Below are 288358 nucleotides of genomic sequence, written 5' to 3'. Positions count from 1 at the left end.
GTCCAGTAGGGATGTCAGAGCAGCCCCTGCCAGAAGGGCATCTTCCTGTCATCCCGGCCCAGAAAGGCTGACCCAAGGTCAGGGGCCAACTGCCCGCCTGCTGCTATGTCAACCTAAAGACCCTAACCTCGGAAGCTGAAACTCTGGTCAACCCCCTCCCCCAGGCCCTTATGAAGATACACAAAGCAGGGGGTTTAAATCACCTGACTTCCACCCACCCAACCCAGGGAAGTCAGAAATCGAGCATTGAACAGACATCCCCAGGAAGATGAATCTTCTCAAGTCACCTAAACCTTCCCAAATCCCAGGATCAGACAAGGGTCTTGCAGATGCCCAGTCCAAGGTTTGAACCTCAAAATAAATCAAAAAGCAGCAGGAATAGCCGGTTTCCTTGCTAACTGTGTGCCTGATGTGTCAGGGTGAATGAAAGAATGTCTGTGTATATCCACATTCATAGAAATCATAGAAATCATAGAAACCCTACAGTGCAGAAGGAGGCCATTCGGCCCATCGAGTCTGCACCGACCACAATCCCACCCAGGCCCTACCCCACATATTTTACCCACTAATCCCTCTAACCTACGCATCTCAGGACTCTAAGGGGCAATTTTTAACCTGGCCAATCAACCTAACCCGCACATCTTTGGACTGTGGGAGGAAACCGGAGCACCCGGAGGAAACCCACGCAGACATGAGGAGAATGTGCAAACTCCACACAGACAGTGACCCGAGCCGGGAATCGAACCCAGGACCCTGGAGCTGTGAAGCAGCAGTGCTAACCACTGTGCTACCGTGCCACCCGTCTTCCTTCCCAATGACCATATTAAAAAAACATAAAATGAAATGGAATTAGGGTCCATTATTTCTCTCCTTGGACCTTGACATTTAAGTATACAAACATGCAAATTAGGAGCAGGAGTAGGCCACTCAGCCCATTGAGTTTGCTCCCCCATTCAATAAGAACAGGAAAGATCTAATTGTAACCACAACCACACATTCCTGACAACCCCCAATAACCTTTCACTCCCTTGTGAATGAAAAATCTGTCCAGCTCCTTTTCAAGAAGAAAGTTCCAAAGACTTACCACCTTCTGAGAGAAAATGATTCTCCTCAGCCCTGTCTTAAATGGGTGAACATTTATTTTTAAACAGTGACCTCTTGTTCTAGATTCTCCCACAAGAGAAAACATCCTCTGCATACCCACCTGGTTAATACCTCTCAGGATCTTATCTCTTTCAATCAAGTCACCACTTACTCTTCTAAACTCCAACAGATACAAGCCTAACCAGTACAACTTTTCCAATAAGACAATCCACCCATTCCTGGTATGAGTTTACTAGACCTTTTCTGAACTGCCTCCAATGCATTTACATCCTTCCTTAAACAAGGGGACTAAAATTGTACATTTTAAAAAATTAATTAACAAGATATGGGCTTCACTGGCTAGGCCAGCACTTATTGCCCATCCCTACTCGGCCTTGAGAAAGTGACAGTCAGCTGCCTTCTTGAATCGCTGCAGTACTTGGAGTGTAGGCACACCTATAATCCTGTTAAGGAGGGAGTTCCAGGATTTCGACACAGTGACAATGAAGGAACGACGATATATTTCCAAGTCAGGATGATAAGTGAATTGGAGGGAGCCTCCAGGTGGTGGTGTTGCCAGGAATCCACTGCCCTTGTCCTTCTAGATGGTAGAGGTCATGGGTTTGGCAAGTGCTGCCTAAGGAGCCTTGGTAAGTTCGTGCAGTGCATCTCATAGATGGTACACACTGTTCGTCGGTGGTGGAGGAATTGAATGCATGTGGAAGGGGTAGCAATCGTGCGGGGCTGCTTTGTCCTGGATCATGTCAAGCTTCTTAATTGTTGTTGGAGCTGCACTCATTTAGGCAGGTGGAGAGGATTCCATCACACTCCCGGTTTGTGCCTGTGGATGGTGGACAGGCTTTGCGGAGTCGAGAGGTGAGTTAATTGTTGCAGGGTTTTTAGTCTCTGACCTGCTCTTGTAGCCATAGCATTTAAAGGCATATCCCGTTCAGTTTCTGGTCTATGGTAACTCCCAAAATGTTGGAAGTGAGTGATTCAGGTGATGATAATGTAATTAAATGTCAAGAGGTGATGGTTAGATCCTCTCTTGATGAAGATGGTCATTTCCTGGCACTTATGCAATGTGAATGTCACTTACCGCCTGTCAATCCAAGTCTGGATATTGTCCAGGTCTTGCTACATTTGGACTGCTTCAGCATCTGAGGAGTCACGAATGGTGCTGCACATTGTGCGGTCATCAGCAAACATCTGCACATATGACTTTATGACGGAGGGAAGGTCATTGATGAAGCAGCTGAAGATGGTTGGGCCTGGGACACTACCCTAAGGAACTCCTGCAGTGATGCCCTGGAACTGAGATGATCGATATCCAACCATCACATTTTACTCCAGTTTTCGCCTCATCAAGGCCCTGTATAACTAGCATAACCTCTCCAGTTTTTATTTAATTCCTCTTACTGTACATGCATACTAACATTTCTCAATTCATGTACAAAGACAACCAGATCCCTCTGAATCTCAGAGCTCTGCAATCTCTCTCCATTTAGAGATTTGATTTGATTTGATTTGATTTATCATTGTCACATGTATTAACATACAGTGAAAAGTATTGTTTCTTGCACGCTATACAGACAAAACATACTGTTCATTGAGAAGGAAATGAGAGAGTGCAGAATGTAGTGTTACAGTCATAGCTAGGATGTAGAGAAAGATCAACTTAATGCAAGGTAAGTCCACTCAAAAGTCTGACAGCAGCAGGGAAGAACATGTTATTGAGTCGATTGGTACGTGACCTCAGAGTTTTGTATCCTTTTCCCGAAGGAAGAAGGAGAGATGTAGTAATAACAGGGTTGTCGTGATGGGAGACTTTAATTTCCCAAACATCGATTGGAATATCCCTATCCTGGAGAGATGTAGTAATAACAGGGTTGTCGTGATGGGAGACTTTAATTTCCCAAACATCGATTGGAATATCCCTAGAGTAAGGGGTTTGGATGGGGAGGAGTTTGTGAGATGTGTTCAGGAGGGTTTCCTGATACAGCATGTGGATAAACCTACAAGAGGAGAGGCTGTACTCGATCTGGTACTGGCTAATGAGCCTGGACAGGTGTCGGATCTCTCAGTGGGGGAACATCTTGGGGATAGTGATCATAACTCTATCTCCTTTACGCTAACATTGGAAAGAGATAGGATCAGGCAAGCTAGGAAAGTGTTTATCTGGAGTAAGGGGAAATATGAAGCCATCAGGCAGGAGATTAGAGGCGTAAATTGGAAGGAGGTATTCTCGAGGGAAAGTACCGAAGTAAGGTGGCAGATTTTCAAGGAATGTTTGTCTGGAGTTCTACATGACAACGTTCTGATGAGACAGGGGGGAGGTTTTGGTAGGTTACGGGAACCGTGGTGCACGAAAGCTGTGCTGAACCTAGTCAAAAGGAAAAGGAAAGCGTACAATAGGTTCAGAGAGCTAGGCGATGATGGGGATCTAGATGAGTGTACGGCTTGTAGGAAGGGACTTAAGAAGGAAATTAGGAGAGCCAGAAGGGGTCACGAGAAGGCCTTGGCAGGTAAGATTAAGGAGAACCCTAAGGCGTTCTATAAATATGTGAAGAGTAAAAGGATGAGATGTGAAGGAATAGGACCTATAAAATGTGAAGGTGAGAAAGTCTGTACGGAACCGGAAGAAATAGCAGAGGTGATTAATGAATACTTTACCTCAGTATTCACGGTGGAAAAGGACCTGGTTGGTTGTACTACAGGATTGCGGTGGACTGAGAAGATTGAGTTTGTTGACATTAAGAAAGAGGATGTCTTGGAAATTCTGAATAGCATCAAGATAGATAAGTCTCCGGGACCGGATGGGATGTACCCCAGGTTACTGTGGGAGGTGAGGGAAGAGATTGCAGAGCCTCTGGCAATGATCTTTGCGTTGTCGATGGAGACGGGAGAGGTTCCGAAGGATTGGAGGATTGCGGATGTGGTTCCTATTTTCAAGAAAGGGAATAGGGATAGCCCAGGAAATTACCGACCGGTGAGTCTAACCTCAGTGGTTGGTAAGTTGATGGAGAAGATCCTGAGGGACAGGATTTATGAACATTTAGAGAAGTTTAGTATGCTCAAAAGTAGTCAGCACGGCTTTGTCAAAGGCAAATCGTGCCTTACGAGTCTGGTGGAGTTCTTTGAAAATGTGACTAAACATGTTGACGAAGGAAAAGCGGTAGATGTGGTTTACATGGACTTCAGCAAGGCGTTCGATAAGGTCCCCCATGCAAGACTTCTCAAGAAAGTGAGAGGGCATGGGATCCAAGGTGCTGTTGCCTTGTGGATCCAGAACTGGCTTGCCTGCAGAAGGCAGAGAGTGGTTGTAGATGAGTCTTTTTCTGAATGGAGGTCGGTCACCAGTGGAGTGCTCCAGGGATCTGTTCTGGGACCCTTGCTGTTTGTCATTTTCATAAATGACCTGGATGAGGAAGTGGAGGGATGGGTTGGTAAGTTTGCTGATGACACGGAGGTTGGTGGTGTTGTGGATAGTTTGGAGGGATGTCAGAAGCTGTAGCGTGACATAGATAGGATGCAAGACTGGGCGGAGAAGTGGCAGATGGACTTCCCCCCAGATAAATGTGTAGTGGTACATTTTGGCAGGGCAAATGGGATGAAGGAGTATAATATCAAGGGTAAGACTCTTAGCAGTGTAGAGGATCAGAAGGACCTTGGGGTCCGGGTCCATAGGACTCTTAAATCGGCCTTGCAGGTAGAGGAGGTGGTTAAGAAGGCGTATGGTGTGCTGGCCTTCATCAATCGAGAGATTGAGTTTAGGAGTCGGGAGATAATGATGCAGCTTTATGAGACCCTCGTCAGACCCCACTTAGAGTACTGTGCTCAGTTCTGGTCACCTCATTACAGGAAGGATGTAGAAATTATTGAAAGGGTGCAGAGAAGATTTACAAGGATGTTGCCTGGATTGGGTGGCATGCCTTATGAGGATAGGCTGAGGGAGCTCGGTCTTTTCTCCTTGGAGAGACGAAGGATGAGAGGTGACCTGATAGAGGTGCACAAGATGTTGAGAGGTATAGATCGGGTGGATTCTCAGAGGCTGAAATGGCTGCCTCGAGAGGACACAGGTTTAAGGTGCTGGGGAGTAGGTACAGAGGAGATGTCAGGGGTAAGTTTTTCAATCAGAGGGTGGTGGGTGAGTGGAATCGGCTGCCGTCAATGGTGGTGGAGGCAAACTCGATAGGGTCTTTTAAGAGACTTCTAGATGAGTACATGGGACTTAATAGGATTGAGGGTTATAGGTAAGCCTATATATAAGCCTAGGTAGGTAGGGACATGACCGGCACAACTTGTGGGCCGAAGGGCCTGTTTGTGCTGTAGTTTTTCTATGTTCTATGTTCTATGAAAGAGAGAATGTCCGGGGTGCGTGGGTTCCTTAATTAAGCTGGCTGCTTTGCTGAGAGAGCGGGAAGTGTAGACAGAGGCAATGGATGGGAGGCTGGTTTGTGTGATGGATTGGGCTATATTCATGACCTTTTGTAGTTCCTTGCGGTCTTGGGCAGAGCAGGAGCCAGACCAGGCTGTGATACAATCAGAAAGAATGCTTTCTATGGTGCATTTGTAAAAGTCATGAGAGTCGTAGTTGACATGCCAAATTTCCTTAGTCTTCTGAGAAAGTAGAGGTGTTGGTGGGCTTTCTTAACTATAGTGTTGGGATGGGGGGACCAGGACAGGTTGTTGGTGATCTGGACACCTAAAAACTTGAAGCTCTTGACCCTTTCTACTTCGTCCCGTTGATGTAGACAGGGGCATGTTCTCCTTTACACTTCCTGAAGTCGATGACAATCTCCTTCGTTTTGTTGACATTGAGGGAGAGATTATTGTTACCATACTAGTTCACCAGATTCTCTATCTCATTCCTGTACTCTGTCTCGTCATTGTTTGAGATCCGACCCACTATGGTGGTGTCGTCAACAAACTTGAAAATCTAATTGGAGGGGAATTTGGCCACACAGTCATAGGTGTATAAGGAGTATAGAAGGGAGCTGAGAACACAGCCTTGTGGGGCATCGGTGTTGAGGATGATCACGGAGGAGGTGTTGTTGCCTATCCTTACTGATTGTGGTCTGTGAGTTAGCAACAAAGAACAAAGAACAAAGAAAATTACAGCACAGGAACAGGCCCTTCGGCCCTCCAAGCCTGCACCGACCATGCTGCCTGACTTAACTAAAAGCCCCTATGCTTCCGGGGACCATATCCCTCTATTGCCATCTCATTCATGTACTTGTCAAGGCGCCCCTTAAAAGTCACTACCTCCCCCGGCAATGAGTTCCAGGCACCCACCACTCTCTGTGTAAACAATCTGCCTCGTACATCTCTTTTAAAACTTGCCCCTCGCACCTTAAACCTATGCCCCCGAGTAATTGACTCTTCCACCCTGGGAAAAAGCTTCTCACTATCCACTCTGCCCATGCCTCTCATAATCTTGTAGACTTCTATCAGGTCTCCCCTCAACCTCCGTCGCTCCAGTGAGAACAAACAAAGTTTCTCCAACCTCTCCTCATAGCTAATGCCCTCCCTACCAGGCAACATGCTGGTAAATCTTTTCTGTACCCTCTCCAAAGCCTCCACATCCTTCTGGTAATGTGGCGACCAGAATTGAACGCTATATTCCAAGTGTGGCCTCACTAAGGTTCTATAAAACGTCAACATGACTTGCCAATTTTTAAACTCAATATCCCAGCCGATGAAGGCAAGCATGCCGTATGCCTTCTTGACTACCTTCTCCACCAGCATTGCCACTTTCAGTGACCTGTGTACCTGTACACCCAGATCCCTCTGCCTATCAATACTCCTAAGTGTTCTGCCATTTACTGTATATTTCCCATCTGTATTAGACCTTCCAAAATGCATTACCTCACATTTGTCCGGATTAAACTCCATCTGCCATCTCTCCGCCCAAGTCTCCAACTGATCTATATCCTGCTGTATCCTCTGATGGTCCTCATCGCTATCCGCAAATCCACCAACCTTTGTGGGTGGGATCCTGAAGTTCAGGATCCAGTCGCAGAGGGAGGTGCCGAGGCCCAGGCCACGGAGTTTGGAGATGGGTTTTGTGGGAATAATAGTGTTGAAGGCTGAGTTGTAGTCAATAAATACATAAGTGTCCTTGTTATCTAGGTGTTCCAGGGTTGAGTGCAGGGCCAGGGAAATGGTGTCTGCTGTGGACCTGTTGCGACGGTAGGCTGCAACAGGTCCACAGATCCAGATAATGTGATTCATTTACATTCTTCCTGACAAAATGGACAATTTCACATTTTCCCATATTATACTCCATTTGTCAGATCTTTGCCCAATCATTTAACATATTTATTTCTTTTTGTAGCCCTTTTATGTCCCCTTCACAATTTACTTTCCTGCCTATCTTTGTGTCACAGTAAGAAGTTTAACAACACCAGGTTAAAGTCCAACAGGTTTATTTGGTAGCAAAAGCCACACAAGCTTTCGGAGCTCTAAGCCCCTTCTTCAGGTGAGTGGGAATTCTGTTCACAAACAGAGCTTATAAAGACACAGACTCAATTTACATGAATAATGGTTGGAATGCGAATACTTACAACTAATCAAGTCTTTAAGAGACGAAACAATGTGAGTGGAGAGAGCATCAAGACAGGCTAAAAAGATGTGTCTTGATGCTCTCTCCACTCACATTGTTTCGTCTCTTAAAGACTTGATTAGTTGTAAGTATTCGCATTCCAACCATTATTCATGTAAATTGAGTCTGTGTCTTTATAAGCTCTGTTTGTGAACAGAATTCCCACTCACCTGAAGAAGGGGCTTAGAGCTCCGAAAGCTTGTGTGGCTTTTGCTACCAAATAAACCTGTTGGACTTTAACCTGGTGTTGTTAAACTTCTTACTATGTTTACCCCAGTCCAACGCTGGCATCTCCACATCATATCTTTGTGTCATCAGCAAATTTAGCAACTTTACCATTAGGACCTTCATCCAAATCAATGATTATAATTGTAAGCAGTTGAGATCCCAGCACTGATCCCTGTGCCATACCACTTGTTACATAGAAATCATAGAAATCATAGAAACCCTACAGTGCAGAAGGAGGCCATTCGGCCCATCGAGTCTGCACCGACCACAATCCCACCCAGGCCCTACCCCCACATATTTTACCCGCTAATCCCTCTAACCTACGCATCCCAGGACTCTAAGGGGCAATTTTTTTAACCTGGTCAATCAACCTAACCCGCACATCTTTGGACTGTGGGAGGAAACCGGAGCACCCGGAGGAAACCCACGCAGACACGAGGAGAATGTGCAAACTCCACACAGACAGTGACCCGAGCCGGGAATCGAACTCGGGACCCTGGAGCTGTGAAGCAGCAGTGCTAACCACTGTGCTACCGTGCCGCCCCATCCTGCCAAACATCCTGCCAAACAGAAAATGACCCATTTATGCCAACTGTCTGTTTCCTGTTAGCTAGCTAATCTTCTATCTATGCTAATATATTATCCCCTACATCATGAGCTTTCTCTCTTCAAACTGAATATAAAATTCAATGATATTATGATGCTGCTATCTCATGGCACCTCCACTAGACAGCCTATATGAATGGACAAGAACAGAATGTGGAAAAATGTGAAGTTATTCATTTTGGGAAGAAAATCGGAAATGCAGGGTATTTCTTAAATGGTGAGAGGCTGAGAAGCATTGATGTCCAATGGGACCTGGGTGTCCTTGTTCATGCTTCACTGGAAGCTAACATGCAGGTGCAACAAGAAATTAGGAAGGCAAATGGCCTTTATAGATTTTGAGTACAGGAGTAAAGCTGTCTTGCTACAATTGTATAGGGCCTTGTTCAGAGTATTGTGTACAGTTTTGGTCTCCTTATCCAAGGAAAGATGTAATTCTCATAGAGGGAGTGCAATGGAGGTTCACCAAACTGATCCCTCGGTGGGCAGGATTGTCCTTTGAGGAGAGGCTGAGAAGACTGGGCCTGTATTCTCAAGACAGACCATAAGACATCTGAGTAGGAGTAGGCCATTTGGCCCATCGGATTAGGAAGAATGAGAGGTGATCTCATTGAAACTCACAAAATTCTAAGGGAGCTTGACAGGAGGGATGTCTTCCTACCTAGGGATCGAGAACCAGAGGTCACAATCTCAGAATAAGGGGTCAGCATTTAGGACTGAGATGAGGAGAAATATCTTCACACAGAGGGTGGTGAATCTTTGGAATTCTCTACCCCAGAGAGCTGTGGAAGTTCAATCACTGAACATGTTCAAGGCAGAAATTGATAGATTTCTGGAAATTAAAGACATCCAGGGAGAGTGGAATATTGGGCCTGATTTTACCATTTTGAGTCTAAGTGCCGAATTTGGGCATCAAATAGATCAGCGCCCGGAATCCGCTTTCCAGCGCGCCCATACACGTTTTGCTGGCTCCAGTCCGATTCGTGCTGTGGGTGGGGCTTAGTGCTGGCGGACCGATTGGAGCTCTGAACTGCGCATGCGCAGTTTGAAAAAGATCTGACAGAGCGCGCCCGGGCGCCAAACAAAAAAGCAGAAAGCAGAGAGAGCGGCTCTCTGACAATCATCCTCTGGTCGGGGGGAGGGGGGGATGGGAGGAGGAGGTGGGGTGGGAGGAGGAGGGGGGCCGGGACCCAGATCATCCTCTGGTCGGGGGGGGGGGGGGGGTCCACTGCCAGTCTGCGGTCGATCCCTCCTGCCGGAGTGGACGTGCGGCCATGCCATCCCACAAAACCTTCAGGATGAAGCGATTCCTCGCTAAGAAGATGAAGCAGAACCGGCCGATTCCACAGTGGATCCGCATGAAAACCAGCTACAAGATCAGTACAAGTCCAAGAGGAGACACTGGAGAAGGACCAAGCTGGGCCTGTAAAGGGATACACCATTCCACAGTTTCCACTGTGGAATCGGCCGGTTCTGCTTCATCTTCTTAGCGAGGAATCGCTTCATCCTGAAGGTTTTGTGGGATGGCATGGCCGCACGTCCACTCCGGCAGGAGGGATCGGCCACAGATTGGCAGTGGACCCGCCCCCCGACCAGAGGATGACCTGGGTCAGAGAGCCGTTGGAGGCTCTGACCCCGCTCTTCGGAAGCTGCTGCGACGACTTCAGACTTTTATTTTGCAGGTCACTTACAGCGCGGACGCGGATCGGGCCAGAAGACGGTAAAGTGGGATTTGGCGGTAGAGTTGGGCACGCGGTTCATTAAGTCGATTTAAATGCATCGGGTGTCAGTAAAGCCGCGATCTGCTCGGAATCGGGTGCAGATCGCGGTATAGGCCCAATGCCCAACTTTACCACGATTTCGCACCCGAAAACGGGCGCGACGTTTTGGTAAAATCGGGCCCATAGTGGGGAAATGGTGTTGGGGTAAATGATCAACCATGATCTAGTTGAATGACAGATCAAACTCAAGGGGCTCAATGGTCTACCCCTGCCCCTAATTCCTACATTATAGAATCTAGAGCCATAGAATCCCTATAGTGCAAAAGGCCATCTCATCCATCAAATCTGCACCAAGTCTCCAAAGCAGCATCCCATCCAGGCCCACTGACTGCTCTATGCCATGCATTTACCATGGCTAATCCACCTAACCTACACATCTTGGGATACCAACGGGCAATTTAGCATGCCCAGTCAACCTAACCCACACATCTTTGGACTGTGAGAGGAAACTGGAGCACTCAGTGGGAACCCACGCAGACATGGGAAGAAAGTGCAAATTCCACAATGACATTGAGCCAAGGCTGGAATTGAACCTGGGTCCCTGGTGCTGTTCTTTTGTTCCAATGCATGTTTGCATGTTTTCAAGGACTCTTCCAGTTCCCGCTGTCTATCTTTTTCATTTGCTCAGGGGAGTGAGTACAAATCATTAGTCTGTGAGATCCTGGGCCCGATTCATGGCCGTTTTCAGGCGTGAAATCGCGGTAAAGTTGGGCGTCGGGCCTATACCGCAATCTGCACCCAAATCCGAGCAGATCGCGGCTTTACCAACACCCGATTCGGGCGCGGGTCCGGTCCACAACCGAATCGGGCGGCCCGATGATTTAAATACATTAGCATGCAATTAAATCGACTTAATGAACCGTGCACCCAATTCTACCATCAAATCCCACTTTACCGTCTTCTGGTCCGTTCCGGATCCACACTGTAAGCGACCTGCAAAATAAAAATCCGAAGCGGATTTCTATTCTGCAGGGGAACCTCTGAAGCCCATCCTCCTCGACCAACCTTCACAGACCCCCCCTCCCCCCCCCCGGATCAGACCCCCCTGGGAGGCAGGCCCCCCTGGCAGACCCCGCCCCTGGGATCAGACCCCCCTGGGAGGCAGGCCCCCCCTGGCAGACCCCACCCCCCCCCAGCAGACCGCCCCCCCCCCCGGATCAGAAATTTGGGAAAATATTTCAAAATATATATCGCCCCATCCATATCTTGAAATATTTTCCCAAATTTTTGACTGTCAGGTTTTTAGTTCCTGTGATTATAATTTTGACATTATCTTCCAAAGGGGATTCCTCTAATTCTGTGCAATGTTCAGATGAAAACAAGATGAAAGAAAGGATCCAAGGCTGCTCCAGAGGCAGATTAGCTGCACCCAACGTTGCCCATGCAAAACACATTCATAAGTAGGGGCACATCTGCCATGGAATGTGAGAGAAGAGTTGTCAATACAAACTTCTTTTCACTATGGTTGATTTCCCAGATTTAGTAATCTCCTTGAATCTTATTTCCAACCAAGTTCCACCATGGGGACAATTCTTCCAAGTTCACCACATGACTCTGAACATTTGAGCACCTGGCTCATGGCTACAGGGACGTCAACAATCCAGTTACAGATCACAAATGTATTATACAGGTCACTAATTGCTCACTCGGACACTGTAGTTTAATTACCTTTCCCATAGATAATTAGGCAGCACAAAGAAGCTGCTACATTATTTTCAGTTTGCAAGATTCTCCCAAGTCCATCCCCCCCCCACCCCCATCCTCCCCCCCCCCCCCCCCCCCCCTCTCTGCTCTCTCTGCTGTTTTTTGCTTTCACGCCTGGGCGCGCTGCTTCAGATTTCTTTTCGAACTGCACATGTGCAGTTCAGAGCTCCGATCGTTCCGGCAGCGCTAAGCCCCACCCACTGCGCGGATCGGACTGGAGCCGGCAAAAAGCATCTGGGCGTGCTGCAAAGAGGATTCCGGGCTCGGATCTGCATTACGCCCAGATCCGGCCCTTAGACTCCAAATGGTAAATTCGGGCCCCCTTGTGTGTGAATCTCATGGCCAATTTTAACTGCCCACTTTTTCTTGTTGGACAGGCAGGTATCAGGATGATGGACACAAAATGGTCCTTCAGTCTCTTGGGGTTGTACCATCGTTTAGTTGGATTCTCTATTCCTCGCTTTAGTTTTATACCTCTTGGTATCCTTACTGAACAATAACCCGGCAATCTCAATCCTGAAGGATCCAGTTCACTCCCAGTACCCACAGATCTTTGAGAGAATTCTAGATTTCCACTCCCCTTTATGATGCTTCCTGTTTTCACACTGAATGGCTGGGCTCTCATTTTAACGTTCTGTCCTGTTGTTCTGGATTTCCCTGCCATTGAAGGTTGTCTATCGACTCTCGCAAACTTCAGCAGGAGGCAAACACAGAGAGTAATTGAAGCTAATTAGTGTAGAACAAATTGAACTGAGGCTTTACAAACACAAACCTGGCAGGCCGAGAAAAGAGTTAAAAAACATAAAGGACCCTTGGCTTTTTTAATAGCGATAAACAGCAAGGAAATGGTAATGATCTTTATAAAATACCAAATGGTTTTCACTCCTGGGAACTGCACTTTAGGAAGAATGTGAAGATTTTACAGAAGATACAGAGAGATTTAATGAAGTGGACAAAACAATTATAGTGAGGTCCTGCATTACATTCATAAGCATATGTTTACCCCCTGCCCCCGCCCCCAAAAGCAGGCTCTCTGAAATAATTGAGATGATGGTCTGGACTCTCCGACTTTCCAACTTCCTGGGTTCGAGCTCAGCATCCTCAACTAGTATCTCACTGCCACCTGGTGGCAGAACAAGGGATTTCCAATCAATGTAAGTGATCACTTCCACAGTGCAGTCTCCTCCTGGTCTGGACAGCGAGAGGACAGGGTGGGGCGGGTGGCGGGGGGAGATAGTGATTTGATTTGATTTATTATTGTCATATGTATTGGGATACAGAGAAAGGTATTGTTTCTTGCTTGCTTTACAGACAAAACATATCATTCATAGAGTACACAGAGGACAAGGAAAGAAGGTGCAGAATGTAGTGTTACAGTCACAGCTAGGGTGCAGAGAAGGATCAGCTTAATATAAGGTAGGTCCATTCAGAGGTCTGATGGCAGCAGCTGTTCTTGAGTCAGTTGGTGCGTGATCTCAGACTTTTGTATCTTTACCAGATGGAAGAAGGTGGAAGAGAGTATGTCCGGGGTGTGTCGGGTCCTTAATTATGCTAGCTTTTTTTCCAAGGCAGCATGAAGTGTCAACAGTGTCAGTGGGTGGGAGGCTGGTTTGAGTAATGGACTGGGCTACGTTCACAACCCTTTTTAGTTTCTTGCAGTCTTGGTCAGAGCAGGAACCATACCAAGCTGTGATACAACCAGAAAGGATACTTTATATGGTAATTCTGTAAAGATTGGTGAGAGTTGTAGCAGATATACCAAATTTCCTTCATCTCCTGAGAAAGTTGGTGGATTTTCTTAACTATAACGCCAGTTTGGAGGGACCAGGACAGGTTATTGGTGATCTGGACAGCTAGAAACTTGAAGTTCTCGGCCATTTCTACTTCATCCCCGCTGATGTAGGCATGTTCTCCACTACGCTTCCTGAAATCGATGACTCGCTCCTTCACTTTACTGACATTGAGGGAGAGATTATTGTCATCGCAGCACTTCAACAGATTGTCTATCTCTTTCTTGTATTCCGTCTCGTCATTGTTTGAGATCCAATCCACCACACTGGTATCATCAGCAAACTTGGAGGGGAATTTGGCCCCAGAGTCATAAATGTGTGAGGAGTACAGTAAGGAGCTGAGGAAACAGCCTTGCAGGGCACTAGTGTTGAGAATAATCGTGGAGGAGGTGTTGTTGCCTATCCTTACTGATTGCAATCTGTGGGTTAAGAAGTCTAGGGTCAGGTCGCAGAGGGAGGAGCCAAGCCCTAGGTCACGGAGTTTGGAGATGAGTTTTGTAGAAACAACGGTGTTGAAGGCTGAGCAGTAGACAATAAGTAGGAGTCTGACATAAGTGTCCTTGTTATCCAGGTGTTTCAGGGTTGAGTGCAGGGCCAGGGAGGTGGCGTCTGCTGTGGACCTGTTGCGGCAATAGGTGAACCGTACTGGATCCAGGCATTCTGGGACACCGGAGTTGATGTGTGCCATGACTAACCTCGCAAAGCATTTCAGAACGATGGATGTCAGAGCCACCAGGCGGTAGTTATTAAGGCGCGCACGCTTCTCGGCTTTTCTTTGGTACAGCGATGATAGTTGGCTTCTTGAAGCAGATAGGAACCTCAGATCGGAGTAAGGAGAGGTTAAAGATGTCTGCGAATACCACCGTCAGCTGGTCCGCACAGAATCTGAGTGTTCGCCTGGGGGAAGGACGAGGTGGGGGAAGTATGGGGAGGAGGGAGGGAAAAGAACCCTAGGAGGTGGGGCAAATTTCAGGGGTAAAAGGTGCAGAGGTTAGGAGGCAATTGCCTGTGGTGGAGTAGGTGAATTAGCTCAGAGCATGGCAATGAGGGAACGATTGCAGGGAACGATCATGAGTGGGAATGGAGAGGAATGCATTAACCCTGGACAGGGGAGGGGGAAGCACTGGCATTGTGTCATTGTCACTGGACTAGTAATCCAGAGACCCAGGGTAATGCTCTGGGGACCTATGTTTGAATCACACCATGGCAGATGGTGAAATTATAATTCAATAAAAATATGGAATTAAAAGTCTAATGGCGACTATAAAACCATTATCAATTATCATAAAAACCCACCTGGTCGTTTAGAGAAAGAAATCTGCCATCCTTACCTGGTCTGGCCTATATATGACCGGGATGTTGGATTTATGTCACATTATCAGTAACCCCCACAGCTTTCCCTCTGATCTTGCAGAATCTCACTAGCTGTTCTGTCTGGAGACAATACACATCTCTTTAACCTGTGTTGAATGCTCCCTCCACCCACATTGTCTGTACCTTTAAGACCTGGCTGGCTGTAGAGATTTGCATTCTAATTAGTATTCTGTAACTTGATTTCTGTGTCTGTGCACTGTTGGAGAACAGATATCCACTCCATCTGACGAAGGAGCAGTGCTCCAAAAGCTTATGGTATTTGCTACCAAATAAACCTGTTGGACTTTAACCTGGTGTTGTGAGACTTCTTACTGTATATGACCCACAGCAATGTCGTTGACTCTTAAAAGTGCCCTCTGAAATGGCCTAGCAAGCCACTCAATTGTACCTAGGCACTTGAAGCCTCAATGACAATCCCTGCAGAGTCACTTTATTAACATCTGGGGGCTTGTGCCAAAATCAGGAGAGCTGTCTCACAGACTTGTCAAGCAACAACCTGACATAAACATACTCATGGAATCATACCTTACAGACAACACCCCAGACACTACCATCATCATTCCTGGTATGTCCTGACACACCTATATTCCAGCAATGGAATAGACTGATGGAGTGGTAATTTGCCAGGTTAATTATTCCTGCTTTTTGTGTACAGGACGTACCTAGGCAATTTTTCACATTGCTGGGTAGATGTCAGTGTTGTAGCTGTACTGAAATAGCTTGGCTGGGGGCATGGCAAGCTCTGGAGCACAGGTCTTCAGTATATTGCCAGAATATTGTCAGGGTCCATTGACTTTGCAGTATCCAGTGCCTTCAGCCATTTCTTGATATCATGTAGAGTGAATCAAATTGGCTGAATACTGACATCTGCAATGCTGGGGACCTCCGGAGAAGGCCGAGATGGATCATCCACTCCATACTCCCAGCTGAAGATTGCTGCGAATACTTCATCTTTTGCACTGATGTGCTGGGCTCTTCCATCATTGTGGATGGGGATATTTGTGGAGCCTCCTCCTCCAGTGAGTTGGTTAATTGTCCACCACCATTCACGACTGGATGTGGCAGGACTGCAGAGCTTAGACCTGATTCATTGGTTGTGGAATTGCGTAGCTCTTTCTATTACTTGCTGCTTATGATGTTTGGTATGCAAATACTCCTGTGTTGTAGCTTCACCAGGTTAACACCTGAATTTTAGGCATGCCTGGTGCTGCTCCTGGCATGTACTCCTGCACTCTCCATTGAACTAGGGTCGATCCCCTGGCTTGATGGTAATGGTTGAGTGGGGAATATGCCGGACCATGAGATTGCAGATTGCATTGGAGTACAGTTCTGCTGCTGCTGATGGCCCATGGCGTCTCATGGATGCCCAGTCTTGAGTTGATAGATCTGCCCCATTTCATACGGTGGTAGTGGCACAAACACAATGGAGGTTATTCTCAATGTGAAGGTGGGACTTCGTCTTCACAAGTGCTGTAGTCACTTTTACCGATGTTGTCATTGACAGATGCATCTGCAGCAGGCAGGTTGGTGACGATGAGGTCAAATATGTTTTTCCCTCTTGTTGGGTTCCCTCACCACCTGCTGAAGACCCATCTAACAGCCACATCCCATAGAACCCAGCCAGTTCACTCGGTAGTGTGCTACTGAGCCACCCTTGGTGATGGATATTGAAGTTCCCCCACCCAGAGTACATTCTGCACCCTTGCCACCTTCAGTGCTTCCTCCAAGTGGTGTTCAACATGGAGGAGTGTGGAGGAGGATGACTCTCCAGGGGTAAGCCACAGTCACCAGGTCACTGGCACACAGTCAGGCTCTGTGGCCCGGAAAGGAAAAAGAGGGGTTAGGAGAGCAATAGTGGTGGGGGATGCGTCGGTTAGAGGCACGGACAGGCAATTCTGTGGGTGCGAACGGGACTCCAGGATGGTAGTCTGCCTACCTGGTGCTGGGGTACTGGATGTCACCGAGTGGATAGGAGGCATCCTAAAAGGGGAAGATAAAGAAATGGATGTCATTGTACACATTGGTGCAAATGACGTAGATAGGAAGAGCAGGGGGATCCTACGAGAGCAATTCAGGGAGTTGGGAAATAGACTAAAAAGTAGGGCCTCCAGTGTGGCCATCTCTGGACTGCTCCCAATGCCTCGTGCCAGTGAGGCTAAGAATAGGGAGTTAGTACAATTGAATGCTTGGCTAAAGGACTGGTCCAGGAGGGAGGGCTTCATTTTCCTAGATCAATGGGAAGTTTTCAGGAGAGGATGGCACCTGTACAAGAAGGACGGGTCACAACTAAGTTGGAAGGGCAAGTATATCCTGGCTGGGAGTTTTGCTAGTGCAGTTCGGGGGGGTTTAAACTAGTATGGCAGGGGGGTGGGGATCAAAATATTAGATCTACAAGTGTAGAGGCTGGGGACGAGCTTGGGGCTGGGACAAGGCTGGCAAAGAAGAAGAGCACTCTGGGGGAGGATGACCTCACTGGGCCTGGAGGTCTGGAGTGCTTATACTTCAATGCAAGGAGCGTAGCAGGTAAGACAGACGAACTTAGGGCCTTAATGCTCACGAGGAATTTGGATGTGGTTGCGGTGACAGAGACTTGGTTGAAAGAGGGACAGGACTGGCAGCTGAATATTCCGGGGTACAAGTGTTTTAGGCGAGACAGAGGAGGGGCCAAGAGAGGTGGGGGAGTAGCAGTATTAGTTGGAGAACATATTACAGCGGTGCAGAGGGAGGACAATTCAGGGGGGTCGTGTAACGAGTCACTCTGGGTGGTGCTTAGAAACAGGAAGGACGCAGTCACTATGTTGGGGGTGTACTACAGGCCCCCCAACAGCCCAAGGAAAGTGGAAGAACGAATATGTCAGGAGATACTGGATAGGTGCAGGAAAAATAGGGTTGTTGTCGTAGGAGACTTCAATTTCCCTGGTATAGACTGGAAATCGCTGAGAGCTGGGACTCTGAATGGTGAGGAATTTGTAAAATGCGTACAGGAAGGTTCTTTGGAACAATATGTAGATAGCCCGACTAGAGAGGGGGCTATACTGGACCTGGTACTGGGGAATGAGCCCAGTCAGGTCTTCAAAGTTTCGGTAGGGGACCATGTAGCAAATAGTGACCACAATTCTGTTAGCTTTAGGATAGTGATGGAAAAGGATGAGTGGTGTCCCAAGGGTAAGGTGTTGGATTGGGGGAAGGCTAACTTTAGTGGGATTAGGCAGAAATTGGCAGCTCTTGATTGGGAGAGGCTGTTTGAGGGTAAATCCACATCTGGCATGTGGGAGTCTTTTAAGGAACAGTTGTTAGGGCTGCAGGACAGGCATGTGCCTGTAAAAAAGAAGGATAGGAAGGGTAGGATTTGAGAACCGTGGATAACCAGGGAAATTGAGGGACTGGTCAAAAAGAAAAGAGAGGCGTATGGTAGGTCCAGGCAGCTAAAAACGGAGGGAGCTCTGGAGGAGTACAAAGAAAGTAGGAAAGAACTCAAACGGGGAATTAGAAGGGCAAAAAGGGGTCACGAAATGTCCTTGGCAGACAGGATTAAGGAGAATCCCAAGGCATTTTATTCATACGTTAGGAACAAAAGGGTTGTCAGGGAAAAAATCGGACCTCTCAGGGACAAAAGTGGGGAATTATGCTCGGAGCCCAAAGAAGTAGGGGAGATCCTAAATGAATGCTTTGCGTCGGTATTCACAAAGGAGAGGGATGTGTTGACTGGGAGTGTCTCGGAGGGGAGTGTTGAACCGTTGGAGAAAATCTCCATTACAAGGGAGGAAGTGTTAGGTTTGTTAGAGAATATAAAGACTGACAAATCCCCAGGGCCTGATGGAATCTATCCAAGGCTGCTCAGGGAGACGAGAGATGAAATCGCTGGGCCTCTGACGCAAATCTTTGTCTCGTCACTGGACGCAGTTGAGGTCCCAGAGGATTGGAGGATGGCTAATGTGGTCCCATTATTTAAGAAGGGTAGGAAGGATAACCCAGGTAATTATAGGCCGGTGAGCTTGACGTCCGTGGTGGGGAAGTTGTTGGAGAAGATTCTTAGAGATAGGATGTATGCGCATTTAGAAAGGAATAAACTCATTAACGATAGTCAGCATGGTTTTGAAGAGGGAGGTCATGCCTCACTAACCTGGTGGAGTTTTTTGAAGAAGTGACCAGAATGGTTGACGAGGGAAGGGCCGTGGATGTCGTCTATATGGACTTTAGTAAAGCGTTTAACAAAGTCCCTCATGGTAGGCTGGTGAAAAAGGTTGGATCTCATGGGATAAAGGGGGAGGTGGCTAGATGGGTGGAGAACTGGCTTGGTCACAGAAGACAGAGGGTGGTAGTGGAAGGGTCTTTTTCCGGCTGGAGGCCTGTGACTAGTGGTGTTCCGCAGGGCTCTGTATTGGGACCTCTGCTGTTTGTGATTTATATAAACGATCTGGAAGAAGGTGTAACTGGGGTGATCAGTAAGTTTGCGGACGACACAAAATTGGCAGGACTTGCAGATAGTGAGGAGCATTGTCAGAAGCTACAGAAGGATATAGATCGGCTGGAAATTTGGGCAAAGAAATGGCAGATGGAGTTCAATCCTGATGAATGCGAAGTGATGCATTTTGGTAGAAATAATGTAGGGAGGAGCTATACGATAAATGGCAGAACCATAAAGGGTGTAGATACGCAGAGGGACCTGGGTGTGCAAGTCCACAGATCCTTGAAGGTGACGTCACAGGTGGAGAAGGTGGTCAAGAGGGCATATGGCATGCTTGCCTTTATAGGATGGGGCATAGAGTATAAAAGTTGGGGGTCTGATGTTGCAGATGTATAGAATGCTGGTTCGGCCGCATTTGGAATACTGCGTCCAGTTCTGGTCGCCACACTACCAGAAGGACGTGGAGGCTTTGGAGAGAGTACAGACGAGGTTTACCAGGATGTTACCTGGTATGGAGGGGCTTAGTTATGAGGAGAGATTGGGTAAACTGGGGTTGTTCTCCCTGGAAAGACGGAGGATGAGGGGAGACTTAATAGAGGTGTATAAAATTATGAAAGGCATAGATAGGGTGAACGGTGGGAAGCTTTTCCCCAGGTCGGTGGTGACGTTCACGAGGGGTCATAGGTTCAAGGTGAAGGGGGGGAGGTTTAACACGGATATCAGAAGGACATATTTTACACAGAGGGTGGTGGGAGCTGGAATGCGCTGCCAGGCAAGGTGGTGGAGGTGGACACACTGGGAACGTTTCAGACTTATCTAGATAGCCACATGAACGGAGTGGGAATGGAGGGATACAAAAGAATGGTCTAGTTTGGACCAGGGAGCGGCACGGGCTTGGAGGGCCGAAGGGCCTGTTCCTGTGCTGTATTGTTCTTTGTTCTTTGTTTGTTCTTTGTGGCATACTGATTCATCAGCTGAGGGGGGGGGATGGTGTGTGGCAATCAGCAGGAGGTTTCCATGTCCATGTTTGATGCCATGAGATTTCATGGGTCAAAAATCGATGTTGAGTACTCCCAGGACAAATCCCTCCCAACTGTATATCACTGTGCCGCCACCTCTGCTAGCTCTGTGATGCTGGTGGGAAAGGATATAGCCTGGAATGGTCAACCACATTGCTATGGGCTGGAGTCACATGTAGGCCAGACTAGGTAAAGACTGGAGATTTCCTTCCTTAAAGGACATTAGTGAACCAGACCAGATGAGTTTTTACGACAATTGACAATGGTCTCATGGTCATCATTAGACTTTTATTTCCTGATGTTTTATTGAGTTTAAAATCCACCATTTGCCATGGTGTGATTTGAACTTGGGTCCCCAGAACATTACCCTGAGTCTTTGGATCACTAGTCCAGTGACATTGTCCAGTGAGTGGGCGAGGATCTGGCAGATGGAGTATAATGTTGACAAGTGTGAGGTTATCCACTTTGGAAGGAATAATAGTAAAATGGACTATTATTTAAATGGTGAAAAATTACAACATGCTACTGTGCAGAGGGACCTGGGGGTCCTTGTGCATGAATCGCAAAAACTCAGTTTGCAGGTGCAGCAGGTGATCAAGAAGGCAAATGGAATGTTGGCCTTTATCGCGAAGGGGATGGAGTATAAAAGCAGGGAGGTCTTGCTGCAATTGTACAAGGTACTGGTGAGGCCGCAATTAGAGTACTGTGTACAATTTTGGTCCCCTTATTTGCGGAAGGATGTATTGGCCTTGGAGGGAGTACAGAGAAGGTTCACCAGGTTGATACCGGAGATGAGGGGGTTAGCTTATGAGGAGAGATTGAGTAGATTGGGCCTGTACTTGTTAGAGTTTAGAAGGCTGAGGGGAGATCTTATAGAGACATATAAGATAATGAAGGGGCTCGACAGGATAGAGGCAGAGAGATTCTTTCCACTTAGAAAGGAAACAAGAACTAGAGGACACAGCCTCAAAATAAGGGGGAGTCAGTTTAGGACAGAGTTGAGGAGGAACTTCTTCTCTCAGAGGGTAGTGAATCTCTGGAATTCTCTGCCCACTGAAGCAGTGGAGGCTACCTCGTTAAATATGTTTAAGTCACAGGTAGATAGATTTCTGATCAATAAGGGAATTAAGGGTTATGGGGAGCGGGCGGGTAAGTGAAACTAAACCACTATCAGATCAGCCATGATCTTATTGAATGGCGGGGCAGGCTCAAGGGGCTCGATGGCCGACTCCTGCTCCTATTTCTTATGTTCTTATGACATTGCCACAATGCCACTGCCTCCCCCTCCAGAGTTAGAAAAGTGGGGCAGAATCATAGTCTCAATGAGTTGGGAGACAGTATGGACAAACGGGGGAAGAGGGTCAATCGTGAGGGCTTGGGCCTGGCTTCCCTGGGCCCTCACCCTTCCTTCTCAAAGGTGGGGTTGGGTGGGATGTGTTGAGGTGCATGTGTAGGCTGGGGTGGGGTGTGGGTGGGGTGCGGCACTCACATCAAACGTAGAAACATAGAACTAGAAGCAAGAATAGGCCATTCGGCCCTTTGAGCCTGCTCCGCCATTCATTTTGATCATCAAATGCACTCAAAGGGATGAATGTGCTCAGCTGCATTGAAAACACAAGAAAATTAATTATGTTAAGAATATCTGAATTTATCAAGATTTGGATTTCTTAAGCCCAAAAAGAACTTTCCACCTTAAATGAGAGCTCCCACCAGATCCCCATCAATTCTTAATTCATTTTACTCATTCACTCATTGCTGTCCTGGGACGCAACCATGCAGCAGGTGGGATGATCGCCGTGAGTCTCTGTGTCTTTGGGGCCTCCCTCCCCCACCACCCTCCCCGCCCCCCCACCCCTGCCTCCCAACCTCCGATCTCCTTCCGGGGCCCAGTGACCCAGACCCCCAAGCCCTTAAAAACTATGCTCTCCTCTCCCCCGTTCAAGCCAAAATCCCCTCCCCATCCAGACATGAGCATATATACCCCACCTGTCCCAACCTCCCAGCTACAGGCCTATATTGTACATCCTCCACTCGGTCTCGGGATTACATCACTTGATGTAATCATTGATTACATCTTGATGAAGGAAGAGCAGTAGATGTCGTATATATGGACTTCAGCAAGGCATTTGATAAGGTGCCCCATGCAAGGCTTATTGAGAAAGTGAGGGGGCATGGGATCCAAGGGGACATTGCTTTGTGGATCCAGAACTGGCTTGCTCACAGAAGGCAAAGAGTGGTTATAGATGGGTCATATTCTGAATGGAGGTCAGTCACCAGTGGAGTGCCCCAGGGATCTGTTCTGGGACCCTTACTCTTTGTGATTCTTATAAATGACCTGGAGGAGGAAGTGGAGGGATGGGTTGGTAAGTTTGCTGATGACACTAAGGTTGGAGGTGTTGTGGATAGTGTGGAGGGATGTCAGAAGTTTCAGCGAGACATTGATAGGATGCAAGACTGGGCGGAGAAGTGGCAAATGGAGTTTAACCCAGATAAGTGTGAGGTGGTTCATTTTGGCAGATCAAATAGGATGGCGGAATATAATATTAATTGTAGGACTCTTGGCAGTGTGGAAGATCAGAAGGATCTTGGGGTCCGAGTTTTTAGGACGCTCAAAGCGGCTGTGCAGGTTGAGGCTGTAGTTAAGAAGGCATATGGTGTACTGGCCTTCATCAATCAAGGAATTGAGTTTAGGAGTCGTGAGATAATGTTGCAGCTATATAGGACCCTGGTCAAACCCCACTTGGAGTACTGTGCCCAGTTCTGGTCGCCTCATTACAGGAAGGATGTGGAAGCCATAGAAAGGGTGCAGAGGAGATTTACAAGGATGTTGCCTGGGTTGGGGAGCATGCCTTATGAGGATAGGTTGAGTGAGCTTGGCCTTTTCTCCTTGGAGAGACGAAGGATGAGGGGTGACCTGATAGAGGTGTATAAGATGTTGAGAGGTATTGATCGAGTGGACAGTCAGAGGCTTTTTCCCAGGGCTGAAATGGTTGCCACAAGAGGACACAGGTTTAAGGTGCTGGGGAGTAGGTACAGAGGAGATGTCAGGGGTAAGTTTTTCACTCAGAGGGTGGTGGGTGCGTGGAATGGGCTGCCAGCAATGGTGGTGGAGGCGAATTCAATAGGGTCTTTTAAGAGACTTTTAGATAAGTACATGGAACTTAGTAAGATAGAGGGTTATAGGTAAGCCTAGTAATCGCTAAGGTAGGGACATGTTCGGCACAACTTTGTGGGCTGAAGGGCCTGTATTGTGCTGTAGTTTTTCTATGTTTCTATCCCATCTGCACGCAACCCGTACCCCACCATTGGTCTTCAGGGGAGTGGGACAGAGTCAGCATTTGAGGAATGGGCTTTGATAGAAAGCCAGGAAAGCTAGGCCAGTATTTATTGCCCATCCCTAATTGTCCTTGAGAAATTGGTGGTGAACTGCCTTCTTTGACCACTGCAATCCATCAAGATCAGGGAGGAAGTTCCAGGATTTTGACACAGCACCAGTGAAGGAACGGCGATATATTTCCAAGTTCAGGATAAAGTATGACATGGAGGGGAACTTGGAGGTGGTGATGTTTACATGCATAGAACATAGAACAGTACAGCACAGAACAGGCCCTTCGGCCCACGATGTTGTGCCGAGCTTTATCTGAAACCAAGATCAAGCTATCCCACTCCCTATCATCCTGGTGTGCTCCATGTGCCTATCCAATAACTGCTTAAATGTTCCTAAAGTGTCTGATTCCACTGCAGGCAGTCCATTCCACACCCCAACCACTCTCTGAGTAAAGAACCTACCTCAGACATCCTTCCTCTTTCTCCCATCATGAACCCTATAGTTATGCCCCCTTGTAATAGCTCCATCCACCCGAGGAAATAGTCTTGCTGCCCTTGTCCTTCGAGGTGTTAGAGGTCGTGGGCTTGAAATGTGTTGTTGAAAGAGGAAAGTTCTTGCAGTGCATCAGTGGTATAGCGAGTGAATGTTTGTGGATGTGGTGCCAATCAAGCGGGCTGCTTTGTTCTGGATGGTGTCAAGCTTCATGAGTGTTGTTGGAGCTGCATTCATCCAGGCAAGTAGAGAGTATTCCATCATACTCCTGACTTGTGCCTTGTAGCTGGTGGACAGGCTTTGGGGAGTCAAGAGGTGAATTACTCGCCACAGGATTCCGAGCCTTTGACCTGCTCTGGTAGCCTCAGTATCTATCTGGCTAGCCCAGTTCAGTTTCTAGTCAATGGTAGCCCCCAGGATGTTGATAGCGGGGGATTCAGTGAAGGTAATGCCAATGGATATCAAGGAACGATGGTTCAGTTCTCTCGTGTTGGAGATGGTCATTGGCTGGCATTTATGTGGCACGAATGTTACTTGTCACTTGTTAGTTGAACCTGGATATTGTCTCGCTGCTCATCGACATGGACTGCTTCAGTATCGGAAAAGTTGCAAATTGAACTGAACGTTGTGCAATCATCAGCGAATATCCCCATTTCAGAGATTATGAAGGAATTGGGGGGTGTTAAGAAAGAGTTTAGGTACTGGAGTAATGGACTTTGATGGGAAATCAGGGTCAGAAAGTAATGACTTCAAGGAGAGAAGTAAATGACCTCCTCTCATCCTGGGTTTTTAGGTTTTGATCACTCTCTGGTATCATTTCAGATTTTAGTCTTCAGGTGAGGACCAGCCCTTATTTATAATTGTTGTGAGTATTCTTTGATAAATGCAACATCAAGTTGCATTTATGTAGCATCTTTAACATTGCAAGATGTTAGGGCAGAGGACAAAAGCTTGGTTAAAGTGGTAGGTTTGCAAATAAAGGGGGCGATTCTCCCAGCCCGCTGCACTGCTCTACCAGCGCAACAGGCCGGGAGACATCACCGGTGACCATCTAGCGGGCTCTCCGCTGGACACTACGGCCTCTGCGGGTCTCCAGGCCCTGGATTTCTGGCTTCATCAGCTCCATGCCGGAAATCAGCGCAGAGCTGATTTAAATATTTAAATCTCCATTTTCATATCATTTGCAGGACCAGGACTGAAGTCTCCAGGCCCGCTAGCCTCTCCCCCACCAGGAATGGTTCACTCCAGCAGGGTTTACAACAGCTCCCCACTAACAGGGAAGGGAGGGCATGGCTGCAGGGTGAGGGGATTCGGGACTGCCAGGGTGGGGGGTGGTTGGGGACATCGGGATTGCCGAGGAGGGGGATGAGGTCGGGGTGGGGAGGGTCAGAAACATCAGGACTGACGGGAGCGGGGGGTGGGCGTTGGGGAGATCGGGCTGGCCAGGGGGAGGGGGTGTGGTCATTGGGAGAGGTCTGGGAGGCCAGTGATGAGGGGTCATAGGGTTGGCCAGCGATCGAGCTGGCCAGTGATCGGGAGGCTGGCAGTGCAGAGCCACTGTACATGCGCCGATCTCAGCGCTGATACATTGGTGTATGCAAAGTGGCCCGCTCAGCGTTATGCTACCGGCCTCTCACAGATTTTCAACGTGAATCTCAGTAGAGAAGTTTGCAGTGCTCAGAATTCATTTTGAAAATCACATTTAAAAAACCAGCGGGAGTTACTCCCGCTTTTAAGCAAATACGGCACTTGGAATTTTTTCGGGATGATCCCAGCCAAACATTTAAAAGGATGAGAGAAAGAGATAAATTTAGGAGTTCCAGAACGCAGGGCCAATGCAGCTGAACCAATGGTGGATGGAAGAAAATGGAGGAGGTACAAGAAGTCAGAATTGGAGGAGCACATGTAAGTTTTTAGGAGGTAGGCTGAAGGTGGTTACAGAGATGGGGAGGGATGAGGCAACCCTATAACAGCTATTGCTCAAGGAACCGCACTTTCGAGATGTCTTGGGGAGTTGGTTTAACTCAAAGAACAAAGAAAATTACAGGAACAGGCCCTTCGGCCCTCCAAGCCTGCACCGACCATGCTGCCCGACTTAACTAAAACCCCCTATCCTTCCGGGGACCATATCCCTCTATTCCCATCCTATTCATGTACTTGTCAAGATGCTCCTTAAAAGTCACTACCGTATCCGCTTCCACTACCTCCCCCGGCAACGAGTTACAGGCACCCACTGCTCTCTGTGTAAAAAATCTGCCTCGTACATCTCCTTTAAACCTTGCCCCTCGTACCTTAAACCTATGCCCCCTTGTAATTGACTCTTCCACCCTGGGAAAAAGCTTCTGACTATCCACTCTGTCCATGCCTCTCATAATCTTGTAGACTTCTATCAGGCCTCCCCTCAACCTCCGGCGCTCCAGTGAGAACAAACCAAGTTTCTCCAACCTCTCCTCATAGCTAATGCCCTCCATACCAGACAACATCCTGGTAAATCTTTTCTGTATCCTCTCCAAAGCCTCCACATCCTTCTGGTAGTGTGGCGACCAGAATTGAACACTATATTCCAAGTGCGGCCTAACTAAGGTGCTATAAAGCTGCAACATGACTTGCCAATTTTTAAACTCAATGCCCCAGCCAATGAAGGTAAGCATGCTGTATGCCTTCTTGACTACCTTCTCCACCTGCATTGCCACTTTCAGTGATCTGTGTACCTGTACACCCAGATCTCTTTGCCTATCAATACTCTTAAGGGTTCTGCCATTTACTGTATATTTCCTATCTGTATTAGACCTTCCAAAATGCATTACCTCACATTTGTCTGGATTAAACTCCATCTGCCATCTCTCCGCCTAAGTCTCCGACTGATCTATATCCTGCTGTATCCTCTGATGGTCCTCATCGCTATCCGCAAATCCACCAACCTTTGTGTCATCCGCAAACTTACTAATCAATCCAGTTACATTTTCCTCCAAATCATTTATATATATTACAAACAGCAAAGGTCCCAGCACTGATCCCTGAGGAACACCACTTGTCACAGCCCTAGTCACAGACTCAAACTATCTACACATCCTTTCCCAGACTCATCATCCACCAAGTCCTTCTCTTTGGTGAATACTGATGCAAAGTACTCATTTAATACCTCGCCCATTTCCTCTGGCTCCACACATAGATTCCCTCCCTTGTCCTTGAGTGGGCCAACCCTCTCTCTGGCTACCCTCTTGCTCTTTATATATGTATAAAAAGCCTTGGGATTTTCCTTAATCCTGGTGGCCAATGCTTTTTCATGACCCCTTCTTATTCCTTGCTTAAGTTTCTTTCTACTTTCCTTGTGTTCCACACTTGCTTCATGTGTTCCCAGCCTCCTAACTTTGACAAATGCTTCCTTTTTCTCTTTGACTAGGCCCACGGTATCTCTCGTTATCCAAGGTTCCCAAAACTTGCCATACTTATCCTTCATCCTTACAGGAATGTGCCGGTCCTGAATCCCTATCAACTTACACTTGAAAGCCTCCCACATGCCAGATGTTGATTTGCCTTCAAACATCTGCTCCCAATCTACATTCTTCAGTTCCTGCCTAATATTGTTGTAATTAGCCTTCCCCCAGTTTAGCACCTTAACTTATCTTTATCCATCAGTACCTCAAAACTTACTGAATTGTGGTCACTGTTCCTGAACTGTTCCCCTACTGAAACATCGACCACCTGGCCGAGCTCATTCCCCAATACCAGGTCCAGTATGATCCCTTCCCTAGTTGGACTATCTACATACTGTTTCAGGAAGCCCTCCTGGATGCTCCTTACAAACTCTGCCCACACCCCTAGCACTAAGTGAGTCCCAGTCAATATAGGGGAAATTAAACTCTCCCACCACAACAACCCTGTTACTTTTACATCTTGCCAAAATCTGCCTACATATCTGTTCCTCAATCTCCCGCTGGCAGTTGGGTGGCCTATCGTAAACCCCCAACATTGTGTCTACACCTTTCCTTTTCCTGAGCTTTACCCATATTGCCTCACTGTATGAGCCCTCCAAGGTGTCCTCCTGGAGTACAGCTGTGATATTCTCCTTAACCAGTAGTGCAACTCCCCCACCCCTTTTACATCCCCCTCTATTCCACCTGAAACATCTGTATCCTGGGATGTTAAGCTGCCAATCCTGTCCTTCCCTTAACCAAGTCTCTGTAATGGCAACAACATCATAGTTCCTAGTACTAATCCAGCTCTAAGTTCATCTGCCTTACCTGTTACACTTCTCGCATTGAAATAAATGCACTTCAGTCCACCAGACCCTCTCTGATTAGCAATCCCATCCTGCCTGCTGTTTCTCTGAGTCTTACTGGCCCTAAAGAGTCTTACTGGCCCTAAAGAGTCTTACTGGCCCTAAAACTAGTCCAAAGATGTGCGGGTTAGGTTGATTGGCCATGCTAAAATTGCCCCTTAGTGTCCTGGGATGCGTGGATTAGCGGGTGGGATATGGGGGTGGGGCCTGGGTAGGATTGTGGTCGGTGCAGACTCGATGGGCCGAATGGCCTCTTTCTGTACTGTAGGGTTTCTATGATTTCTATGATTTCTCTCTGGTTCCCCTTCAGCTAATTCACCTTTGCTTTGGTTCCCACCCCCCTACAAACTAGTTTAAATCCTCCCGTGTGACACCAGCAAACCTCCCAGCCAGAATATTTGTGCCCTTCCAGTTTAGATGCAACCCGTCCTTCTTGTACAAGTCCCATCTGCCCCGGAAGAGACTTCAATGGTCCAGATATCTGAAGCCCTTCGTCCTACATCAGCTGTTTAGCCACGTGTTGAGCTGCACTATCTTCCTATTTATAGCCTCACTGGCACGTGGCACAGGGAATAATCCTGAGATTACAACCCTAGAGGTCCTGCTTTTTAACTTTCTACCGAACTCCCTAAACTGCTGCTGCAGGACCTCATCACTCTTCCTGCCTATGTCGTTAGTACCAATATGTACCACGACCTCTGGCTGTTCACCCTCTCCCTTCAGAAAACTTCCTGTCCGTTCAGAGACACCCTGGATCCTAGCACCAGGGAGACAACACACCATCCTGGAGTCTCTTTCATGTCCACAGAAACGCCTATCTGCACCCCTAACTATAGAGTCCCCTATAACTATTGCTCAGTCCTCTTTGTCCCTCCCTGCTTAACAACAGAGCCAGCTGTGGTATCACTGCTTTGGCTGCTGCTGCTAGTATCCCCTGATAGCCTATCTTCCCCAACAGTATCCAAAATGGTATACTTGTTAGAGAGGGGAATGTCCACAGGGGATTCCTGCACTGACTGCCTGCCCCTTCTGGCGGTCACCCATCTATCTGCCTGCACCTTTGGTGTGACCACGTCTCTAAAGCTCCTATCTATGACACTTTCCACCACCTTCATGCTCCTAAGTGCATCCAACTGCTGCTCCAACCTATCCATGCGGTCTGTAAGGAGCTGCAATTGGATGCACTTCCTGCAGACATAGTCGCCCGAGACGCTGGAAGCGTCACGGATCTCCCACATCTCACAAGTGCAGCACTTAACCCCACTGACTGACATTTCGAGCACCAATTAAATTATTTGAAAAAATGTATAAAACTCTTACCTTCAGTTTTACCTTCTCACAGTGGCCTTTTATTTTCAGTTGGATGGACAGCTGGTTAGTGATGCAGAGTGATGCTGGGGTGATGATGATGTTGCAACAGCGTAGATTAAATTCCCATACCAACTGAGGTTATTCATGAAGGCCTTGCCTTCTCAAAATTGCCCCTTGCCTGAGGTGTGGTGACCCTCAGGTTTAATCACTATCTTTGAGGGGAACAGCAACCTATGGTCATCTAGGACTGTGGTGACTTTACCTTTATTCATTCCTAGAAAGTGGAGAAGACCCATACCTCTGTGTAGGCCTCAATGTTCCACAGGAGGTGTTAATGAGTCATCTTCTGGAATAAACTGTAACTCCTAACACTGAGTATAAGAGCAAAGAAGGTGGTGACTTCATCAAAACCAGAACCAACAAAACCAAGCTAACAAATACACTACTCTGTAACTATTAATAAGGGGGGAGGAGGGGACGGTGGTTAGCTCAGTTGTCTGGATGGCTAACATGTAGTTCAGAGTAACACCAAAACCATGGGCTGGATTCATGTTTTGGCTGAGGTAGACTTGGGACCTGCTTCTTCACCCTTCCCAAGAGCTGAGGCAAGAGCAAACGATCACTGGCGTCTCGGCCTCACCAATAACTCTCTGCTGGGTTCCAGATTTTCAGGATTGGATCCTGTACATGTACAATTTGTCCTTTAAACAACTCAGGAAAGGATCTAGCATGCTTATTGAAGTTTTGACCTTCTTCTACCTGTGCATCAGTGTCTCACTTCCTCCTGCTCATTTGGATGATGTATCTTGTCTGACAGAGTTGTCTTGTACTTTCTGCCATTGAGTAGCTCTGCAGGTGATTTCATGACAGCCTTGGGAGGTGTGGATCAGACTGACAATTCAGGCAAGATTTGGGAATTCCTTTGTTTTTTGGCATTTCAAGAGGGTCTCTTGACATCTGGATGTGTCTTTCTATAAATCCATGTCCCATTAGATAATGTGGTGATGAGATTATGATAACAAACTCCTTAAACTCTCTGAAGGTTAAACGGGTTCAATTGTTGAATCGTAGAATCATAGAATGCCTACAGTGCAGAAGGAGGCCATTCAGCCCATTGAGTCTGCACTGACATCAATCTCACCCAGGCCCTATCCCCATAACCCCACATATTTATCCCGCTATTCTCTCTAACATATGCATCCCGGGACACTAAGGGGAAATTTAGCATAGCCCATCAAGCTAAGCCGCACATCTTTGGACTGTGGGAGGAAACCGGTGCACCCGGAGAAAACCCACGCAGACACAGAGAGAATGTACAAACTCCACACAGACAGTGACCCAAGCCGGGAATCGAACCCAGGTCTCTGGAGCTGTGAGGCAGCAGTGCTAACCACTGCCGCCACAGATCTCTTACTCAGCAAATAGAGCCTGTAATGCTGAGATGTGTGTTGTATCTCTCAAGTCTTTTTGATCAAAGGATATTTTTAGTAATCTGCTACAATGAAATGCCATTCTTGATAGGGTGTGATAACTCAGCTCCTACACTATGTCATAGTCCAGGTGATACTTTGGGAGCTATCATCTCCTCTTTCTGCTGTTTCTGTACTGCTGACACACAGTGCATGTAGATACCATATTTTGAATAAAAACTTCCATTAATCACTATCCTTCCGTTCTGCTCTATCCCTCTTACACAGTACAAAATCCTTCACATTTCTCCCTCTAGCTCTAAAGAGCCGTAGGAACTCAAAATGTTAACTCTGTTTCTCTCTCCACAGATGCTGCCAGAGCTGGCGAGTTTTTCCAGCACTTTCTGTTTTTGTACCATATTTCCAATGTTTCTGTAGATGCCTATCCAGTACTAGGATAATTAAGCTCTGAGCTGAAACTTCTCCATCCCCACACCGACTTCCTGTACCTTCTGGAGAAGTTCTTCCTGCATTGTTTTGGGAATTATTATTCCAGATCTGACTAGCGGAACATCATTTTCCAGTGAGATGTCATTTCAGAAAGACCAGTCCTGCCAGTGTTTGCTGTTTCTTGTCAACCATCCCTGGATCACTTGCTGAGAGCATTTGTAACTCTTCATCTCGTCTCTACTTTGACTCAATTTTGGTGAACTTACATTCACGAGGTGATGAATCTTTACATCCAGATCTTTTATCTTGTGTTTCTCCTGTGGTGATACTGAGATAGGGCATCTGCCAGCACCATTTCTCTTCCTGGCTTGTATTTCAGAGTGAAATTGTATCTCTGAAACCTCAAGGGGAAACTCTGCTGTCTTGCTGCTGCTTTCCACAGACTCTTGTAGATGTGCTCCAGTGAACGATGATCACTCTCCACTATGAACTTTCTCCCATAGAGATATGCATGGAATTTCTCACATCCACACATAACTGAAAACATCCCTATCTCTAAAATAAACAAAATACTGTGGATGCTAGAATCTGAAACAAGAACAGAGGACATTGGAAAAACTCAGCAGGTCTGGCAGCATCTATTAGGAGACAAAAGTTAACGTTTCAAGTTCTTTGACTCTGTCAGAACTGAAAGGAGTGAGAATGTGTTAGAGCTGTAAAAACTGCAACAAAAAGTAGCAACTTTAAGAACAAAAGACAGATAGCCTGGTGTGGGAGGGCATGTATCTCAATACCAAACCACTCGCCTCCCCTTCCACATCAAACCATTTGTTCTTAAAGTTGCTACTTTGTTTGCAGTTTCTACACTTCTAACACATTCTCCCTATCAGTTCTGATGAAGAGTCTATGGACTCAAAATATTAACTCTGTTTCTCTCCTGTTAGATGCTACCCCAGGCCTATTGAGTTTCTCCAGTACTTTTTCTATTTTTTCATGAGATGTGGGCTTCGCTTGCTGGGCCAGCATTTGTTGCCCATCCCTAAATGCCCTTTGCTGCGGATCTGGAGCCACATGTAGGACAGACCGGGGTAAGGACAGCAAATTTCCTTCCCTAAAGGACATTAGTGAACCAGGTGGGTTTTTATGACAATCGAAAATGGTTTCATGGTCATCATTTGACTTTTAATTCCAGATTTTTATTGAATTCAAATTTCACCATCTGCCGTGATGGGATTTGAACCTGTGTCCCCAGAGCATTACACTGGGTCTCTGGATTACTAGTCTAGCGACAATACCACCGTGCCACCACCTCCCCAAACAAGCCAGGGAAACTTCTCAGCTCCTTCATGTCTCTTGGTACTTCCATCTCAGAGATAGCTGTTGACTTTTTCAAGACTCTGGTTTGCTTCATCAGGTGTATATACATAGAACATAGAACAGTACAGCACAGAACAGGCCCTTCGGCCCACGTTGTTGTGCCGAGCTTTGTCTGAAACCCAGATCAAGCTATTTCCTCCCTATCATCCCGAAGTACTCCATGTGCCTATCCAATAGCTTCTTAAATGTTCCTAAAGTTTCTGACTCCACTATCCCTGCAGGCAGTCCATTCCACACCCCTACCACTCTCTGAGTAAAAAACCTACCTCGGACATCCATCCTATATCTCCCACCATGAACCCTATAGTTATGCCCCCTAGTTACCACTCCATTCACCCGAGGAAATAGTCTTTGAACGTTCACTCTATCTATCCCCCTCATCATCTTATAAACCTCTATCAAGTCTCCTCTCAACCTCCTCCGCTCCAAAGAGAAAAGCCCAAGTTTCCTCAACCTTTCCTCATAAGACCTACCCTCCAAACCAGGCAACATCCTGGTAAATCTCCTTTGCACTCTTTCCAGTGTCTCCACATCCTTCTTGTAGTGAGGTGACCAGAACTGCACACAATATTCCAAATGTGGTCTCACCAAGGTCCTGTACAGTTGCAGCATTACCCCATGGCTCTTAAACTCAAACCCCGTTAATGAACGCCAACACACTATAGGCCTTCTTCACGGCTCTATCCATTTGAGTGGCAACCTTCAGAGATATATGGATATGAACCCCAAGATCTCTCTGTTCCTCCACATTCTTCAGAACCCTACCTTTGACCCTGTAATCCACATTTAAATTCGTCCTACCAAAATGAATCACCTCGCATTTGTCAGGGTTAAACTCCATTTGCCATTTTTCAGCCCAGCTCTGCATCCTATCTATATCTCTTTGCAGCCTACAACAGCCCTCCACCTCATCCACTACTCCACCAATCTTGGTGTCACCAGCAAATTTACTGATCCACCCTTCAGCCCCCTCCTCCAAGTCATTTATAAAAATTACAAATAGCAGAGGACCAAGCACTGATCCCTGTGGCACTCCGCTGGTAACCGGTTTCCAGTCCGAAAATTTTCCATCCACCACCACCCTCTGTCTTCTGTTAGATAGCCAGTTACCTATCCAATTGGCCAAACTTCCCTCTATCCCACACATCCTTACTTTCTTCATAAGCCGATCATGGGGGACTTTATCAAACGCCTTACTAAAATCCATGTATATGACATCAACTGCACTACCTTCATCTACATACTTAGTCACCTCCTCAAAAAATTCTATCAAATTTGTGAGGCAAGACTTGCCCTTCACAAATCCGTGCTGACTGTCCCGGATTAAGCTGCATCTTTCTAAATGGTCGTAAATCCTATCCCTGAGGACCTTTTCCATCAACTTACCGACCACCGAAGTAAGACTAACCGGCCTATAATTACCAGGGTCATTTCTATTCCCTTTCTTAAATAGAGGAACCACATTCGCCACTCTCCAGTCCTCTGGCACAACCCCCGTGGACAGTGAGGACGCAAAGATCAATGCCAAAGGCTCTGCTATCTCATCTCTTGCCTCCCAAAGACTCCTAGGATATATTTCATCAGGCCCAGGGGACTTATCAACTTTCAGTTTATTCAAAATTGCTAGTACATCTTCCCTCCGAACATCTACTTCCTCCATCCTATCAGCCTATGACACCCTCTCTTCCTCAAAAACATGGCCCCTCTCCTTGATGAACACCGAAGATAAGTATTCATCCATCACCTCTCCATGCACAAATTCCCACTGCCGTCCTTGACCGGCCCCAACCTCACCCTGGTCATTCTTTTATTCCTCACATAAGAGTAAGGGCGGCACGGTAGCACAGTGGTTAGGGGCGGCACGGTAGCACAGTGGTTAGCACTGCTGCTTCACAGCTCCAGGGACCTGGGTTCGATTCCCGACTTGGGTCACTGTCTGTGTGGAGTTTGCACATTCTCCTCGTGTCTGCGTGGGTTTCCTCCGGGTGCTCCGGTTTCCTCCCACAGTCCAAAGATGTGTGGGTTAGGTTGATTGGCCATTCTAAATTGCCCTTAGTGTCCTGAGATGTGTAGGTTAGAGGGATTAGTGGGTAAATATGTAGGGATATGGGGCTAGGGCCTGGGTGGGATTGTGGTCGGTGCAGACTCGATGGGCCAAATGGCCTCTTTCTGTACTGTAGGGTGTCTATGATTTCTAAGTAAAAAGAATCATTTCAAAGAACTGGCATTCTGACACTTTTGCAATGTATTTGTCCACGTTCAGCTTGATCTCAGCTTTCTTGATTTTTTTCCCTGGCTCCATGAGATGGCTGTCATGATCTTTTTCATCTACACCATAGATCTGGATCTAATCAGCTATGTCAACTGTTCAATATGTCTCGACTACTTTCTGCTGGAATACACCCTGGCCCACTTTAAGGTCAAAAGGTAAATACAGGAATTTGTACTGTCCGAAGATTGTGTTGAATGTTGCAAAAGTAAAGATTCTTCAACAAGTTTCATGTCCCAGTACCCATTTCTAGAATTGTATTTGCAGAATAGTTTTACCCCAGCCAGTGCTTATGTGACCATTTCTAATATTGGAATGGGGTTGTGATTCCTCTTTCTTGCTTAGTTAAGATCTTTGAGATCTGGATAAACTCTTAGCTGTCCATTTGGCTTATCTTTCACCACAGGGATTTCTCCAATCTGCAGCCTCTGACAATCACTTTCTCTTCTTCCATGCCTGGGCATTCTCTTTCAAGCTTTACTTTTAGCTTGATTGGTGTTTTACGTGGGGAATGATTCACAGGTTTCATCACTGGGTCAATGGTGATGTGTTACTCAAAATATTCAAAACATACAACCGTTTCGTCAAAACATTCTGGGTAAGTTGTCACCTGGTTTTATTTGTGTGGTGGACCTCAGTTGTGCCTTTGTCCTATATGGACCACCGTTGTGTGTGCTTGTCATACCTGGACACATCCCCTTCCAGTTTGGTTCCTCCCCTCGGCACCTAGTATAAAGGTGGCTGTCTCCTCCCCCTTGTTCAGTCCAGGTCGGTTACTTGTTGGGATCTGCTCCTGATTCTGTTGTGAATAAAAGCCTACACTTGTATTGGCACACCGGTAGTCTTTCGCCTTATTAATAGCGCATCAATTTTATTCACAACAGTTGACCAGCATGGAGCAGTTTCTAAAACCCGACAAGTTAGCATTAGACCCTCAAGAGGTTGGAGCCTCTGATAAATTCAATCATTGGCTGGACTGCTTCGAAGCATTCGTCGACACCGCTATGGCCATTGACACCGACGACGCTAAACTCCACATGCTCCGCGCCCGGGTAAGCGAAGCCGTCTATGGAATCTTCCGGGACGCTGCTACATACGCGGACGCTATCGAACTCCTAAAAGGGCAGTTCCGAAAGAGCCCTAACGTGGTTTACGCCAGACATCTCCTAACTACCCGCAAGCAGCAGCCAGGAGAATCGTGCGCCCAATTTCTGCGCGCCCTGCGGGTCCTAGCTCGAGCTTGTGACTGTAAGGCCATTACAGCAGCTCAGAACACGGAGGATCTGATCCGCGACGCCTACGTTGCGGGCATTGAGTCTACATACATCTAGCAGCGCCTGCTGGAACAAGATGACCTAGATCTCCAAAGAACAGCCACGATGGCTGAAACGTTAGAAGCGGCCTCTCACAATCTCGGGTCTTACCTTGCATCCCGTTCTACCGACGGCTCTACCGCGACAGCTGTTCCGGCAGGGCCCAAATGTTACTTTTGCGGCCTACCCAAGCACCCTCGGCATCACTGCCCGGCGAAGGACGCGATTTGCTCCAGATGCGGTAAGCTAGGCCACTTCGCTAAAGTCTGCCGGGCAAAGCCGCTTCCGAAGCCTCGTGGCGCCATGTGTGTTCCGCGGGCGCAGCCATCTTTAATGCAGGTGGCGGCTGCGCGCGAATCGCCATCTTTAATGCGGTCACCGGAAGTGCGGGAATTGCCATCTTTGATGCGGTCACCGGAAGCGCGGGAATCGCCATCTTTGATGCGGTCACCGGAAGCGTGGGAATCGCCATCTTTGAGACTGGCATCAAGACGCGCTGAGCAGGAAGCTTCATCCGTGACGTCATCAGACGGCGACTAAGATGGATTCTTCTTTAATTCGACGGTGGCATCGATTTGCCTGGACCAGTCGCAGCCTCATCAACTCTCCAAGTCAATAATGGAGATCAAGGTAAATGGTCATGCAGAAAACTGCCTGTTCGACTGTGGGAGCACAGAAAGTTTTATACACCCTCGCACAGTGCGTCAATATGCCCTTCCCCTGCGACCCTGGAGCCAGACCATCTCCATGGCCTCGAATTCCCACTCGGTGGAGGTCCTCGGGTGCTGCTTGGTGACGCTGACGGTACAGGGCACAGTCTACGAGCGTTTCCGGCTCCTTGTGCTGCCGCGACTCTGCGCAGCTGTACTGCTGGGGTTAGATTCCCTCAGCCATCATAGGAGCGTCACCCTGCAGTGTGATGGCCCTTATCCCCCGCTCTCCGTCTGCAAGGCGCCATCACGGCAGCGCCCCTCGTGCACCACCTGCAGTCTCTCGACCCTCAAGATCACCCGCCCCCCCCTCATTTGATAACCTCACCCCGGATTGTAGGCCTATAGCCACCAAGAGTAGGCGCTATAGTGCGGATGACCGGGCCTTCATTCGGTCCGAGGTACAACGGTTGCTCCGGGAAGGGATTATCCAGGCCAGCACCAGCCCCTGGAGGGCGCAAGTGGTCGTAGTTAAATCGGGGGAGAAACACTGCACGGTGATTGACTACAGCCAGACCATAAACAGGTATACCCAACTAGATGCGTATCCTCTTCCCCGTATCGCGGACATAGTCAACCGCATCGCGCACTATAGGGTTTTCTCAACGATCGATTTGAAATCGGCTTACCACGAGCTCCCTATCCGCTCGGAGGATCGCCCATATACTGCCTTTGAGGCGGATGGCCGCCTCTACCAGTTCCTCCGAGTCCCCTTTGGTGTCACCAATGGGGTCTCAGTCTTCCAGCGGGCCATGGATCAAATGGTAGACCAGCACGGGCTACGGGCCACTTTCCCATATCTGGATAACGTCACCATCTGCGGCCATGACCTGCAGGATCATGATACCAACCTACAAAAATTCCTTCATACGGCCACTCTCCTGAACCTCACATATAATGAAGCGAAGTGTGTTTTCCGGACACGCCGCCTCGCCATCCTTGGGTACGTGATAGAAAATGGTGTCCTTGGCCCCAACCCAGCCCGAATGCGTCCCCTTATGCAGCTTCCCCTCCCTACTACCCTCAAAGCACTGAGGAGATGCCTGGGCTTCTTCTCCTATTATGCCCAGTGGGTTCCCCGTTACGCGGATAAAGCCCGTCCGCTCCTAAAATCGACCTCTTTTCCCCTGGCGGAGGAGGCCCGTCGGGCCTTCGACGACATCAAAGCGGACATCGCGAAGGCCGCGATGCATGCTGTGGACGAATCCATCCCATTCCAAGTGGAAAGTGATGCGTCTGACTTTGCCCTAGCTGCCACCCTTAACCAGGGGGGCCGTCCGGTGGCCTTCTTTTCCCGGACCTTACAAGGCCCTGAGATTCGACATTCCTCGGTCGAGAAGGAGGCCCAGGCCATCGTGGAAGCCGTCCGGCACTGGCGCCATTATCTTGCGGGCCAATAATTCACCTTAATTACGGACCAGCGGTCAGTTGCCTTCCTGTTTAACACCAGGCAAAAGGGCAAGATTAAGAATGACAAGATCTTGCGGTGGAGGATTGAGCTCTCCACCTACAGATATGACATCATGTACCGGCCCGGGAAGCTCAATGAGCCCCCAGATGCCCTGTCCCGTGGATCATGTGCCAGCGCCCAACTAGACCAGCTACAGTCCCTCCATAACGACCTCTGTCATCCGGGTGTCACCAGATTTTTCCATTTTGTCAAGTACCGTAACCTGCCCTTCTCCCTCGAGGAAGTCCGGACGATTACCAGGCAATGCAGGGTCTGCGCTGAGTGCAAACCGCAGTTCTACCGGCCAGGTAGGGCACACCTTGTAAAGGCCACTCGCGCGTTTGAGCGCCTTAGCATTGATTTTAAAGGTCCCCTCCCCTCCTCTAACCGTAATGTTTATTTCCTGAATATTATTGATGAACACTCACGTTTCCCTTTTGCCTTCCCCTGCTCGGACATGACCACGGCTACAGTGATTCGGACCCTGAACAAGCTCTTCACCCTGTTCGGCTTCCCAGCCTATGTTCATAGCGACCGTGGGTCCTCTTTCATGAGTGACGAGCTGAGGCAGTACCTACTCGCCAAAGGCGTTGCCTCCAGCCGCACCACTAGCTATAACCCCAGGGGCAATGGTCAAGTAGAGCGGGAGAACGCAACCGTCTGGAAGGCCGTTCTATTAGCGTTACGGTCTAGGGGCCTTCCAGTCAGCCGTTGGCAAGACATCCTTCCGGACGCATTACATTCCATTAGGTCACTCTTGTGCACAGTGACCAATACAACCCCTCACGAGCGGATGTTTTCGTTCCCCAGGAAGTCCTCCTCGGGTACTTCGCTCCCGGATTGGCTGATGTCCCCGGGGCCCGTCCTGCTTCGGAAGCATGTCCGGACCCATAAGGCAGATCCCTTGGTCGAGGTGGTCCAATTGCTCCACGCTAATCCTCAATACGCTTACGTAGCGTACCCTGATGGGCGGGAGGATACGGTTTCTGTCCGTGACTTGGCACCCACGGGTGCCCCTGAGGTCACCACGTCCTTCCGCCCCACGGTCCCTGGTGTTGTCCACTCGGAGATTGCTGCGCCTCTTCCTCCCTCAGTCCCTGTCCCCAATGTAGTGCGCCCAGAGCCTGTCGCGGCTCCCCCCCCCCCCCCCCAGCTCCGGTTCCCACTTTTCCCCATACGCCACCAGGGCCACTGCTCACTCCTCTTGCCCCTGTGTACAGCTCGCTTGAGTCGCCGGAGCCGTCGCCATGCAGTACCCGACGACTGGACGGGACGACGGATCGGTCCGCTTCACACCACCCAGCGCCTTCTCTCGATGCTCACTGTACGGAGCCTGGGCCGACATCGCTCCCTGCTCGGACGACTCTGCGACCTTCACTACGACGATCGCGACGGCGGATCAAGCCACCGGTTCGTCTGGACTTGTAATATTGTTTCTGCTTCACCCCCGTGTTGTCTTTTTTAAAGGAAGGGGTGAATGTGGTGGACCTCAGTTGTGCCTTTGTCCTATATGGACCACCGTTGTGTGTGCTTGTCATACCTGGACACATCCCCTTCCAGTTTGGTTCCTCCCCTCGGCACCTAGTATAAAGGTGGCTGTCTCCTCCCCCTTGTTCAGTCCAGGTCGGTTACTTGTTGGGATTTGCTCCTGATTCTGTTGTGAATAAAAGCCGACACTTGTATTGGCACACAGGTAGTCTTTCGCCTTATTGATAGTGCATCAATTTGTATCAGATTGGAGGGTGCTTTTCAATGGGTTCAATGAACCTCAGTGATACCTCCTTCACCTCATGGTTTTACTGAGATCAGCTACAGCTCTTCACAACAGCTCAACTCCAGGATAGTGAAACCATCTGTTTCCCTGATGAAGACCATACAGCTAACATATTTTCTTTGTGTGTCCCCCTGATTTTGGGGTTGTTCCGAGCTGTCAAATCTCCACTCCCCTATGTGCCATCAGCATGATCGTTTCAGAGCATCTTCCTTTGGGGAAGCATTCTCTGTCAAATTTTCAACAAAATCTTCTGATGTAGTCTGAGTGAGATGTTATTCTGTGCTCTAGTATCAATCTTCAGCTTTTGATTTATGGTGTGGGTTTAATTCTCACCCTATACCTGATCTGAATGATATTTTTATATTCTGGGAACTGCCCCATCCAGACATTTTGAGCAGTTGTTTGGTTCCCTTGCCTACAGCATTTCAAGCTCATCATCATCATCAAATTGGCGGCACGGTGGCAGAGTGGTTAGCACTGTTGCCTCACAGCGCCAGGGACCCGGATTTAATTCCAGCCTCAGGTCATTGTCTGCGTGGAATTTGCACATTCTCCTCGTGTCAGTATGGGTTTCCTCTGGGTGCTCTGGTTTCCTTCCACAGTCCAAAGATGTGCGGGTTAGGTTGATTGGCTATGCTAAATTTACCCTAGTGTCAGGGGGATTAGCAGGATAAATATGTGGGGTTACAGGAATAGGGCCTGGGTGGGATTGTGGTCGCTGCAGATTTGATGGGCCGAATGGCCTCCTTCTGCACTGTAGGGATTCCATAATCTCTTCTATGATGTTCCAGGATGTTGATGTTTTCAGTTTCTTTTCTCATTCGCCGTGTTTCTCTTCCTCTAGTAACTCCTTTACTGTCTCCTTTCTTTGTTCTGCACATCTTTTCTGAATAATTTGGGCTTTCCACAATCTCTGCAGGACATTTTCCTTCTGCCTGTGAACTCAAGTGGTCATCCACAGCTCTTCCACATTTTTCTCTCTGTCTGGCCTACATGATTTTGTTGCTGTTTCACTACATCCACTCTGCTGACTTTCCCTTTGTTGGTAGTCAGCATCTTTATCTGTCTATTAATGGCTTCATGTGCTCTGACAGTGTCTAGAGCATGTGATGTTGTGAGCTTGTCCTTCCCAATCAAAGGTTTTCCTACATCCCCAGATGAGCTGTGCTCCCAAATTTTCAACAGTTTCTTCGAATGTATACTTGCTGGTTACATTTTTGAACTACATTAAGAAATTGTCAACAGACTCACCCAATTTCTACCTCAGACTTTGAAACTCACATCGGTAAATCCAATGATTTAAATTTGACTGGAGATGTGTGCTGAATTTTTTGAAAATTTCAGCTGAATATTTACTGTCATTTCATTCATTTCCTAGCTTTTGAAAACATTTAACCTCTTCTCTTCTGACCATAAGAGGATGCCAACCCCTTCCTCTTTGCTAGTGCCTTTTAGAAAACTATGAATGCCAATCTGCATTTTTTTCAAAAAGAAAATGCTTCACAGCACCATTTACCTCCCAATTCATCCCGAGCTTGAGGTGTGCGCTCATTGTTGCAGTGGCGCCCATTTTGTTTTTGCCCACAATTCACTCGGGATTTTTCCCTCTGGTACTAACTTGGATTGACTTTTCTCAATCTAATTCAGCATGAAATCCATTTAAAATGTTTTGGTTTTACTCATAGACAACCAATGCCACCATGATATATGTCTTGTAGTTCCCAGAAGCTTGAAATAATCATACCATTTTACACGGATACATGAGCTGACTATTTCTCAGATTTCACCATGTGCTGTAGAATAGTATTGCTGCTTTGGTACTCTGACTGTATTACAGTTAGGAGTGATGTGGCATTCGCGATATACATTTATAGATGCACATAACAATATAGTTCCTCATTCCTTTTTGAATAATCTAACAATATAACAGAAGCAAGAATCTGGTCTGGTGTGGGAGTTATGGAAATGGGGGTGAGGGTGCTGTTTGGAACGGATTCAATCTTAACCTCATAATTCTTCTTTGCTGCCAGCAAGTCTGAGAAGGTCGCCTGATGATTACAACAGGATGCTTGGGAAATTGAGATGACACTTCATTGTGTTTTGTTAGTGGCCACTTCCCCTTATGACAACAGGGGGAGAATATAGAATGCGTTGACAAATAAACACATTTCCATACAGGCTATTAGCAGTAAATAATTACAAAATGGTTAATGCCAGCATCATGGTTAATTAATCTGCAGATCCAACCAGTCAAAAAGCCAAACAGCCTGTCAAACCCACAAGGAAACCAACTGGACCAGAAAGATCAGGTTATGAAAATGTCATAAAATAATCTGGAATCTTTTTTTCACACAAAGGGTAGTGGAAATTTGGAATTTTCCCCCACCAGATCCCCAAGCCAAGAGGCTGCGGACACTGCGAGTCAATTGAATCTTTCACAGTTGAGATCAATAGATAAAGGTGTCAAAGATTTGTAACAAAGAATACAGATTAGCCATAGTGTGACTAAATAATGGAACAGGCTCGAGGGGGCTGGATGGCTTCCTCCTGTTCCTCTGTGGCAGGCTCAAGGGGTTGAATGTCCTCCTCCTGTTTTTATCCTGTTACTTTGTAAATGACCCAAGAGGTTGAATAGCCTCCATCTGTTCTTTTGTAACTAGATCAAGCAGCTGAATGGCCTTCTTATGTTCCTGTGTAACAAACCCCACACTGAATGGCCTCCTCCTGTGTAACAAGCACAACGACTGAATGGGCCTTCTCCTGTTCCTGTGTGATGGACCCAAAAGGCTGAATGGCCTCCTCCTGTTCCTGTGTAACAGGCATAAGGTGTTGAATGGGCCTCCTCATGTTCCTGCATAACAGGCTTGAGGGGCTGAATGGCCTCCTTCAGTTCCTGTGCAACAGGCTTGAGGGGCTGAATGGCCTCTTCCAGGTTCTACCTTTCTGAAAAAGGAATGAATTGAGTGTATTATTGTTTGATAGCACAGAGAAGCGCTAGGATCTCGGCACTAGCTGAGGTTCTATTCCTACATATTCATGTGAAGAGAGTTTGTTCATCACAGTTAGCTGAATGTGGTCAGGGGAGAGATGGTTTGTACGGAGCGAGAGTAGATATGTTAGTGAGAAAAATCAGACTTCTGACACAGAGCAGATGATTCAGGTCAGGAGATGCAATTGCTCATGGTTTAAACTGATAGATTAGGTGTGAATGTGTTAAGATCTATCTGGGGAACATAATGCTGAATCAAGTTTGAGTGGACTATAAAAAAATACATCAAACTAAAGTGTCTTGTCAACTTCTTGAATCAGCTGAGCTGGTATCTGCTTCATAGAATGAACCCTGGTTTCAACAGGAATGAAGAAGAAAGATTTGAATTTCAATCGCAACTTTTACAGCATCCCAAGCATTGGACAATGAAATATGTCTACTACCTCCCTATTGTAATGCAGGAAATGTGACAAACCAAATCGTGCACAGCAAGTTCCCATAACTAGCAAGGAGCTAATGATAACCTATTTAGAACATAGAAAGCCACAGCACAAACAGGCCCTTCGGCCCACAAGTTGCGCCGATCATATCCCTACCTCTAGGCCTATCTATAGCCCTCAATCCCATTAAATCCCATGTACTCATCCAGAAGTCTCTTAAAAGACCCCAACGAGTTTGCCTCCACCACCACCGACGTCAGCCGATTCCACTCACCCACCACCCTCTGAGTGAAAAACTTACCCCGACATCTCCTCTGTACCTACCCCCCAGCACCTTAAACCTGTGTCCTCTCGTAGCAACCATTTCAGCCCTTGGAAATAGCCTCTGAGAGTCTACCCTATCCAGACCTCTCAACATCTTGTAAACCTCTATCAGGTCACCTCTCATCCTTCGTCTCTCCAGGGAGAAGAGACCAAGCTCCCTCAACCTATCCTCATAAGGCATGCCCCCCAATCCAGGCAACATCCTTGTAAATCTCCTCTGCACCCTTTCAATGGCTTCAACATCTTTCCTGTAATGAGGTGACCAGAACTGCGCGCAGTACTCCAAGTGGGGTCTAACCAGGGTCCTATAAAGCTGCAGCATTATCTCCCGACTCCTAAACTATACTCATCCTTAGTACGGTAGCACAGTGGTTAGCACTGCTGCTTCACAGCTCCAGGGTCCCGGGTTCGATTCCCGGCTCGGGTCACTGTCTGTGTGGAGTTTGCACATTCTCCTCGTGTTTGCGTGGGTTTCCTCCGGGTGCTCCGGTTTCCTCCCACAGTCCAAAGATGTGCGGGTTAGGTTGATTGGCCAGGTTAAAATTGCCCCTGAGATGTGTAGGTTAGAGGGATTAGCGGGTAAATATGTGGGGGTAGGGCCTGGGTGGGATTGTGGTCGGTGCAGACTCGATGGGCCGAATGGCCTCCTTCTGCACTGTAGGGTTTCTATGATTTCTAAACTCAATCCCTCGATTAATGAAGGCTAGTACGCCGTACGCCTTCTTGACCGCATCCTCCACCTGCGAGGCCGATTTAAGAGTCCTATGGACCCGGACCCCAAGGTCCTTCTGATCCTCTACACTGCTAAGAATGGTACCCTTCATATTATACTGCTGCTTCATCCCATTGGATCTGCCAAAATGGATCACTACACACTTATCCAGGTTGAAGTCCATCTGCCACTTCTCCGCCCAGTCTTGCATTCTATCTATGTCTCGCTGCAACTTCTGACATCCCTCCAAACTATCCACAACACCACCTACCTTGGTGTCGTCAGCAAACTTACCAACCCATCCCTCCACTTCCTCATCCAGGTCATTTATGAAAATGACAAACAGCAAGGGTCCCAGAACAGATCCTTGGGGCACTCCACTGGTCACTGACCTCCATGCAGAGAAAGACCCCTCCACAAGGTCTTAGTTGAGGGATAAATATCGGCTAGGAGACTAGAGACAACTTCCCTGCTGTATTTTGAAATACTGTATGGGATCTTTCACAGCCATCGGGAAGTGTAGACAGGGCCTTCATTTAACATCTCATGCAAAATGCAGCACCTCTGACACTGTAGCACTCCTTCAGTATTACCCTGGTCATGTCAATCTAGATTGCAAACTTAACTCCCTCCAGCGGGACTTGAACCTACAATATTCTGACTGAGGTAAGAGTGATGCTGACAAATACAGATTAATCCTGAAATGCCTTACTGTCTCTCAAAAGAAACAAAAGGCTGCTTTAAGCTTGTGTGGCTTTTGCTACCAAATAAACCTGTTGGACTTTAACCTGGTGTTGTTAAACTTCTTACTGTGTTTTCTTGGAATGGCAGGCTTTTTTTCTTTCATAGGACTTTACTGGCAAGGCCAACAATTGCTGCCCTTGAATGGAGTGGCTTGCTAGGCTATTTCAGGAAGGAGTTAAGAGTCAACCACATTGCTGTGGGTCTGGAGTCACATATAGGCCGGGTTAGGATGGCAGATTTCCTTCCCTGAAGGACATCAGTGAATCAGATGGGTTTTTGTAACAATCAATGATAATCATCTTTCAATTCCAGATTTAATTAACTAAATTTAAATTCCACCAACTGCCACTTTGAGATTTGAACCCATGTCCCACAGCATTAACCTGGGCCTCAGTGACATTACCACTGCACCACATCTCCCACCCATCTCCTGAAGAGTCAGCGGGGGAACACATTCCTGCTGACATCAGCTGCCCTGCAGCCAATGGAGCATTAACTGGCTCAGGATGGGACACCCACCCCCATCCAGTGAGAGGGTTGGAGACCATGTTTGAGAAGCCAGAGGGGAGGGTTAAAGAGAGGCGTGGTATGTCTGATGAACATAGGACCTGCAAACGAGCTAGCTCCACTTTGCCCGACACCAGCCCACACATCTAAAGCTGCTGGACAGTCCACATGGTGTAGGCTTCTCTGTACCCCAGGTAAGATAGAGACAGGAGCAGGATGGGGCACTTAAAAGTGTGCATTGATTGGTCAATTAAAAGCCCAAGGGTGGGCGGGTTGCCCAACACCTTCACTGCCTCCCATTAAATAGGAGAGAGGTTGAGGGCAGTGAGTAGGCCATGTGCTGAACTTTATGAGCCCTCTGCCTGCCCAAATAGACTCCCACCCCCTCTGCAACCCTACTCCGCCTTCAAACCTGCTGGGGAAACAGTGTGAAGCTCCACACCAAGATCTGTATGGGACCAATTAGTGACAAAGGGAACATGTAGTGTAACAACCTCCATCTGTGACTTCCCCCCGAAACCCCAATCCCTTCCTGAATTAACCCGAGACTTCCAGTGCACACTAACGAGGGGTATTGACAACTGAATGGCCTGTTTATGTGTTGTAAATAATCCACTGCATTGCTGCGATTTCACATTCAATTTCATTTTGCCTCAATTTAAGAGAAGTCTTAGAACATAGAACATTACAGCGCAGTACAGGCCCATCGGCCCTCGATGTTGCACCGACCAGTGGAACCAATCTAAAGCCCCTCTAATCTACACTATTCCAATATCATCCATATGTTTATCCAATAACCATTTGAATGCTCTTAATGTTGACGAGTCCACTACTGCTGCAGGCAGGGCATTCCACGCTCTAACTACTCTCTGAGTAAAGAACCTACCTCTGACATCTGTCCTATATCTCTTGTACTGCCTCCGGTTACCAAGAACGGAACTGAAACTTTTTCAAGTTGATCTCACTGTCAGCCACCCGACTATGAAGAAATGTTGAAGCTTAGTCCCAAACTGGAATGTTTGTTACATCTAATCAGCGTTGGGTAAGAGCCAATACCATTGCAGCAATTTCATCAGCAACTGAGGCAGGTAATCTTGCAACATTTAAGAAGCATCTGGACGAGCACTTAAATCGCCAAGGCATAGTAGGCTATGGACCAAATGATGGTAAATGGGATTTTTAGAGATCAGTATTTGATGGTCAGAATAGACATGGTGGGCCAAAGGGCCTGTTTCTGTGCTGTATGACTCTAACTACAACTTGTATTTATACAGAATTTTGAACATGGGTACAATGTTCCAAGGCACCTAATGGGTGCATTATAAAACAAAACCTGACACAGAGTTAGATAAGGCAGTATTGGGACAAGCCGCTCAGGTATAAGAGCAGTTTAAAGGAAGAAACCAAGGCAGAGAGGCAGAGGATGAATTCCAAAGCTTCGCACCCAGGCAGGAAATTTGATCGGCCATTATTGAACAAAATCAGGATGCTCAAGAGGCCAGAATTAGAAAGCGCAGGGTTTTGGGGCAGGAGGAGATTAAAGAAGTTAAGGATGGAGATTTTAAAATGCAGTGTTGTCAAACTAGAAGCCAATGAGGATAAGCGAGCACAGCATGACATGATTTCTAATAACTGGATTTTATTGAAACATGTTTACAATGTTGCTGAACACTGAAGGCTACAGACCAAATCCAATTTCAATAATTCATATCCAACAGCATACAAAAATTCTCATCCTTATCTTTCAATCCCTCCCCAAGCAGGCCCTGAAATTTCCACATGTTCAACATTCTTTCTTGATGACCCAGTTTGATGCTCGATCATATCAAAGTTGGATTGTATCATGTTAAAGGTCAACAAACCTTTGAGCTGCTTAAATTCACAGTTCCCAATTTCTAGATAAAGGCCATTATTCTAATCTGGGTTCCCATTATGTGATTTAATCCTCGTATGCAGTAAAATCCACAAATACAATGCTCCAATGGAGTGAAGATTAACAAAAGACAGTGACAAGATTAAAGACATGTGGCCATGTTTAATGGTGATGCAGCATTTTAGTGGGTCTGACTCAAAAGCTTGGGATCTATGATTGTAAAATCTGCTGAGTCACGCACATGTGATTTCACTCCATCAGGCCTCTTGTGATCCACTCTCACTAAATGAAGTTTTGGAAGTATTTTAAAATTTCAGTCTATCCCTTACCTGGCCCATAGCAAGAATCTGGCTGTTCAACCAACACTTTGGTCTGTGCCAAGTTAAACAGATTGATAGAGATGAAAGCCACAGAATGCTACATCCACTCCCCTCTTTCATTGCAACTCCAGCTACCTTTGTACATGAAATATGAATTAAAAACAAATTCATTTGCCGGTTCTGGGGCACCTTTCACAACCTCAGGTGTCCCAAAGCGCTTCATGGTTGACAGAGAACTTTTGAAGGTTGGTTACTGATGCAATGTTGGAAATGCAGCAGCCAAGTTGCACACAGCAAGATCCCACAAACAGCAGTAATGAGACACTGGTGGGACAATCCAGGATGACACTCTTAATGCAAGGCTGAAGGAGGGCTGTACTGTGGATAGAGCCATCTTTCAGACTGAGGCACCATTTGTCCTCTTGGGTGGATAGGCCAGATTTCACAGCACTTTATCAGACATACCTTACACAATGTTCTTGACCTTGGCTATATGACCATTTACACATTCTTATGGTTCTTGTCATCTTGCTGGAACGGTGGCCCTTTAATACTCATAATCGACAATTCAGGATTCAAAATAATTTTAAAATAGTGAATATTTTTCAGACTTCCTTTGCTCTCCTGGTCAGCCTCTCACCCTGAATCCTCCGGAAACTTCAACTCATCCAGAGCTCTGCTACCTGTATCCTAACTGGCACCTGGTCCAATTCACCAAACATCTCTGTGCTCACTGACCAACCTTGGATGTTTAGTCCACAAATGGCTCCTGTAGTAGCGAGCCCCTTTAAGTGGCAAGTGTCCAAAGAGCCATGTGACCCAATCGCCCAATAGGGTGGGAGCGCGCGAATCCCAGGTCTGAGCCTGGGCTTTTACAATCAGAATCGATCCTAGGCCTGAATGGAGAAAACGCTTCTCGAAGCACTCTGTACATAGCTTGAGTTTGTTAATAAATTGTTAATGTTTAAATTATTGTTGTTGTTAACCTGATGGTCGCCAATCACCACGATGATCAATCACATTGGCGACATGGATAAGGAAGCGTTTGAAATCACAGTGAAAGGTGTGAAGGAGACCTCATTTGAAACGGTGCAGCAGAAATCCACTCAGGTTCAACCTGCAAAGAGGAAATCAGCAACATGCCCATCTTTGGCAATATAGAGCCATTTGATGCAAATTCCTAAGATTGGGTACAGTATGTGGACTGTTTGCAATACTTTTTCCAGGCTAATGGATTAGAGGAGGAGGAGAGACCAAAAGATTGAGATGTGTTTACTTTAATGCCAGGAGTATAGTGAATAAAGGGGATGAGCTCAGAGCGTGGATCGATGCCTGGAAGTGTGATGTGGTGGACATTACGGAGACTTGGATGTCTCAGGGTCAGGACTGGATACTCCAGGTCCCAGGATTCAGATGTTTCAGGAAGGACAGGGAGGGAGGCAAGAGAGGGGGTGGAGTGGCACTGTTAATCAGGGAAAATGTCACAGCTGTAGAGAAGGTGTATGCTGTGGAGGGATTGTCTACAGAGTCTCTGTGGGTGGAAGTTCGGAGTGGGAAGGGGTCGATCACTTTGCTGGGAGTTTTCTATAGGCCGCCCAATAGTAACAGGGAGGTGGAGGAGCAGATAGGGAAACAGATCCTGGAGAGATGCAGTAATAGCAGAGTTGTTGTGATGGGAGACTTTAATTTCCCAAACATAGATTGGAATATCCCTAGGGTAAGGGGATTGGATGGGGAGGAGTTTGTTAGGTGTGTTCAGGAGGGTTTCCTGACACAGCATGTGGACAAGCCTACAAGAGGAGAGGCTGTACTTGATCTGATACTGACCTATGAACCTGGACAAGTGTCAGATCTCTCAGTGGGAGAGCATCTTGAGGATAGCGATCATAACTCTATCTCCTTTATGCTTGCATTGGAAAAAGAGAGGATCAGGCCAGCTAGGAAAGCGTTTATATGGAGTAAGGGGAAATATGAAGACATAAGGCAGCAAATTAGAGGAGTAAATTGGAAGGAGGTATTCTCGGGGAAATGTACTGAAGAGAGGTGGCGGTTTTTCAAGGAATGTCTGTCTAGAGTTCTACATGTGGAGATGCCGGCGTTGGACTGGGGTAAACACAGTAAGAAGTTTAACAACACCAGGTTAAAATGCAACAGGTTTATTTGGTAGCAAAAGCCACCCACAAAAGTGTGGCTTTTGCTACCAAATAAACCTGTTGGACTTTAACCTGGTGTTGTTAAACTTCTTATAGAGTTCTACAGGACAACGTTCCGAGCAGACAGGGAGGTGTTGGTAGGTTAAAGGAACCGTGGTGCACGAAAGCTGTGCGGGACCTAGTTGAGAAGAAAAGGAAAGCGTACAAAAGGTTCAGAGAGCTTGGCGAAGATAGGGATCTAGATGAGTATACGGCTTGTAGGAAGGGACTAAAGAAGGAAATTAGGAGAGCCAGAAGGGGTCACGAGAAGGCCTTGGCAGGTAGGATTAAGGAAAACCCTAAGGCGTTCTATAAATATGTGAAAAGTATAAGGATGAGACGTGAAGGAATAGGGCCTATAAAAGGTGAAGGCGGGAAAGTCTGTATGGAACCAGTAGAAATGGCAGAGGTGCTTAATGAGTATTTTGCCTCGGTTTTCACAGAGGAAAAGGACCTGGGTGGATGTACTGCGGGCTTGCGGTGGACTGAAAAGATTGAGTATGTGGACTTTAAGAATGAGGTTGTGCTGGAATCTTTGAATGGCATCAAGATAGATAAGTCGCCGGGTCCGGATGGGATGTACCCCAGGTTACTGTGGGAGGCGAGGGAAGAGATTGCAGAACCTCTGGCGATGATCTTTGCATTATCGATGGAGACGGGAGAGGTGTCGGAGGATTGGAGGATTGCGGATGTGGTTCCTATTTTCAAGAAGGGGAATAGGGATAGCCCAGGAAATTACCGACAGGTGAGTCTAACCTCATTGGTTGGTAAGCTGATGGAGAAGATCCTGAGGGACAAGATTTATGAGCATTTAGAGAGGTTTAGTATGCTCAAGAATACTCAGCACGGCTTTGTCAAAGGCAGATCGTGCCTTACGAGCCTGGTGGAGTTCTTCGAAAATGTGACTAAACACATTGACGAAGGGAAAGCGGTAGATGTGGTTTATATGGATTTTAGCAAGGCTTTCAATAAGGTCCCCCATGCAAGGCTTCTAAAAAAGTGAGAGGGCATGGGATCCAAGGTGCTGCTGCCCTGTGGATCCAGAACTGGCTTGCCCAAAGGAGGCAGAGTGTGTGTATAGATGGGTCTTTTTCTAAATGGAGGTCGGTCACCAGTGGTGTGCCCCAAGGATCTGTTCTGGGACCCTTGCTGTTTGTCATTTTCATAAATGACCTGGATGAGGAAGTGGAGGGATGGGTTGGTAAGTTTGCCGACGACACGAAGGTTGGTGGGGTTGTGGATAGTCTGGAGGGATGTCAGAAGTTACAGAGGGACATAGATCGGATGCAAGACTGGGCAGAGAAGTGGCAGATGGACTTCAACCCAGATAAATGCGTAGTGGTCCATTTTGGCAGGTCAAATGGGATGAAGGAGTACAATATCAAGGGAAAGACTCTTAGTATGGTAGAGGATCAGAAGGACCTTGGGGTCCGGGTCCATAGGACTCTAAAATCGGCCCCACAGGTGGAGGAGGTGGTTAAGAAGGCGTATGATGTGCTGGCCTTTATCAATCGAGGGATTGAGTTTAGGAGTCCGGGGATAATGATGCAGCTATATAAGACCCTCGTCAGACCCCACTTGGAGTACTGTGCTCAGTTCTGGTCGCCTCATTACAGGAAGGATGTGGAAATGATTGAAAGGGTGCAGAGGAGATTTATAAGGATGTTGCCTGGATTGAGTGACATGCCTTATGAGGATAGGCTGAGGGAGCTCGGTCTTTTCTCCTTGGAGAGACGTAGGATGAGAGGAGAACTAATAGAGGTATATAAGTTGTTGAGAGGCATAGATTGGGTGGACTCTCAGAGGCTTTTTCCCAGGGTGGAAATGGCTGCTATGAGAGGACACAGGTTTAAGGTGTTGGGGCGTAGGTACAGGGGAAATGTTAGGGGGAAGTTTTTCACACAGAGGGTGGTGGGTGAGTGGAATCGCCTGCCGTCAGTGGTGGTGGAGGCAAACTCAATAGGGACTTTTAAGAGACTCCTGGATGAGTACATGGGACTTAATAGGATGGAGGGTTATAGGTAGGCCTAGAAGGTAGGGATATGTTCGGCACAACTTGTGGGGCCGAAGGGCCTGTTTGTGCTGTAGTTTTTCTATGTTTCTATAAGAGAAAGGTTATATTGCTTATTGCATGGGGGACCCAGACATTTTATCTGATCAGAAGTTTAACCTGCCCGGATGCTCCTCATATCAAAACCTTTGCTGAGCTACTGGACCTAGTTTAGGGATATTATCATCCTAAAACCTCAGTAATTTGGAAAAGATACAAATTCAGCACAACAGGGAGAGCCCCAGGAGAAACAATAGCAGCCTTTATGGCAAGAATAAGACAAATAGCAGAGCATTGTGAGTTTGGGTCAGCCCTCAATGACATGTTGTGATTAATGTGTAGTGTAAATAATACTGCAATACAGAAGTTGTTAGCAGAGTCAGAAATAACCCTTAAAAAGGTGCAGGAATTGAGGCTGGCAATAGAAGGTGCAGAGAAGAGTGCCCTAGACCTGCTAAGCATGCAGAAGAGCAAGGTCCACCAGGTTTGGCAAGTAGCTGCTGGCAGCAGTAGCGCCAAGAGTGAGGATGCTGGTTTAAACAAAGAGAGAAGCGTGGAAGCCAAAAGAATTCAAAAGTATGGGAAGTACAGTCAACAGTATAGGAATAATGCAGAGAGCGGGTGTGGTAAACCACTGTTAGCTTATTGCCTGCGTTTGTGTGACATGCCTGGACATGCCCCTGCCGGCCCTGCCTGGGACTCCTCCCCCCCCGGTCCAGGTATAAAGGTGACTGCTCCCCACCCCCTGCCTCAGGACCAGTTCATCAGCATGGGTGTGCTCCAAGTCTTCTGCGAATAAAAGCCTATTTGTTCTTGCATACAAACTAGTCTTTGCTTGATTGATCATGCATCAGCGGGGGGAGTCACTCCCAAGAGAAGTATTGATTCAGAGAAGCAGAATGCTTTACATATGGGAGAAGAGGGCATGTAAGTCACAAGTGCAGGATCAAGCAAGGCCTGCCCAGTACAACCAGGGTAAATAATGCAGCTCCAGTACATAATATGGAGAGTCATCCAGAAAGTGAACAAACATTTTGTCAATGAATAACATAAAGGTGGGCAAGGTAGCCCCAATGACAGTGGTGTTATTGGTGAATGGCCGTCCACTGAAGATGGAGGTGGACACGGGGGCTTCAGCCACAGTCATTGGAGAACAAACATACCAGTATCTCCAAGGAGGGGTTCAACCCCCGAGATTGAAGAATACCGTAGACCATGACTGCTGTAAACTACAGACATCAGTTTGCTCAGCTACCACCGATTGTGGTTTCCGGCCAAGGACCGAGTTTGATGGAACGTGACTGGCTCCAGGAGATCAAGTTAAACTGGCTGGGCATGTTTAAAATAAATGAGAGGGGGCCCATGAAATCCTCAAAAGATGCCAAGAGGTATTTCAAGAAGAGTCGAGGACAATCAATGATTGAAAGGCAAAGATCCATGTTCATCCTGAAGCCACCCTGAGATTTTATATGGCTAGACCTGTGCCCTACCCATTACTTGAAAAAGTTGAAACAGACCTTAAATGTTTAGAGGACATGGGTTTCATTAAGCCCATGCAATTCTCAGAGTGGGCAGCACCTATTGTACCAGTAATCAAACCAGTCAAGACCATCCATATGTTCGGAGACTACAGGCTGACGGTAAACCAGGCTGCGAAGCTGGATAGATACCGCATCCTCAAAATAGAGGATCTGTATGTGAAGTTAGGTGGGGTTTTAATATATACCATGCTGGACATGAGCCCACTTACCAACAATTAAAGCTAGGCAATACATTGAGAGAGTACAACACCGTCAATGAGCACAAGGGGTTATATTAGTACACATGTCTACCATTTGGGGTCCCATCGGCTTGTGCCAATTTTCAATGTACAATGGAGAGTTTGCTGCAGGATTTACCCAGCGCTGTCATTTATCTAGACAACGTTTTGATAACAGGATCCATTCAAGAAGAGCATTTAGCCAATCTGGACAAAGTCTTGAAGCAAATTCAAAAGGCAGGAATACACCTGAAAGGAGAAAAGTATAACTTCCAAGCAAATTAGGTAGCTTATCTAGGTTATAGAGTGGATGCACAGGAGTTACATCCAATGGGGGGGGGGGGGGGGGGGGGGGCGGGGGGGGGGGGGGGGGAGGCGGGAACAGCAGCTCAGGTAGATAAGATGGTTAAAAAGGCATATGGGATACTTGCCTTTATTGAAGGCATTGAGGTTATAGTGGAGCTGTATAAAATGTTGGTTAGGCCACAGCTGGGGTACAATGTGCAGTTCTGGTTGCCACACGACAAGCTGGAAGTGATTGCACTAGAGAAGGTGCAGAGGAGATTCACTAGGATGTTTCAGCTGTGAAAACAGGCTGACTAAGCTGGGCTTGTTTTCCTTAGAGCAGAGAAGACAGAGGAGAGACCTGAATGAGGGGCATAGATAGAGTGGATAGGAAGGAACATTTTCCCTTAGCAGAGGAGTCAATAACCAGGGGGCATAGATTTAATTAAGGGGCAGGAGGTTTAGAGGGAATTTGAGGAAAACATTTTCACCTAGAGGGTGTTGGGAATCTGGAACTCACTGCCTGAAAGGGTGCTAGAGGTGCAAGCCCTCACAACATTTAAATATTTAAATGAGCACTTGAAATGCCACAGCATACAAGGCTATAGACCAAGCGCTGGAAAATGGAATTAGAATAGAGAGGTGCTTGATGGCCAGCACAGACATGGACTCTCTCCATGCTGTAAAGCTCCATGGGCATGATTTTCGGGCTGCGCTCGCCCCAAAACTGGGAAATCCCGCCTGAGATCAATGGACCTTTCCACAGTCTGCCCCCGCCTGCTACGATTCCCATGACAGGCAGGATGGAAAAATTCCCCTCCTATTACTCTGTGACAGTGAGAGCCATTAAGGAAGCACCGGCCCCTAGGAACAGCTTAGAACTCAGGTCCTTCTTTGTGCGAGTCAAGTTGTGCTATGAGTGGTTCCTTTCAAACCTACCAACATAGCTGGCACCTTTGCATGTGCTATAAGAAACGACAGAAGTGACGCTTGGAAACTTCACAAAAGGAGGCTTTCAACCAAGTAAAACAAGTACTTTAATGATCATGCCTGTTAGTACATTTTCACCCTACTACAATGTTGGTTCTCAGTTGTGATGCATTCCCGTATAGGTGGGAGCTGTGTTATCCCTTTGGATGGATGAGAGAAACATTGGATATGTATCAAGAACCCTTTCAGATTTGGAAAAAGGGGATTCTCAAATTGAAAAGGAAGACTTCGCAGTGATTTACAGTATTAAAAAATTAAACCTTTTACATACATTGCCTGTGATGGGACAACAGATAAAGCTCTGGACCAATTGAGACCCAATATTATGAGGAATCAAATACATGATGTTGATTGTTGGCAGAATGAAAGAGCTACAGAACATATGAAGACTTTTCAAATGAGAAAAAATGAACTTAGTTGTGAGGATGTTGTCATCCTTGGGGAGTGAAAGTGGTCGCCCCCATACCTGGAGAAAGTTATCGTGTGAAGGATTACATAACATCCATCCGGAGATGTCAAAAATAAAGATGCCAACTTGAAGCAATATATGGTGGTCTGACATAGATGCTGACATTGAAAAGACTGTGAAAGTGTGACCAGTGCCAAATACAACAGAAGTTATCAGCTATAGCCCCTTTACACCCCTGGGAATGGTCAGGTTAGCTATGGGTGAGAGTTCATGTTGACCTTGTTGGCCCATTTATGGGTACAATGTTCCTGTTACATAGAAACATAGAAGATAGGAGCAGGAGGAGGCCATTGGCCCTTCGAGCCTGCTCCACCATTCATTACGATCATGGCTGATCATCCAACTCAATAGCCCATTCCTGTTTTTTCCCCCATAACCTTCGATATCATTCGCCCCAAGTGCTATATCCAGCCCCCTCTTGAATACATTCAATGTTTTGGCATCAATTGCAATCTGTAATAAATGAAGTCTAGAGGCTCACCACTCTTTGGATGAAGAAATGTCTCCTCACCTCCGTCCTAAATGATCTACCCTGAATCCCCAAACTGTAACCCCTGGTTCTGGACACCCCAACCATCAGGAATATCCTCCCTGCATTTACCCTGCCTATTCCTGTTGGAATTTTATAAGTCTCTATGAGATTCCCCCCTCATTCTTCTGAACTCTAGCGAAAACAATTCTAACCTAGTCAATCTCTCCTCATACATCAGTCCCACCATCCCCAGGATCAGCCTGGTAAACCTTCACTGCACTCCCTCGAGAGCAAGAATATCCTTCCTCAGAAAAGGAGACCAAAACTGCACACAATACTCTAGGTGTGGCCTCACCCAGGCCCTGTATAATTGCAACAACACATCCCTGCTCCTGCACTGAAACCTCTCACAATGAAGGCCAACATGTCATTTTCCTTCTTTACCGCCTGCTGCACCTGCATGCTTACCTTCAGTGACTGGTGCACAAACACCTGGCTGCACACTCCTCTCTCCCACATTACAGCCATTCAGGTAGTAATCTGCCTTCTTGTTTTTGCTTCCAAAGTGAATAACCTCACATTTATCCAAATTACACTGCATCTGCCATTGATTTGCCCACTCACCCAACCTGTCCAGATCATTCCGAAGGATCTCTGCATCCTCATCACAGTTCACCCTCCCACCCTACTTGGTATCATCTGTAAGCTTTGAGATGTTACATTTTGTTCCCTCATCCAAGTCATTAATATATATTGTGAATAGTTGGGAGTCCCAGCACCCATCCCTGTGGCACCCCACAAGTTACTGCCTGCCAATTTGAAAAGCACCCATTAATTCCTACTCTTTGTTTCCTCTCTGCCAACCAGTTTTCTATCCATCTCAATACACTTCCCCCAATCCCATGCCATTTAATCTTGCACGATAATCCCTTATGCAGGACTTTGTCAAACGCTTTCTGAAAGTCCAAATATACCACATCAACTGGCTCCTCCTTGTCAACTCTACTTCAAAGATTTCCAACAGATTTGTCAAGCATGATTTCCCCTTCATAAATCCATGCTGACTCTGTCTGATCCTGTCACTGCTTTCTAAATGCTCTGCTATAAAGTCCTTGATAATGGATTTGAGAATTTTCCCACTACCAATGTTAAGCTTACTGGTCTATAATTCCTTGTTTTCTCTCTGCCTCCCTTTTTGAATATTGGGGTGGCATCAGCTACCCTCCAATCTGCAGGGACTGTTCCAGAGTCTATAGATGACCACTAATGCATCCACTATTTCTAGAGCCCCTTCCTTAAGTACTCTGGGATGTAGATTGTCAGGTCCTGGGGATTCATCCGCCTTCAATTTTCTCTACTAATATTGATCTCCCACAGTTCTTTCCTCTCACTAAATCTGTTACTAGTGGACACCCATTCGAAATGGCTGGAGGCGTGCGAGATGAAATCCCGCATCTTCCTATGCTACAACTGAGAAACTGTCCCAGCGGTTTGACACCAAAGGATTACCAGAAGTACTTGTTTCAGACAATTGTGCCTGCTAGCAGTGTTGTCGTGGTCAAAGGAATGAAGACGCAAGTCAGCCTGCAGATTGGAGGGTAGCTGATGCCACCCCAATATTCAAAAAGGGAGGCAGAGAGAAAACAGGGAATTATAGACCAGTAAGCTTAACATTGGTAGTGGGAAAATTCTCAAATCCATTATCAAGGACTTTATAGCAGAGCATTTAGAAAGCAGTGACAGGATCAGACAGAGTCAGCATGGATTTATGAAGGGGAAATCATGCTTGACAAATCTGTTGGAATTCTTTGAAGTAGAGTTGACAAGGAGGAGCCAGTTGATGTGGTATACTTGGACTTTCAGAAAGCGTTTGACAAAGTCCTGCATAAGGGATTATCGTGCAAGATTAAATGGCATGGGATTGGGGGAAGTGTATTGAGATGGATAGAAAACTGGTTGGCAGAGAGGAAACAAAACTCAAGATTCCAGGGAAATCCTGCATCCCTCCATGCCTTCACTCCTTAACACCAACAGTCCTACACATCTCCATTATTTGCGCTCTCCCAGTTCTGCCCCTTGTATATTGCCTGCTCTCTTTGCTCCAGCTTTGTTGACTGTAACCATTTAATTCCCCCCCTCTCTCACTTCCCTCTCTCTCCCCCATTCTCTAATTACCTCTCTCTCTCTCTAATTACCTCTCTTCCCCACACTAATTACCACTCTCTCTAAATAACCTAACTACCCTCTCTCTCATTACTCCCTCTTTCTCTAATTACTTCTAATTACCCCCTCTCAACCCTCTCTCTAATTAACCCCTCTTTAACTACCCTGTATAATTACCCCCTCTAATTACCCCCTCTCTAATTACCCCCTTTCTCTAATTACTCCCCTCTTGACCCTCTAATTACACCCTCTCTTTAATTACCCTCTCTCCAGTTACCTCTCACTCGAATTACCTCTCTCTCTAAATACCTCTGATTACCCCCTCTCTCTAATTACCCACTTTCTCTAATTACCTCCCTCTCGACCCTCTCTCTAATTACACCTTCTAATTACCCTCTCTCTAATTACCCACTCTCTCTAATTACCTGCTCTCATTACCCCTCTCTCATTACCCCTCCTCTCTAATTACTTCTAATTACCCCCTCAACCCTCTCTAATTAACCCCTTTCTTTAACTACCATCTAATTACCCCCTCTAATTACCTCCCTCTCGACCCTCTCTCTAATTACTCTCTCTCCCTAATTACCTCTACATATCTCCCTCTCAACTCTCTCTAATTACACCCTCTAATTACCCACTCTCTAATTATCTCTCGACCCTCTCTCTAATTACACTCTCTCTCTAATTACTCCTTTCTTATCACCTCTCTCTAAATACCCCCTCTTTCTCATTACCCTATCTCTAATTACCTCTCTCATTACCCTCTCTCTCTTTACCTCTCCAATTACCCCCTCTCCCTAATTACCCTCTAATTACCCCTTCTCTAATTAGCTCTCCAATTACCCCCTCTCAGATCCAGGAAGTCACGAGAACTCTTGTGCAGCCGAACCTGTTGCGAGCCCCGCCCTGTGCGTGTGCTGACTGGCTGAGGTGCCGGGAGGGCGGGCACTGGTGAGCTGCTCAGTAGGCGGCTCCAGGCTCGGTTACAGGGAAGATGGAGCCGCGACTGAGCCGCTCTCTCACAGCGCTACTCATCAGCCTTCTGGGGCTGGCCCAGGGGTGTTGGGGCCTGGACAATGGACTGGCCAGGACCCCCATCATGGGCTGGCTTCACTGGGAGAGGTTCCTGTGTAACGTCAACTGCCAGGAGGATCCACACAACTGTATCAGGTGAGGGGGCTGAAACAGACAGAGGAGGTCCCCGATAACAGGCGACGGGGCAGAAACAGAGAGCAGAGGTAGGATCGGAAACATAGGATTTGAAACTAAATAGTGGAGCTGAAACAATTGTGTGTGGGGAGCCAGATGTAATGGAGGCAACTGAAACCTGGCTACAAAAAGCACAGTACTGGGGGGAAATAATGTATTAAAAAATGGTGGTGGGGTGGGGGGCTGTGTTGGTAAGGGTAGCTGTACTAATTAGATGTTAACTAATCTTTAATTATATAGTGACAATAGAAAAGTGACATAGCATAACAGAAGTTGGATACAGAATCCATTTGGATTGAGACAAGACAAAAAGAGACCAGTTGCATTTTAGTAAGGAGATGCTTCAGATTGGAAGAGGAGGAATTTAGACAAATCTATTGCATGAGTGAGTAAAAACTATTCAACAATAATCAGCTAAGTGAACTAAACTGGGCTGGCAAAGGTTAAAGAAAAGAACGTGTCTTCTCCAGTACTTCCTCTTTCCCCACTTAAGAAAGATATCGGAAATGCCAAAAAAGAAGATACTGAAGCAGCTTATAGCATTAAGCTTGGTTTGGGTGGGGAGTGGGGGGAGAATCTAAGAACTAGTGATCATAGAGGCTTAAAAGGAATGATTGAAATGCATAATAACACAAGGCCAAAGTAATCATAGAATCCCTACAATGCAGAAGGAGGCCATTCAGCCCATCAAACCTGCACCAACAACAATCCCACCCAGGCCCTATCCCCATAACTCCACGTATTTACTCTGCTAATCCTCCTGACACTAAAGGGCAATTCAGCATAGCTAATCCACCTAACCTGCACATCTTTGGACTATGGGAGGAAACCGGGGCACCTGGAAGAAACCCACGCAGACATGGGGTGAACGTGCAAACTCTGCACAAACAGCCACCCAATGCCAGAATTGAACCCATGTCCCTGGCACTGAAAGGTAGCAGTACTAACCACTGTGCCATCATGCTGCCCAGAAGCACCCAGCACTGGGAGCAGGGAGAGACTGTATAATGTTTTCAGATCTGTCAGTGCTGTTGGTTGAGAAAGAACTGTTGGCCAAAACACCGGGAGAACTCTCCTCATTAAATAGTGCCACCAAATCTTTCACATCCACCTGAAAGAACAGAACATTTTAACATTTCATCTGAAAGACAGTGCAGCACTGAGGGAGTGGCTGGAGTATTGGTCTGGATTGTGAAAGTAAATAGTCCCACAACACCAGGTTAAAGTCCAACAGGTTTATTTGGTAGCACGAGCTTTTGGAGCGCTGCTCCTTTATCAGGTGAGTGCAGGATTTGTTTCACAAACGGTATATATAGACACAAACTCGATTACAAGATAATGGCTGGAATGCGAGTCTTAACAGGTAATCAAGTCTTTACAGGTGTAGACAATGAGTGGAGAGAGGGTTAAGCACAGGTTAAAGAGGTGCGAATTGTCTCCAGCCAGGACAGTTAGTGAGATTTTGCAAGCCCAGGCAAGTCGTGGGGGTTACAGATAGTGTGACATGAACCCAAGATCCTGGTTGAGGCTGTCCTCGTGTGCAGAACTTGGCTATCAGTTTCTGCTTTGCGATTCTGCGATGTGATGTGTCGTGGAGGCCGCCTTGGAGAACGCTTACCCGAAGATCAGAGGCTGAATGCCCTTGACTGCTGAAGTGTTCCCCGACAGGAAGGGAACACTCCTGCCTGGTGATTGACGCGTAGTGTCCATTTATCTGTTGTCGTAGCGTCTGCATGGTTCACCTGAAGGCTGGGTAGTTTGCTGCGTACAATGGTCTGTTTGAGGTTGCGCGGGTGTTTTGAAGGCAAGTATTGGGGGTGGAGGGATGGCATTGGCGAGATGTTTGTCTTCATTGATGACATGTTGAAGGCTCTGGAGAAGGTGTAGCTTCTCCGCTCTGGGGAAGTACTGGACGGCGAAGGATACTCTGTCGGCCGTGTCCCGTGTTTGTCTTCTGAGGAGGTCTGTGCGGTTTTTGCCATCACCTTGCGTGAGAACATCATCCACTAGGTACACAGTACATACTCTTGCAACTCGGCCGATATTGTCTAACTGATACGCTGCAGGAAAGGATATCCTGAGGCATGGTACATTGGCGAGACCATGCAGACACTACGGCAGAAGCTGGGTGTTCTTTGCACAATGGGTTTCAGGATGCCCTTGACGTAGCCGGAGAGGTTCTCACACGGGTCCCATTGCCTGATACGATGGCACGGCCGAGTGTGTTGGCCTTGTGTATCTTCGGGAGGCAGTAGAGATCTCCAACACGGTGTACATGAGATGAGAGCATGGAGGGTGCTCTGAAGGTCTGGATCAAAGGTCTTGATCAGTCTGAGTGGACGGGTGTGTTCTTTGGTTGGATCTGCAGGTAACTGTCTATAGAGTTCCTCGTTGTACAGTTGTCAGTAACAGAACGGATTACTGCAAAGAAGTGTACCGACAACTGAATAATGAGGAACACTACAGACAGTTACCTGCAGATCTGACCAAAGAAGGCACCCGTCAACTCAACAGACGGATCAAGACCTTTGATCCAGACCTTCAGATCATCCTCCGTGCTCTCACCCCACATGTGCATTGGAGATCCCTACTGCTCCCAAAAATACACAAGGCCAACACACCCAGCCGTCCCATCGTAAAAGGCAATGGGATCCTGTGTGAGAACCCCTCCAGCTACGTCGAGGGCATCCTGAAACCCATTGTACAAAAAACCCTCAGCTTCTGTCGCGACACTACAGACCTCTTACAGAAACTCAGCACACATGGAGCAGTTGAACTAGGAACACTCCTCGTCACATTAGATGTCTCAACACTCTACACCAGCATCCCCCTATGATGATGGCATTGCTGCAACTGCCTCAGTACTCAACGCCGACAACTGCCAGTCTCCAGAGGCAATTCTACAACTCGTTCGCTTCATCCTGGACCACAACGTCTTCACCTTCAACAACCAGTTCTTCATCCAGACACATGGAACAGTCTTGGGGACCAAATTCGCATCTCAATATGCCAACATCTTTATGATGTGGAGATGCCGGCGTTAGACTGGGGTAAATACAGTAAGGAGTCTAACAACACCAGGTTAAAGTCCAACAGGTTTATTTGGTCCAAATAAACCTGTTGGACTTTAACCTGGTGGTGTTAGACTCCTAACTGTAACATCTTTATGCACAGGTTCGCACAGGACCTTCAACCGACCACTATACGCTAGATACATCAATGATATTTTCTTCCTTTGGACTCATGGCAACTATCACTGAAACAACTATATGATATCAAGTTCCATCTCACCATGGACTACTCTCCAGAATCAGCCGCATTCTTGGGCACATGAACCTCCACCAAGGACAGTCACCTCAGCACTTCACTGTTCTGCAAGCCCACGGATACTTCTCCAGCTTCCACCCTAAACACGTTATAGAAGCCATCCCCTACGGACAAGCCCTCCGTATACACAGGATCTGCTCGGATGAGGAGGATCGCAAGAGAGACCTAGAGATGCTAAAAGACACCTCGTAAGAACAGGATATGGCGCTCGACTCATCGACCGACACTTCTGACGTGCCACAGAAAAGATCCACACAGACCTCCTCAGAAGACAAACACGGGACACGGCGGACAGAGTACCCTTCATCGCCTAGTACTTCCCCGGAGCGGAAAAGCTACGACATCTTCTCCGGAGCCTTCAACATGTCATCGATGAAGACAAACATCTCGAAGCTATTCCCACACCCCCACTTCTTGCCTTCAAACAACCGCGCAACTTCAAACAGACCATTGTACGCAGCAAACTACCCAGCCTTCAGGAGAACAGTGACCATGACACCACACAACCCTGCCACAGCAACCTCTGCAAGAAGTGCCGGATCATCTCACGTGAGAACATCATCCATCAGGTACACGGTACATACTCTTGTGACTCGGCCAACATTGTCTACCTGATACGCTGCAGGAAAGGATGTCCCGAGGCATGGTACATTGGCGAGACCATGCAGATGCTATGACAACAGATTAATGGACACCGCTTGACGACAATCACCAGGCAGGAGTGTTCCCTTCCTGTCGGAACACTTCAGCAGTCAAGGGCATTCAGCCTCTGATCTTTGGGTAAGTGTTCTCCAAGGCGGCCTTCAAGACACATGACAACACAGAATCGCTGAGCAGAAACTGATGGCCAAGTTCTGCACCCATGAGGACAGCCTCAACCGGGATCTTGGGTTCATGTCACACTATCTGTAACCCCCCCACGATTTGCCTGGGCTTGCAAAATCTCTGTCCTGGCTTGAGACAATTCACACTACTTTAACCTGTGCTTAACCCTCTCTCCACTCGCATTTTCTGCACCTGTAAAGACTTGATTACCTGTTAAGACTCGCATTCCAACCATTATCTTGTAATTGAGTTTGTGTCTATATATGCCCTGTTTGTGAAACAAATCCTGCACTCACCTGATGAAGGAGCGGTGCTCCAAAAGTTCGTGCTACCAAATAAACCTGTTGGACTTTAACCTGGTGTTGAGACTACTTACTGTGCCTACCCCAGTCCAACACCGGCATCTCCACATCATAGATTGTGAAAGGTTTGAGTGAGTCTTTGGTATTTTATCTGGTGAAGGAAACCACTGTTCATCTTTTGTTCTGTGTAGTGAGCAGCTCTACATGCAGATGGCTGATATCATGGCAGCAGAGGGCTGGAAGGAAGTTGGCTATAATTACGTTTGTATTGATGATTGTTGGCTTGCTAGCACGCGGGATGCCAACCACCGCCTACAGGCTGACCCCGAGCGGTTCCCTAGTGGAATAAAGCGGCTGGCAGACTATGTGAGTACGGACTGTGTGTGGGCGTAAGCCCTGGCATTGAACAGTTGGGTGGAAAGGTCTTTCTGTGCAATAAATCCTCTTATTCTCCATGGCTTTGATTGATCATGCTGATTTTGTCCATCTCTCTCTCTCTCTCTCTCTCTCTCTCCTGGCACAGATCCATTCTAAAGGCCTGAAACTGGGCATCTATCAGGATGTGGGCACCTATACCTGTGCCGGATATCCGGGCAGTTATGGCTACTATGAATTGGATGCAGAGACCTTTGCTGATTGGGGAGTGGACCTCCTGAAGTTTGATGGCTGCAATTTCATCAGTTTGGATTTGCTGATTGAGGGTGAGTCCAGGTGGTGACGAAGCCCAAAAGTTTTTAGTGCTGGAATCCACAGTTCCTCAATCCATTCCTGTTAACCAATGTCACTTTCGTTACAAGAGGAACTGCAGAATTCATGTTTTTAAAAAAGTGCTGCTGATCCTGGTCACGTCCAAGTTCTGCTACTTGCTGCAGTAGATGTAAGCACTAATTTGTCAGGGGAGTGGGAAAAGGAGTTGTAGTCCAGAAGTCAGTGTTGAGGGTGGTGAGGTACTGGGGAAGGTATCAAGGTCAAGGGCGGGTACCGGTAGACAGGAAGGTGGGTTGAAGTGTCTCTACTTCAATGCAAGGAGCATCCGGAACAAGGTAGATGAACTTGGGGCGTGGATTGGTACTTGGGACTACGATGTTGTGGCCATTACGGAGACATGGGTAGAACAAGGACAGGAATGGTTGTTGGAAGTTCCGGGGTATAGATGTTTCAGTAAGAGTAGGGAAGCTGGTAAAAGAGGTGGAGGAGTGGCATTGTTAATCAAGGATAGTCTAACGGCTGCGGAAAGGCACTTTGAGGGGGATCTGCACACTGAGGTAATATGGGCTGAAGTTAGAAATAGGAAAGGAGCAATCACGTTGTTAAGAGTTTACTATAGGCCCCCAAATAGTAATAGAGATGTGGAGGAAGAAATTGCTAAGCAGATTATGGATATGTGTGGGGGTCACGGGGTAGTTGTCATGGGGGACTTTAACTTTTCAAATATTGATTGGAACCTTTGTAGGTCGAATAGTTCGGATGGGGCAGTTTTTGTGCAGTGTGTGCAGGAGGGTTTCCTGACACAATATGTGGATAGGCCGACAAGAGGTGAGGCCACATTGGATTTGTTACTGGAAAATGAACCGGGCCAAGTGTTAGATTTGGTTGTGGGAGAACACTTTGGAGATAGTGACCACAATTCAGTGTCTTTTGTTATTGCAATGGAGAGGGATAGGGCCGTACGGCAGGGCAAGGTTTACAATTGGGGGAGAGGTAATTATGATGTGATTAGGGGGCATAAGATGGGAACAGAAACTGTCAGGGAAAGGAACTAATGAAAAGTGGAACTTTTTCAAGGAACAAATACTGGGTGTCCTTGATAGGTATGTCCCTGTCAGGCAGGGAGGAAATGGCAGAGTGAGGGAACCATGGTTCACGAAAGAGGTGGAATGTCTTGTGAAAAGGAAGAGGGAAGCTTATGTAGGGATGAGGAAACAAGGTTCAGATGGCTTGATTGAGGGTTACAAGTTAGCAAGGAATGAGCTGAAAAAGGGGCTTAGGAGAGCTAGGAGGGGACATGAGAAGTGCTTGGCGGGTCGGATCAAGGAAAACCGCAAGGCTTTTTACTCTTATGTGAGGAATAAAAGAATGACCAGGGTGAGGTTAGGGCCGGTCAAGGACAGTAGTGGGAACTTGTGTATGGAGTCAGTAGAGATAGGCAAGGTGATGAATGAATACTTTTCTTCAGTGTTCACCAAGGAGAGGGGCCATGTTTTTGAGGAAGAGAAGGTGTTACAGGCTAATAGGCTGGAGGAAATAGTTGTTCGGAGGGAGGATGTACTGGCAATTTTGAATAAACTGAAGGTCGATAAGTCCCCTGGGCCTGATGAAATATATCCTAGGATTCTTTGGGAGGCAAGGGATGAGATTGCAGAGCCTTTGGCTTTGATCTTTGGGTCCTCACTGTCCACGGGGATGATGCCAGAGGACTGGAGAGTGGCGAATGTTGTTCCTCTGTTTAAGAAAGGGAATAGAAATTACCCTGGTAATTATAGACCGGTTAGTCTTACTTCGGTGGTTGGTAAATTGTTGGAAAAGGTCCTTGGGGATGGGATTTACGACCATTTAGAAAGATGCGGGTTAATCCGGGATAGTTAGCACGGATTTGTGAAGGGCAAGTCGTGCCTCACAAATTTGATTGAATTTTTTGAGGAGGTAACTAAGTGTGTTGATGAAGGTAGGGCAGTTGATGTCATATACATGGATTTTAGTAAGGCGTTTGATAAGGTCCCCCATGGTCGGCTTATGTTGAAAGTAAGGAGGTGTGGGATAGAGGGAAAGTTGGCCGATTGGTTAGGTAACTGGCTATCTGATTGAAGACAGAGGGTGGTGGTGGATGGAAAATTTTCGGACTGGAGGCAGGTTGCTAGCGGAGTGCCACAGGGATCAGTGCTTGGTCCTCTGCTCTTTGTGATTTTTATTAATGACTTAGAGGAGGGGGCTGAAGGGTGGATCAGTAAATTTGCTGATGACACCAAGATTGGTGGAGTAGTGGATGAGGTGGAGGGCTGTTGTAGGCTGCAAAGAGACATAGATAGGATGCAAAGCTGGGCTGAAAAATGGCAAATGGAGTTTAACCCTGATAAATGTGAGGTGATTCATTTTGGTAGGACTAATTTAAATGTGGATTACAGGGTCAAAGGTAGGGTTCTGAAGACTGTGGAGGAACAGCGAGACCTTGGGGTCCATATCCACAGATCTCTAAAGGTTGCCAGTCAAGTGGATAGAGCTGTGAAGAAGGCCTATAGTGTGTTAGCTTTTATTAACGGGGGTTGGAGTTTAAGAGCCGTGGGGTTATGTTGCAACTGTACAGGACTTTGGTGAGACCACATTTGGAATATTGTGTGCAGTTCTGGTCACCTCACTATAAGAAGGATGTGGAAGCGCTGGAAAGAGTGCAGAGGAGATTTACCAGGATGCTGCCTGGTTTGGAGGGTAGGTCTTATGAGGAAAGGTTGAGGGAGCTAGGGCTGTTCTCTCTGGAGCGGAGGAGGCTGAGGGGAAACTTAATAGAGGTTTATAAAATGATGAAGGGATGAAAGTGAATGTTCAAAGACTATTTCCTCGGGTGGATGGAGCTATTACAAGGGGGCATAACTATAGGGTTCATGGTGGGAGATATAGGAAGGATATCAGAGGTAGGTTCTTTACGCAGAGAGTGGTTGGGGTGTGGAATGGACTGCCTGCAGTGATAGTGGAGTCAGACACTTTAGGAACATTTAAGCGGTTATTGGATAGGCAAATGGAGCACACCAGAATGATAGGGAGTGGGATAGCTTGATCTTGGTTTCAGATAAAGCTCGGCACAACATCGTGGGCCCAAGGGCCTGTTCTGTGCTGTACTGTTCTATGTTCTATAAGCAAATTGCTCGCTTTGTGCATCAGGTCGGTTTTGGTTTAATTGATTGATTATCCAGGATGATAGGACTGGTTAAGCTTGGTTACTATAATGAGTTGATATTCTCGGGTAGTTCCAGCCTCAGCCCTGCCTCCATTCCCAGTGAGTGTGTTCACCTGCTTCATGTTTTATGCTTCCACTAGGGTATAATGTGCCTTTGTTCTGTCTCTGGAGACCAATGCACATTCTTATTCTTTTAAAATTTATTCATAGGATATGAGCATCACTGGCAAGGTTGGCATTTATTGCGTATGCCTAATGCTATTGAAACGGTGGTGATCTACCTTCTTAACCCACTGTAAACCTGTGTGATAATGGTGCAGAGCTGTTGGACAGGGAGCTCCAGGCTGAGGTGTTGTGACCTCCTGCAACTATTTTCTCTTTAACCTTACTGAATAAAGAGAAGCTTCTGGCAGCTCTTCTAAAGTCCTCATTGGAATGCTATTCTGCACCTCCTAATTCTCACAGGAAGAGGCCATTCAGCCCCTTGAGCCAATTCTGCCACTCGATTATATCATGGGCGATCTCTATTTTAATTCCATTTAACGTTAGTTTACATTGCCTCTCCTCATTCTTCCTTCCAAACTATATCACTTCACACTTCTCTGCTTTTAACTTCATCGACCATATGACTACCCATTTCATCTGTATCTTCTCCAGAAGTTCACTACCATCCTCACTCTTTACAACATTTGAGGTTTGGGCCAAGTATACCCAAGTGCAGATCATTAATGTAGATTTTAAACAGAACAGTGGTTCCGATATTGCCAACTGTGGGACCCCACTGTTCCATTTCCTTCAGTGTGATAGGCATCACTACTTTCTGTATCTTTGCTAATTTTGTATCCATGCTGTCAGTACCCTTTTAAATCCAGGGGCTTCCATTTTGCTAACAAGTTTATTAAAGACCATGGATTTGGAGAACATGAACCCTCTTCATTGATATCATCATTCGGTCAATTTAATCTGATGCCAGTCCATGCTGGTTATCATTTCTTCTTGCTACAGTGGAACATGTCAGATTGTGGGTTCAGAGGGACGGGACGGAAAGTCAATCATTTGGGTCTGAGATGAGAATCAAAGAATCCCTACAGTGCAGAAGGAGGCCATTCATCCCATTGAGTCTACACCGACTCTCTGACATTGTTTTACTCAGACCCTCTCCCCTGCCCTATCCCTGTACCCACTGCATGTTCACCATGGCTAGTCCACCTAATCTACACATCTTGGGACACTTAAAGGCAATTTAGCGTTGCCAATCTGCCTGACCTACTTGTGGAAGAAATTTCTTCATTTACCTTGTGAATCTTTGAAACTCTTTGATTTAAATATCTAGAACTGCAAGAGTCAATGACTATGAATATTAAGTGGATTTGATGGGGAAGTTCAGCCATGTTCTAATGAAATTTCTTGTCCTCTGGGTTTTTAGGTTACATGAACATGTCTCTGGCCTTGAATCAGACAGGGCGTGATATTGTGTACTCCTGCGAGTGGCCTTTCTACCTGTGGCCTTTCAAGAAGGTATTGCCCAGCTGCCAGGCTTGTCTCCTTGTTCCTTTTCACTGCACCAGGACCGATCAATGTACATGAGGTTTCAAACCATATCAGTCCATGTAGATTTACCCAGACCAGAGGAGATTCAGCCCCTCAAGTCTGTCGCATAGGAAGCTTGAGCCCACAATATATTCATTTATTACTGGAATATTGGCACCACTGGCTACATCAGCATTTGTTGCCCATTGCTAATTGCCCCTTGAGAAGGTGATTGTGAGCTGCCAACTTGAACCGCTGTAGTCCGTGACGTAGGTACACGCACAGTGCTGTTAGGGAGGGGGCTCCATAATTTTAATTAGTGACAGTGAAGGAACGGTGATATAGCTCCCAGTCAGGATGGTGAGTGGTTTGGAGGGGAACTTCCAGGTAGTAGTGTTTCCATATGTCTGCTGCCCTTGTCCTTCCAGGTGGTAGAGGTCATGGGTCTGGAAGGTCTGAAAGGAGAGTTGAAATTGTTGCAATGCATCTTGTAGATGGTACACTCTGCTGCCACTGATGGAGTGAATGTTTACAGCTGATTCACTTTAACTTCATTTGCCTGTTTTTGCTCCATGGTGTTTGATGCCCAAGTCTAATTCAATCAATTGTGAAAGCTCAAATTGTCCTCCAGAGTATTTAGGGAGAAGGTTCCAGAATTCTTGTGTAAATGTGTTTCCTGATTTTACTCCAGAACAACCGAGCTCTAATTTGAGGCTTATGATCTTTGTTCTGGTCACTCTCCCAGAAGAAATATTTCTCTATCGACCTCATTGAATCATTTTAACATTGATGGGGTGATTTGATTGAAGGGTTTACAATCTTAGAGGGAGCTTGACCAAGTTTATGCAATTACAATGCGAGAGCGCCAACATTGAGTAAAAGTATTTTACAGTTACACCAGGTTAAAGATTTCTCTGAAAAGAGGCAGTTGTTAGCTTAGATAATCAGCTAGGCCTCTTTTTTTATGCAGCACATCCTGTCCCATTATTGGGAGAAATGAGGAATAGGTGAAGGAGTTGGCGAGAATATGGACAGGATCTTGCTACTGATTGGTCACGTTGTTATATTCTCAATACCATGATTGCAGCCTTGTCTACATTGGCAAAACAGACAACAGCCCACACATTAGACTTGAGGAACATCAAACTTGCTTCAAATGCAGTGAATGGGACAAGTCAGCTATTGTCTAACCACCTATCACCTTAAATATTCACTCCCTCCACCGCCGACACACAGTAGCAACAGTGTGTACCATCTACAAGATGCACTGCAGCAACTCACCAAGGCTCCTTGGACAGCACCTTCCAAACCTGTGACCTCTAGCATCTAGAAGGACAAGGGCAGCAGATACATTGGAACATCTGGAAGTTCCCCTCAAAGTCATACTGACTTGGAAATATATCAGCTGTTCCTTCACTTTTGCCAGGTCAAAACCCTGGAACTTCCTTCCTAATAGCACTAGGTATACCAACACTGGATGAACTGCAGTGGTTCAAGAAGGTGGCTCACCATCACCTTCTCAAGGGCAACTAGGGATAGACACTGAATGGTAGACTAGCCAGTGACACCTACATCCCATGAAATATTTTTTTAAAAATATGCTCAAGCTTAGTAACTATCAGATCAATGATTCAACTCTAGACTTGGTTCATACACTACACACTGGCTTGCAAGAGGCCATGGAGGTCAACCATCACCACACTGCCCTGCCCCCACACAGCGGCTTTTTCATCAGTGGCTTCTGGCTACCCTTGCTCAAGAAACACACTACCATCCAGTTGACCAATCCACAGCAAGAATGTTAACAGGTAGTGACCCATTACAAACACAATCGCCTGACCAATCAGCAGTCCGATCCCACCATATTCTCATCCTCCACTGTATATATTATCTCTTTCACTGTTCCATTCAATGCTCTGGATACTGGGCAGTATGTTGCTCTGAGTAAGACTATCAGATGATCAATTGTAGCCAGCCATTATTGAACTACTTTACTGACACCCAAAACAGAGGATAGTACAACAAAATGCACTAAATGTGTTGTTAAAATGTCGTGCTCGATCAGTTCATCAGGCCCATCTTTTACATGGTGTAAACATAACATCCTCAAAATTGAACTCAACCTTTTATTATTATACAAACTGCACAGCTATAATATTTGCAATGCTGCTTTACAGTGAGCAATTTGAGTATTGAATTCAAGGCCATGAGTCATTGAAAATCTCATGTTAAAAATTGGACACCTTTTTGTTGTCTGTATCCCAGGCAGCATCTAGTGTTCTTTCTGATAATCCAGCTCTTTCGCATTCTTAGAACCATAGAATTCCTACAGTGCAGAAAGAGGCCATTCAGCCCATTGAGTCTGTACCGACTCTCCGATTAGAGCATTTTACCTAGGCCCAAACTGCAAACCCCCCCCTTTTTTTTTTTGCTGTAACCTTATGCATTTACCATCGCTAGTCCACCTAACCTACATATCTTTTGACACTAAGGGGCAATTTAGTAAAGCTAATCCACCTGACCATATCTTTCAGACTGTGTGGGAGGAAGCCGGAGCGCATGGAGGAAGCGCACGGAGGAAACCCACGCCGGCACTGGGAGAACGTGCAAACTCCACACAGTCACCCAAGGCCAGAATCGAATACGGGTCCCTGGTGCTGAGAGGCAGCTGTGCTAACCACTGTGTCGCCTATGTTGAAATGTTGAGTTCAGTATTGGCCCACCCTTACTGTTTGGTGGGAAGTCACAGGCTGGTGTTTGGGACAGTGCAGATGGTGACTTCCTCTGCAACGTTTCCTAATAACTATTGATCAGTGGTAAGAAGTCTATCATGTGTCCTGCTGCCATTCTGGATGGGTTGAGCAACTGCACTCGGTGTAACTCTGTGGAGTAAGTAGCACATTGGGTGAAGTCGTTAAGCAGGGGAAGGAATAATCAGTTTGTATTATGAGACCCAAGGGTGATTCTGAACTCTTTGATTTGGGAAGATGATGCTGATTCTTTGACACCTTTTGTGTTTTCCCAGCCCAATTACACAGAGATCAGGAAATACTGCAACCACTGGAGAAACCATGGTGACATTGATGACTCGTGGGACTCTGTAAAAAGCATCATTGATTGGATAGCCCTGCATCAGAGTCTGATTGCTCCAATAGCAGGTCCTGGAGGCTGGAATGATCCTGATATGGTAGGTTTGTGTGCCTCAAGGTTAAAAATCTAACTTCAATAGATTCTGACCTCAAACTCCTATCCCAGATTGGAGTGGGAGCCAGATCCTTCTCATCAGGTCACAGTGCGGATCCTTTACTCGCTGTGCCCTCTCTCCCCAACCTTCCAGGATCATGGTGAGTCCTGGACTCTTTCCACCCCCAAGCTGTTTGGATGGAGATGAGTACTTTCTCTGTGTTTCAAGGTGTGATGCCTTGTGTTTGTTTTTGCAGCTGGTAATCGGGAACTTTGGATTGAGCAAGGACCAGCAGATCACCCAGATGGCACTCTGGGCCATAATGGCGGCTCCTCTCCTGATGTCAAATGATCTGCGGAACATTGACCCGGACTCCAAGGCTCTGCTGCAGAACAAATACATCATTGCCATTAACCAGGACTCTCTGGGTATTCAGGGCCAGCGAGTCAGCAAAGTGAGTAACACGCCCACTCCCTCGGGTTGGGCCCCATGTGAGCTTTGGTAGCAGACTCTGGCGATGAAGATCTGAATGCCTCCCTGCGAAGCCATGTGATGGGTCTGGATGTGGCTGAGCTCATCCATCTCCCCCTCCTCTGGGAAATGTACTTGTGTGAGGGCATCAACCTGAGGGACAGCATCAGCTGTGACCAGTTATTGCTTAATACCCAGTCCCCTATCTAGAGTTGTAATAAAACAGGACTGTCCTAGAGCAAGGAAGTCAGGACTTCTTGGAGGCTTTGTTTTGGGGATAAAATTAGTCTCGATGGTGAACCAAATGCTGAAATGATTCTCACCATGTGTCCGTTTCCAAAATATCTTCAATCGTAGAGGTTTACAGAACAGAAAATGGTCCTTCAGCTCATTGTGTTTGCACTGGTCAAAGACTGGCCAGTCAACCAAGCTAATCCCATTTTCCAGCACTTGGCACCTTGTATGCCATTGCAAGTGCACATCCAAATATTTCTTAAATATTACAAGGATCTCTGCTTCCACCACCCTTTCAGGCAGTGAGCTCCGCATTCCCTCTAGATGAAAACTTTTCCTCTAAACCACCTGCTCCTTACCTTAAATCTATGACCTCTGATCATTTTTCTCCTGGGTAGAGGTCAGTTTCTTCCTGTCTATCTCTGCCCCTCATAATTTTATGCATCTCAATCATGTCCCCCCCCAGTCTCCTCTGTTCCACGGGGGGAAAAACCTCAGTCTATCCAATCTCTCTTCATAACTAAAACTCTCCAGCCCACGCAACATCCTAGTAAACCTTCTGTGCACCTTTTCCGATGCTCATATCCCTCTTATGTGGATTCCAGAATTGCACACAATATTCTAGCTGTGGCCTAACGAACATTTTATACAGTTCCAACATTAATTCAGTCACCACCTGGTGAATTGGGACCTTTGCGCATCTGTGTCATTACACACTTGTTAAAATATGCATGAATGCTAGGGCACATGTGTGTACATGGGTTTGCAAGTATGTTAAATTGTCTCCTTGCCTCCCCAGCTACAAAACTTTGAACTATGGTCACGGCCCCTGGCAGGTGGAGGATTCGCTTATGCTATTGTCAACCGGGCAGAGATCGGGGGTCCGCGGAAGTTTTCTATTTTCGTTTTTGGCCTGGATGATGGCAAAGCCTGCCAGGGAGAGTGCCTCATCACACAGATCCTCCCAGCTTTCCAATTCCAAGGAATCTATATCCAGACCTCCATGTTGGACTTCTGGGTAAATCCCACTGGGACCGTCCTGTTCACTGTTTTCCCTCACAGCACAGACTCCTCACTCAAGATGGAAACAGAGAGGAAACATGGAGTGTAGATCCAGGCTATAAACTTGTGGCTGCTCTTTAAATCAGTCTGTGGAGTCTCAACCAATCAGTCAGGTGCTGCTGATCTTTCAGAATAATTTCAAATTCTTATCAAGAATCTGTGTGGATAAATCTAATTCACTAGTTCAGTAATTTCTCCCTTTTCCCCCCCATAATCTTTAAACTAAGAGGGGCACTTACTGATTCCCTTATGATACTACTGTTAGAAGTCTCACAACACCAGGTTAAAGTCCAACCGGTTTATTTGGTAGCACAAGCCACTAGCTTCTGGAGCGCTGCCTCTTCATCAGGTGAGTGGGATTTCAGTTCACAAACAGGGCATATAAAGACACAAACTCAATTTACAAAATAATGGTTGGAATGTGAGTCTTTACAGGTAATCAAGTCTTAAAGGTAATCAAGTCTTAAAGGCTCTCCACTCACATTGTCTGTACTTTTTAAGACTTGATTACCTGTAAAGACTCGCATTCCAACCATTATTTTGTAAATTGAGTTTGTGTCTTTATATGCCCTGTTTGTGAACAGAACTCCCACTTACCTGAAGAAGGAGCAGTGGTCCGAAAGCTAGTGGCTTTTGCTACTAAATAAACCTGTTGGACTTTAACCTGGTGTTGAGCCGCCTTACTGTGTTTACCCCAGTCCAAAACCGGCATCTCCACATCATGGACACTACTGTTAAATAGGCTATGTAAGCTTCCCATCACAGCTGCTGGCTCTTATTACATGCCAGGATGTCCCATTGCTGTCATATAGGACAGGGTTCACCTGGCACCTTGCACCCACCCCAGAAAAATACTAAAACTTTTGCTGCTATTCTCAGCTATGCCCCTTGTGGGGGGGGGTTTGAGATATAATACCCTGAAACTGAGTAGCAGGTAAACCATTCAATACACATTGCACTGGCTCAGGATTGGGAGCTGAGTGTTTGTGCCTTAGTCTGTGTTTCTCAATGTGTTCATGGAAATTCCAATGTGTTTCTTCTCAAATGACTCTGGATGATCGCTGCTGTCTTTAGACATTTGGCACATTCTACTCCCATATCTCTCATCCCACATTGTTTCTGCCCTGTGAATGAGGATTTCTACCTCAGCTGAGTCCTAGTTTGGATCTCATGACTCTTCTGGGATCTAATTCCAATTGGAATGATTATAGCCTCATATTAGCTCACCATTTCCCCAAGGCTGAGTATTTCCAGTTATTCCTCATAGCCCAGTCTCAGCTCATTTGTGCTCCCAATGAGACCGCACTCCTCCTTTTGCTCATGGTATGGTCTCCAGAACTAGATTGTGCCCTTGGTGGGGTATTTGCACAAATTGATGCTTTGTGGTTTTGGGCCTTATGATCCATCCCATTCACATGCCATATACATACCCCATGATACTTGTCTTTTGTTTTGTTGGCGTGCATTGTGTGGACAGTTTAGGCACCAGACTCCATCTGTTGTCATACAGTCACAGCACAAAAGGAGGATGACTGCCCCATGGTGTCTACTCTCCTGCACCCACACCTATCTAGCTGTGGATTAAGCTGACTCGGAAGCAGCTCCAGCTACCCAGGGCTTTACTGCTCTCTCCCAATCTGTGGGTAGCTATTTATTAATTAAAATGATTTAAGATAATCAAGCCTGACTAGAGTTGATTTATTTTCATCAAGATTTGTCATGTGATGAACTTGTAAATGGCTGATTTCTAACAGAAATTCTTAATGTTTAATTAAATTTACCATCTCTGCTCGAGTTTATTTTTTAAATATTGTCTCTCTCTGGGGAGTGAGGGGGAAGAGAATAGTCAAACTAAAGTATCTTCAGTTTTTTCAACCTTCAGACTGCACATTATAGCTATCTTCAAGGTCAGGAAATAAAATTACTGTCTTGCTATAGTTCCTGAATCATTTCCAAGATGTTCTAGGGGGAAGGTTGTGGGTTCAAACAGCCTGGAGTGCATAATCCAGTTTGATACTCCGGTAAAGAACTGAGTTCTGCACAACAGCAGTTAGGCATCCTTGGGTGAATGTAGAAATTCCAGCCACATTAAGTGCCCAAGTTAATATTTATCTCTCAACCAATGTAACTAAAATAGACCTGCTGTTCTGATCATTATCACATAGCTGCTGTGAGAGTTATGTGCAAATTAACTGTTTCATACAGACTTGGGGATAAGCACTTGATCTACAGAGGCAATATCAGTCCCTTGAGACTATAACTGATTAATGTGCCTGCCATCTCAACACCAAAAACCCTTCCAGTAACTGGTGAATTCCCTGTTGACCAATCACAGATTGGAATCACTCTACAACCAGGAATATATTCCCCAATCTGCTTGAGGTAATTCATCTGCCACTAATCATTGTTCCTTAATACCTGAATATCTCTATACAATTAACTACTGGAGTTCTCAAACTTTACCAGTATATTTAGCCTCCACCATTTTTCTATCCATCCTCTCCAATGCCTTCAAATTACCCTTCACCTTTCCACAGAATATAACCCTAGCTGGTGGAATCTTGTAATTTAACCATTGGAATCCAGGTATCACTCCCTCCTGTGTGTCCTGCCCAAATCTTTGTATTCCATATATGGGCTGACCCCCTGGGGCTTTGTTCTGTAATTGTAGCTACACTGTACAGGCTCTGAACACAGACCCTTGTAGGACAGCACTGCCACATTGTGCCAATTATACTATATACTTATGAGGACATGCCCATCTACAAAAGTGAAGTGGAGATGATTGATAGCTTCAGGTTTCTAGGTGTTCAGATCACCAACAATCTGTTCTGGTCCCCCTACGCCAACCCTATAGTTAAGAAAGCTCACCACGCCTCTACTTTCTCAGAAGGCTAAGGAAATTTCTCACCAATTCCTATAGATGTACCATAGAAAGCATCCTTTTCAGTTGCATCACAACTTGGTATGGCTCCTGCTCTGACCAAGGTTGCAAGAAACTACAAAGGATTGTGAATGTAGCCCAGTCCATCTTACAAACCAGCATCCTGTCCACTGACTCCATCTATATTTCCTGCTGCCTTGAGAAAGCAGCCAGCCAATCAAGGACACTAAGCATCCTGGTCATATTCTCTTCCACTTCGATGATTCTATGATAGCAGAGTCAGGGAAAAAGAGACAAAGTCTGAAAACACATACCGACTCAAGAACATCTTCCCTGCTGCCTTCAAAGAACAAAGAACTGTACAGCACAGGAAACAGGCCCTTCGGCCCTCCAAGCCTGTGCCGCTCCTTGGACCAACTAGACCAATCGTTTGTATCCCTCCATTCCCAGGCTGCTCATGTGACTATCCAGGTAAGTCTTAAACGATGTCAGCGTGCCTGCCTCCACCACCCTACTTAGCAGCGCATTCCAGGCCCCCACCACCCTCTGTGTAAAAAACATCCCTCGGATATCTGAGTTATACTTCGCTCCTCTCACCTTGAGCCCGTGACCCCTTGTGATCGTCACCTCCGACCTGGGAAAAAGCTTCCCACTGTTCACCCTATCTATCCCCTTCATAATCTTGTACACCTCTATTGGATCTCCCCTCATTCTCCGTCTTTCCAGGGAGAACAACCCCAGTTTACCCAATCTCTCCTCATAGCTAAGACCCTCCATACCAGGCAACATCCTGGTAAACCTTCTCTGCACTCTCTCTAACGCCTCCACGTCCTTCTGGTAGTGCAGCGACCAGAACTGGACGCAGTACTCCAAATGTGGCCTAACCAGCGTTCTATACAGCTGCATCATCAGACTCCAGCTTTTATACTCTATACCCTGTCCTATAAAGGCAAGCATACCATATGCTGCCTTCACCACCTTCTCCACCTGTGTTGCCACCTTCAAGGATTTGTGGACTTGCACACCTAGGTCCCTCTGTGTTTCTATACTCCTGATGACTCTGCCATTTATTGTATAACTCCTCCCTACATTATTTCTTCCAAAATGCATCACTTCGCATTTATCCGGATTAAGCTCCATCTGCCACCTCTCCGCCCAATTTTCCAGCCTATCTATATCCTGCTGTATTGCCCGACAATGCTCTTCGCTATCCGCAAGTCCAGCCATCTTCATGTCATCTGCAAACTTGCTGATTACACCAGTTACACCTTCCAAATCATTTATATATGTATATATTTATATCACAAATAGCAGAGGCCCCAGTACAGAGCCCTGCGGAACACCACTGGTCACAGACCTCCAGCCGGAAAAAGACCCTTCGACCACTACCCTCTGTCTCCTATGGCCAAGCCAGTTCTCCACCCATCTAGCCACTTCTCCTTGTATCCCATGAGCCTTAACCTTCTTAACCAACCTGCCATGTGGGACTTTGTCAAATGCCTTACTGAAATCCATATAGACGACATCCACGGCCCTTCCTTCATCAACCGTTTTTGTCACTTCCTCAAAAAACTCCACCAAATTTGTAAGGCACGACCTCCCTCTTACAAAACCATGCTGTCTGTCACTAATGAGATTGTTCCGTTCTAAATGCACATACATCCTGTCTCTAAGAATCCTCTCCAACAACTTCCCTACCACGGACGTCAAGCTCACCGGCCTATAATTTCCTGGGTTATCCCTGCTACCCTTCTTAAACAACGGGACCACATTCGCTATCCTCCAATCCTCAGGGACCTCACCCGTGTCCAAAGAAGCGACAAAGATTTCCGTCAGAGGCCCAGCAATTTCATATCTCGTCTCCCTGAGCAGTCGAGGATAGATGCCATCAGGCCCTGGGGCTTTGTCAGTTTTAATGTTCCCTAAAAAACCTAACACTTCCTCTCTTGTAATGGAGATTTTCTCTAACGGGTCAACACCTCCCTCCGAGACACTCCCGGTTAACACGCCCCTCTCCTTCGTGAATACCGATGCAAAGTATTCATTTAGGATCTCCCCTATTCCCTTGGGTTCTAAGCATAATTCCCCTCCTTTGTCCCTGAGAGGTCCGATTTTCTCCCTGACAACTCTTTTGTTCCTAACGTATGAATAGAATGCCTTGGGATTCTCCTTAATCCTGCCTACCAAGAACATCTCGTGACCTCTTTTTGCCCTTCTAACTCCCCGTTTGAGTTCTTTCCTACTCTGTATTCCTCCAGAGCTCCATCTGTTTTCAGTTGCCTGGACTTAACGTACACCTCCCTTTTCATTTTAATCAGATCCTCAATTTCCCTGGTTATCCACGGCTCTCGAATCCTACCTTTCCTATCTTTCCTTTTTACAGGCACATGCCTATCCTGCAGCCTTATCAATAGTTCCTTAAAAGACTCCCACATGCCAGACGCGGACTTACCCTCGAACATCCTCTCCCAATCAACATCCACCAATTCCTGCCTAATCCGGCTATAGTTAGCCTTCCCCCAATTTAGCACCCTGCCCATAGGACAGCACTCATCCTTGTCCATTACTATCCTAAAGTTAACAGAGTTGTGGTCACTATTTGCCACATGTTCCCCTACCGAAACTTTGACTACCTGACCGGGCTCATTTCCCAGAACTAGGTCCAGTATAGCCCCCTCTCTAGTCGGGCTATCTACATACTGTTCCAAAGAACCTTCCAGTACGCATTTTACAAATTCCTCCCCGTCCGGACCCCCAGCTCTAAGCACTTTACAGTCTGTGCCAGGGAAATTAAAGTCCCCCACTACAACCCTATTTTTTCTGCACCTATCCAGAATCTCCTGACATATCCTTTCCTCCACTTCCCGTGGGCTGTTGGGTGGTCTGTAATACACCCCCAGCATAGTGACTGCACCCTTCCTGTTTCTGAGTTCCACCCACAGCGACTCAGTACATGACCCCTCTAAGTTGTCTACCCTCTGCACCGCGGTAATATGCTCCTTAACTAATATCGCTACTCCCCCCTTTTTTTAGCCCCTCCTCTGTCTCACCTAAAACACTTATACCCCGGAATATTCAGCTGCCAGTCCTGTCCTTTAAACCAAGTTTCCGTCACTGCAACCACATCCAAATTCCGCATAAGCATTAAGGCCCTAAGTTCGTCTGTTTTACCCGTTACGCTCCTCGCATTGAAGCAGATGCACTCCAGACCTCCAGGCCCACTCAGGTCATCCTCCTCCAGAGTGCTCCTCTTCTTAGCTAGCCTTGCCCTGGCCCCCAGCTCAAGATGTGGAGATGCCGTTAAAGACTTGATTAGTTGTAAGTATTCGCATTCCAACCATTATTCATGTAAATTGAGTCTGTGTCTTTATAAGCTCTGTTTGTGAACAGAATTCCCACTCACCTGAAGAAGGGGCTTAGAGCTCCGAAAGCTTGTGTGGCTTTTGCTACCAAATAAACCTGTTGGACTTTAACCTGGTGTTGTTAAACTTCTTACTGTGTTTACCCCAGCCTCAGTATTTACTGACCTACTGTTTTGGTCCCCACCCCCCTGCATTTGAATGCAAACATTTGAATGATCCTAACAAAGTTGATCTTTCTCTACACAAATATGTGACAAGAGTACCTGCCCTTTATCACCATTGTGTGCTCTCGCTCAATGAATTTCCATAAACATCATCCATTCAAAGTGTAATCAAGTTTCACAGACACACCTCCCCACCACAAATCCGTTTGTAAACATTTGGCAAGGCAGTCATTTCTTTTAATTTCCCAAAAGATGTCAAGCAAACTGTTATGTTTCATCATCTTAGAATTGCAGATAATTCAAGATAAGTCTGTTTCACCAGATGTTCTATCAAAGCAATCTTCAATAAATACAATCACCCTCCCTGCAATTATACAAGGCCTTGGTGAGGCCACACCTAGAGTATTGTGTGCAGTTTTGGTCTCCTTTTCTGAGGATGTTTTTGCTCTCGGGAGTGCAGCAAAGGTTTACTAGGCTGATTCCAGGGATGGCAGGACTGATGTATGAAAGATTGACTAGGTTAGGAATGTTTTCACTGGAGTTCAGGCGAATGGGGGGGAAATATCTGACTTATAAAATTCTAACAGGACTAGACATGGTAAATGCAGGGAGGATGTTCCCGATGGTGGGGGAATCCAGAACCAGGATTCGGGGTAGACCATTTAGGACAGAGGTGAGGAGACACTTCTTCAGCCAAAGAATGGTGAGCCTATGGAATTCATTACAGAGGAAGTAGTTGATGCCAAAACATTGACTGTATTCAAGAGGAAATTGGATATAGCCCTGGGGCGAATGGGATCAAAGGTTATGGGGAAAAAAAACATAGAACATTACAGCGCAGTACAGGCCCTTCGGCCTTCGATGTTGCACTGACCAGTGGTACCAATCTAAAACCCCTCTAATCTACACTATTCCAATAAACATGATTAGGCTATTGAGTTGGATGGTCAGCCATGATCGTAATGAATGGCAGAGTAGGCTGAAAGGACCAAATGGCCTCCCCCTGCTCTATCCCCTGTAGATAGTGGCACACTCCCAGTGATCTAATGAAAAAACCAGCACACTCCGCTAACCCTGTAAATACTGATGCACAGTAAAAGTTTTAACAACGCCGGCATCTCCACATCATGAATACGGATGCAGCCAGGGAGATCTGCCCCAAGCCATTTCTTGATGATATTGAAGTCTCTCATCCCTGTAACTAATGAGTAAATCTCTTCTGCACCACCTCCAAGGTGTTGACATCCTACCTAAAGTGTGGTGCTCAGAATTGAAGAGCAGCACATGCCTGAAGGTTTACATTTTGCATCAGTTACTCAAAGGGGTGGGGGAAGAAAAGCATGACAACAATAACTTTTGATAAATTTTATTGTGAATTGGTACTCCAAAAAACACAAAGAATGCAGCTTAGAACTGGATGACTTGGCCCTGGAAAACAAGCAGAGAACAAAGATTAGGAAACAGCTTAAGTATCCAGTCAACATCAACAATATTGACCAAGGTTACTGCCAGTATTCAAACCAGACAACATCCCCACAGTGTCATCCAGTTAACATCACCTTTTCTGTGATCCTTCACAAATCTGGACTCTCACATTTAACAACCTACCTCTGTGCCTGTTGTCAGCATCCAGCACCCACAGGAACACTGCAGAGTAAAGCTCCCTCTACACCCTCCCCATCAAACACTCCCAGGACAGGTACCAGCTCCCTCTGCAGTATTCTATCAGACTCCCACAACAACAAACCGCTTTCTCTCACTTGTACAATGATGTGGAGATGCCGGCGTTGGCCTGGGGTGGGCACAGTACAATTAAAAGACTGAAATTGTACAACACGAGACAGGGGTCTGGATAGGGTGGATAGGGGTCTGGATAGGGTGGACTCTCAGGGGTCTGGATAGGGTGGACAGGGGTCTGGATAGGGTGGACTCTCAGAGGCTATTTCCAAGGGCTGAAATGGTTGCTACGAGAGGACACAGGTTTAAGGTGCTGGGGGGTAGGTACAGGGGGGATGTCAGGGGTAAGTTTTTCACTCAGAGGGTGGTGGGTGAGTGGAATCGGCTGACGTCGGTGGTGGTGGAGGCAAACTCGTTGGGGTCTTTTAAGAGACTTCTGGATGAGTACATGGGATTTAATGGGATTGAGGGCTATAGATAGGCCTAGAGGTGGGGATGTGATCGGCGCAACTTGTGGGCCGAAGGGCCTGTTTGTGCTGTGGCTTTCTATGTTCTATGTTCTATGTTCTATAGGGCCAGGATGCAGCATGCAAATATTCCCGAAGTCTTGGGAGCAGGTTAGTAGGCCAACCAGACAGTACAGCTTCAGCGTGATAGTGTGAAGTGTCCAAAGCTCCCAGTCACAGATCCCAAGGGAAGGGCTGACACTCTTACCTTCCTCTTCTTATCTCCTCCCAGCTCAAAGTGCTTGCATCTCTTGATGGCCAGCATTCTCTTTGACCGACAGTTGGGCTCCACACACTCCAGTCTCAGCACAATTTTCTTTGTGGTCTTAGCCTGAAAATACAATGTCCACACATTGAAACCCCAGATGCTCTCAATTAATCCACACTATTCAACTTGTCCCAACATTGTGGAACCTCAACACCATTATGATGCCAATTTGAACAACACCTGACCTCTATTAACTGGACCCAGTATTTGAGGACAGGATTGGGTCGTCTGAGACACTCACTGCCAAACAATCACAATGTGACAGGCAGCAAAGAAATCACAAACACCAGGAGACAGCGGCTTCAGACAATGACAAGAAAAAACTAAGAAACTAATTGACATAAAAGTCACATATTAACACGTGTAGCTGGCTACCACCCCCACCAACAACACCCTACCCCAGACCACTTTTTCATCAGCTCTCCCATCATTTAAACACCAGTATTCCCCTGCATATTTCAACACCACCCAATAGCCCCACAACTGGCCACATCCACCATGTAAACGAGGCCAGTCTCAGTAGCACATTAAAAACATCACACTGCATGGCACAGAATACATTAGGAGATCCAACAAAGGGGCATGTATATGCACCATGAGGAAACGGTAACTCAAGAACAAGCAGTAGCTATTGGGAAACCCAGAATCAGTCCCTTACCAACCCTAACAAGAGCTTGCATTTCTATTGCACTTTTCAAGACCTTGGGCCACGTCAAGCACTTTACAACCAATTAAGTGTCATCAAGGCGATCCTTTTCAGTACTCAGCAACAATATATTCCGGTGATAAAGAAGGACTGTAAGAAAAGGGATAACCAGCCGTGGATAACGGAGGAAATTAAGGAGAGTATTAAATTAAAGACCGATGTGTACAGAGTGGCCAAAAATAGTGGAGAAGGAAAACTTTAAGAAACAACAAAGAACGACGAAGAAAGGAAAGATAGGTTATGAAACTAGGCTAGCTCTAAATATAAAAAATGATAGTAAAAGCTTTTACAAATATATAAAAAGGAATAGAGTGGCAAGAGTGAATGTTGGACCCTTGGAGGACGAGAGGGGGGATTTAATAGTGGGAAATGAGGAAATGGCTGAAACTTTAAATAAGTTTTTTGTGTCGGTCTTCATGGTGGAAGACACAAATAGTTTACCGAATATTAACGATAGAGGGTTGGTAGGAGGAGAGATACTCAATGCAATTAATGTTACCAGGGAGGCAGTGCTTGGTAGACTAACGGGACTGAAGGTGGGCAAGTCCCCAGGCCCGGATGGAATGCATCCCAGGGTACTGAAAGAAATGTCAGAGGTAATAGCGGATGCGTTAGTGATTATTTATCAAAATTCGTTGGATTCTGGGGTAGTGCCGGCGGATTGGAAAACGGCTAATGTTACGCCACTGTTTAAAAAAAGGAAATAGACAAAAGGCGGGTAACTACAGGCCGGTTAGCTTAACGTCTGTAGTTGGGAAAATGCTGGAATCCATCATTAAAGAAGAAATAGCAGGCCATCTGGATAAGAATGGTTCGATTAAGCAGACGCAGCATGGATTCATGAGGGGAAAGTCGTGCTTGACGAACTTGTTGGATTTTTATGAAGATGTGACGAGTGCGGTTGATGGGGATGCGGTGTTTTTGGATTGCCAAAAGGCATTTGATAAGGTGCCTCACAAAAGGTTGCTGAAGAAGATCGGGGGTCACGGAGTTGGGGGTAGGGTGTTAGCGTGGGTTGGGGATTGGCTATCCGACAGGAAGCAGAGAGTCGGAATAAATGGGTGCTTTTCTGGTTGGCAGATGGTAACTAGTGGCGTGCCGCAGGGATCGGTACTGGGGCCTCAACTATTTACCATTTATATAGACGATCTGGAGGAGGGGACTGAGTGTAGGGTAACAAAGTTTGCAGATGACACAAAGTTAAGTAGAAAAGTGAATCGTGTGGAGGGCGTAGAAGGTCTGCAGAGATTTGGACAGGCTGAGTGAGTGGGCGAGGATCTGGCAGATGGAGTATAACGTTGACAAATGCGAGGTTATTCACTGGAGGAAATAATAGCAAATTGGATTATCTAAATGGAAAAAAATTGCAACATGCTACTGTGCAAAGGGACCTGGGGGTCCTTGTGCATGAGACGCAAAAACCCAGTCCGCAGGTGCAACAGGTGATCAAGAAGGCAAATGGGATGTTGGCCTATATCGCAAGGGGGATAGAATATAAAAGCAGAGATTTCTTGCTGCATTTGTACAGGGCATTGGTGAGGCCGCAGCTGGAATACTGTGTGTAGTATTGGTCCCCATATTTGCAGAAGGATATATTGGCCTTGGAGGGAGTGCAGAGAAGGTTCACCAGGTTGATACCAGAGATGAGGGGTGTTGATTATGAGGAGAGACTGAGCAGATTGGGTTTGTACTCGTTGGAATTTAGACGGCTGAGGGGGGATCTTATAGAGACCTATAAGATAATGAAGGGGCTGGATAGGGTAGAGGTGGAGAGATTCTTTCCACTTAGAAAGGAAGCTAGAACTAGAGGGCACAGCCTCAAAATAAAGGGGGATCAGTTTAGGACAGAGTTGAGGAGGAACTTCTTCTCTCAGAGGGTGGTGAATCTCTGGAATTCTCTGCCCACTGAAGTGGTGGAGGCTACCTCGTTGAATATGTTTAAATCACAGATAGATGGATTCCTGATCGGTAAGGGAATTAGGGGTTATAGGGATCAGGCGGGTAAGTGGAACTGATCCACTTCAGAACAGCCATGATCTTATTGAATGGCAGGGCAGGCTCAAGGGGCTAGATGGCCTACTCGTGTTTCTTATGTTCTTATGTTATCAAGCCTGACAGGCAGGAATTGACAGGCAATGTGCGCACAACTGCAAGACCCATTTTCATAACGTTGGTTAATCTGTTTCAATGCTGTAGGCTGAGGAATGAATATTGGCCAAGACAAAGATGTGGGTGGCACAGAGGAAAGCACTGCTGCCTCACAGCGCCAGGGACCCAGGTTCAATTCCCGGCATGGGTCACTGTGTGGAGTTTGCACGTTCTCCGTATTCCTCTGGGTGCTCCGGTTTCCTCCCAAAGTCAAAGATGTGCTGGTTAGGTGCTTTGACCGGAACAGGCGCCAGAGTGTGGCGACTAGGGGAATTTCACAGTAACTTCATTGCAGGGTTAATGCAAGTCTTATTTGTGACTAATAAATAAACTTTACTTTTAACTCCCTACTTTCCTATGAAGAGTTAATACCTGTCAAGAAAACAAGGCACAAACATCTCAGCAGTGTCTGCCCAAACTCCCCATCTCTTACCTTTTTCCGAAATATAGGCTTTGTCTGTCCACCATAACCACACTGCTTTCTGTCATAACGTCTCTTACCTGTAAAAGATGGATTAAATATAGAACAAACATCAGATTCAGCACCTAACCTCTCACTCCATAAGAGAACAGGACACTGAACCATCGTCTTGGTGTTAGGGTATTCCAACAAATCCCACATTATGAAAACACCCAATACACCTGGGGCAGCACAGTGGTTAGCACTGCTGCCTCACAGCACCAGGGACCTGGGTTTGATTCCCCGGCTTGAGTAACTGTCCATGTGGAGTTTGCAAGCTCTCCCCATGTCTGCTTGGATTTCCTCCGGGTGCTGGGGTTTCCTCCCATAGTCCAAAGTTGTGCAGAAAGTGGATTGGCCATGGCAGGGTTAGGGCCTAGGTGGGGCGCTCTTTTCGAGATCAATGCACTCGATGGGCTGAATGGCCTCGTTCTGCACTGCAGGATTTCTATGGTTCTAATCGGCTTCCATTCACCAAGTCATCAGTTTGCACAGCAGAGAAGTCCGTGCATATCTGCATTGCACTTGGACACTAGTCAGCAACAAACTTTTTGCAGGTCAAGCAGGCTCTAGTCAGTGAGCAAGGGAAGCTTCCTTCTTCCTGACAGAGTTCCTCCATGTAGGCCAGCAGCTCTGGGACCACACACTACATTGCACTTGACATTCTGCGCAAGAGCCTGGGCATTACACCCAGCACAAATCCCCACCAGTGATTGCTAACTGACCCTGTGCGTATAAGGAATCCTTCCCCTTCTTGTACTGGGTAACCTTGTGGGGCTGGTGCCTACGACATTTCTTGCAATACGTCCTCCGGGTCTTTGGTACGTTGACCTACAAAAGAACATAAGTGGTGAAAATTACAACATGAGCTTCTGCCTTCTGCTCAACTGACTAAATCATTTGAATTTTATGGCAGTACCCTCAAGCTCTGGAGCAAAATGTCTCAGGCTTACACAATTAATTTACGATCCTCCACAGTAGAACACCTGTCTCCCCCTCCCCCCGAAAGATACAGAAATGTTTCATTCCAGCGTAGTCCCATCTCACTCTGTGAAGGTGTTTTTCATCGGGAGCCAGGCCCAACACCCCACAGACTATAATGACTGGGGGGTGGGGCGGAATCACTGAATCACCTTTGCCAACATGGATCTGTTACCATAAGGATCTATCTCTGACTCCCTATTTCAAACCTACTTGCTGCACCTCAGCAACATCTCTTGAAAACTCAGCTAATTCCAAGTGATGACACCTCTACCCCTCTATTGTCTCCAGATTACCATTTTTCCCCCCCACATCCAGTATAGAACAAAATATCCTCCAAACACTGGGACAACAAAAGCAGAGCCCACCACAAGCTGTTCCCTAACAATCGATTCCATCCCTCTCTTGCCAACTGTCTAAAACTGAACCAGACCATTCATAATCTGGGCATCATATTCAAGATGTGGAGATGCCAGCGTTGGACTGGGGTAAACACAGTAAGAAGTCTGACAACACCAGGTTAAAGTCCAACAGGTTTATTTGGTAGCAAAATCCACTAGCTTTCGGAGCGCTGCTCCTTTGTCAGATAAGTGGGAGTTCTGTTCACAAACAGGGCATATAAAGACACAAACTCAATTTACAAAATAATGGTTGGAATGCAAATCTTTATAGGCAATCAAGTCTTAAAGGTACAGACAATATGAGTGGAGAGAGCATGAAGCACAGGTTAAAGAGATGTGTATTGTCTCCAGACAGGACAGCTAGTCCTTATGTGTGCGGCCTCAACCTGGATCTTGGGTTCATGTCACACTATCTGTAACCCCCACGACTTGCCTGGGCTTGCAAAATCTCACTAACTGTCCTGTCTGGAGACAATACACATCTCTTTAACCTGTGCTTAACGCTCTCTCCACTCACATTGTCTGTACTTTTAAGACTTGATTACCTATAAAGATTCCCATTCCAGCCATTATTTTGTAAATTGAGTTTGTGTCTTTATATGCCCTGCTTGTGAACAGAGCTCCCACTTAGCTGATGAAGGAGCAGCACTCCGAAAGCTAGTAGATTTTGCTACCAAATAAACCTGTTGGATTTTAACCTGGTGTTGTGAGACATCATATTCAATCCAAGGTGCTTCTGACCTTGCCATCCGTCCATCGCTAAACCACATGCCTCCACCTCAATAACAGCACCCAACTTTGACTCTCTCCACATGTCTCAGGTGTTAAGGGTCAAGAGGATGCTTTCTCTCCCTAGAGGCTACCGGACCTGCTGACTATTCCCAGTTTTCGTTTTTGCAACCAAGATTCGACTATTCCAATACCTTCTGCAAACAAGAGATCATGCAAATCTATGCTGCCTGTGTCTTAATTCACAGTAAGTCCCATTCCCTGTGCTCCCTTGTTTTCAAATACCTCTATGGACTTGCCCTTCCCTATCTCTGCAATCTCCAGCCCCTCAAACCTGGGATATCTAATTTCCACCTCTAAAGTAGCTCCAATTTCATTCTCTCCCCCATTGGCTGCCTGAGCCCTAAGCCCTGCAATTCCCTCCGAGACCCCACCTCATTAACCGTGGTGGGGTCTCGGGGCGGCACGGTAGCACAGTGGTTAGCACTGCTGCTTCACAGCTCCAGGGTCCCGGGTTCGATTCCCGGCTCGGGTCACTGTCTGTGTGGAGTTTGCACATTCTCCTCGTGTCTGTGTGGGTTTCCTCCGGGTGCTCCGGTTTCCTCCCACAGTCCAAAGATGTGCGGGTTAGGTTGATTGGCCAGGTTAAAATTGCCCCTGAGAGTCCTGGGATGCGTAGGTTAGAGGGATTAGTGGGTAAATATGTGGGGGTAGGGCCTGGGTGGGATTGTGGTCGGTGCAGACTCGATGGGCCGAATGGCCTCCTTCTGCACTGTAGGGTTTCTATGATTCTATTCTATGATTCTCTAAGATATCCTGAGGTGGCTCTGAGTCTCACACTATCCCTCCTCAAGCAGCTAGGGACAGCTGGGTCCGCCCTGCCTGGCACACCCCAGCGATCTCAGCACCTGCTGCCTGTCCACTGTAGTCGGGGTCCCCTTCAGCCACTGGCTGCAGGCCCCGGCTCTGGCCGGCAGGAGCCAATCCTCCAGGATTGGCAGGAGCCGCCACCGCCGACTCCATCGATCCCTCCGCCGGTCCAACTACCCCAGCGGCCTGCCGGACACCGGAGGCGAGTTCCAGGGGTTGCCGGTGCCGGCAGCGCCACTGCGGGGAGCGGATGGCGGCGGATTGTTCCCGGACCTGAGACTCGGCTTCACTCACCATTTTCTCAAGCCGGGCGGTGGGCGGAAAGAGAGAGCGCGCTGACGTCACCGCGCATCTCTTATAGAGCGCTAGGCATCCTGGGATACGGAGGAGCGGCGGCAAGAGCTGCGCTGGGAGGACCAGGAGCTGGGAGGACCAAGAGGTGGGAGGACCAGAGTGCTGAATGGAGCCAATGGCCAGCAGGGGGAAAAGAGACTGGAGAGAGATTGATGGAATAAACAGAGAGCGGAAAACAGTGAGACAGAAATATAACTGAGGTTCCAGGATGTCCTGGATAGACAGGAACGCAAACACCAGATTCCCTATTAAATGTCACGTAGTATTTTTTTCTCTGACATTCACTAATCTGGAATGTTTCTGTTGTTTATTTTCAGCAATACTCCAGTTCAGTGTAACCCATCTAAAATGGTTGTGAATTAATTTATAAACCTCATTGGGGGATTATTTAATTCCTCAGAGTTCACACGACATTACTGCCCTATGTAGGGGTAATGAGGTCTAATTTCAGGGAAAAATGTCTCACATCCCAAGGAAGCCTGAAAAATGTTCTGCCCGAGATTGGGGCAGGGCATTTTACAGCTGTCCAGGGCGACTGGGCCCTTGTATAGACTAAAGTTAAAGTTTATTTATTGGTGTCACAAGTAGGCATACATTAACACTGCAATGATGTTACTGTGAAAATCCCCCAGTCGCCATACCCTGGTGCCTGTTTGGGTCCACTGAGGGAGAATTTGGCATAACTAATGCACCTAACCAGCACGTCTTTTGGACTGTGGGAGGAAACCCACACAGATATAAGGGGAGAACGTGCAAACTTGCACAGACAGTGACCCTAAGCCGGGAATCAAACCCAGGTCCCTGGCGCTGTGAGGCAGCAGTGCTAACCACTACTCAGGGACTTAGGACATGATTCAGGATGTATCAGGGAAAAGGGGATGTTAGACACTTGGTCTGTTGCCACCCATGTAATACTTCTGAAACTATTCAGTGCGGTTGTTGATGAGTGAGGTATCTATAAGAAGTGGGTCAATGACGGGGTGCCATGAGAGGGAGCTCTATCAGCATTGCATCTGTGTGTAGGAGGCCTCTGAGTGTTTGTCTATGAATCCGTTTATAATTAGGGCATCTATGAGCAGTGGGATTGTGAGTACAGGTCTCTGCTCACCCTTCAATCCCAGCTGTAATGTCCTAATTATGTTAGGGGTTGTAGGTTTTAACAAAAAGAAAAGAACATGGTTTGCACATGTGGATTCAAAGTAACATACACTAGGTTTATTGAAAGAGCTTTTCTCTGCATGGCAAAGAGTACACACTGAAAATAAAACAACCTGTGGCAACACCCTAAAGACAGCACCATTAAATTATGTGACCAGCTCTTAAAGCAACCTGCAACCTGTTTTAAATATATAACATTCCTCCCCTTTCTGTGCCCATGACAAAAAATACTACTACAATGTTATACATAGGATCAATAATACTTGACACAATAGTATGCATTATTAATCATTATACACAGTCAATAAGGAGGACATCTATTCCTCTTTGGTTGTATGCAACATTCTTGAATTTGACTGTCCTTGACCCGAGAAGTACCATTTGGACCTTCAGCCGACACTTCTTTTTTTGGAACTATTTCTGTATCATTCTCGCATAGTATAGTAGCACAGACAGTCATCGGGCAACTCAGATTTACGTCTTCCCTAGCAGCCTTCAGAACACTGATGACCAAATAAGTTGTTGTTGACGCTCTACTATCTCAAGATTCTGGAGGTAATAACAAATCAAATGTAGTTCTCAACTTCCTCTTTAAGAGTAGCCATGAGGTGGAGATGCCGGCGTTGGACTGGGGTGGGCACAGTAAGTAGTCGCACAACACCAGGTTAAAATCCAACAGGTTTATTTGGTAACACGAGCTTTCGGAGTGCTGCCCTTCATCAGGTGAGTGCAGGATTTGTTTCACAAACAGGGCATATATAGACACAAACTCAATGACAAGATAATGGTTAGAATGCGAGTCTTAACAGATAATCAAGTCTTTACAGGCGGAGACAATGTGAGTGGAGAGAGGGTTAAGCACAGGTTAAAAAGATGTGTATTGTCTCCAGACAGGACAGTTAGTGAGATTTTGCAAGCCTAGGCAAGTCGTGGGGGTTACAGATAGTGTGACATGAACCCAAGATCCCGGTTGAGGCCGTCCTTGTGTGCGGAACTTGGCTATCAGTCTCTGCTCAGCGATTCTGCATTGTTGTGTGTCTTGAAAGCCGTCTTGGAGAACGCTTACCAAAGATCAGAGGCGAATGCCCTTGTATGCTGAAGTGTTCCCCAACAGGAAGGGAACACTCCTACCTGGTGATTGACGAGCGGTGTCCATTCATCTGTTGTCATAGCGTCTGCATGGTCTCACCAATGTACCATGCCTCGGGACATCCTTTCCTGCAGCGTATCAGGTAGACAACATTGGCCGAGTAGCAAGAGTATGTACCGTGTACCTGGTGGATGGTGTTCTCACATGAGATGATGGCATCCGTGTCGATGATCCGGCACATCTTGCAGAGGTTACTGTGGCAGGGTTGTGTGGTGTTGTGGTCACTGTTCTCCTGAAGGCTGGGTAGTTCGCTGCGTACAATGGTCTGAAGTTGCGCGGTTGTTTGAAGGCAAGTCGTGGAGGTGCGGGGATGGCCTTGGCGAGATGTTCGTCTCCATCGATGACATGTTGAAGGCTCCGGAGAAGATGTCGTAGCTTCTCTGCTCTGGGGAAGAACTGTCTGCCGAAGTGTTTGTCTTCTGAGGAGTCGGTGCGGTTTTTTGCTGTGGTACTTCAGTACTGTTGATCGATGAGTCGAGCGCCATATCCTGTTCTTATGAAGCGTCTTTCAGCATCTGTAGGTGTCTGTTGTGATCTTCCTCATCTGAGCAGATCCTGTGTATACGAAAAGCTTGTCAGTAGGAGATGGCTTCTATAACATGTTTAGGATGGAAGCTGGAGAAGTGGAATATCGTGAGGTTATCCCTAAGCTTACGGTACAGTGAAGTGTTGAGGTGACCGTCCTTGATGGAGATGCGTGTGTCCAAGAATGCAGCCAATTCTGGAGAGTAGTCCATGCTGAGCCTGATAGTGGGATGGAACTTGTTGATGTCACCATATAGTTGTTTCAGTGATTGTTGCCATGAGTCAAAAGGAAGAAAATGTCATCGATGTATCTAATGTATAGCGTCAGTTTAAGGTCCTATGCGGTGAAGAGGCCTTGTTCGAACCTGTGCATGTCAGCATATTGAGGTGTGAATCCCCGCACCTCCACTACTTGCCTTCAGCACATTGGCTGTTCCATGTGTCTGGATGAAGAACTGGTTGTTGAAGGTGAAGACGTTGTGGTCCAGGATGAAGCAAATGAGTTGTAGAATTGCCTCTGGACTGAGGCAGTTGCAGCATTGCTGTCGTTGTAGGCGATGCTGGTGTAGAGTGCCGAGACATCCATTGTGACGAGGACCGTTCCTGGTTCAACTGCTCCATGGGTGCTGAGTTTCTGTAAGAAGTCCATAGTGTTGCGACAGAAGCTGGGGGTTCTTTGTATGATGGGGTTCAGGATGCCCTTGACATAGCCGGAAAGGTTCTCACACAGGGTTCCATTGCCTAATACGATGGGATGGCCGGGTGTGTTTGCCTTGTGCCTTGCAGTAGAGATCTCCAATGCGGGGTGTGCGTGGGATGAGAGCACGGAGGGTGCTCTGAAGGTCTGGATCAAAGGTCTTAATCAGTCTGTTGAGTTGACGGGTGTGTTCTTTGGTCGCATCTGCGGGTAACTGGCTGCAGTGTTCCTCGTTGTTCAGTTGTCGGAAACAGAACGGATTACTGCAAAGAAGTCTACCAATAACTGAATAACGAAGAACACTACAGACAGTCTGACCAAAGAACACCCGTCAACTCAACAGATCTCTACTGCCTCCTGAAGATACACAAGGCCAACACACCCGACCGTCTGATCGTATCAGGCAATGGGACCCTATGCGAGAACCTCTCCGGCTACGGCGAGGGCATCCTGAAACCCATTGTACAAAGAACCCCCAGCTTCTGTCACAACACTACAGACTTCTTACAGAAACTCAGCACACATGGAGCAGTTGAACCAGGAACACTCCTCGTCACAATGGATGTCTCGGCACTCTACACCAGCATCCCCCACAACGACAGCAATGCTGCAACTGCCTCAGTACTCAATGCCAACAACTGCCAATCTCCAGAGGCAATTCTACAACTCATCTGCTTCATTCTGGACCCAATGTCTTCATCTTCAACAACGGAACAGCCATGTGGACCAAATTTGCATCTCAATATGCTAACATCTTCGTGCACTGGTTTGAACAAGACCTCTTCACCGTACAGGACTTTCAACCGACCCTATACGCTACATACATCATTGACATTTTCTTCCTTTGGACTCATGGCGAACACTCACTGAAACAACAATATGATAACATCAACAAGTTCCATCCCACCATCAGACTCATCATGGATTACTCTCCGGAATCGGTTGCATTCTTGGATACACGCATCTCCATCAAGGACAGTCACCTCAGCACTTCAGTGTACCGCAAGTCCACGGATAACCTCACGATGCTCCACTTCTCCAGCTTTCACCCTAAATGCGTTAAAGAAGCCATCCCCTACTGACAAGCCCTCCGTATTCACAGGACCTGCTCAGATGAGGAGGATTGCAACAGACACCTGAAAGACACCCTCATAAGAACAGGATATGGCGCTCGACTCATCGATCAACAGTTTCGACGCACCACAGCGAAAAACCGCACCGACCTCCTCACAAGACAAACACGGGACACGGTGGACAGAGTACCCTTCGTCGTCCAGTACTTTTCCGGAGCGGAGAAGCTACGACATCTTCTCCGGAGCCTTCAACATGGCATCAATGAAGACATCTCGCCAAGGCCATCCCCACACCCCCACTACTTGCCTTCAAATAACCGCGCAACCTCAAACAGACCATTGTCCACAGCAAACTACCCAGCCTTCAGGAGAACAGTGACCACGACACCACACAACCCTGCCACAGGAAGACGTGCTGAATCATCGACATCAATCCCACCATCTCACGTGAGAACACCATCCACCAGGTACACGGTAAATATTCTTGCGACTCGGCCAACATTATCTACCTGATACGCTGCAGGAAAGGATGTCCCGAGGATGGTACATTGGTGAGACCATGCAGATGCTACGACAATGGATGAATGGACACCGCTCGACAATCACCGGGCAGGAGTGTTCCCTTCCTGTCGGGGAACACTTCAGCAGTCAAGGGCATTCAGCCTCTGATCTTCGGGTAAGCGTTATCCAAGGCGGCCTTCACGACACACGACAATGCAGAATCACCGAGCAAAAACTGATAGCCAAGTTCTGCACACATGAGGACGGCCTCAACCGGGATCTTGGGTTCATGTCACACTATCTGTAACCCCCACGACTTGCCTGGGCTTGCAAAATCTCACTAACTGTCCTGGCTTGTGACAATTCACACCTGCGCTTAACCCTCTCTCCACTCGCATTGCCTGTTCCTGATTACCTGTTATGACTCGCATTCCAACCATTATCTTGTAAATTGAGTCTGTGCCTAAATATGCCCTGTTTGTGAACCCAACTCTTCACTTACCTGATGAAGGAGCAGTGCTCCAAAAGCTTGTGCTACCAAATAAACCTGTTGGACTTTAACCTAGTGTTGTGAGACTTCTTACTGTGCCTATCCCAGTCCAATGCCAGCATGTCCACACCATGTTCCAAGGAAAACCAACCTTTCCAATCTCTCCTCAGAGCTACAATTCTCCATCCCTGGCAACATTCCAGTAAATCTTCTCTGCGCTCTCTCCAGAGCAATTATGTCCGTCCTGTAATGTGGTGACCAGAACTGCACACACTACTCCATTGATACAGTTCCATCATTATATCCCTACTTTTGTATTCTATACCGCTGCCAATGATGCAGAGCATTCCATATACCTTCTTTACAACCAAAAAATTTAAAACACTTCCCATATCCTAAGTTTATGTTTATTTATTAGTGTCACAAATAGGCTTACATTAACACTTCAATGAAGTTACTGTGAAAATCCCCTAGTTGCCACACTCTGGCACCTGGTTGGGTTCACGGAGGGAGAATTTAGCATGGCCAATGCACCTAACTAGCATGTCTTTTGGACTGTGGGCGGAAATCGGGAGCACCCGGAGGAAACCCAAGCAGACACATAAGAACATAAGAACATAAGAAATAGGAGCAGGAGTAGGCCATCTAGCCCCTCGAGCCTGCCCCGCCATTCAATAAGATCATGGCTGATCTGACGTGGATCAGTACCACTTACCCGCCTGATCCCCATAACCCTTAATTCCCTGACCGCTCAGGAATCCATCCATCCGCGCTTTAAACATATTCAGCGAGGTAGCCTCCACCACCTCAGTGGGCAGAGAATTCCAGAGATTCACCACCCTCTGGGAGAAGAAGTTCCTCCTCAACTCTGTCTTAAACCGACCCCCCTTTATTTTGAGGCTGTGTCTTCTAGTTTTAACTTCCTTACTAAGTGGAAAGAATCTCTCCGCCTCCACCCTATCCAGCCCCCGCATTATCTTATAAGTCTCCATAAGATCCTCCCTCATCCTTCTAAACTCCAACGAGTACAAACCCAATCTCCTCAGCCTCTCCTCATAATCCAAACCCCTCATCTCCGGTATCAACCTGGTGAACCTTCTCTGCACTCCCTCCAATGCCAATATATCCTTCCTCATATAAGGGGACCAATACTGCACACAGTATTCCAGCTGCGGCCTCACCAATGCCCTGTACAGGTGCATCAAGACATCCCTGCTTTTATATTCTATCCCCCTCGCAATATAGGCCAACATCCCATTTGCCTTCTTGATCACCTGTTGTACCTGCAGACTGGGCTTTTGCGTCTCATGCACAAGGACCCCCAGGTCCCTTTGCACGGTAGCATGTTTTAATTTGTTTCCATTGAGATTGACACGGGGGAGAACGTGCAGACTCCGCACAGCCAGTGACCCAAGCTGGGAATTCAATCTGGGTCCCTGATGCTGTGAGGCAACAGTGCTAACCACTGTGCCACCGAGTTCCTTTCTCCATCTCTGATTGGTCCCACTTTTTCCTTAACTATCTTTTTGCTCTTTGTATACTTGTTTTCCTCCATCTTGCTTGCTAATATATTTTCATGTCCTCTCTCTGATTTCTTTCTTTACTTGATCCCTGTACTTTCTATACTCCTCCAGGCTATCTGTAGTGTTGAGTTTTTATTATTAGCTTTTTTTTCTGTTTAATCTTCCCCTATATTTTTCTGGACAACCATGGGGGTCTAGATTTGACAGTACCATTTTTATTTTTGGAGGGGACATGATGGCTTTGTACCCTAAGGATCTCACTTATTAATGCTTCCCATTGATTTATCACTGATTTATCCTTTTGCAGTCTTGTCTAGTCCACTTCAGCCAAATAACTTCTCAGTTTTGTAAAATTTGCATTCCCCCAGTTTAAAACATTTACTCCTGATTTATCTCTGTCCTTTTCCATAGCAATACTAAATCTAACTAAACTGTGATCACTAACCCTGATATGGTCACCCACTGTCACTTCACCCACTTGCCCATTTTCATTTCCGAAGACTAAATCCAGAATTATGTCTCCTCTTGTTGGGCTTGTAATGCTCTTCAAGGATCTTTGTCAAGTCATCGTAAGTTTTGGTTCCTGGATTTGCTGGATGAACCAAGTTCTGGAGCAAATTGTAGGTTTTACTTCCTATTGTACTGAGAAAAACTGGTACAAGCAACTTGTTTCCAATTTTATTTGCTTGTACAAAGTACTGAAACTGCTCTACATGGAAACTCCATGATTCATTTCTTTATTGAAAGCCCCCATGGATCCTAATTGACCAGCCATTTCTCTTGCAGGCACGAGCAACTCAATACTGCTCAATATTCTTTTTAGTTTCTTCCCAGTACTTCCTTTTTACACTGGAGATTGTTAATTGATAGTTTTTTTTCTGTACAGCAGAACATCCTTTTTTAAAAATATACCAGACACCATCTAGAATCTCACCCTTCTCTGATTGGAAAGTCTCCCTCTTTTAAAACCAGACAGAGAGCTTTTGTTCTTATTTGTCTTCCTGGCACTCGCACTTCAATCTTTAATCCTGTTGTTGCTAATTCCCCAGCCTTCTAATTTTCAAAGTGTGAGGACCCAAAATGATTTTCTGTACTTAGAATCTTTTCTCGATTAAACAAAATCCTGACTCGACATCAATTTTCTTTCTGTAATGTTCTAACTATGCTAGGGGTTGTGGCTTTTAACAAAAAGAAAATAATGTGATTTGCACACGTAGATTCAAAGTGACATACAACAGGTTTATTAAAAGAGCTGTTCTCTGCACTGCACAGAGTACAAACTGGAACCAAACAGCAGCCTGTGGCAACACCCTAATTACATCACAATGAAATCATGTGATCAGCTCTTAAACCAAACTGCAACAATTTTTAAATCTATAATGCCAGGTCTCAGAGATTAGGACATGGTTGATTGACACTAAAGGCTGTTTGTGTGAAGGACCCCAGAACTCCTAGTTCTTCTCCTTGAGCCTCTACTCCTCAAGGTGCGGATTCTCTCTCCCTCTCCCCTGAAGGTGTTGAATCTCTGTCTCCCTCCCTGAAGGTGTTGACTCTCTCTCCCCCTCCCCTGAAGGTGCTGACTCTCTCTCCCCCTCCCCTGAAGGTGCTGACTCTCTCTCCCCCTCCCCTGAAGGTGCTGACTCTCTCTCCCCCTCCCCTGAAGGTGCTGACCCTCTCTCGCCCTCCCCTGAAGAAACTGACTTTTCCAGCTGCAGTACCATGTTGATGATTTCCCCTTCTGTACCCACTGTCAGTGTTCATTTTTGCTGTAATGGGACAATCAATGAACTTGTGATTAATCTCAGTAGTTAGTCAATGAAAGTGCTGCTGAATCCTGGCTCATGTACTTGCCACTCGGGGCACAGTTCTGTAGTTCGGTGATTATTACTTTTGCTTTTACTTCAAATGGATGCAGGTTCGAACCTGAGCAGCAACATTACCTGCTATTCTGTGTGAGATTACACAGAGGCTTGAACAATGTTTCACTTCCTATCCTTTGTGCATATTGCATTGTCCCACTCCCTCCACCCCAACTAGTGCCTTCATTGTGAACAATGAACTGTTTACAGCACGGAAGGAGGCCATTCTGCCCTCTGTCTGTGCTGGCCCTCTGGAAGAGCTAGTTTCATTTTGCTGTCCTTTCCCATCACCTTGTAAATTTTCAGTCCAAAGATGTGCGGGTTAGGTTGATTGGCCAGGTTAAAAATTGCCCCTTAGAGTCCTGGGATGTGTAGGTTAGAGGGATTAGCGGGTAAATATGTGGGGGTAGGGCCTGGGTGGGATTGTGGTCGGTGCAGACTCGATGGGCCGAATGGCCTCCTTCTGCACTGTAGGGTTTCTATGATTTCTATGAACCTTATACAATTCCTTTTGGAAAGCCTGATTTTCAGTATCTGCAATATTTTGCTGAGTTATGAATGGGAGACCTATCGATGTTTATAGGAACAGACTAAAAGAAGTGGTGTATAATATTCATTCAATGCATGTATCTGTAAATAAAATTGACCAGGAATGTATCTGAAGATTTGAAGAATGTTCTATACACATGGGGATGAAAGAAACAATGGGGCAAATTTTACCTTTCCGCCTACCATGGGAATCGGAGCGGGCGAGGGGCAGACCATGGAAAGGTCTGGGGCAGGATTTTCCAGTTTTGCAGTGTGCGAGGCTGGAAAATCCCGCCCAAAGAACAGATTTATATATTATCTTTCAGAATGATAGGACATCCCAAAGTGCTTTATAACCAGTAAAGTTTTTTTGAAGCATAATCACTGTTGTGGGAAACACAGCAGCTAATTTTCACACAGCAAGTTCCCACAAACAGCATAGCATCCCTACAGTGCAGAAGGAGGCTATTTGGCTCATTGGGTCTGCACCATTTCTCTGAAAGTGGATCTTATCCAGGCCCACCCCTCCGCCCTATCCCTATAACCCCACATATTTACCTTGGCTAATCCACCTAATTTACAGACCTTTGGACACTAAGGGGCAAAATTTTACCACCCCGCCGCCACATGGATCAGAGCGGGTGAGGGCCAGACAATGGAAGGGTCCATTGACCTCAGGTGGGATTTTACGGTTTCGGGATGAGTGAGGCCATAAAATCCCACCCTAGGGGTCAATTTAGCATGGCTAATCCACCTAGCCTGCACATATTTGGGCACTAAGGGGCAATTTGCCATGACCGATCTACCTGCACATCTTTGATTAAGATGAGGAAGTCTGAGGAAACCAGAGCACCCAGAAGAAATCCACACAGACATGGGGAGGAAGCGGAAACTCCACACAGACAGTCACCAAGGCTGGAATTGAACCCAGGTCCTGACATTGTGAGGCAGCAGTGCTAAATACTGTGCCACTGACAGTGACTAGATAATGCTGTTGATTGAGGGATTTAAATTGGCCAGGGCACTGGGGAGAACTCCCTTGTTCTCTTCAAAATAGTACCATGGAATCCTCCATCTGTCGAGGGCAAATGAGGTTTTGGTTTGACAAGATATCCAAAAGCAGAAAGACACCTCTGACAATGCTGAACACTGAAAATGCTGGAAATACTCAGCAGGTCAGGCAGCACTCTGTGGGACAGATACAGAGTTAGGCTGGGATTTTCCCATCCTGCTGTACTGCTCGAGTAGTACAGTGGACTGGGCCTTTAGTGGGACTTGTGACCAGCATCCAGCTGATCACAAGTCTCCGAGGCCCTTTTTTTAACCTTAGCAGCTCTGCGCTGGAAATCGGCATGGAGCTGATTACCCGATTTAGCTATTTCCAAATGATTAGCAGGCCCAGGAGAGGTTCCTACCAGCAGGGGTTTACAACTGCTTCCCACCAAAGGGGAATAGGTGTGCTCATCCTCATGGGTACAGAGGCCATTGGTGGTGGTGGGGATCCTGCTGCCACTCTGCAATGGGATCAGTGGGGGAGGGAGTGGGGATGATCAGGGCTGGCCATTGGGGAGGTGGAGGCCAATGTGCAAGTGCTGATGTCCCCACTGACAGATCGGCACGTGCACAGTGGCCCGCTGAGTGCACTGATTCTGGTCTCTCCAGCAGGATGAATCCCTCTGACGCAGTCTATGATGCACAGAATATCTGAGGTTCGTTCAGGTAAGTACACCATCTGGGCACTTAGTTTTAGTTTTTTTGGGGAGAATCCCAGCCTTAGTGTTGCAGGTTGATGACCTTTAATCAGAACTGGGAAAGGTTAGAGATGTAATAGGTTTAACCAAGTACAGAGAGAGTGGTATGGAAGGGAAGAATTAAAGGGAAAGTCTATTAGGGTGGAAGGCAAGAATGAGTAAATGACAGGATGATTATGCAAGGCAAAAGGAGATAGTGAGATAAGTTAAAAAAAATACCAAAGATGAATCTCGAGGGGGATGTAAATGTAACAGCAGAATTGGTACCAACAGCTGCTGGACTAATAAGTGGGAGTGATGGTAACAACCTGAAATTAGTGAACTCAAATGTTGAAAGGCGTTTTAATTCAGAAATGAGGTGTTCTCAATCTTAAGCTTCACTGATACAACACAGGAAACCAAGGACAGAGATGCCAGAGTGGGAGGAATATTAGAACAGCCCACGGTTGGAGAATTAGGTTCATGCTTGAGGAATGAATGGAGGTGTTCGAACTACCTAATCAGTATTTGGTTTCCCTAGTGTTAACTGCACGGCATGTGTCAAACTGGAGTTTGTGTAAACATCTGTGGATTCGTTCTTGATGCTATAACCTGACTCAGAGGTAAAAGTGAGCCACAGTTAGAACAATAACTGCTGCTGACACCTTAAGTGCTCGTTAATAGCTCGTGTTACAATAATCTCAATGAACTGAAGCGATGTCCTTCCAAACCCAAACTGGCCATTTCTTATTAAGCTACTCCTCAGGATAGCTTCCACCATTCTGCCTATTATGAGAACAATCTAAATAATCAACTTTCTGTTTCAGAAGTGAGAGTGCTATCTCTGAGCTACAGGCATCACCTGCACAAAGATCATCGAGCAGTCAGTTTGGAGACACCGGGTACAGAATGGCAGCAAACAGGAGGGGGCAGCAAGGGAATGTGTGAATACAAATTCATTTAAATAAAAACTGCCCTCTGATGGAAATGAGGAACTTATTTAGTAGTTCCTGGCACAGGGTGGAGCTACCACTGTTTCAGATAAATTAAAGTGTGAGAGAAAACAGTTGAACTGATTCTGGTGGCTATACATGGATAGTTAGAAGGTAAGTAATAAGAAACAAGGATTCTTTCTGTATGTGTGCTCTGTGTAACAACCTGTAGATTGCATTTCAATCCAACTTGCATTTTCACAAGGGGTGTGGGTAGGTGGTTTTTTTTGTGGGTTGGTTCTTTTTCCTGTTTGGATTTGGGGAACTGCAGCATTGTAAATGTATTTGATAAGTATTTCTGCAAGCCAGACCTACTGAGTGAATGATGGGGAGAGGGGTCTCTGTGTTTCTCCTGGTTCCCTTGGTTCGCAATTTACCCAAGTGTGGACTGAGTCTGCTGTGCTCTCCTCTGTACTCTCCAGCCCCTGCTCCCCCAGTATCTCATGGTTAAGCTGCCGCTGTCTGCAGTGCAGCAAGGCTGTGTCTAACTTAATCGAAGGTGTGATTCTTTCAAAACCACCAGTAAATGTGCAAAGAAACACAAATAAATATTTCAACTTTTGCCACACAGTTATTTACACATAGGCCAACAGTAACCTGCTTTTAAAACTAATTTCTCACCCTTATTTTAGTTATCTTTCCACTGAAGTTTACCCCTTTAACTTGGGAGTAGAAATTTAAACCTTGCTTTAAACAGCGATCTAAAAACTTGCTGCAATGGTCACATACCAAAAGAAAGAAATCTCTCAGTGCCAATACTGAGGAAAGACAGCACTGCCAGAGGTACTGCCTTTCAGATCTGATACTTTAAACTGAGGCCCTGTCCATGGCTCAATTCCTTAAAAGCACAAAAGACAGGGGCAATCGTAGGCCAGTTAACCCTTCAAGACTCATCCATTAATCAGAGCGATCGTGGCTGAACATGTATATCAACTCCAATTTCTACACTGTCCCAAACTCCATCATTCTGAGTCCTGAAAATACTCATCGATTGAGCATTCGCAGCTCTCCAGAGAATCCCATGGTGTGAGTGAGAATATTGAATAAGAGCCATGGAGTTCTCCCAGGCTTCATGGCTGATATCTATCCTTCAGTAAACATTACTAAAAAATGGACAGGTTCATTATGACATTGCTGTTAGTGAGATTTTACAGAGCTGGGTGTTTCCAACATTTTAAACTATTCGTCATGAAGCCCTTTTTAAAAATTCATTCATGGGACATCAGTGTCGCTGGCTGGCCAGCATTTATTGCCCATCCCTTGTTGCCCTTGAGAAGGTGGTGGTGAGCTGCCTTCTTGAATTGCTGCAGTCCATGTTCTGTGGGTTGACCCTCAATGCCGTTAGCGAGGGAATTCCAGGATTTTGACCCAGCGACTGTGAAGGAACGGTGATATATTTCCAAGTCAGGATGGTGAGTGGCTTGGAGGGGAACTTGCAGGTGGTGGTGTTCCCATTTTTTTGCTGCCTTTGTCCTTCTAAACGGAAGTGGTCGTGGGTTTGGAAGGTGCTGTCTAAGGATTCTTGGTGAATTGCTGCAGTACATCTTGTAGATAGTACACACTGCTAATACTGAGTGTCGGTAGTGGAGGGATTGAATGTTTGTAAATGTGGTGCCAATCAAGCGGGCTGCTTTGTCCTGGATGGTGTCAAGCTTCCTGAGTGTTGTTGGAGCTGCGCCCATCCAGGTAAGTGGAGAGTATTCCATCACACTCCTGACTTGTGCCTTGTAGATGGTGGATAGGCTTTGGGGAGTCAGGAGGTGAGTTACTCGCCACAGTATTCCTAGCCTCTGACCTGCTCTTGTAGCCACTGTGTTTATGTGGTGAGTCCAGTTGAGTTTCTGGTCAATGGTAACCCCGAAGATGTTGACATTGGGGGATTCAGTGATAGTTACACCTTTGAATGTCAAAGGGCGGTGGTCAGAGTGTCTCTTATTGGTGATGGTCATTGCCTGGCATTTGTGTGGCGCGAATGTTACTTGCCACTTGTCAGCCCAAACCTGGATATTGTCCAGATCTTGTTGCATTTGAACATGAACTGCTTCAGTATCTGAGGAGTCGCGAACGGTGCTGAACATTGTGCAATCATCGGCGAACATCCCCACTTCTGACCTTATGACGGAGGGAAGGTCATTGATGAAGCAGCTGAAGATTGTTGGGCCGAGGACACTACCTGAGGGACTCCTGCAGAGATGTCCTGGAGCTGAGATGACTGACCCTCCACAACCATAGCCACCTTCCTATGTACCAGGTATGAATCCAACCAGCGGAAAGTTTGCCCCGATACCCATTGATTCCAGTTTTGCTAGGGCTCCTTGATGCCACACTCGGTCAAATGCAGCCTTGATGTCAAGGGTTGTCACTCTCACCTCACCTCTGGAATTCAGCTCTTTTGTCCATGTTTGAACCAAGGCTGTAATGAGATCAGGAGCTGAGTGACACTGGCGAAACCTAAACTGGGCGTCATTGAGCCGGTTATTGCTGAGCAGGTGCTGATTGATAGACTGTTGATGACCCGTTCCATCACTTTACTGATGATTGAGAGTAGACTGATTGGGCGGTAATTGGCCGGGTTGGATTTGTCCTGCTTTTGTGTCCAGGACATACCTGGGCAATGTTCCACATTATTGGATAGATGCCAATGTTGTAACTGTACTGGAAAAGCTTGGCTAGGGGAGCAGCAAGTTCTGGAGCACAAGTCTTTAGTGTTGTTGCCGGAATGTTATTAGGGCCCATTGTCTTTGCAGTATCCAGTGCCTCCAACCATTTCTTGATATCACGTGGAGTGAATCGAGAGCATACTAAGGTCATGTTTTACTAAGGTCTTGTTTTTCTTTTTCTAGTTCAGTTAGTAAATAAAGAAAGATAGTCACTTTGCACTCTGGCTTGTGTTGCCTGGTCTGGGTCATAGGAATGATGCCAAATATCTACCCAGTGAGTTATGGAGCAGAAACAATCAGATAGGGGTGGCTGCCAAGTGACTCTGGCTGAAAATTGTAATCTTGAGTACATGGTTCAACAGTAGTGGCTGTGAGGGGGCTCCATTCAAGCTTAAAGGTTGTCAGGATAATCACTGCCTGGCTCACAGGGTAAACAGCCACCTGATGTTTAAGGGAACTTGACCCCCACACCCCATCAACTGACTACTATGATTCTATGAGTTAAATAAAGGACTATGATAAGGACGTAAACCACAGGGATGTTAAATGGTTTATAATGAAATTTTTTTTAAAAGGGGCGGCATGGTAGCACAGTGGTTAGCACTGCTGCTTCACAGCTCCAGGGGCCTGGGTTCAATTCCCGGCTTGGGTCACTGTCTGTGTGGAGTTTGCACATTCTCATCGTGTCTGCGTGGGTTTCCTCCGGGTGCTCCGGTTTCCTCCCACAGTCCAAAGATGTGCGGGTTAGGTTGATTGGCCATGCTAAAATTGCCCCTAGTGTCCTGAGATGCGTAGGTTAGAGGGATTAGTGGGTAAATATGTAGGGATATGGGGGTAGGGCCTGAGTGGGATTGTGGTCGGTGCAGACTCGATGGGCCAAATGGCCTCTTTCTGTACTGTAGGGTTTCTATGATTCTATGAACTGAGAGCACCAGAAACCACCACACCCCATCAATAAACAACACCTGAGACCCCCACACCCCATCAATAAAAACCACCCGACCCTCACACCCCATCAATAAAGAACTCCCGAGACCCCCACACAACATCAATAAATAATACACGAGACCCCCACACCCCATCAATACACAACACCCGAGACCCCCACACACCATCAATAAAGAACTCCCGAGACCCCCACACAACATCAATAAATAATACACGAGACCCCCACACCCCATCAATACACAACACCCGAGACCCCCACACACCATCAATAAACAACACCTGAGACCCCCACACCCCATCAACACACAACACCCGAAACCCCCACAGACCATCAATAAACAACACCCGAGACCCCCACACCCCATCAATAATCAACGAAGACCCCCACGCCCCATCAATAAACAACACCTGAGACCCCCACACCCCATCAATAATCAACGAAGACCCCCACACCCCATCAATAAACAACACCAGAAACCCCCACACCCATCAATACACAACACCCAAGATCCCCACACCCATCAATAAACAACACCCGAGACCCCCACACCCCATCAATACATAACTCCCAAGACCCCACACCTCATCAATACACAACACCCGAGACCCCCACACCCCATCAACACACAACACCCAAGACCCCCACATTCCATCAATGAGCAACATCCGAGACCCCCACACCCCATCAACACACAACACCCGAGACCCCTACAAACCAGGCTGCTTTCCTTGAGCTATATTCCTTAATGAGCATTTGCAGTTAATGAATTTCACTATGCAGGGGACTGCATGCAAGCTTAGTAATTTGCACAGCTTATACCTGTTTTTGAGCATTTTACATCAGGTGGCACAAGATGTTGACCTTTATTGATAAATCTTTCTACAACCACGTAGGACATTGGTGAAACTGCACTTTGCAAATTGAGTACTGTTCTGTTCTCCTTATGTAAGGAGGGATAGGCTTGCATTGGAAGTTGTTCATGGACAGTTCCTGATTCCTGGGATGAGGACTTGTTTCCAAGGAAGGATTGAGCACATTGGGCCAATACCCAATGGAGTTTAGAAAAATGGGAGGTCAAAAGATTCCGAGGAGGTTTGACAGGGTGGTTGCTGAGAATATATTCCTCCTTGTGGGAGAATCTAGAACTCAGGGCACAGTTTTAAAATATGATATAAAAACAAAGAACAAAAGAAAATTACAGCACAGGAACAGGCCTTTCAGCCCTCCAAGTCTGCACCAACCATGCTGCCATTCTGGACTAAAATGCCCTACCTTTCCAGGGACCATATCCCTCGATTCCTATCCTATTCATGTATTTATCAAGATGCCCCTTAAAAGTCATCGTATCTGCTTCCACTATCTCCCCAGGCAGAGAGTTCCAGGCACCCACCACCCTCTGTGTAAAAAACATGCTTCATACATCTCCTTTAAACCTTGCCCCTCACACCTTAAACCTATGCCCCCTAGTAATTGACTCTTCCACCCTCGGAAAAAGCTTCTGACTATTCATTCTGTCCATGCCCCTCATAATCTTGTAGACTTCTATCAGGTCACCGCTCAACCTCCGTCATTCCAGTGAGAACAAACCAAGTATCTTCGACCTCTCTTCATTGCTAATGCCCTACATACCAGGCAACATCCTGGTAAATCTTTTCTGTACCCTCTCCAAAGCCTCCACGTCCTTCCGATAGTGTGGTGACCAGAATTGAACACTATATTCCAAGTATCTCCCATTTATGAAGTTCTTGAATAATTTCTTCCCTCAGAGGGCTGTTAATCTTTGGAATTCTCTTCCTCAGAAAGCAGTGGAGGCTGTGTCATTGATTTGACTATATTCAAGGCTGAGTTAGATTTCTGATTGGCAAGAGAGATAGGAAGAAATTTCTCCTCTTAATGGACGGGTCAATGACCGGGGGTATAGATTTAAGATAAGGGCAGGATATTCAGAGGGAATGTGAGGAAGAACCTTTTCATCCAAAGGGTGGTGGGAGTCTGGAACTCACTGCCTAAAAAGGTGGTGGAGGCAGAGACCCTCATAACATTTAAGAAGTATTTAGATGTACACTTGAATGCTAAGGCATACAAGGCTATGGACTAAGTGCTGGAAAATGGGATCAGAATAGTTAGGTGGTTTGTCATTGGCTGGCGCAGATGTGATGGGCCAAAGAGCCTTTTTCTGTGGTGTATACCCTCTATGACTCTAGGATTATAGGTGCTAATCTGAACACAAGCCAGTTAGTGAAATAGGATACTAGACAGGAGATATTTTTCTTGGTAACAGATTTATACAAAGAATGCAGATTACATTTGTCTGTTTCCCACCTCCCAATCCCAGAGTCCTAGCAGTCTTTTTTTATAAGTATCTTAAGTACTTTGTTCAACAATGCCTTTCACTTGTGTATCTTAATGATATGATTACTATTATGTCATGCAATTAACTCCACATTGCATTGTTAAGGCCACAATCAAATTAGCCGTGATTTTATTGAATTGGGGAACAATATTGATGGACTGAATGGGCAGTAATGTTCCCATTTCTTATGTTCTTATGTTCTAAACCTGGAAAATCATAAAGGATGATGTTATAGTTATGAGCTTTATAAGATTATTATGTTTTAGGGCTATGTCTTTTAATTCATAAGATTATGATATTTTGCTTTAAATATAGGGCAGGTGAAAGTGGTCATGAGACCTGTGAGTGAGTCTGCCTGACAGTAAGTCAAGATGGTTTAATTTTTAGAGATCAAAATTACTCACTTTGGTTTTATTGAGAATACTTCGGTCAATGGCAGCTGTCCCAAAATCTACAATTCCCAGTTTGAAGACTGATTTTCTAAGTAGTTAAATGAGGCTGGAATTCATTATATTGTATCTCTTGAAGTCCCAAATAAGTGGTATCAATATCAAGTTGTAAACAATTGTGCTGGAACCTATTCCTTCACTTCTAAGATGGAAGGTAGTTGTGATCAAAGATAACTAATTAATATTCCTAACTAGATAGAAAGCCAATGTGTTTCTCACTCACAGGTCTCATGACCACTTTCACCTGCCCTATATTTAAAGCAAAATATCATAATCTTATGAATTAAAAGACATAGCCCTAAAACATAATAATCTTATAAAGCTCATAACTATAACATCATCCTTTATGATTTTCCAGGTTTAGAACATAAGAACATAAGAAATGGGAACATTACTGCCCATTCAGTCCATCAATATTGTTCCCCAATTCAATAAAATCACGGCTAATTTGATTGTGGCCTTAACAATGCAATGTGGAGTTAATTGTATGACATAATAGTAATCATATCATTAAGATACACAAGTGAAAGGCATTGTTGAACAAAGTACTTAAGATACTTCTCATGAAGAAGAATATATTTTGAGATCAGGCTTCCCTATAACCCAGAAATATCACAGAAGGGCTTGCAGTTTTGTCCTGTGGTATGCAGCCAACTAAGAGGTAAAGAGCAAGAAAAAGTATAATTAACCTGGCCTGCACCCATAAGCAAAACAAAATGCTGATTCTTTTTGTTCACCACATAGTGTTACGAAGGGGAGGTTGATCTCCTCTCTGAGAACTAACACTCAACCACTCAAAGAGAAGTACCTCCCTTCATAAACTGTTTGTGAGAAGGGGGATTATCTGCCCTTCAACAGCTTTTAGTGGTCAGATCAAAATAACTACCTGAGACTCTCTGAAAAACCAACAAATAATATTCTTATTTATCTAACTAACAATAAACAGGTTAACTAAACTATTAACAAACTGAATAAAACACTATTCTAATGGAATGTTGTTCAGATAATTGCAATTCCCACTTATTAACAAAAAATATATATAATTCTTAGTCACACTCAAAATGCAATCAGGTTTGTCGTCTTCCGGGACCTCCTTTCTTCTTTGCTGATTTCTTCTGCCTTCACTATCTTCTTTTGGTCTCTTTACGATTGAGATGAGGCTGTATTTTAAGACATAAATGTGACGGTTGCACTGACAGAGAGTTGCTGTCTGTGTGTGTCTCTCTCTCTGTAGCTGAGATCTGTGGCAGTCGCTGGCAGGCTGTTTTCTGGCAGTTTTCTGGAGCTGGCTAAACTTCAAAAACATGTTCTGATTCAAATGCCTAAAGCCTTTTGCCAAGGCTTGTTGATTTTGCCTTTGATATATTGTTTCAATCTATATACTTGCACCCTGCAGCTCTTTTAACTCACCAAGCATAGCAAAAAATGACTTTTCTTTTAAACAGACAATGCTATTTACAACTCTTCGCATTTTTACAATTTTTTATAATTTTACAAATACTAACTTCACAACAATAGAACATGCGTGAAAGCTTATGCTCAGTTGGAAGACTGTGTTTGTGGGGAGTTCAAAGAGGCTGGAAGATGTATCTAGAGCTAGAGGATGAAATGTACAGTGTAACCCTCATAGTGAAAGACAGTTCTGGGGTTAGAAGTTACCTGATTGGCAAAGCAGAAAGGAAGAAAGCTACTGGAAGTTTGGTGCAACTGTTGGTGCAACTGTTTGCTATGAGATGTGCAAATCTGGCGAGAGTGACAAGTAACAAGAAACTGTTTATTTCTATGGTTTAAAGTTTAATACACAAGGAAATGATGTTTAGTCAACAGTGTTTTTAGTAATTTGATACAGTAACAGTAAGAAAAACACATGAAAACATGACATCCTTTCAGTAAAAAAACAGAAGTTCGAATTTCTTGTTAAAAATTATTTGTCTCTACAGAAATTCTAACACAGCAACACTTTGCAAATCTGAAAACAGAAGCAGAAATAAAGTGATATTTCAGGATTTTTTTGAGGACTTTTGAGGGAAATGTGTCAGCCAATTTATGCACAATAAAGTCCCATTGACAGCAATTCCAATTCTAATCTTTTTTTAATTTGATTTATTATTGTCAAATGTATTATATACATGTTTCTTGCATGCTATACAAAGCATACCATTCATAGAGAAAGAAAAGGAGAGTGCAGAATGTAGTGTTACACTCATAGCTAGGGTGTAGAGGAATATCAACTCAGTGTGAGAAAGGTCCATTCAAAAGTCTGATGGCAGCAGGGAAGAAGCTGTTCTTGAGTCGGTTTGTACATGACTTTTGTATCTTTTTCCTGATGGAAGAAGATGGAAGAGAGTATGTGTGGGGCCCTTAATTATGCTGGCTGCCTTTCTGAGGCAGCAGGAAATGTAGACAGAATCAATGGATGGGAGACTGTTTGCGTGATGGACTGGCTTCATTTACGACCCTTTGTAATTTCTTCTGGCCTTGGGCAGAGCAGGAGCCATACCAAGCTGTGATACAACCAGAAATAATGCTTTCTATGGTGCATCTGTAAAAGTTGGTGAGAGTTGTAGCTGACATGCCAAATTTCCTTAGTCTTCTGAGAAAGTAGAGGTGTTGGTGGGCTTTCTTAACTAGAAATTTAGTAAGAATTTTGATTTGAGTTTCCTGTCTGTAAAACTTCCACTTCAAATATTCTCGAGTATGAGCCAATGGTGCGCTGCCTCTTGCTGCTGAGAAAAGTGCCGTGGGAAGGCTAGAGAATCCTGGCAAACATCATGGACAGTGTAGCACTCCCTCAGTGTCACACTGGAATGTGTCAGCTCGATTTGTGCACTCAAGTCTCTGCAATGGGACATAAACTGCAATCTTGCAAGTCTGAGGTGAGGATGGTTCTCCCCTTCCTCCCGTTGAATTCCTCCTCCCAAACCCACTCCACCTCTACCCAGCCTGACTCGCCCGCTTCCTCCCAACAAACTCTACCTCTACCCAGCCCACCACCTTCCCTAATATAAAGGCAAAATACTACAGATGCTAGAATCTGAAACAAAAAACACAAAAACTCAGCAGGTCTGACAGCATCTGTGGAGAGAGAATAGAGCCAACATTTCGAGTCTGGAAGACCCTTCATCGTAACCCTAACCCTAACCTCCTTCCCTTGTTGGTTGTACTGATTCACAGGATCTGACGTTTATCTCAGGTATGGTCATTGCTCAATGATATTTTTGGCCTTCCTTTATTCGTTTATGGTAAGTGGGCATCGCTGGTAAGGCCAGAAGTTGTAGACCATCCCTTATTGCCCTTGAACTGAACATTTCAGAGGGCAGTTAAGAGCCAACCACACTGCTGTGGGTCTGAAGTCACTTGTAGGCCAGATTGGGCAAGGATGGCAGATTTCCTTCCCGAAAGAACTTGAACTTTTAAACACAATCATAGTCACCATTACTATGACAGGCTTTCAATTCCAGATTTATTAATTGAATTTAAAAGTGGTGGGATTTGAATCCATGTCCTCAGGGTATTGGTTGGGGCCTCTAGATTGTTAGTCCATTGACATGATCATTATGCCACCATCTCGCCATCTCTTTGGAGTAGGCATTGCACTTCCAGTTACATGGTGATTTTCTTGCCTGCCATGTTGGAGACTGAGGGTGGAAATTTCCTGGCGGGATGAAAGGTGGAACCAGTCAGAGGTCCGACGTCTTTCCATCTCCGGGCAACCTTCTTGGAGAGGGTTATCACCAGGAGAGTTGACCCACGTGTCATTGGCAGGCAGCCAAGTTGAATAATTTACTGCCAATTTGTGGCTGATTGTGTCTGCCACCAGGATCTTCCCAATGATGGACCTGCACAACAATGCCAGGGCCAAACCTGTCAGGTTCCTGGAGGCGGCTTGCTTCTGGCTGGCCTTGGGAGAGAGATGCCTCCTTGTTAATACCTCCCAGAGTCACCACAGCTTTCACCAGGTCAGAGTATGATCACTGGTCATCCCTCTCTGCACTAGGGTAGTCAAGCAACTGTGGCTCTTCCAGAGGACTCCTCTGAGATGGAGTGGCCTCACACTTTCCATCCTGCAGCAGCAGCAGCATCTACCCCTGTCTGTGGGGCCATCGTCCTTTCAAGGTTGTAGACTCTCCAATTGAGCTTGCAGCCTCAACAATACACCTACCCTCCTTTAATGTATAATGCACCTGGACAATTAGGAAAATCCTCCCAGAAAATCATGCGGAGGGACATATTGTTGTCAGGTCCTGGGTTGGGGTGAGGAAATGATCCTGACCCATGATCCCTTTTTAAAGATACCATCCTTAGGGAACTGTTCAGCACCCAAAAAGCAAGCAGGGTGTGGATAAATTTCTCTGTCAATAGGTCTATGATATTTGAAAAGAGGTCATTACACTGTAAGTGCAGTTACGTATGGGTTTTGTAATTTAATCTGCACCTGGCGATTGTGTCATTAGCCAGCACTGACAACTTCTCTGTTTGATACAAATCAGAAAAATATTAATAATGTTTCAGGGCCATGAACATTTACAGAAATACCCGCTGTGAGGGGGTTTTGTTTTAGTTCCATCATGAACAAAGAAAATATTTGTGTCGCAGATGTTCAAGATGGCAGCTCATCACCACCTTCTCAAGGGCAATTAGGGATAGGCAATAAATGCTGGTTTAGCCAGTGACACCCGTGCCTCGTGAAAAAGAATACACACAGAGGATAGGGTTTTCCGGCCCTTCCCACCAACGGAATCTTCCGGTCCCACTGAAGGGATCCCCCTAAGGTGGGATGGGCCAGCCACCTCAAACTCCATAGACATCGGCAGGACCAGAAGATCCCACCAGTAACCAATGGCGAGCAGTAACTGTGAAGACCATCTTTGCACTGACAGCAGGATCAGTAACTAAAGGACACAAGGGGCTGAATATTATAAGGGTGGGTGGACAGCTTGCCCCCACCACCAGAAGCAAATTCGACATGGAGCCCACCAGCTTCATGCCATCCAGCCATCAAGCATTGCAGGCAGGCTTATCAGAGCCAGTATGAGACCTCCGGCCCTCACTGGAGAGGAAATCCCACCCCCTAAGATAGAGCTCCCTCCCTCCTGCCCTTTGAAGAATTTATTTTAAAAATTGGGCTGCTTTACTCCTGTCAGCCTGCCCATACCAACTGTTTTATGGTGAGTGCAACGTATTATCAGGTACAATTGGCTACAATGACAACAAGCCTAACTCACCCTTGATTACCTATTTAAAAATGGCGTGCATGCTGCAGGTTCTGGCATCTGCCCACCCCCTGGATTAGGGATAGGCAATAAATGCTGGTTTAGCCAGTGACACCCATGCCTCGTGAAAAAAAACATACACACAGTGGATAGGGTTTTCCGGCCCTTCCCACCAACTCCCACTTACCTGACGAAGGAGCAGCGCTCCGAAAGCTAGTGGCTTTTGCTACCAAATAAACCTGTTGGACTTTAACCTGGTGTTGTGAGACTTCTTACTTATGGGGCGAGTTCAGGGATATGTGGTAAAGTGGGCACCTGTCCAGAAATCAAGCCCAGTAGGGGCATGTAAAATGCAGCCCAGAATAAAATCATTAGCAAAAAAAAGCCAGAAGAGAGTTAAGAGAATTTATTTTACAAGGACAAGTTGTTATGATCTGGAATGCACTGCCTGAAACGGTGGAAACAGATTCAGTAATAACTTTCAGAAGAGAAAGTAATAAAGGGAAAAAAGTTGCAGGAGTGTGGGGAAAGAGCAGGAGAGTGGAATAGTTTGACAGAATGGTCCAAATGTCCTCATTCTGTGCTGCAAGGCTCTATGCAATGTACTTTCTGTTGTAATGTCGGAAATGCAGCTGACAATTTGCATACAGCAGACACCTACAAACAGCAATGTGATAAATAACCAGATCATCTGGTGGTTGGGGGACAAATATTAATCAAGGATCAGAGAGAGAGTGAGAGTTCCGCTGAAGGCAGAGGGTTTCAGCAAGGATTTGTTTTAATGTCTCATTTGAAAGACAGCATTTCTGACAATGCAGCACTGCAATGGAGTTTCGAGCGGGTCTTAAACCCACAACCTTAAGGATGTAGAGATAAGAACACTACCACGGAACCTTGAAATGGGGCAATTCTTCGCTTTCTGCAAATGGTCTTAATCAGGGAGTAGGAGCGGGTTAAGGGGGAAGTTACTCAAAACCTGCTGAAAATTGCACTAAAATAGAAGTGCAGACGTTACAATGTCCTCCAAATTTTACAGTGCAAGTAGAAATATGATCTGTCAGCTGTGGTTCAGTTGGTAGCACTTTTGTTTCTGAGTCATAATTTCTCAGTTAAAATCCCACTCCAGGACTTAAGCAAATACTGAAAGCTGAGATTACAGAGCTGCATTATAATGGAGTGCTGCACTGTTGAAGGGGCTGCTTGGATGGACTGTTGAACTGAGGCCCTATCTGCCTGTTTGGGTGGATGTAAAAGATCCCATGGCACTACTTTGAAGAAGAGCAGGAGAATCTTCTCGAGTGTCTTGGTCCATATACACTGTGACCTGATTTTTTTGGGTGGCAGGATCTCGCTTTCCACCATCTGAAGAGCAGGTGGGCAACGTATCCCCACTCACAAAGAGTGCCCCGGAGCCATTTCATGCTAGAACGAGCGGTAAGTGGCTGCAGAAGAACATCCACCCCTCATTCATGAGAAAGTCTCACCTTAGAGAGCTGCTGGCCATTCAGACTGGCTGACAGCCCCGCAGTCCCTGCAGCAGCAGCACTACAATGGACAGAAGAAGAAATACAGGTGGACACCTGACATTTTGTCCAGGTACTGGAGGCCCACGTAAGTAGGGGGCAGTAAGGAAGGCCTGGGAGGATGAGAAGGGGATGATCAGGGTTTCGTTGGAGAGGCCAAGGAGGCTGGATTGTGGTCCAGAAGGGGTGGGGAAGGGAAGGCACCCAACTGCAGAAGGGGTCTTCTGATGAATCTTCCCCCGCACCCCACCAATCCCCTCCATGCCTGAGTGTAACTCTGTTGATTTTTGGTTTTCCTGCAAACAAGTTCTATCCTCCTGCCGGCCTAAAAATTGAGGTTGGGCAGGAATAGCCCTTAAGTGGCCACTGAATGGCCTCAACTGGGTTAAGGGCAGCTTTCCCTGTCCAAGGACTTGTCTGCTTCAGTGTAAAAGCACTGTGTGGTTGGGGCAGGTGAGAACCTGAAGGGAATCCCATCCCTTCGATTTCACACTCCCCCCTTCCCCTACACCCCCCACCTACTAACACACCAGTGGGAGAGCATAAAAGTCTGGCCAGTGTCTCCTGCCAACGAAGCAAGATGGCTGTGCAAGACGGCCACTGATACCCGACAGCACATGCACACTGGTATGCGCACACTCAGAAATGGAATGACTACATGCTTGTGGGGCCAGCAGGACAACGTAACAGGGATCAGGGACTACTGGTTTGTCACTGATAGTGGAGTTGTGGTCTGGAAGGAGATGGGAGTTGGTTAATAATTGTCTTCAGGCAGTTAGGCCTTGCCATCATAAAACAATGATAGTCTTTGCAGCAGGGTGAGAACAGGGTTAGCAATGGAGAGTTACAATTACAAGAAAAATAAATCAGTGGATAAAGGGGTTGGGGAAGGTCAGATGGGATCCGCTGCATGGACACTGTGGTGAACCACTGTAGTTGTCTGTTTATGTGATAGTTTATGTGATATGCCTGGACACGCCCCTGCTGCCTCAATCCGGGGCTCCGCTCTTCTCGGGGTATAAAGGTGGCTGCTCTCCGCCCCTTTTGCCTCAGTCTGGATTAGCTATCGGTTTGGGAGTGCTCCAGTTCTTTGTTAATAAAAGCCTGTTATTTCGCAATAACGAGTCTTTGTGTAATCAATGGTGCATCAATTTTATTAACAAAAATTTTGGGATGGAGCAACTCCTGAAACCTGATAAATTGGACTTGGATCCTCAGGCTGTTGGGGCCTCAAATTCTTTTGATCACTGGCTGCGCTGCTTTGAGACCTTCATCGCCTCCTCCTCCATTGTCGTAACCGACATCAACAAACTACACGTGCTCCACGCCCGCGTCAGCACTCACGTCTTCGCCCTAATCCGAGACACGGAAACTTACCAGGAGGCAATCGATCTCCTAAAGAGCCAGTACAACCGGCAGCCGAATGAGGTCTACGCCAGACACCTGCTGGCCACTCACAGACAGCAGCCGGGGGAATCAGCTGAGCAATTCCTGCGCGAACTGTGTGCACTCGGCAGAGCCTGCAACTGCAAGGCCGTTTCAGCCGACCAAAACGCCGACGACCTGATCAGAGATGCCTTTGTCGCGGGCATCGGGTCGACCTATATCTGGCAGCGCCTGCTGGAACAAGGTGGGCTGGACCTGAAGAAAACTGTGGAGCTTGCTGGCTTGCTGGAGGTGGCTTTCCGGAACCTCGAAGCCCACACCCCCGACCACGAGGGCGCACCGCGGTGACCGCAGCCATCTCTGTACCCGGGAGGGCCGCAAACCTACGCCACGCCCCGTCCCGATGCTGAACTGACCACTGCGGCAGTCTCCGGAGGCCCGAGGTGCTACTTCTGCGGCCTGGAGAAGCACCCACGACGACGCTGCCTGGCGAAAGACGCGATCTGCTCTGGCTGCGGTAAGAAGGGCCATTACCTGAAAGTTTGCAAGGCAAAATCGGCCCCCAAGCCCAGCAGCGCCGCGTGTGATCCACGGGAGGCACTGTCTTCGACGCCATCGGCCACGTGCGATCCGCGGGAGCCGCCATTTTGGATGCCATCGGCCGTGTGCGACCCACGGAGGCCACCATCATGGACGCCATCTGCCACGTGCGACCCACGGGAGCCGCCATCTTGGATGACGTCAGCCACGTGCGAGTCACGGGGGCCGCCAATTTGGGAACCGTCCACCGCATCGCCTAATCCGACGGTGGCCTCAGTCGCATTGGACCAATCCAGGCCTCACCAACTCGCCTGGTCTATGATGGACATCAAGGTAAACGGCCACACTACTAACTGCTTATTTGATAGTGGGAGTACGGAGAGTTTCATCCACCCTAACACGGTGAGGTGCTACGCACTGCCAGTACTGCCAATGCAGCAATCAATCTCTATGGCTTCGACGTCCCAGTCGGTGAATGTCCTCGGCTACTGTGTAGCTACTCTGACTGTATGGGGCACGGTGTACGAGAAGTGCAGGCTCCTCGTGCTGCCACAGCTCTGCGCTGCCGTACTACTGGGCCTAGATTTCATGTGTCACCTTGGGAGCGTCACCATGGTGTATAATGGGCCTTTTCCCCCAATCTCCATCCAAAATCTACAGCTATTAGACCAGCCACCGCGCACTACCTGTGGTCTCTCGACCCTTAAAGTTGCCCCTCCCTCGCTCTTTGAACACCTCACCCCCGACTGCGAGCCCATTGCCACCAAAAGCAGACGGTACAGCGCTGGAGATAGAGCGTTTATCAAGTCCGAGGTGCGAAGCCTCCTGGGGGAGGGGATCATTGAGGCCAGTACCAGCCCCTGGAGAGCCCAAGTGGTGGTTGTTAAGACTGAGGAGAAACATCGCATGGTTATTGACTACAGTCAGACCATCAACCGATACACGCAGCTGGACAGGTATCCCCTTCCCCGCATATCTGACATGGTCAATCAGATTGCGCAATATCGGGTGTTCTCCACCATTGATTTGAAGTCTGCATACCACCAGCTCCCTATCCGCCCGGAAGACCGCCAATACACTGCCTTCGAGGCGGATGGCCGTCTCTATCACTTCCTTCGGGTCCCCTTCGGCGTCACCAATGGGGTCTCGGTTTTCCAACATGAGATGGACCGAATGGTGGACCAGAACGGGCTGCGGGCCACCTTCCCGTACCTGGATAACGTCACCATCTGCGGCCATGATCATCAGGACCATGACGCCAACCTCCAAAAATTCCTCCACACTGCGGCACTCCTCAACCTGACCTATAATAAGGAGAAGTGCGTATTCCGCACGCGCCGCCTCGCCATCCTTGGTTGTGTTGTGGAGAACGGGGTCATCGGCCCTGATCCTGACCGCATGCGTCCCCTCCTGGAACTTCCCCTCCCCGCCACCCTCAAAGCACTGAGGAGATGCCTAGGCTTCTTCTCATACTATGCCCAGTGGGTCCCCAATTATGCGGACAAAGCCCGTCCGCTCATCAAATCCACATCTTTTCCCCGAGCGGCGGAGGCTCGGCTGACCTTTGACCGCATCAAAGCGGATATCGCGAAGGCCACGATGCACGCTGTAGACGAATCCACCCCATTCCAGGTGGAGAGCGATGTGTCTGATTTTGCCCCAGCCGCCACTCTTAACCAGGCGGGCAGACCTGTGGCCTTCTTCTCGCGCACCCTCCAGGGCCCTGAAATTCGACACTCCTCTGTCGAAAAAGAGGCACAAGCCATCGTGGAGGCTGTGCGGCACTGGCGCCACTACTTAGCTGGCAAATGGTTCACCCTGCTCACGGACCAACGGTCCGTTGCCTTTATGTTCAGTAACGCGCAGCGGGGCAAAATCAAGAACGATAAGATTTTGAGGTGGAGGATCGAGCTCTCCATCTACAATTACGACATTTTGTACTGGCCTGGGAAGCTCAATGAGCCCCCAGACAACCTGTCCCGGGGGACCTGTGCCAGCGTGAACCTAGACCGGTTACAGACTCTCCACGATGACCTCTGCCACCCGGGGGTGACCAGGTTCTTCCACTTCATCAAGGCCCGGAACCTGCCCTATTCCATTGAGGAAGTCAGGTCTATAACCAGGCACTGCCAAGTCTGCACGGAGTGCAAGCTGCACTTCTATCAGCCAGACAGAGCGCACCTCATCAAAGCCACCCGCCCTTTCGAACGCCTAAGCATTGACTTCAAAGGCCACCTCCCCTCCTCTGACCGCAACATATATTTCCTCAACGTCATCGATGAGTATTCGCGGTTCGCCTTCGCTATTCCCTGTCCCCGGATATGACCTCGGCCAAGGTCATCAGGGCCCTGCACAGCCTCTTCACCCTGTTTGGTTTCCCCAGCTATATTCATAGCGACCGGGGTTCCTCTTTTATGAGTGACGAGCTGCGCCAGTACCTACTCTCCAAAGGCATAGCCTCGAGTAGGGCCACCAGCTGCAACCCCAGGGGGAACGGACAGGTGGAGAGGGAGAATGCGACAGTCTGGAAGGCCGTTTTATTAGCTCTCCGGTCTAAGGGTCTTCCAGTCTCCCACTGGCAAGAGGTCCTTCCTGATGCTCCACACTCAATTAGGTCACTACTGTGCACGGCTACCAACGCCACCCCTCATGAACGAATGTTTGTTTTCCCCAGGAAGTCCTCCTCGGGGACCTCACTACCGTCGTGGCTGACGTCCCCAGGCCCTGTCTTGCTCCGGAAGCACGTGTGGACCCATAAATCGGACCCCCTGGTTGAAACGGTCCGGCTCCTCCATGCCAACCCCCAATACGCCTATGTGGCGTATCACGACGGGCGTTAGGACACGGTCTCCATTCGCGACCTGGCACCCGCAGGTACTACGTCCCATGGCCCCTCACCCCCAGCTCCCAACGTTGCCCATGATGCACCAGGGTGGCAGCATGCTCATTTAGCCCCCGTGTACGGCACGCCTGAGCCCCAGGAGCAGCCTCCAGACACTCGGCAGTCTGAAGGCGCTATGGACGGCTTCACCGATTATGGACTGGCGTCTGACTCATCACCGCGGCCTCCTGAACCAGCACCACGGCCGACACTGCGGCGGTCGCAGCGGCAGATCCAGCCCCCGGAGAGACTGAACTTGTAACTCTGTGGCTGTCGTCCCACCAACCCCCTGCCCCCCCCCCCACCTCCCCCCCCCCGCCGAACGTTTTTAAACAGGGGGTGAATGTGGTGAACCCCTGTAGTTGTCTGTTTATGTGATAGTTTATGTGATATGCCTGGACACGCCCCTGCTGCCTCAATCCGGGGCTCCGCCCTTCTCAGGGTGTAAAGGTGACTGCTCTCCGCCCCTTTTGCCTCAGTTCGGATTAGCTATTGGTTCGGGTGTGCTCCAGTTCTTTGTTGATAAAAGCCTGTTATTTCGCAACAACGAGTCTTTGCGTAATCAATGGTGCATCACACACAAAACCCACTCCCTTTGCATAAGGGTTGTGTGGGTCTAGTAGGGGAGGCCCAGGGAAAGATTAGGATATTGATGTTGTGGTTGGATGAAAAAACATGCTCAGGAACTCAAATACAGTCAAAGAAGTCCTCACTTCCTGGTTCCCCCACCATGATCCCGCCCCATTCTCCAAAACCACACCCAGAGTAAAATACTCAGAAAAGAGCATGCACGGCATTGGTAACAAAAACAGCCCAATCTTTATCCCTCAATCAAAGTAACAAAAATATCAGATTTTATCATCTTGCTGTTTGTGAGAGTTTGCTGTATGCACATTACTACTGCGTTTCCTCCATGATAATGCTAACCCGTGCTGGAGTTAAAAGGTTTTCACAGATTTTCAGATATGTTTATGGCACAGAAGGAGGCCATTTGGCCCATCGTCTCAGCACCAGCTCTCCAAACAAGCATCATGACTTAATGCCATTCCCCTGCCTTTTCCCTGTCTTCCTGCACATTGTTTCTATTTGAACAAGCATCTAATGCCCTCCTGAATGCCTGGATTGAAGCTCCCTCCACCACACTTGCAGGCAGTGCATTCCAGACTACAACCACTCGTTATGTGAAAATGTTTTTCCTCATATTGCATTTGCTTCTTTTGCAAATCTGTTGTTGTGCTTCCTTCCTCTTTGCATTTTGTTTTGACTGTTTACACAGGCAGCACACTGACATTTTCTGCTATATCTGTCTCTAAAGAATCACATTATTTGCCTTGCATCATCATTTAATCACTTTTTGGTTCTGTCCATCCAATCTTTTTTCCTCCCTCTGCACTTACTTCAAAGTTGTTCCATCTCCTCATATCTTCCAGTTCTGACCAAAGACCATCGATCTGAAAGTTTACCCCCGTCTCTCTGATTCACAGACGCTGCCGACTATTTGCAGCAGATGGTGTTTTGTCATTGCTAAGCCACATGTCCACTTTCTCAGCTTGTTGGGTCCTTTATCATCCAATGAACTCAGTCAAGGGAGTCTTGAAACCTACAGTTTAAGCTGAACTCCTTAAGAAGTCAAACAAAGTTTACAAATCCACATGGGAAGGATCATAGCCGATTGGCATCTCAAGCCGTTTATCCCCCCTCCCCCCGCCACCCTAACACCCCCTTAGCTTCATATCCCGTGATCACCTAACCCAACAAAAATCTATCCATCTCAGTTTGGAAAGGCTTGGGGATGGCAATTGTCCCCGCCCACTGTGCTGCTCCAGCAGCGCAATGGGTCGGGTGACATTAGCAGAGGCCGTTTAGCGGAGCCATGGCCTCTGCTGATGTCTCCAGTTCCAAGTTTTTTAGAGTTATTAGCTCCGCGCCTTATTGAAATTGCTATTTCTATCTTATTAGCGGGCCCGGGACTGAAGTCTCCGGGACAGCTAGCATTTAAACTCCTTTCCCCCGCCAGGGGTGGTTCACTCCAGCGAGGTTTACAACTTCTCCCCACTAACGGGGAACTGGCGGGCCGACCACACTGGAGGGAAAAGAGACCAGGGAGGCCCCTGCAGGAGGTTGGGGGTAAGGGGGTGTTCCCTCTGGGCAGTGCCAGTCTGGCCCTCTGGCATGGCGCATGGGGCAAACTGACAATGCCGAAGAGGCACCTTGGCACTGCCCACCAGCATCGGGCAGTGGTAAGGGGGTGCTGCCTGTTAGGGCGTAGCCTATAAGGAGCAATCGGTGGGGGTGGGGTTTCTGCTGCCTCTATGTATTGGGATCAGTGGCAGAGGGAGGGAAGGGACGATCGGTGGTGATCGGGGCTGGCCATCCGGGTTCGAGTGGGGCCGTGGGTGTCCAGACTCCTGGTCGGGGAGTGGGGGGGGGGGTGGCGTTGGGACTGCCGGGGGGTGTCGGGGAGATCGGGGCTGGGAGGGAGGGGGGTCATCGGGCTGGCCCGGAGACATCCAGGAGGCCAGCAATCAAGGGGTCGGGAGGGGGGTGGAAGGGGGGGGGGGGGGGGGGCGCGGTCAGAGGGGAAGCCGTGTGGGATCGTGGGGCTGGCTAGCGATTGAACTGGCCAGCAATTGGGAGGCCGGCAGTACGGGACCACTGTGCATGTGCCGATCGCGGAGCTGACAGATCGGCGTATACGCAGTGGCCCACTCAGCGCTATGCTGCCAGCCTCTCCAGCACCAATAGGCCCCACTCACAGATTTTCAGTGTGAATCCTGCGAGGGCGCTCTGCATTGTTCAGAGTGTGGGAGATTCATTCAGAAAACCACAATAAAAAAATCGGCAGGCATTACCCCAGTTTCCACGCGAACTCGACAAATTTTCATGGCATATTTTGGGAGAATCACCCCCTTGGATGTAGATGGAGTAGGAAAGATATAATGCTAATAGCTGATGTACATCATCAGTGATGTCAGATTACATATCACTGCAACTCAGAGAGAGATGCTTCTAGAAGGAGCCTTATGATTATCTATTCCTGTATTCCTGGGGGCCTTGTTTCCACTAGGTTTTGTCAAACACATACTGGGACTGTTTTTGATACAAACAAGGAGCAGGGTAGACCATTCAGCCTCTCAAGCCTGCTCCATCATTTAACAAGATCATGACTGATCGATTATAACCTCAAATCTGCATCCCACCTACCCCCAATAACCTGTCCCTGCCCTGCTTACCAATAATCTATCAACTAAGATAGAAGCAAAATACTGCGGATGCTGGAATCTGAAACAAAATAGAAAATGCTGGAAAATCTCAGCAGGTCTGGCAGCATCTGTGGGGAGAGAATAGAAAGAGGAGAAGAGTGTGGTGAAGAATATATTCACTTGATCCCTTCACCCAAGTGTTTCCCCCATAACCCCACAAATGAGTTCTCCTCAAATATATGTCTATTTGTCTTTTGAAAAGCCCCAGTAAAATGTGATCTCAACATTGTTTCAGGTAACATGTTCCAGATCTTAACAACCCTCTCTCCATCTGCCACGCACCTCCCCACCTTTACCCGCCCCACCCCCCTCCCCCCACCCAGCCCCCCCACTATTTATCTTGCCAAAGTATTTTAAATCTGCATCTTCTGGATGCTGGCAGTCTGGCCAAAGGATATTCAACGACTGCTTCCACTGCTTTTTCAGGAAGAGTTCTAAGGACTCACGACCCTCTGAGAGAAAAGTTTTGCCTCATTTCCATTTTAAATGAGTGACCCCCTTATTTTTGAATGGTGATGTTACCTCACCAATTGCTGCCCCCAGCATCCATCGCCTTTTGAGGGAGAGTTCCAGATTTCTGCTTCCCTTTGTGTGAAAATCTGCTTAGAGTCATAGAATCATAGAGGTTTACAGCATGGAAACAGGCCCTTCGGCCCAATTTGTCCATGCCGCCCCTTTTTTTTAAAACCTCCTATGCTAATCCCAATTGCTCGCATTTGGCCCATATCCCTCTATACCCATCGTACCCATGTAACTATCCAAATGCTTTTCAAAAGATAAAATTGTACCCGCCTCTACTCCTACCTCTGGCAGCTTGTTCCAAACACTCATCACCCCCTGTGTGAAAAACTTGCCCCTCTGGACACTTTTGTATCTCTCCCCCTCACCTTAAACCTATGCCCTCTAGTTTTAGACTCCCCTACCTTTGGGAAAATATATTGACTACCTTGTCTATGCCCCTCATTATTTTATAGACCTCTATAAGTTCACCCCTCAGCCTCCTACACTCGAGAGAAAAAAATGCTTCTGCATTTCCTTTCTAAACAACTGAGTAAAGGTGGGGAGGTGCGTGGCAGATGGAGAGAAATTTCTTTACAAAGAGGGTTGTTAAGATCTGGAACATGTTACCTGAAACAATGTTGAGATCACATTTTACTGGGGCTTTTCAAAAGACGAAGAGACATATATTTGAGGAGAACTAATTTGTGGGGTTATGGGGGCAACACTTGGGTGAAGGGATCAATTGGATAATTTTTTTGAAGAGCCCAGCAAAGGAATAATGGGTGGTGTAAGATTGTATGATTCCACCTGACCTATTCATCATCCATTCATCATGTTGAACGCCTTCATTAGATCACCCCTTAATCTTCTAAACTCAGTGCAATGCACGTCAAGTCCATGCAACCTGTTCTCACAATTTAACCTTCTAAGCCCTGGTATTATTCTGGTGAGCACCCTCTTCAAGGCCAACGTACCCCTCTCCTGAGGAGCACACAACTCAGAACTGAACACAATTACTCCAGGTGGGGTCTGTCTAAGGATAGTGACCGATTAATGCTGCTTAATTTGCCCAATGTATGTCTGAATGATGTAGGGTGTGCTGAGCGTGAGTGAAAGGATAGGAAACCCAGCTGAATGGTGAGCAATTGAACCTTGCTGCTGGGTGTACTCCATGCAATAGCTAGAGTTACTGACACTCTAGGAAAGGCCTGGAGTCTCCAACAAACACATCCAGCAGAAAAATCATCCGGCCGTTCAAGCCGGTGAGATTTTCCTGTCCTGCGCCGACAGCGCACCTCTGGCTTAGGTTTCCCAGCGGCAAAGGATGCATTCAACGGAAAACCCCGTTGACAATGTCGGGACCAGAAGATCACGCCACTGGCCAATGGTGGGCTGCCTCCCATTGTCGCCAAACACGCAGTTGGTTGCTCAGTAAATCCCGCCCATAGAGTTTTTTAAAATGTCCATGGGAATAAAGGCCAATGGTTGTTATAATGTAATCAGTGGTGACATGCTGTGAGGGTCAGACAATGTAACCACTGACAAAATGATGTAGTGGTCAGCTGACCCGGTATAAATAGAAAGCTGATGGGAATTATAGGGAGCTTGTGTGGCCTGGGCTGTGGCCCCTATGTGTTGGAGTAATGAAGTTTCTTTATTAAATGTTTTTCTTTGATTTACTTTGTGGAGTTAGTTATTTTATTGCTTGCAACTGAAATATCCTTACTACTGGACAACAATGGTCAAGAATCATCCAATCAGGAAATGAAGAGTCAGCTTTATTTCCGATTGTTTTGGAAAGGTCATGCACCAAAAGGATGTCCTAGTTGAGTAACAAATAACAGGTGTGTGGTGGAGGGGCAGTTGAAGGCAGAATGTGGGGTTATCTCAGGAATATGTCCACTGGAGTTGACAATCAAAGATGCGAGTGATCAGTTGGTAAGAAGTCACAGGATGAGGTGAGCATGTGCTGCTTCTCCTATTGTCTGTAGTCTTTTGGCCTGAATTATGGCATGATCATGACTCATATTGCCAGCTGTTTGGCCAATCACAATAACTGTCTGAACTCTACACATGACCTACACACAGGATGGCCTGATTGACAGCCAGAGAGTTATATGCGACAGTTAGTAATCAAGCTCCAGAAACATTTGTCCTTTTCGGCATTTTTATCTCATGTTTCGCACCAAATTGCCCTGGTCCCTGTGGAAACAGTTGTTTTCAGCCTTGTTGTTGAATTAGAGTCAGACACTTGAGATAATCGGCAAAGAGCCAACACCAATATCTAATGAAAAGGCAGCAAAGAAAATTGGGCTGGTAACACAGAATGAGTGGCAGTTTCTGCTGCTTTGGAAATCAATTGTCTGAAGCAAGGAAAGGAAAAAAAATGACTTGAGAACACATTCATAACCCTTGAAAAGGAACTTGCATTTTTATAGCACCACCCACAACCACCCAAAGTGCTTCACAGCCAGCAAAGTATTTTTCTGAATTCACTGCCGCGATGAAGGAAAAACAGCAAGATCCCACAAATAGCAGTATGATAGTGTCCAGATAGTCTGTTTTTAGTCATGCTCGTTGCGGGGGGGGGGGGGGAAAGAATGTTGGTCAGGACACTGGGGAGAACGTCTCTGTTTGTCTTCAGACAATGCCACAGGATCTTTACGTGCACCTGATGAGGTGTCATCTGAAAGATGACACATGACGGTGTAGAATTCCCTCAGTACTGCGCTGGGAGCATTAACCTGGGTTAGGTGCTGAAGCATCTGGGGTGGGATTTGAACTCAGGACTTTGGTATTCAGACTGGGGAGTGCTTGAGCTGCAGTGAACAACCTCCTCAACCTTTCAGGGATTTTTTTCTGCCCCTCGTTTCTCACTAGCAGGAGATTTGCTATCACCTCTGGCCAATGTTGCTCCCTCCCCATCAAGCAGTCAGGGCAGGGAATGCTTATGATGTCTTCTTCCAGCCACCCCCTCCCCGCCCCCAATCCCTGCGGACAATGGCCTGATGGTCTTCGCTCTGCAGTCTTCCTCGATGGCACAGATTCCTATTCTGTTTTTTGAAGGAGGCGGAACAGGCCTCACTAAAGACCATTATGCCTGAGAGTGCAGCCTGCAAACCAAGCAATGTCCAGCAGGTTTTTGTGTAGAATGGAACCCACAGTTGACCAGAAATCCAGCAATTAATGTGTTAAACAGTACAGCAAAGGAAGCTGTGTGTTTTTTGATACAGTTAGTTCCTCTTCAGCTGTTTCTGCTCTGTGCAAGCTCAGCCTGCTGCTGTTTACAATTAATGGATCATAGAGTAGAGAATTTGACATTCAAGGAGTATGGAGGACTTGTGGTGCAGAGTGTCGTGTCCTCACCTCTGGGCCAGAAGCTTTGGGTTCAAATAGTCACTTCATGGCCACAGAAGGTATATTCAAAATGTGACAAAACAAGTCGATTATCAGCCTGAAAATTCTTCCAGGCGGTAAGAGTGGGTGAGATTCCTGGTCGGCCATACTGCAAAAGGCAATGTCAAACCCAAAGCACTGCAGTACTTTGCTGAGCATAATCATGGACCGACCCAATGGAAGTCCATGGTGGCCATGGAGAAGTGTGGAGCACAAACTATGCTAGGGTACTGGTTATAGCCCTATATGTTAAAGGATCATTCAATAAAACCCTTTACCTTAAAAAGGGTGCAACTTGGGTCCTGCATAAGAGTTAAAGTTGCCCTTTGCACCGCAACATCAGTGTGAGAGTGAAACTGGAGAGACCTGCAGCATTATTTCTCAGAAGGATGAAGGCCAAGTGGAAGTTGAGGTCAACTCCCAGGAAGAATGTGTGGCTGAGAAAATGAGCTGTGGGGAGGCAGAGATAGTAGTAGATTAACTGACAGGGGAAATACTTGGGGAGATGGGGAGAGGGTCATGGAACTAGCCTCTTGCTAGGGAGTCCAGGCCAATTCCCTATGTTAACCAAATTAATCTGAGATGGACATTTGACAATGACTACTGATCATCAGTGATTCACCATAGACCTGACCTAACACTTTCCAATCGCAGCTTAATGGGGTGGACACTAACAATTCCCTCCATTGTCTAAGCAGAGACAGTCAGAGAAAAGCAGCAGCAGCTGGGTTAAAGCCTCACTTCCTCTTCCATTAAAAATAATAAGAACTGAGGACGGGTAAGGTGGCATGTGAATGTAACATTGAGGAAAATAAATAAATGATGCACTTGCCGTGCCTTTCCGGTCCGTCACAGTTCAGTTGTCACACTGACAGCTGCAGCAATACAGATAAAGCTCGCCAGCAATCTGAAGTTACCATGGAAACACTGTGTAAAAAAGCTGAAGCCACAGGTTCTCAGGATGACTGTGAGCTATCAAATGATGGAAGAAGCAAAAATGGGTGAGACCAAGCTGATTGTCTAAGCTTGTGCTGTTGGTACTGACCTTCCCCACTGGAAATGAATACTTCTCTCAGCATCATAGACAACATCACACAGATCACCCAATCCTGGGGGGCAGATTCTGGAGGGGTGATTATACAGACCAGCCAACCCCTAGGGGGCAGATCCTTGAGGGGTGATTATATAGACCACCTAATCCCCTGGGGGGCAGATCCTGGAGGGCAGGGGGAAATCCCAGCCTAAACGTTTGGGCCTGTATCCATTAGGTGAATGAGAGTTGATCTTATTCAGATATATAGGTTACTGAGGAGACCTAACAGGGTGGATGCTTCCTCTTGTGGGAAAATCTAGAACTATGTGACACTGTTTACAAATAAGATTGTCTCCCATTCAATTTGGAGATGGGGGGTCATCAGTTTGTGGAACTCTCTTCCCCAGAGAGCACTGGAGGCTGGGTTTTTGCATGTTTTTAAGGCAGAGTTACATAAATTCTTCACTAACGAGGGAGTGAAAGGACATAGGGGGCAGAGAGGAAAGTAGAGTTGAAGCCACAATTAGATCAGCATGATTTTATTGAATGGTAGTGTCACACACGATAAAGGAGCCTGGTGTGTCCAATGACATTGGGCAGAATGGATAGTTTGCCTGCTTCTGAGCCAGAACCCCCAGGTTCGAGTCCCACCCCAAGACGTGATGGCCAAGGAAGGTGCGTTCATTACACAATCAGACAGGTTGAATGTCAACCTGCAAACCCTTCCAATGGCTAGCGATAAGAGCAGGTGAGACTCCTGCTCAGCCACGTTTGATGTGGAGTGGCGCCCCTCAAGCTACAAGCCCTTGGCAACAGATTAGCGACCTGTTCTGGAAATAACTAGCTATGGAAACAGATAAAAGTCTGCCTTAGCACATCATGGGAAGAGAATTGGAATTAGAATTAATCCAGTTTGATTTATTTCCCTTGATTAATTATTATAACTAAAGCTTCCTAAGAAATCCCCACTCAATGAAAAAGGCCCAGAGTACCTCAGTAACACAGCAAGGAAGATTGCCCCACTCGTGTGAAATGGCATTGCTAAGAAAAAAGAAAGGTTTACATTTCTATAGCATCTTTCACAACTTCAAGATGTCCCAAAGTTCTTCACAGCCAATGAAGTAGTCTGCAAGTGTAGCCACTGTTGTAATATTAGAAATGTGGCAGGCAATCTATGCACAGCAAGATCCCATAAAGCAATATGATCATGAGCAGGTGACATATTTTAGTGATGTTGGTCTGGAATAAATTTTGACCAGGAAACTGGGATGAATTCCCATGTTCTACTCCCAGTAGTGCCGTGGGATTTTATACATCCAACCGAAAGAGTGGTAGGGACCTCATTTTAATGCTTCATCTAAAGGACAACATCTCCAACAGTGCAGCACTCCCTCCGTACTCTGATCTCAGCTTAGATTATCTGCTTAGATCCTGGAGTGGGACTAGAACACATTACCTTGTGACTGAGAGGAAGTAAACCAGAAAAGAATGAGTTGAAGATATTACAATGAAAGTGGTCAGCTGACACATTGAATCCGGCATCCACTTGGTCACTGAGATTCAAAGTGTAAGTGGGCTCAAGAATAAACAGAGACCGGTCCATCTAGTGACACGGATAGTACCTTCAGAGAACAAGCACAGGACCATAGGGCCGAATGACCTCCTCCTGTCTGTAAGATTTGATTCACTGAATTATTGGACCAGAAGTTTGGATTCACTCTGCTTGCAAAGTGATGCATTTTGGTAGAACTAACGTAGGGGGGAGCTATACGATAAATGGCAGAACCATAAAGGGTGTAGATATGCAGAGGGACCTGGGTGTGCAAGTCCACAGATCCTTGAAGGTGACGTCACAGGTGGAGAAGGTAGTGAATAAGGCATATGGCATGCTTGCTTTTATAGGACGGGGCATAGAGTATAAAAGTTGGGGTCTGATGTTGCAGATGTATAGAACGTTGGTTCGGCCGCATTTGGAATACTGCGCCCAGTTCTGGTCGACACACTACCAGAAGGACATGGAGGCTTTAGAGAGAGTGCAGAGGAGGTTTACCAGGACGTTGCCTGGTATGGAAGGGCTTAGTTATGAGGAGAGATTGGGTAAACTGGGGTTGTTCTCACTGGAAAGACGGAGGATGAGGGGTGACCGAATAGAGGTGTATAAAATTATGAAAGGCATAGATAGGGTGAACGGTGGGAAGCTTTTTCCCAGGGCGGTGGTGACGTTCACGAGGGGTCATAGGTTCAAGGTGAGCGGGGGAGGTTTAACACGGATATCAGAAGGACGTTTTTTACACAGAGTGTAGGGGGGGCCTGGAATGCGCTGCCGGGCAAGGTGGTGGAGGCGGACATACTGGGAACGTTTAAGACTTATCTAAAGAGCCACATGAACGGAGTGGGAATGGAGGGATAAAAAAGAATGGTCTAGTTTGGACAAGGGAGTGGCGCGGGCCTGGAGGGCCGAAGGGCCTGTTCCTGTGCTGTATTGTTCTTTGTTCTATACTGTGAATTCTGACTCGGTTGGTTTTCTCCAGAAGTTATCACTGTCAGTGCTGCATTGTTCACTGCATCTTTTTATTGATGTTTTAGAAGGATGTGCAGAAGATTCTCTAAGTTGGGTGCCCCCTAAATATCTGAAACTTGCTGTAGGAAGGTCAGTACATGACGCTGCAATCTTAGAGGATCAGTACTGAGAGTGAGAGTGATCTGCACACTTACAGGAGCAGTACTGAGAGTGAGCGCACTGTCAGAAACACAGGACTGAAAGAATGCTGCACTGTCAGAGAAAAAATAATGGAAGAATGCTGCACTGTCAGAGACACAGGACTGAAAGAATGCTGCACTGTCAGAGACACAGTACTGAAAGAATGCTGCACTGTCAGAGACACAGTACTGAAAGAATGCTGCACTGTCAGAGACACAGGACTGAAAGAATGCTGCACTGTCAGAGACACAGTACTGAAAGAATGCTGCACTGTCAGAGACACAGTACTGAAAGAATGCTGCACTGTCAGAAACACAGTACTGAAAGAATGGTGCACTGTCACAGACACAGTACAGAAAGAATGCTGCACTGTCAGAAACACAGTACTGAAAGAATGCTGCACTGTCAGAGACACAGTACTGAAAGAATGCTGCACTGTCAGAGACACAGTACTGAAAGAATGCTGCACTGTCAGAGACACAGTACTGAAAGAATGCTGCACTGTCAGAGACACAGTACTGAAAGAATGCTGCACTGTCAGAGACACAGTACTGAAAGAATGCTGCACTGTCAGAGACACAGTACTGAAAGAATGCTGCACTGTCAGAGACACAGGACTGAAAGAATGCTGCACTGTCAGAGAAACAGGACTGAAAGAATGCTGCACTGTCATAGACACAGGACTGAAAGAATGCTGCACTGTCAGAGACACAGGACTGAAAGAATGCTGCAGTGTCAGAGACACAGTACTGAAAGAATGCTGCACTGTCAGAGACACAGTACTGAAAGAATGCTGCACTGTCAGAGACACAGGACTGAAAGAATGCTGCACTGTCAGAGACACAGGACTGAAAGAATGCTGCACTGTCATAGACACAGGACTGAAAGAATGCTGCACTGTCAGAGACACAGGACTGAAAGAATGCTGCAGTGTCAGAAACACAGTACTGAAAGAATGCTGCACTGTTAGAGACACAGTACAGAAAGAATGCTGCACTGTCAGAGACAAAGTAATGAAAGAATGCTGCACTGTCAGAAACACAGTACTGAAAGAATGCTGCACTGTCATAGACACAGTACTGAAAGAATGCTGCACTGTCATAGACACAGTACTGAAAGAATGCTGCACTGTCAGAGACACAGTACTGAAAGAATGCTGCACTGTCAGAGACACAGTACTGAAAGAATGCTGCACTGTCAGAGACACAGTACTGAAAGAATGCTGCACTGACAGAGACACAGTACTGAAAGAATGCTGCACTGTCATAGACACAGTACTGAAAGAATGCTGCACTGTCAGAGACACAGTACTGAAAGAATGCTGCACTGACAGAGACACAGTACTGAAAGAATGCTGCACTGTCATAGACACAGTACTGAAAGAATGCTGCACTGTCAGAGACACAGTACAGAAAGAATGCTGCACTGTCTGAGACACAGGACTGAAAGAATGCTGCACTGTCTGAGACACAGGACTGAAAGAATGCTGCAGTGTCAGAGACACAGTACTGAAAGAATGCTGCAGTGTCAGAGACACAGTACTGAAAGAATGCTGCACTGTCAGAAACACAGTACAGAAAGAATGCTGCACTGTCAGAGACACAGCACTGAAAGAATGCTGCACTGTTAGAGACACAGTACAGAAAGAATGCTGCACTGTCAGAGACACAGTACAGAAAGAATGCTGCAGTGTCAGAGACACAGTACTGAAAGAATGCTGCACTGTTAGAGACGCAGTACAGAAAGAATGCTACACTGTCAGAGACACAGTACAGAAAGAATGCTGCAGTGTCAGAGACACAGTACTGAAAGAATGCTGCACTGTTAGAGACACAGTACAGAAAGAATGCTACACTGTCAGAGACACAGTACTGAAAGAATGCTGCACTGTCAGAGAAATAGTACTGAAAGAATGCTGCACTGTCAGAGACACAGTACTGAAAGAATGCTGCACTGTCAGAGACACAGTACTGAAAGAACGCTGCACTGTCAGAGACAAAGTAATGAAAGAATGCTGCACTGTCAGAGACACAGTACTGAAAGAATGCTGCACTGTCAGAGACAAAGTAATGAAAGAATCCTGCACTGTCAGAAACACAGGACTGAAAGAATGCTGCACTGTCAGAGACACAGGACTGAAAGAATGCTGCACTGTCAGAGACACAGTACAGAAAGAATGCTGCACTGTCAGAGACACGGGACTGAAAGAATGCTGCACTGTCAGAGACACAGGACTGAAAGAATGCTGCACTGTCAGAAACACAGTACTGAAAGAATGCTGCACTGTCAGAGACACAGTACTGAAAGAATGCTGCACTGTCAGAGACACAGGACTGAAAGAATGCTGCACTGTCAGAGAGACAGTAGTGAAAGAATGCTGCACTGTCAGAGACACAGTACTGAAAGAATGCTGCACTGTCAGAGAGACAGTACAGTAAGAATGCTGCACTGTCAGAGACATAGTACTGAAAGAATGCTGCACTGTCAGAGACACAGGACTGAAAGAATGCTGCACTGTCAGAGACACAGTAGTGAAAGAATGCTGCACTGTCATAGACACAGGACTGAAAGAATGCTGCACTGTCAGAGACACAGTACTGAAAGAATGCTACACTGTCAGAGACACAGTACAGAAAGAATGCTGCACTGTCAGAGACACAGTACAGAAAGAATGCAGCACTGTCAGAGACACAGTACTGAAAGAATGCTGCACTGTCAGAGACACAGTACTGAAAGAATGCTGCACTGTCAGAAACACAGTACTGAAAGAATTTTGCACTGTCACAGACACAGGACTGAAAGAATGCTGCACTGTCAGAGACACAGTCCTGAAAGAATGCTGCACTGTCAGAAACACAGTACTGAAAGAATTTTGCACTGTCAGAGACACAGTACTGAAAGAATGCTGCACTGTCACAGACACAGTACAGAAAGAATGCTGCACTGTCACAGACACAGTACAGAAAGAATGCTGCACTGTCACAGACTCAGTACTGAAAGAATGTTGCACTGTCATAGACACAGTACAGAGAGAATGCTGCACTGTCACAGACACAGTCCTGAAAGAATGCTGCACTGTCAGAAACACAGTACAGAAAGAATGCTGCACTGTCAGAGACACAGTACTGAAAGAATGCTGCACTGTCAGAGACACAGTACAGAACGAATGCTGCACTGTCAGAGACACAGGACTGAAAGAATGCTGCACTGTCAGAGACACAGTACTGAAAGAATGCTGCACTGTCAGAGACACAGTACAGAACGAATGCTGCACTGTCAGAGACACAGTACTGAAAGAATGCTGCACTGTCAGAGACACAGTACAGAAAGAATGCTGCACTGTCAGAGACACAGGACTGAAAGAATGCTGCACTGTCAGAGACACAGTACAGAAAGAATGCTGCACTGTCAGAGACACAGTACTGACAGAATGCTGCACTGTCAGAGACACAGTACAGAAAGAAGGCTGCACTGTCAGAGACACAGTCCTGAAAGAATGCTGCACTGTCAGAGACACAGGACTGAAAGAATGCTGCACTGTCAGAGACACAGGACTGAAAGAATGCTGCACTGTCAGAGACACAGTACAGAAAGAAGGCTGCACTGTCAGAGACACAGTCCTGAAAGAATGCTGCACTGCAAGAGACACAGTACTGACAGAATGCTGCACTGTCAGAGACACAGTACAGAGAGACTGCTGCACTGTCAGAGACACAGTCCTGAAAGAATGCTGCACCGTCAGAGATACAGTACAGAAAGAATTCTGCACTGTCAGAGACACAGTACAGAAAGAATGCTGCACTGTCAGAGATACAGTACAGAAAGAATGCTGCACTGTCAGAGACACAGGACTGAAAGAATGCTGCACTGTCAGAGACACAGTACTGAAAGAATGCTGCACTGTCAGAGACACAGTACTGACATAATGCTGCACTGTCAGAAACACAGTCCTGAAAGAATGCTGCACTGTCATAGACACGGTACTGAAAGAATGCTGCACTGTCAGAGACACAGTACTGAAAGAATGCTGCACTGTCATAGACACTGTACAGAAAGAATGCTGCACTGTCAGAAACACAGTACTGAAAGAATGCTGCACTGTCAGAGACACAGTACAGAAAGAATGCTGCACTGTCAGAGACACAGTACTGAAAGAATGCTGCACTGTCAGAGACACAGTACTGAAAGAATGCTGCACTGTCAGAGACACAGTACTGAAAGAATGCTGCACTGTCAGAGACACAGTACTGAAAGAATGCTGCACTGTCAGAGACACAGTACAGAAAGAATGCTGCACTGTCAGAGACACAGTACAGAAAGAATGCTGCACTGTCACATACAGAGTACTGAAAGAATGCTGCACTGTCAGAGACACAGGACTGAAAGAATGCTGCACTGTCAGAGACACAGTACTGAAAGAATGCTGCAGTGTCAGAAACACAGTACTGAAATAATTCTGCACTGTCAGAGACACAGTACAGAAAGAATTCTGCACTGTCAGAGACACAGTACAGAAAGAATGCAGCACTGTCAGAGACACAGTACAGAAAGAATTCTGCACTGTCAGAAACACAGTACTGAAAGAATGCTGCACTGTCAGAGACACAGTACAGAAAGAATGCTGCACTGTCAGAGACACGGGACTGAAAGAATGCTGCACTGTCAGAGACACAGGACTGAAAGAATGCTGCACTGTCAGAAACACAGTACTGAAAGAATGCTGCACTGTCAGAGACACAGTACTGAAAGAATGCTGCACTGTCAGAGACACAGGACTGAAAGAATGCTGCACTGTCAGAGAGACAGTAGTGAAAGAATGCTGCACTGTCAGAGACACAGTACTGAAAGAATGCTGCACTGTCAGAGAGACAGTACAGTAAAAATGCTGCACTGTCAGAGACATAGTACTGAAAGAATGCTGCACTGTCAGAGACACAGGACTGAAAGAATGCTGCACTGTCAGAGACACAGTATTGAAAGAATGCTGCACTGTCATAGACACAGGACTGAAAGAATGCTGCACTGTCAGAGACACAGTACTGAAAGAATGCTACACTGTCAGAGACACAGTACAGAAAGAATGCTGCACTGTCAGAGACACAGTACAGAAAGAATGCAGCACTGTCAGAGACACAGTACTGAAAGAATGCTGCACTGTCAGAGACACAGTACTGAAAGAATGCTGCACTGTCAGAAACACAGTACTGAAAGAATTTTGCACTGTCACAGACACAGGACTGAAAAAATGCTGCACTGTCAGAGACACAGTCCTGAAAGAATGCTGCACTGTCAGAAACACAGTACTGAAAGAATTTTGCACTGTCAGAGACACAGTACTGAAAGAATGCTGCACTGTCACAGACACAGTACAGAAAGAATGCTGCACTGTCACAGACACAGTACAGAAAGAATGCTGCACTGTCACAGACTCAGTACTGAAAGAATGTTGCACTGTCATAGACACAGTACAGAGAGAATGCTGCACTGTCACAGACACAGTAATGAAAGAATGCTGCACTGTCAGAAACACAGTACAGAAAGAATGCTGCACTGTCAGAGACACAGTACTGAAAGAATGCTGCACTGTCAGAGACACAGTACAGAACGAATGCTGCACTGTCAGAGACACAGGACTGAAAGAATGCTGCACTGTCAGAGACACAGTACTGAAAGAATGCTGCACTGTCAGAGACACAGTACAGAACGAATGCTGCACTGTCAGAGACACAGTACTGAAAGAATGCTGCACTGTCAGAGACACAGTACAGAAAGAATGCTGCACTGTCAGAGACACAGGACTGAAAGAATGCTGCACTGTCAGAGACACAGTACAGAAAGAATGCTGCACTGTCAGAGACACAGTACTGACAGAATGCTGCACTGTCAGAGACACAGTACAGAAAGAAGGCTGCACTGTCAGAGACACAGTCCTGAAAGAATGCTGCACTGTCAGAGACACAGGACTGAAAGAATGCTGCACTGTCAGAGACACAGGACTGAAAGAATGCTGCACTGTCAGAGACACAGTACAGAAAGAAGGCTGCACTGTCAGAGACACAGTCCTGAAAGAATGCTGCACTGCAAGAGACACAGTACTGACAGAATGCTGCACTGTCAGAGACACAGTACAGAGAGACTGCTGCACTGTCAGAGACACAGTCCTGAAAGAATGCTGCACCGTCAGAGATACAGTACAGAAAGAATTCTGCACTGTCAGAGACACAGTAGAGAAAGAATGCTGCACTGTCAGAGATACAGTACAGAAAGAATGCTGCACTGTCAGAGACACAGGACTGAAAGAATGCTGCACTGTCAGAGACACAGTACTGAAAGAATGCTGCACTGTCAGAGACACAGTACTGACATAATGCTGCACTGTCAGAAACACAGTCCTGAAAGAATGCTGCACTGTCATAGACACGGTACTGAAAGAATGCTGCACTGTCAGAGACACAGTACTGAAAGAATGCTGCACTGTCATAGACACTGTACAGAAAGAATGCTGCACTGTCAGAAACACAGTACTGAAAGAATGCTGCACTGTCAGAGACACAGTACAGAAAGAATGCTGCACTGTCAGAGACACAGTACTGAAAGAATGCTGCACTGTCAGAGACACAGTACTGAAAGAATGCTGCACTGTCAGAGACACAGTACTGAAAGAATGCTGCACTGTCAGAGACACAGTACTGAAAGAATGCTGCACTGTCAGAGACACAGTACAGAAAGAATGCTGCACTGTCAGAGACACAGTACAGAAAGAATGCTGCACTGTCAGATACAGAGTACTGAAAGAATGCTGCACTGTCAGAGACACAGGACTGAAAGAATGCTGCACTGTCAGAGACACAGTACTGAAAGAATGCTGCAGTGTCAGAAACACAGTACTGAAATAATTCTGCACTGTCAGAGACACAGTACAGAAAGAATTCTGCACTGTCAGAGACACAGTACAGAAAGAATGCAGCACTGTCAGAGACACAGTACAGAAAGAATTCTGCACTGTCAGAAACACAGTACTGAAAGAATGCTGCACTGTCAGAGACACAGGACTGAAAGAATGCTGCACTGTCAGAGACACAGTACAGAAAGAATGCTGCACTGTCAGAGACACGGGACTGAAAGAAGGCTGCACTGTCAGAGACACAGGACTGAAAGAATGCTGCACTGTCAGAGACACAGTACTGAAAGAATGCTGCACTGTCAGAGACACAGTACTGAAAGAGTGCTGCACTGTCAGAGACACAGGACTGAAAGAATGCTGCACTGTCAGAGAGACAGTAGTGAAAGAATGCTGCACTGTCAGAGACACAGTACTGAAAGAATGCTGCACTGTCAGAGACACAGTACAGAAAGAATGCTGCACTGTCAGAGAGACAGTACAGTAAGAATGCTGCACTGTCAGAGACACAGGACTGAAAGAATGCTGCACTGTCAGAGACACAGTAGTGAAAGAATGCTGCACTGTCATAGACACAGGACTGAAAGAATGCTGCACTGTCAGAGACACAGTACTGAAAGAATGCTACACTGTCAGAGACACAGTACTGAAAGAATTTTGCACTGTCAGAGACACAGTACTGAAAGAATGCTGCACTGTCACAGACACAGTACAGAAAGAATGCTGCACTGTCACAGACACAGTACAGAAAGAATGCTGCACTGTCACAGACTCAGTACTGAAAGAATGTTGCACTGTCATAGACACAGTACAGAGAGAATGCTGCACTGTCACAGACACAGTAATGAAAGAATGCTGCACTGTCAGAAACACAGTACAGAAAGAATGCTGCACTGTCAGAGACACAGTACTGAAAGAATGCTGCACTGTCAGAGACACAGTACAGAACGAATGCTGCACTGTCAGAGACACAGGACTGAAAGAATGCTGCACTGTCAGAGACACAGTACAGAAAGAATGCTGCACTGTCACAGACTCAGTACTGAAAGAATGTTGCACTGTCATAGACACAGTACAGAGAGAATGCTGCACTGTCACAGACACAGTAATGAAAGAATGCTGCACTGTCAGAAACACAGTACAGAAAGAATGCTGCACTGTCAGAGACACAGTACTGAAAGAATGCTGCACTGTCAGAGACACAGTACAGAACGAATGCTGCACTGTCAGAGACACAGGACTGAAAGAATGCTGCACTGTCAGAGACACAGTACTGAAAGAATGCTGCACTGTCAGAGACACAGTACAGAACGAATGCTGCACTGTCAGAGACACAGTACTGAAAGAATGCTGCACTGTCAGAGACACAGTACAGAAAGAATGCTGCACTGTCAGAGACACAGGACTGAAAGAATGCTGCACTGTCAGAGACACAGTACAGAAAGAATGCTGCACTGTCAGAGACACAGTACTGACAGAATGCTGCACTGTCAGAGACACAGTACAGAAAGAAGGCTGCACTGTCAGAGACACAGTCCTGAAAGAATGCTGCACTGTCAGAGACACAGGACTGAAAGAATGCTGCACTGTCAGAGACACAGGACTGAAAGAATGCTGCACTGTCAGAGACACAGTACAGAAAGAAGGCTGCACTGTCAGAGACACAGTCCTGAAAGAATGCTGCACTGCAAGAGACACAGTACTGACAGAATGCTGCACTGTCAGAGACACAGTACAGAAAGAATGCTGCACTGTCAGAGATACAGTACAGAAAGAATGCTGCACTGTCAGAGATACAGTACAGAAAGAATGCTGCACTGTCAGAGATACAGTACAGAAAGAATGCTGCACTGTCAGAGATACAGTACAGAGAGACTGCTGCACTGTCAGAGACACAGTCCTGAAAGAATGCTGCACCGTCAGAGATACAGTACAGAAAGAATGCTGCACTGTCAGAGATACAGTACAGAAAGAATGCTGCACTGTCAGAGACACAGGACTGAAAGAATGCTGCACTGTCAGAGACACAGTACTGAAAGAATGCTGCACTGTCAGAGACACAGTACTGACATAATGCTGCACTGTCAGAAACACAGTCCTGAAAGAATGCTGCACTGTCATAGACACGGTACTGAAAGAATGCTGCACTGTCAGAGACACAGTACAGAAAGAATGCTGCACCGTCAGAGATACAGTACAGAAAGAATGCTGCACTGTCAGAGATACAGTACAGAAAGAATGCTGCACTGTCAGAGATACAGTACAGAAAGAATGCTGCACTGTCAGAGATACAGTACAGAGAGACTGCTGCACTGTCAGAGACAAAGTCCTGAAAGAATGCTGCACCGTCAGAGATACAGTACAGAAAGAATGCTGCACTGTCAGAGATACAGTACAGAAAGAATGCTGCACTGTCAGAGACACAGGACTGAAAGAATGCTGCACTGTCAGAGACACAGTACTGAAAGAATGCTGCACTGTCAGAGACACAGTACTGACATAATGCTGCACTGTCAGAAACACAGTCCTGAAAGAATGCTGCACTGTCATAGACACGGTACTGAAAGAATGCTGCACTGTCAGAGACACAGTACTGAAAGAATGCTGCACTGTCATAGACACTGTACAGAAAGAATGCTGCACTGTCAGAAACACAGTACTGAAAGAATGCTGCACTGTCAGAGACACAGTACAGAAAGAATGCTGCACTGTCAGAGACACAGTACTGAAAGAATGCTGCACTGTCAGAGACACAGTACTGAAAGAATGCTGCACTGTCAGAGACACAGTACTGAAAGAATGCTGCACTGTCAGAGACACAGTACTGAAAGAATGCTGCACTGTCAGAGACACAGTACAGAAAGAATGCTGCACTGTCAGAGACACAGTACAGAAAGAATGCTGCACTGTCAGATACAGAGGACTGAAAGAATGCTGCACTGTCAGAGACACAGGACTGAAAGAATGCTGCACTGTCAGAGACACAGTACTGAAAGAATGCTGCAGTGTCAGAAACACAGTACTGAAATAATTCTGCACTGTCAGAGACACAGTACAGAAAGAATTCTGCACTGTCAGAGACACAGTACAGAAAGAATGCAGCACTGTCAGAGACACAGTACAGAAAGAATTCTGCACTGTCAGAAACACAGTACTGAAAGAATGCTGCACTGTCAGAGACACAGGACTGAAAGAATGCTGCACTGTCAGAGACACAGTACAGAAAGAATGCTGCACTGTCAGAGACACGGGACTGAAAGAATGCTGCACTGTCAGAGACACAGGACTGAAAGAATGCTGCACTGTCAGAGACACAGTACTGAAAGAATGCTGCACTGTCAGAGACACAGTACTGAAAGAGTGCTGCACTGTCAGAGACACAGGACTGAAAGAATGCTGCACTGTCAGAGAGACAGTAGTGAAAGAATGCTGCACTGTCAGAGACACAGTACTGAAAGAATGCTGCACTGTCAGAGACACAGTACAGAAAGAATGCTGCACTGTCAGAGAGACAGTACAGTAAGAATGCTGCACTGTCAGAGACACAGGACTGAAAGAATGCTGCACTGTCAGAGACACAGTAGTGAAAGAATGCTGCACTGTCATAGACACAGGACTGAAAGAATGCTGCACTGTCAGAGACACAGTACTGAAAGAATGCTACACTGTCAGAGACACAGTACAGAAAGAATGCTGCACTGTCAGAGACACAGTACAGAAAGAATGCTGCACTGTCAGAGACACAGTACAGAAAGAATGCTGCACTGTCAGAGACACAGTACTGAAAGAATGCTGCACTGTCAGAGACACAGTACTGAAAGAATGCTGCACTGTCAGAGACACAGTAGTGAAAGAATGCTGCACTGTCAGAGACACAGTACTGAAAGAATGCTGCACTGTCAGAGACACAGTACTGAAAGAATGCTGCACTGTCAGAGACACAGTACTGAAAGAATGCTGCACTGTCAGAGACACAGTAGTGAAAGAATGCTGCACTGTCATAGACAGAGGACTGAAAGAATGCTGCACTGTCAGAGACATAGTACTGAAAGAATGCTGCACTGTCAGAGACACAGGACTGAAAGAATGCTGCACTGTCAGAGACACAGTAGTGAAAGAATGCTGCACTGTCATAGACACAGGACTGAAAAAATGCTGCACTGTCAGAGACACAGTACTGAAAGAATGCTACACTGTCAGAGACACAGTACAGAAAGAATGCTGCACTGTCAGAGACACAGTACAGAAAGAATGCTGCACTGTCAGAGACACAGTACTGAAAGAATGCTGCACTGTCAGAGACACAGTACTGAAAGAATGCTGCACTGTCAGAAACACAGTACTGAAAGAATTTTGCACTGTCACAGACACAGGACTGAAAGAATGCTGCACTGTCTGAGACACAGGACTGAAAGAATGCTGCAGTGTCAGAGACACAGTACTGAAAGAATGCTGCAGTGTCAGAGACACAGTACTGAAAGAATGCTGCACTGTCAGAGACACAGGACAGAAAGAATGCTGCACTGTCAGAGACACAGCACTGAAATAATGCTGCACTGTTAGAGACACAGTACAGAAAGAATGCTGCACTGTCAGAGACACAGTACAGAAAGAATGCTGCAGTGTCAGAGACACAGTACTGAAAGAATGCTGCACTGTTAGAGACGCAGTACAGAAAGAATGCTACACTGTCAGAGACACAGTACAGAAAGAATGCTGCAGTGTCAGAGACACAGTACTGAAAGAATGCTGCACTGTTAGAGACACAGTCCAGAAAGAATGCTACACTGTCAGAGACACAGTACTGAAAGAATGCTGCACTGTCAGAGAAACAGTACTGAAAGAATGCTGCACTGTCAGAGACACAGTACTGAAAGAATGCTGCACTGTCAGAGAAACAGTACTGAAAGAACGCAGCACTGTCAGAGACAAAGTAATGAAAGAATGCTGCACTGTCAGAGACACAGTACTGAAAGAATGCTGCACTGTCAGAGACAAAGTAATGAAAGAATCCTGCACTGTCAGAAACACAGTACTGAAAGAATGCTGCACTGTCAGAGAGACAGGACTGAAAGAATGCTGCACTGTCAGAGACACAGTACAGAAAGAATGCTGCACTGTCAGAGACACGGGACTGAAAGAATGCTGCACTGTCAGAGACACAGGACTGAAAGAATGCTGCACTGTCAGAAACACAGTACTGAAAGAATGCTGCACTGTCAGAGACACAGTACTGAAAGAATGCTGCACTGTCAGAGACACAGGACTGAAAGAATGCTGCACTGTCAGAGAGACAGTAGTGAAAGAATGCTGCACTGTCAGAGACACAGTACTCAAAGAATGCTGCACTGTCATAGACACAGTACTGAAAGAATGCTGCACTGTCAGAGACACAGTACAGAAAGAATGCTGCACTGTCAGAGAGACAGTACAGTAAGAATGCTGCACTGTCAGAGACATAGTACTGAAAGAATGCTGCACTGTCAGAGACACAGGACTGAAAGAATGCTGCACTGTCAGAGACACAGTAGTGAAAGAATGCTGCACTGTCATAGACACAGGACTGAAAGAATGCTGCACTGTCAGAGACACAGTACTGAAAGAATGCTACACTGTCAGAGACACAGTACAGAAAGAATGCTGCACTGTCAGAGACACAGTACAGAAAGAATGCAGCACTGTCAGAGACACAGTACTGAAAGAATGCTGCACTGTCAGAGACACAGTACTGAAAGAATGCTGCACTGTCAGAAACACAGTACTGAAAGAATTTTGCACTGTCACAGACACAGGACTGAAAGAATGCTGCACTGTCAGAGACACAGTCCTGAAAGAATGCTGCACTGTCAGAGACACAGTACTGAAAGAATGCTGCACTGTCGGAGACACAGTACTGAAAGAATGCTGCACTGTCAGAGACACAGTACAGAACGAATGCTGCACTGTCAGAGACACAGTACTGAAAGAATGCTGCACTGTCAGAGACACAGTACAGAAAGAATGCTGCACTGTCAGAGACACAGGACTGAAAGAATGCTGCACTGTCAGAGACACAGTACAGAAAGAATGCTGCACTGTCAGAGACACAGTACTGACAGAATGCTGCACTGTCAGAGACACAGTACAGAAAGAAGGCTGCACTGTCAGAGACACAGTCCTGAAAGAATGCTGCACTGTCAGAGACACAGGACTGAAAGAATGCTGCACTGTCAGAGACACAGGACTGAAAGAATGCTGCACTGTCAGAGACACAGTACAGAAAGAAGGCTGCACTGTCAGAGACACAGTCCTGAAAGAATGCTGCACTGCAAGAGACACAGTACTGACAGAATGCTGCACTGTCAGAGACACAGTACAGAGAGACTGCTGCACTGTCAGAGACACAGTCCTGAAAGAATGCTGCACTGTCAGAGACCCAGGACAGGAAGAATGCTGCACTGTCAGAGACACAGTACAGAAAGAATGCTGCACTGTCAGAGACACAGTACTGAAAGAATGCTGCACTGTCACAGACACAGTACAGAAAGAATGCTGCACTGTCACAGACACAGTACAGAAAGAATGCTGCACTGTCACAGACTCAGTACTGAAAGAATGTTGCACTGTCATAGACACAGTACAGAGAGAATGCTGCACTGTCACAGACACAGTAATGAAAGAATGCTGCACTGTCAGAAACACAGTACAGAAAGAATGCTGCACTGTCAGAGACACAGTACTGAAAGAATGCTGCACTGTCAGAGACACAGTACTGAAAGAATGCTGCACTGTCAGAGACACAGTACTGAAAGAATGCTGCACTGTCGGAGACACAGTACTGAAAGAATGCTGCACTGTCAGAGACACAGTACAGAACGAATGCTGCACTGTCAGAGACACGGGACTGAAAGAATGCTGCACTGTCAGAGACACAGTACAGAAAGAATGCTGCACTGTCAGAGACACAGGACTGAAAGAATGCTGCACTGTCAGAGACACAGTACTGAAAGAATGCTGCACTGTCAGAGACACAGGACTGAAAGAATGCTGCACTGTCAGAGAGACAGTAGTGAAAGAATGCTGCACTGTCAGAGACACAGTACTCAAAGAATGCTGCACTGTCATAGACACAGTACTGAAAGAATGCTGCACTGTCAGAGACACAGTACAGAAAGAATGCTGCACTGTCAGAGAGACAGTACAGTAAGAATGCTGCACTGTCAGAGACATAGTACTGAAAGAATGCTGCACTGTCAGAGACACAGGACTGAAAGAATGCTGCACTGTCAGAGACACAGTAGTGAAAGAATGCTGCACTGTCATAGACACAGGACTGAAAGAATGCTGCACTGTCAGAGACACAGTACTGAAAGAATGCTACACTGTCAGAGACACAGTACAGAAAGAATGCTGCACTGTCAGAGACACAGTACAGAAAGAATGCAGCACTGTCAGAGACACAGTACTGAAAGAATGCTGCACTGTCAGAGACACAGTACTGAAAGAATGCTGCACTGTCAGAAACACAGTACTGAAAGAATTTTGCACTGTCACAGACACAGGACTGAAAGAATGCTGCACTGTCAGAGACACAGTCCTGAAAGAATGCTGCACTGTCAGAGACACAGTACTGAAAGAATGCTGCACTGTCGGAGACACAGTACTGAAAGAATGCTGCACTGTCAGAGACACAGTACAGAACGAATGCTGCACTGTCAGAGACACAGTACTGAAAGAATGCTGCACTGTCAGAGACACAGTACAGAAAGAATGCTGCACTGTCAGAGACACAGGACTGAAAGAATGCTGCACTGTCAGAGACACAGTACAGAAAGAATGCTGCACTGTCAGAGACACAGTACTGACAGAATGCTGCACTGTCAGAGACACAGTACAGAAAGAAGGCTGCACTGTCAGAGACACAGTCCTGAAAGAATGCTGCACTGTCAGAGACACAGGACTGAAAGAATGCTGCACTGTCAGAGACACAGGACTGAAAGAATGCTGCACTGTCAGAGACACAGTACAGAAAGAAGGCTGCACTGTCAGAGACACAGTCCTGAAAGAATGCTGCACTGCAAGAGACACAGTACTGACAGAATGCTGCACTGTCAGAGACACAGTACAGAGAGACTGCTGCACTGTCAGAGACACAGTCCTGAAAGAATGCTGCACTGTCAGAGACCCAGGACAGGAAGAATGCTGCACTGTCAGAGACACAGTACAGAAAGAATGCTGCACTGTCAGAGACACAGTACTGAAAGAATGCTGCACTGTCACAGACACAGTACAGAAAGAATGCTGCACTGTCACAGACACAGTACAGAAAGAATGCTGCACTGTCACAGACTCAGTACTGAAAGAATGTTGCACTGTCATAGACACAGTACAGAGAGAATGCTGCACTGTCACAGACACAGTAATGAAAGAATGCTGCACTGTCAGAAACACAGTACAGAAAGAATGCTGCACTGTCAGAGACACAGTACTGAAAGAATGCTGCACTGTCAGAGACACAGTACTGAAAGAATGCTGCACTGTCAGAGACACAGTACTGAAAGAATGCTGCACTGTCGGAGACACAGTACTGAAAGAATGCTGCACTGTCAGAGACACAGTACAGAACGAATGCTGCACTGTCAGAGACACAGTACTGAAAGAATGCTGCACTGTCAGAGACACAGTACAGAAAGAATGCTGCACTGTCAGAGACACAGGACTGAAAGAATGCTGCACTGTCAGAGACACAGTACAGAAAGAATGCTGCACTGTCAGAGACACAGTACTGACAGAATGCTGCACTGTCAGAGACACAGTACAGAAAGAAGGCTGCACTGTCAGAGACACAGTCCTGAAAGAATGCTGCACTGTCAGAGACACAGGACTGAAAGAATGCTGCACTGTCAGAGACACAGGACTGAAAGAATGCTGCACTGTCAGAGACACAGTACAGAAAGAAGGCTGCACTGTCAGAGACACAGTCCTGAAAGAATGCTGCACTGCAAGAGACACAGTACTGACAGAATGCTGCACTGTCAGAGACACAGTACAGAGAGACTGCTGCACTGTCAGAGACACAGTCCTGAAAGAATGCTGCACTGTCAGAGACCCAGGACAGGAAGAATGCTGCACTGTCAGAGACACAGTACAGAAAGAATGCTGCACTGTCAGAGACACAGTACTGAAAGAATGCTGCACTGTCAGAGACACAGTACTGAAAGAATGCTGGACTGTCAGAGTCACAGTACTGAAAGAATGCTGCACTGTCAGAGACACAGTACAGACAGAATGCTACACTGTCAGAGACACAGGACAGAAAGAATGCTGCACTGTCAGAGACACAGTACAGAAAGAATGCTGCACTGTCAGAAACACAGTACTGAAAGAATGCTGCACTGTCACAGACACAGGACTGAAAGAATGCTGCACTGTCAGAGACACAGTACTGAAAGAATGCTGCACTGTCAGAAACACAGTACTGAAAGAATGCTACACTGTCAGAGACACAGTACAGAAAGAATGCTGCACTGTCAGAGACACAGTACTGAAAGAATGCTACACTGTCAGAGACACAGTACAGAAAGAATGCTGCACTGTCAGAGACACAGTACAGAAAGAATGCTGCACTGTCAGAGACACAGTACAGAAAGAATGCTGCACTGTCAGAAACACAGTACTGAAAGAATGCTGCACTGTCACAGACACAGGACTGAAAGAATGCTGCACTGTCAGAGACACAGTACAGAAAGAATGCTGCACTGTCAGAAACACAGTACTGAAAGAATGCTACACTGTCAGAGACACAGGACTGAAAGAATGCTGCACTGTCAGAGACACAGTACTGAAAGAATGCTACACTGTCAGAGACACAGTACAGAAAGAATGCTGCACTGTCAGAGACACAGTACAGAAAGAATGCTGCACTGTCACAGACACAGTACTTAACGAATGGTGCACTGTCAGAGACACAGTACTGAAAGAATGCTGCACTGTCAGAGACACAGTACTGAAAGAATGGTGCACTGTCAGAGACACAGTACTGAAAGAATGGTGCACTGTCACAGACACAGTACAGAAAGAATGCTGCACTGTCAGAAACACAGTACTGAAAGAATGCTGCACTGTCAGAGACACAGTACAGAAAGAATGCTGCACTGTCAGAAACACAGTACTGAATGAATGGTGCACTGTCACAGACACAGTACAGAAAGAATGCTGCACTGTCAGAAACACAGTACTGAAAGAATGCTGCACTGTCACAGACACAGGACTGAAAGAATGCTGCACAGTCAGAACCACAGTTCTGAAAGAATGCTGCACTGTCAGAGACACAGTACAGAAAGAATGCTGCACTGTCAGAGACACAGTACAGAAAGAATGCTGCACTGTCAGAGACACAGTACTGAAAGAATGCTGCACTGTCAGAGACACAGGACTGAAAGAATGCTGCACTGTCAGAGACACAGTACTGAAAGAATGCTGCACTGTCAGAGACACAGGACTGAAAGAATGCTGCACTGTCAGAAACACAGTGCTGAACGAATGCTGCACTGTCACAGACACAGGACTGAAAGAATGCTGCACTGTCAGAGACACAGTACTGAAAGAATGCTGCACTGTCAGAGACACAGTACTGAACGAATGCTGCACTGTCAGAGACTCAGTACCTAAAGAATGCTGCACTGTCAGAGACTCAGTACTGAACGAATGCTGCACTGTCAGAGACACAGTACTGAAAGAATGCTGCACTGTCAGAGACACAGTACAGAAAGAATGCTGCACTGTCAGAGACACAGTACTGACAGAATGTTGAACTGTCAGAGACACAGTACCTAAAAAATGCTGCACTGTCAGAGACACAGTACTGAAAGAATGCTGGACTGTCAGAGACACAGTACTGAAAGAATGCTGCGCTGTCAGAGACACAGTACAGAAAGAATGCTGCCCTGTCAGAGACACAGTACAGAAAGAATGCTGCACTGTCAGAAACACAGTACTGAAAGAATGCTGCACTGTCACAGACACAGGACTGAAAGAAAGCTGCACTGTCAGAGACACAGTACTGACAGAATGCTGCACTGTCAGAAACACAGTACTGAAAGAATGCTACACTGTCAGAGACAGAGTACTGAAAGAATGCTGCAATGTCAGAGACACAGTACTGACAGAATGCTGCACTGTCAGAGACACAGTACTGAAAGAATGCTGCACTGTCAGAGACACAGTACAGAAAGAATGCTGCACTGTCAGAGACACAGTACAGAAAGAATGCTGCACTGTCAGAGACACAGGACAGAAAGGATGCTGCACTGTCAGAGACACAGGACAGAAAGAATGCTGCACTGTCAGAGACACAGGACTGAAAGAATGCTGCACTGTCAGAGACACAGTACTGAAGGAATGCTGCACTGTCAGAGACACAGTACTGAAAGAATGCTACACTGTCAGAGACACAGTACTGAAAGAATGCTGCACTGTCAGAGACACAGTACTGAAGGAATGCTGCACTGTCAGAGACACAGTACTGAAAGAATGCTACACTGTCAGAGACACAGTACTGAAAGAATGCTGCACTGTCAGAGACACAGTACTGAAAGAATGCTGCACTGTCAGAGACACAGTACTGAAAGAATGCTGCACTGTCAGAGACACAGTACTGAAGGAATGCTGCACTGTCAGAGACACAGTACAGAAAGAATGCTACACTGTCAGAGACACAGGACAGAAAGAATGCTGCACTGTCAGAGACACAGTACTGAAAGAATGCTGCACTGTCAGAGACACAGTACTGAAAGAATGCTACACTGTCAGAGACACAGTACAGAAGAATGCTGCACTGTCAGAGACACAGTACTGAAGGAATGCTGCACTGTCAGAGACACAGTACTGAAAGAATGCTGCACTGTCAGAGACACAGTACTGAAGGAATGCTGCACTGTCAGAGACACAGTACTGAAAGAATGCTACACTGTCAGAGACACAGGACAGAAAGAATGCTGCACTGTCAGAGACACAGTACAGAAAGAATGCTGCACTGTCAGAGACACAGTACTGAAGGAATGCTGCACTGTCAGAGACACAGTACTGAAAGAATGCTACACTGTCAGAGACACAGTACAGAAAGAATGCTGCACTGTCAGAGACAGAGTTCAGAAAGAATGCTGCACTGTCAGAGACACAGTACTGAAAGAATGCTACACTGTCAGAGACAGAGTACTGAAAGAATGCTGCAATGTCAGAGACACAGTACTGACAGAATGCTGCACTGTCAGAGACACAGTACTGAAAGAATGCTGCACTGTCAGAGACACAGTACAGAAAGAATGCTGCACTGTCAGAGACACAGTACAGAAAGAATGCTGCACTGTCAGAGACACAGGACAGAAAGGATGCTGCACTGTCAGAGACACAGGACAGAAAGAATGCTGCACTGTCAGAGACACAGGACTGAAAGAATGCTGCACTGTCAGAGACACAGTACTGAAGGAATGCTGCACTGTCAGAGACACAGTACTGAAAGAATGCTACACTGTCAGAGACACAGTACTGAAAGAATGCTGCACTGTCAGAGACACAGTACTGAAGGAATGCTGCACTGTCAGAGACACAGTACTGAAAGAATGCTACACTGTCAGAGACACAGGACAGAAAGAATGCTGCACTGTCAGAGACACAGTACTGAAAGAATGCTGCACTGTCAGAGACACAGTACTGAAAGAATGCTGCACTGTCAGAGACACAGTACTGAAGGAATGCTGCACTGTCAGAGACACAGTACAGAAAGAATGCTGCACTGTCAGAGACACAGTACTGAAAGAATGCTGCACTGTCAGAGACACAGTACTGAAAGAATGCTACACTGTCAGAGACACAGTACAGAAAGAATGCTGCACTGTCAGAGACACAGTACTGAAGGAATGCTGCACTGTCAGAGACACAGTACTGAAAGAATGCTGCACTGTCAGAGACACAGTACTGAAGGAATGCTGCACTGTCAGAGACACAGTACTGAAAGAATGCTACACTGTCAGAGACACAGGACAGAAAGAATGCTGCACTGTCAGAGACACAGTACAGAAAGAATGCTGCACTGTCAGAGACACAGTACTGAAGGAATGCTGCACTGTCAGAGACACAGTACTGAAAGAATGCTGCACTGTCAGAGACACAGTACTGAAGGAATGCTGCACTGTCAGAGACACAGTACTGAAGGAATGCTGCACTGTCAGAGACACAGTACTGAAAGAATGCTACACTGTCAGAGACACAGTACTGAAAGAATGCTGCACTGTCAGAGACACAGTACTGAAAGAATGCTGCACTGTCAGAGACACAGTACTGAAAGAATGCTACACTGTCAGAGACACAGTACTGAAAGAATGCTGCACTGTCAGAGACACAGTACTGAAGGAATGCTGCACTGTCAGAGACACAGTACTGAAGGAATGCTGCACTGTCAGAGACACAGTACTGAAAGAATGCTACACTGTCAGAGACACAGTACTGAAAGAATGCTGCACTGTCAGAGACACAGTACTGAAAGAATGCTGCACTGTCAGAGACACAGTACTGAAAGAATGCTACACTGTCAGAGACACAGTACTGAAAGAATGCTGCACTGTCAGAGACACAGTACTGAAGGAATGCTGCACTGTCAGAGACACAGTACTGAATGAATGCTACACTGTCAGAGACACAGTACAGAAAGAATGCTACACTGTCAGAGACACAGGACAGAAAGAATGCTGCACTGTCAGAGACACAGTACTGACAGAATGCTGCACTGTCAGAGACACAGTAATGAAAGAATGCTGCACTGTCACAGACACAGTACTGACAGAATGTTGCACTGTCAGAGACAAAGTAATGAAAGAATGCTGCACTGTCACAGACACAGTACTGAAAGGATGCTGCACTGTCAGAGACAAAGTAATGAAAGAATGCTTCACTGTCAGAGACACAGTACTGAAAGAATGTTGCACTGTCAGAGACAAAGTAATGAAAGAATGCTGCACTGTCACAGACACAGTACTGAAAGGATGCTGCACTGTCAGTGTCAAAGTAATGAAAGAATGCTTCACTGTCAGAGACACAGTACTGAAAGAATGCTGCACTGTCAGAGACACAGTACTGAAAGAATGCTGCACTGTCAGAGACACAGCACTGAAGGAATGCTGCACTCTCAGAGACACAGTACTGACAGAATGCTGCACTGTCAGAGACACAGTACTGAGACAATGCTGTGTTAATAGAGGCACAATACTGAAAACTGACGGCTTGCTGTGAAAGGAGATTAGAATCAACAGCCCAGAAAACCACAGCAACACAGAACTGATAACGTAGCAGATCAATGGGGTGATTATCTCCACATCTGAGAGGAATCGAGGGAACCCATCTTGTCAGCAATAAGAATGTGTGAACTATAATTGCAAGTGACGTGTCAGAAAGTAGTCCAAAAGAATCAAATGGATCTGAATTTTGAATAATTTCACGTCTGGTAATGGTCTCTCTGTCTCTTTCTCACACAGTCACGCACCTTCTCTCTCTCCTTCCTCTCGCTTCCTGTTTTACTTTCCCTATTTGTATATTCCTTTTAGCTTTTCCTCTTTCTTTCGTCATTCTGTTTTTCCTCCTTTGTTCCTGTCTTTCTCTCTGTCTGCTGTTCTTCTCTCTTCCTTTCTCCCAGTTGTCAAGTTTGTCTGATTGGAATGGGTCAGAAGCAGTGATCATGTGGAGGTGAATTCTCTGGAGTGATGTCTGCTGCTAAGTGAGGAGATTGAGGCTGCCCCTCAACTCTGGTGAGTCAGACTGCAGGTGCTGCAGTGAACCGCTGAGAGGCAGTTAGGAAGGTCTGCAGAAGAACTGCAGCAGAACTCGAAATGATTTTACAGAGATGAGTAAAAAGAGGAAGCAACTCTTGCACATGAGCAAGGCTTGGAATGTCTGTTTCAGTGGGGGATTGGAAAGCAAGCCCGTGTGAGATCAACACATACTGCCAGCAGGTACATTTGGATGCTGAATGCAATTGTGACCCTCTCACATCCTGTAAAGAAAGAGACATCTCTACATTTTTATAGCACCCTTAAAACCCTTTAAAAAAGGCAGTATTGTCATTTCTTAAATTCATTTATGGGATGTGGGTGTTGCTGGCTGGGCCAGCATTTATTGCCCTTCCCTAACTGCCCTCCAGTTGTGAGGGCAGTTGAGAGTCAACCACATTGGTAAGGAGAGCAGATTTCCTTCCCTAAAGGAAATATAGTGAACCAGATGGGTTTTTATGGCAATCAACAATGGTTTCATGGTCACCAGAAGACTTTTAGTCCCAGATTTTTATTGAATTCAAATTTCACCATCTGCTGTGTTGGGATTTGAACCCAGGTCCCCAGAGTATTACCCTGGATTCAATTGGATTAGTCGTACAGTAACAACACCACTACACATTGGTTCCCCTTTTGTAATGAAAGGAATGCAGCAGACAACTTTTGCACAACAAGATTCCACAAACAGCAATGCTATTGGATGAGGGATAAATATTGACTAGGTTGTTCTGGCAGCTTTCCGTCTCATCAGATGATGGGCAACTCTGTATTAAGCATCAACCAGTGTGGCTCAGGAATCCCATTCTGCTCTGGTACTTGCTGCAGAGGAAGGCACTGGGCTGGGAAGTTGCACAATTCACTGGCCTTGGGTTTCTCAGGACTGTCTCCTCAGCCAGCTGAGCTTTTTGTTCCTGCTCACTTCCAATGACCTTCTGAACAATCAGCCTCCGGAGATCACAGCCATCAATGACAATGTCCGCCACCTTCATATCTCACTTGCAGCTGTCCTTGTCGCAGAGGTATGGACACTCAGGAATCATGACCAAAGATGGTCTTTGGATGTGTGGTGAACCATTGTTGGTTCCCACCAGGTAGTGCTGAGCCAGGGTCTGGCTAGTACTATGAGTCTGTATATATGTTACTGTTGGGGTTAGGGTTGGGCTGTTCTACATGTTACTGTTGGGGTTAGGGTTGGGCTGTTCTACTTGTAATATAGTTCTTATGGTACATCCCAGTCGGGCTCCGCCTCCTGGGAGAGGTATAAAGGTCACTGCTCTGTCTGGGACCCTTTAGTCTGGGATCGTGTATTATATATGGTAGCTCTATTGTTGTAGTCAATAAAAGCCTTTATTTCCCCGAGTACCTCTAGCCTCGTGAGTTATATCGCGCATCAATTTTATTGACTACAATTGAAATCTCTTCGTTGGAAAAAAAAACGACACAGAGAACATGGAGCAAATGCTTAAACCCGAACGGCTTACGTTGGACCCACGTGCGGCGGGCGCCTCGAACACCTTCGACCACTGGTTGAAATGCTTTCAGGATTACCTCGAAGCCTCCGCAGCGGTCACCACCGACGCCGACAGACTCCGGGGCCTCCACGCGAGGGTAAGCGACGCTGTATATTTAGCGATCCGTGGGGCCACAAAGGGGCCCTCGAGCTTCTTAAGAAGCGCTACATTAAACCGCCGAACGAGATGCATGCTCGATATCTCTTAGCCACTCGACGGCGGCAGCCCGGCGAAACGACGGAACAGTACGCGTGCAAGCTCCTACAGCTAGCCAGGGGCTGTAACTGCAAAGCAGTGTCGGCAGACCAGAACATGAACGACCTCGCTCGAGATGCGTTTGTGGCGGGAATCGACTCGTCTTACATCCACCTTTGGCTGTTGGAGCAAGGTAATCTCGATCTCACTAAGTCTATAGAGCTAGCGGATGCGCTAGAAACGGCCTCCAAATGTCTGGCGATGTACCCCGATGACCACGTGGAGACAGCGTGGCAGGGGCAGTCACAGACCCCACTTCATTCAGCGGGACCGAAAAACTGCGTGATTGCGTTCCCACCCTTGGGCCTGATGACGGCAGCAACTCCAGGCGGCCCACGGTGTTACTTCTGTGGGGGAGTGAAGCCTCGGCAGCGATGTCCCGCTAACGCGGTGTTGTGCTCCGCCTGCGGCAAGAAGGGGCATTATTCGAAGGTATGCCGATCCAAACTTCCATCTAGGAACAGCAGTGCGGCGTGTTTCCTCGTCGTCGGCATCGTCAAGGGCTTCTTCCACGTGCGAGGCCAGGACGTCGCCATTCCAGACGACGGAGTCGCAAGAGACGCGCGACCACCAGGGGCCGCTGGTTTTGGCGCCATTGCCCACGTGCGACCTATGGGGGCAGCCATTTTGGTCGGCACCGACCGCGAATGACCAGCAGGGGTCGTCATCATCCATCTCAGCTGCCTGCAGTGGCGCCCACGAACCAACGGTGGCATCGATCATCCTGGACCAGGCAAAGCCTCACAGACTCGACAAGTCCATGATGGACATACAGGTAAATGAACGCACGATTTATTGTCTGTTTGACAGCGGGAGCACGGAGAGCTTCATCCACCCAGACGCCGTGAAGCGGTGTGGCCTCCGGATTCAGCCTGTCAAGCAGACAATTTTGATGGCGTCAAGGTCCCGGTCTGTCACCGTGCTAGGGAGTTGCGTGGTAAATCTGACGGTGCAGGGCATGGTTTACGAGAGCTTCAAGCTCCTGGTGTTACCGCACCTTTGCGCGCCAATACTCCTCGGACTAAATTTCATGGTCCACTTGAAGAGTGTAACCCTGCAGTACGGTGGGCCACTCCCTCCGCTTTCAGTGGGAGACCCGCAGCCTCTAAATTGCCCAACGTGCTCCATCTGTAGCCTCTCGACGCTTAAGATTACTACACCCTCTTTATTCCAGAATCTCGTGCCAGGCTGCAAGCCCATCACGACTAAGAGCAGGCGTTACAGCGCTGAGGATCGGATCTTCATTCGATCTGAGGTTCAGCAGCTCTTCAAGGAAGGGATCATACAACCTAGCGCTAGTCCTTGGAGAGCGCAGGTCATGGTGGTCAAGAGTGGGAACAAACCCCGGATGGTCATAGACTATAGTCAGACCATTAACAGATATACGCAGCTGGATGCGTATCCCCTCCCGCGGATATCTAACATGATCAACCAGATTGCACAGTACCGGGTGTTCTCCACCATCGACCTCAAGTCTGCTTACCACCAGCTCCCCATTCGCCCAGAGGACCGACAATACACGGCCTTTGAGGCGGATGGTCGCTTGTACCATTTTCTAAGGGTTCCTTTTGGTGTCACCAATAGGGTCTCGGTCTTCCAGCATGCTATGGACTGAATGGTGGACCATAACGGACTGCGGGCTACCTTCCCGTACCTGGATAACGTCACCATCTGCGGCCATGACCAGCAGGACCACGATGCCAACCTTCTTAGATTCCTACGCACTGCATCTCGCCTGAATTTGACCTACAACAGGGAGAAGTGTGTATTTCGCACGCGCCGCCTAGCTATCCTCGAATACGTGGTGGAAAACGGGGTCATTGGCCCTGATCCAGACCGTATGCGTCCCCTCCACGAACTTCCCCTGCCCACTAGCGTAAAAGCACTGAGAAGATGCTTAGGCTTCTTCTCTTACTACGCACAGTGGGTTCCCAATTACGCGGACAAAGCCCGTCCGCTCATCAAGTCTACCTCTTTTCCCCTAGCACCAGAGGCTCGTTTGGCCTTTGAAAAACTAAAAGCCGACATCGCGAAAGCCACGATGCACGCTATCGATGAGTACATCCCCTTCCAGGTGGAGAGTGATGCATCGGATTTCGCCCTGGCCGCCACACTTAACCAGGCGGGCAGGCCCGTCGCCTTTTTCTCTCGCACCCTCCAAGGCCCCGAAATTCGACATTCGGCGGTGGAAAAGGAGGCCCAGGCCATTGTGGAGGCCATCCGGCATTGGCGCCATTACTTGGCGGGAAAACAGTTCTCCCTGCTCACGGACCAGCGGTCCATGGCGTTCATGTTCAATAACACATTACGGGGCAAGATCAAGAACGATAAGATCTTGAGGTGGAGAATCGAACTCTCCACCTATAATTACGACATCATGTATCGTCCAGGGAAACTCAACGAGCCCTCGGATGCCCTGTCGCGTGGAACATGCGCTAGTATGCAGGAGAATCGATTGCAGGCTCTCCACAATGACCTCTGCCATCCGGGGGTCACTTGGCTCTACCACTTCATAAAAGCCCGAAATCTACCCTACTCGGTGGAGGATGTCAGGTCCATAACCAGAAGCTGCCGGGTATGCGCGGAATGCAAACCGCACTTTTACCGACCTGACAGGGCACAACTCGTTAAGGCCACTCGTCCCTTCGAAAGACTGAGTGTGGATTTTAAGGGCCCCCTTCCCTCGACAGATCGGAACGTGTACTTCCTCAATGTGGTTGATGAGTACTCACGATTCCCTTTTGTCATTCCCTGTTCTGATATGACCGCTGCCATGGTTATCAAGGCATTTCATGATCTTTTCACCCTGTTCGGTTACCCCTGTTACATCCACAGTGATAGGGGCTCGTCGTTCATGAGCGATGACTTGAGGCAATACCTGCTCTCATACGGGATTGCCTCTAGTAGAACGACGAGCTACAACCCTAGGGGTAACGGACAGGTTGAACGTGAGAATGCTACAGTCTGGAAGGCTGTCTTACTGGCGTTGAAGTCTAAAGGCCTTCCAGTCTCCCGTTGGCAAGAGGTGCTTCCTGATGCGCTCCACTCCATACGCTCACTCCTGTGTACGGCAACCAACGCTACTCCCCATGAGAGACTGTTTTCATTCCCTCGGATGTCTTCCTCGGGGACCTCATTACCGTCTTGGTTGACGTACTCAGGACCTGTCCTCCTGCGGCGACATGTTAGGACCCGCAAGTCCGAACCTTTGGTTGAACAGGTCTATCTCCTCCACGCCAACCCTCAGTATGCCTATGTGGCATACCCTGACGGGCGAGAGGACACGGTCTCGATTCGAGACCTGGCGCCAGCAGGGGGCTTGGAAACCCCTGTCGCTCCCATACCTCCTGTTAGAGACCCCCCAACTATTGTTTCCCCTCCTGACACGGCGCGGGCAGCATCGGGACCATCACTTAACCCTTTTACTCCCGTGTACAGCTTGCCTGAGTCCAGGAGATGGTCGCCACTTCAAGGTGTGCCCGAGTTCAGCGGATTGTCACCACCTCGGGGTCTACCGGCCCGTGAGACATTGGAGGAGCCGTTGGACACCGCCTTGGGGAAAACGCCACCGCGAGTGCCTACACCGGTGTCGTCGCCGGTGTTGAGGAGGTCACAACGACGGTGCGGTTCCCCAGACCGTCTGAACTTATAGACTGATGACCAATTGTTCTGTGTTTTTGTACCCCGCCGTCCTTTGTTTTCAAAAGAGGGGTGAATGTGGTGAACCATTGTTGGTTCCCACCAGGTAGTGCTGAGCCAGGGTCTGGCCAGTACTATGAGTCTGTATATATGTTACTGTTGGGGTTCGGGTTGGGCTGTTCTACATGTTACTGTTGGGGTTAGGGTTGGGCTGTTCTACCTGTAATATAGTTCTTATGGTACATCCCAGTCGGGCTCCGCCTCCTGGGAGAGGTATAAAGGTCACTGCTCTGTCTGGGACCCTTTAGTCTGGGATCGTGTATTATATATGGTAGCTCTATTGTTGTAGTCAATAAAAGCCTTTATTTCCCCGAGTACCTCTAGCCTCGTGAGTTATATCGCGCATCAGCATGTATGGCTGTCATCCATCTGATGATTAGAGCTGAAGCAATGCCAACATTTTTGACTTCGCAATGAGTGTATGCTATTGAATTGAGCACACTCCGGGACCTCTGGGTTGGTGACCTTGTCCTGCCTAGAGATGTTGAGGATGTGTCAGAGACAGCGGAGGTGGAAAGTGTTCAGCCATTTCTGCTGCCTAACACATGTTGTCCAGGCCTCACCACTGGAGAGGACTGCAGTCTGGGATGCAGGCTTTGCAGATACACAGTTTGCCCAGGATATCAGGGATAATTCACCTGCTCTTTTTAAAATATTGCCATGGGATATTTCACATCCACTAGAGATGGCAGATAGGGCCTCAGTTTTATGTCTCATCTTAAAGGTGACACCTCTGACAGTGTAGCATTCCCTCATCACTGCACTGGAATGTCAGCATATATTAGTGGCTCGAGTCTCTGAAGTGAGTCTTGATCTCATTAAGTCTGATCCAGAGGGCAGAGAGAGTGCCCCCATTGAGCCAGTGCTGACATCTGTTGGCATTTCTTGGGGCTGATGAATTAACCTTTCTCCTCTGCTTGGTTTGCAAAGTGGTAGGGGGAATGGGAGGGTGACAGTAGAATTCTTTAAGTGGTCTTCTCCCAGGTTCATTTGTCTACCTTTCTGCAATTTTACATGGGGACAGGTGAGGCCCAGGTTTTTCCCCCTCACATGCCCTACCCCAACCTTGCACCAATTGAGGCTCTTCAGTGGCTAATTAATGATCAGTTTTGACCAGTTAATGGACGTTTCTTGCCCAGCCTCAATTTTCAGACTGGCAGCAGCTGGGTGAGGGAATGTTCGAAAAAGTAACTCTGCTCAAGCCCTGAGTTGGAAGGAACTCCATCAACAGAGACCTCTGTTAATGGCTTCCTTTTAACATCGGGCCATTCCCCAAACAACCTAGCCACTATGGTTGCTTCCTCCTCGCAACCCCCAGCCTCTCCACTAATACGCTTACCACACTCCACTCAATCCCCATGGCCAACCCTGCCAAACTGAAGTGGTCCTGGATTCCCTGGACTGACATTCTGGGTACTGTTTTCAATCCCAGTCCTGTCCACTGCAGCTTTTAGTGGTCTGGATCAAAATAGCTGACAGCCAATCAGATTGGCTGATTGCTCTCTGACGGGGGATTCTTCCCAATTCTGCATGGAAGTCCAGGTGCCAGCCAATTACCACTGATTGGAGCATGGAAAGGCTGGCGGGCAGTGTTGTCAGGGATGTGTTTCCTGTCGGTCAGTTGTCAGGAACGTGTTTTCTATTGGGCAGTGTTGCCAGGGATGTGTTTCCTGTCAGGCAGTGTTGTTGGGGAAGTGTTTCCTGTCGGACAGTGTTGTTGGGGATGTGTTTCCTGTTGGGCAGTGTTGTCGGAGATGTGTATGTTGCAGGGCAGTGCTGTTGGGGACATGTTTGTTGCAGGGCAGTGTTGTCGGGGATGTGTTTGTTACAGGGCAGTGTTGTCAGGGACGTGTTTCTTGTCAGGCAATGTTGTTGGGGATGTGTTTCCTGTTGGGCAGTGTTGTTGGCGATGTGTTTGTTGCAGGGCAGTGTTGTCGGGGATGTGTTTATTGTGGGGCAGTATTGTCGGGGACGTGTTTCCTGTCGGGCAGTGTTGTCGCGGACGTGTTTCCTGTTGGGCAGTGTTATTGAGGACATGTTTAATGTGGGACAATGTTATCGGGGACGTGTTTCCTGTGGGGCAGTGGTTTTGGGGACGTGTTTCTTGTGGGGCACTGTTGTTGAGCACATGTTTAATGTGGGGCAGTGTTGTCAGGGATGTGTTTCCTCTGGGGCAGTGTAGTCGAGGACGTGTTTCCTGTGGGGCAGTGTTGTTGGGGATGTGTTTATTGCTGGGCAGTGTTGACGAGGAAGTGTTTGTTGTGGGAGAATGTTGTTGGGGATGTGTTTGTTGCGGGGCAGAGTTGTGGATGTGTTTCCTTTGGGACAGTGTGGTAGGGGATGTGTTTGTTGTGGGGCAGTGTTGTTGGGAATGTGTTTGTTGCAAGGCAGTGTTGTCGGGAATGTGTTTGTTGCAAGGCAGTGTTGTCGGGAATGTGTTTGTTGCAGGGCAGTGTTGGCGGGGATGTGTTTCCTCTGCTGCAGTGTTGTTGGGGATGTGTTTCCTCTGATGCAGTGTTGTTGGGGATGTGTTTCCTCTGGGGCAGTGTTTTCGGAGATGTGTTTGTTGCAGAGCATGTTGTCGGGGATGTGTTTATTTGGGACAGTGTTGTCAGGGACATGTTTCCTGTTGGGCAGCATTGTCAGGGATGTATATGTTGCAGGGCAGTGTTGTCTGGGCCGTGTTTATCGCGGGGCAGTGTTGATGAGGAAGTGTTTGTTGTGGGAGAATGTTGTTGGGGATGTGTTTGTTGCGGGGCAGAGTTGTGGATGTGTTTCCTTTGGGACAGTGTTGTGGGGGACGTGTTTGTTGTGGGGCAGTGTTGTCAGGGATGTGTTTCCTCTGCTGCAGTGTTGTTGAGGATGTGTTTCCTCTGGTGCAGTGTTGTTGAGGATGTGTTTCCTCTGGTGCAGTGTTGGGGATGTGTTTCCTCTGGGGCAGTGTTTTCGGGGATGTGTTTGTTGCAGGGCATGTTGTCGGGGATGTGTTTATTGTGGGACAGTGTTGTCGGGGATATGTTTCTTGTCGGGCAGTATTGTCGGGGATGTGTATGTTGCAGGGCAGTGTTGTTAGAGCAGTGTTGTGGGGGATGTGTTTACTGTCAGGCAGTGTTGTTGGGACATTTCTCCTGTCGGGCAGTGTTGTCGGGGATGTGTACGTTGCACGGCAGTGTTGTGGGGGATGTGCTTCCTGTCGGGCAGTGCTGTCGGGGACGTGTTTCCTGTCGGGCAGTGTTGTCAGGGATGTGTTTCCTATCGGGCAGTGTTGTTGGGGATGTATTTCCTGCAGGACAGTGTTGTCGGGGGCATGTTTATTGTGGGACAATATAGTGGGGACGTGTTTCCTGTGGGGCAGTGCTGTCGGGGACGTGTTTCCTGGGATGCACTGCAGTCGGGGATGTGTTTCCTGCAGGGCAGTATCATTAGGGATGTATTTCTTGTGATACAGTGCAGTTGCGGATGCGTTTCCTGCCGGGCAGTATCGTCGGGTGGGGGGGCGGAGGGGGGTGGGGGGGGGGGGGGGGTGTTTCCTGCAGGGCAGTGTTGTCGGGGATGTGTTTATTGTAGGTTAGTGTTGTCAGTGACGTGTTTCCTGTCAGGCGGTGCTGTCGGGCCTGTGTTTCCTCCGGGGCAGTGTTGTCGGGGATGTGTTTGTTGTGGGGCAGTGTTGTCGGGGACATGTTTCCTGTGGAGCAGTGTTGTCAGGGACATGTTTCATTGGGGCAGTGTTATTGGGGATGTGTTTCCTGTGGGGCAGTGCTTTCGGGGACGTGTTTCCTCTGGAGCAGTGTAGTTGGGACACGTTTGTTGCGGGACAGTGTTGTCGGAACATGTTTGTCGTGGGACAGCGTTGTTGGGGATGTGTGTTGAGGGGCAGTGTTGTTGGGGGTGTGTTTCCTTTCGGACAGTGTTGCCGGGGACGTGTTTGTTGTGGGTCAGTGTTGTCGGGACATGTTTGTTGCAGGGCAGTGTTGTTGGGGACGTGTTTGTTGCAGGGCAGTGTTGTTGGGGATGTGTTTGTTGTGGGGCAGTGTTGTTGGGGATGTGTTTGTTGCAGGGCAGTTTTGTCGGGGACATGTTTGTTGCAGGGCAGTGCTGTCGGGGACGTGTTTGTTGTGGGACAGCTTTGTTGGGATGTGTTTGTTTTTGGGCAGTGTTGTTGGGGATATGTTTGTTGCGGGGCAGTGTTGTCAGCAATGTGTTTCCTCTGGAGCAGTGTTGTTGGGGATGTGTTTCCTGTGAGGCAGTGTTGTCGGGCACGTGTTTGTTGCGGGGCAGTGTTGTTGGGGACGTGTTTCCCACGAGGCAGTGTTGTCAGTGATGTTTCCTCTGGGGCAGTGTTGTTGTGGATCTGTTTCATCTGGGGCAGTGTTGTCGGGGGCATGTTTCCTCTGGGGCATTATTGTCGGGGACATGTTTATTGTGGGACAGTGTTGTCGAGGATGTGTATCCTGTGGGGCAGTGTTGTTAGGGACGTGTTTGTTGCCAAGCAGTGTTGTTGGGAACGTGTTTCCCGTGAGGGAGTGTTGTCGGTGATGTGTTTCCTCTGGTGCAGTGTTATTGGGGATGTGTTCCCTCTGGGGCAGTGTTATTGGGGATGTGTTCCCTCTGGGGCAGTGTTGTCGGGGATGTGTTTCGTGTGGGGCAGTGTTGTCAAGGACATGTTTATTGTGGGACAGTGTTGTCAGGGATGTGTTTCCTGTGGGGCTGTCTTGTCGGGGACGTGTTTCTGAGGGGCAGTCTTGTCGGGGACATGTTTCCTGTTGGGCAGTGTTGTCAGGGACATGTTTATTGTGGGGCAGTATTGTTGGGGACGTGTTTATTGTGGGGCGGTGTTGTTGGGGACGTGTTTCCTGTGGGGCAGTATTGTCGGCGATGTGTTTCCTCTGGTGCAGTATTTTTGGGGTGTGTTTCTCCTGGGGCAGTGTTGTCGGGGACGTGTTTCCTGTGGGGCAGTGTTGTCGGGACATGTTTGCTGAGGGGCAATGTTGTCAGGGACATATTTGTTGTGGGCCAGTGTTGTTGGGGTTGTGTTTGTTGAGGAGCAGTGTTGTCGGCAATGTGTTTTCTCTGGTGCAGTGTTGTGGATGTGTTTCCTGTGAGGCAGTGTTGATGGGGACCTGTTTATTGTGGGGCAGTGTTGTCGGGGACGTGGTTCCTGTGGGGCAGTGTTGACAGGACGTGTTTGTTGAGGAGCAGTGTTGTCGGTGATGTGTTTCCTCTGGGACAGTGTTGTCAGGGACGTGTTTCCTGTGGGGCAGTGTTGTCGGGAACATGTTTATTGTGGGACAATGTTATCGGGGATGTGTTTGTTGCAGGGCAGTGTTGTTGGCAATGTCTTTCCTCTGATGCAGTGTTGTTGGGGAGGTGTTTCTTGTGGGGCAGTATTGTCGGGCAGTGTTGTTGAGGACGTGTTTCCCGTGAGGCAGTGTTGTCGGTGATGTGTTTCCTCTGGGGCATTATTGTCGGGGACGTGTTTGTTTCGGGGAAGTGTTGTCGGGGACGTGTTTCCTGTGGGGCAGTGTTGTCGGGGACGTGTTTGTTTCGGGGCAGTGTTATCGGGGACGTGTTTGTTTTGGGGCAGTGTTGTCGGGGACGTGTTTGTATTGGGGCAGTGTTGTCGGGGACGTGCTTCCTGTGGGGCAGTGTTGACGGGACATGTTTGTTGAGGAGCTGTGCTGTTGGCGAAGTGTTTCTTCTGGTGCAGTGTTGTTTGGGATGTGTTTCCCCTGGGGCTGTGTTATCGGGGACGTGTTTGTTGTGGGGCAGTGATGTCGCGGAGGTGTTTGTTGTGAGGTATTGTTTTCGGGGACATATTTGTTGCGTGACAGTATTGTGAGGGATGTGTTTCAAAGAACAAAGAACATAGAACAAAGAAAATTACAGCACAGGAACAGGCTCTTCGGCCCTCCAAGCCTGCACCGACCATGCTGCCCGACTGAACTAAAACTCCCTCCCCTCCCGGGGACCATATCCCTCTATTCCCATCCTATTCATGTATTTGTCAAGACGCCCCTTAAAAGTCACTACCATATCCGCTTCCACTACCTCCCCCGGCAACGAGTTCCAGGCACCCACTACTGTCTGCGTAAAAAATCTGCCTCATACATTTCCTTTAAACTTTGCCCCTCGCACCTTAAACCTGTGCCCCCTAGTAATTGACTCTTCCACTCTGGGAAAAAGCTTCTGACTATCCAGTCTGTCCATGTCTCTCATAATCTTGTAGACTTCTATCAGGTCGCCCCTCAACCTCCGCCGCTCCAGTGAGAACAAACCAAGTTTTATAGAAGGGATATTATTAAACTAGAAAGTGTGCAGAAAATATTTTCTAGGATGCTACCGGGACTTGATGGATTGAGTTACAAGGAGAGGCTGAATAGACTGGGACTTTTTCTCTGGAGCATAGGAGGCTGAGGGGTGACCTTATAGAGGTCTATAAAATAATGAGGGGCATAGACAAGGTAGATAGTCAATATCTTTTCCCAAAGGTTGGGGAGTCTAAAACTAGTGGGCATAGGTTTAAGGTGAGAGGGGAGAGATACAAAAGTGTCCAGAGGGGCAATTTTTTCACACAGAGGGTGGTGAGTGTCTAGAACAAGCTGCTAGAGGTAGTTGTTGAGGCAGGTACAATTTTATCTTTTAAAAAGCATTTAGATAGTTACATGGTTACGATGGGTATAAAGGGATATGGACCAAATGCGGGCAATTGGGATTAGCTTAGGGGTTTTAAAAAAAAGGGCGGTATGGACAAGTTGGGCCGAAGGGCTTGTTTCCATGCTGTAAACCTCTATGATTCTATGACTAAGGTTCTATAAAGCTGCAACATGATTTGCCAATTTTTAAACTCAATTCCCTGGCCGATGAAGGCAAGCATGCTGTATGCCTTCTTGACTACCTTCTCCACCTGCATTACCACCTGCGTACCTGTACACCCAGATCCCTTTGCCTATCAATACTCTTAAGGGTTCTGCCATTTACTGTATATTTCCTATCTGTATTAGACCTTCCAAAATGCATTACCTCACATTTGTCAGGATTAAGCTCCATCTGCCATCTCTCCGCCCACGTCTCCAACTGATGTAAATCCTGCTGTATCCTCTGATGGTCCTCATCTCTATCCGCAAATCCACCAACCTTTGTGTTGTCCGCAAACTTACTAATCAAACCAGTTACATTTTCCTCCAAATCATTTATTTATATATATAAAACAGTTTCCTCTGGACCAGTGCTGTCGGGGACGTGTTTCCTCTGGGGCAGTGTTGTCAGGACTTGTTTGTTGCAGGGCAGTGTTGACAGGACGTGTTTGTTGAGGAGCAGTGTTGTTGGGGACGTGTTTCCCCTGGGTCAATGTTGTCGGGGATGTGTTTCCTGTGGGTCAGTGTTGTTGGGAACATGTTTCTTGTGGGGCAGTGTTGTTGGGACGTGTTTGTTGAAGAGCAGTGTTGTTGGTGATGTGTTTCCCTGGGGCAGTGTTGTTGGGAACGTGTTTCCTGTGGGGCAGTGTTGTCAGGGACATGTTTATTGAGGAGCAGTGTTATCGGGGACATGTTTCCTGTGGGACAGTGTTGTTGGGGATGTGTTTATTGTGGAGCAGTGTTGTCGGGAACATGTTTATTGTGGGGCAGTGTTGTCGGAGACGTGTTTCCTGTGGGACAGTGTTGTTGGGAATGTGTTATCTGTGGGGCAGTGTTGTTGGCGACGTTTTTCCTGTTGGATCGTGTTGTCAGGGACGTGCTTGAGGAGCAGTGTTGTCGGCAATGAGTTTCCTCTGGTGCAGTGTTGTTGGGGATGTGTTTCCTGTGGGGCAGTGTTGTTGGGGATGCGTTTCCTCTGGGGCAGTGTTGTCGGAGACGTCTTTATTGCGGGTCAGTATTGTCGGGGACATGTTTATTGTGGGACATTGTTGATGGGGATGTGTTTCCTTTGGGGCAGTGTTGTTGGGTCGTGTTTGTTGTGGGGCAGTTTGGTCTGAGGAACAAAGAACAGTAACCTGAGGAAAGGTTCTGTTTCGTAAATTTAAGAGTAAGGTTTAGAGAGAGGCTCCAAAATGCATAACTGCTAAAAGCAGATGTAAAGCAAAGTGGGCTTGTGAGGAGCCAGCGATCCAAGGTGATCTTGATGTTGGTAACCCCTTACTATGGGCCTGTGAAGCAGTGGTATTCTATTGGTATGGCTAGGTATCTGACAGTGTACAAGGCAAAGCTTGAATGCATGTGGCTCCAGGATAGAGGAATACCAGAAGTAGAGGTTGAAACCATGGAGGTGGAATCTTGGTGAAGACATCTGAGATAAAACATCATTTAGGAAACGATTCAAAGGCATGTTCTTCGATAGCAAAGATTTAAACCCTTGTTTGGAAGACAGAGTTCCGATGAGACCATTTGGCTCACAATATGACAATTGTTGGGGGAAGTTGATGAGAAATGTGTCGAAGTTGTTTGAGTGGGATCTGTCATGTGCTTTCAGAGTGTGGGGTCTCTGATCACATTTTGCCTATTGGTTTACATGGACTGTGCGTTTACTGAGAACATTAGAGTATAATGTAGATTTTGTAACTTGTGTTATCCTTACAAATCAGTACAAATATATAAAGGTATAGCTGGAGTAGTGTATAATCATTCATCTTGTTTGTTCAAGGTTTTATACTTAAAGTTCAGCACCAGACTTCTGTGCCTGTTCAGTAACCATCCTTCATGCATCTAAGCAAAAGATATAAATTAGGACCTATCAAGTTGGGTTCTACCCTGGGATTGGATTTGTCCGGTAGTAATATCAGCTGGGATCATAACAATGTCTTTTTTTTAACTAAATGCCTAACAATTTGCATTTTGAACACTCTCGTTGACCCTTTGCATCCATGGCTGTTTAGGGAAGAGGGTTCCAGATTTCTCTTTGTGGGAAGAAATGCTTCTGGAAATTTCTTCTAAATGTTTGGCTCTGATTTTAAGATTAGGGGCTGAATTTTACCATCCCGCCCGCTATGGGAATCATAGCGAGTGGGACACGGACCATGCAAAGGTCCACTGACCTCAGGAGGGATCTTCCAGCTTTGGGGCGAGCGTGGCCTGAAAATCTCACCCTCTGTCGTCTTGTTCTGTATTCCACCACCAGAAAAATGATTACTTTGCATCTGGCCTACCAAAAGCCTTTTGCCATATCCCATTGCAGTTTTATCTACCTAATTGCAGTGAGACCATGTCCAGCAATGGCCCCTCTTCTCATCTCTCCAACATTACATCTCTCCTGGGTCTGGTATTGGTCTCCCCCTATTGCTCTTCTACAGCTACCCTTTGGTAACAAAACTTATCGAAACAAGATCAGCCTCCATATATACGTTGATGGCGTTCTATCTCTCCATCACATCTTTACTCCTCTGTTGGCACATTGAGTCTTGGGTGAGCCACATCTTGCTCCAGCTAAACATTAGGCAGCATGGTGGCATAATGGTTAGTACTGCAGCCTCACAGCTCCAGAGACCTGGGTTCAATTCCCACAACAAACACGTCTCCGACAACACTCCCCGACAGGAAACACATCCCTGACAACACTGTCTGACAGGAAGCACATCCCCAACAACACTGCCCTGCAACAAACACATCCCCGACAACAATGCCCTACAACAAACACATCCCGACAACGCTGTCCCACAACAAACTTGTCCCGACAACACTGCCCCACAACAAACACGTCCCCGACAACACTGCCCCAGAATAAACATGTCCCTGATAACACTGCCCTGCAACAAACACGTCCCCGACAACTCTGCCCCACAATAACCACATCCCCGACAATACTGCCCCTGAGGAAACACATCCTCAGGAGAAAACAGGAGAGTTTCAGACGTGTTTTACTATTTTTGGACAGAAGGGAGATCCTCACCAGTGGAGGGGGGTGGGCGGAGCCTAAGCTCGCTGGTGAAGCTGGATGCAGGCTGCTCCAGTCTCCCAGTGAATTGGGAGAACTCCTGCCAACCACCCAGGGCTTCAACGACCTCAGTTTCACCCTCCCGTTGTGGCCATCTCTGCTGCCTTTGTGCTGTCAGCCTGAGGATGAGTGTTCACTCCATCAACTTTGGCCCACTTTAGCTCTGCTCCTTTGCTGCCCCATTCCCCTTTCCTTCTTAAACTGCCAGGCTGCACAATCACAGCAACCCAGTTGACCCCACATCCCCAGCTTCAGCCTCCATATCCTTCTCATCATAGCAACACCCAAGGAAACCCACCCCTATTTGCTGAATGTGTACCATGATTTCCAAGAATGAAGTATAACTGAGGTAATGTTGAAATCCTGTCCCCTTATTTATAAAGGAGCCATTCTAAGTTGCATTGTAATCCTACCCCAGTGATTAATGTAATGCTGTAAATGGAGAATCTTAGCGGTCAGTTTGGAAAGACAGTCCTGACATCAGGAGTGGAGCTTCTTAAAGACTTTCCCCATAAACAGCATTGCAGAACTAGCCTCAAACAAGGGGAGGCCCTCTTCAAGGGTAAGCATGGCTGTAGGAGTATTGAGGCATTGGAAATTTGAGCTGTGGGAGGAGATTCAATGAGTGGGTAGATTCTATGTTAAGGACAAATGGACATGGGCTGTCGGGTGGTAGACGGTCATCGATCAGTTACCCAGTGTCTACCCCTGGTTGCTCATGTCCTTTGGTTGCTAGGTGGTGATGTATTGTCTGTTTGCCTGACAGGATCTCTCAGCATTAGCTATTCCCATTGAACGGACTCATGGAGGAGGTATTCATTAAAAGATCACAGCAGAAGAAAAAGACCTCCCCTCTCAACTATAAGGAGAGATTATTCATCCTGACTGACACCAAAATCTCTTACTATGAATATGACAGTGAGCGAATGGTAAGTGTACATTTTTTGAAGCCCCTCACTCAGCCTAACTGCAGGTATTAACTACAGAAATACTCCTAACTAGAAGTGTGGCTTTGTGGTGAACCATCGTTGGTTCCCACTATATAGTACTGAGCCAGGGTCTGGCCAGTACTACAAGGATGTACATATGTTACTGTTGGGTTGTGCTACTTGTTGCTGTTGGGGTTAGGGTGGGGTTGTTACACCTTTGTACTGTAGTGTTGTGGTACATCCCTGTCGGGCTCCGCCTCCTGGGAGAGGTATAAAAGTCCCTGCTCTGGCTGGGACCCCTTCAGTCTGGGATCGTGTATATAATTATTGGCTGCTTTGTTACAGTAAATAAAAGCCTTTTATTTCCCGAGCATCTAGCCTCGTGTTTGATAACGCACATCAATTTTATTTACTGTTGTTAAACTCTCGTCGAAGAAAAAAAAGAGAGTATGGAGCAGATCCTGAAGCCGGAACGCCTTACACTAGATCCACGTGCGGTGGGCGCCTCTAACACCTTCGACCACTGGCTGAAGTGCTTCGAAGACTACCTGGCAGCCTCCGCAGCGGTCACCACAGATGATGACAGACTCCGGGTCCTCCATGCGAGGGAAGCGACACTGTCTACCTCGCGATCCGTGCGGCCACCGATTATACAAAGGCCCTTGAGCTTCTGAAGAAGCGTTATATCAAACCGCCCAATGAAATACACGCTCGTTACCTCTTAGCCACTCGACGACGGCAGTCTGGCGAAACGATGGAGGAATATGCGAACGAGCTCCTACAGCTAGCCAGGGGCTGTAACTGCAAAGCTGTGTCGGCTGAGCAGAGCATGAACGACCTCGCCCGAGATGCGTTTGTGGCGGGAGTCGGATCGTCGTACATTCGACTTAAACTATTGGAGAAAGGTAACCTTGACCTCACCCAGGCAATCGAGCTCGCGGAGATGCTGGAGACAGCCTCCAAAAGCTTAGTATTGTATCCAGAAGACCACGTGGAGACAACGTGGCAGGAGCAGTCGCCAATCCCTCCTCGTCCCTCGGGTTCGAAATGCTGCGTAATGGCGTGCTCACACTCGGGCCAGACGACGGCAGCAGCTCCGGGCGGCCCGCGGTGTTACTTCTGTGGGGGAGCGAAGCATACTCGGCAATGGTGTCCCGCTAAGGCTGTGTTGTGCTCCACCTGCGGTAAGAAAGGGCACTATTCGAAAGTGTGCCGATCTAAATCTAGGAACGGCAGTGCGGCCTGCGATTCTTCAGAGCTCGGCTCTTCGTCGTCGAAATCATCAAGGGGTTCGTCCACGTGCGAAGCCAGGATGATGCCATTACGGTCGACGGAGTCGGAGGTGTGTGACCACCAGGGGTCGCTGAGTTTGGCGCCATCACCCACGTGCGACTTATGGGAGCGGCCATGTTGGTCGGCACCGATCGCGAACGACCAGCAGGGGTCCTCCTCGTCGATTTCAGCTGCCTGCAGTGGCGCTCATGAACCAACGGTGGCGTCGATCATCCTGGACCAGACCAAGCCTCATAGACTTGACAAATCTATGATGAACATCCAGGTAAATGACCACGTGATTTATTGTCTGTTTGACAGCGGGAGCACTGAGAGCTTTATCCACCCAGACACTGTGAAGCGGTGTGGACTCTGGATTCAACCTGCCAAACAGACAATCTCTATGGCATCGAGGTCCCGGTCTGTCACCGTGCTAGGGAGTTGCGTGGTAACTTTGACGGTGCAAGGCACAGTTTACGAACGTTTCAAGCTCCTAGTGTTGCCATACCTTTGCGCGCCAATACTTCTCGGACTAAACTTCATGGTCCACTTGAGGAGTGTAACCCTACAGTACGGTGGGCCACTCCCTTCACTGGCAGTGGGAAAACAGCAGCAGCCTCCAAATTGCCCAACGTAGCCTGTAGCCTCTCGACGCTGAAGATCACCACACCCTCCCTGTTCCAGAATCTTGTGCCAGGCTGCAAGCCCATCGCGACTAAAAGTAGGCGTTACAGCGCTGAGGCTCGGATCTTCATTAGATCTGAGGTTCAGCGGCTCCTCAAAGAAAGGATCATACAACCTAGCGCTAGTCGGTGGAGAGCGCAGGTCGTGGTGGTCAAGAGCGGGAACAAACCCCGGATGGTCATTGACTATAGTCAGACCATTAATCGATATACGCAGCTGGATGCGTATCCTCTCCCGCACATATCTGATATGGTCAATCAGATTGCGCAGTACCGGGCGTTCTCCACCATGGACCTCAAGTCTGCCTACCACCAACTCCCCATTCGCCCAGAGGACCGACAATACACGGCTTTTGAGGCGGATGGTCGCTTGTATCACTTTCTCAGGGTTCCCTTTGGTGTCACCAATGGGGTCTCGGTCTTCCAGCGTGCTATGGACCGAATGGTGGACCAGAACGGGCTGCGGGCAACCTTCCCGTACCTGGATAATGTCACCATCTGCGGCCATGACCAGCAGGACCACGACACGAATCTCCTGAATTTCCTACGCACTGCATCTCGCCTGAACTTGACCTACAACAGGGAGAAGTGTGTGTTTCGTACGCGCCGTTTAGCCATCCTAGGATACGTGGTGGAAAACGGGGTCATTGGCCCTGATCCAGACCATATGCGCCCCCTTTCTGAACTTCCCTTGCCTGCTAGCGCAAAAGCACTGAGAAGATGCTTAGGCTTCTTCTCTTATTATGCGCAGTGGGTTCCCAATTATGCGGACAAAGACCGTCCGCTCATTAAGTCCACGACTTTTCCCCTAACGCCAGAGGCCCAATTGGCCTTCGATAAATTAAAAGCCGACATCGCGAAAGCTACGATGCACGCTGTTGATGAGTCCATCCCCTTTCAGGTGGAGAGTGATGCATCTGATTTCGCCCTGGCCGCCACACTTAACCAGGCGGGCAGGCCCGTCGCATTTTTTTCCCGCACCCTCCAAGGCCCCGAAATCCGGCATTCAGCGGTGGAAAAGGAGGCCCAGGCCATTGTGGAGGCCGTCAGGCACTGGCGCCATTACTTGGCGGGAAAACGGTTCACCCTGATCACGGACCAGCGGTCCGTGGCGTTCATGTTTAATAACACGCAGAGGGGCAAGATCAAGAATGACAAGATCTTGCGGTGGAGAATTGAACTCTCCACCTATAACTACGACATCATATACCATCCAGGGAAACTCAATGAGCCCTCGGATGCCCTCTCGTGTGGAACATGCGCCAGTATACAGGAGGACCGTTTGCAGGCTCTCCATAATGACCTATGCTATGCTGGGGTCACTCGGCTCTACCACTTTATAAAAGCCCGCAATCTGCACGACTCGGTGGAGGACGTCGGGTCCGTAACAAGAAGCTGTCGGGTTTGCGCGGAATGCAAACCGCACTTTTACCGACCTGACCGGGCACATTTAGCCAAGGCCACTCGTCCCTTCGAGAGACTGAGTGTCGATTTTAAGGGCCCCCTTCCCTCAACAGATCGGAATGTGTACTTCCTCAATATCATTGACGAGTACTCTAGGTTCCCTTTTGTTGTTCCCTGCTCTGATACATCCGCTGCCACGGTTATCAAGGCATTCTCTTTACCCTGTTCGGGTACCCCGGCTACATCCATAGCAACAGGGGCTCGTCGTTCATGAGCGATGACTTGAGGCAATTCCTGCTCTCATACGGGATTGCCTCTAGTAGAACCACGAGCTCCAACCCTAGGGGTAACGGACAGGTGGAACGTGAGAATGCTACAGTCTGGAAGGCTGTCTTACTGGCGTTGAAGTCAAAAAGTCTTCCAGTCTCCCGTTGGCAAGAGGTGCTCCCTGATGCGCTCCATTCTATTCGCTCACTCCTGTGTACGGCAACCAATGCTACTCCCCATGAGAGGATGTTTTCATTCCCTCGGAAGTCTTCCTCGGGGACCTCATTACTGTCTTGGTTGACGTACTCAGGACCCGTCCTCCTGCGGCGACATGTAAGGGCCCACAAGTCCGACCCGTTGGTCGAACAGGTCCATCTCCTCCACGCCAACCCTCAGTATGCCTATGTGGCATACCCTGACGGGCGAGAGGACACGGTCTCGATCCGAGACCTGGCGCCAGCAGGGGACGTAGCAACACCTGTCGCTCCCATACCCCCTGTTACAAACCCCTTAACTCTTGTTTCTTCCCCGGACACGGTGCGGGCAGCATCGGAACCATTGCTTAACCCTTTTACTCCCGTGTACAGCTTGCCTGAGTCCAGAGGATGGTCGCCACTACAGGGCGTGTCAGGACCCCATGGACTACCGTCACCTCAGGGTCAACCGGCCTGTGAGTCCGCGGAAGAACAGCTGGACGCCGCCTTGGGGAGAACGCCACCGCAAGTGCCTACTCCGGTGTCACCGCCGGTATTGAGGAGGTCACAACGACGGTGCGGTCCCCCTGACCGTCTGAACTTATAGACTGATGACACTTTATTCTGTTTTTTGTACCCCGCCGGCCTTTGTTCTCAAAGGAGGGGTGAATGTGGTGAACCATCGTTGGTTCCCACTGGATAGTACTGAGCCAGGGTCTGGCCAGTACTACAAGGATGTACATATGTTACTGTTGGGTTGTGCTACTTGTTGCTGTTGGGGTTAGGGTGGGGTTGTTCCACCTTTGTACTGTAGTGTTGTGGTACATCCCTGTCGGGCTCCGCCTCCTGGGAGAGGTATAAAAGTCCCTGCTCTGGCTGGGACCCCTTCAGTCTGGGATCGTGTATATAATTATTGGCTGCTTCATTACAGTAAATAAAAGCCTTTTATTTCCCGAGCATCTAGCCTCGTGTTTGATAACGCGCATCAGGCTTCAAACTGTTGTCTTGATCCATATTTGCAGCTTTGCTTTAAGAGGATAACAACTTTCAATCTGGCTTTGTTCTCTCCCCATTTTCCTCTCCTCCTCCCATGTTGATACTAAGGGGCAAGATTTTCACTATTGATTTGGGTAATCTCCCATTTTAGCAGATCCAACTCCAAGGAAACAACCCCTTGCACATACAATTTTCTTTTGGGATTTGTGGGGGAGCAAGTTAGGCCTCGCCACCATAGAAGACAGTCCAGAGGTAGCCATGGAGTTGGTTGGACAGTGCTGAAATGGCCAATTCAGAAGATCTGCCTTGGTTCTCTGAACTTCTGCCCAATTGTATGAAATGCTGTTAGGCCCTCTAGCTCTCATCCCTCACACCCTCATTCTGCCTGCAGACCACCCCATTTACCTCACCCACCTCATACTGCTTCACCAACGCCCCCATAAAAACCCATTCACCCAGTATCCATTAAGGACAGACATAATTAGAGATGAAAAAACTTCTGATCGTCTAAGAGAGCTCTCATTCGGTACTGAAATTAACTCCAATTAATGAAAGCCAAACAGAACTTTTGAATTCCTTCAAGTAGTTAATTTGTTGTCAGAACGAACTATTATTGAGTAACCTCATCAAAGACAAGTGGGAGCGATCTTATCAAAACAATTCTAAGTTGTGCCCAAGAGCCGGCAGGGCAAGAGGGTAAGATGGCTGCCAATGAGTCCAAAGACAGCTTCAGCCTAGTTTTAAAAAAAATTATGGGGCTGGGGATTTAAATCACTTCAGATCAGGAAAGTTAAACAGACCTTAATCACCCCCAAGAGCATTTATGCCTCCTCTATAAATTTATGACTCTCACATTGCAGGGAAAGACCTTTCAATCAATGAAAATGGGGTCTGTTTGATTTCAGCATGAAGTTCAAATGATCCTGCTGGGTTTTGTGTTTCCTGCTCCATGATTCTGAGCTGGAGGCAGTGTTATGGAATATTTTTAAGATAGGGGTAGTTAGATATTGACCACGTTATTGGAGGTAGGTGGAATGTAGAATTGAGCCCAAAATCAGATCAGCTGTGATCTAATTAAATGGCAGAGCAGACTCAAGGGGCTGAGTGGCCCTCTCCCGCTCCTCTCTCACATGTTTGTATTCATGCTCTGCTCCTCGCACTTCGTGCTGGTAAAATGGCATCTGCTGAAATGACTGTGGGATTCCTACATCCAGATCCTGTCTGCCAGCTTGAAAAGCTCAACTCCATGAAATTCCAGCCCTAAATGGCACTGAACCATCAGCTGTACAGCTCCTTCCTGTACTGTGGACATCCTAGTGGACATCTTTTGTTGGGTGGTTTAGAATAATGATACTAAGGGTTAATTTAGCGTGGCCAATCAACCTAATCTGCACACCTTTGGACTGTGGGAGGAAACTGGAACACCTGGAGGAAACCCACACAGTCACAGGGAGAATGTGAAAACTCCACACACACAGTCATCTGAGGCCAAAATTGAACCCAGCCCCTGGTGCTGTGAGGCAGCAGTGCTAACCTGCCACCATGCCACCATGCCACCCATTGGTTATGCACTTTGCCTTAACCTTAAGGCAATGACTTCTCTTAAGCTCTAAGTGTCAAACAATAATTGGTTAACATCAGTCTGTTATTTACAATAGAGACGTCTTGAATAAAGGTCTATTCATTACTTCAGTCAAGATTATGTAAGCTGCTATGCAGGTGTACTATTGGAAATAAGTAAGCATCATGCCTTGGTTTTCCATGTCTGTCTCCCTCTCTCTCTGTATCTCTCTATCTTTGTGTATGTGTGTATGTGTGTGTCTCTGTCTTTCTCTCTCACTCTTTTGTTTTCCTTATTTTTCCCATGGAAGTCACTCTCATGGAACATTTTTATTGTTTTTCTTGGGATTGACGACATTCTTTATGAATTCTAGTAAGGGGAATAGGGTAGGTGGTGTAATGACTTATGGGAAGGAGTTTTATTAAGTTTAAGTTTATTTATTAGTGTCACAAGTAGGCTTACATTAACGCTGCAATGAAGTTACTGTGAAAATCCCTTGTTCGGTACACTGAGGAACAGTTTAACATGGCCAATGCACCTAACTAGCACGTCTTTTGGACTGTGGAAACCGGAGCACCCGGAGGCACCTGGAACCTACACAAACACGGGGAGAATGTGCAAACTCTGCACAGACAGTGACCCAAGCCCGAAATTGAATCTGGGTCCCTGGCGCTGTGAGGCAGCAGTGCTAAACCACTGTGCCCCCGTGCCGCCCAGAAGATCTTTAGGAATTTTAAGGAACATCTGTTTGATTGATGTGATATTTATGTTTTTATTGCCTCATTGATTATTTCAAATGCACTGAAATATTTTTTAACATATCTTTTATAGATTTTGTGATGTAATTTTTCTTTTCACTACTATTATTTTCAATAAGTAAGTAATGCAGCTACAATGAATTTCCAAAGGACAATAAAATTTAAATTGCTTTGAAACTGAAATTGAACTTAAAGAAAAGGTGTCCAATATGGCAAAGATTAGTGCAAGGCCAGAGGTTTGGGAAACATCTAGAAATCAGCAAAGGATGACTAAAAAGATAATAAAGAGGGAAAGATTGGAGTATGGGATAAAACTAGGAAATAAAAATAAACAGATAGTAAAAGCTTCCACATTTGATTTGATTTATTATTGTCACACATATACAGTGAAAAGTATTGTTTCTTGTGCACTATATAGGCAAAGCATACTGTACATAGAGAAGGAGAGGGTCTAGAATGTAGTGTTGCAGTCATAGCTAGGGTGTAGAGGAAGATCAACTTAATGCGAGGTGGGTCCATTCAACAGTCTGTTGGCAGCATAGAAGAAACTGTTCTTGGGTCAGTTGGTATGTGGCCTCAGACTTTTGTATCTTTTTCCCGATGGAAGAAGGTAGAAGAGAGTATGTCCAGGATGTGTGGGGTCCTTGATTACGCTGGCTGCTTTTCCAAGGCAGTGGGAAATGTAGACAGAGTCAATGTTTGGGAGGCTGGTTTGAGTGATGGACTGGGCTTTGTTCACAACCCTTTGTATTTCTTGCAGTCTTGGACAGAACAGCTAAAGCATAGAATGGGAGTAAAAGATAGAATTAGAGGGCATGCTGGGCACAGCTTGCAAGAGGTTGCCATGCTGCGTAGCCATCTTAGAATGTATTTGTTGATGAGATGAAAGTATATAAAAAGGAAAAAAAGTGGTTAAACTGAGTGCTGGTACTCAGAAGGAGGAGACTTGGGAATGAATAAAGGGAAACATGGAAATGTCAGAGTCTTTGTATACTAAGTCTTAGGAGGTGGGAGTCCCTTCACCAAAATTCCTTTCTTTACAAGATCCAACAACACTATACAGAGTGCTGTCGGTATGCAGTCTATATCCAGAGTGCCAGAGGACACCCCTGTTTAAGTACAGAGCATGGGGCTCCCTGATTGGGCCATCAATTTGGCCCTTAATCAGGGAGTTTATATTCAAGCAGGCCAATCCTGGCGCCCTGATTGCCTCATGAATCTTTTCCTCCGTTTGCACGCCGGGTCTGGATCCTCCAACTCGGCCTCTGATGTTGGAGGGGTGTATCGGTTGGGTGCCCATCTCTGCAGCAAGCGCTGGAGGGTGGTTCCTCCGGTGGTAGGGGAACCACTGCAGCTTCGTTCCCCCGTGTCTATTTTGGACTCTAAGGTTCCCGCTGGGGTGCTGGAGAGACAGTGCTGGTCCATCGAGGAGGACTCTCCTCATCCCTAGCTCTCCAGGGCCGACTCAGCTCAGAAACAGGCGGTGAGTTTGAGGCCCGGACCTGGTCCAGGTGTTTCCTTAAGACAATCGTGAATTTCCAACCATATAGGTACTAGTGGAATTTCTTTACTGCGAAAATTATGGCCAGACCTTCTGTTTCGATCTGGGCATACTTTCATTCCGCTATTGCCTGGGTCCTGGAGGCATACATTATTGGCTGTTCCTGTCCGTTTTCCATCTGTGTGCCAGAACTGCACCAATATGGGGACATGTCGCAAGTGAACATCAATTCTTTCTTGGGGTCATAATGCGCTAAAACATTTTCTGAGGAGAGTTGCTGTTTGATTTTCTTGAAGGCCCGGTCTTGGCCAGGCAGACCATTCTCAGGTTTGCCCCTTTTTTAGTAGCTGGTGTAGGGGATCCAGAATGGAGGCCCTGCTTTGTATGAATTTCCCATAATACATCACCAGCCCTATAAACAACCATAACTCCTGGATTGTGGTGGGGGCTAGGGCATCTTTTATTGCCTGCACCCGATGCTCCAGAGGATGTAGGCCTGACTTATCGACTTTGAAACCCAGATAGATTACATTTCTTCCTCTTTAAGCGCATACCCACTGCTGAAAATATTCTTAGGACTTCCTCCAGGTTCTGCAGGTGTTCTGCTCTTGTTTTCCTTGTAATGAGATAAATGGCAACCTGTGGCAACCCTTGTAGTATGTTCTCCATCATTCTCTGGAACATAGCACAGGCTGACGATACTCTGAAAGGTGTATATTGAAAAAGGCCTTCCAGTGTGTTGATTGTAGAGATCATTTTGAATCTTTGCCCAGCTTCAGCTGTAGGTACGCATGGCTCATCTCTAGTTTTGAGAATAAGAGTCCTCCTGCCAGCTTTGCATGTAGATCCTCAATCCGGGAAACTGGGTATTTATTAAGTTGTGAGTAGCGATTTATGTCTGTTTAAAATCTCCACAAAGACTAACCGAGCTGTCCGGCTTCAGGAAAGGCACCAGGGTGCCACCATTCCGAAAACTGGACCGGTTTTATTATGCCTTCACGTTCCAATCTTTTGATTTCCTTATCGATCTTTTCCCTTAATGCGAATAGTACTGGCTGGACCTTGCAGAATTTTGGGACTGCCTCCGGGTCGATGTGTAATGTTGCTTTTTCTCCTTTAATTGTTCTTTGCCCTTCCCGAAAAACCTCTGGGTATTTGCACAGGACTTCACTCAGGTGACCATTTTCTCATAGAATCATAGAAACCCTACAGTGCAGAAGGAGGCCATTCGGCCCATCGAGTCTGCACCGACCACAATCCCACCCAGGCCCTATCCCCACATATTTACCCGCTAATCCCTCTAACCTACACATCTCAGGACTCTAAGGGGCAATTTTTAACCTGGCCAATCAACCTAACCCGCACATCTTTGGACTGTGGGAGGAAACCGGAGCACCCGGAGGAAACCCACGCAGACACGAGGAGAATGTGCAAACTCCACACAGACAGTGACCCGAGCCGGGAATTGAACCCGGGACCCTAGAGCTGTGAAGCAGCAGTGCTAACCACTGTGCTACCGTGCCGCCCTTCTAGCTGGAAAATGTTTACCCAATCTAGTTGGATCTCTTTCAGCCAATTTTGTCCCAGTAGACCTCGGTCCCGAACCTTCCACTACCATCAATGGTAGCCTAACCAGTTGTTTTCCGTAGGCAACATGGGTTGTGCCCAACACTCCCAGTGGTTCCCCTGTACAAGTCCTCAGTCTTGCTGAAGTCTCAGTCAAGGATAAGTATTGGAGTCCAGTGCGTATTTTGTTGAACACTGTTTCCCCTACCACGGATACCTCTGTGCCTGTGCTGATCTCCATTAAAATTGGATGTCTGTTCAGTCTCACGGATAACTTAATAGGTTCCAATTTGCTCATTGCTATGCAAAGTAGCTGTTCCTCGTTGGAGATAGATGGAGCTTCCAGGGTGTGCATTCTCCTGTATCTGGCCTACGTATCCTTTTCCGGAATGTCCGTTTTGGAACCTTGCTTTTCTTCTCTGACTTCTGACACTGGCAACAGTTGCAATGTCTTGCCGGGCAGGGCTTTGCAGGGACTGCTGTCTGTCTAGATCTGACTCGGCCTTGTTTAGCAGTGGTTCTGTGGGTGGACCTGGGTTTCCTTGTATCTGAATCCTTCCTCAGGGCAGCTATATAGTTGCCAGCCCCATAGTGGTAGTCCCTTAACTCAGTTGCACTGGTGTGGTCATCTACCTCCATCGGAATACCCTGTAACTCATGTGCTCCACTCGCCGCTTTTTCCAAAGACAAAGCCAGCTGTAATACTTGTTTGCAGTCCAGCTGGGCCTCTGCCAACAGACGTTTTTGTATGGTCATATTATTGATTCTCAGAGCATCTCATTTAATGCCAATCCAAATTTGCAAGCTTCTGCGAATCACCTTAATCTCATCAGGAAACCAGTGATTGACTCCCCCTCTCTGAATGCTGAGTAAAACCAGTACCTTCGCAGGATCAGAGGTGGCTTAGGCTCGTAACATTCTTTTACTAAGTCCTTCAATTCCTGGAAGGTTTTTGTGTCTGGTGCTTCTGGAAAAATTAAACTGTGCATAACAGCGAAAGCTGCCAGTCCACATGCGGTCAGAAGAATAACCCGTTGTTTTTCATCTGAGGCTATGTCATTAGCTCTGAAGAAATACTTGATCCGTTCTAGTCTTCCACTGCAGGGTCAAAAGAATCTAATATCCTGAACAGAGGCATGTTTGCCTGGCAGTGGCTTACCCTCAATGTGTAGTAGCTAAGCAAGTTCCTTCAGGTTGTTCCTTTTTTCTCGTTGCCACTGTAATAAATCTTCGGAGGTGGAAGTCCCTTCATCAAAAAATCTTTATTTACAAGATCCAACAACACTATACAGAGTGCTCTCAGAATGCAGTCTCCATCCAGAGTGCCAGAGGAACTGACACTCCTGTTTAAGTACAGAGCATAGGTCCCTGATTGGACCATCAATTTGGCCCTTAATCAGGGAGTTCATATTCAAGCAGGCCAACCTCAGTTGCCTGATTAAAATTGTTACACTTTGAACACATATTTTAGATTTGTTTTCATAATGAAAGACACAAAAATCATTCCAAGAGTAAAAATCAAGAGGCAAATACTGAGGAAACTTAAAGCAATCCTAATTCCATGAAAAAAATGTACTTCAAGAAAGGAAGGAGATATGTAAACAGCAAATTATACTCAGCACCTTCAGGGGAGAGAGAGAGAGAGAGAGTCAGTATCTTTAGGGGAGGGGGAGAGAGAGTCAGCACCTTCAGGGGATCATGGGAAATAAGTCATGTATTTAAGAATTTAAAATCATTTTGTTTTCTGATCAGAAACGAGGGGGCAAGAAAGGATCGATTGATGTGGAAAAAATCAAGTGTGTGGAAACAGTGACCGCTGAGGATAACTGTCCCCTGGATAGACAGTATCCATTCCAGGTTAGTGTGCGAGTATTAGCACTGTTACAGGATCAGCCTGTTGACAAATGGAGCATAGGAGGAGGCCATTCGATAAATAATCCTGTTACGCCTATAAATGAAATCAGTGCTGTTGTGCATCTTGCTCTATTTCTCAACTTTGCTCCATATTCCTTGATACCCAACAAATATCGATCAATCCCAGTCTTGAAATTCCCAGTTAACCCCAGCCTTTAGGGAGAGAGTTCTGGGTTTTCTCTCCCCTTTGTGTGGAGACGTGCTTCCTGGATGGAATGGGTCTACAGATAAAACCGTGTACGTCTCTCCGATATGATCCCCGAGGAAATCATTTCTCTCTAACCTATCAAACAGCTTGGAAAGTTTAAATACTCCAACCTGATCACGTCACAATCTCAAAGGCAATAAATCAAGGGTAAAATTTTTACTGTCCTCCATCAATTGGTTTGCAGGTTGGGGAGCTGGTAAAATGGAGCGTTTGGGCCGCACTATTATGGGGGGTGTTGGAGGGAATCTTCAGTCAACCAAACGTGAACTGGCAGCACCAAAGTGCGTTCTTAAGTCAAAAGAAAATTCAGGAGCTATCAACAGGTCAGAATAACAGAGAGAGGGGGTTTGGAAAATATAGGTGAAGGAGGAATTGTAAATACTGTGAATAAAATCAGACATTTTGACCAAACATTTAGAAGTGCCTTTCTGCAGTCAAACTGTAGTCTGCTCTCTGTTTGGAGTTAGGTTTACAAGATAACTGACAGTTGGGACTGTAAGTGAAAGAGGAAATGAAAAACTCTGTTGTTATTTTGACAGCCCCTAATTTCAAACCAGTCACTGAATGATTGAAAAATTCATTATCACAGTGAAGAAATGTCTCAACCTGAAAGTGTAAAATGAGTCTTCTCGATGAGAATCTGTTTAATAGTATAGTGCCTTTCAATCTTCACCAATATCCAACCCAGCACAAGGCAGAAATTCTTTGTGAGATCTCACACCCACCCATTTTGTGACAGTCATTATCCTGTCTGTCCATGAACCAATCATTAAGAAGCCCCAGCAAAACTGGAATCAACTGGTATCAGGGGGCAAACTCTCTGCTGGATGGAGTCATACCTGGTACATAGGAAGTTGGTTGTGGTTGTGGGGGATCATAGAATCCTAAAGTGCAGAAGGAGGCCATTCGGCCCATCAAGTCTGCACCGACCACAATCCCACCCAGGCCCTATCCCCGTAACCCCACTTGTCTACCTTACAAATCTCCCTGACACTAAGGGGCAATTTAGCGTGGCCAACGAACCTAACCTGCACATCTTTGGAGTGTAGGAGGAAACTGGAGCACCCGGAGGAAACCCACACAGACACAGGGAGAATGTGCAAACTCCACACAGTCACCCAAGGTCGGAATTGAACTTGGATCCCTGGCGCTGTGAGGTAGCAGTGCTAACCACTGTGCCACCGTGCCGCCCAATCATCTCAGTTCCAGGACATCTCTGCAGAAATCCCTTAGGGTAGTGTCCAAGGCCCAATCATCTTCAACTGCTTCGTCAATGATCTTCCCTCCATCATTTTTATTGGATAGGCACATGGAGCACACCAGGATGATAGGGAGTGGGATAGCTTGATCTTGGTTTCAGATAAAGCTCGGCACAACATCGTGGGCCGAAGGGCCTGTTCTGTGCTGTACTGTTCTATGTTCTATAAGGTCAGAAGTGGGGATGTTTGCTGATGATTGCACAATGTTCAGCACCATTCGTGACTCCTCAGAAACTGTAGCAGTTCATATTCAAATGCAAGAAGAGCTGGACAACATCCAGGCTTGGGCTGACAAGTAACATTCATGCCACATATGCCAGGCAATGACCATCATCAATAAAGACACTCTAACCACTGCCCCTTGACATTCAATGGTGTAACCATCACTGAACCCCCACTGTCAACATCCTTGGGGTTATCATTGACCAGAAACTCAACTGGAATCACCACATAAACACAGTGGCTACAAGAGCAGGTCAGAGGCCAGGAATACTGCGGCGAGAAACTCGCCTCCTGACTGCCCAAAGCATCTACAAGGCACAAGCCAGAAGTGTGATGAAATACTCCCTACTTGCCTGGATGGGTGCAGCTCCAACAACACTCAAGAAGCTTGACACCATCCAGGACAAAGCAGCCCGCTTGATTGGCAGCACATCCACAAACATCCACTCCCTCCACCACCAACACTCAGTAGCAGCAGTGTGTACTATCTACAAGATGCACTGTAGTAATTCGCCAAAAGTCCTTAGACAGCATCTTCCAAACCCACGACTACTTTCATCTAGAAGAACAAGGACAACAGATAGATGGGAACACCACCACCTGGAAGTTCTCCTCCAAGTCACTCACCATCCTGACTTGGAAATATATCGCCATTCCTTCACAGTTGCTGGGTCAAAATCCTGGAATTCCCTCCCTCATGGTGTTGTGGGTTAATCCACAGCATGTTGGCTGCAGCGATTCAAGAGACAGCTTACCACCACCTTCTCAAAGGCAAATAAAAACAATATTTAATCCGAGCTAACATAAAAATCCCAATTCCATGAACAAACAATCTATTTTGTGACACTTTACAAGTACCCCCTGAAAGTCCAAATATACTACAACCATTTGACCCCCCCCATCTCCCCTCATTGTTAAACCATCAACAAGTTAACACATTCATCAAACACTTTCCTTTAAAACCATATTGCTTCAGCCTAATCATTTTGTGATTTTCCATGTGCTCTTTATCATGCCCTTGATCACAGATTCTAGCAACTACCCCGCTGCTAGTCAGACTAACTGATCTTTCGTTCCCTGTTTTCTCCCTCCTTCCTTTCTTGAAAAGCGGAATTACACTTCCTCCTCCTAAACCATGCAGACTGTTCCAGAATATAGGGAATTCTGGGATGATTAAAAGCAATTCATCCACTCATTGGGGTGGGATTTTCCAGCTGTTACACCGGTGGCCATCATCACGGACAGGGCAGGGAAATTTGGAGCCATGAAAAGTCAGCGGCTCTCCAAATTCTCCTGTCCTGTCTGCCACAATGTCCACCAGTGTTGGGGCCAGAAAATCCCACCTATTGCCACATTGCTTTGTCAAACCAATTGTCCGGCATCCAGTATTAGATGAGCAGAAATTTTCTTCAACTAAATATTGGGAAGACTAAAGCCCTTGTGTTCTGTCCACTCTGTCAACTCTATCCCTGAGACATTCCTCTCCGCTGGGCAGGATTTTCTGGATGTTGCCATTGCTGGGATCTTCCGGTCCTGTTGACTGCAACTTGTGCTGCAGAGTTTCCTGGCAAAAGACCCATTAATAGTGGTGAGACCAGAAGACCCTGTCACTGGCCAATGGTGGGCTGCCTCCACCACCGCAAAATATGCCATGACGGTGTGGTGAGTCCCGCCCCTTGTAACTTTAAGGGATGAACCAGACTGTTTGAAGTCTTGGTGTCATATTTGACAGCTTCCCACTACATATCCAATATCATCATGAAGGTTGCCTATTTCCATAACATTGCCTGATTTTACCCCCTGCCTCAGTTGCTGTTGTAACCCTCATCTGTGCCTTTTGGCCTCCAGACTTGACTGATCCAATGTTATCCTAATCGGCCTCCCATCTTCCACCCACTATAGACTTGAACTTATCTAAATCCTGCTGCCCGATCATAAGAACCTAAGATAAGAGGTAGGAACAGTATAGGCCATACAGCCTCTTTAGGCCCCACGGTCCGCAATAAGGTCAATTCCAGCTCCAGTTTCCTACTCCACTCATACATCTCAACTTGCACCAAGTCCCGTTCACCAATCACTCCTAGGCTTACTGACCTACATTATCCTATGGTCTGGCAATGCCACAATTTTAAAATTCTTCTGGTTCTGATGAGAGGTCATGAAGTGTTAACTCTGTTTCTCTATCCACAGATGCTGCCAGACCTGCTGAGTATTTCCAGTATATTCTGTTTTGATTTAAAATCTTCACCCTTGATTTCAAATCTTTTCATGCTATCCTGTCTCTGTAATCACCTCCAGCTAGCAGGGATCATGCCATCCCTGTATGTACCCCTGTACATTCCTGACTTTAATCACTCTGCCCCTTTGTCGCTGTATCTTTGGTTGCCTCAGTCCTAAGCTCCTGAATTCTCTCCCTATGTTTGGGGAATGCCTTTGTGCACTGCTGCCTCTACTGCATTGCCGTAGTCATGTGACCTCTGAGGACATGTTAGGTGAAACAAATGCTTTGTGAAGAAGCCATTTTTACCCACCACATGAAACGTGTGCAACTGAAATTGAGTGGATTTTGAAAAAAAGTTCTAAAAGTTTGTTTATTAGTGTCACAAGTAGGCTTACATTAACACTGCAATGAAGTTACTGTGAAAATCCTCTAGTCACCACACTCCGGCGCCTGTTTGGGTACATTGAGGGAGAATTTAACATGGCCAATGCACCTAACCAGCATGTCTTTCGGGCTGTGGGAGGATACCAGAACATCCGGAGGAAACCCATGCAGACACGGGGAGAACGTGCAGACTCCGCATAGACAGTGACCCAAGCCAGGAATCGAACCCAGGTCCCTGGCGTTGTGAGGCAGCAGTGCTAACCACTGTGCCACCGTCCCAGCTGCTTTAAGAAACAGCAGACATTCTGCAACTTTTTACAGGACTTTGACAGCTGGGTGAATCAGTACGGCTTTCAGTATTCTCTACAAGGGGCCAATATACTTGCAGGGAGGTTTGCTAGTGTTATTGGGGAGGGTTTAAACTAGATTTGCAGGGAATGGGAACCAGAGTGCCAGAGCAGATAGTGGAGCGGGGGTGAAAATAAATGATGTTAATAGTTCATGCAAAATCACAAATGGAAGGGTTGTGTGTGGTGGAAATAATCTTTTGAGGTGTGTCTATTTCAATGCCAGGAGTATTGTGGGGAAGGCAGACGAGCTGAGGGCGTGGATTGACACATGGAATTATGACATTATAGCCATTAGTGAAACTTGGCTACAGGAGGGGCAGGACTAGCAGCTCAATGTTCCAGGGTTCCAATGTTTCAGACGTGATAGAGGCAGAGGGATGAAGGGTGGGGGGGTTGGCATTGCTAGTCAGGGAAAATGTTACAGCAGTGCTCAGGCAGGACAGATTAGAGGGCTTGTCTACCGAGGCCATATGGTGGAGCTGAGAAACAGGAAAGGTATGACCACATTAATAGGGGTGTATTATAGACCACCCAATAGTCAGCGAGAATTGGAGGAGCAAATCTGCAGAGAGATAGCAGACAACTGCAGGAAACATAAAGTTGTGATAGTAGGGGATTTTAATTTTCCACATATAGATTAGGACTCCCATACTGTTAAAGGTCTAGACAGGTTAGAGTTTGTAAAATGTGTTCAGGAAAATTTTCTAAATCAATATATAGAGGTACCAACTAGAGAGGATGCAATATTAGATCTCCCATTAGGAAATGAGTTAGGACATGTGACGGAAGTGTGTGTCGGGGAACACTTTGGTTCCAGTGATCCTAATGCCATTAGTTTCAATTTGATCATGGATAAAGTTAGGTCTGCTCCTCGGGTTGAGGTTCTAAACTGGGAAAAGGCCAAATTTGAAGAAATAAGAAAGGATCTAAAAAGCGTGGATTGGGACAGGCTGTTCTCTGGCAAGGATGTGAATGGTAAGTGGGAGGCCTTCAAAGGAGAAATTATGAGAGTGTGGAGTTTGTATGTTCCTGTCAGGATTAAAGGCAAAGTGAATAAGAATAAGGAACCTTGGTTCTCGAGGGATATTAGAACTCTGATAAAGAAGAAGAGAGAGATGTATGACATGTATAAGCAACAGGGAGCAAATAAGATGCTTGAGTATAAAAAGTGCAAGAAACTACTTAAGAAAGAAATCAGGAGAGCTAAAAGAAGACATGAGGTTGTTTTGGCAGACAAGGTGAAGGAGCTTCTACAGGTATATTAAGAGCAAAAGGATAGTAAGGGATAAAATTGGTCCTCTTGAAGATCAGAGTGGTCGGCTATGTATGGAACCAAAAGAAATGGGGAGATATTAAATGGGTTTTTTGCATCCGTATTTACTTAGGAAATTGGCATGGAGTCTATGGAAATAAGGCAAACAAGTAGGGAGGTCATGGAACCTATACAGATTAAAGAGGAGGAGGTACTTGCTGTCTTGAGGCAAATTAGAGTAGATAAATCCCCAGGACTGGACAGGGTATTCCCTCGGACCTTGAAGGAGACTAGTGTTGAAATTGCAGGGGCCCTGGCAGGTATATTTAAAATGTCGTTATCCACGGGTGAGGTGCCGGATGATTGGAGGATAGCTCATGTTGTTCCGTTGTTTAAAAAAGGCTCAAAAAGTAATTATAGGCTGGTAAGTTTGACGTCAGTAGTAGGTAAGTTATTGGAAGGAGTACTAAGAGATAGGATCTACAAATATTTGGATAGACAGGGACTTATTAGGGAGAGTCAACATGGCTTTGTGCGTGGCAGGTCATGTTTAACCAATCTATTAGAGTTTTTCAAGGAGGTTACCAGGAAAGTGGATGAAGGGAAGGCAGTGGATGTTGTGTACATGGACTTCAGTAAGGCCTTTGACAAGGTCCCGCATGGGAGGTTAGTTAGGAAGGTTCAGTCGCTAGGTATACATGGAGAGGTAGTAAATTGGATTAGACATTGGCTCAATGGAAGAAGCCAGAGAGTGGTAGTGGAGGATTGCTTCTCTGAGTGGAGGCCTGTGACTAGTGGTGTGCCACAGGGATCAGTGCTGGGTCCATTGTTGTTTGTCATCTGTATCAATGATCTGATGGTAATGTGGTCAATTGGATCAGCAAATTTGCTCATGATACAAAGATTGGAGGTGTAGTGGACAGTGAGGAAGGTTTTCAAAGCTTGCAGAGGGATTTGGACCAGCTAGAAAAATGGGCTGAAAAATGGCAGATGAAGTTTAATGCAGACAAGTGTGAGATATTGCACTTTGGAAGGACAAACCAAGGTAGAACATACAAGGTAAATGGTAGGACACTGAAGAGTGCAGTAGAACAGAGGGATCTGGGAATGCAGATACATAATTCCCTAAAAGTGGCGTCACAGGTAGATAGGGTCATAAAGAGTGCTTTTGGTACATTGGTCTTTATAAATCAAAGTATTGAGTACAGGAGTTGGAATGTTATGGTGAGGTTGTATAAGACATTGGTGAGGCCGGATTTAGAGTATTGTGTGCCATTTTGGTCACCTAATTACAGGAAGGATATTAATAAGGTTGAAAGAGTGCAGAGAAGGTTTACAAGGATGTTGCCAGGACTTGAGAAACTGAGTTACAGAGAAAGGTTGAATAGGTTAGGACTTTATTCCCTGGAACGTAGAAGAATGAGGGGAGATTTGATAGAGGTGTATAAAATTATGATGGGTATAGATAGAGTGAATGCAAGCAGGCTTTTTCCACTGAGGCTTGGGGAGAAAAAAACTAGAGGACATGGGTTAAGGGGGAAAAGTTTAAAGGGAATATTAGGGGGGGCTTCTTCACACAGAGCGTGGTGGGAGTGTGGAATGAGCTGCCAGATGAAGTGGTGAATGCGGGCTCACTTTTAACATTTTAAGAAAAACTTGGACAGGTACATGGATGATAGGGGTGTGGAGGGATATTGTCCAGGTGCAGGTCAGTGGGACTAGGCAGAAAAATGGTTCGGCACAGCCAAGAAGGGCCAAAAGGCCAGTTTCTGTGCTGTAATGTTCTCTGGTTCTATGGTTCTATTCCAGTACCATCTCCTGTGCAGATGAAGGGAGGTTTGAAAATAAATTGGAAATTCTTTCAGTTTCAATGCCAGAACTAAGAAATTGTGACTGAGTTGAACATGAAACCTGACCAAATCGGAATAGCAACTCAGTGCTGGGGAAGAGGGCTACAAGGTGTATTGTAACTAGATTTCACTGAGGAACAGAAGAGCCAATCCTATGAATCTCCATTCAATAAGATCATGGCTGATCTGATAGTGGTTTAGTTCCACTTACCCGTCCGCTCCCCATAACCCTTAATTCCCTTATTGATCAGAAATCTATCTACCTGTGACTTAAACATATTTAACGAGGTAGCCTCCACTGCTTCAATGGACAGAGAATTCCAGAGATTCACTACCCTCTGAAAGAAGAAGTTCCTCTTCAACTCTGTCCCAAACTGACTCCCCCTTATTTTGAGGCTGTGTCCTCTAGTTCTTGTTTCCTTTCTAAGTGGAAAGAATCTCTCTGCCTCTACCCTGTCGAGCCCCTTCATTATCTTATATTTCTCTATAAGATCTCCCCTCAGCCTTCTAAACTCCAACGAGTACAGGCCCAATCTACTCAATCTCTCCTCATAAGCTAATCCCCTCATCTCCGGTATCAACCTTCTCTGTACTCCCTCCAAGGCCAATATATCCTTCCGCAAATAAGGGGACCAAAATTGCACACAGTACTCTAGTTGCGGCCTCACCAGTACCTTGTACAATTGCAGCATGACCTCCCTGCTTTTATACTCCATCCCCTTCACGATAAAGGCCAACATTCCATTTGCCTTCTTGATCACCTGCAAACTGAGTTTTTGCGATTCATGCACAAGGACCCCCAGGTCCCTCTGCACAGTAGCATGTTGTAATTTTTCACCATTTAAATAATAGTCCATTTTACTATTATTCCTTCCAAAGTGGATAACCTCACACTTGTCAACGTTATACTCCATCTGCCAGATCCTCGCCCACTCACTTAGCCTATCCAAATCTCTCTACAGACTTTCCGCATCCTCCACGCAATTCGCTTTCCCACTCATCTTTGTATCATCCGCAAACTTTGTTACCCTACACTCGGTCCCCTCCTCCAGATTGTCACTGTATATGGTAAACAGTTGAGGCCCCAGAACCGATCCCTGCGGCACGCCACTAGTCACCAACTGCCAACCAGAAAAGCACCCATTTATTCCAACTCTCTGCTTACTGTTAGATAGCCAATCCTCAATCCACGCTAACACTTTACCCCCAACTCCGTGTACCCTAATCTTCTGCGGCAACCTTTTGTGAGGCACCTTATCAAACGCCTTCTGGAAATCCAAAAACACCACATCCACCGGTTCCCCTCTGTCAACCACACTCGTTACATCTTCATAAAAATCCAGTAAATTCATCAAACACGACTTTCCCTTCATGAATCCATGCTGCGTCTGCTTGATCGAACCATTTTTTTCTAGGTGTCCTGCTATTTCTTCTTTAATGATGGATTCCAGCAATTTCCCAACTACGGACGTTAAGCTAACCGGCCTGTAGTTACCCGCCTTTTGTCTACCTCCTTCTTTAAACAGTGGCATCACATTAGCTGTTTTCCAATCAGCCGGCACTTCCCCAGAGTCCAGCGAATTTTGATAAATTACAACCGCTATTACTTCTGTCATTTCTTTCAGTATCCTGGGATGCATTCCATCCAGGCCGGGGACTTGTCCACCTTTAGTCCCATTAGCCTACCAAGCACTACCTCTTTAGTAATAGTAATCATTTTAAGGATCTCACCCCCTACAGTCCCACGACCATCAATTTTCGGTAAGCTATTTGTGTCCTCCACTGTGAAGACCGACACAAAAAACTTGTTTAAGGCCTCGGCCATTTCCTCGTTTCCTATTATTAAATCCCCCTTCTCATCTTCTAAGGGACCAACATTTACTTTAGCCACTCTTTTCCTTTTTATATATTTGTAAAAATTTTTACCATCAGTTTTTACATATTGTGCTAGTTTAGTTTCATAATCTATCTTTCCTTTCTTTATCGCTTTCTTAGTAGTTCTTTGTTGTTTTTTAAAGCTTTCCCAATCTTCTAATTCCCCACTAGTTTTGGCCACTCTGTACGCATTGGTTTTTTATTTAATACTCTCCTTTATTTCCTTAGTTATCCACGGCTGGTTATCCCTTTTCTTACATTCCTCCTTTATCACAGGAATATATTTTTGCTGAGTACTGAGAAAATTCTCCTTAAAAATCCGCCACTGTTGCTCAGCTGTCCTACCAACTAGCCTGTGCTCCCAGTTTACATTAGCCAATTCTGCCCTCATCCTATTGTACTCCCCTCTGTTCAAGCAGAGGACACTGGTTTGGGACCCTACTTTCTCTCCCCCCATCTGTATTAGAAATTCAACCATATTGTCATCACTCATTCCAAGAGGATCCCTCACAAGAAGATCATTAATTTTACCTGTCTCATTACACAGGACCAGATCCAAGATAGCTTGCTCCCTCGTAGGTTCTGTAACATACTGTTCGAGGAAACTATCCCGACAGCATTCTAAGAACTCTTCCTCAAGTCCACTGCGTCCGACTTGAGTCAACCAATCAATATGCATGTTAAAATCCCCCATGATTATTGCTGTTCCGTTTTTGCACGCATCCATTATTTGCTTGTTTATAGCCCGCCCCACCTCAAAGTTATTATTTGGGGGCCTGTAGACCACACCCACCAGTGACTTTCTCCCTTTACTATTCCTTATCTCCACCCACAACGATTCCACATTAGAACATAGAACATAGAACATTACAGCACAGAACAGGCCCTTCGGCCCACGATGTTGTGCCGACCTTCATCTGAAACCAAGATCAAGCTATCCCACTCCCTACCATCCTGGTGTGCTCCATATGCCTATCCAATAACCGCTTAAATGTTCCTAAAGTGTCTGACTCCACTATCACTGCAGGCAGTCCATGCCACACCCCAACCACTCTCTGCATGAAGAACCTACCTCTGATATCCTTCCTATATCTCCCACCATGAACCCTATAGTTATGCCCCCTTGTAATAGCTCCATCCACCCGAGGAAATAGTCTTTGAACGTTCACTCGATCTATCCCCTTCATCATTTTATAAACCTCTATTAAGTCTCCCCTCAATCTCCTCCGCTCCAGAGAGAACAGCCCCAGCTCCCTCAACCTTTCCTCATAAGACCGACACTCCAAACCAGGCAGCATCCTGGTAAATCTCCTCTGCACTCTTTCCAGCGCTTCCACATCCTTCTTATAGTGAGGTGACCAGAACTGCACGCAATATTCCAAATGCGGTCTCACCAAGGTCCTGTACAGTTGCAGCATAACCCCACGGCTCTTAAACTCCAACCCCCTGTTAATAAAAGCTAACACACTATATGCCTTCTTCACAGCTCTATCCACTTGAGTGGCAACCTTTAGAGATCTGTGGATATGGACCCCAAGATCTCTCTGTTCCTCCACAGTCTTCAGAACCCTACCTTTGACCCTGTAATCCACATTTAAATTAGTCCTACCAAAATGAATCACCTCACATTTATCAGGGTTAAACTCCATTTGCCATTTTTCAGCCCAGCTTTGCATCCTATCTATGTCTCTTTGCAGCCTACAACAGCCCTCCACCTCATCCACTACTCCACCAATCTTGGTGTCATCAGCAAATTTACTGATCCACCCTTCAGCCCCCTCCTCTAAGTCATTAATAAAAATCACAAAGAGCAGAGGGCCAAGCACCGATCCCTGCGGCACTCCGCTAGCAACCTGCCTCCAGTCCGAAAATTTTCCATCCACCACCACCCTCTGTCTTCGATCAGATAGCCAGTTACCTATCCAATCGGCCAACTTTCCCTCTATCCCACACCTCCTTACTTTCATCATAAGCCGACCATGGGGGACCTTATCAAACGCCTTACTAAAATCCATGTATATGACATCAACCGCCCTACCTTCATCAACACACCTAGTTACCTCCTCAAAAAATTCTATCAAATTTGTGAGGCTCCTTAGAGCCTATATCGTCTCTCACTACCGCCCTGATGTTATCTTTAATTAACAGAGCTACCCCACCTCCTTTTCCTTCCTGTCTATCCTTCCGAAATGTCTGATACCCCTGGATATTCAGTTCCCAGTCCTGGTCACCCTGCAACCACGTTTCTGTAATGGCCACTAGATCATACCCATTTGTACTGATTTGTGCCATCAACTCATTCACTTTGTTTTGAGTGCTACGTGCATTCAGATAAAGTGTCTTTATGCTAGCCTTTATATGGACCCGATTTGTTAGTGCATTCTTTTGATTGCACGCTCTGTCCCTACCTGTCGCAAACTGGTTATCCTTCCCCAGACCATCTCCTTGCACTGCGTTGACCACCTCCCTTCTTGTGTTTGTCACCTTTTTTACTCTGCCTGAGCCCTTGACTCCTTTAACTAGATGAATGTCCTCATCATTAACCCTCACTCGTACCCTCTCCTTTACCTTTGATTTTGTAATTCCCCATACCCCTGAACCCTCCCCCCCACTATTTAGTTTAAAGCCCTATTTACAGCCCTGGTTATACGATTCGCCAGGACGCTGGTCCCAGCACAATTCAGACAAAGACCATCCCATCTGAACAGGTCCCATCTTCCCCAATACTGGGGCCAATGTCCCATGAATTCAAACCCATTCCTCCCACACCAATCTTTGAGCCACGCATTTACCTCCTTAATCTTATTGACCCTACGCCAATTCCTTAATAGGATTGAGGTTTATAGGTCAGCCTATATACAAGCCTAGGTAGGTAGGGACACGACTGGCGCAACTTGTGGGCCGAAGAGCCTGTTTGTGCTGTAGTTTTTCTATGTTCTATGTTCTAATTGGCTTGTGGCTCAGATAGTAATCCAGAGATTACCACCTTGTTGGTTCTGCTTTTTAATTTGGCGCCTAGCTTTTCATACTCCCTCTGCAGAACCTCTGTTCCTGTTCTGCCTATATCGTTGGCACCTACGTGGACCACTACAACTGGATTGTTACCCTCCCACTCCAAGTTCCTCTGCAGCCCAGATGAGATATCCTGGACCCGAGCACCAGACAGGCAACACAACCTTCGGGAATCTCGATCCTGGTCTCACAGAACAGTGTCAATACCCCTAACTACACTATCCCCAATTACCACTACATTTCTTTTTTCTTCCTCCACCTGAACAGCTCCCTGTACCACGGTGCCGTGGGCAGTTTGCCCGTCCTCCTTGCAGTCGTTATTCCCGTCCACACTGGGAGCAAGAATTTCAAACCTGTTGTACAGATTCAAGGACTGAGAAGTAAAACTTGAGCTAAGGAGAAAAGGGTAGGAGTGAGGAAAACAAAGGAAACAGAGCTGTGTTTCATGTTTAAAAAGAAAAAAATTGGAAAGAAGGCAAATAATTGCTTCAGCTGAATGGGTTCAGAGGCTAAAAGGGGCGGAAAAGCCACGGGGAGCTTCAGGGCTTGTCCCAGAATGAAAAGAAAGTGGGAAGCTGAGACTTGCAGGTCTCCCAATCTGAACAGGTTCGTGATCCCTGTACTGGGGGGCTGCAGGTAGTCAAGACTTGAAGTTGTGGAACCGAAGAGGTCTTTTGCTTGCCAGGAACATGGAAGAAAATAGGATGTGGGGCGGCGCGGGGTGGGGGTGGTGGCACCCATTGGGGTGCTGGGAAACCTCAGAGAGAACTCAGAGGCCAATGGAAATCTCTCAATAAATAACTGAATAGCCGAAAGCAGTAGGATTCAATTGCATTCAATCCTTTTCTACTGTAATGAGAAGTCCCTTGAAAGGTTTAGCAATAAACTACAAGCAAATAATAAAGCTGTAATCAGACGTAAAGTAAGACAAGCTGGAGCAGAGGAAGAAGTAAGAGTGAAGAGAAAAGAGTTGGATGAACTTCACCGAGAACTGCAGCAAATCAAAAATGAGTTAAATGTTTGTGACCCTAGTCTAAATGAGAAGCATCCCAGCTACATCAAAGCTAAAAAAAAAACAAGCACTATGAAAAAGGTGGAAGTATCTAGGAAACTGTTAGGGCCAGTAAGGAACAGTGCAACATTCACCAGCAAGCGGTGAAGGAACTGGAGTTAGAGCAGGAAGATGTGAATAGAAGGTAAAAAGAGTTGAGAGAAAAAGCACAAGCAGAACTCAGCAACAGAGGTCATAGCATGGAACTTGAGAACAGCCAATAAATCCCATGTAGTGGATACTATCAGTTTTGTGATCAGTGAGAGAACTGTTAGTCTCAGAGTGAAATGTATCAAAGATTTGATTCATGGCGCTCATGTAGGACATCCTGCATCATCTACTGCGAGAGTCGCCGTGCTGTTGAATCAGAGCTACCATTCACCAGAGTCATATTGGGAATTCTGTAGAAATCCAATTGAATGATCAAACAACCAATCTCCAGCACAAATGAGCTGGAGAAATTGGCATTCTGCAGAGAGGCCGAAACTGTCTGGTGCTGAGGAGGACATTGCAATGGACAAACACGAAGAGAAAAGTGTTTAATATAACAAGAAAGAAGAAAGAAATGTTGAACATAGGAGAGTTAGTTGCATCTACAACAAAAGGAATTTGGCAATTCTCGACAAACCATGAGAAGGGAGAGATTGTTATATAATGTTGTCAGAAGAGACTGTTGACTGCACCTTGGATGAAACTCTCAAATGGATAAACTGAATGGATTGCAAAAACAGAGCAATGGACTTAAAGTAAAACTAGCACATAGTGAGAATGAGCTTTCGAACCCTAACAGAACAGTTTAATCATTGAATATAATCATAATAAGGTGCTGGAAGCCTTAAGGTGCATCAAGGTAGATAAATCCCTGGAACCTGATGAAGTATACCCCAGGACATTGTAGAAGGCTAGGGAAGAAATTGTGGGTCCCCTAGCAGAGAAAATCAAATTGACAGCCACAGGTGAGGTGCCTGAAGATTGGAGGATGGCAAATGCTGTGCCTTTGTTTAAGAAGGGCTGTGGGGAAAAGCTTGGGAACTACAGGCCGGTGAGCCTAACGTCTGTAGTGGGTAAGCTAGAATCACAGTACAGAAGGAGGCCATTCGGCCCATCAAGCCTGCGCCAACCACAATCCCACCCAGGCCATATTCCCGCAACTCCAAGCATTTACCCTGCTAATCCCCCTGACACTAGGGTCAATTTATCATAGCCAATCAACCTAACCTGCACATCTTTGGACTGGTTGTTAGAAGGTATTCTGAGAGACAGAATCTACAGGCATTTAGAGAGGCAAGGACCGATTGGGAAAAGTCAGCATGGCTTTGTGAGTGGAAAATCGTGTCTCAAATTTGATTGAGTTTTTTGGAAGGGTAACCAAGAAGGTAGATGAGGGCAGTGCAGTCGACATTGTTTACATGGACTTTAGCAAGGCCTTTGGCAGGGTACCTCATGGTATGTTATTGCATAAGGTTAAATAGAGCGGGATCCAGGGTGAGGTAGCCAAATTGATACAAAATTGGCTTGATGACAGAAGCCAGAGGGTGGTTGTAGAAGATTGCTTTTCAAACTGGAGGCCTGTGACCACCAGGGATTCCTGTGCTTCAGGGATCTGGGGTTCCACTGTTATTTGTCATTTATATTAATGTTTTGGATGAGAATTTAGGAGGCATGGTTAGTAAGTTTGCAGATGACACCAAGATTGGTGGCATAGTGGACAGTGAAGAAGGTTATCTAGAAATGCAACAGGATCTTGATCAATTGGGTCAGTGGATGACGAATGGCAGATGAAGTTTAATTTAGATAAATGCAAGATGATGCATTTTGGTAGATCAAACCAAGGCAGGATTTACTCAGTTAATGGTGGGATGTTGGGGAGAGTTATAGAATAAAGAGACCTAGGGGTACATGTTCATAGCTCCTTGAAAGTAGAGTCACAGGTGAAGAAGGCATTCAGTATGTTTGGTTTCATTGGTCAGAACATTGAATACAGGAGTTGGGAGGTCTTGTTGAAGTTGTACAAGACATTGATAAGGCCACACTTGGAATACGGTGTAAAGTTCTGTTCACTCTATTATAGAAAGGATATTATTAAACTAGAAAGAGTGCAGAAAAGATTTACTAGGATGCTACTGGGACTTGATCATTTGAGTTTAAGGAGAGGCTGGATCGACTGGGACTTTTTTCCCTGGAGCGTAGAAGGCTTAGGGATGATCTTATACCCCTAGATCTCTCACAGAAATCTATCAAAAAATGAAGGACATAGATAAGTTGGATAGTCAAAATCTTTTCCCAATGGTAGGGGAATCAGACACAAGGCGTAGGGGAATAAAGACACAAACTCAATTTACAAAATATTGTGTCTTTATATGCCCTGTTTGTGAACAGAACTCCCACTTACCTGATGAAGGAGCAGCGCTCCGAAAGCTAGTGGCTTGTGTTACCAAATAAACCTGTTGGACTTTAACCTGGTGTTGTGAGACTTCTTACTGTGTTTACCCCAGTCCAACGCCGGCATCTCCACATCATCTTTAAGACAGCACAGCAGAAGAGGGTCACCTGGCTTGAGGGACCAATGGGAACCGAGAGTAAATCATTGCCTCAGAGGGTGGAGTCCTCTCTCAGACAGAATACATCGGGGAGCCATGCAGTAAGGACTGGGGCAGCCAGGAGGCTACAAACCCTGTACCTGATTTCTCTATCAATAAATACCCTTTGTTCCTCATGAAGTCTAAATGTCTTGACATCGCCAGAGGGGTGTCACACTTTTACACAATTTATTTCTGTAAATATTTCTGACTATTTACTTACCACCAGATTTTATAATTTAATAACCCTTTCAACCTGATCCATATCTCCCCTCATACTTATGGAATTGGCTATGCTAATGTTTAAGATTATTGGTTTAATTTCAAGTGTGTTACTCTCAAACTTACTATGGAATTCAATTGCATTATCATCCCTTTTTCACACAGAACTTTTAAGATGAGATAATTAAACCACCTCATCAGAAAATATTAGATCAACTTACCAAATATTTATTCTTAGTTGATTCTACAATATAGTGTTCCACAATTTGGAACTGCCACAAAAACACTCGACAAACATTGCCTGTTTTAAGTGGAGTTAAGAATGTTGTTTTTGAACCGCTGTGACCTGAGATATTCTGTTCAGGCTGCAGGTTTCTGTATCCGCAGTATCGCAGCAAGGCTGATAGCAGTGAAAAATCTCAAGTTTCAACTTGAGAGTCAACCACCCTGTGAGAGAGAGATAAAACATGGGGAGACCTGAGCTTAACTTCCTTGCTGCTCTTGGTAGTTTTCAGCTGTGGAATGTTTGGCTGTGCTCGTGCTCAGGCTTTTGATGCCAGGTTTTAATCACACTGTGCCCTTCCCTTTCACAGATCGCGTACGATGAGGGCCCTCTATATGTGTTCGCCAAGAATGAAGACGTGAGGAAGCAGTGGATCAAAGAGTTGAACAGCAGTTACGTGCCGCCATTACTAAGCTGTCCTTCTTTCATGTTGATTAACATCAGAAAGGAAAAGCTGCTTGCGAGGTTACAGGGCAGTCTGTCATTCAGTGTGTGGACAAGGGATGAATTTGAATCCACTATCACATTGCACTGTGGTTAAAAAAAAAAACAAATTCAGATGACAGTTTATTATGGAATTGGTCATTCATTCAAAATGTCATGTGCACATGGACCTTCATGTCCTAAAGTTATCAGAAACAGGAAGGCAGGAGCTGAGTCAGGTCACTTAGACCCAGAAGACACTTCTCTCTCTGGCTGCTGCAAGCGCTCCGAAAGCTTGTGGTATTTGCTACCAAATAAACCTGTTGGACTTTAACCTGGTGTTGTGAGACTTCTTACTCTGATAACACTAACAACCTCTTTCATGTATTTAACTCAGTAAATCCACCTGAAAGCACTTCAAAGAAACATGATCAGGCAAAATGTGACCCTGGGCCTCAGCAGCTGAAGTTAGGGGCACCAGTGAGGGGGTGTGTGAGGACAGGGAGGGGGTTGGGTTGGGGAGGGGGGGTTAATCTGTGTGATAATCACTGGTGGATGGGGTGGAATGCGATTAATCTATGTGATAATGACATTCCTAAAAGGGACTTAAACTGACTCAAAATGGGCTACGTTTGTGGAATGCTTCTCTGGCAGTTTCCTATAATGGAGCAAAATGTTGTGCAATTAACTAAGAATAAATATTTATCATAGAATCCCTACAGTGCAGAAGGAGACAATTCAGCCCATCGACCCTCACTGACTCTCCAACAGAGCATTTTACCCAGAGTTCCCCCCGCCACACTATCCCCAAAACCCCATGTATTTACACTGCTAATGCCTCCTAACCTACACAGCTTGAGACACTAAAGGGCCATTTAGCAGGGCCAATACACCTAATTTACACATCATTTGGACTTTGGGAGGAAACCGGAGCACCCGGAGGAAACTCATGCAGACACGGGGAGAAAGTGCAAACTCCAAACAGACAGTTACCCGAGGCTAGAATTGAATCTGGGACCCTGGAGATGTGAGACAGCAGTGCAAACCACTGTGCTAGTTGATCTAGTATTGTCTGGTGAGCCAGTTTAATTAGCAATCTCATATTAAAGATTCTCTGTGAAAAAGGGATCATAATACCATTGAGAGTGAACTGCTTGAATCCATAATGGCACTTAATTGAATCATAGAATGATTAAAGCATAGAATTCGACCATTCAGCTCTTCATATCCATTCAGATCTCTGCAAGAATTCAGCCAGCCCCACTCTCCTGCATTTTCCCTCTAAACCCGCCTTTTATTTTTATCTTTCAATAATGAACCATTTCCTTTTGAAAGTATCGGTTGATTCTGCCTCCAACACACTCTCAGACAGTACAATCCAGATCCTAACCACTCGTTGTGTGAATCTGTCTCCACCACACTCTCAGACAGTGCATTCCAGATCCCAACTACTTGCTGTGTGAATCTGCCTTGAACACATTCTCAAACAGTGTATTCCAGACCCTAACCACTCACTGTGTGAATCTGCCACCACCACACTCTCAGACAGCGCATTCCAGATCCTAACCACTGGCTGTGTGAATCTGTCTCCACCAGACTCTCAGACAGTACAGTCCAGATCCTAACCACTCGCTGTGTGAATCTGTCTACACTACACATTCAGACAGTGCATTCCAGATCCTAACCACTCGCTGTGTGAATCTGTCTACACTACACATTCAGACAGTGCATTCCAGATCCTAACCACTCGCTGTGTGAATCTGTCTCCACCAGACTCTCAGATTGTACATTCCAGATCCTAACCACTCGCTGTGTGAATCTGTCTACACTACACATTCAGACAGCATATTCCAGATCCCAACTACTTGCTGTGTGAATCTGCCTCCAACACATTCTCAACTGTGCATTCCCGATCCCAACTATTCGCTGTATGAATCTGCCTCGAACACATTCTTAGACAGTGTATTCCAGACCCTAACCACTGGCTGTGTGACTCTGTACCACCACCCTCTCAGACAGTACATTCCAGATCTTAACCACCCGCTGTGTGAATCTGTCTTCACCACACTCTGAGGCAATGCATTCCAGATCCTAACCACTTGCTGTGTGAATCTGTCTCCACCATACCCTGAGACAGTACATTCCAGATCCTTAGCACTTGCTGTGTGAATCTGTCTCCACCATACCCTCAGATAGTACATTCCAGATCCTAACCACTTGCTGTGTGAATCTGTCTCCACCATACCCTTAGATAGTGCATTCCAGATCCCAACTACTCGCTGTGTGAATCTGCCTCCAGCACATATTCAGTCATTGCATTCCAGATCCTAACCACTCACTCTGTGACTCTGCCTCCACGACACTCTCAGACAGCGCATTCCAAATCCTAACCACTAGCTATGTGAATCTATCTCCACAACACTCACAGTGCATTCCAGATCCCTACCACGCACTGTGAGAATCTGTCTCCGCCACATTCTCAGTCAGTGCATTCCAGACCCTAACCACTTGCTGTGTGAATCTGTCTCCACCATACCCTGAGACAGTACATTCCAGATCCTAACCACTTGCTGTGTGAATCTGTCTCCACCATACCCTCAGACAGTGCATTCCAGACCCTAACCACTTGCTGTGTGAATCTGTCTCCACCGTACCCTCAGATAGTGCATTCCAGATCCTAACCACTTGCTGTGTAAAAATGTTTTTCCTCATCTCACCATTGCTCCTTTTGCCAATTACCTTAAATCAATCCTTCCACCTTTGGGAACAGTTTCTCCCTATCTAGTCTGTCCAGACTTATCATGGTTTTGAGCTCCTCAATCAAATCTCCTAACCTTCTCTACTCTAAGGAGAGCCTCAATGTACCCAATCTCAAATCTGTTAGATTTTGGTGGGACGGAGTGTTAGTCTGATTATCTGGAGTTAGGGATTCTCTCCTAATTTCTCACCTTTTGTACTGATTTTATTTGATTCTGTTTTCAGGGATCCGTTTCAATCAAGAGTTGATGCAGAAATACCACCCGTGTTTCTGGATGGAGGGAGAATGGTCCTGCTGCCAACAATCGGCTAAAAACGCGCCCGGTTGTTCCATCATCAAGGCCATGAATTCTTGTGAGTGCCTTCACCTTTTAAATTTAATATTTGCCTTTCTTCACTGATTCTCACTGGGGTGCAGCTCATAAACCACATCAGCCCATACCAAGGGAGCTAATAAGTGCCCACAGATAACTAAACAGGGGGGAGGTGATATTATAGAAACATAGAAAAACTACAGCACAAAACAGGCCCTTCGGCCCCACAAGTTGTGTCGAACATATCCCTACCTTCTAGGCCTACCTATAACCCTCCATCCTATTAAGTCCCATGTACTCATCCAGGAGTCTCTTAAAAGACCCTATTGAGTTTGCCTCCACCACCACTGACGGCAGCCGATTCCACTCGCCCACCACCCTCTGTGTGAAAAACTTCCCCCTAACTCAGACTCTGTCTACACTTCCCACTGCCTCAGCAAAGCAGCCAGCATAATTAAGGGCCCCATGCACCCCGGACATTTTCTCTTCCACCTTCTTCCAACGGGATAAAGATACAAAAGTCTGAGGTCAGTACCAACCAACCCAAGAATAGCTTCTTGCCTGCTGCCGTCAGACTTTTGAATGGACTAACCTCTCACTAAGTTCATCTTTCTCTACACCCTAGCTTTGACTGTAACACTACATTTTGCACTGTCTCCTTTCCTTCTCTGTGAATGGTATGCTTTGTCTGGACAGCATGCAAGAAAAAATACTTTTCACTTTATACTAATACGTGACAATAAATCAAATCAAATCTGTTTGGATTCTCCTGCAAATGGAAACATTTGTGCCACATCTACAAGGTCCCACATGGTACACTGGGCAACAAATAAAGATCCAAGAGCAAGCTACATTTTGGATACAAAATTGTCTCAGTTGCACAAGGCGATGAATGACAGTTGATGTGTGTTTTCTTGTGACTGGAAGATGGTGATGTGGTGGTTATGTAATTGGACAAGTAATCCAGAGGCCCAAGCTAATGGACTGGGGACATACATTCAAATCCCAGCATGGCAGCTGGTGGAAATTGAATTAATAAATTTGGAATTGAAAACGAGTCCCTGGGTGAACATGAAATCATTGGCAATTGTTGTAAAAACCCATCCTGTTTACCAATGCCCTTAACTGATCTGGTCTCATGTGAATCCAGACCCACAGCATTGTGGTTGACTTCCAGAACTTCCAGGGTTTCCTCCGGGTGCTCCAGTTTCCTCCCACAGTCCAAAGATGTGCGGGTTAGGTTGATTGGGCGTGCTAAAATTGACCCTTAGTGTCCTGAGATGCGTAGGTTAGAAGGATTAGCGGGTAAATATATAGGGATATGGGGGTAGGGCCTGGGTGGGATTGTGGTCGGTGCAGACTCGATGGGCCAAATGGCCTCTTTCTGCACTGTAGGGTTTCTATGATTCTTCTAACATTTCCCCTGTACCTATACACCAGCACCTTAAACCTGTGTCCTCTCGTAGCAGCCATTTCCACACTGGGAAAAAGCCTCTGAGAGTCCACCCGATCTATGCCTCTCAACATCTTATATACCTCTATTAGGTCTCCTCTCATCCTACGTCTCTCCAAGGAGAAAAGAAAAAATTATCGCTAGACTATTAATCCAGAAAATCAGCTAATGTTCTGGGGATGCGGATTCAAGTTCCATCATGGCAGATGGTGGAATTTGAATTCAATAAAAATGTATGGAATTGAGAATCTACTGATGACCATGAAACAATTGTCGGAAAAGCCCATCTGGTGCAGTGATGTCCTTTCCTGGTCTGGCCTACATGTGACTCCAGAGCCAGGGACAACTCTAGACGGGCAATAAATGCTGGCCAGCCAGCGACGTCAACCAACGACGAATACATGAGGCATCACAAGCCAGCCCTGCTCCTGTCCTCAATAATGTTCAGCAGCAGGAGCTCCTGGCTGATTTTCTCTGTCCCTAGCCCAGCGAGGTACTGAGGCCAGATGTTGTATCCCTGCATACTGCCCAGATTGCCCATCCATAATTGCCCTTGAGAAGGTGGTGATGAGTAACCTTCTTGAATCACTGCAGCTCCTGTGGTGTAGGTACACCCACAGTGCTGATAGGGAGGGAAATCCTGGGGATTTTGACACGACCATAAGACATAGAAGCAGAAGTAGGCTATTTGGCCCATCAAGTCTGTTCTGCCATTCAAAGAATGAATTGCTCAGATTCATTACGCTCTGGGTGAAGAAATTTCTTCTCATTTTCGTGTTAAATGGGCAACCACTTACTCTAAGATTATGCCCTCTGGTGCTAGACTCTCCCAGAAGGCGTAACAACCTATTCTGTCAAGCCCCCCTGAGAATTCTATATGTCTCAGTAAGATCGTCTCTCATTCCTCTGAACTCCAATGAGTACAGGCCCAACCTACTTAACCTTTCCTCACAAGGAAGTCCCTCTGTATCCAAGATCAACCTAGTGAACCTTCTTTGCACTGCCAGTATATTTTTCCTTCGATAAGGGGACATAAACTGTTCAGATTATTCCAGGTGAGGTCTAACCTAGTGCCTTATATAGTTTTAGCCAGACTTCCCTATTTTTATACTCCATTCTCTTTGAAATAAAGGCTAGCATCCCCTTTGTGTTCCCTATTACCTGCTGGACATGCATGCTAGCTTTTTGTGATTTATGTACGAGGACACCCAAATCTCTCTGTGCTGCAGTTTTCTGCAGTCCTTCTTCATTTAATTAGTATTCAGTTCCTTTATTCTTCCTACCAAAGTGCATAACTTCACATTTTCCAACATTATATTCCATCTGCCAAGTTTTTTTCCCACTCACCTAACCAGTCTATATCACTGTGTAGACTCTGTGTCATCCTCACCACTTGCCTTTCCAGCTATTTTTGTGTCATCCCAAACTTGGTAATAGTACATTCACTCCCTTGTCTAAGTGATCAATATATATTGTAAATAATTATGGCCCCAGCACTGATTCCTGTGGCACTCCACTAGTTACAGATTGCCACTCTGAAAATGTCCCACTTACCCCAACTCTCCCAGTGACAATGAAGGAATTGAGCAGATATGGGTTCTGGTTTAGATAATTGTAGATGGCACTTGGTCCTGTAGAAATGTGAAGGTCAGTGGGTCACACCTTGACACAGGGATAGAGGCACGGCGTTTGTGGCTCTGTTGTGACAGGTTCATATCCCACTCTAGAGACTTGAATAAAAGATCCTGGTTGACACCCCAGGGGTGCCCAAGGGAGTGCTGTATTATTGGAGATTCTGTCTTTCAGACAAGATGATGCCTTGTCTGTCCTCTCAGGAATATGTGGAAGGTACTGTGGCACCATTTGAATAAGAACAGGGGAGTCCTCCTCCAGTGAACTTCATACAAGAAAGAACTTGTTTTTTTAAAAAGTGCCTATCAGTATTTCAGGACATCACACAATGCATCACAGTGAGACACTTCTGAAGTGTAGCTACTGTTGTAATGTAGGCAACAGAACAGCCAATTTTCACACAACAAAATCCCATAAACGGCAATGCGAATATGATTCCGATCATCTGTTTTCTTTATGCTGATTAAGTGAGGGAAATATTGGCCAGGACACTGGGGAGAATGCCTCTATTATAAGACCAGTGATGGTATGAAAGAGTTCCCATAAGAAGTAGAAGCAGAAATCGGCCATTTGGCCCATCGAGACTGCTCCGCCATTCAATGAGATTAAGACTGATCGGATGTGATCATCCTTAACTCCACTTTCTCGCCTTATCCCCATAACCCTTGATTCCCTTCCTGATTAAAAATCTGTCTGTCTGTCTCAGCCTTGAACATACTTAACAACCTCTACATACTTAACAGTCTCTACAGCCCTCTGGTAAAAAACTTCCACAGGCTCACCACTACTCTTTGAGAGAAGAAATTCCTCTTCATCTTTGTCTTAAATTGGCAACTCCTTACCCTGAAATCATGCCGTCTGATTCTAGACTCTCCCAAAAGGGGAAACAACCATGTCAAACCCCCTAAGAATTCTATATGTCTCAATAAAGTTGCCTCTCATTCTTCTGAACTTCACTGAGTACAGGCCCAGTTTACTTATCCTCTCCTCATAAGAAAATTCTTCCATTCCCGGTATCAACCTAGTCAACTATCTCTGGACTACCCCCAATGCCAGTATATATTTCCTAAGATAAGGGAACCAAAACTGTTTACGGTATTCCAGGTGTGGTCTAATAGTGCCTTGCATAGTTTTAGCAAGACTTCCCTAATTTTATACTATTCTTTATTGGGAGTCAGTTAGCTCAGTTGACTGGATGGCTGGTTCATGATGCAGAGCGACACCGATAGTGTGGGTTCAATTCCTGTACCGGCTGAGGTTATTCATGAAGGCTCCATTTTCTCAACCTTGCTCCTCACCTGAGGTGTGTGATCCTCAGGATAAATCACCACCAGTCAAGCCTATAGTCATCTGGGACAATGGTGACTTTACCTTTTACTATTCTTTAAAACATTGCCCCGGGATCCTAGGACAGCTTCATATCTCCTCTGAAAGATGGCATATTTGATGGTGGGAAGTCTGTTATCATTGAACTAGGAGGGTAGCATTGAATTAGATCCACCCTGCTCATTTTCTGTCTACACATTCCTCCATTTATTTCTGAGCAAAAGAGAGAGTTGATCTCTCAGTTTTACTGTTTGCATTATATGTGCAACACACCCTCAGTAATACATTGATAGGTGGTCAACTCTTGGAGTATAGCTTGTTCGCACATTGAGAAGTTTACCATTGAAAGCAATCTATCACCTGTACTGTACAGGGTGAAGCAAACTGTACCTTTGTTGGAACTGAAGGAGAATTTCAGGAAAGATGTGAAAAATAATTCTAAAATGTCTTTATTGCAGTTCCTTCATCAGGGAATTCTCGGCGTAAATCCAGAAAACCCCTTCCTCCAACTCCAGTGGAAGAACAGCAACAGGCAAGTGTCCAGGCTCCACCAAATGTGCACTCCCTTATTATTACCTTATTCACTCTCTCACACTGTCTCCCAGTCATTCTCTCTTATTCTTACTCACTCTCTCACTCTGTCTCAGTCACCCTCTCATTCTGTTTCTCAGTCACTCTCTCTTACTATCCAGACCCTCAGGATTTTGAACACTTCTATCAAATCTTCTTCTCTCCAATGAAGACAGATTGGAGAAGCTGGGACTGTCTTCATAACCGAAGTTCCTCATCCCTGGAACTATTCTCATGAACTGTCTCCAAAATGTTCACATCCTTACTAAAGTGTGGCACCCAGAACTGGACACAATACTCCAGCTGAAGCCAAACCAGTGTTTTATACAAGCTTAACATAACTTGTTTGTTTTTGTACTCCATGTCCCTATTAATAAAGCCTAGGATTATATATGCTTTATTAACTTCTCCACTTGGACTGCCACCTTTAATGATTTATGTACATATACACCCAGGTCCCTTTGTGCCTTCACCTCAGTTAGAGTTGTATCTTTTATTTACTATTGTCCCTCTGAATTCTTCCCAACAAAATGAATCACTTCACATTTTTCTGCATTAAATTTCATTTGGTACACGTCTGTCCACTCCACCAACTTGTCTATGTCCTTTTGAAGCTCTGCATTGTCCTCCTCACAGTTTACAATCCTCCATTAATATATACTGGGGAGAGAAAGGGCCAAGGCACCATTCCCTAGGAACACCACTACAAACCTTCCTCCATCCCGAAAAACATCCAGTAACCACTACTCTCTGTTTCCTGTCACTCAGCCAATTCCGTATTGTTAATGTCTCTTTTATTCCATGAGCTCTAATCTTGTTCATAAGTCTGTTATGCAGCACTTTAACAAATGTCTCTCTCCCTCTTTGTCTGTCTCATTCCCTCTCTCTCTGTCTGTCTCCCTCCTATATCATGCTCATTCTTCCCCTCCCTCCCTACCTCCCTCCTTCCTTCCCTGTCTCTCTCTCTGTCTCTCTCCTATCTCTCTCTCTGTCTCTCTCCTATCTCCCTCTCTCTCTATCTGACCTTTCTCTATGTCTATCACTTTCTCTCTCACACACTCATATTCTGGGCAGTACTTTTAGGCCCAACACAGTTGTAAAGTGGGGCGTAAAGCGATTGCTGCGGTTTTCGCAACCGGCGCCATTTTACAATAATAGGATTTCCAGCGCGATCAACCTCTCGCCGGAAATGGGCATGAGACTGGCTAATGTATTGAAATTTATTTAAATTTGATTTTAAATCTGATTAGCAAACCCGGTGCTCAATGATCCGGGCTCGCCTGCCTTTATGGCCTCGCAGGGAAAGGTACTCGCTGGCAAGGAATAGACATGCTCCCCATGGACGAGGAGCAGTTGTGTTGGCCTCGCCGGTGGTATCAGAGGCCATTGAGGCCCACCCAAGGAGGCCGAGGGTAAGCCTGGGGGTGCCCCTTGGGGAGTGCCAGACTGGCAGTGTTACCCTGGCACCTGGGCAATGCCCACTGGGCACCTGGATAATGCCTGTTGGGCAGTGCCAGGGGTGGGATCACTGGGGGGGGCGGTGTCTGTGGGGAGGGGCCAGTGAGGGCGGGGCTAATGGGGGAGGGGGCCTGCATTCACACTGCAGTGATTGGTGGAGGGAGGGCAGCAGGGCCACATTTGCTAGGGAAGGGCAGCAGGGCCACGAATGCTGGGGGAGGGTAGTGGGGCCGTGATCGGTAAGGGGGGGGGTCCGCGATTGGTCTGGATGGCGGGGGCTGCATCTCGGGCTGCGGACCCCGCGATTGCTGCTTCAGGCTACCTGCAGTAGCAGGGACCTGACAGCTCTCTCTCTCTTTGTCTGTCAGACCCCTGCTACTGTTAATGTGCATGTGCAGCATCAGAGGTCTACACGTGCACTACCTCCCTCGACAGGTTTTCGGGCGTGTTAAGCCCAGCCCACAGGCTTCTGCAGTGAGCAACAGACTAGCTCAAAATTTTGCAGCTGGAGTGCATATGGGGGGGGTCTAAAAACACGCCCAAAATACAGATCTGAAACTCTCCCAGTTACATGTCCGTAAAATTCCAACCTCTGTCTTTCTCTCTCTTGCAGCCTATCTTTTCTCTCTCTCATGGTCTCCCTGTCTGTATCTTGCTCTCTGTTTCTATCTCATGAGGGAGCAGCAGATGATGGGTGGGGGTGGAGGGTATAATTCCTGTACCTGAATCCTGATGCTATGAATTGGCCTGATATTGGGCAATGGCTCTCATTTCTGCCAAGCCAGCGAGGCAAGAAGAGCGAATGGTAATCAGACTGCTGCTGGTCTTACAGATGTCCTCGGCTCAGTGAGAGCCTGAAGATGAGAACTTTTGGTTGATGGTGAGTAGGGGGTGGGGGGGGGGGGGCGGTGTTGGAGGGGCTGGGTGAAGTGGTACTCTTTTTATAAAGTGGCTGTGAAGCAACCAATTTGTTCTCTAAGGCTGATCTGAATGATACCCCACCAGTATTTCTGTACATCTTGTATCTCACCCTCTCTTCCAACACAGCAATTATAGTATCTAAATGTCCCTCCCTCTCTTGGGGTGAGTGGAGCTATAATCCCCGATAGCATTGGTAAAATACACACCGCAAGCTGTATGGTAATTAGCCAATGGTTGTTAGTTGTTCCTTCCTGTCTAGTCAATGGAAATTAATTAATGTTTCTTAAGTGGCTAGTTAATGCTGACTTGCTAATGGTTACTCTCTTTCTCTTCAAGCAGATGAAAAGGGCTCCACCTCCCCAGCCTAGCTCAATACCCGTGAAGGTGGTCGTCGCTCTGTACGATTACCACAAGATGAACCCAGATGATCTGTCGCTCCGGAAAGATGAAGAATACGTTGTGTTAGATGACCAAGATCAGCACTGGTGGAAGGCTAGAGACATGCGCGGGTAAGTTTGGGACTCTGGGGTTAGTTTCCACAAGCTTGGATGGAGTCACCACTCCCAGAATGTCTTTAGGAGGGGGAACAGGCACTGGGCGACTGGAAAATCTGGCGAAAACTCACATGGGCTGGATGCACAACTTTACTGAGGCTAATGTGGAGTCAGTGTGAATGGCTGACAATCTGTATAGACCAGGGGAGAGATTCTGAAGTCTCTGGGCCCGCTAGCATCTCTGCGCCCCCCGCCCGGGAGTGGTTCGCTCCAGTGGGGTTTACATCTGCACCCCACTAACTGGGAAAAGGCAGCTGACCCCGCTGGAGTGAAGAGAGGCCATTGAGGTTAGGGGTAAGAGGGCAGTGCCCCCTGGACAATTCCAACCTAGTCCCCTGGCACTGCCCAAGGAGTAAATTGGCAATACCCAAGGGTCACCTTGATGCATCAGGCAGTGCCAACAGGGTGGGCCCAGAGTGGGCAGGGCCTATTGAGGGGGCAGGGCCTATTGGGGACCAATTGGTAGGGGTGGGGGGTCCCTCTGCATTTGGGATCGGTGACAGAGGGAGGGAGGACAGCAATCAGCACTGGCCACCTGGGGTATGCAGGCGGTGCTTGTGTCTGCACACACTCGGAGACCAACCTCCAAGCCACCATGTACACCACTACCGAGGCCTGTGAGAACGTGGGCCTCACATTACATATCTGTGAGACAAAAGTCCTCTACCAACCTGCCCTCACCATACATCACTGCCACCACCCTGGTTGTCAAAATCCATGATGAGGCCTTGGACAATGTGGACCACTTTCGAGACCTTGGGAGCCTACTGTCAACAAGGGCAGACATCACAATGAGTTTCAACGCTGCCTTCAGTGTGCCAGAGCAGCATTCAGTCCCCTGAGGAAGTGAGTGTTTGTATACCAGGACCTCAGACCTGGCACCAAGCTCATCATCCACAGAGAGTAGTGATACCCGCCCTCCAATGCGGCTCAAAGTATTATGTACAGCAGGACCTCAAAATTCTGGAGAAGTATTATCAGCACTGCCTCTGCAAATCCATTGGCAGGATAGACACAGCAACATCAGTGTTCCCATTCAGGCCGACATCTCCAGCATCGAAACATTGACCACACTCGATCTGCTCCACTGGGTGGGACACACCGTCCACTGCTTGACACGAGATTCTGGAAACAAGTGCTCTATGTGGAGCTTTGACATGGCAAGTGAACCTCAGGAGGCAGAGGAAACACTTCAAGGGCATCCTCAAAGCCTCCTTGGAAAAGTGCACCATCCTCACTGACAGCTGGGAACCCCTGGCCCAAGACCGCCTAAAGTGAGGAAAAGCACCCAGAAGGAACTGAACACCTCAAGTCTCATCACCGAGAGTGAACTGAAACCAAGTGTCGACAGTGAAAGGAGCCCATGGCACCCCACCCACTCAATCCTCCAACCACCCTCTGCCCCACCCTTCTGTGACAGAGACTGTAGTTTGCGCATTGGACTCCTCAGTCACCGAGAACTCTCATGTAATGTGGAAACAAATTATCCTCGACTCCAAGGGACTAGCTAAGACAAAAGAGAAATTCCCATCAGATGTTATTAGGATACTCAGATAAGAACACGATTCCACTTATTTTGTTCCTTTTGATTTCAGTTATTTTCATTCAAGTATAATTCTTCTCTTTGATATTACCATACACACTGTTTTGCTGCAGTTTAATGATAATACACATGTTACAGTTTGTTCCTGTTGTGTGTCAGATTTATTGTCGATTTTCATCTGTGTTTGCCATAATTACTGAAGAGGCTGAGAAAGTTGCAGAAAGTAATAACGTGCCTGAAGATTGGGAGTGTTTTAGAAACTAGCATAGTACCACTAAAAAGTTTCTAAAAGGGAAAGAAATAGTCAACCAGCTAGGAATATTAAACAGATTGTAAGAGCTTTTATAAGCGTACAAAAAGATGGAGAGTGGCTAAAATAAACAATGGTCCCTTAGGGATAGAGACAGAAGAAATGATCATGGAGAATGAGGAATTGGCTGAAGCATTGGACAAATATTTTGGCTGGAATTTTTCAGCCATTCACGCCGGCGGGATCTTCCAGTCCTGCCGATGGCGTATCCCTGCCATGGGTTTCCTGTCAGCAAGAGGTGCATTCAACGGGAAAGCCCGTTGAAAATGGCGGGACCGAAAGATCCCACCGCTGGCCAATGGCGGGCTGCCTCTTGCCACAGTGAAACATGCAGCAGGTTGCATGGAAAAACCACCCTTTGTGTCTGTCTTCACAGCTAAAGACAAACATTTCAAAGCAGAAATGGTGGGTAACCTCGAGGCTAATACTATTGAGGAAATTAAATTATTATCAGCAAAGAAATAGTATTAGAGAAAATTAAGGGTCTTAAAACTGTCAGATCCCTATGACCTGATGACCTACATCCTAGGATTCTAGAAAAGGTAGTTGAAGAGAGGGTGGATGCTCTAGTTGTGAATTTCCAAAGGTCCCTAGATTCTAGAACAATCCTAGTGGATTGTAAGTGAGCAAATGTAACGCTGTCAGGAACGGTAGGAGAAAAAAAGCAGACTGGCTAGCCTGACACAGGGAAAATGCTGGAATCTATTCACGTGATTGCCTCAACAATGCACTCCGAAATCATAGTTTTACAAAAGGGACTTCATATTTGACAAATGTATTTGGTTTTTTTTAATATAACTGGTAGGTTGGGGAACAAGTAGATGTAGTTTCTCTGGATTTCCAAAGGACATTTGATAAAGTGCCACAAAATGTCTAATATACAAAGAGAGGGCCCATGGAGTTGGGGGTAATGTATTAGCGTGATAGAGGATTGGTTAACAGGCAGGAATTAGAAAGTAGAGATTTGAATCTGTGCATTTTTAAGTTTGGCAGGCTGTAACCAGTGGAATGCTGCAAGGATCAGTGCTGGGACCTCAACTATTTACAATCTATATTAGACTTTGATGAAGAGACTGAGAATAATGTATCAAAGTTTGCTGACAATACAAAGCTAGGTTCAAATGTAAGCTGTGAGGAGGACGCAAGAAGGCTGCAAAGATGTTAAGTAATGAGGCCACAAAGTGCAGATGGTGTTTAAAATGGGAAGTGTGAGACTGTTCACTTTTTTTTTTTTTTAACTGGTCGGTGCAACATCGTGGGCCGAAGGGCCTGTTCTGCGCTGTAATGTTCTATGTTCTATGTTCACTTTGGTGATAAGAATAGAAAAAAGAATATTTTTAAAAGTCATGAAATATTGATGTAGAGAGGGAGGCGGTGTAGTGGTATTGTCACTGGACTAATAATCCAGAGACCCAGGGTAATGCTCTGGTGACCTGGTTTGAATCACACCATGGCAGATGGTGAGTTTATAAATCAATATAAATCTGGAATTAAAAGTCTAATGGTAACCATGAGACAGTTGTTGATTGTTGTAATAACCCATCTGGTTCACTAATGTCCTTTAGAGAAGGAAATCTGCTGTCCTTATCTGGTCTGGCCTACATGTGACTCCAGACCCACAGCAATGTGGTTGACTCTAAAATGCCCTCAAGAGTGGGCAATAAATGCTGGCCCAGCCAGCAACACCCACATTCCATGAACAGTTTTAAAAAAAAGCTTGGGTGTGCTCATACAAGGAATACAGAAAGTTAGCATGTAGGTGCAGCAAGCAATTAGAAAGGCACATTGGCCTCTTTTTGTGAGGGAAATGGAATACAAAAATAAAAAAAAAGTCTTGCTGCAGTTGTACAGGGTTTTGGTGAAACTACACCTGAAGTATTGTGTATCAGCTTTAGTCTCCATACTTGAGTAAGAACAAACTTATGTTGGAGGTGGTAGAGCGATGGTTCACTAAATTGGTTCCAGGGATGAGAGAGTTATTCTATAATGAGAGGCTGAGTAAATTGGCCTGTGAATCTTTGCAATTCTCTACCCCAGAGGCTGATGAATGTTCCTTTAATAGATTCCTGAATAGATTTAAGGCTGAGGTGGACAGTTTCTTTGTCTCTCAGGGTATCAAGAGATATGGGGAGTGGGCAGCAAAGTAGCGTTGATACTGAAGATCAGCCATTAGTAGAGTAAGATTGAAGGACTGAAAGGGCCACTCAACAAATAATTTGTGTTTGTATTTGTGTATGTGTGTGTGTGGTGTGTTTTGTGTATGTGTGCACTTGTGCACACGTGTATGTTTTGTATATATTTGTGTGTGTATGGTGTGTTTGTGTGTGTGTGTGTCTATTTTCACGACTACGTTTATGTCTATTCATTATCGGTAGGGTTGAGCTCAGTGTAGTACAGATTACTGGCTTAGTTTCCACCCTTGTCTCTGGGCCTGTCAATTAGTGAGCAGCTCGAATGAGAATTGTGGGGACGAATTGCTATGATAGATACATGCCTGGACTTGGCCTGTGGTGGATGGGGTGGTAAAAAGTTTAAACTAGCTGACTGGTCTCTTTCATTACTTTGTAGACAAGAAGGATTCATCCCCAGTAACTATGTGGTGGAATCTGGGAACAAGCTCGAGACATACGAGTAAGTAACACACAGAATCACCATTCCATCTCACAGAGAGATGTTGGGCTGGGACCTGTTTTCATGTTGGAATTATGCGGAGGATATTTTAAAGGGAAATAATACAATAAATAGTTGTAGAGAAATGCGCACATAAAACTTTATCTTTAGATATCCAAGGCACCGGAATCTGGTTATCTTTACAGAGGTTCACATGCTAAATCTCCTGATGATTATTCTAATACAGTTGGCTTCATGGGCCAGGATTTCTGGTGCTGCCATGGTCCATCAACCCGGCAACGTGGCGGGAAAGTTAAATTGCTGTTTATTGCTGCAGAACCACCCACTGGCAGAGGGGCCTTACAATCCTGGGCATAATGCTTCTTATGGGTGAAAATTGGAAAAGCTGTCCTTTAGCTTGGTAAACTTAGAAAATAACAAGGTTTGTTTAAAGGTCTCTGGCAGCTGAAACACTGTTTCTTGTGAAAACAGTGGATGTGAAATTCAATTTGAAAAATATGTTGCAATGTTCTGTACACTCGGTATTTGAAAGCCAGTACACCCATTAAATATTAGATCGATAATCATTCATTGTTGTATCACATACACTCTATGAAATGGCTGAGTGAATAAACATTACCAAGCTTGATGCAAATGCTGCAGATAAAGGGTCTTTCTAAAATTAAATGGGTAGAATCAAATTATCAACTGTTGGATTGTTTTTCTAAACTAAACTATGCAGCACTCCTTCAGTACTGACCTTCTGACAATGCAGCATTCCCTCAGTACTAACCCTCTAACAGTATAACACTCCCTCAATACTGACCCTCTGACAGCACTTCCTCCTTGACCTTGACATTCAGCCAGGATTTTGCGCTGAAGTTTCTGGAATGGCAGTTTCCATTATTCATACATGGAATATGGGCAGTACGGACAAGGCTGGCATTAATGCCCATTCCTAATTGCCCCCTAGCAGGTTGAACTCAGCAGCCAGCTAAGACTTTACAGTGCTATTTATCTTTGAGCAAAAATATTCTATGTCCTTTGTCTTGTTTTCAAACAGATGGTACAATAAAGAAATCACACGAAGTAAAGCAGAGCAGCTTCTGAAACAGGAGGTAATGTTTGTTATTTACTTTTCACCTTCAAAATACAAAAAGTTTAAAGTTCAGCATATTGTGCAAGAGAAAGTTGAAAGGTTTGGAGATCACCAGTGCTTCCTCTAACCTGTCAACTAAGGCACCAAATGGAATGATCCCGCCTGTATGTGCACAACCACACAAAAACAATAGTGTTAAACAAATCAGCCATACATGACAGAAAAAATCATGAGAGGATGTGCTTCTGCTACTGTCCCCAGGAGAGGTACAGCGCAGGGTCAGATACCGAGTAAGACTCCCTCTCCACTGCTCCCATCAAACACTCCCAAGACAGGTACAGCACAGGATTAGATACAGAATAAAACTCCCTCTACACTGTCCTCATCAAACACTCCCAGGACAGGTACAGCAAGGGGTTAGATACAGAGTAAAACTCCCTCTCCACTGTCCCCATCAAATACTCCCTGGACAGGTACAGCACGGCGTTAGATACAAAGTAAAACTCCCTCTACACTGTCCCCCATCAAACACTCCCAGGACAGGTATATGAATGAACTTACAACTGTACATTCCTGTCTGGCGTAAGAGTAAAATGGGGAATGTTGCTCATCCATGGCTAACAAAGGAAATCAGGGATAGTGTTAAAGCCAAAGAGGAGGCATATAAATGGCCCAAAAAAGCAGCAACCTGAGGACTGGGAGGACAAAGGGTTTAATTCGGAAGGGAAAATAGAATATGACAGTAGGCTTGAAGAAAATATAAAAATTTATGTAAAAGCTTCTATAGAGATGTGAAGAGAAAAAGACTGGTGAAGACAAATGTACGTCCCTTACAGTTAGAATCAGCTGAATTCAGAACGGGCAACAAAGAAATGGCAGACCTGCTGAACAAATACTTTGGATCTATCTTCACTAAGGAGGACACAAGTAACTTTCCAGAAATACTAGAGGATAGAGGGTCTAACATGAAGGAGGAATTGAAGGAAATCCTTATTAGTCAGGAAATTGTTTGGGAAAATTGCTGGGATTAAAACCCGATAAATCCCCAGGGCCTGATGCTCTGAACCCCAGAAGGAATCAAGGAAGTGGCCCTAGACACAGTGGATGGATTGGTGATCATTTTCCAGCATTCTCTAGACTCTGGAAGAGTTCCAGTGGATTGGAGGACAGCTAATGTAAACCCACTTTTTAAAAAAGGAGGGAGAGAAAACCAGGAATTATAGGCGGGGAAAATGCTGGAGTCAATTATTAAGGATGTCATAACTGAGCATTTGGAAAGCGGCGACAGGATCAGTCCAAGTCATCGTGGATTCACTAAGAGGAAAACATGCTTGACAAATCTTCTGGAATTTTTTGAGGATGTGACCAGTAGAGTGGACAAGGGTGTACCAGTGGATGTTGTGTATCTGGACTTTCAAAAGTTTTGCAAGGTCCCACATGAGATTAGTGAGCAAAATTAAAGCTCATTATATTGGGGGTAATGTATTGATGTGGGTAAAGAACTGGTTGGCAGACAGGAAGCAGAGAGTGGAAATAATCGGATCCTTTTCAGAGTGGCAGGCAGTGACTAGTGGGGTACCGCAGGATTCAGTGCTGGGACTCCAGCTATTCACTATATACATTAATGATTTGGACAAAGGAGTCAAATGCAATATCTCCAAATTTGCAGATGACACTAAGCTGGGTGGCAGTGTGTGCTGTGAGGAGGATACTAAGAGCCTGCACGGTGACTTGGACTGGCTGGCTGAATGGGCAAATACTTGGCATATGCAATATAATGTGGATAAATGTAAGGTTATCCACTTTGGCAGCAAAAACAGGAAGAAAGATTGTTACCTGAATGGTGGCAGTTTAGGAAAAGGGGAAGTGCAACATGACCAGGGTGTCATGGTGGAACAATCACAGAAGGTTGACATGCAGGTACAGCAGGCAGTGAGAAAAGCTAATGGCATGCTGGCCTTCATAGCAAAAGGATTTGCGTATAGGAATAAGAATGTCTTGCTGCAGTTATACAAGGCCTTGGTGAGGCCACATCTTGAGTATTGTGTGCAGTTTTGGTCTCCTAGTCTAAGGAAGGACACTCTTGCTGTTGAGGGATTCCAGCGAAGGTTCACCAGATTGCTTCCTGGAATAGCAGGACTGACATAGGAAGAGAGACTGGGTCAACTGTGCTTGTACTCACTGGAATTTAGAAGAATGAGAGTGGGGGCTCATATAAAATATATAAAATCCTGATGGTACTGGACAGGCTAGATGCGGGGAGAATGTTTCTGATTTTGGGGAAGTGCAGAACTAGGGGTCACAGTCTAAGAATAAGGGGTAAGCCATTCAGAACAGAGATGAGGAAGAACTTCTTCACTCAGAGAGTTGTGAACCTGTGGAATTCTCTAGCACAGAAAACTGTTGGGACCAGTTTTTTAGATATGTTCAAGAGGGAGCTGATCTTGTGGCTAAAGGATCAAGGGGTATGGAGAGAACGCAGGAGTGGGATACTAAAAATGTATGATCAACCATGATTATATTGAATGGTGGTGCAAGCTCAAAGGGCCAAATGGTCTACTCCTGCACCTATTTTCTACGTTTCTAGTAGGGATTTAGATAGAGTAAAGCTCCCTCTACAGTGTCCCCATCAAACAGTCCCAGGTCAGGTACAGTATGGAGTTAGATACAGAGTAAAGCTCTCTCTACACTGTCCCCATCAAAAACTCCCAGAACAGGTAGAGCATGGGAGAAACAGAGTAAAGCTCCCTCTACACTGTCCCCATCAAACACTCCCAGGTCAGGTACAGTACGAAGTTAGATACAGAATAAGCTTCCTCTACACTGTCCCTACTCTCTCAGGCTAGGTACAGTACTGGAATAGGTAGAGAGTAAAGCTCTCTCTACCCTGTCCCCATCAAACATTCCCAGGACAGGTACAGCACGAGGTTAGATACAGAGTAAATCTCCCTCAACGTGACCCATAAGTAGGTCACTTGACACTCAAGTGTTGAAGAGCCTTCTAGTCTCCGATAGAGCGTCAAATTATGGGTGGTCATATGACCAATACTTGAGATTAACAGCCAGTGTGAATTCAGTTAGTTGAATTCCATACTGGTGATATTCACTGTTTGCAATTTGTAACATGAAATCACTGACTGGAAGAGTTTGGGAAAGTGAGACTGTTTCCCAGGTGTTGGACAGAGGTGATGGGACTGTTTCCCAGGTGTGGGACAGAGCTGATGAGACTGTTCCCCAGGTGTGGGACAGAGGTGATGGGACTGTTCCCCGGTGTGGGACAGAGGTGATGGGACTGTTCCCCAGGTGTGGGACAGAGCTGATGAGACTGTTCCCCAGGTGTGGGACAGAGGTGATGGGACTGTTCTCCAGGTGTGGGACAGAGCTGATGGGACAGTTCCCCAGGTGTGGGACAGAAGTGATGGGACTGTTCCCCAGGTGTGGGACAGAAGTGATGGGACTGTTCCCCAGGTGTGAGACAGTAGTGATGGGACTGTTCCCCAGGTGAGGGACCGAGGGGATCTTATTGTTCCCCAGGTATGGGATGGAGGTGATGTGACTTTCCCCAGGTGTGGGGCAGTGGTGATGGGACAGAGGTGATGGGATGGTTCCCCAGGTGTGAGATGGAGGTAATGCGATTGTTCCCCAGGTGTGGGACAGAGGCAATGGGATTGTTCCAGACGTGGAACCAAGATGATGGGACTGTTCCCATGTGTGGGACAGAGACGATGGGACGGTTCCCCAGGTGTGGGACAGAGGTGATAGGTCTCTTCCCCAGGTGTGGGACGGAGATGATAGGACTCTTCCTCAGGTGTGGGACAGAGGTGATGGTACTGCTCCACAGGTGTGGGACTGAAGTGATCTTATTGTTCTCCATGTGTGGGACAGAGGCGATGGGACGGTTCCCCAGGTGTGAGATGGAGGTAATGGGATTGTTCCCAGGTGTGGGACAGAGGCAATGGGATTGTTCCAGGTGTTGAACCACGCTGATGGGACTGTTCACCAGGTGTGGGACGGAGGTAATAGGACGGTTCCCCAGGTGCGAGACGGAAGTGATACGACGGTTCCCCACGTGTGGGACAGAGGTGATGGGACTGTTCCCCTGGTGTGGGATGGAATGGTGGGACTGTTCCCCTGGTGTGGGGACAGAGGTGGCTTCGTTCTTTACTCCTTTACATCTGAACTCAATCTTATTGCCTGTGCCTAGGATGGATTAAATTGCCAAAGCTCTTGAGCTTACTTGAAAAGTCTTCTTGTGTAAGGCTTTGACAAGTGGAGTGCCAGAAGGATCATAGCTGGGGCCTCAGTGAAAAATAACGTATCCAATTCTGATGATTAAAAGCTGGGTAGTAATGTAAGCTGTGAGGAGATCACAGAGAAGCTGCAAATAGATATATGCAAGTTTGGTGGATGGGCAACATTGTGACAGATGGAGTATGCTGTGGGAAATGTGACTAAATTCACTTTGAAAGTAAGAACAATAAAGCAGAATTTTTTTTAAAGCGTGAAACTTGTTAATATTTTGAGAAACTGTGTGTATTTATACATGGAACACAAAGTAAGCATGCAAATACAGGAGACAATTAGGGACAAATGACATGTAGGCCTTTATTATAAGCGAATTGGAGTACAATATTAAGGATATTTTGCTACTATTGCACAGGGGTTTAATGAGAGCACATCTGGACTACTGTGTGCAGTTTTTGTAAGGAAAGACATACTTGTTTAATTTGATTTATTATTGTCACATGTATTAGCATACATGAAAAGTATTGCTTCTGGCGCGCTATATAGACAAAGTATACTGTTCATAGAGAAGAAAAGGAGAGTACAGAATGTAGTGTTACAGTCGTAGCTAGGGTGTAGACGAAGATCAACTTAATGCAAGGTAAGTCCATTCAAAAGTCTGATGACAGAAGGGAAGAAGCTGTTCTTGAGTCGGTTGGCACGTGACCTCAGACTTTTGTATCTTTTTCCTGACAGAAGGAGATAGAAGAGAGAATGTCCGGGGTGCGTGGGGTCCTTAATTATGCTGGCTGTCTTGCCGAGGCAGCGGGAAGTGTAGGCAGAGTCAATGGATGGGAGTTTGGTTTGCGCGATGAATTGGGCTACGTTCACAATCTTTTGTAGTTTCTTGCGGTCTTGGGCAGAGCAGGAGCCATTCCAAGTGTGATACAATCAGACAGAATTCTTTCTATGGTGCATCTGTAAAAGTTGGTAAGAGTTGTCGCTGACACGCCAAAGTTCCTTAGTCTTCTGAGAAACAAGAGGCACATGAACGGAGTGGGAATGGAGGGATACAAAAGAATGGTCTATTTTGGACCAGGGAGCGGCGCGGGCTTGGAGGGCCGAAGGGCCTGTTCCTGTGCTGTATTGTTCTTTGTTCTTTGATGGGCTTTCTTAATTATAGTGTCGTCATGAAGGGACCAGGTCAGGTTGTTGGTGATCTGCACACCTAAAAACTTGAAGCTCTTGACCATTTCCACTTTGTACCCATTGATGTAGACAGGGGCATGTTCTCCACTATGCTTCCTGAAGTCGATGAAAATCTCCTTCATTTTGTTGACATTGAGGGAGCGATTATTGTCGCCGCACCAGCTCACCAGATTCTCTATCACATTCCTGTACTCTGTCTCGTTATTGTTTGAGATCTGACCCACTACAGTGGTGTCGTCAGCAAACTTGAAAATCAAGTTGGAGGGGAATTTGGCCACACAGTCAGAGGTCTATAAGGAGGACTAAGAACACAGCCTTGTGGGGCACCGGTGTTGAGGATGATCATGGAGGAATGTTGCCTATCCTTACTGATTGTGGCCTGTGGGTTAGAAAGTTTAGGATCCAGTCACAGAGGGAGGAGCCGAGGCCCAGACAATGGAGATTGGAGATGTGTTTCGTAGGAATAATGGTGTTGAAGGCTGAGCTGTAGTCAATAAATAAGAGTCTGACATTTGGTGTCTTTGTTATTTAGGTGTTCCAGGATTGAGTGCAGGGCCAGGGAGATGGCATCTGTTGTGGACCTGCCACGGCAGTAGGTGAACTGTAGTGGATCCAGGCAGTCCGAGAGGCTGGAATTGATTCATGCCATGACTAACCTTTTGAAGTACTTCATAATGATGGATGTCAGAGCCACCAGACAATGGTCGTTAAAGCACGCTACTTGGCTTTTCGTTGGTACTGGGGTAATGGCTGTCTTCTTGAAGCAGATAGGGACCTCAAATTGTTGTAAAGAGAGGTTGAAGATGTCTGCAACTACCCCTGCCAGCTGACCCGTGCTGGATCTGAGTGCTCGTCCAGGTACCCCAACGGGCCAGTCGCTTTCCGTTGGTTGATCTTCAAGAAAGCTGCTTTGACATCTGCAATGGTGACCTCAGATACAGGTTCATCTGAGGCTTCCAGGGTGGAGGGCGTGTTCTTGTTGACCTCTTTGTCAAAACAGGCATAGAATGCATTGAGCTTATCAGGAAGGGGTGCGTTGGAGCCGGCGATTTTATGTGCCTTCATCTTGTAGGTTGTTATGTCTTGCAGACCTTGCCATAGTCGGTGGGCATCATGTGGTTAGCCTGGGACTCTAGCTTGGTCCGGTATTGTCTTTTGGCATCTTTGATGGATTTCCTTAAATCATATCTGGCTTTCTTGTATAGGTCAGGGTCGCCTAACTTGAACGCCTCAGACCTAGACTTCAGCAAGCAGTGGATATCCCTGTTCATGATGTGGAGATGCCGGCGTTGGACTGGGGTAAACACAGTAAGAAGTCTCACAACATCAGGTTAAAGTCCAACAGGTTTATTTGGTAGCAAAAGCCACTTTTGCTACCAAATAAACCTGTTGGACTTTAACCTGGTGTTGTGAGATTTCTTACTGTGTTTATCCCTGTTCATCCATGGTTTCCGGTTGGGAAACACGCGGATTTGCTTCTTTGGCACACAGTCTTCGACACGCTTAAGTCAGTTGCTGTAGTGGCGTACAGGAGTCAGTTGCTGTAGTGGCATACTCGTTCAGGCTGGTCGCAGAGTTTTTAAATACTGACCAGTCCACTGACTCTAAGCAGTCCCGTACCAGATCATCCGATTCCTCAGACCAACATTGCACAACTTTCTTTGACGGATTCTCCCGCTTCAGTTTTTGCTTGTAAGCGGGGAGCAGGAGCACAGCCTTGTGGTCTGATTTGCCAAAGTGTGGATGGGCGATAGAGCGGTAGACATGTTTGATATTTGTGTAGCAGTGGTCTAGGATGTTTGGGCCTCAGGTGGAACAGGAGATGTATTGGTGGTAACTTGGTAGTACGCTCTTGAGCTTGGCCTGATTGAAGTCCCCAGCCACAATGAACAAAGCCTTGGGATGTTTCATTTCAAGGCTATTTGTAGTGGTGTATATTTCATCCAGTGCAATCTTCACGTCCACATGGGGTAGGATGTAAACTGCCGTCAGGATAATGGAGGTGAACTTCCGCGGAAGGTAGTAGGGCGGCATTTTAGCATCAGTTATTCTAGGTCCAGGAAGCAGAAACTCGCCAGTGTTGCTCGGTTTAGGCAGCACAAGGTGTGGATTAGGAAGCAGACCCTACCTCCCATAGCCTTGCCTGAGGCCGCTGTACAGTTCATTCAATGGATTGAGAAGCCCTCTGGTTGTCGGGCACAATCGGTGAAGTAGGAGTGAGCCTCCTTTGCGTGAAACAGAGCACAGTAAGAAGTCTAACAACACCAGGTTAAAGTCCAACAGGTTTATTTGGTAGCAAAAGCCACTAGCTTTCAGAACAGGCTGTCCCTTCATCAGGTGGGTGGGAGTTCTGATTACAAACAGGGCACAAAGACACAAACTCAATTTACATGAATAATGATTGGAATGTGAGTCTTTACAGCTAATCAAGTCTTAAAGGTACAGACAATGTGAGTGGAGGGAGTATTAAGCACAGGTTAAGGAGATGTGTATTGTCTCCAGACAGGACAGCTAGTGAGATTTTGCACATCCAGGCAGGTTGTGGGGGTTACAGACAGTGTGACATGAACCCAATATCCCGGTTGAGGCTGTCCTCATGTGTGCGGAACCTGGCTATCAGTCTGCTCAGTGACTCTGCGCTGTCGTGTGTCATGAAGGCCGCCTTGGAGAACGCTTACCCGGAGATCAGAGGCTGAATGCCCGTGACTGTTGAAGTGCTCCCCAACAGGAAGAGAACAGTCTTGCCTGGTGATTGTCGAGTGGTGTTCATTCATCGATTGTCGTAGCGTCTGCATGGTTTCCCCAATGTACCATGGCTCGGGACATCCTTTCCTGCAGCGTAACAGGTAGACAATGTTGGCCAAGTTGCAAGAGTATGTACCGTGTACCTGGTGCATGGTGTTTTCGCGTGAGATGATGGCATCCGTGTCGATGATCCGGCACGTCTTGCAGAGGTTGCAGTGGCAGGGTTGTGTGGTGTCGTGGTCACTGTTCTCCTGAAGGCTGGGTAGTTTGCTGCGGACAATGGTCTGTTTGAGGTTGTGTGGTTGTTTGAAAGCAAGAAGTGGGGGTGTGGGGATGGCCTTGGCGAGATGTTCGTCTTCATCAATGACATGTTGAAGGCTCCGGAGGAAATGTCGTAGCTTCTCCACTCCAGGGAAGTACTGGACGATGAAAGGTACTCTGTCCACCGTGTCCCGTGTTTGTCTTCTGAGGAGGTCGGTGCGGTTTTTCGCTGTGGCGCGTCGGAGCTGTCGATCGATGAGTCGAGCGCCATATCCTGTTCTTATGAGGGCATCTTTCAGTGTCTGGAGGTGTCTGTTGCGATCCTCCTCATCCGAGCAGATCCTGTGTATACGGAAGGCTTGTCCGTAGGGGATGGCTTGTTTAACGTGTTTAGGGTGGAAGCTGGAGAAGTGGAGCATCGTGAAGTTATCCGTGGGCTTGTGGTACAGTGAGGTGCTGAGGTGACCGTCCTTAATAGAGATGCGTGTGTCCAAGAATGCAACCGATTCCGGAGAGTAGTCCATGGTGAGTCTGATGGTGGGATGGAACTTGTTGATGTCATATAGTTGTTTCAGTGATTGTTCATCATGAGTGCAAAGGAAGAAAATGTCATTGATGTATCTAGTGTATAGCATCGGTTGAAGGTCCTGTGCGGTGAAGAAGTCTTGTTCGAACCTGTGCATGAAGATGTTGGCATATTGAGGTGCGAATTTGGTCCCCATGGCTGTTCCGTGTGTCTGGATGAAGAACTGGTCGTTGAAGGTGAAGACATTGTAGTCCAGGATGAAACGGATGAGTTGTAAAATTGCATCTGGAAACTGGCAGTTGTCGGCGTTGAGTACTGAGGCAGTTGCAGCAATGCCATCATCGTGGGGGATGCTGGTGTAGAGTGCCGAGACATCCATTGTGACGAGGAGTGCTCCTGGTTCAACTGTTCCATGTGTGCTGACTTTCTGTAGGAAGTCCGTAGTGTCGCGACAAAAGCTGGGGGTTCTTTGTACAATGGGTTTCAGGATGCTGTCGACATAGCCGGAGAGGTTCTTGCACAGGGTCCCATTGCTCGATACGATGGGACGGTCGGGTGTGTTTGCCTTGTGTATCTTTGGAAGGCAGTAGTGATCTCCAATGCGGGGAGTACGTGGGATGAGAGCACGGAGGGTGTTCTGAAGGTCCGGATCAAAAGTCTTGATCAGAGTGCTGAGTTGACGGGTGTGTTCTTTGGGCGGATCTGTGGGTAACTGTCTGTAGTGTTCCTCGTTGTTCAGTTGTCGGTACACTTCTTTGCAGTAATCCGTTCTGTTCAGTATGATGATGGCCCCTCCTTTGTCTGCTGGTTTGATGCCAATGTTGCGGTTGGTCTTGAGAGCGCGGATGGCGTTGTGTTGTGCTTGGGTGATGTTCGGGGCTGTCTTGTGAGTGCGGCTGATGAATTTGGTGTTGACGCACCTCCTGATGGCTTGGGCATACATGTCAAGTCGAGGGCAGCGGCCTTCCGGAGGAGTCCAATTCGACTCTTTCCTCTTCGGATGCACTGCGGATCTCTCTGTCGGCTCTTCCGGTTCATTGGCTGTCGCATTGTGTTCGCTGTTGGCCTCTTGGGGTTTGTGGAAGAACTCCTGCAGCCTCATTCGCCTGATGAATTTCTCTGTGTCTGCTGCGAGACTGATGGGGTCCATTTTGATGTTGGGGCAAAAATTGAGCCCTCGGCTGAGAACTTCGATTTCATCTGGTTGAAGTGTGTAGTCCGACAAGTTGACAATGGACTTCCCTGTAGTGGTACTGTTTCCTACAGTGGTCCCGAGGGAGGCTTGGTTGCTGCTGGTGGTGATGCCGAGTTTCTCAGGTTTCCTGTTCTTTGTGTGCATGTAGATGGTGTAGTTCCTTTGTCTCGTCTGCTTGGCAGAGTTTCGCAGCTGGTCTGCGGCCTGAGCACAAGTTGTGAATATGGATTCTATCTTGGTTTCCAGGCTGCGGTGTTTGCTGTAGAGCTGGTGTATGAGGTGGTTGAGGAATGTGAGAGAGGTGCGATGGCAAAGTCTTTCAGCGTAGTCTGTGTTATAGGTTGACCTGAGTGAGTTCGTGATCTGTAGTCCTTTCGGTATCTTGTCTGCTTTCTTGCATCTTTGTAGAAACTTGATGTCTGTGTCGATATGTGCGATCTTCTTGCAGAACCTCTCCACTTGGAGCAGGCAGTTTGCGGTGTCGATGGTAGTCATGATGTGGAGATGCCGGCGTCCATCTCCACATCATGAAACAGAGCACTCAGTTCTCTTTGGAAAGTGAGTCTGGCTTTAAATTCACCTAGCTTGTTTTCCAAAGATTGGAGATTTTCCACGCTTACTGGTGTGACTGGGAGACGGTGAGAGTAGTTTGTGGTGTTAAGGGTATAGTTGTGTCCAATGAAGTTCTTCGCTCTGGTCAGTTTATCTTGAATGACTTGTATAGGAGGTAGTACAGCAAAGTTTCATTCAATTCATTCCTGGGCTGAGGGGCTTGTCCGATGCTGAGCCTGTGTAAATTGGATCTATATTCTCTGGAGTTTGGATGAATGAGAGATGATCACATTGAAATTTATAAAATTCTGAGAGGGTTTGATAAGGTGGATGCTGAGAGATTGTTTCCTCTGGTCGGGGAATCTAAAACACGAGGTCACAGTCTCAGGATAAAGGGCTGATCATTTGGGATAGAGATGAGGAGAAATTGTGAATCTTTGGAATTTTCTACCCCAGAGGGTTGTGGACGCTCCATCATTGAATATATTTAAGGCTGGGATAGACTTTGACGCTCTCAGATAATTAAGGGAAATGGGGAGTGAGTGAGAAAATGGAGTTGGAGCCCAAGATCAGCCACAATGATACTGAATGACAGAGCAAGCTCAATAGGCTGAGTAGTCCACTCCTGCTCCTCATATTCTTATTAAAAGTATTTTTTGCTTCTTTCTTTTGAAAAACCTGAATGTCTGAGACTTGGAAGTGTTTGTTCTTTGATATGATTCTCACAGTTCTCAGTGCAGTAATCTGTGTTTCTTTTCCAGGGTAAGGAAGGTGCATTCCTACTCCGGAACTCAAGCCAGGCTGGAAAATACACAATGTCTGTCTTCAGCAAAGCACCAGGGTAGGATAAACTCTGCCACTGAATTGCTTAATAACAGACCAGACTTTCAACAGGAGATTGGCCAACAAAGCCCCCCAGCTCATTTACATTGAGACATTGGAATTGCTGAATGAAAATAGACCACAGTCCATTAAACTCACCTTCCACCATCCTAATGATAATCGAGTTATTCAGCAATCACAGTGATAATCTCTATCATTGAGTCTATAACTGACCCAGAAATGAAGTGAGGAACCCACCCCCACCAAAGTGTTGGAGAGCTTCAGGAACCAGAGCTCCAAAATCATCTGTTCCTTCCAACAAAATTACGCTCACCACATGCCATGTCCAAAATTGCTCTCATGTCCAAAATGTTATTTTCAGAAAGCAATCTAATTTATATTGGAATGAATCAATACTAGCTGCTTCCATTACCTCCCGAAGGAGTCGGTTCGAAAGATTGACCAGTCACACAGTGAACTATCCTTGGGTTTGTTTGGAATTTACCCCCTTTCAAGGCCAGACTTTGTGCTCTGGTTCTACTTAAGGCAGCTGAAGGCATGAGGGCCAACGGAGGAGATCAGGGATGCACAGCGATGGAGCTGTTCATTGGGATGGACTCCACTTAAACTGGGCTGGGACCAGTGTCCTGGTGAACTGAGTACCCTTTCTACTTCTTTGTGCACTGAGCAAGATCGCCTGTTTTTACAGCAGCTGAAATTCTAGAGATGAATCAGCACTGTTTGCTCGAGACAGACTGCCTACCTAATTAACTAATTGCAGCTGCCTCTCATCTATCCCTGACTAAGACTGAAAGAAAATTCACTTTAACAGTAGATTATAATTAAATGCTAAACAAAAACTGTAAACTAGACAATTTTTAGAAAGAGATTAACCCTTAAATTTCCCTCACTCACCCTCCTCCAAGCTCTCACTCTGGGCTGAATAATACAGGGAGGGTGGGGAGTGGGCTTGCACATCTCACACCCCCGCCCACCCCTGTAAGGAAAGTTGCTTTGGAGACAGCCCAAAATGCACTGTAAGTGGGCTGAAGAAGGACAGTGTGGGACTTCAGCCCCTCTCACCTAGGGAGGAAGCCCATTCTCTGGAGCTGCCAGTCAATCCAATTGGGCAGCAGCTCCATCTGTCCTGGTAGCACCAGCAGCAACTTAGTAACAGCTGCTGGAACTGCAAGAAGAAGGAGGAAAAAGGCCCCTGGCTCTCTGGAATCTCAAGTCTGGGGTCTTTGGCAGGGATAGATGGAGAAGTTGGGGTTAAAGCTGGGAAGTCATTAGGAAGAAAGGGGAGATTTGATTCAAAAAGACCGCCCCCCCCCCCCCCCCCGCCCCCGATACACAAAGGGCAGCCCCCAAAGATTGAACCCATCTTTCCTTCCTTCTCTTTCAAGATTCCATTAAAAGATCGACGTGGCTGTCCACACCAAATGTTTTTATTTTGGGTCAAATGTTTTATGGTGTGGGCAGCATATTATCAGGGTCATTTAGTTTGGTCATGCATCTAACTGATCCTTGATTACTAACTGAAAGTGATTGGGGGGGCTGCCGATTTTGGAGTTGGGGGGAGGGGGAGGAGGCCCCAGATATCTCTGTGGTGGGTGTTATTTATTATTTGTGATTGTGGGTAGGGGTGGGGCGGAGGGGGGGGGGGGGTTATTTCTCATTTATGATCGGGGAGCCCTAAGAGCCCCTCCACTCACTCTTTTGTTTTGCTCTCAAAGATCTAGAGACTAAACAGACCGACGGAGCTGCAGAGTTTCACACCGGTTTTCTCACCAAAACTGACACTGACAAAGTCTTATATGATTCCCCCCAAGGGTCATAGGGGCAGGCAGGAAAGTGGAGTTAAGGCCACAGTCAGATTTACCATGATTTTATTGGATTCCAGAGCAGACTCTATAGATTCAAAGATGTTTACAGCACAGAAGGAGACCATTCAGCCATCGTGTCTACACCATTCAATGAACATATGACTACACCAAATCCGATTTTCCAACTCTTGACCCATAGCCCTGGAGGTTACAACCATGCAAGTGAATATCTAAATATTCCTTAAATGTTCGGAGAGTTACTGACTCAGCCATCCTTTCAGGCAGTGAGTTCCAAACTCCCACCACCCTCTGGGTGATAAAGTTTCTCCTCAACCCTTAGTTTTCTAATACCTTAAATCTATGCCCCCGGTTATTGACTCCTCAACTAATGGAGAAATTGTCTCCCTATCGACCCTATCTATGGCCCTCTCAAACTTCTCTGCTTCAGGACAAAGAGCCCAATCTATCCAATTTTTCCTCATAGTTCAGACTGTCCTGCCAGGGCAGCATCCTGGTAAATCTCCTCTGTTCCCTCTCCAGTGCAATCACATCCTTCCTATAATGTGATGACCAGAGCTGCATACAGTACTCCAACTGTGGCCTAACCAGTGTTTTATACAGTTCCAGCATGACCTCCCTGCTCTTGTAGTTATGCCTTGGCTGATAAAGGCAAGTATTCCATACGCCACCTTAACCACCTTATCTAACTGCCCTACCACCATCAGGGTTCTGTGGATGTGGACTCCAAGGTCCCTCTGATCTTCTGTACTTTCCAGGGTCCTACTATCCATAGTGTAATCCTTTACCTTGTTAGCCCTCCTCAAGTGCATTATCTCAAACTTTTCTAGGTTGAATTCCATTTGCCACTGTTCTGCCCACCTGACCAGTCTGTTTCTATCATCCTACAGCTATCCTCTTCGCTATTTACCACGCTAACAATTTTCATGTCATTCACGAACTTCTTACAGAATCACAGAATCCCTACAGTACAGAAGGAGGCCATGATCATAACCCTTACATTTAAGTCCAAATCATTAATGTACACCAATAAGAAGACCGAATGGTCTCCTCTGGGTTCTATTTCTTATGTTCTAATGTTCTTATGATCTTAGAGAGGGTTGAAACTAATAAAGAAGGGATGGGAAGGTTCAGGAAAGAAAAAGACAGAAGTCAAATCTCTAGATTAGAGCAGTGTTTTGGGTAAAAATAAGCAAAGTGGATTAGGGAGGGACAGTGACAATAATAAAGTTAAGAGGACATTAATCACCAAGGTGACATCGGGGAAAATTAGAACAATATCAAATTTAAATCTGTGAAGGAATTAATACTTTATTCATTCATGATATGAGGGCAAGACCGGCATTTGTTACCCATCCCTCATTGCTCTTGAACTGAATGGCTTCCTTGGCCATTTAAGAGTCAGCCACTGTGCAATGGCTCTGACAGATTTCTTTCCCAAATAGATTTTTATAACAATCAATGATAGTTTTATGGTCACAATTCACTTTCAATTCCAGATATTTTTTTATTAGGTTCAAATCTCACCATTGCAACTATGTCCCCAGAGCATGAGTTTCCTGATTATTTGTGACACTACGCACAGTTCCATAGCAATTGCAGAGATGGGGCTCCAAAGTGATCAAGGTTAGAAAGTAAATATTCCAAGATATTTGGCTTTCAGAAGAGATACGTGAAATGGAAAAGTAGGGTGGGGAACCCTGATAATAAAGGGATAAAGACTGAAGAGAGAGAAAACGTTAGCTCAGTAAATCCAAAAACAGAATCTGTTTATGTAGAGCTAAGGAAGAGCAAGAGGCAGAAAACATTGATGGCAGTTGTTTCTAGGTCCCCTAACAGGGAGTATAGTGTAGGTAGAGTATAAATCAGGAAATTAGAAGCAAATCTCATAAGGGCAATTCAGAAATCATAGAATCATAGAAACCCTACAGCACAGAAAGAGGCCATTCGGCCCATCGAGTCTGCACCGACCACAATCCCACCCAGGCCCTACCCCCATATCCTACCCACTAATCCCTCTAACCTACGCATCTCAGGACACTAAGGGGCAATTTTAGCATGGCCAATCAACCTAACCCGCACATCTTTGGACTGTGGGAGGAAACCGGAGCACCCGGAGGAAACCCACGCAGACACGAGGAGAATGTGCAAACTCCACACAGACAGTGACCCGAGCCGGGAATCGAACCCGGGACCCTGGAGCTGTGAAGCAGCAGTGCTAACCACTGTGCTACCGTGCCGCCCTATGGGCATTAATCTTCATACAAACTGGGGACTAACAGTGTCCTCGACAAATTGACAGAATGTTTTCAAGATCAGCAAGTCAAGGGATGGATGGGAATACAAGTTATTTCTGCTTAGGAGTGATGCAACATTCACCAGACAGACTGCTGTGGTTCAAGAAGGCAGCTTACCACCAACCTTCCAAGGGCAATTAGGAATGGAAAATAAATGCTGGCCTTGCCAGTGATGCTCATTCTAAGAATGAATAAAGGTCAATATTTCAAAAGAACCCTTAGTTTCTAGAGCTCCATCTCCAATCCTTCTATGCTTTTTCCTATTGCTAATTCCTCTTGTGTTAGTCCTTCCCCCCCGCCCCCCCCCCCCACCTCTCGCTCTTCTGTCTCTTTCCCTCAACCTCCAATCCACCAGCATATATCCCTTCATCTCTATATTTTATTCCTGTGAGTTTCTACATACTTCCCTCTGAAATTCCCAGATACGTTGGAATCGATGTGGTTGAGTTTCTAGCTACGTGCAGTTATGAAAGTTCAATTTGCATGGAATGAAGGAGTCACTGTCTAACATAGCATCATCATTTCCCTATGGAGATACTTCCCACAATGGAAACAATGGCCTTCTGTCAGAAGGTGTTGGAGAAATTTTAAATGTGATAAAAGGGGTCACAATTTAACCTCTCTTCTCCTGCTTTGAATTTTGGAGGGATTAACATTGGAGATTTTGACATTGGGGCCGGAATTTTACTGTCCCACCTGCCACGGGAATCAGAGCGGGCGAGGGGTGGTTCATGGAAACGTCCGTTGACCTTGGGTGAGATTTTCCTGTTTTGGGACGAGTGAGGCTGTAAAATCTCTTCTAACAGTGGACAAAATTCACCAATAACATGTAAAACTTGAATATAAAGTGTTATCATTTTTAGGTTGGGCGGGGGTGTTATTGAACCTCCACCCAGTCCGAATTTCCCTTCCAATAACTTCATTGTAAAATGTGTGTGACAGGCGGTGAATTCTCTCGCACTTGTTTTACAATACCACCCAGTTACAATTACCCAGTGTGAGAGCTCAAAACCAAACTGCAACAAACACAAAAACTTTCACACTGATTAAAAAAAACAGCAAGTGTGAACACTGCATTTGGAATACTGCGTCCAGTTCTGGTCGCCACACTACCAGAAGGACGTGGAGGCTTTGGAGAGAGTACAGAGGAGGTTTACCAGGATGTTGCCTGGTATGGAGGGGCTTAGTTATGAGGAGAGATTGGGTAAACTGGGGTTGTTCTCACTGGAAAGACGGAGGATGAGGGGAGACTTAATGGAGGTGTATAAAATTATGAAAGGCATAGATAGGGTGAACGGTGGGAAGCTTTTCCCCAGGTCGGTGGTGACGTTCACGAGGGGTCATAGGTTCAAGGTGAAGGGGGGGGAGGTTTAACACAGATATCAGAAGGACATATTTTACACAGAGGGTGGTGGGGTCTGGAATGCGCTGCCAGGCAAGGTGGTGGAGGCGGACACACTGGGAACGTTTAAGACTTATCGAGATAGCCATATGAACGGAGTGGGAATGGAGGGATACAAAAGAATGGTCTAGTTTGGACCAGGGAGCAGCACGGGCTTGGAGGGCCGAAGGGCCTGTTCCTGTGCTGTATTGTTCTTTGTTCTTTGTTTATTGTTCAGTGCCGATCATTTGTGGAATGTTAGAAATCCTAGTCTTGATTCCTGAAAAGATATTTCATTAAAAAATGTTGTAGTGATCTGAGAGTTAGCAGAAGATTAATGGCAGAGCCTGCTCCTCAATGAGAACCACTTTATTATACTTTGGGATTCTGACAGTCTGAATCAAATCTCAAGAAATTGAATTTCTCATTTTTGGAGTTGAAGGAATGAGAAATAGGAAATGAAGTTATTAAATTGCCAATAAAACTGCAAAGTAGAGAAATCTAGGGACACTAACTCAGAATCTGGCATCATTCTCAGGCTTTGGGTTAAGAATGGAAAGTGAGATAGAGTGAGGAATACTGTACCTGTCCTGGGAGTGTTTGATGGGGACAGTGTAGAGGGAGCTTTACTCTGTATCTAATCCTGTGCTGTACCTGTCCCGGGTGTGTTTGATGGGGACAATGTAGATAGAACTTTACTCTGTATCTAACCCCATGCTGTATCTGTCCTGGAAATGTTTGATGGGGCAGAGTGGAAGGAGCTTTACTCTGCAACTAACCCCATGCTGGACCTATTCTGGGAATGTTTGATGGGGACAGTGTACATGGAATTTTACTCTGTATCAAAAATAGACTAAGAGTAAAATTTGCAAGGAACATAGAAACTGAACAAAGAACAATACAGCACAGGAACAGGCCCTTCGGCCCTCCAAGCCCGTGCCACTCCCTGGTCCAAACTAGACCATTCTTTTGTATCCCTCCGTTCTAACCCTGAGCTGTACCTGTCCTGGGAGTGTTTGATGGAGACAGTGTGGATGGAGCTCTACTCTGTATCTAACTTTGCGCTGTACCTGTTAAACACCACGTTAAAGTCCAGGTTTATTTGAAAGCACAAGCCACTAGCTTTCGGAGCACTGCTCCTTCATCAGGTAAGTGGGAGTTCTGTTCACAAACAGGTCATATAAAGACACAAACTCAATTTACAAAATAATGGTTGGAATGCGAGTCTTTACGGGTAATCAATTCTTAAAGGTACAGACAATGTGAGTGGAGAGAGGGTTAAGCACAGGTTAAAGAGATGTATATTGTCTCCAGCCAGGACAGTTAGTGAGAGTTTGCAAGCCCAGGCAAGTCGTGGGGGTTACAGATAGTGTGACATGAACCCAAGATCCCGGTTGAGGCCGTCCTCATGTGTGCGGAACTTGGCTATCAGTCTCTGCTCAGCGACTCTGCGTTGTTGTGTGTCATGAAGGCCGTCTTGGAGAACGCTTACCCAAAGATCAGAGGCCGAATGCCCATGACTGCTGAAGTGTTCCCCAACAGGAAAAGAACACTCTTGCCTGGTGATTGTCGAGCGGTGTTCATTCATCCGTTGTCGTAGCATCTCCCACTCACGTCAACCTATAACACTGACTACGCAGAGAGACGTTGCCGTCGCATCTCTCTCACATTCCTCAACCACCTCATACACCAGCTCTACAGCAAATGGTGCATCCTGGAAACCAAGATAGAGTCCATATTCTCAACTTGCGCTCAGGACGCAGACTAGCTGCGAAACTCTGCCAAGCAGACAAGACAAAGGAACTGTGCCATCTACATGCACACCAAGAACAGGGAACTTGAGAAACTCGGCATTACCACCAGCAGCATCCAAGTCTCCCCCGGTGCCACAGTAGAAAACAGTACCACTACAGGGAAGTCCATTGTCAACTTGTCGGACTACACACTTCAACCAGATGAAATCGAAGTTCTCAGCCGAGGGCTCAATTTTTGCCCCACCACCAAAATAGACCCCATCAGTCTCGCAGCAGACACAGAGGAATTCATCAGGCGAATGAGGCTGCGGGAGTTCTTCCACAAACCCCAAGAGGCCAATAGCGAACACAATGAGACAGCCGACAGAGAGATCCGCAGTGCAGCAACTGAAGAAGAAAGAGTCAAATTGGACTCCTCCGGAAGGCCGCTGCCCTCGACTTGACATGTATGCCCAAGCCATCAGGAGGTGCGTCAACACCAAATTCATCAGCCGCTCTCACAAGACAGCCCCGAACATCACCCAATCACAACGCAATGCCAACCGCAAATTGTCATCAAACCAGCAGACAAAGGAGGGGCCATCGGCATACTGAACAGAACGGATTACTGCAAAGAAGTGTACCGACAACTGAACAACGAGGAACACTACAGACAGTTACCCGCAGACCTGACCAAAGAACACACCCGTCAACTCAACACTCTGATCAAGACTTTTGATCCGGACCTTCCGAGCACCCTCCGTGCTCTCATTCCACGAATTCCCCGCGTTGGAGATCTCTACTGCCTCCCGAAGATACAGAAGGCAAACACACCCGGCTGTCCCAAAGTATCGGGCAATGGGACCCTGCGCGAGAACCTCTCCGGCTACGTCGAGGGCATCCTGAAACCCATTGTACAAAGAACCCCCAGCTTTTGTCATGACACTACGGACTTCCTACAGAAACTCAACACACATGGAGCAGTTGAACCAGGAGCACTCCTCGTCACAATGGATGTCTCGGCACTCTACACCAGCATCCCCCACGATGATGGCATTGCTGCAACTGCCTCAGTACTCAACGCCGACAACTGCCAATCTCCAGATGCAACTTTACAACTCATCCGCTTCATCCTGGACCACAATGTCTTCACTTTCAACAACCAGTTCTTCATCCAGACACACGGAACAGCCATGGGGACCAAATTCACACCTCAATATGCCAACATCTCCATGCACAGGTTCGAACAAGACCTCTTCACCGCACAGGACCTTCAACCGATGCTATACACTAGATACACTGATGATATTTTCTTCCTTTGGACTCATGGTGAACAATCACTGAAACAACTATATGATGACATCAAGTTCCATCCTACCATCAGACTCACCATGGACTACTCTCCGGAATCGGTTGCATTCTTGAACATACGCATCTCCATTAAGGACGGTCACCTCAGCACTTCACTGTACTGCAAGTCCACGGATAACCTCACGACGCTCCACTTCTCCAGCTCTCAACCTAAACACATTAAAGAAACCATCCCCTACGGACAAGCCCTCCGTATACACAGGATCTGCTCAGATGAGGAGGATCGCAACAGACACCTCCAGACGCTGAAAGATGCCCTCATAAGAACAGGATATGGCGCTTGACTCATCAATCGACAGTTCCAACGCGCCACAGTGAGAAACCGCACAGAAATCCTCAGAAGACAAACACGGGACAGGGTGGACAGAGTACCTTCCCCGGAGCGGAGAAGCTACGACATCTTCTCCGGAGCTTTCAACATGTCATTGATGAAGACGAACATCTTGCCAAGACCATCCCCACAACCCCACTTCTTGCCTTCAAACAACCGCACAATCTCAAATAGACCGTTGTCCGCAGCAAACTACCCAGCCTCCAGGAGAACAGTGACCACGACACCCTACAACCCTGCCACAGCAACCTCTGCAAGATGTGTCGGATCATCGACACGGATGCCATCATCTCACGTGGGAACACCATCCACCAGGTACATGGTACATACTCGGCCAACGTTGTCTCCCTGATACGCTGCAGGAAAGGATGTCCCGAGGCACGATACATTGGGGAGACCATGCAGACGCTACAACAACAGATGAATGAACACCGCTCGACAATCACCAGGCAAGACTGTTCTCTTCCTGTTGGGGAACACTTCAGCGGTCACGGGCATTCGGCCTCTGATCTTCGGGTAAGCGTTCTCCAAGGCGGCCTTCATGACACACGACAACGCAGAGTCGCTGAGCAGAGACTGATAGCCAAGTTCTGCGCACATGAGAATGGCCTCAACCAGGAGCTTGGGTTCATGTCACACTATCTGTCACAACCTGCCTGGGCTTGCAAAATCTCACTAACTGTCCTGTCTCGAGACAATACACATCTCTTTAACCTGTGCTTAACCCTCTCTCCACTCACATTGTCTGTACCTTTAAGACTTGATTAGCTGTAAAGACTCGCATTCCAACCATTATTTTGTAAATTGAGTTTGTGTCTTTATATGCCCTGTTTGTGAACAGAACTCCCACTTACCTGATGAAGGAACAGTGTTCCGAAAGCTAGTGGCTTGTGCTACCAAATAAACCTGTTGGACTTTAACCTGGTGTTGTGAGACTTCTTACTGTGTTTACCCCAGTCCAACGCCGGCATCTTCACATAATGTTTGATGGGGACAGTGTAGAGGGAGCTTTAGTCTGTATCTAACCCCATGCTGTACCTGTCCTGGGAGCTTTTGATGGGGACAGTATTCTACATCATGACAATTTCACCTTGATAAGCACCAAAAATAAAACTTGAATTGAAATGGGTGTTTTGAGCAGCTAATATTGGACATCCAGATGCGAGTTTGAGGTTGTGTTTGTCTCCGTTAGTTGCAGCTTGCTTGTTATCTCCTGTAACTGGAAGGGATAAACAGGCAATGTAAAAAGAGAAGTGAAACACTCATGACCTGGTGCTGTGCTTCAGTGAGAATCAGAATCCACTGCTGCATGTATTTATATATTAAAATGACAGCTTGGCCATGACAAGATTTGAATATGATATCCCTCCTGCAGCCAGCAGTGGACATTGAACAGGGAGGATCCTTGCTGACTTTATTGCTCATGGCTAATTCTGCATACTGGTCCTGTAATCGAGGGAGCATTGCTTTGTCAGCACCATTATTTGGACGTGCTGCCACAACCCATTATAGAGCCATAGAATCACTACAGTGCAAAAAGCAACCATTCGGCCCATCACGTCTATACCGACTCTCTGAAAGACCGTCCCATCCAGGCCCTCCTCTCCACCCTATCCCAGTCACCCTGCACATTTACCATGGCTAATCCACGCAACCTGCACATCTTTGGACTGTGGGGAGAAACCCATACAGACATGGAAGAATGTTCAAGCTCCCCGCGGTGTGGATATTGCAGCAATCACCTCAAGGTCGGAAGCAAGTGGGCTGTGTGCTAGTTAATGCGTTCTGATTACTCTATATCTCCTTCGTCCTTCGGTCCACTTCTTACAAGTCAACAGCCTTGCCAAGCCTACACTTGGCATTTTCTGATCACCACCTCCTGACCCATCCTGCCTGCTCTCTGACTCTGATGCTGGACTGGGTGAGGTTCTGGACCTTGCTCCCCCTGGGTTCCTATTAAAGGGAAGATATTCAGCAGCCTGTAGAAAGAGCAGTGTGACACCTGGATGGTTCTCTGTGTGGCTTGCTGCCACTCTACTTCCCTGATCGTTCATACTCAGCTGCTTTGCATTAAGCAAATGTTGGCTGGTTTAGTACAGCCTGGAAACTACCCATTCATTTCTAATGCTCCCAAAGTTAAGGCAAAAAAAAATTTCACTCTTCATGAACTCCAACATCTGAATTTACAACCAATGAAATATTAATGTAATGTAGCAAGTGCAGCAGCCACTTTGTGCACAGCAAACAGTAATGTGATATTAGCAGATAACATGTTCTAGTGATGTTGGATAACGGATGAATATCTCAGGGTGTAATCCCAGCACCCCCCCCCCCCCCCCCCCCCCCCAACCCCCCATCCTTCCAATTTTAATGTTTCTTACCTTTGCATCCAATTGGGTTTAACTATTTGCTCCTCTATTCTCCCTCATCCTGCATTCAGGTTGAACTCACAATTAGAAATCATAGAAATCATAGAAATCCTACAGTGCAGAAACAGGCCATTCGACCCATCAAGTCTGCACCGACCACAATCCCACCCAGGCCCTACTCCCATATCCCTACATATTTACCTGCTAATCCCTCTAACCTACACATCTCAGGACACTAAGGGGAAATTTAGCATGGCCAATCAACCTAACCCGCACATCTTTGGACTGTGGGAGGAAACAGGAGCACCCGGAGGAAACCCACGCAGGCACGAGGAGAATGTGCAAACTCCACACAGACAGTGACCCAAGTCGGGAATCGAACCCAGGTCCCTGGAGCTGTGAAGCAGCAGTGCTAACCACTGTGCTACCGTGCCGCCTCAGAGACTGGGGCCAGGGGAAGGGGAGAAACAGAAATCTCCCCCAGGGTCTCACCCTCCCATACCAGTTGGAGAGGAAAGAGACACCCCCTTGTGAGTTACATTCTCCCTTTCTGCTCAAAATTGGCAATCATGATATAGAGATGCCGGTGTTGGACTGGGGTAAACACAGTAAGAAGTCTCACAACACCAGGTTAAAGTCCAACAGGTTTATTTGGTAGCAAACGCCACTAGCTTTCGGAGCGCTGCTCCTTCACCAGGTGAGTGGGAGATCTGTCTACACATCTTTGGACTGTCAGATCTCCCACTCATCTGATGAAGGAGCAGCGCTCCGAAAGCTAGTGGCGTTTGCTACCAAATAAACCTGTTGGACTTTAACCTGGTTTTGTGAGACTTCTTACAGAATTGGCAACCCAGAGTGTGGAACAAATACATCATATGGATGTCTAGCATCACCTTGTGGTAGAGTTTATCATTTCTGAAGGAAGTGTGTAACAGTCAAAAAAGAGAATGGTTCCTTTAACACACAGTAGGCTGAATTATACAAAGTGTTGGATTCCCTGAAACCGCACCCCCCCCCCCCCACACACACACACACACACAGTTAAAACATCGGGAATGTGGCAGGAATGCTCTGAGAAGAATATCAACTGCCTCGCAGCCATTTAAACAACTTCCAGATCAGGAAGTGCCACCTCAGAGTGCGACCAGACAATCAGAGGCCGGTAACCCTCCAGCATTTTGGGTGTGGCACTGGATTGTTTGGGTTGGGGATCAGTCTCGCTAGGTGCCAAGATGGCAGATCCCGGCAAGGAGGGATGGGGTTTGGGAGCGACTCTGGGGGGGGAGGGGGAGCTTGTAAAACTCAAACTCAGGGGAGGGGGCCCATCTGATAAGCTCAGGGGGCTTGTTACGGAGGGTTCCCCCTGTCCACCGCCAGATTTGCAGGGAAATCTGCCAGTCTGGGCACTTGGTGTGGGCTTCCCCAGCTGTCCATTAAATCTTGGTGGTGGTGGGATGAGACCCTTAAGTGGGCATTGATTTCCCATTGAGGACTTCAATTGGCCCATGGGTAGCTGAGCTACCCCTCCATTGGTATAATTGTGGGAGGTAGGCAGTGGGCAATCCACGCACAGGATTTTAATGTGCCATGAAAACATTTCATTTAATCTTTCCCGCTCTCCACTCTATCACAGACCTTCCTTTTGGTTTTCCTGACCCTTTCACTTACTCAGAGCCTATTCCATTTCTATCTGCCTTCAGCTCTGAAGAATATTCCTTGACCTGGAATGTTGGGCAGGATTTTCCTCCCTCTCCCCAGCGTGTTTCACAGTGCACCTCTCGCTAGCGGCGGAATGTTATGGTTCCGCAGTTATCAATGGTGTTTCCTGTTAAACGCACCCCTCGCCACCAGAAAACCATGGTGGGGTGCACCATCAGCAGTACCGTAAGATCCTGCCGGCGAAGACAGCAGCAAAATTTCAGTGATTAATTCTGTTTCTCTCTCCAAAGATGCTGCCCAACCTGCTGAGTATTTCTAGCATTTTTCTGAAGTTATGTTAAACATTAATAAAACACTGGCCCAGCCTCAAGTAGGAGCATTGTGTCAAATTCTGTCAAGGTCTTGGAGAGAGTGCAGAAGTGATTTGCTTGGTGCTCTCAATGAGAGTGGAAAGCCATTAAACAGAGGGAGTTGAACGGAGATTTATTTCTCTCATCCATAGAACCCCAAAATGCAGAAGGAGCCCATTCAACACATCGAGTCTGCACCAACTCTCTGAAAAAACATCTTACCCAGGCCCACTCCCCCACCCTATTGCTGTAACTCCACCCATTTACCACGGCTAATCCATCTAACCTGCACATCTTGGGACACTAAGACAATTTACCATGACCAATCAACATCATTTGGACTGTGGGAGGAAACCGGAGCACCTGAAGGAAATCCACGCAGACGGGGAGAACATGCAAACTCCACACAGTCACCCAAGGCCAGAATTGAACCTGGGTCCTTGGCGCTGTGTGGCAGCAGTGCCAACCACTCTGCCATCATGCTGTCCCTTAGATGGGCTTGCTTTGGCAAAAGTACCAGAGCTGACATATATGTGGTGTCGCTAAACCCACAGTGCTGTTAGGGAGGGAGAGAAGTCCAGGATTTTGAGCCAGCGACTGTGAAGCTACAGCGGTATATTTTCAAGTCAGGATGGTGCATGACCTGGAGAGGAACTTGCATGTGGTGGTGTTCCCAGGCATCTGCTGCCCATGTCCTTCAAGTTGATAGGGGTTGCCTATTTGGAAGGTGCTGTGTAAGGAGTCTTGGTGAATTTCTGCAGTGCATCTTGTAACAACTACAATAGCATCTTGGTTGCGAGTGGGCGTCAGTGGTGAAGGGAGTGAATGTTTAAGGTGGTGGATGGTGTCAAGGCAAGCTGCTTTGTCTGGGATGGTGTTGAGCTTCTTGAGTGTTTTTGGAGTTGCACTCATCCAGGAAGTGGAGAATATTCCATCACACTCCTGACTCTCATTTTATAGATGATAGGGTGGCACAATGGTTATCACAGCTGCCTCAGCACAGGGGCCCGGGTTTAATTCTTGCCTTGGGTGACTGTGACATGTTCTTTCCACGTCTGTGTGGGTTTTCCTCCAATTGCTCCAGTTTCTTGCCACACTCCAAAGATGTGCAATTTAGGTGGATTGGCTATGCTAAATTGTCTCTTAGTATCCAAAAATTAGTAGATTAGGTGGATTAGCCATAAATGTGTGGGATTACATGGATAGAATGGGGTGGTGGGCCTGGGGAAGAAAAAATCTGTCAGAGTCTGTGCAGACTTGATGGCAAGAATGGCCTCCTTCTGCACTGTTGGGATTCTATGAAATCTAATTATTTGGATTAAATGTTACTTGTCTGAGACATAAATACTGTTCCTATATTCACTCTGTACTGTCTGCCACATTTCAGGGATCAGTGTGGAAAAGTCAAACACTACACTGTGTGTACAACACCATCCAACCAGTACTACCTTGCGGAGAAACACACCTTCAACTCAATCCCAGAACTGATCAACTATCACCAGCACAATGCAGCAGGTATGCCCAGTGAAACCTCAGAGGAGGAGAGAGAGTGAGCAGAGGGACTTCCCTCATATCACTGGGTCAGGGGTCAGTGAGGTTAACAACATCCAGAGACTGAATCTGGCAGCTTGCTGCTCTGTTTGTTCAATACTGGGGAGTGTGTTTATCCAATGAGACACTCAGGACCAGCTGGATGTTGACTCAAAGCAGTTAGTGTAGCAAGTGAGTGCTGACCCGGAATCTGAGCTGATTTACATTGTCTGGAAGATGTTCCGCAACAAATTAGGTTCATTAGTGTCTGATGTTGGCCATTATGAGTGCTTTCAAGAGCTGCAAAATGGCATTGGTGATATACGCACACACTGTAGGGTGGGTGAATTGTGCTGAACCGTGATTGGTCCAGGTGTTTGCATGTGCACGATGAATTTCTGCTGAATGTAATCAGAACGAATAGATTATGATCACAATCGGTGTTAATGCTAAATTTCACTTTGGAGCTTAACACGTCAGTCATTGCCCTCTCAACTTTGCACTGTTCAGGAGCAGGAAGGCCTTAGCTCCATTTTCTGCACCAGCAGAAACATCAGCAACTTACAGCCTGCCCCATTGAGCCTCTCACATGGCTACTCCACTGCCAATGTGTCAATCATTGGGAAGGTCAGCTCTGATTACTTCCTCATAATACTCTCCAGCCACAAATCCCTTCCCCACTCCCAACCTGACTTCCTTCTGTGTCCGCATCTGAATAAGCTCCCATTTCACTTGCATCTGCATTTTCAAACACCCAACCCTGTATTCCTCCATTTACCATAACATTTCTGCATCTGCTCAACAACAGCCTCACCTTTACCTTTCAATCCCTAGTCCTGAATAAAACTCTCTCTCTATTCATGACTATTCCCCGGCTCTGGCCCTCACCTTCATTCCTTTATGTTCAAGAGACACAAAATTGAAAGGATATTGTTGATGACTGCTTTAACCATTCAATGCCAGATCTGGTTGTGTCACATAAATCGCTATTGGTTCCTGTTCTCAGTTGCAACTATTCATTATTCCAGGAATATTCTGAAATGCAAAGGTAACCCTTAGCTTTTTTTCTTTATTTCAAACCATTTTCTTAAACTCAACTCCTTCCATCTCCTCCATCCTCACCTCCAAGTGTGAAGAGTTCATGGAATCTTTTGTCAAAAGTCCAGGTCATCCAATCAGCTGTCTCTGTTGTGTTCCTCTCTTCCTCTAACTCACTGAACCATTAAACATACTTTAATGATCACCCACTTGCCCTACACCCAAACTCTTACCTTTGTCTAGTTTCTTTCCTACCTCCCCTCATGCCATGTCCAAACTCACGTTTTCCATAAGATCCAACTTCTCCTCTCTCAATCCTATTTCCACTAAACCGGTGACTATCTAAATTTCCTTCCTGGTAATATTATTCATGGTTATTCATTCTCAGATTCTGTCCACCACTCCTTCAAATCTGCCAGGACCAGCTCTGTTTAAAAGCCTAACCTTTGACCCCCACCTTCCTTGTAAGTTACATCCCATCTCCAACCTTCCTTTCCTCTCCAAAGTCCCGGAACAAGTTGTCACCTCCCAAATCTGTTCCCAGCTTTCCCAGAACTCCATGTGATAATCTGTCCAATCAGTCTTTTGCCATTGACATTATCAAATGACATCGACAAAGGTAAGCTTTCTCTCCTCATTCTTCTTGACCTGTCTTCAGTCTTTTGACACGGTGACCGCACCATCCTCCTCCAACATCTTCTCTGCTGTCGGCCAGCTGGGCGGGACTGCTCTTACCTGGTTCCATTCGTATCTAACTACAACCAGAGAATTACTGCAATCGTTTTACTTCCTGCTCCCACACGTTACGGCTGGGGTCTGCCTTTACAGACTGGAATCCACAGTCCATAGTGACTGGAGTCAGAACTTTCACTGTATCACTCACACATCAGGTGACTACTCCCTGTGTTTCAATGACAGATGCTGTTTTCTGGTTTTGTATGCAAGTGCTGCCAGAGAGTTGGTCATCTCTTCCACATTGGGAAGGATGGACTTCAAGCTGGACTCAAAGTCCTGTGTCAGGTTGATCCTGGGCTCCTTCATGTTTCTTAACATTGACCTTGAGCTTTCTAGCAGCTTCCCGAAGCACCAAGCATTTTATTGGACACACCCATTGACATTCAAGGCCGTCCCATCAAAGTCCTCTGCAGGAGAAGCCTTGACCGCACCCTCTGCTGGGTTGTAATCTGCTCTATATATGTCCTGCGCTGGAGATGAGCATTTGTTTGTGATTTATATAAACGATCTGGAAGAAGGTGTAACTGGGGTGATCAGTAAGTTTGCGGACGACACAAAATTGGCAGGACTTGCAGATAGTGAGGAGCATTGTCAGAAGCTACAGAAGGATATAGATAGGCTGGGAATTTGGGCAAAGAAATGGCAGATGGAGTTCAATCCTGATAAATGCGAAGTGATGCATTTTGGTAGAAATAATGTAGGGGGGAGCTATACGATAAATGGCAGAACCATAAAGGGTGTAGATACGCAGAGGGACCTGGGTGTGCAAATCCACAGATCCTTGAAGGTGACGTCACAGGTGGAGAAGGTGGTGAAGAAGGCATATGGCATGCTTGCCTTTATAGGACGGGGCATAGAGTATAAAAGTTGGGGTCTGATGTTGCAGATGTATAGAACGTTGGTTCGGCCGCATTTGGAATACTGCGTCCAGTTCTGGTCGCCACACTACCAGAAGGACGTGGAGGCTTTGGAGTGAGTACAGAGGAGGTTTACCAGGATGTTGCCTGGTATGGAGGGGCTTAGTTATGAGGAGAGATTGGGTAAACTGGGGTTGTTCTCCCTGGAAAGACGGAGGATAAGGGGAGACTTAATAGAGTTGTATAAAATTATGAAAGGCATAGATAGGGTGAACGGTGGGAAGCTTTTCCCCAGGTTGGTGGTGACCTTCATGAGGGGTCATAGGTTCAAGGTGAAGGGAGGGAGGTTTAACACAGATATCAGAAGGACATATTTTACACAGAGGGTGGTGGGGGCCTGGAATGCGCTGCCAGGCAAGGTGGTGGAGGCAGACACACTGGGAACGTTTAAGACTTATCTAGATAGCCATATGAATGGAGTGGGAATGGAGGGATACAAAAGAATGGTCTAGTTTGGACCAGGGAGCGGCACGGGCTTGGAGGGCCGAAGGGCCTGTTCCTGTGCTGTATTGTTTTTTGTTCTTTGTTCTTTGTATCTCTACGGTTAGGCTGCAGATCCGGCCAAAATAAGAGCAAAATACTGCGGATGCTGGAGATCGAAAAAAAACAAAGTGCTGGTAATGCTCAGCAGGTCTGACAGTGTCTGTGGAGAGAGAGTTAATGTTTCAAGTCTAATACAACTTCCCTGTCCAGCCTTCACTCCACCCTTCCATGAATTTAATTCTGGTGAGGTGGCTTTATATTGAGCATGCATGGGATGCAAACACATGCAAATGGGGTTCCCCACATTATTTGTTGGCAAACTCGGCCTGCCTTTAACCCCTGCCTTGAAAATCGAGAGAACAGAATTCGAACAGTTTATCCTGTCTTCGGGAAACAGATCTTTGCCTCCTGCCAAATGCAGTGGACCCCCCCTCCCCCCCCACCCCCCCCACCGATGTTTCCTGCCGCTGGTGGGTGTAGAAATTTCACTCTGTGCCACTGGAGGGCTTCCTTTCCCCTTTGGATGCAGCAATCTCTTCCAACCTCTATCAGGCTCTACATTTCAAGACTCAAAAAGCTCACAGCTTGCTCTTTCTCATGTTGTATCGTTCCTCACTCCTTCCCAGGTCAGACTCTCTCTGACCATGACTTCCACTAGCTGCCCCAGCCACAACGCACCCTCTGTTTAAGAAAAGCAATCTTGCTTTAAGCAGCGTGGGCTGCCTTTAACTGGCACTAGCCACTCATGATATTGACCTCCCACTGTTGAGTTCAGCCAATGATCAGTGTTGCTAGCACTGGCTACACCCACAAATCATCAGCAGCAATCAACAGACAAGAAATAATTGGGCATCATGATCCCCGAATCAATTTCCATTTAGCTGCCAGTGTATCTTCCAATACTTTATTAACAGATTGCCTTTATTCATCCATTGTAGGGCTTGTTACCAGGTTACGGCACTCAGTGTCACAGCAGAGCAAGAAAGCCCCATTGACGGCTGGATTTGGTTACGGTAGGAATTAGTTAATGTATAATTTGGGCATGGTTAGGATTTGGTTACTGTATTGCGTAGAATTTGAAAAAATATACAGCACAGAAACAGGACATTCAATCCAATTGAACCATGCCTGTGTTGTACTCCATGCCACACTCCTGCTCATCTAACTCTGCCAGCATAAGCCTATAGCTACTTCTGTTTCGTATGTTTATCTAGCTTATCCTTGGATCCATCAAGAATAGTTACCTCACCCACTCCCAGTGGTAGTGAGTCCCGCATTCTCAGCACTTTCTGAGTAAGGAACTTTCCTCTGAATTCTCCATTGGATTTCTTGGTGACTATCGATGGTCTCCAGGCTTCCTCAAAAGCAGAAACATTCTCTCTGCATTCAATCCATCAAAACCTTTAATAATCTTAAATGCTCTGCACCTCTGTTAGATTACCCCTCACCCTTCTCTTTTCAATGGAATAGAAAGGCAGCCTATTCATCTTCTCCTGCTATTTATAATCTTGTAGTTCTGGTCTCATTGTTGTAAATCTTCCTTGCATCTCCAGTGTCTCCACTCCCTTTCTATAACATAGCGACCGGAATTCTGTGCATCATTCCAAGTGTGGTTTAAACAAGGTTTGATACAAGTTTCACATAACTTCTCTACATTTCAAATTTAACCCTCTAGAAATAAGCATTAGTAATTGGTTTGTTTTTTTATGGCCCCATTAACCTTCATTGCTTTAGTTATTTTTGTATTTGCATTCCTAGATCCCTTTGCTCCTCTGTCACATTTAGGTTCTATTTTCCATTCAAAATGGGCTTTTTTCATCTGAAGATGTGTAGATTTAGGTGGATTAGCCATGGTAAATGCATGAGGTTACGGGGATAGGGCAGGGGGAATGGGCCTGGGCCTGGGCAGAGAGTCGGTGCAGATTCAATGAGCCGAATGGCCTCTTCTGCACTGCAGGGATTCTATGAATTCTATGAACTATGAGAATGTTCTGGAACTCAGGACATGGTGGGTGGTCCCTGAATGTGGTTCAACAACCAGTGCGGTTGTTGAATCTTTTTCGACAATGGGTTGAGGTCCTCGATCCAATTTGTATTGCCAGCTTAACTTAGACCTGGTAGATGTCTTTCACATTCTCCTCCAGCAACCAGCTCAACTGAGATAATCCACCGCACTCCTATTGCTGACGGCCTCTGCTACTTCCACATGAGGACAATGAGGACTGATCCCCTCCTCTCTTCTGACCCTCACCACCTCCAGGGAAGAATCAGGGAAATTTTTCTACCTCATCTTTCCATGGTTTTGTCTGCAGTATCCTCCACAAGTGGAGTTTCCTGTAGGCAGTCAGACTTCTGCCAGGGCCCCTGCAAATACAAAGTCTTCATTTACAGAGTAAGAAGTCTCACAACACCAGATTCGAGTCCAACAGGTTTATTTGGAATCACAAACTTTCAGAGCGCTGCACCTTCATCAGGTGAGACTCACAACCTGGTGTTGTGAGACTTCTTACTGTGCCCACCCCAGTCCAATGCATCTCCACTTCATTGACAGAATGTGGGATACGATCACAGACACACACTCAGATTGCTCACAAAGCCTGGAGCTGGGAACACTGGTTGCAGCTGTACCTGAGTTAAAGACTTATGGCAAATCCCACTGACTGAAGAAATGAATCATGACCTGCGACTGACCTCTCTCTGCTTTCCACCCTGTTAGAGTGAAATTCAATCAGAGAGCCACAAGCAGAAAAGGAGGCCATTTAGTCCATTATGTCTGTGTCAGCTCTTTGAATGAGCTATCCAAATGGTCACATGAGCCTCCCAGCTTCCTCCCCACCTCTCGGTAAATCATTCCCTTTTCAATTATACATCCCAATTCTTGATCAAAATCTAGGTGACAGCAGCCAGCACTTGGACTTTTAATGCTGAAGGTTTTTAATCAGACAGATAATTTATTTGTTTTCTTCGGGTTGTTAATCTGCTTGGAGTTACAGTGCGTCCACCTGGTTGGTAAATCTCTCTGTGAGAAATGAACCAATGAAGTTGATTAGTTTGAGTTGATGTTTCTCCAACCCCCCCCACCTCCATCCCCTTCGCTGCTGAACATACTGCAGGAGGCAGTGCACTGGGGGTAAAGGAGAGAGTCAGATTATCATGAAGGAAAAGAAGGGAAGAACTTGCCTTTATATAGCATCTTTCACAACCTGAGGACAGCGCAACGCACTTTACAGTCAACAAAGTGCATTTTGAAGTGTCATCACTGCTGTTATGGAGGAAACAATTAGTGCACAGCAAGCTGCCACAAACAACTGTGTGATAATGATTTAGTTATATGGGTTAGGGGATAACTAAGGGCCAGGACACCATGGATATTCCTCCAGCCCCCAATCCCCATCAGGGAGATTCCCCAGCCCCCCTCCAATCCCCATCAGAGATATTCCCCAATATCCCCCACCCGCCCAAATCCCCATCATAGAGATTCCCCAGCCCCCAATTCCCATCATGGAGATTTCCCGGCACCCCAATCCCCATCAGGGAGATTCCCCCGCCCCCCCTCCCCAATTCCCATCAGGGAGATTCCCCCGCACCCCCCCAATCCCCATCAGGGAGATTCCCCCACCCCCCCAGTCCCCAACAAGGCAATTCCCCAGTCCCCATCAGGGAGATTCCCCCAATCCCCAACAGGGAGATTCCCCCAATCCCCCAGTCCCCAACAGGGAGATTCCCCAGTCCCCAACAGGGAGATTCCGCAGTCCCCGTCAGGGAGATCCCCCAGTCCCCGTCAGGGAGATCCCCCAGCCCCCGTCAGGGAGATCCCCCAGTCCCCGTCAGGGAGATCCCCCAGTCCCCGTCAGGGAGACCCCCAGTCCCCGTCAGGGAGATCCCCCAGTCCCCGTCAGGGAGATCCCCCAGTCCCCGTCAGGGAGATCCCCCAGTCTCCCAGTCCCCGTCAGGGTGATCCCCCAGTCCCCCAGTCCCCGTCAGGGTGATCCCCCAGTCCCCCAGTCCACGTCAGGGAGATTCCCCAGTCCCCCAGTCCCCGTCAGGGAGATTCCCCAGTCCCCCAGTCCCCGTCAGGGAGATTCCCCAGTCCCCCAGTCCCTGTCAGGGAGATTCCCCAGTCCCCGTCAGGGAGATTCCCCAGTCCCCCAGTGCCCGTCAGGGAGATTCCCCAGTCCCCCAGTCCCTGTCAGGGAGATTCCCCAGTCCCCCAGTCCCCGTCATGGAGATTCCCCAGTCCCCGTCAGGGAGATTCCCCAGTCCCCCAGTGCCCGTCAGGGAGATTCCCCAGTCCCCCAGTCCCCGTCAGGGAGATTCCCCAGTCCCCGTCAGGGAGATTCCCCAGTGCCCATCAGGGAGATTCCCCAGTCCCCCCCTTCCCCCGTCCCCATCAGGGAGATTCCCCAGCTCCCCCCAATCCCCATCTTGCTCTTTTTTCAAATAGCGCCATGGGATTCAGACTGGTCCCCTTAAATCGAGGGGATTTAATTTAATATCTCATCTGAAAGATAGCACCTGTGACAGTGCAGCACTCCCTTAATACTGCACTGGGAATGTTAGGCCAGGTTCTGTGGTACAGTCTCGAAAAGTGAATGTCACTGTTGACATTCAGAGCGAGATTTTACCGTTGCTTTACGGTGGGAAAATGCCGTAACATCGGGTGTAAAGCAGCTTGTGTGAATAGTGTCAGTTTTCGTGACCGGCGCGATTTTACAACACCCAGATTTCCGGTGTGGACAGCCTTTTGTTGGTAATAGGCAAGAGGTTGTTTAATATATTGAAATTTACTTAAATAGTGTTTTGCATCTATTTAGCGAGCCCAGCGTTTAATCGTCTGGCCTCGCTTGCCTTTATGGCCTGGCTGGGAGAGGATCTCGCCGGCGAGGAAAACACCTGGTCCCCATGAACAGGGAACAATTGTGTTGGCGTTGCCGGTGTAACCGGAGGCCATTGAGGCCCCCCGGGTGTCCGAGGGCAAGGCAGGGTTGTCCCTTGGGCAATGCCACCCTGGCACCTGGTCAATGCCCACTGGGCACCTGGGCAATGCCCACTGGGCAGTATCAGGGTGGGGCCAATGGGGGTCCGGGCCTGTGGAGGAGAATACAAGGGAGTGGGGCCAATTGGGTTGGGGCCTGTGGGGGGAGCAGGGGGCGACGGCTTGGGGGATAGTGCCAGGGCGAGGGCCTGTGGATGGGTGGGTGGGACAATATGGGCAGGGCCTGTGGGAGGAGGGGGCCTGATGCAACTCTGCATGAGATTGGTGGGGGAGGGTGGCAGGGTCACAATTGGCAGCGGGATCACGATCAGTGGGGGAGGGTGGGGGTCTGCGATCGGTCTGGGTGGCGGGGGGTGGACGGTGGGCATCTCGGATCGCGGGCCCCTGCGATTGCGGGACGGAGGGAACTAGTTGAGGTTGGCTGCCGTGGCAGGGGCCTGACAGCTCTCTCTCTTTGTCTGTCAGACCCCTGCTACTGATAATGTGCATGTGCCGCATCGGAGCTGTGCATGTGCTGCACATGCGCAATACCTCCCTCTACAGGCTGTCTGGCATGTTAAGCCCAGCCCACAGCCTTCTGTAGCAAGAAACAAACTCGCCCAAAATTTTAAAGAAAGTGTGCTTAAGATTGGATCTAAAAATACGCCCAAAAAAATGCATCTGAAACTCTCACGGTTTCACGCCCGCCCAATACTTAGGAAAAATCTCGTAAAATTCCGCTCTCAGACTCTGAGGTGTGGCTGTTACCCACCGAGATACAGCTAATGGTTGAAGACTCCCTGTCAGTGAGACTCCCATCAGAATGGAGAAGATGGACAGCATAGAAAGATCACAAATATGGACACACAGGCCGCGATTCTCCCATTGTGGCCCACCACTTTTCTGGCGGGTCCGACCGGGAGATGCGCATCTGCGGCCTTGAACAGGGATTTGCGCATGCGTCGGGAATGTATGCACATTTCCCAGAGTCGGCAAACAGTCGCCGGCCAGACCACGCTGGAAACCGGCGGAAAGGCACGTAAGTCATTTAAATTTGTTTTTAATCTATTTTAAATATGTATATTTGTTCATTATTGGGACCTTTCAGGTCCCGATCGAATCTCCCACCCCGACAGGGAGTACTTCATTCCCGTGGAGTTCAGACCAGTTCTCCACGATCGGGGAGCTAGCGGGAGACCCCACCGGAATGAAAGGGGGAACATTTGGGGCCCCCCCAGTGAGTTGGGTGATGCCTGCTGGGCATAGGCACCCTGGCTGTCCCAGCCTGGCACTGCCCAAGGGGCAAAGTGCCCATGCCCGGAGGGCACCTTGGCACTGTCCACTGGGCATTGAGCAGTGCCAAGGGGAGGCGGGGGCTAGGTGTGATGGGTGGGGGTGGGGGGGGGGTCCCGCTGCCACTCTGCATTGGGATCGGTCTGTGGTGGAGGAAGGGCAGAGATTGGGGCGGGCTGGGAGGGGGGGGCGGTGGTCTGCCAGGCAGAGTTTGACCCCAGGGGTGGGGGAGGGGGGTTGAGTTGGGGGGGTCTGCCAGGGTGAGGGGGGTGGGGGCATCGCCATTACTGGGGGGTGAGGCCTGGGCATCAGGGCACTCCGGGACAGTGAGGTGGTCAGGGCATGCCCAGGAATTGTTGTGGGGGCTGCGATCGGGCCGTGGGCGGGTGCTGGAGGGGCAGCACTGCGGGGGTCCCGGGCTGGCCAACGATCGGGACAGTTCGGGGCCACTGGGCATGCGTAGAGCTCCAGAACTGTCAGAGTCTGGTGCGAATAGGCCCCGCCCCCCTGGGCTTTTAATGATATTCACGACTGGGACCTCTTCAGTGCATAGTGTGCGGAGATTAAGGTGAGAAGCAGAACTGTCAGGATTTAGAACAGTTTTCCCATCAATTCAGCACTTTTGGGAGAATCGCCCCCGCTAGCGTGTGAAATAAAGTGAGGAAGCTGGTCTGTTGTGCGCACAACCGGAGACTGCACAGCTCTCCACCCCCCCCAGCAATAAACACATCCACTGGGACCTCCTGTGACCCACTTGTCATCCAGTGCTGACTTCCTGTGCAAAGTTTTTTGTTTGACTTGCTGCTTGTTTGACTGGCGGCACGGTAGCACAGTGGTTAGCATTGCTGCTTCACAGCTCCAGGGTCCCGGGTTCGATTCCTGGCTTGTGTCACTGTCTGTGTGGAGTTTGCACATTCTCCTCGTGTCTGCGTGGGTTTCCTCCGGGTGCTCCGGTTTCCTCCCACAGTCCAAAGATGTGCGGGTTAGGTTGATTGGCCAGGTTAAAAAAAAAATTGCCCCTTAGAGTCCTGGGATGCGTAGGTTAGAGGGATTAGCGGGTAAATATGTGGGGGTAGGGCCTGGGTGGGATTGTGGTCGGTGCAGACTCGATGGGCCGAATGGCCTCCTTCTGCACTGTAGTGTTTCTATGATTTCTTGCTGTGTGTTTTTTGTGTTCAGTATGGTTTGCTGAGAGAGAGGTGTGAGAACAGCTCACAGAGAGCTGCTAAATTGTGACAATAAACAGCTTCATGTTTCAACCATCACCAACTTCATGGGGAAAATACAAACTTTATCATACCAGCACTTCCACAATCTGTCCCCAGCCAGTGCAGGAGTGAGCCAGAAAAAAACAGAAAGGCTTATACTTATATAGCACCTTTCACAACCTCAACACCTTCCAGAAACCCGTGGGCGGCCAATGAAGTACTTGTGAAGTATGGTCACTGTTGTAATGTAGAAAGCACAGCAGCCAATTTGCACATAGCAAGATCCCACAAATTGTAATATGATAACTCCCTATCCATTTCAAATCACAGCCAGGGGACCCTTTACATTCATCGTTACATCCTAGAGACAGCTCTTCCAACAGTACAACACTCAGTCCTGCACTGCAGTGTTGACCTGCATTACGCGGCTCTATGACATGGACTAGTGCAGGCTGAGGCTATGAGGACCCAGCCAAAGGAGCAGCGGGGTTCATTCCAGACTGTTGCAAGAGATTGAGATTTCTGCAGCACAGGCACCATAGGTTAAATCCGCTGGGACCCTCGTGGGTCAGTGATTCATTTCCCTGTGCTGTGATATCTGTCTTAACCAGCAACAGTGAGTCAGGTTCTTTAATTGGGCTCAGTGCCCTCAGGAGGAATGGAATTAACCACAGCTCCTGCCCCTGTTCACTAACTGGTCAACGTGCTGGAAATTGTGTTTGTGTAAAAATTAAACAATGTAGGAATCGGGCTTCTTGTGCACAAATAACCATCTAACCAGTGCTCACAGCATAAAGAAAGATCTTGGCCCGAATTCGCCGGCCATTCACCCGGCGGGTTTCTCTGGTCCTGTGGGCAGCGCACCCCACCCACGGGTTTCCCGCCAGCATGGGTTGACATCAATGAGAATTCCCATTGACAGCAGTGGGACCAGAGAACCCCGCCGCTAGCAGACTACACGCCCCCTCCCGCCAGCAGGAAACACACGGCTGGGAGGCCGGAGAATCTCACCCCCTTATGTTTAGGTAAGATATTCCAAGGGAAGGACTGAGATCTCACAATGCAGGTCACAGGGCAAGGGCAGGGACCTTGCAGTGCAGGCCCCAGGCGAATGGCCGAGGCCTCATAGTGCAGGCCCCAGGGAAAGGACACAGTGAAAGGGCCCGAGGTCTCTCAGTGAAAGGGGTCGAGGTCTCTCAGTGAAAGGGGTTGAGGTCTCACAGTGAAAGGGGTTGAGGTCTCACAGTGAAAGAACACAGTGAAAGGGCTGCATGAGGTCTCACAGACAGAAGGGAAATGCCTGAGGTTTCACAGTGCAGGACACTAGAGAGTGCTGATGCCTTACAGTTTTTGAAGCCCTGGTCAGTTCAATATATAATTCTAGTTTTGTGTCTGGTAAATGTTTTGGCAGTATGTTACACTGCCCGAGGTGGGGGCGCTTGACAATTACGCAACATCCAATCCAGTCCATTGACCTTTATCAATTAATCTGGAAAATATGAACATGCAAATTAGGAGCAGGAGTAGTCCATTCGACCCCTCAGCCGTGTTTCACTATTCAATATGATCTGATTGAGGCCTCAACTCCACATCCCACCCACCTCCAATAATCTTTAACTTGCTTGTTAGTCAAGAATCTATCTACTGTTAGGGTCCCAGGTCAGAAACCCCAAGGTATGTCCTGAAACCAGACTGGACCCCAACAATTTTTCTATTTTGGCATAAATTTGAGGAAAGGATGCTTTGCTCCAGGAGTAATTCTGCTGACAAATTAGGAATCTTTTATCAAAGAAAGCTTTATTCATAATGTAGGTTAAGAATAACTCTAATAAAATTAAGCAGCTTAGCTCTTAACAATTGAGCAATCTTTAAACATGAAAAGAAACAACTCTAATTTCTAACTTATCACTAGTACTGCTGCCTCATAGGGCCAGGGACCCGGGTTCAATTCCAGCCTTGGGTGAGTATCTGTGTGGAGTTTGCATGTTCTCTCCGTGTCTGCGTGGGTTTCCTCCGGGTGCTCCAGTTTCCTCCCACGGTCCAAAGGTGTGCAGGTTTGGTGGATTGGCCGTGATAAATTGACCCTTAGTGTCCAAAGATGTGTAGGTTTGATATTTTGGCCATGTTAAATGTGTGGCGTTATGGGAATAGGGCAGGCGAAAGGATCTGGGTAAGAAACTGTCAGAAAGTCTTTGCAGACTCAATGGGTCAAATGGCTTCCTTCTGCAATGTAAGGTTTCTATGATGACTTCTATGATTTTATTTCAAAAAACATTCTTCTTACAGACTTAAAACTCATTTTAAATATAGTTAGCAAACTCAAATATACTTGCTATAATGAATGTAGACAACTTGGAGTTTTCAGAGAGAGGTGTAGAGCTTTCAGAAGCTTGCAAAATACTCGTAACTTAAAGCAGAACAGCTAAACTCCCACTCTTTTCTACAAAAGCCTATTTCTTTCTCCTGCAGATCCAAGACTGCACATAAACCACAACATCACATGACCCAGTCAATCACTCCAATCTAAAATCTCAGGGGAAGTTAACTAAACCAAGGCCATTAATTCTACTTAACATAACCACTTGCAAGGTTGAAATGAATAATTATTCTGCTCTCCCAGCATCTGAGCTGTATTACTCCCAGACACACTGACCTGCATATAGAAAAAGCTGAACTTTAAAACATTCTCTTGAAACATAAAAAGCACTATATGTATATATCTACATATCATTTCCACACTTCCATCACACTACTTCTGCAATAAAAAATATTCACTGACCCCGCAGCACCCTCTCTGGGGAACAGAGGCCCTAAGATTTATGACTCTGAAAAATAATTCTCTTCATCTGTGTCTTAAATGGGAGACCTTTTGTTTTTAAACTGTATCACCTAATTCTACTCTCTTCCACAAGTGGAAATCCTTACAAACTAGCAGACCTTATGTATAATATAGAGACTAACAGGTCTTGTTCATAAAATAGAAAGTAACAGGCCCTGTTTATAATTTAAGGAATAGCTGCCCCATATCTATACATAGAATAGCACTTCCCTAAGAATAGGAAGCTTGTATTGGAAATCATGTTAGTGAAATGTTTAGTGTAATGCAGCTCATTGCTTTGCAACCTGATTTTTGTTTTAATTCTAACTCGCCAATGCGGTTTTCCTCTGTTCTAGGATGATGTTTTTGCTTTTTTGTCAGGTGCCTGGGAGATCAATCCTGTGGACTTAACATTTCTGAGGGAGCTGGGGAATGGTCAGTTTGGTGTTGTGAAACATGGCAAATGGCGGGGACAGTATGAGGTGGCCATCAAAATGATCAAAGAGGGTTCCATGTCTGAGGATGACTTCATTGACGAGGCTGAAACAATGATGTGAGTAAAATATATCAGAAAAATAATGAAATGTGAGACTCTAAGCTGTCAATATGTCAGCTTAGGATAGCTACTATACTGACCTGAGGAATGTTCAATAGGCGATATGAAGAGTTTTGTCCCCATCAAACACTCTCAGGACAGGTACAACACAGGGTAAGATAGAGAGTAAAGCTCCCTCTACACAGTGGCACAGTGGTTAGCACTACTGCCTCACAGTGCCAGGGACCATGGTTCGATTCCCGGTTTGGGTCACTGTCTGTGTGGAGTTTTGCACATTCTCCCCGTGTCTGCGTGGATTTCCTCCCACAGTCCAAAGATGTGGGGGGTTAGGTGGATTGGCCATGCCAAATTGCCCCTTAGTGTCAAGGGAACTAGCAGGGTAAATACATGGTGCTATGGGGATCAGGCCTGGATGGGAGTGTGGTCAGTGCCGACACGATGGGCCAAATGGCCTCCTTCTGCCCTGTCGGGATTCTATGATTCTACATTGTCCCCATCAACCACTCCAGGACAGATACAGCACCGGGTTAGACACAGAATAAATCTCTCTGTACATACTCTATATCTAATCTTGTGCTGTACCTGTCCTGGGAGTGTTTGATGGAGACAGTGTAGAGGGAGCTTTACTCTGTATCTAATTTTATGCTGCAGCTATGGTGGGAGTGTTTGATGGGGTCTTCAATTTATTTGCACTAATACCTCTGGGCATGTTTAATTGTATGTTAGGTGCTGTAAAGTATAAATAAACATGGGCCAGGTGTCACCTGACCTGGTAAGTGATCTCTTGCTCTGTGTCTGTGTTTCATTAGGAAGTTGAAACATGCCAAGTTAGTGCAGTTATACGGTGTCTGCACAAAACAAAGACCGATCTATATCGTCACTGAGTTTATGTCAAATGGTTGCCTGTTGGATTACCTGAAGAAATATGGGAGAAAACTTAGCAGCTTACAACTGCTGGAAATGACAAAGGACGTGTGTGAAGCTATGGCATACCTGGAGTCACATAGATTCTTGCACAGAGACCTGGTAAGGATAGAGAGATCAGTATCCTGTTACATTGCACACTAACTATGATCATCAAATCCTGCCTTCACCCAGTACCGCACTGCGACTGTGACTCTGACATCTGGTGAAGCCACAAGAAGCCAAATATCTATTAGTACACACCCAGGACCCAACAGAGTCACGCTGATTCAGAAACAGAACCTGGAAAATCACATAGTAAATACCAGCCAATATTGTGTATTTTCTTTATTCTTTCATGGATATGGGCATTCCTGGCAAGTGCCAGCATTTGTTGCCCATCCCTAATTGTCACTGAACTGAGTGCTGTGCTAGGCGGCCAGTTAAGAGTTACTCACCTTGTTGTGGATCTGAACCCACTATGGCAGATTTCCTTCCTGAAAGGACATACTGAACCAGATGGGCTTTTATGACAATAGTTTCATGGGCATCCATTGGATTTTTATTGAATTAAAATTCTGCCATCTGCTGTGGTGGGATTTGAACCTAGGTCTCCAGGGTCTTACCCTGGATCTCTAATCCAGTGACAATGCCACAACACCACTGCTTCCCTAGTTGTAATTATTGACCAACATACCTGATGGACCTTTGTGAGGTGCTAGCTTGCTATAAGTGAATCATAAACTTTTTTAATGCCTCAGCTTCTTTTTAATTAAAGATGCAGATCAGTGACTGTCTGAAGGGGAAGAAGTAAAGTGTGGTTGAGGCCCACTAGGTCCTGATGGTGGTGGGCAGCGGCTTTGTTATTCCATTGTGGTGGAGACAGGAGAATCTGAACTCAGCAGAGACACAGTTGTAGAGAAGCTGGACCTCAACTGGTCAATGACAAATACATTTTATTGTAGACAAATTGAAGATCCTCCATACTGGAAGTAACAATAGGCGTGTCCCGTGTGCGTTGCCTAGCCATCTGGAATACTAGGCCAGGCCTCTGGATTCCTATAGGCCAGGCTACTGGAGGCCAGGAGGACTCTGGATTATTAGGACAGGTCCCCAGATTACTAAATTGGGTCTCTGGATTACCAAACCCCAAGAAAGAAAACACAGTAAAGTGGGGAAATAGAATACTGGTTCAAACTGGTTTTTTTCCTTCTGGGACATGGCTCTTAATTACTAGGCCAGGACTCTGCAGTGATCAGCTGCAGGAACACGTTTGATTAACTGTCAACGCTCAGATTTCTGACCCATTCCGTTTCTTCTTTTAATTACCTCAGGCTGCCAGGAACTGCTTGGTCGATGAGTCAGGGACTGTGAAGGTATCGGACTTTGGCCTAAGCAGGTGAGAAGTAATTTATGTTGAGACTGTTTAATTCCAATAGGATTGTTTTTGGAATTGATCACCAGCAATGGCCAGAGTGAGACAGCACCCAATTCACCTCGGGGAGGATTGGTTCATTCCTGACTTGTGTTGGTGTGTGGGGGAGTTTATGTTGGTGTGTGGGGGTGTGTGTGTCTTGGTGTGGGGGTGTGTGTGTGTTGGTGTGGGATGTGGGGAGGGGTGTGTGTGGGGGAGTGTGTTGGTGTGGATGTGTTGAGGGGGTGTTGATGTGGGGGGAGTGTGGGGGTATATGTGCTGGTGTTGGGGGGGGGGGTTGTGTCGCGGGGGTGTGTGTTGGTGCCGAGGGTTTATGTTGGTGTATCACACACACACACACTTACGAAGATTGGATAGATATTTGAGGCATTATAAACTCTTTGTAGGGACTCTAGTTGACACTCCAGTGCAGTGCTGAGCGACTGCCACACTGTTGGAGATGGCATATTTCAGATGAAATATTAAACTGAATCCCCTTCTACTCTTTGGTGTCTGTAATAAATGCCATTGGACTGTTTGAAGTAAAGCAAGGGTGCCCTCCTTAGCTTCCGGGCCGATATTTATCTCTCAGTTAACATCAGTAAAAGATTGTTTGGCCGTTATCACATTCTTCTTTGTGGGATCTTGCTGTGTGGAAATTGACTGCCGCATCTTCCAGTACTTCATTGGCTGTAAAGCACCTTGAGACAGCATGACATTGTGAATGGTGCTATACTCATGTGTGATGTGGCGATGTTAGCGTTGGATTGAGATGGGCACAGTAAGAAGTCTCACAACACCAGGTTAAAGTCCAGCAGGTTTATTTGGTGTCACGAGCTTTCGGAGCGCTGCTCCTTCATCACCTGATGAAGAAGCAGCACTCCGAAAGCTTGTGACACTAAATAAACCTGTTGACTTTAACCTGGTGTTATGAGATTTCTTACTATATTCATGTGTGTGAGGTCTATTTATTCTGTTGGGATGTGCAGGTGAAAACTGCAGCCTGAATCTCAGACTGATGGTACTATTTCTATTAGGTATGTCCTCGATGATGAATACACGAGTTCACAAGGTTCAAAGTTCCCTGTGCGATGGTCTCCTCCCGAGGTTCTCAACTTTGCCCGATTCAGCAGCAAGTCTGACGTATGGGCCTTTGGTGAGTACACAACCTCTTTGGGCACCACTGTTGTAAACTCTGGGCTGATATCGAGACAATCAGCACTGTTAGGACTGGAGTGAGGTGCTGGGCATTCATACTTTGTGTTGTGGTTTCAGCAAAATGGCTCCAGTTTACATTGAACATTCAATTGGTGAGAAACTGGGTTCAGTACCACCTGCTGTATGGCTGATTTTGATTTGATTTATTATTGTCACATGTATTAGTGTGCAATGAAAAGTATTGTTTCTTGCACGCTTTACAGACAAAGCATATCGTTCATAGAGAAGGAAACGAGAAAGTGCAGAATGTAGTGTTACAGTCAAAGCTGGGGTGTAGAGAAAGATCAACTTAATGCAAGGTAGGTCCATTCAAAAATCTGGCAGCAGAGAAGAAGCTGTAACATGACATTCTGCACTCTCTTCTTTCCTTTTTGAACAGTATGCTTTGTCTGCACACAAGAAACAATACTTTTCACTGTATCCCAATACATGTGACAATAATAAATCAAATCAGTAGCCTAGTGGCATTATCGCCACAGTCTGACCCTGCAGGGCAAAAGTCTGACCCTGCGGGCAATAAGATGGGATTAGACTGGTTGGGATATTGTTGGCAATAATTGGAAAAAAATTGGCAGGTCATGCAGCAGCTGTACAGAACCTTAGTTAGAGCTCATTTAGAATATTGTGTACAATCCTGGTCGCCACACTACCAGAAGGATGTGGATGCCTTGGAGAGGGCACAGAAGGTGTTTACAAGGATGTTGCCTGGTCTGAAGGATATTAGCTATGAGGAGAGGTTGGATAAACTCGGTATGTTCTCACTGGAATGACAGAGGTTGAGGGGTGACCTGATAGAGGTTTACAAGATTGAGTGGCATGGACAGAGTGGATAGTCAGATGCTCTTTCCTAGGATAGAAAAGTCAAGTACTAGGGGACATAGGTTTTAGGTGCATGGGGAAAAGTTTAGAGGAGATGTGCGAAGCAAGTTTTTTCTTTACAGAGGGTGGTGAATGTCTGGAATGTGCTGCCAGGGAGGTGGTGGGAGCAGATATGATAGCGGCATTTAAGGAGCAACTAGACGAATACATGAATAGATGGGAATGGACTCCGTATGTGCATACAGTTTTAGTTTAGGCAGGCATCATGATCGGTGCAGGCTTGGAAGGATGAAGGGCCTGTTCTTATGCTGTACTTTTCTTTGTTCTTGTGTTAAATGATGCGGGGGGTGAGTGTGGGATGAGTCCTGTTGGCTGATGTGGTGAGGTTCACTGATTCTGGCTTGATGGGCTGAATGGCTTGTTTTGGTGCTGAAACATGCTTTTTGTAATATTGGTTGAAAGAGAAGTGACACAAGAGGCAAAGAGACAAATTGAAATGGGCACTGGACCAAACTGAGTGAGGGAAGAGGGATGTGTTTTTTGAGCTGTCACTAGTTTTATTGACGGTGATTCTTGCTCTCTGTGTATTTATTTGTGTCTTTATTCCTTGCCACAGGGGTCTTAATGTGGGAAACCTTTGCTTTGGGGAAAACCCCCTATGAGAGATTCAACAATACAGATGTAGTGGATCATATACTCCAGGGTCGCCGCCTGTATAGACCCCAGCAGGCCTCTGAGAATGTCTACAACATCATGTATAGCTGCTGGGAGGATGTAAGTCTTATATTTTTATCATCTAACTGCTCAGAAAGGAACTTTGGTCTACAGAGTATCCTGAAACCATCCTATTGTCTGCTGTAGCTCAGATGGGGTGCTCTCAACTCTGAGTTAGAGGCCGTGAGTTTACATTATATTCCTTGTGACTTGACTACAGAAACCTTGCTGGCACTCTGACTGCAGTACAGAGGGAACACTGTACTGTTACGGGAGCTGCGTTTTGGATGATAGTTTAAACCTCAGCCCTTTCAGGTTGATGTAAAGAGCCCTTAGTACTGTTTTGAAGAAAAGGGGAGCTTTCCATCAAAATCATAGCCAATATTTGTCCCACAACCAACACCATCTGTTCATTGACATATTGTTATTTTTGGGATCTTGCTGTGCACACATTGGCTGCTGTATTTCCTAAATTACAACACTGACTGTACTTCAAAAGTATTTCACTAGCTTCGACAGTCTTCCCGAGGTTCTGAGGTAAAGCAAGGTGCTACAGAAATGCAAAGCTTACATTTTCCTTGTCACTGTCACTGCCAGTTGCAGTAGAATGGATCTAGTTTCAACCCTTCATAGGTCGTGGGGTGGTGGCCCGATTCTTCCAATGCTACTGTGAGGGACAGCAGAAATTTTTTTTAATCCAGAATTCCTTCTCTTGGTCATGGGGTTCCCCACACCTCCCTGGCTGAATGGCCAAACAAGCTACACTCCAGCTGGTAATGAATGGCTGCTTGGGTGAGGTAGGGGTGATGGTGGGACCTGTACTTCCCAGTCAGAGTCTTTGAGACAGAAAGAGATGAAGGCAAGGGATTGTCTTTCTTTTCCCTGCTGCTGGGTGGGTAGGCTAACGTGGGAGGCTCAGGTTGAGTGGACAGAGGGTGAGCTGCCTTGGTGAGGAAACGGGGAGTGCTTGCCTGTCTCCATCCTCCTCCCCATTATTATTTTCTCCTCCCCTTTTCTCCCCCTATGATAGTTCTCAACCATCTCACTCTGCCTCAACCCTCTCTCTCTTCCACTACCCTCATCCCTCTTCTTCGACTCTCTCCTTCATCCCTCTTTTTGACTCTCTCCATCATCCCTCTACCTCGATCTTCTCCCTCATCCTTGACCCTCTCCCTCATCCCTCTTCCCAACTTGTTTCCCTGACTTTCTGTTCTCCTTTCTTCCTCTTTCTCCCCGTTAGGCTGCTTTCCATACCCTGCCCTTTCCCTCACACTCACTCTCTCTCTATCTCTCCTGCTCCCGGTCACCCCACGCACGCTTTCCAGTCTTCACCCTCACATTCCCATGTGCTCAGTAAAGCAAACAGAACAGTGAAAATGTCAAAGAGATGATAAAGTAGATACAGTCTTTTGTTAATTGATATTTTGAAGGATATTTTAAAAAATCTATAATTAATGATAGAGTGACTAAAATCCCGAAAAACATTCAGCTCATCAGAGTCAGCATGGATTTGTCAGTTGTAATTTGGTCATGGCTGATGAAGATGATTACGTTTTTTGAAGAGGTAACTAAAGTATTCGACAGGTGAATGTATTGATACGGAAGGTATTTGCTCAGTCCCTTGGAAAAGACTGTTAATTGAAATTGGAGCTCATAGAATTGAAGGCAAATTATTAACCTGGCAAATAAATTAGGTGAGTGAATGGAGGCAGAGTCGGAATAATGGACTGAATAATTTTATTTTACCGGAATTTGGGCGTCACTGGCTAGGCCAGCATTTATTGCCCATCCCTAGTTGCCCTTGGGAAGGTGGTGGTGAGCTGCTTTCTTGAACTGCTGCAGTCCCTGAGGTGTAGATACAACCACAGTGTTGTTAGGGTGGGAGATCCAGGGTTTTGACCCAGCAACAGTGAAGGAATGTCGATGTATTTCCAAGTCAGGATGGTAAGTGACTTGGAGGGGAACTTGCAGTGTGTTGGGCCTTGAAAGAAAGCCACACAGCAACATTATGTGCAGTGTGGTTGGAAGCATAGCATTACACAGAGATATTGATAGATTAAGTGAATGGGTAAAAATGTGACAAAAGGATTTCAATGTGAACAAAGGTAAGGTTATCCACTTTAGAACTGAACAGGATAGGACAGGGTACTTTCTAAATGGGGAAAAGCTGGAAACAATGGAGGTCTAAAGAGGCTTGGGCGGTCCAGGTACACAGATCATCAAAATGCCATGAACATAAAAAATAATCTAAAAGTCTTTTATCGAGGTTAAAAACCATGACCTCGATTCTTCCAAAAAAATTCTAAGTGCTGAATTCGGAGAAAACAGCATGCGCAGTAGCCCCTATCTGTCAGCCTGCAGTTTACTGGCCAGCTTGTTCCAGCCCAGGACCCCTGCAGTGCTGTCCCTCCTGACACCCTCACGGCCTGATCGCAACCCCACGAGCATTCCCGGGCCAGTCCTAAGCCCCTCCCCCCCTGATCTCCAGCCCCCCCCCCCCAACCGAGCGCCCCAATCTCCAGCCCCCCATCCCCCCTCCCGGCACACGTCCCCTGCACACACTCCGGGCTGAACCCCCCAGGCCGCCCCGATCGCTGGCCTCACTCCAGCCCAACCGATCCCCATGCAAATAGTCAGTGGGACCCCCCAACCCCACGGATCATCCCTAGGCCCCTCCCCCAGCTGGTCCCACCCCCTTGGTACTGCCTGATGGGCAGTGCCAAGGTGCCCCTGGGCATGAGCACTTTGCTCGTTGGGCAGTGCCAGGGGACACAGGCTGGCTTTGCCAGGGAAATTGTTTTTCCCAACAATTGACAATAGTTTCATGGTCATCATTCTTAATTCCAGATAGTTTTAATTAATTCAAATTTCACCATCTGCAATGGTGGGATTTGAACTCAGGTCCCCAGAACTTTAGCTGAGTTCCTGGATTAATCGTCTAGCGATAATACAACTAGGCCATTACCTCCTTCCTCACTGTTGCCTTGACTTAAGTGAGTGAAGATGGGAGCTAAACATGGGGATTAACCATTGTGAATTTAAGTAATGGCTTCAATGGAGATGAGGGTGTGACATAACCTAGAGATCTTTGCAGAGGCTGGACATACAGCCAAGAGCCTTCAGTGGCCCTGATGGCACAGCTTGAAAAGGAGTTATTTCTGGGATGGGAGCATTAATGGCAAGGTACTAATTATTTCCATCCCTGTTGCTGCACCTTGCTTGACTGTAGTCGGGAGGTTGCATAGTTGCTGTCTGATTAACATGAATCCCACTGCTTTCCATTGGGTAATGCTGTATTCTTTCTTGGGGTGATTTTGTGTTGTTTCTGATTAACTCTTTCACTTTGATCTCTGTTGCAGAAAGCAGATAATCGCCCAACTTTCAACTTGCTGCTGAGCAGTATCCAGGAACTGGTAGAAGATGACAGCTAGGGGATGTGAGGGAATTCTCCACCGTCTCAGCCAGAGTTCCTCTGGCATTGTCACTCTTTGCCAATGAAACGTGTTTACCCCTTTGCTGTTTTATTACTGTGCAATGTGTAAACCTTTTTAAACTGGATCATATCCACACATACACATACACAACACAACCACACACATACTTTTTTTACCCCGAGGGTGGTGACAGTCTGCCTGGGAGGGTGTAGAGGCAGGTTGCCTCACATCCTTTAAAGTACCTGGATGAGCACTTGGCACATCATAACATTCAGGGCTATGGGCCAAGTGCTGGCAGATGGAAGGTCAGTTGTTTCTAATGTGTCGGTGGAGACTCGCTGGGCTGAAAGGCCTCTTCTACGCTGTATGATTCTAAATAGAGACAAGCACACACATACACACTGACATACAGACAGGACAAAATAAATCTTTGATTCTGATTTAAAACAGTGAGCAGTGTGTTCTTTGTGTGTAAGTAACCAGTATGACTGGAGCAGGCAAAACAATGGAGGAAAGACAGAAACCAGATATTTCCAAAGTCATGATCAGGAACTACAGGGGCGAGAAATCTGATACTGGGAGGAATCTGGAAGTATAAAGTGGAACTCTGGAACACCAGCTGGAACCAGGACAATAGGCTAAGCTGGGAGGTCAAGTGACCTGGAATTCCAAAAGAAAAGATGTGGAGATGCCGGCGTTGGACTGGGGTAAACACAGTAAGACGTCTCACAACACCAGGTTAAAGTCCAACAGGTTTATTTGGTAGCAAAAGCCACTTGCTTTCGGAGCGCTGCTCCTTCGTCAGGTAAATGGGAGTTCTGTTCACAAACAGGGCATATAAAGACACAAACTCAATTTACAAAATAATGGTTGGAATGCGAGTCTTTACATGTAATCAAGTCTTAAAGGTGCAGACAATGTGAGTGGAGAGAGCATTAAGCACAGGTTAAAGAGATGTGTATTGTCTCCAGCCGGGACAGTTAGTGAGATTTTGCAAGCCCAGGCAAGTCGTGGGGGTCACAGATAGTGTGACATGAACCCAAGATCCCGGTTTAGGCCGTCCTCGTGTGCGCGGAACTTGGTTATCAGTCTCTGCTCAGCGACTCTGCGTTGTCGTGTGTCATGAAGGCCGCCTTGGAGAACGCTTACCCGAAGATCAGAGGCCAAATGCCCATGACCGCTGAACTGTTCCCCAACAGGAAGATAACACTCTTGCCTGGTGATTGTCGAGTGGTATTCATTCATCTGTTGTCATAGCGTCTGCATGGTCTCCCCAATGTACCATGCCTCAGGACATCCTTTCCTGCAGTGTATCAGGTAGACAACGTTGGCCGAGTTGCAAGAGTATGTACCGTGTACCTGGTGGATGGTGTTCTCACATGAGATGATGACATCCAAGTCGATGATCCCACACGTCTTACAGAGATTGCTGTGGCAGGGTTGTGTGGTGTCGTGGTCACTGTTCTCCTGAAGGCTGGGTAGTTTGCTGCGGACAATGATCTATTTGAGGTTGTGCGGTTGTTTGAAGGCAAGAAGTGGGGGTCTGGGGATGGCCTTGGCGAGATGTTCGTCTTCATCAATGACATGTTGAAGGCTCCGGAGAAGATGTCGTAGCTTCTCCGCTCCGGGGAAGTACTGGACGACGAAGGGTACTCTGTCCACTGTGTCCCGTGTTTGTCTTCTGAGGAGGTCGGTGCGGTTTTTCACTGTGGCGCGTCGGAACTGTCGATCGATGAATCGAGCGCCGTATCCTGTTCTTATGAGGGCATCTTTCAGCGTCTGGAGGTGTATATTGCGATCCTCCTCACCTGAGCAGATCCTGTGTATACGGAGGGCTTGTTAGTAGGGGATGGCTTCTTTAATGTGTTTAGGGTGGAAGCTGGAGCTGAGGTGACCGTCCTTGATGAAGATGCGTGTGTCCAAGAATGCAACCGATTCTGAAGAGTAGTCCATGGTGAATCTGATGGTGGGATGGAACTTCTCGATGTCATCATATCGTTGTTTCAGTGATTGTTCACCATGAGTCCAAAGGAAGAAAATGTCTTTGATTTTCTTCCTTTGGACTCATAGTGAACAATCACTGAAACAACGATATGGTGACATCAAGAAGTTCCATCCCACCATCAGATTCACCATGGACTACTCTCCAGAATCGGTTGCATTCTTGGACACGCGCATCTTCATCAAGGACAGTCACCTCAGCACTTCACTGTACCGCAAGCCCACGGATAACCTCATGATGCTCCAATGCTCCAGCTTCTACCCTAAACACATTAAAGAAGCCATCCCCTACGGACAAGCCCTCCGTATACACAGGATCTGCACAGATGAGGAGGATCGCAACAGACACCCCCAGACACTGAAAGATGCCCTCATAAGAACAGGATATGGTGCTCGACTCATCAATCGACAGTTCCGACGCGCCACAGCGAAAAACCGCACCGACCTCCTCAGAAGCCGAACACAGGACCTGGCGGACAGAGTACCCTTCGTCGTCCAGTACTTCCCCGGAGCGGAGAAGCTACGACATCTTCTCCGGAGCCTTCAACATGTCATTGGTGAAGACGAACATCTCGCCAAGGCCATCCCCACACCCCCACTTCTTGCCTTCAAACAACTGCACAACCTCAAATAGATCACTGTCCGCAGCAAACTACCCAGCCTTCAGGAGAACAGTGACCACCACACCATACAACCCTGCCATAGCAACCTCTGCAAGACATGCCAGATCATCGACACGGTTGCCATGATCTCATGTGAGAACATCATCCATCAGGTACACGGTACATACTCTTGCAACTCGGCCAATGTTGTCTACCTGATACGCTGCAGGAAAGGATGTCCCAAGGCATGGTACACTGGGGAGACCATGCAGACGCTACGACAACGGATGAATGAACACCGCTCGACAATCACCAGGCAAGAGTGAACTCTTCCTGTTGGGGAACACTTCAGTGGTCACGGGCATTCGGCCTCTGATATTCGGGTAAGCGTTCTCCAAGGTGGCCTTCACGACACACGACAATGCAGAGTCGCTGATCAGAGACTGATAGCCAAGTTCCGCACACATGAGGATGGCCTCAACTGGGGTCTTGGGTTCATGTCACACTATCTGTAACCCCCACGACTTGCCGGGGCTTGCAAAATCTCACTAACTGTCCTGTGTGGAGACAATACACATCTCTTTAACCTGTGCTTAACGCTCCCTCCACTCATATTGTCTGTACCTTTAAGACTTGATTACCTGTAAAGACTCGCATTCCAACCATTATTTTGTAAATTGAGTTTGTGTCTTTATATGCCCTGTTTGTGAACAGAACTCCCACTTACCTGATGAAGGAGCAGCGCTCCAAAAGCTAGTGGCTTTTGCTACCAAATAAACCTGTTGGACTTTAACCTGGGTGTTGTGAGACTTCTTACTGTATTCCAAAAGAAATCCAGAAACACCTGGTTCTAAACACAACTGAGAGTATGGAAAGCAGCCTGGGACTGAGTGTACATTGCGGGATGTTCCAAATAGATTGTAAAGTCCTGGGGTGTCCTGAACCAGACTGCTGGGTTCTGGACCATTCTGTATTTGCGTATGTCTGAATTGAGTGGGGTGGAATTCTGGTTGGACACTCACTTCAGTTCTCTTTCTGAGGATGGGTCTGACACAACCTGCAACCTACGCCATGTGGTAGGGCAAGATAGCAGGTCCTGAATCCACGCCACGCGGCCTGGAACAGGGATTAAACGCTGTGCTCCAGGCCAGCTGTGCCACAGCTTACTGTAGGTTTCAGACAGTGTGCGCCGCAGCAGCCTGAGGAAGAAGAAAAAACACTGGGGCTGAGACCTGGTGCTGCTACTGAGATCAGGCCGAGAGGGAGCCGGAGGTGTGTCGGACCCAGAGCTCTGACTGCTGCTGTGAGCACAGTGTAAGTACTTCTTCAGCAAGCACTTGACAACCACAACATCTCTGAGGGGCAGGAAGACCTGCTCAGTGCTGCTGAAGCGCTCGCTTTCCAGAAACTTCTCCATTTTCTATTTGGCACATTCCTTGGGGGCTTGCCTTGCAGGTGAGAAAGTTTTCCCTTGTTTTTGCAAAAGTGAATTCCCATTTTCCTCATCACCGGCAGTGAGAAATGTCCTTCCAAATTAACACTCATTCGTTTGCAAACATACTGCAGCTTAGTTTCAATTTTAGGCAGGCATTGGCATGAATTCTAGCCAGAGTTACTAACGGGATTGCCTGTTGTGAGTGTGCAGTGTCTGGGATCAGCCTGTGCAGCTACCAGGAGAAATGTCTGCACAGGCATACTCAGTAAAACACAAGGCTGACAATGTGATGGATTAATCGCATACTTATCCTCTGTCCCTCTCCCCACTGCAAAGCACATATTTTTAAAAACTCATTCACAACGTCCCTGTTCAATTCCTCATGACTGTAACACTCCTCACGGTATCAGTGCAACTTGACTCAGACATTTGACAATCTGCGGCTCCGGAGTTGCAGTACAACAGTTATGGTTAAACTGCAGGTGCATCTATTCAGGGATACTCTGTCCTGCTGAGAATGGATGGCGGGTTGTAGACAGGTGTGACACATGGTTAAAAATAACTAAACCATTTCCCGTGTGAGAGTTGGCTGAGGAATGTGATAAAATGAACACATCACCGCAAAATGTGTAAACATCAACTTTCGGGGAATCCAACAAGTGGGAAGTCAAATGATTAGTTTTCAACTCCAAGAATTCCCAAAACTGCAATCCAGTGAATTTGCCCTCTAGTAAGGCCATAACCATAGTAAATGTGGCATTTATAAGCAATGCATTTCCATAGAATCCTTACGGTGCAGAAGGAGGCCATTCGGCCCATCGAGTCTGCACCAAATTGGCTGCAAGCTGTTGGGTGAGCCGTGGCATTGTTTGTCTCGTTGAACTGGTTGGTGTTACTGAACAGATTGGGAACCACTGGTAGGAATCTCTCTCTCACTCTGACCAGCTGCTGTTTAGGTGTTGGAAGGATTTGCAGATTCATACTCAGCCCGTTTGGCCGCGTTCTGTACACACCCATGGACCGCGGCCCCGGGAGCTCACGCTCACTGTCCCCGGGACAGAGCCACCCGTGGCCCCGGGAGCTCACGCTCACTGTCCCCGGGACAGAGCCACCCGTGGCCCCGGGAGCTCACGCTCACTGTCCCCGGGACAGAGCCAGCCGTGGCCCCGGGAGCTCACGCTCACTGGCCCCGGGACAGAGCCAGCCGTGGCCCCGGGAGCTCACTGTCCCCGGGACAAAGCCACCCGTGGCCCCGGGAGCTCACGCTTACTGTCGCGGCTCCGCTACTTCCGGCTCCAGCACGTGTTTACTGGAGGCCGCCATGTTGGGGTTAGTGGGCGGGGTGATGCGGTTTCCGGTTCCGGGTTGTGGGGACTGGACGTGTGAAGGTCACAGGGAAAGCGGGAGCGAGACAGAGACTCCCACCGTCCGGGACATGGAGAGCCAGGCTCAGGCTCTGGCCGCGGATCCTCATTTGCAACAATTCATTGAGGTGGAGAGTCAGAAACAGAAATTCCAACAGCTGGTTCATGGCCTGACTGAGCTCTGCTGGGTAAGTGATAGTTAATATAACCAGTCACTAACTAGTGCTGTCTCCACCACAGCATAGCCTGACTGCTCTGTTGGATAAGTGGTAGTTAATACAACCAGTCACCAACTAGTACTACTTCCACCACAGCATAGCCTGACAGCTCTACAGGGTAAGTGATAGTTAATATAACCAGTCACTAACTAGTAGTGTTTGCACCACAGCATGGCCTGATTGTGCTCTGCTGGATAAGTGGTAGTTAATATAATCAGTCCAAAGATGTGCGGGTTAGGTTGATTGGCCATGCTAAAATTGACCCTTAGTGTCTTGAGATGTGTAGGTTAGAGAGATTAGCGGATAAATATATAGGGATATGGGGGTAGGGTCTGGGTCGGTGCAGACTCGATGGGCCAGCGGCCTCTTTCTGTACTGTAGGGTTTCTATGATTAGTGAATAACAATGCTGTCTGAACGAGAACATGGCTTCACTGAGCTCTCTACTGTTTAACCAGTGATAGTTAATATAACCTGTAACTAACTGGTTATGTCTGACCAGGGCCAAGGTAACCAAACACTGATGGAGAACTAGCAATATGAACATGAGCTGATCAAAGAACAATACAGCACAGGAACAGGCCCTTCGGCCCTCCAAGCCCGCGCCGCTCCCTGGTCCAAACTAGACCATTCTTTTGTATCCCTCCATTCCCACTCCATTCATGTGGCTATCTTGATAAGTCTTAAACGTTCCCAATGTGTCCGCCTCCACCACCTTGCCCGGCAGCGCATTCCAGGCCCCCACCACCCTGTGTAAAGTACGTCCTTCTGATATCCGTGTTAAACCTCCCTCATCCCCCCTCCCTCACCTTGAACCTATGACCCCTCGTGAACATCACCACCGACCTGGGAAAAAGCTTCCCACCGTTCACCCTATCTATGCCTTTCATAATTTTATACACCTCTATTAGGTCACCCCTCATCCCCCGTCTTTCCAGTGAGAACAACCCCAGTTTACCCAATCTCTCCTCATAACTAAGCCCTTCCATACCAGGCAACATCCTGGTAAACTTCCTCTGCACTCTCTCTAAAGCCTCCACGTCCTTCTGGTAGTGTGGCGATCAGAACTAGGCGCAGTATTCCAAATGCGGCCGAACCAACGTTCTATACAACTGCAACATCAGACCCCAACTTTTATACTCTATGCCCCGTCCTATAAAAGCAAGCATGCCATATGCCTTATTCACTACCCTCTCCACCTGTGACGTCACCTTCAAGGATCTGTGGACTTGCACACCCAGGTACCTCTGCGTCTCTACACCCTTTATGGTTCTGCCATTTATCGTATAGCTCCCCCCTACGTTAGTTCTACCAAAATGCATCACTTCGCATTTATCTGGATTGAACTCCATCTGCCATTTCTTTGCCCAAATTTCCAGCCTATCTATATCCTTCTGTAGCCTCTGACAATATTCCTCACTATCTGCAAGTCCAGCCATTTTCGTGTCGTCCGCTAACTTACTGATCACCCCAGTTACACCTTCTTCCAGATCGTTTATATAAATCACAAACAGCAGAGGTCCCAGTACAGAGCCCTGTGGAACACCACTCGTCACAGGCATCCAGCCGGAAAAAAACCCTTCCACTACCATCCTCTGTCTTCTGTGACCAAGCCAGTTCTCCACCCATCTAGCCACCTCCCCCTTTATCCCATGAGATCCAATCTTTTGCACCAACCTACCATGAAGGACTTTGTCAAACGCTTTACTAAAGTCCATATAGACGACATCCACGGCCCTTCCCTCGTCAACCATTCTAGTCACTTCTTCAAAAAACTCCACCAGGTTAGTGAGGCATGATCTCCCTCTCACAAAACCATGCTGACTATCGTTAATGAGTTTATTCCTTTCTAAATGCGCATACATCCTATCTCTAAGGATCCTTTCCAACAACTTCCCGACCACGGATGTCAAGCTCACCGGCCTATAATTTCCCGGGTTATCCTTCCTACCCTTCTTAAACAACGGACCACATTAGCTATCCTCCAATCCTCTGTGACCTCACCTGTGTCCAGTGACGAGACAAAGATTTGCGTCAGAGGCCCAGCGATTTCATCTCTCGTCTCCCTGAGCAGCCTTGGATAGATTCCATCAGTGATTCCATCAGTGGTGACAAACTCTGCTGAGTGACTAATGATATAGTTAATATAACTAACCAGTGATGTCTGACTAGAGCACAGGCTCACTGAGCTCTGATGATTAAACATGCTGTGGGTGATGATTTACTGCTCCACATCCAGGTCCATTGCTTGTTTCCATTCCTCTTCCCGGTCTCTATCTATTTCTCCATTCTTTTGACTGTTGCTCACTCGCCCAAGCCTCCCTCTTCAAATTTCCCTGCTCACTGACCAGGCATTTGACATTGTTGCATTGAGAGAGTCTTGCAAATTGCATGGTGCCTGCTTATCTCCTCTGGATTACACCCTGCCTGGTTATACTCCACACCACCTGCCCCACATCTTGGTGTCTTCTCTTACCCATCACCCTTTTTTGCCCCTCAGTCTAGTTCTTTCCATGTTGTATCCGGGTTTCTCCCTGAAAATTTCTTCCTTGGCCTTTGCACCAGGGAGGTCCTCATTCATCTCTACTTGTATAGCCTTCTCTCCTGAGTTTACTGACCTCCCCTCCACTCCTCATCGCTCCCTCTTTTAAACTCCCCGATTGTTCAATCTTGCTGTCTCTCTTGGCCTCACCTCCTATGACCTGGTTCACTGACAAGTCTGTTTCTGACTACGGGTGTCTCTCACTAACCACACCCTCTGATCAGAATCATGGACCTGGCTGAGCACATCGCAGCTCTACCAGACTGGATTCTCCTCACCAAAACTACTCACTACTCCTGGATCACGGGCGTCTTTGTTACCTCCAGATTCAGTTGTTCCAGTGCTGTCCTGACCAACACGCCCACCTAGAGAACAAAAACACCTATGTCAGACTCCTATTTATTGACTACAGCTCAGCCTTCCACATCATTATTCCCATGAAACTCATTTCCAAACTCCGTGGCCTGGGCCTCGTCACCTCCCTCCATGAATGGATCCTGAACTTCCTAACTCTCAGACCACAATCAGTAAGGATAGGCAACAACACCTCCTCCACGATCATCCTCATCACTGGTGCCCCACAAGACTGTGTTCTCAACCCCATACTATAGTCCCTATACACCTATGACTGTGCGGCCAAATTCCCCTCCAATTCGATTTTCAAGTTTGCTGACTACACCACCATAGTGGGTCGGATTTCAAACAATGACGAGACAGAATACAGGAATGAGATAGAGAATCTGGTGAACTGGTGCGGCAACAATAATCTCTCTCTCGATGTCAACAAAATGAAGGAGATTGTCAACGACTTCAGGAAGCGTGAAGGAGAACATGTCCCTGTCTACGGGGATGAAATAGAAAGGTTCGAGAGCTTCAAGTTTTTCGGTGCCCAGATCACCAACAACCTGTCCTGGTCTCTTCTCCCCCCCCCCCCCCCCATGCCGACACTATAGTTAAGAAAGCCCACCAACGCCTCTACTTTCTCAGAAGATTAAGGAAATTTGGCATGTCAACTACAACTCTCCAACTTTTACAGATGCACCATAGAAAGCATTCTTTCTGGTTGTATCACAGCTTGGTATGACTCCTGCTCTGCCCAAGACTGCAGGGAACTACAAAAGTTTGTGAATGTAGCCCAATCCATCACGCAAACCAGCCTCCCATCCATTGATTCTGTCTACAGTTCCCACTGCCTTGGCAAAGCAGCCAGCGTAATTAAGGACCCCATGCACCCCGGACATTCTCTCTTCCACCTTCTTCCGTAGGGAAAAAGATAAAAAGTCTGAGGTCACGTATCAACCAACTCAAGAACAGCTTCTTCCCTGCTGCTGTCAGACATTTGAATGGACTTGCCTTGCATTAAATTGATCTTTCTCTACACCCGAGCTATGACTGTAACACTACATTCTGCACTCTCTCGTTTCCTTCTCTATGAATGGTATGCTTTGTCTGTATAGCGCGCAAGAAACAATACTTTTCACTGTGTGTATTAATACATGTGACAATAATAAATCAAATCACTTTGTCCCCTTCATAAACCTCCACTTATTCTGCTGCTGGCATTCTCTCTGACCATACCTGTCCTAATGTCTCCTGTGTGACTCGGTTAGATTACTTCCTTTTGATAATGCTCTGTAGAATCCCTACAATGCAGAAGGATGCCGTTCAGCCCATAAGACATAGGAGCAGAATTAGGCCACTCGGTCCATCGAGTCTGCTCTGCCATTCAATCATGGCTGATATTTTTCTCATCCCCATTCTTCTGCCTTTTCCCCCATACCTTGGTCCAAGGTATTAGAGCATCTATTGCTGACTTGCCGGTAGAATCTGGTGCTTTCACATTAGAGTTGTATTGAGTGTAATCTTTGTACAGATATCTGATATACTGGAGGAAGTGCTAGAAAATCTTCAAACTAGCTCAATTTAGACTAGCACTGCAGGATGGGTCATAAGGATTAGTATCTGGAACAAGCTCCGAGAGGGGACTGGAGACAGGAATGAGCCAGTCGACATGTACTGATAGTGAGTCAGTCACAGTCTAAGGAGAGGTGAACTGGATGGAGTCTCCTCCCACCGAGTGGGAGAGATTCTATTGTTTCACCATCCTTTTATTCAATGTTTTTCAGTTTGAATGCTTCTTCTATTTGCAGGAAAGACATTTCATTATGTACCTTAATTTTATTTTCGTTTCCTATGCTTCTTTACTCAATTCATTTTTTAAAATTCTAGCTTTCTCCTTGCCCACTGACCACTTGAAACAATGTACGTGGTCACACTGGTTGTAACCACAAACCTCAGTCACCACCCCACAGTTTGTTTCTCACCACTTAGCTGTCTGGGGTTTTGATGGATTTGGGGCTTGGATTGCAATGGGGGAGGAGTGAGCAACTGGGGCCTGCCAAAACCTGGGAGTGAGCGTGGGTCTTGAACCATCGAAGCGTGCTTAATTTATTTTGGGGGTGGGCAGGATGGTTGTTTGGGGGGCGGGGCGGGGGGGGAGGGGATGGTTGGTTGTTTGGAAGAGAGTGCAGGGAGTGTGTGGGGGAAGGGGGAGCGGGTGATGGAGCATTTTTCAGCATTGGGGGCTGCTGCAGTCAGTGAATGGGTAAGTGTTAATGGGAAATTTAGGGCATGGGAGGCCCAAGCTTTCCTCATGTCGTCTGGTGTGTATATTGAAAGGGTGACCTCGGAAGGAAACCTTGTTTTCCCCCGAGCTCCTCCTCAACAACAGGACACAGGAGGATCAGAGAGCACAGTTTCCTGCCCTCACTTTAATTACCAGCTAAGATAAACATACAATACTGCAGATGCTGGAATCTGAAACAAAAACAGAAAAATGCTGGAAAATCTCAGCAGGTCTGACAGCATCTGTGGAGAGAGAGTAGAGCCAATGTTTCGAGTCTAGATGACCCTTCGTCAGAACTGAGAGGAAAGAGAATCAGCAGAGATTTATAGTATGAGCGTAGAGAGGGGTGGTGGAATGGGACAAAGGGAATGCAGAAGGCTGAGAAATGTTGAAAGTGTCCATTAAGTGATCAGAATGTGTGAATGGCAGAACAAAGGTAGCTTAGTAAAGGACTGCCTGAGAAGTATGGCCTGAAGAAAGTGGGGGTGGGGGTGGAAAGGAGAGCAATAAAATGGAGAATAAGATGAAATGAAATAAAATAAATGGAGTGGAGGTGGAGGCGAGAGTTCATGCTCTGAAGTTGTTGAACTCAATGTTCAGTCCGGAAGGCTGTTAGGTGCCCAGTCTGAAGATGAGGTGCTGTTCCTCCAGTTTGTGTTGGGATTCGCTAGAACATTGCAAAAGGCCAAGGACGGGTTTGTGGGCAGGAGAGCAGGGTGGTGTGTTGAAGTGGCAAGCGACAGGAAGGTCTGGGTTCTGCTTGCAGGTGGGCCGAAGGTGTTCAGCAAAGCGGTCACCCAGTCTGCGTGTAGTCTCTCTGATATAGAGTAGACTGTATTGGGAGCAGGGAATGCAATAGACCGGATTGAAGGAGATACAGGTGAAGCACTGCTTCACCTGAAAGGGGTGTTTAGGACCGTGGACAGTGAGCAGGGAGGAGATAAAGGGGCAGGTGTTGCACCTTGTACCAAACGGGAAGGTGCAGTGGGCAAGCAATCCTTTACCAAGCTGTACCTTTGTTTTGCCATTCACACATTCTGATCACTTAATGGACACTTTGAACACCTTCTCAGCCTTCTGCATTCCCTTTGTCTCATTCCACTACCCCTCCCTACCCTCATATATAAATCTCTGCTGTCTTTTCTCTCATCTCTAAAGAAGGGTCATGTAGACTCAGTGTTGGCTCTGCTCTCTCTCTCCACATTTGCTGTCAGACCTGCGAAGATTTTCCAGCATTTCTTGGTTAATTACCTGGTTTGTGACAGTTGGGAGAGGTTTACCTCCCAACATGATCTGGGGGTTAAAGTACAAGCATGTGTTTGTTTAAGGCACAGTTAGTTTAATTTTTAATAGCCAGTCACATTCCAGTATTTGAGCTGATTTTCAGTTGACATGCAGTGACATGCTGGCCTGCTGGTCAGTGTGGAGGGAGGCTGAAGCCAGTGAGAGATAGAGGCAGTAGTGTCAGTATTTTCTAGAATTTACAGGGATCACTGGGACTGAGAGGATTTACAGGGTGTCCAGCAACTGTATCGATATTTCCAGCAGCTATCCGCGAGTGTGTCAGCGTTGACGTGACCCGGGATTCCCCCAGCAATGTGTCAGCGTTGATCCATTTTGATCCAATCCACTTTGTGTCTTTACCTATGTAAGCAATGTCTTGATACTCTCCTATCATGTTCCTGTATTCCTTCATCCCTCTTCCCTCATCCACCTAATTCCTTGATTTGTCGATATGATCTCTGCTTTCACATGTCTGCGTCATCACTAAGATGTCTAATTTCACTGCTATAACTGCCCAAAATCATACCTGCCTCAGCTCAGCTGCTGCTGAAACCTTTGTCCACACCTTTGTTACCTCTCAACTTGACAATTCCAACACCTTCCAAGCTGGTCTTTCACCCTCGATACATTGTTATAAAACAATGTATAAAAACTCTTACCAAATCCCATTTACCTCTCTGCTCACTGACCTACACTTGATTAAACAACTTTGTGCTTTCAAATCCCTCCATGACCTCTCTATTTCTGCAATCTCCTTCAGCCTCTCAACTTTCCGACGTCTCTGCTCTGGGATTTGTTCTCTAAACTTCTGCACCCTTTTCTCTTCTTCCAGAAGCTCCTACCTGCCACGGTTTTTGGTCATGTGCCTATATATATCCTTGTGTGATGTCAAATTTTGGTTTGAATGCTCCTTGCGATATTTTACTCAGTTAAAGGTGATATATACATAAATACTAATTATTTAATCTCTAACTCTGAGAGTATATTCCACAACCTCAATGCTTTTTGGATAAATGAGATTTCTCCTGTTTTTTTTACCTGAATCTTTCCCGTTAATCTTGTATCTGTGTTCCTTTTAACAAGATCTCTCAATCACCAGAAACAATCTGCAAACTCTTATCTTAAGTACCTAGATGAGATTGCCCCAAAATCTCCGCTGGAACTTCACCTCCTATCAATTTGCCGCTTTACCATAAGAGCATTATTTACTTTGTTTCCTAATTTAGTTTCTTCTGTGAATTTGGATGTTAGCTCTTTCGGCCTGTATCTGGACCTTGTGGGACCCCATTACCCATTTCCAACTATTCCCTGAAGTTGTTTTTAACTTATTTCCTACCATCCCCTCTCATTATGGTCCAATCTTCTTTGTGCTACATTGTCAAAAGCTTTCAGAAGGTACACAGCATGTATTCTCCCATCTGCCGTATCTGTCACCTCTTCAAAAAACTCATTGTATATAGCACAATCATCCTTTCGGAACTCTGTTCATTACAAAGGGATTGAGTGTAAGTGTATAAGGGGAGGTGGTGGTGTAGTGATAGTATCACTGGACTCGAAATCCAGCAACCCAGGGTAATGCTCTAGGCATCTGGGTTCAAATCCCACACGGCACATGGTGAAATCTGAATTTAATAAAAATGTAGAATTTAAAAGTCTAATGATGACCATTGTCGATTGTTGTTAAAACCCACCTGGTTCACTAATATCCTTTTTAGGGAAGGAAATCTGCCATCCTTACCTGGTCTGGCCTACACGTGACTCCAAATCCACTGCAACATGGTTGACTGACTTTTTCTTAAATTTGTGCATGGCTGGGCCAGCATTCCTGATGGCATTTCAAAGCCTTGATCAGATCGTGCTCCTGATACTATGTATGATTTTGGTCTGCTTAGCTAAGTAACAATATACTTGCCTTGGAGGGAGTGCAGTGAAGGTTCTCTAAACTCCTTCCTGCGGTGAGGGGATTGAGTAGACCACACCCATATTCTCTCTAGTTTATAAAATTGAGCGTTGAAATATTGAAACCTAAATTCTTAAGGGACATTACAAGGTAGGTGCTGGGTGGACATTTCTGCTAACTGGGGAATCTAGAACATGGGATCGAACCTCAGAATTATGGTTTAGCCAATGAGGACTGAGAGAAACTCAAACTTACGAGACTTTGGAACTCTGTACCCCAGAGTGTGGATGCTTAATTCTCGAGTTTATTCAAGACAGTCGTAGAATCAGTCAGTACATCATAGAAGCAGGCCATTCAGCCAGTCAAGTCTATGCCAGCTTTCTATACAATTCAGTCTGTCACTTTCCCTTGCTCTATTCTGTAACACTACAAGTTTAGTTTCCTCAAGTCCCCATTCAGTTTCCTCCTTAAGATCATTGGTCCCACTTCCACCACCCTCCTGAACAATAAGTTCCAGGTCATTACCACTCGTGTAAAAATAATCTTCCTTACATTTTCTGTGTCTCTTGCCCACAACCTTAAAACGTACCCCCTCATCCTAGTGTCATCTGATCACTGATGAGTTTTTGTTTATCTTCCTTGTCTAAACCTCATGATCTTGTACACCTTGTTAAATCTCCTCTCATAGAGTCAGAGGTTTACAGCATGGAAACAGCCCTTTGGCCCAACTTGTCCATGCCGCCCTTTTTTTTAAACCCCTAAGCTAATCCCAATTGCCCGCATTTGGCCCATATCCCTCTATACCCATCGTACCTATGTAACTATCTAAATGCTTTTTAAAAGACAAAATTGTACCCACCTCTACTACTACCTCTGGCAGCTTGTTCCAGACACTCACCACCCTCTCTGTGAAAACATTGCCCCTCTGGACACTTTTGTATCTCTCCCCTCTCATCTTAAACCTATGCCCTCTAGTTTTAGACTCCCCTACTTTTGGGAAAAGATATTGACTAGCTGATCTGTGCCCCTCATTATTTTATAGACCTCTATAAGATCACCCTCAACCTCCTATTCTCCAGAGAAAAAAGTCCCAGTCTATTCAGCCTCTCCTTATAACCCAAACCATCAAGTCCCAGTAGCAGCCTAGTAAATCTTTTCTGCATTCTTTCCAGTTTAATATCCTTTCTATGATAGGGTGACCAGAACTGCACACAGTATTCCAAGTGTGGCCTTACCAATGTCTTGTACAACTTCAGTAAGAAGTCTCTCAACACCAGGTTAAAGTGAGACTTCTTACTGTGCTTACCCCAGTCCAACGCCAGCATCTCCACATCATTGTACAACTTCAACAAGACGTCCCAACTCTTGTATTCAATGTTCTGACTGATGAAACTAAGCCCACCGAATGCCTTCTCCCTTTGGACATTAGTGAACCAGATGGGTTTTTCTGACAATCTACAATGGTTTTATGGTCATCAGTAGATTCTTAATTCCAGATATTTTTTATAGAATTTAAATTTCACCAGCTGCTGTGGCGGGATTCAAACCCGGTTGCTCAGAATATTAGCTGAATTTCTGGATTAATAGTCTAGGGATAATACCACTCTCAATTTCCTTTCCCCAAGGAGAACAACCTAGCTTCTCGAGTCTAACCTTTTAGCTGATGTCCCTCTTCCTGTTGCTCACATCCTTCATAAGCTGTGGTGACCGGAACAGAACACGTCTAACCGGAGCTTTATAAAAGTTCTGTCTAACTTTCCTGCTTTCGTACACATTGCTACCTATTTATGAAGCCCAAGATCCCATGTACTTTGCTAATTCATTTCTCTGTGTATTCTGTAACCTTTAAAGCTCTATGTATACAAATCCTCTGTCCCTCTACACTCTTCAGAACTTCCAATAAGTCCATATTGCCTCTTCCTGTCCCTTCTGCCAAAATGCCTCAACTCTCACTTCTCTATTAAATTCCATCTACCACTCATCTGCCCATTTTGCTAACCTATTCTGTTGCTGCTGTTTGGGATTTTCTTTTTATTCATTCATGGGACCTGGGTATCACAGGCTGGCCGGCATTTATTGCCCTAGTTGCTTGAGGGCAGTTGAGTCAACCATATTGCTGTGGCTCTGGAGTCACATGTAGGCCAGACCAGGTAAAGACGGCAGATTTCCTTCCCTAAAGGACATTAGTGAACCAGATGGGTTTTTCTGACAATCTACAATGGTTTTATGGTCATCAGTAGATTCTTAATTCCAGATATTTTTTTATCGAATTTAAATTCCACCAGCTTCTGTGGCGGGATTCAAACCCGGTTTCTCAGAACATTAGCTGAATTTCTGGATTAACAGTCTAGGGATAATACCACTAGGCCATTGCCTCCCCATCAACTTCAGTATTTGTCACAGCTTTGTTTGATGTTGGTGAAATTTTAAAATTTTACTTTGTATTCTAATATCCAAATCCTGAATATATGTGTAATACTGGCAATCGATTCTGTCTGTACTTGGGGATTAAAGGATATGGGTAATACAGAAAGCTGGAATTGAGGCCATGATTGGCCACGATATCACTGAATGTTGGAGTAGGCGTGAAAGGCTAAATGGTCCATTCCAGCTCCTTTTTGTAAGTTGACTGCTTGAAATCACTTTTTCACATAGACATTTAATAATTTCACCATGAAAGATTCCAAAATGATCCCTTACCATAGAATCACGACTGCAGAAGGAGGCCGTTCAGCCCATCAAATCTGCACCGATTCTCCAAAAGAGTATTCCACCTAGGCTCACCGCTCCCTCCGCCCTATCCCATAACCCCACAAACTTAGCATGGCCAATCCACCTAACCTGCACATCTTTGGACTGTGGGAGGAAACTGGAACACTGAGAGGAAACCCACACAGACACACGGAGAATGTGCAAACTCCAATAGACAGTCACCCAAAGGCTGGAATGGAACATGGGTCCCTGGCACTGAGGCAGCAGTGCTAGCCACTGTGCTGTCCACAATATTGTATAGATATTGAACTAATGACCTAGTTTGTTCTGTCTACATATTTTAAAATTCAGTCACGACCCCTGTTCAGTCACTGTGTAAGTGGTCACAATCCTGTCCTGTGATTTATTATCTGGGATCTTTGCTACCGTTGCCCAAATTCCCTCTGAATCCTTGGATGAGTTTCACCAGATCCTGGTAATTGTCCTTCCTTAAATGTCACCAGATGTGTTGAATGTTTTCCTGCTGACGGTGTCTGTCCTCTCCCATGGCAGGATAAGTGTATGGATAAACCAGGCCCCCGGCTTGACAGCAGAACAGAAGCCTGCTTTGTGAACTGTGTGGAACGTTTCATCGACACCAGCCAATTCATCCTCAATCGACTGGAACAGACTCAGAAAAGCAAGTTGTCGTCAGAGAGCCTGAGCGATTGAGCAGGCAGGAGAGAGTACCATGGATCGACAAAGGATTTGCCTCAACACATGGCACAGTGCAGGGTAGGCACAGCGTGGGATGGGCAGCATTGCTCTACGGTTGTGGCACAGCTCTGCAGGACCCGCTATCCCGTGGCTGCTCTTAAAAGGACCTTAGCTCAAGCTAACATACCGTTGATACTGAGTTTCCTGTATGAACATCATACCATCCAGAAATAAAGCACGATGGCATTTTTAACATACAATCCTGCACTCAATTCAACACAGCGTGGGAATGTTCTCTGTACTATCTTCAGGATGAATACTTAAACCTGGGCTTGGAGCAACTGTCCATTCTGACTGGTGTTAGCCAGTGATTTTCAGTGGGATGGGAGGGGGACACCGTGCCATTTTCACACCTTATGGGATGTGGTCCGTGCGAGTTTCCTATTGACAGGACTATTAATAGTCACAGGACAGGGGATCTGTGTTTGCCACAGTGACAGGATGGGGGGGTCCGTGTTTGTGATTGTTACCTGTTGACGGGGCGGGGGTCCGTGCGAGTTTCTCACTAACAGGACAGGAGGCCTTGTCTATGATTTTCACATGGTGACGTGGCAGGGGTCCATTTCTGTGAGCTTGTCTCCTGCTCATTTCACATTTTATAAGCAGGCGTTCTGTGCAGAGATAAAAATAGAAAGTGCTGGAAAAACCCAGCCATTTTTGCAGCATCTGTGGAGGGGGAAACAGAGTTAATGATGCACTCCAAAATGACTCTTTGGAACTAAAGAGATAGTTCTGAAGAAGTTGTATTGGACTGGAAACATTAACTCCATTTCTCCCTGCATAAATGCTGCCAGAGTTGTGGCATTTTGTTTTGAATTCTAATCTGAGCCACAGTATTTTCCTTTAATGTCGTTTGAATAGTGACTGAGTGGCTCGTATCACAGGCTTTACCAGCTGCTGTGATACTCGGCTACAGATACGCTCAGTTGCTGTTCTACAGAAGAGTTCCATTAAATCACATGGCCACAACAGGTAGCATGAAAATATATTTTAGTATTAGACATTATTGCAACTGTTTGAAGTTAAAACCGATAAGTACAAAACAGTGGCAGCCACAGCAAGTTACATATGAGCGCCTGGAATCTGAAATCATTGGGAGCACCCTCGGAAATTGTTAACCACAAGTGAGTTACTTTTTAGATCCCTTCTAAAGCTCCCTCTATACTGTCCCCTTCAAGCACTCCCAGGACAGGTACAGCACAGGGTTAGATGCAGAATAAAGCTCCCTCTACACTAATAAGATAACCTATATTGGAGGAGAGCACATGGTCCCATTAACATTTCAGGCTGAAATCCCAACATTGTGCTGTTGAATTGAGGTTGAGCTGGGATGGGGAAATTTTCTGTGTCAGGGTGAGTACTGACAACTACTCATCTGAGACTCCTGCTGTTTAAACTGTAAATGTATTGGCACCAAATCCACAGTGACATTTTTCAAGTATTGGCACATATTTTCTAAGATTTTCTATAACTTAAGTAGTCAATTTAGTGCAGATATTGTCAAAGGGTCCTCAGCTGGTGAAGATGAACAGATTCTGTTGGTGCTTTGCTGATTATTTTTGTTGCAATACACAATAATAAAACTGATTTCCTGTCCCATTAAACTTGTATCTGAGATACAGTATTTCCGAGGTTAGGAGGGTGTGTATCCCAGCTGTGACTGCCTGCAGCAGCTTCATTCTCTCAAGTTTTGAATGACTGAGAGGGTCCCGTTATCAATTCCTCTACTCCACCCTTTCAAATATTTTGACAGAAGGGCCACACTAATTTTTCTGTCAGTACTGGGGAACAGGACACTCCTCTAGGTGTAGTGACCTCCAAATATGCTGATGTACTTGCATGTGGAAATTGTGGGTCAGTTTCCATTCAGCTTACGTAGCATTGACCCAAGCGGCAAAGGGATTACACCCCAAGACAAAAGGACAAAGAGAATTTCCAACAGCCCATTCTGGCTACAAGAGGGAAAAGTAGACACTTCAACTGGCAGCAGCCATCTCTGGAGCAGCGCGGAACTGGATTTGTGTGGAACAATATGAAGTGTCCTGATCTCATTGCACAGCTCAGCATCTCCACAGCTTCCATTTCCTACCAGCCGAAGGCTCAGGTGAAGCAATGCACGGCCCCATCTTCACTTGGGTGGATGAGGATTTCAGTCTCCTGGTCAGGCAGAGCTTGATACTGCTGGCTTCTCACTGCCCCATTCCACGTAGTGCCAGGCTCGCCCTTCCTGAGAAATGGGGGCAATGTACCTGGGGTGAAGCTGATGTTCCTGAAGGCGTGAAGCAGGAAGATCCCAAGGACGATGATGACAAACCCACTTATGGTGCCTAAGATGTTGTCAAAGGCCATGTGGTACCACTCCTTGAACAGGATGGCTGAACAGGTCATAACAGCAGTGGTGAAGAAGACGTAATAGATGGGTGTGACAATGGAGGTGTTGAAGATATCCAGGGCTTTGTTCAGATAATTGATCTGTGTGCTCACACAAACTATCAGGCACCCAAGTAGGATCCAGGTCACTGGCTGCGCCAGTATATGGCGACCCACAAACAGCTCCTTGATGGCAATTCCCAGGCCCTTGACACACGAAACAGACAGGGAGCCGATGACGGAACAGATGAGGATGTAGACCAGGACATTCTTCTGTCCATAACGTGGGGCGACCAGCACGATCAGGATCAGGCAGCTGCTTACAACACACACTGCAAACACAATAAAACCTGCAAGCCAGACACAAGGCTGGGTTTAGTCAGCACTGGATTTTGAAGTGATAGCCCTCATTTTACAGCACAATGTACAAGACATAGGATTACAATAAAGTGACAGACACTTAACCCCCAAACAAATCCAGCTTGGAACGTCCCAAACTGCTGGATAGAATAGATAGGGAGAAACCATTTCCACTGGCGGGAGATCAGTAATATGGTGATACAAATTTAGGATGATTGGCAGAAGAATATCTGGGAGATGAGAAAGGAATTTACGTATTAACTCAGTTGATCTATGACTATGAGGAATGCACTGTCTCAGAAAGCAGTGCAAGCAGATTTAATGCCAATTTTCAAAAGGGGTAAATATTTTGGAAACCTTGCAGGGATACCAGGAAGAGGGAATCGTTTGTTCGCTCTCTTAAAGAGGCAGGGTCGAAGGGTGCTTCTGTGTTGTATGATCCATGATTTTGTGGAATGATAAACTCTTTACCGTGAGGAGCTGCACTGTGTAGTGGTTGCAGACTGACAGCTATTTAAAGGAAGTATCAGTCACTATCAGTTTACACTCTCATTCGCCATACCTGGATCTTTGAGCTTTTCCACCATATCAGTCAAGGTGCCAACCTCCTCCTCTTGTGGAGCATGGATTACCATCACTGTCGAACCTAAAATACTCAGGATGCAGCCCATCTTTCCATGTAGGTTCAGGCGTTCGTTTAAAAAATAGGAGGATAGAATTGCACTGGAGAGGGAAGCGGGGACATCAGATTAACAGGTGCAAGGACCTGGCAACACTGGAATTTACAAGCACTTCTTATGACTGCTCCAAAACTCAGAAAAAGTTTATTTATTTGTGTCACAATAGGCTTACATCAACACTGCAATGAAGTTACTGTGAAAGTCCCCTAGTCATCACACTCCGGAACCTGCTCAGGTACACAGAGAATTTAGCATAGCCAGTGCACCTAACCAGCACCTCTTTCGGACTGTAGGAGGAAACCAGAGGAAATCCATGCAGGCACAGGGAGAACGTGCAGACTCTGCACAGACAGTGACCCAAGCCGGGAATCGAACCTGGGTCCCTGGCGCTGTGAGGCAGCAGTGCTAACCACTGTGCCACCGTGCCATCTGGTGGGAGGAGCATTTAGAAATCTCGACACACTTTCCTTTAAGTTCTGCATCTCCTGCAATCTTCACATCCTCCTACAAACAGGATTTTAAACTTGGATCTAACAGCAGCTTTAACTATGTTGTGTTCCAGGGGCTCATTTTTTCATTCAGCTTCCTGTGATCTTTTCAAATGCGAAATGGAAAAGAAAACAGGTCTTTCCAATATGCTACAGTTATCAGAACATTTCCTAAAAGATTTGGAACCAATTCAAATAACTGAAAGAGAATCTTCAAACAAAGATGTTATGGTGAGAAACTAATATGTTACCGAGATCTGGAGTTAAGCTGCAGTTCCCTTGTTTATAGACAGTTCATGGATTGAGCGGGACAGGGCGAGTATTTGCTTTTTCAGATTTAGCTTTGATCATTTGAGGGATGGGACCAGATACCAGAATATACCTGTCCCGCGAATGTTTGATGGGGACAGTGTAGAAGGAGCTTTACCCTGTACCTAACCCCGTGCTGTCTGTGTGCTGTGAATGTTTGATGGGGACAGTGTAGAGGGAGCTTTATCCTGTATCTAATTCCATGCTGTACCTGTCCTGGGAGTGTTTGATGGGGACAGTGTAGAGCGAGTTTTACTCTATAGCTAAGCCGAGTACTTGATGACAGTTCCAGTCCTGAGCAGGTCTGATGTTAGGATGGAGATGTGTAGAATGGCCTCACGGTGCTTTGCGGGGGTTTGAGGGGGTGCAGGAGGAGAAGGCGGAGTAGGCACTCGGGGGAGAAGGAGTTTCAGTGCTAATTGCCCAGCTCCTGCTTCTGAAAAGTGTGCTGATGTAGACCTCAGGATTGGGCAGTGTCAGGCTGGACTGCACTGTCCCCAGAGCCAAATCTCAGTCCTGAACACTGGTCTGATCATACACAAAATTACCACATATAAATGAATTTTCATGTTGCCAGAATGTCTGGGACTGTGGGCCAACAGGGTGACAATTCCTTCAGGACAGCAAGAGGGAATAATATTGGAGCTGGAACTGGGAGATGTCAGGGGCTTGCTCACCTCACAAGGACACTGAGGGCTCCCAGTGGAGTGACCAGAGTTGCTGGAGCAAAGGCATAGGCAGCAAAATTGGCAGCTTCTCCCAAACCCACTGAAAAAACAGGATAGACAGAGTTAGAGCCCAAACCAGGTGCCCTGTGTACCAGCTACAATCACAAATAAATACAGCATGAACATTTCACAAGGTGTGACACAGCCTGCAGCCTCACTAAATTATAAAGGGGAGAAGCAGAGAGACACTGAGGTGGAGGATGGGGGGAGATAAGCAGGAAGACACGGGTGGGTTTTGGGGTGGTGTGATACATACCCCTTAGAGAGAAATATGAACTTCCTGGATCACACACCAAGATTCCACAATTTAAGATTTTAATAAGTAATATTAAATTATTTAATTTATAAATTAAATATATTACTGTAATAAGCAGATTAAAAGCACAAATGACCAAACACTCTTTGGAGGCAAGTTATCCTTTAAACTATAGAACAGAACTTTTCTCTTTTACTATGAACACAACTGAATAAACTATTTCCCAGGTATTCGTTACACAGTTTCTGAAGTAGACATTCAATTTTCCCAGACTCAATCTAAAGGGATTTTTAGCTCCCAATGTTTTACTTCCATTCTGTTCCCTTCTCAGCCTGGTAACTTTTAACTCCAGAACTGTCTTGCACAGAGGGATTTTGCTAGAGATTCTCCTTGAATCACAAGCAAGGCAAATCTAACCTTGTTACAAATCTATATGACTTTGATCTTTTCAATCCAGTGCGAGGTCTCGCCTGTATTTCTGCACAGGGAATCACAGAGACTTTCAGCCTCTAGCTGTTCCTTCTCTCCTGGATCCTGGCAATCCGTTGTTTGAGAGTTTCAGGGATATCTTAGAAATTCTTCCCTTCTAAAAGCCCATCTCCATGACAACATGACTCAAATGGGCTTTGTATCCAAGTAGAAATGCTGATTACCTATCCTTGAGACCCATCTCTCTTTAATCCTGGAAGTAAATGAACAGCTTAAAGCATAATTGCTTACAAACTGACATCCTCAATATCTTTCTGGAACTTGGGAGACTAGCAGTCTGATCATTGTAAACACAGATGCTGCTGCTATTGTCTCCAAATATGTATATCTTGAACTTTCTTTCCAATGACCAGGACTGTCCATTAATCTTTAACAGCAATATCAGCGAGATCTGTTGTTGGGCAACCTTCAGAAAAGGAGAATCACTTAATTTTATCCTACATTAAAGACACAGTAGCAAAGCATACAAATACCTGTTTTATAGGATTATTAACAGTGGGAGGGGGAAACTGGGGTGAGGAGGGGAGAAGCAGGGGGTCATGGCGTGGGGGGGGGGGGGGTGAGAGAAGCAGTGGGTCACTGAGGGTGGCGGGCTGGAGAAATGTCGGGTCACTGGGAGAGGGAGCTGGAGAAGCAGGGGGTCATGGGGAGGGAGAAATGGGGGTCATGGGAGGGAGGAGGGAGAAGTAGGGGGTCACAGGAGGAATGGGGACTGGTGAAGCTGGAGGTTGCTGGGGAAGTGGGTGAAGCAGTGGTCACTGGGGGAGGGGGACTGGAGA

At 46.7% G+C, this 288358-nt stretch overlaps 5 protein-coding genes across 6 annotated transcripts in view; 3 read left to right on the top strand and 2 right to left on the bottom strand.

Moving 5' to 3' along the window:
- The first annotated feature begins 59960 nt into the window (after positions 1–59960).
- gla (galactosidase, alpha) lies at positions 59961–76875 on the top strand. The gene is made up of 7 exons (XM_078211207.1): positions 59961–60218; positions 64903–65077; positions 65235–65412; positions 70027–70118; positions 73156–73317; positions 73571–73768; positions 74819–76875. The coding sequence occupies exons 1-7, from the start codon at positions 60043–60045 to the stop codon at positions 75128–75130; spliced, it is 1293 nt and encodes a 430-aa protein (XP_078067333.1). The 5' UTR covers positions 59961–60042; the 3' UTR covers positions 75131–76875.
- Positions 76876–82841: 5966 nt separating this feature from the next.
- rpl36a (ribosomal protein L36A) lies at positions 82842–90690 on the bottom strand. Its single transcript, XM_078211210.1, has 5 exons — positions 90532–90690; positions 87982–88087; positions 87230–87297; positions 83883–84005; positions 82842–82919 (listed from the first exon to the last, which is right to left on the bottom strand). Exons 1-5 carry the CDS (start codon positions 90532–90534, stop codon positions 82899–82901), a joined length of 321 nt encoding a protein of 106 aa, XP_078067336.1. The 5' UTR covers positions 90535–90690; the 3' UTR covers positions 82842–82898.
- A 12111-nt stretch (positions 90691–102801) lies between these two features.
- btk (Bruton agammaglobulinemia tyrosine kinase) lies at positions 102802–264903 on the top strand. Of its 2 annotated transcripts, none has more exons than XM_078211205.1 (18): positions 102802–102931; positions 169520–169682; positions 181637–181741; positions 198877–198958; positions 201972–202100; positions 206930–207003; positions 209760–209929; positions 214396–214458; positions 215501–215555; positions 227010–227089; positions 241793–241920; positions 246047–246121; positions 255784–255955; positions 256768–256984; positions 258196–258260; positions 259313–259431; positions 260929–261086; positions 264386–264903. In XM_078211205.1, the coding sequence occupies exons 2-18, from the start codon at positions 169557–169559 to the stop codon at positions 264455–264457; spliced, it is 1890 nt and encodes a 629-aa protein (XP_078067331.1). In that variant the 5' UTR covers positions 102802–102931; positions 169520–169556; the 3' UTR covers positions 264458–264903. The 2 variants fall into 2 exon arrangements, with proteins under 2 accessions (XP_078067331.1, XP_078067332.1); XM_078211206.1 differs by lacking the exon at positions 102802–102931 and adding an exon at positions 166615–167147.
- Positions 264904–269861: 4958 nt separating this feature from the next.
- Positions 269862–282099, top strand: timm8a (translocase of inner mitochondrial membrane 8 homolog A (yeast)). The gene is made up of 2 exons (XM_078211211.1): positions 269862–270050; positions 281696–282099. The coding sequence occupies exons 1-2, from the start codon at positions 269934–269936 to the stop codon at positions 281852–281854; spliced, it is 276 nt and encodes a 91-aa protein (XP_078067337.1). The 5' UTR covers positions 269862–269933; the 3' UTR covers positions 281855–282099.
- The window catches only part of LOC144492787 (magnesium transporter NIPA2-like), a 13166-nt gene continuing 6841 nt past the window's right edge, over positions 282034–288358 (bottom strand). Inside the window, exons 4-6 of the mRNA XM_078211209.1 lie at positions 286784–286874; positions 285192–285352; positions 282034–284619 (exon numbers count right to left, since the gene is read on the bottom strand). Of these exons, the coding sequence (XP_078067335.1) occupies positions 284000–284619; positions 285192–285352; positions 286784–286874 (872 nt within the window). The 3' untranslated portion in view covers positions 282034–283999. The remainder of the gene's footprint in view (positions 284620–285191; positions 285353–286783; positions 286875–288358) is intronic.

This window comes from Mustelus asterias, chromosome 4, assembly GCF_964213995.1.
Source record: "Mustelus asterias chromosome 4, sMusAst1.hap1.1, whole genome shotgun sequence".
Taxonomy (NCBI): Eukaryota; Metazoa; Chordata; class Chondrichthyes; order Carcharhiniformes; family Triakidae; genus Mustelus; species Mustelus asterias.
The sequence above is the reverse complement of the archived record's forward strand: the minus strand, read 5'-3'. Positions and strand labels throughout refer to the sequence as shown.

Coding starts and splice junctions, on each gene's coding strand:
- timm8a (XM_078211211.1), top strand. CDS start 269,934: ATGGAGAGCCAGGCTCAGGCTCTGGCCGCGGATCCTCATTTGCAACAA. Junction 270,051..281,695: donor GCCTGACTGAGCTCTGCTGG/GTAAGTGATAGT, acceptor CTCCCATGGCAG/GATAAGTGTATGGATAAACC.
- btk (XM_078211205.1), top strand. CDS start 169,557: ATGGAGGAGGTATTCATTAAAAGATCACAGCAGAAGAAAAAGACCTCC. Junction 214,459..215,500: donor AACAAGCTCGAGACATACGA/GTAAGTAACACA, acceptor GTTTTCAAACAG/ATGGTACAATAAAGAAATCA. Junction 227,090..241,792: donor GTCTTCAGCAAAGCACCAGG/GTAGGATAAACT, acceptor GCCACATTTCAG/GGATCAGTGTGGAAAAGTCA.
- rpl36a (XM_078211210.1), bottom strand. Junction 87,298..87,981: donor GGATTCCTTATACGCACAGG/GTCAGTTAGCAA, acceptor CATCTTTTACAG/GTAAGAGACGTTATGACAGA. Junction 84,006..87,229: donor AGCCTATATTTCGGAAAAAG/GTAAGAGATGGG, acceptor TTGTATTTTCAG/GCTAAGACCACAAAGAAAAT.
- gla (XM_078211207.1), top strand. CDS start 60,043: ATGGAGCCGCGACTGAGCCGCTCTCTCACAGCGCTACTCATCAGCCTT. Junction 65,078..65,234: donor TAAAGCGGCTGGCAGACTAT/GTGAGTACGGAC, acceptor CTCCTGGCACAG/ATCCATTCTAAAGGCCTGAA. Junction 65,413..70,026: donor TTTGGATTTGCTGATTGAGG/GTGAGTCCAGGT, acceptor CTGGGTTTTTAG/GTTACATGAACATGTCTCTG.